General features: G+C 42.9%; 2 protein-coding genes across 2 annotated transcripts in view; both read right to left on the minus strand.

Annotated features, from left to right (window-relative positions):
* Nucleotides 1-18,332: 18,332 nt before the first annotated feature.
* Nucleotides 18,333-163,743, minus strand: LOC146072999 (cadherin-related family member 4-like). Its single transcript, XM_083180172.1, has 25 exons — nucleotides 163,659-163,743; nucleotides 156,597-156,749; nucleotides 146,937-147,092; nucleotides 134,221-134,403; nucleotides 126,345-126,430; nucleotides 123,599-123,721; nucleotides 112,067-112,170; nucleotides 102,452-102,597; nucleotides 96,993-97,175; nucleotides 94,200-94,291; nucleotides 89,504-89,614; nucleotides 83,539-83,648; nucleotides 75,229-75,374; nucleotides 69,565-69,745; nucleotides 65,328-65,487; nucleotides 62,804-62,909; nucleotides 61,725-61,940; nucleotides 59,160-59,305; nucleotides 49,309-49,450; nucleotides 46,914-47,173; nucleotides 28,925-29,055; nucleotides 24,827-24,919; nucleotides 22,699-22,774; nucleotides 21,733-21,769; nucleotides 18,333-18,713 (listed from the first exon to the last, which is right to left on the minus strand). The coding sequence occupies exons 1-25, from the start codon at nucleotides 163,741-163,743 to the stop codon at nucleotides 18,655-18,657; spliced, it is 3,285 nt and encodes a 1,094-aa protein (XP_083036298.1). The 3' UTR covers nucleotides 18,333-18,654.
* A 65,317-nt stretch (nucleotides 163,744-229,060) lies between these two features.
* The window catches only part of HGF (hepatocyte growth factor), a 132,075-nt gene continuing 72,777 nt past the window's right edge, over nucleotides 229,061-288,358 (minus strand). Inside the window, exons 9-18 of the mRNA XM_083183069.1 lie at nucleotides 275,551-275,678; nucleotides 264,000-264,102; nucleotides 263,270-263,403; nucleotides 256,988-257,026; nucleotides 254,835-254,928; nucleotides 253,038-253,112; nucleotides 250,607-250,750; nucleotides 240,170-240,276; nucleotides 234,115-234,260; nucleotides 229,061-230,080 (exon numbers count right to left, since the gene is read on the minus strand). Of these exons, the coding sequence (XP_083039195.1) occupies nucleotides 229,910-230,080; nucleotides 234,115-234,260; nucleotides 240,170-240,276; nucleotides 250,607-250,750; nucleotides 253,038-253,112; nucleotides 254,835-254,928; nucleotides 256,988-257,026; nucleotides 263,270-263,403; nucleotides 264,000-264,102; nucleotides 275,551-275,678 (1,141 nt within the window). The 3' untranslated portion in view covers nucleotides 229,061-229,909. The remainder of the gene's footprint in view (nucleotides 230,081-234,114; nucleotides 234,261-240,169; nucleotides 240,277-250,606; nucleotides 250,751-253,037; nucleotides 253,113-254,834; nucleotides 254,929-256,987; nucleotides 257,027-263,269; nucleotides 263,404-263,999; nucleotides 264,103-275,550; nucleotides 275,679-288,358) is intronic.

Raw genomic sequence — 288,358 nt, forward strand, 5'->3', positions numbered from 1 at the left:
TAGCAGTACTGACTGCACCCGCATTGCCGGACCTGCTGCCTGGGAAACAGTATGCCGGGATGGCTGGAAGAGTGTATTCTGTCTGCAGAGTAATACGCAGATGTGGGGCAGGCCAGCCTGTGTGTGCTCTGTGTGTGCTGTGCGGCACCGGTATCTCATGTCAGACGCCGTTGCTGCATACCGTGCACTGACTGAATAGCTCAGCATCGGCCCATCTGCCCGTGTCCCACCGCACTTCCCCTACGTCATAGCCAGCCCAGGTAATGTGGGGTCATTTATGTACCTGCACTATGGGGGGCATTTATGTATTTGGAACTGCTGCCGTAATTTGAATATTAGAGACAACTGTGTAATATAAATTGGTATTATTTTGTGGCCACGCCCCTTCCACATGAAGCCACTCCCCTATATTTTTGGCTTGAGCACCCACCAGCAAAAAAATAAATCGGCACCTTTGTTTTAAGGTGCATACACATGGTTTAAAACGCATGGTGCTTTAGCATATAGCATGCGTTTTGAACTAGATGGGATGTGATCTAGTCCAAAACGCACAGGGCGCATCAAATGCTTCTAAATGAAAAGCTTAACATTCTAAAAGACATTCATTTACCACATATTTAATAATCAGACATACAGTATGAACTGCTCTATAGCCATCTGCTGGTCATTTACTATATTACAAACATGGATCATTATAGACTATATACTTGATACATGGGGTTGGGATCATTTGGTCTACAGCATTATGGTCGACAGTCATTAGTTTGACACAATTAGGTCGACATGTGCCTAGGTCGACATGGGAAAAGGTTGACATGGTTCTAGGTCGAAAGGTCATTAGTTCAACAGGTCATTAGTTTGACAATGTCTAGGTCAGCAGTCAAAAGGTCAACATGGGGTTTTTCACTGTTTTTTTACCTGAATTTCAACACAGTCAACCCTGTCGGCACATGTTGGCTCAAAAAACAGTGAAAAACCCCATGTCGACCTTTTGACTGTCACCCTAGACACTGTCGAACTAATGGGAAATGTTTTTTTTTTTAAACCACTTTGCGCTGCTGATGGATTTGTTTAGTTAGAATACCACTGGACAGAATAACACTGGACACACTGCTGAACATGTAGAAATATTTTATATAGGAAATAAAATAAAATAAATACATAAAATACACAGACAATTGATACACAGTAATTAAAAAATATATATAGGCAATGTACACTAAGCAATTGTAATGCCTATATGGCCATATGAGGGTCACATTTGCAAACTTTGAGTGGGAACTCCGGAGTACAATGGTATTACTGGTTAGTTGCAGTCATTGGTGGTAGTGGGGTGAAAATGCAGGGAAGGGAAGGGGAGAGGGACGGATGGGGTTAAGGCAGATAAGCCAGCAGCACAGTCAATTAGTGTTATATAGCTCAATGCAAGGTTAGTAAATGTTAGCACGGTGCCGTGAATATGGCACTGGAAGCAAGTTGTGGATATCTCACCCTCCGTTGGTAGAATTGTGGGGGGTGCCGGGGAGCTTCCGTTGGTTGCAGGCTCTACCCGGTTAGGATGTTGTGATGAAATGGGGAGCTTTAGGGTTGCAGAGCTGTACCCGGGGTCCGGTAACAAGTGCTGGTATCACAGCGTCCAAAGGTGTGAGCGGCTTGGATGTGCACCGAGCAGCGGGAGGAAAACCTCGACCGCTGGCTTGTGTCCAATGGCTGCTGCCAGATGACGGTGGTTAAGATGTTTGTAGACCGCGGCAGACCAGCTCATGTGGTGTGCAGTGGGGAGGAGAGTCATGGAGGTTTGCAGACGTGACCAGTCACGTTGACGTGTTTCGTCTCAAGGTGGCGGAGACTTTTTCAAGACTTTTTTCCATCTTGAAAAAGTCTCCGCCCCTTGAGACGAAACGCGTCGACGTCACTGGTCACGTCTGCAAACCTCCGTGACTCTCCTCCCCACTGCACACCACATGAGCTGGTCTGCCGCGGTCTACAAACATCTGATCCACCGTCATCTGGCAGCAGCCATTGGACACAAGCCAGCGGTCGAGGTTTTCCTCCCGCTGCTCGGCGCACATCCAAGCCGCTCACACCTTTGGACGCTGTGATACCAGCACTTGTTACCGGACCCCGGGTAGAGCTCTGCAACCCTAAAGCCGGGTAGAGCCTGCAACCAACGGAAGCTCCTCGGCACCCCCCACAATTCTACCAACGGAGGGTGAGATATCCACAACTTGCTTCCAGTGCCATATTCATGGCACCGTGCTAACATTTACTAACCTTGCATTGAGCTATATAACGCTAATTGACTGTGCTGCTGGCTTATCTGCCTTAACCCCATCCGTCCCTCTCCCCTTCCCTTCCCTGCATTTTCACCCCACTACCACCAATGAGTGCAACTAACCAGTAATACCATTGTACTCCGGAGTTCCCACTCAAAGTTTGCAAACGTGACCCTCATATGGCCATATAGGCATTACAATTGCTTAGTGTACATTGCCTATATATATTTTTTAATTACTGTGTATCAATTGTCTGTGTATTTTATGTATTTTTTTATTTTATTTCCTATATAAAATATTTCTACATGTTCAGCAGTGTGTCCAGTGTTATTCTGTCCAGTGGTATTCTAACTAAACAAATCCATCAGCGCAAACAGAGCCGGCCTTAGGCATAGGCATACTAGGCAATTGCCTAGGCCATTTGGAATGCCTAGGGGCATCAGCAGCTTCTGCTGATTAAAATGATATGCAGCATGCCTATATTCTGTGTGTGAGTGAGGTTGTATCTGCATATGAAATAGTGTATTCATGGAAATCACTGCACAGCATTCTGTATGCAGGTACAGTCGCACACAGAATATATTCATGCCGCATATCATTTTAATCATTGGATGCTCCTTGTGTGTGCTGGTCATAACAATGCAAATAAGACGAATTTTCAGCAAAAAAAGGCACCCAACGTTAGCAGAACTGGCCAGGAGCTGCATGGCTTATTGAGTCAAGATGTATGAGAAAACATCTGTATCCAAGCAGAGGCAGAGGTCACAGTGTTAGCGGCTGTGCGAGTGCTGTCTGAGGGTGGGTTGGTTGTGCAATAGTGTTCGGCATATGTGTAAGGGGCATTATGTGTGTCATGTGTATAAGGGCATTAATAATGTGCGACATATGTGTAACAGGCATTATGTGTGTCATGTGTATAAGGGCATTAATAATGTGCAACATATGTGTAATGGGCATTATGTGTGTCATGTGTATAAGGGCATTTATAATGTGAAACATATGTGTAAGGGGCATTATGTGTGTCATTATGTGTATGAAGGGCATTAATGAAGGTTGGCATAATGTGTAAGGGGCATTATGGTTATAAGGACATTAATAATGTGTGTTATGTGTAAGGGGCATTACTGTGTGGTATTATCAGGGGTACTGAGAGAAAGGGGTAGGGGGTACAAATTACCCAGGCCAAAGTCTGATGGAAGGGCCCAGTGGGGGCCCCGGGCCCCCTCCCCTTACGTGACAGCAGCAGCTGCAGCTCTTCTCCTCTGCCCAGCACACACTGCTTTGTGCTAGGTTGCAGTGAGGCCATGGAGGTGCTTAAAATACATTATTTTCTCAGAATTTTTTTCTAAGGGTATAATGTGAATAATGTGAGGAGTAATGTACATAAGGTAAAGTGGTACTACTGTGTGATGTAACGTGAATAAGGGACACCATCGCATTATATAATGTGAATAAAGGTTGAATTGGGGGTACTATTGGGTGACCATGCCCCTTCCCAGCAAGAACACACCCCTGTTTGGGCTGCGCACCGAATGTGTGCACTGTTTCTTTTTAAAATATTGCGGGTAGGAGCACCAAAATGATGACTGCTATGATGAGGGTTGATGGTGCTGGGAAAGGGGAGCAGGGTCAGAGGCAGAACTAGTGGCGGTGCTAGGGGGCATCAGCCAAAATCTTGCCTAGGGCATCATTTAGGCTAGGGCCGGCTCTGAGCGCAAAGTGGTTTAAAATAAAAAACATTTCCCATTTTGCACCCATATGAGCTCTAGCCAACTCATATAAACCATCTGCAGCAGCAGTGGATTTGTTAAATTAAGCTTTGTATATACATTATATATTTAATTTTTGTATGTACAATATTTATTTTCTATCAACAGCACCAGAATAACCGTGCAGTACGTGTTGGCTCCGCCTCCACATATTTGTGCACTCTTTTTACTGTTGAACTAATGACCTGTCGAACTAACGACCTGTCGAACTAATTACCTTTTGTCCTAGAACCATGTCGACCGTTTCCTATGTCGACCTAGACCCATGTCGACCTTTTCTCATGTCGACCTAATGGTGTCGACCTAATGACTGTCTACCATCACGCTGCAGACCAAATAGCCGCATCCCGATAGATGATAGATGATATTTTGATTACAAAGGCATATCTAGGCAATATGACATAGATGACTTATGCTGTGTACACACGGGTCTATCTGATTGCTGGGGATATATTGCTAGCAATTTATCCCCAGCAATCATATTGCTAGTGTCTCCTTTTCATCAGCGATGAAAAGGAGACACTGCTACGGGGCGGAGGCGGAGCGCAGCAGCAGGTGACGGGAGGAGGGAGGGAGCAGCGTTGCAGGGCATGGTAGAAGAGCGCTGATTTCTCCAGCGCTGACCTCCTGCCCGGCGATCGCTGGGGGAAGCCGCTGGTCGCAGGAGCATGCTCCTGCGACCAGCGACCATGAAGGGCTGGCCGCGGGAGCGCGCTCCCAGCCATCTATCGCCGGCTGCACATGAAATCACTGGCAAAATGGTCGCTGAGCGACCATTTTGCCAGCGATTTCATACATAATTGCACCCGTGTGTACGCACCTTAAGATGTTCTGATGATTTCAGTACCAACCACTGTATGCTCCCCAATTGCTGGGAACATGCAGTGATGAATATAAGAAAATAAATCCAGAAAATAAGGAAAAAATAGGATCATGAAAAATGGGATCATACAAAAGCTTTTCCGGCAAATAAGAGGTGCAAATGTGCATGAAAGCTGTAACCACCATAACAGTCCCTGTAAGAGCAGGATCCCAATACCACTGTTAATAAAATAACACATTAAAGGAGGCAATGGATTTTTTGTAACTTTTATAGATAACTATTTATATACTTTGTAGTCACTTATCTAAGAAAAAAGAAAGAATATGCACATCGGAGACGTGTGTGTGCCCCACTCTCGGCAATGGACACACGAGCATGTGAGATGCTCACACGTCCACATCCACTGGATCACCATCTGCCAGATACCAGTGGATGGCACGCTGGCGGACATGCTCCATCTGTAGATGATCAGATTCAGACTCTGGATTGTCTGTAAAATAACAGCAATAACACTGTAACTGACAGCTATTTACAGATTATGGGGGATAAATATCACTTACAATTTAAGCCAGGCTTTGATAAAAGTACCATGGAAATAGCCGCTGCTGTAAGTTTTACAGGCTGTATTTGAAGAATGACAATTACTGTAGGTGCTAGTTGAATGTTTCTTTATTTCTCACAATTGTATCACTTTCCTAGCTTTGATAAATACCCCCTTAATAAGTCACAAAGTAAAGCAGTGCAAATAATTCTTCTAGGTGCAGTGTGAGTTGCAAAACAGCTTTTTTAGACTGTATACTTTTGTTCCAAGCTATACCAATTTAAGCTAATATATATATATATATATATATATATATATATATATATATATATATATATATATATATATATATATATATATATATATATATATATATATATATGTTTGCAGAAATAAGTGTCACTCAGGAGTCTTGGTTCAAAGCGATGAAACAGGTATGCTTTATTCCAACATGTTTCGGGACTTCTGCCCGTCGTGCTCCCATCACCAGGTAGAGCACCAACAACATCAGGCGCTCCCTGGACTTCAACTACAAAAACTTCTGAGACTGGAGATCTTCACCTCTCCCAAACAAATCCCCCCCGTCCACTGGCTACATTCATTGGGACATAAATACAGAAGCAACCTAGGAACGGATTTAGGAATATACGGCTGAAATGTGGGTGACTATACAGACTCTCACTACTCACTATTGTGGTATCGCTGATTTTTATTGGATCTATGAATTATCATTTTTAATTATATCTAATTTTATTAAATTATTGTTTACTATTACCAACACCTGTTGCATGTTTTTAGATAAGCGCAGTTTCAACCCTTCTTTTTTTCTGTTGTATAAATAGGGGTATAGCTAGTGGAACTAAAATCAGCATCAGTTCAGAAGTAGGTGTCGAAATTGTCGAGGAGACTGAAGATGAAGTAGAGGAAGGGAAGAACAGGACAGGAGCACAGGTGAGGTAAAGAGGTAGGGTGAGTACGTGAGGAAGGAGGGCCCTACTCATAAGAGTTAACATACTAAAAGGAGGTGGGTGGACGAACGAAAAACAATAGGATAAGTAGGAACGGATGGGAACTTAGGCAGGATAGGAAGATCAAAAGAAGTTAGGAGGAGGGATAGGCTAGTCGGAAAAAAAAATGGGTTTTGAGGGAGCACTTGAAGGAGGTAAGGGAATCAGAAACCCTGATGGGTGGCAGGAGGTTGTTCCAGTGCTGAGGGGCAGCGCAAGATAAGTCTTGGACACAGGAGTGGGAGGAGGTGATTAGGTGAGAGGTCAGTCGGGTGTCAGCGGCGGAGCGAAGAGGACGGGAGGTAATGTGGATAGAGATCAGTGAAGAGAGGTAAGGGGCTGTGGAGGAGGAGAGAGCCTTGTAGGTGGTGGTGAGGAGTTTAAAGAGAACTCGGAAAGGAATAGGGAGCCAGTGAAGAGATAGACAGAGGGGGGATGCAGAGGTAGAGCGGCGGGAGAGGAAGATGAGCCTAGCAGCAGTGTTAAGAATGGATTGGAGAGGTGTGAGGCGGGTGAGAGGTAGCCCAGAGAGAAGAATGTTGCAGTAGTCAAGGCGGGAGATGACAAGAGAGTGAATGAGAATTTTGGTTGCGTCAGTGGAGAGGAATGGTCTGATGCGCGAGATGTTGCATAGGTGAAAGCGGAAAGACTGTGAGAGAGCACGAATGTGGGGGGTGAAAGAGAGGGAGGAGTCAATGATGACACCGAGGCAGTGCATTTGGTCGGTGGAGGTGATCTCGGTTTCACCAATGCTGATGGAGATAGTGGGAGAAGAGGGGATGATCGTAGGATGGAAGATTAACAGTTCAGTTTTAGTCATGTTTAGTTTCAGGAAGAGTTGGGTCATCCAGGCTGAGATGGCAGGAGTGATTGGGATAGGTCGGGGGAGGAGAGATAGATTAGGGTATTATCAGCATAACGGTGTTAATGGAAACCGTAGGAGCTGATGAGGGTGTCCAGAGAGGTGGTGTAGAGGGAGAAGAGGAGAGGGCCAAGGACTGACCCTTGGGGAACACCGACTGGCTGCGGGGTAGTAGGAGAGGAGGAGCTCGGAGGGGAGACGGAGAAGGAGCGACTGGAGAGGTATGAGGTGAACCAGGAGAAGACCGTGCCAGTGATGCCAAAGAAGCAGAGGGTGTTGAGCAGGAGAGGGTGGTCAACAGTGTCAAAGGCAGCCGACAGATCAAGCTGGATGAGGATAAAGAAGAGGCCTTTGGATTTAGCCGATAGTAGATCGTTAGTGACTTTGGTTAGGACATTTTCAGTGGAATGTAAAGGGTGGAACCCGGATTGGAGGGGGTCTAGAATAGAGTTAGCAGTAAGGTGGCTTAGGAGACGATTATAGGCCAGAGGTTCTAGGAGCTTGGAGGCAAAAGGGAGGAGGGAGATGGGCCTGTAGTTGGACGGAGAGTTGGGGTCCAGATTTGTTTTTTTTTGAGAATTGGGGAGACAAGAGCGTGTTTGAAGGAGGAAGGGAAGATCCCAGAGGATAGGGAAAGATTAAAGAGGTGAGCCAGGTGAGAGCAGACTGATGGACTGAGACGACAGATAATATTGGAGGGGATAGGATCGAGTGGGCAGGTGAAGGGAGAAGCGGATTGAAGGATAGAGTGGACTTCAGCGGCAGTGGTGGGGTAAAATGAGGACAGGGGTGGGAAGGAGGGGAGTGGAGATGTAGGAGGGGAGGAGGGAGAGGGTGAGGTCATGGCAGCAGTGATGGCAGTCCTGAGAGAGGAGATTTTGGTTGAAAAGTAGGTAGCAAAATCAGCGGCTACGATGGAGGACGGAAGAGCTGGAGGAGGGGGGGAGAGCAAGGAGTTGAAGGTGGCGAAGAGCCTGCGGGGGATGGATGATTAGGAAAGGATGAGGGACTTAAAGTAGGATTCCTTGGCCAGACATAGGGTCTGAGTAAAAAAAAGCTCACAGCACCGCTCCCAACGCGTTTCGACTCTGGGGTCTTTTTCCACCTTGAAAAAGACCCCAGAGTCGAAACGCGTTGGTGCGGTGCTGTGAGCTTTTTTTACTCAGACCCTATGTCTACCAACTGACCACTGAATCTGGTGAGCATTCTGAGGCCTCCAATTACATCTGGGTTCCCAGTGAAAGTGCCAGTGGGTGTAGTCAAGGTTTCTGTTTTATTTTGGACTTCTGTAAACCATGTTTTATGAAAGATACCTACCTTTTTATCAATAAATTACATCTTTTGGACCATTATCCTGTCTGAGGAGTTCGTGTAAAGATACCCTGATAGGAGGAGTCACATACTTTACAAGTAAGCATACAAGTATGCATATCAGAGCAAAGAAACCTTTATATGCTTAGATGGTGTTTCCTACATGTAAGCATATATGTAAGAATAGTACATTGTGGGTGACACGTGGTGAACCTATACCTTTTTGATCCGATCGAACACTGGTGGGAGAAGGAATAACTGCATTAAGGACTAAATACTTCCTTGGGGATCCCCATAGTAGTTTGCTGTGTATACGAGACTACACATTGTATGTTTTTATTTCATGACCTTGATGGAGAGAAATACAAGAATGACCTATTATGGACGTTGTTGAACCACACATTTGGGACTATAAGAGGCGTGTTTGATTTACCTAAATAGTAAGATCACATTATTATTTTATACCTAACTATTGGGCGCTTTTTCCTGCCTATCCATTTACTACGGAGTGCAATAAATGTATGGCAAAGATTAGAGAAAATAACAGTGAATGAGTAAAATTAAATACAATGTTGGAATAAATATAGATAAAATTAATTAAATGTCAAAATTAAGCAACAGGTTACAATAGGATAAAAAGAAGATGAATATATCTCAATAGATAAAATACTGTAGAAAGAATAGAAGATGAAAATTTAGACTGTGTGCAAACTCACCTTTTTCTGTATTCTAACTCACCTGTTTCAGTTTCCAACTCAAAAGTCACTTAGGAATTCAAGCTTCACTTTATTCTGCATGCTTCTCTCTCAATGAGCAAGCTCCAAATGAGTCTGCTCCCTGCTTATATAGTATGTCAGGCAGCTGTTACAATCAGCTCCGCCCACTAATCTCTCTTCACACCTAGATTTAGCTCCTAGTTTGCACCTAGTAACAATACACTACTGTATACTACAGTATACAGATATTGGCACAACCAAATTCACACTCAGATTTCTCCCTCAAAATTACAGTCTCTATAGAGATATATAGATAGGCAGCACACCATTATATGGATGATCGGGCACCCCTGGACTGAAAGAGAAGAGCAGACAGGGCACCCTGAAGTACAACAGCAGACCCACTCAACACCACTACTCACAGACAGACAGAGGTCCACCCTGCACCCTCTCATTTGCAGCACTGAAGATCAGCAGGGATTTATATAGGATCCAAATCCTGTGAGAATCTGACAGTGGGATGATGATGATGATGATGATTTGCCTTGTTTTGGGTTGCGAATCTGGCGGGAAACCAGGGGCCAGGTTAACAATGGCATACTGGGATTTGTAATTCAACAATGTTGGTAGGACCTGTTATTGCCCATCCTGAAAGTGAATTATGTCTAAATAAGTTTAGCATGTGATTATTGCAATGATATAGAATGGGATAGCCTACATACTGGAAAACCATATAGTGAAGTCTCTCTGAGGATGTGGGAATGTAACAAGACCGTACATTTGAGTTATGGGAGATTAATTTCACAAAATGGAGTTGGCTTTACCATGTGGCCTCCACCCCCCACCCCCCCCTCCCCACACACACCTCACACACACCTCACACACACACACACACACACACACAGTTTAACAGAACCATGCACTGATCTGTGCATGGTTCTATCATGATCTATTTGTTTTCCAATTTTTGGTATTTTTAAGGATGCAAAATGAAAATTCCAACCCTACAGTATTACAGTTGTAATTCTGAGGTTTTCTATGAAAAAACATCTGGATGCAAATTTTCAGACAGGTTACTACATGTGCGATTTTTGGTGGATGTGCGATTTCAGCATTTTTTAACAAAAAATCACACATGCTAACAAAATCACACCCTATGCCGGTGGTTCCCAAACTGTGTGTCTAGGCACCCTGGGGTGCCTCAGGACACTTGCAGGGTGCCTTGGGTTGGTGGACCAAGATCAAGACATATTATGTTTGGTCAATGTACCAGGCAAACCAGTGCTTGTGGCTGCCAATCATAGTATATGTGGACAAACAGAAGCAAATCCTGTCCCTCACCAGAAAACTGTGACATATTAACACAATGCACTTAATATCATATTTTTTTTCTGAATTTCTCGATAAGAAGCATTTGGCCTAGGGGTGCCTTGAAAATATTTTGATGCTCTAGGGTGCCGTGATTCAAAAAAGTTTGGGAACCACTGCCCTTTTACATTTCGCCCCATGTATGAAATCTTTCTTTGACAGAGTAAAAATCCCGAATGGGTCAAAATACAGACAAGGACAAAATCCCGACATGGACAAAATCCCGACATTTAATATCCCGACAGGGTCAAAATACCGACATTTAAAATCCGGACAGGGTCAAAATCCAGACATATAGAATGTACAGGTGAAACAGTCTACATGCCTTTCGGTCGACAGGTGCGAGGTCGACATGGGTTTTTTCACTGGTTTTTGACCCGAATGTCGACACAGTCGACATGAACCGCAGCCCCTCGCTTCGCTTGCAATGCTTCGGGCACGGTGCCTCACTGCGCTCGGCACACTATTTTATACTCCCACCACGCCTGTCGGCACATGTCGGTTCAAAAAACAGTGAAAAAAACCATGTCGACCTCGCACCTGTCGACCGAAAGGCATGTAGACTGTTTCACTTGTACATTCTATATGTCGGGATTTTGACCCTGTCGGGATTTTAAATGTCGGGATTTTGACCCTGTTGGGATTTTAAATGTCGGGATTTTGTCCATGTCGGGATTTTGTCCTTGTCGGTATTTTGACCCATTCGGGATTTTGACCCTGTTGGGATTTTGACCATCGGGATTTTGACTGCATCCCCAGAAAACAGCCCAAAATCACCCCGTGTGTAGGCCCCTTAAGATAATACTTACATCACAAAACTCTAAAATAATATTCTAAAAATACCAATTTACTGTATATATACTTTATATATCCAGCAGGTAGGATCTATCAACAGGTTGATCATTCCAAGCACAGCACTGACCTCTTTTTTAAAATCTCACTTTATTTTCTCTAATTATTATTTAGAGAAAATAAAGTGAGATTTTAAGAAAGACCTGTCTGTGCCGTGCTTGGAATGATCAACCTGTTAATGGATCCTACCTGCTGGATGTAAGAATTTTGCAAGGGCACACAGGCAATTGTGTGAACTGGAGTGAGTGCCGGTCCATCCCACTGCTATATATATATATATATATATATATATATATATATATATATTCTGTGTGACATTGTACATCTTGATGACGGGGTGTTTGTAACCCCCGAAACGCAGTGTTTCTCACCCGAGTAAAAGTTATTTTTCAAGTCCGCCGGAGTGCCTCTGTTTGTTCCAGTACCACAGTCTCATTTGCTCTTAGAGACTAAAAACTGAAAAAAATATGGTCATTCAGAAAAATTGGCTAAATTCATTTGATTTAACCATTCATTTGATTTATTCTGATTGAGTCGGCCGGCTCCGTGTGTAGTCGGACGGCTAATGTTTGGTGTTTGCGCATGTACAGAGGTGTTTCTGCGCATGTGCGAGCGCCTCGCAAGTCTGAACACGGCATGAGGTCCGTGCAGAAAACATCCGAGCGGGGGGTGGAGAGGGGCGTGAAGGGATGTTTGGGTTCATTACCATATGCGAACACCCCGCATTTCATGGGCGTTCCCATGAAAACATGGAGGGTCGAACAGCTGACATAGCCGGATGTCAGCTGCCCGTCCATATCCCTGCTTTCATGCGGAAAAATATCCGAGTGGTCTGGAGCACTCGGAGCTGTCTGACTGCTCGGTCCGTCATTCGATGGTCAGCGGCCATCGGAGGATGGGGGAGGTTCCCACTGATGGAGGAGGTGTTCACATGAAACATCCACTTGCGGTCCGTTTGCTCTGCATCTTACCGCATTCGGACAGTGTGAGCGATCCCTACGGTAGACGGGGCTAAGAACACTCGGTTCCTGTCTGAAAGACGCATCCGTCCGAATCAACTAGAATAAGGGCCTTTGTCTGAATGACCATTTTTGTCAGATTTCCGGCATTTCAGGGTAACTGGTAAATCAGATATTCATTCCATCCACCACATTGGACAATAGATCTTCAGTTGTATGGCCAACTTTATTACAGCAACAAAGATTAAATCAAACAGCTTAACTTTGTGTTGGTGGTAGAATGAATTCAATTAATTGAAACCAGACCATAATGGCAATGATAGCGGGCAAAAGGTATATATAAATCATTGATTAAAAAGCTTTACAAAACCTCCTGTCTCTTGAAAAAGGAGGGGCAGGTGGCTTTGCTGGGTGAGGCCTTAGAACAGATTTTTCTGAGAAATAATGGTAAAAAAATAATGGTATAGCCTCTTTGGATATGTAGCAATGTGACTTTAATGGATGCTACAGTGCTAAATAAACATTGGGCATATCATTTCCAGACATCACAGGCCAGTTTTTAGGAAGGAGCACACTGTTTAGGAGGATATGAAAGATTTTACTGCCCAGGAAGCAAAAACAAGGCCACAGCGGGTAGGGCTGCAGCAGTTCTGGAAGCGGAATAGATTTGTGAAATGAGGTCACAGCAGATTTTGCAGGTTTGTATGGGTTAGATGTATTAAAGAAATTTTCATGAAAATATTGTCAAAACAACACTACTGTACATACATGATGGTCATGTTTCATATGAATTTATTTTTACCTAAAAAAATATTAAAAATCATTTCAGTTGTTCTGGAAAGAGAATAATTTTTAAATGTATTAGAAAAAGTATTATATAATAACCGTAGTATAAATATTAAATATGGATTAAGGACCTGATTCAGACCTGCTGGCTAACCAGCGTTCTTTCACTGACGAGTGAGCAGGTAAACGTCTCCCACCTGGGGAGCGAATGTCTGCCCCCTTTGCCAACTGAATGTCCGCATGCATACGTATGAAGGTGTACACTGACACATCTATTCGCATGCGGTCTTATGGGGGAATTTTTTTTTAACTGTTCGCAAATAAAAGTCAGTCTAGGCTGACTTTTATTTGCCTCGGATATGGTCAAAATTGGGACGGGCAGGGTTCATTACACTTACTGACACATGGGGACACCTAGTGTTTTGTTGGCACACCCACCGTTTTTTGAGCACATGCCCAGGAAACGCTGGGCATCCCAATGTGACTGCCCCCCACCCACCCCGCTCTGTGCAGATGCCTCAGCGGGTGTGATACTTGCCAAAGGTGTTCGCACTGCGTATATGCACATGTGTATTTTCCCCAATATGCATGCGCAGACCCGCAACAATGGTCCCCGGAGCGAATTGAGGAAAGACCAAACGGCTCTGAATTATGGCCTAAGTGAGCAACTACACAAATGATCATCACCACATTTTATTCAGTTCTATTTTTTATCATTATTTCTAAAACCTTTCAACAAAAGAGAATTACACTTACCAGTAAGATCTCATTAAACCTATATCATTCATTTTTAGCTATCCTCCATATTAATGGACCTCCTCAAATGATCAGAGCAAGATCATTCAGATCCTACAATAATTAATACTCATTTGTTATCAGATGCTGCCATTGTTTTCTTCTCAAGACAGAATCTTATTTTAATAACACAGGATTCTTATTTCAGGACAACAGTGTACTCTAGTGGTGTAATAAGTAACTGCAACACAAATCACCATCTACAAAAAAGGATTCAATAAAGCAGTAATCCTCATAGAAGTAGGTAAGAATTACATTAATACAGTATAATATATACTGAACTGTGCAACAAATGTCCTCAGAATATTTTCTTAGTTAATGCCCTTAAAATGTTGTGATAAGGAAATATGTTTTGTTACTGGTTGTTGATGTAACATCTTGTGGTAGCGAAGGGGAAAGTTTCAGGTGCATGGAAAATATGCCTTTTTTCACTAAATAACAGCTCATTTATCCTTTTACCCAATTGGGTAACCGGCAATTTGTTCCATAATGATATTTGGGTAACTTGAAGATGCAAATATATTAACCTTTGAATGTTGGTAAACAAGCCTTGGTCACAAAACACACCAATTTGTGTATCAGACACTACTGTGTGGTGCTACCATGGGGCAGATTAATTTGATTGTGATTTGGCTAAATCACTTAAAAATTAAGCACAACTCACTTAGTGTATATGCCCCATAGCGATGGCGATGCGTGGTCCCGCGCGATGCTATCGTTCAACTAGACATTCAAGCATGCCGTATATATATATATATCTAGTCAGATCGCTTAGCAAGAGACTGCAAATCACCCGTGTTTTAAGGAGCAATCTGAGAGATCTACATCACCTCACTCCTGTAATAACCACCCATTATTTTATTTTTTTCGCTTAACACAAATCTCCCATACTAAATCGCTCAGCGCAAATCTCTTGAGCAAATCTTTCAGTGTGTATGGGAGATCTAGCCGGTAAGAAATCTCCCACACTAAATTGCTCAGAACAAATCTCTTGCTCAAATCTCCCTGTGTATGTCACTGGAAAGTAAACACATGTAAATCTCCTGCTTACAGCCACCAACACTCACAGCATCTGTTCCCATATAGGGAATGTTTTCTATCAGTACTTGCATGCATGTTATGTGTGCCCATTAACTTCTTTAGGGCAGTACAACAAGAGAGGGATCTTGTGAATGTACTTTGTTTCATGTTTGCAATGAACATGCGAGCAGAGAAAAAAATAGTTAAAATTATATAACAAACAATTAACCATTTGAGCGCAAACATCTCTATGAGAGATCAAAAAATTTGTGTAAGTATAAGACACCAGCGCTGTACTGATTCTAATATCACCATTACAGATATTCAGTGTAGCAATTTCATTATTCATCAGGCACCCCTCACCACCAAACTGACCTAATGGAGGTGCCCTAAATGCAAATAAAGGTTTCTTTCAAGTCTGGATAATCTCTCATTGGATGTGCATCAGGGGTTCCTTCCTGTGCCACTGATGAATAATGAAAAACATGGCAGGTGTCCCCTCATGTTTCTGGCACCTCAGTGCCCTTTCTCAAGGACACCTTGAGAAAGGGCACTGAGGTGCCAGAAACATGTCAGTTAAGGGGACAACTTCCATTGTTAGAGACCATCTGTATGTTTTCCATCTGTTTCACCACCTTCTTCTATTCCGGATCTCTTCAGTGAGGTGTTTTTTTAGTTTTTTAACAAAGTTTTTTGCTTAATTTAATTTTTATGTACATGCATCCCTTGATGTTCCTGTTTTATTTTGTAAATAAATAAGTTTCTTACAAGCTTCATCTTGACTTAGAAAATCATTGAATATATCCTGACAGAGGAGAAAGCTTTAAAGAAACCTTTTGAGGCATATAGGGCCTCTATTTGAGGTGAGTCCACTATTAAAGGGGACGTGGTGTGAAGGTACATTGTCATCCAGGAAAAAACCTGCATTGTACATGAAAAAGATACCTTGATATGGAAATTAGGCCTGTGGCTGAGGTCAGTATCTGTGCAAGGGTCTGATCTGATGATCAAAGAGAAGGAAAAGAACCTTGTTTTTTCATTATTCATCATTGGCACAGGAAGGAACCACTGATGCACATCCAATGAGAGATTATCCAGACTTTAAAGAAACCTTTATGTGCACTTAGGGCACCTCCATTAGGTCAGTTTGTTGGTGAGGAGTGCGTGGTGAATAATGAAATTGCTACACTGAATATCTGTACCAGTGATATTAGAATTAGGACAGTGCTGGTGTCTTATACTTACACTAATTTTTTGGTCAACGTTTTGAGAGTGTGGTAGACTCTTAAGTATAGGCCTAGCGGCAGTCTTGGGGCGTGATTGTCGATTGGTATAAAATACTTGTATCTCTATGAGAGATGTTCAAAATATCCACTAAAAGTTCCAACGTCGCTCACATTTGTAATATATATTGAAATAAAAAATTTTGTATAGAAAAAGATTATATTTCCTATATAAGGTAAACATTACAGGTCATTTTGATGAATAAAAATGTTTGCTTGGCAATTTTAATACCTATTTAGACCAAATCACTTGGCACTCAAAGGGTTAAATATAGAGACTAAATGAGATCAATTGTAACATAATATAATAAGGTTCATTTGCCAACTCCCCCTCAATACTCTACCATTCTCAAGAGATACCAGGAGGTGTTACAAATGCCGTTTTAAATTTGAGTTTGGATATCTGTAGATGTAGATTTGTAGATATAGTCGCAGTAAAACATTTAAAAAATGTGTCCAATTTTAGTCTCTTTTTTCTTGATTACCTCCTCCTAGGTCATATGGATAAGGTAAAATGATTTAGATTTGAAAAGATTAGATTATTTATACACATACTGTATAACAATTTAAATGGACTTCCATGATTAATTGACCACAATTATCATTAGTACATTACAGTATGTCTTTTGCTAAAATATTTTGCAAGCTAACAGTGGAGCAGATGTAGTAAGCCTGGTGAAGAGATAAACTGGAGATAAAGTGAAAGGAGATAATGCACCAGCCAATCAGCTGTGTTTTAAATATGACAGTTTGGAGTTGATTGGCTGGTGCTTTATCTCCTTCCACTTTATGTCCAATTTATCTCCAGTTTATCTCTTCACCAGGCTTAATACATCTGCCCCAGAGTCTCTAGTCTTTAATCTTTCTGGGGTAGATTTATTAATAGGAGCATTTTGTTCCTTAAGTATCAGGAACCGCTTCACCACATTATTGTGGTGAAGTGGGTCCTTTTATCGGCTGAATGTATCATTCCTGCTGCATCCTATATGGGAGTGCGTTAACTTACTCCCCCGGGGATATGCATCCTTCTGTATCGGCTGTGTGCTGTGTCTCCTGCCTTGTAATGTTCCAGGCCGCTTGCTGGTCTTTGGCGTCTTGTAGTAATGTAGTGAATGGATAATATAATAGTGTAGTTTTGTGTGTGTTGTATGTGCAAAATAATATTAATAAATAAAGATGCTTTCTTGGAGACTTGCCGAAGAGACAGATAGCGGCTACTGAGACTGGCTGAACAGAACGAAGAGACTGAGAAGAAAATGAGTTTCACTTTCAAAAAACATATAATGAAATGTTAAAGGGCTAACAATTTACTGCATCCTTAGGCTTTACCTTTACCACCTTACCTTTCATATGCATTCTGGTCCTTTGTCTTCAAGTTAAGAGCGTGGTTTTAACATTTACTATGCAGTCAATGGACAAGCACTAGCAGTTATTGATTCCAGCACAATAACTAATATAAAGTCAATTAAGCAGCTGTCAGATTGAGTTCCTCTATGAAACTAGTCCTGAATTAATTAAACAGACCAATACAATCATAAGCAAGAAGACTTAACTTGGTAGCACCTCTCATTATGTTTAAAAAATATGGTGTGCAGTCGTGTGTCCCCCTACTTTTCCCAATATTTGTGTATATATTGTACACTTGAAGGTAAGGCGCCTTCATTCTGGTACTGGCACCCCTCCAATCTACCCTCAGGAGTGTTAATTAGCACCTATACCTGCATTGCTAACTACATGTTATTATGGGCTCTATTTGAAGGTAATACAAAAATGACACAATTAGGAGCGCTTCCCACGTAAAAAACAAACAAATTGGGACTAATCAATCAATACAACATAATATAATCTTAAACATGAAAAGTAATTTAATAATCTGAGATTCGTAGCAATTAAGTTATCATATTCCAACAATAAGACCTCCTAACAATATACAAAGATATCAAACATTAAATAAAGAAAATAAAAAATATGAAAAAATATATATATGAAATAAAAATCTAGTAATATCTCTGCGACAACTAATGAGCACAATAGTAATGATAAACTGTAGGTACCTGTATTAATTTAAAAAAAAATAATTATCCTGTGCAAACTGATGGTATGTCTTTAATTATAAATGCCTTCAATTATATAAACTTTTCTATTCATTGGGATTAAAAAAGTCATGGAAATATTAATTGTATTATTAAGCGATGCATGTATTTACAGAAGTAAGAAGATTAGGACAACTCCAGCAGAAAACAAAAACTGTCCTATAATGCACGGAACCCTGGGGCTGGTGTCTTTTCATGTAATCCACTTTGTTTCTCCTGTGTTGCTGTTAAACAGAAAATGTTTCCCTGAAACTAGATAAAGACACAAGAATAATTATGTAATATACCTGAAATGCTATTTTTGTTTGCTTTATGTATTATTACACACATACTGTATATGATATCTTACATATCTAATACATCTTAATTGTGACTAGAACAACTAAAATCATTTGCATGTGTGCCTTTAGATTAAACCATCTTTAAAGTAAATTACAGCACTGTACAGTAATTTTTTATAAATTAGCAATGAATCTGTTCCTAGTTTTCTGGATCCAATTGTATTACCGGTTATTGCCTAGACCTAGAGTCTATAATTGGGATCTTGGTTTTGAATTTATGGTAACAGAAACAGAAACCTTATCTGTTATAAGAACTAGCAGTGAGGGATCTTTATCACAGGGGCATTTTAATACAGGCTGGGCCCTCTGCTCTCTGCCTGGAGAAGCAGGGTCTGAGTGTTCAGACCCTACTGTGGATGCACAGATCTTCGGAAAAATGTTGCAGTGGTCTTTTTTCCAGCGATTTCCGTATTATCAGCAGTGTTGAATCTGAGCACTAGAGCGCCCAGACTGCATTGTGCATGTGCATATTACCAGAAAAATAGCATCGCGAACAATGCACCCATTATAAATATGCCACTGCTGCATGAGCAGAAGTAACATTTGGTGAATCTAAAGCTTTTCAATGTTGCCTAAAACATAGCATTGTATCACTGCACTGAGTGTCAAATGCTCAAAGGATTTAAGCTGAGCATGCAATTCTCATTGGGCGCTCAGTAGGCAAGATGTTTATTTACATCATATTGAACTTGAGATCTCATTGTGTGATATGGCAGGCTACTGCTTCTCCATAATCCCTTTGAAAAAGTTGCCAGTTTGGGTGACGAAACGCGTCAGAATACAGAGATTTTTATACATTGGACCTTGGAGCATAACATATGAACTCTCCCTCAATACGGCTTGTAAAGTTGGCGCCATCTGTTAGAGACTTTTGTACCTCCTACACTGGAAAAGTTGTATGGGATACCACCACCATCTTAATTCTTGGGATGCCTACCACCAGTCTGTGAGCCTGCTACTCAACTAGAAGACGGCAACACCACAACACAGCGGCAAAAACTTCCCAGCATGGTTTATGGATACCCACCTCTCCAATTCCCAGTAAAGAATCACACACAAGCAGGAGACTACAATAAGTATATTGCCCGGTCCACTTTTTTATCTTTAAATCTTACCTTGAATTTATATTTCTTTTTTATTTTATTGTTGATATATTAACTCATTTATTCAAGTGTATTGGTCAATAACCTATTGGCTTTATTATGATATTAGATGCAAAATAAATATTGTTATAATTTGTGATACCCAATTGATCGTTTTTTAATTGGTAATAGCACCAACTATATTTATTTTAATTTTTAGTGCTCCACTACCCTTTTTGTTGTTTGATGTTTTTTGTTTATATATTTTCAAGGAATTGACTATTCCTTTGTGTGAGCTGCTTGAATCACACACACCCCACCTCTGGCGCCTGCTTTTTTACCCTTTGGTAAAAAAAAACCCTTATTTCTTTGCTTCTCCATATCTGTCTAAGATGATCTCCGTGTAATGTCACATCACAACACACTCCCAGCCCATTCCTAATACAGGATGCAGAGCACCTTCATACTGTAGGCATAATTTACTGACTCACCCCACCAGAACCAAACAAAGCAATTATGAAAGCAAGTCAGATTCCTGGTTGCATATAGAGAAGAATAAGCAACAGAAAGAAATAAATAATAATGGTACTGTACACTGTAGGTCATTGATACAGACTCCTCTAAATTATTGTGTTCAATTCTGGAGACCATATCTTTGGAAGCATATTAGTACATTAGGGGCTGTACAAAGATGGATAACTAAAATGGTGCATGGCCTACACCACAAAACTTACCAGCAAAGACTAAACAATCTCACTATGTATAGTTTGGAGCAAAGAAGGAAAAGGGGGACATGATAGTAACTTTCAAATATATCAAGGGTTTTAAAAAGGTCAAGAAGGGAGACATTTTCCAAAGGAAGAAAAGTATTAGAACACGAGGACATGCACTCTTAAACTGTGGGGGGGGGGGGGGGGGGGATTATTTTACAGAAAGGGTGGTGGACAAGTGGAATAGCCTCTATAGCCTCCCATCAGAGGCTAAGACAGTAGAGCAATTTAAACATGTACTGGATAGACATAAGTCTAGCCATACAAAGAAATAAGGATTAAAGAGTGTTTGAGATAACAATTATGGTTAAAAATGGCACAGACTTAATGGGTCAATTGGTTCTTATCTGCTGTCAATCCTTTGTTTCTGTTGGAAAGTTGCATCAACTGAGTGGTATGGATCTTAAGGCAGGGTGATATGTGGTACCTAGATCACCAAGTAACCTCCTGTTGGCACTTCTAGTTTGCCCCTGTTGGTACTTCTAGTTTTCTGCTAACCATGGTGAACTTAAAGTGGTCCAAATGATTTTTTACTATATTTTTGCCACTAGGAAGGTGTTCTTTATTGACTTAAAAATTAATTCCAAATGTTCCTCCAAAACTCAGTATTAGCTATTAGTGCTCATAACCATTTAGAAAAGTGCATTTTAAATTCTGATTTTAGTTTAAAATTTCTAGGCTATGGTTTCACAGTGAGTCTATTGAATAAGTCATTTGATCAGGCATTCCCATAATGGTTACAGGTGGAAAAACTTTTTCAATAAGAAACGCACTCTTTGAACTACTATGGACATCTTCTAAACCTGTCCTATCACCGGTCACAGACACAAGTACAGCAGATGAGGACATAGACTAAGGAGGCTCCTCATTATTGTATATCCCCTACAACATTAAGAACATAATGGGCCAAATGTAATGGGCAAGGTATTTACAAGACATCATTTCGGGGAAAAAACGCCTGAGTTCGGCCAGAATCATAGCTTATCCATGTTATACACAACAATATTAGGGTAAATATTAGTTACAGCTATTACTTAACTTCTGTTTTTATAAGATATTTTATCCATTCATTGCTTACCTGGGTCAACAGCACGGCCATCAAAAACATTTGAAGCCTATGTTAAGTAAGAAAAGGGATGTCAAATTCTTACTTAAATTAAGTTAAAAGACAAAATTAATGAAATACTTCAGTTGAAATCAGTACACATATCCTTCAACCTCCACTTTAAAATAAAATAAAATGAAATATACTTGCTGCAGACCACTGGCAAGCATTTATTAGTAAAAGGAGATTTGACACTGCGCTGAACTCCTCTGATGGAGGATTAGTATAAAGGAAATAAGAAGAGAAAAATAAACAAAAGAGCTGCTCTATTGTACTGTATCTGTGTCATAGCTGGGCTATGTGACAGTCTCTCTCCGGCCTCCCCACCAGTCACCCGGGAGGGGGGTCTGGATGTTGCTGCGGGCACTGCTCACTTGACACCAAATGGCCGCCCCACCACTCACCAGTGTCAACCCGGTCCAAAGGGGGAGGTGGGGGTCGGGGATATGTGTGGGCACCACTCACCTGGCTCCAGGAGGGGTGCCTTGATACAAACTGCTGCCCTCCAGTGGCCGGCGCCCCAGGGAAATGCTTAAAGCTGCCTAGTGGTGGCGCCGGGCCTGGATGTTACCCACTGGCAGAAGTCTCAGCCGCAAGTTAAAACAGCGGCAGCTGGACAGGAGAAGCTGAGAGTTACATGTACCTGGCTATTGCCCCCCCTCCCCCCCAACCCCACAGATATTATAAAAATGTAGTATTTGTGCATGTTACAAAAGGGGTTGTGGCTTTGCTGAAATGGGCATGGCCTAGCAGAAGTGGGTGTTACCATAAATGAAAAGACTACCTTACACACACAATAGTGCCCCTGACAACATATTATGCCCCCATAGTAATGTCCCTGACCCCATATTATACCCCTCACAGTTATGCCCCTGTCATAATATTATGCCCCATAGTAATTATGACATCCATGTCATAAAAAAATAAAGACAGACTTACAGCGAGATTTCCTGGTAACAGGTTTGGATTTTCACTGGAGCTGTTATTGTTGTTAGTTGCATTTTGTTTACTGGTCCTAGTGAACAAAAAGAAATAGAAAATCAGTTATACAATTTTAAATGCATATAAATATAACTGTACACATTTTAAATGTAATTAACCCCATTAGTGCCTCCACATGGAATACTTGTTTTGTCCGACAAAGTCCCATTCGATTGTCCAAGTGAAAATAAATAATTGAAGTTTTGTACTTTATAATTTCTAAATGATACTTGGGAGGGGTTTGAAATATATCTACTGATGCGGATACGTATTTTGAAGAAGGATAAGATAAAAAGCTGCCAGAATTTTAGTACTGTATATACATGTAAGTATGTAAATAATGAAAATGGTGCTCCTAAAGTAGAAATTAGAATGTGCACAAACATTTTTACTCTCTCCCACATGATCATGTTAATAAACATATAGTATGTCGATGCAGATTGAGTTTATATTTATTGTTTTCAAAACATTTTTAATGTTTAAAGAATATGAATGTGTATGCATACTCGTAAAGGATAATTGATCAAATGCACATTTTACAGTTCATAACAAATGTTCAAATAATTAGTGATTTTATATGCTCTGTTTTAAAAACCCAGCATTCACTATCCAAACGGTCAGGATGCCATCAGCAAAAATCGGGAAGGATATTGTTAAAGTATTTTAAACCTACACCTATCCTTACCTTTAACTACCTCTCCAGTAGCCTGTCCCTAACCGGCACCTCTGACAGTGTATATGTAAGAATCCGCAACCTTACCCCCCCCCACACACACACACACACACACACACACCCCACAGCCTAAGCCTAACCCTTCCACTAGTGCCTAACCCCATTTCTTACTGTCGGGATGCTGACCATTGGGAACCTACTGTCGTCATTCTAAAGGGCTGATTTTGCCCAATTCCGATGGATCAGGCTGAGAAATCGGAACAAATCGAATCTGTTCAACATCCCTTCCAAACCAATGCACATTGGATCAGAGTAGTTGGGAGGTCGGACAGGCTGCACATTAAATTGATCAGAATGGACCCATCAGTGGCACACCGCAGGAGCTTTTTAGCACCCATGATGTGTTGGGTCCAATCCTACAGTGACTCACCGCTGGCACACACCTATGTGCAGTGGTAGGGTCCATGTGGTGGGCAACGGGATCGTTGGAGTGGGCAGCAGGGTCCATAAGGCAGAGCATCGGGGTCCGCGTGGCAGGGGCGGAGCGGCAGCTGGGAGCTAGCAGCGACATTTGTCGGGAGGCGGGGTGGAAAGCGGCTGGTGAGTTTGAATAAATATTTTGAAATTACGCTAATTGGCTGAGAGAATTCTCTCAGCCAATCAATTGGGAGGCCACTGATCTGGCTGGCCAGTCTTTTCAAAATATATTACATATATACTATATTATTCAAACTACAGTAACTCCCAGCCCCCACTCTGACCCCGCTGCCCAGACTCCCGCCAATGCCTGGACCCTGCTGCCCGCCCCCTGCTGCTGCCAATCACATGCGATTTATTGCATGTAAAAATGATACAAGTGCCAAATTGTTTGTGAGCAAGGAGCAAACTGGTCTGACTTGTCCTAAGGACAAGTCGGAGTAGTGTATGGGGGCCTTAACTGTTGTGATTCTGAACGACAGGATCCTGATGCATCCTTCCAAAACATAAATCTCTCTCTCTATGTTTAAGCCTAATAATAGAATATACTATAACAGCATCAAGCTTAAATGGGTTGGCGTCTGTTATCTGTGGTGACTTTGCTTTGCATTAGTCTCCAAAGCAACTACTTTCTTCTTTTCCTCGTTCGTAATATTATTATTGGAATTCATTTTCATGCTAATTATTAGTTTTTGCTTCTTACATTAGGACTGTTCTTTTGGTTACCCATGAAATAAGCACAATAGAACATAAATCAGCTGAGAGATGTGATATTATGTCAATATTGTTACTTAATAAGATGACAACTTCTAATTCTTACTGTATAGTACTATTTATTCAGTAGTTTTCATGTTTACATTGTGTATAAGACATGTACAGCATATTCAAATTTTAATAATAAATGCTTCTAAGTTCTAAGTTCCTTGTATTACTTACCTTTCAGGGTTTAATTTATTGTCGGAAAAACTGGATGGTTTAGGGTTTTGGTTTCCTCTACACAAAGGAAAATATTTTGCATATTTTGGGACACTGTTAGAAAGTAATTGATATATTATTTAGGACAGAATAGATGAAAAAAATTCAAACCAATTTTAGGTTATTGCACATGTGATGGTAGAATAGGTGAGTATTGAACTGTAACTGCAAAATATCTAAATGTATCTGTGGGTATAAATGGTAACCTTAACATAAAATAAGTTCAATATGAAAAAACATTGTGATACCTATAAATGTACAGTATAATTTAAATGTTCACAATCCGAAGGAAAAACCATCTATTTAAAACTGAGTTAATTTCAAAGATGGAAAAGTGCAGAGACGCAGGATAGTGTTGTTTGTTTCCTGTAATATCTGTTGAATGTAACAGTGTTTTTTGGGAAAACACTGTAACATTTTATTTAGTATGAAGATAGAGGTGGAGTCGCACACAGGCTTGCTGCTATATACATTAAATCAACAGAGTCTGCTTCTGTATCTTATTCATATAGTGATGCAAATAAGACACATTTCTAGCAAAATGATACCTTGCATGAAGCCTGGGCTATCACCTGCACTCATGGGCGGTGGGTACCGGGTTGATAGTCCAATAAAGTGTTAAAAATAGAATAAAAAGCAGTGGGTTCTGTTGTGGAACAAAAGTCCCAGCATGCCTTCCCGCATGCAGGGACATGGAGAACCTGGACTGTCACCTGCACTTGTGAGTGGTGGGTACCGGGTTGAAAGTCCAATAAAGGGTTAAAAATAGAATAAAAAAGCAGAGGGTTCTGTTGTGGAATAAAAAGTCCCAGCCTGCCTCCCTGCATGCAGGGACATGGAGAACCACAAGTCCCAGCATGCAGGGCATTCATGGGCATGCTGGTGCTTTTAGTCCCACAAAAGAACCATTACTCCAATAGAGACAACCACACCAAATAAAGTTTAACTTTATTTATTTATTTACATACATACATCATGCATACATACTAAAATATCTTGAACCCAGAGGTTTGGACCATTTGTCGAGTAGAAATCGATTGCGGACCTAGGAAAAAAAATATATATACCCCCCTCATCCAGTGTAGATTGGTCCTCTTGGGTTCAAGTAGACGTCCAGGGTGTAAAATGAAAAATGCAAAGTACTCGAACACCAAAACTGAGGAGCTGCATGCTTTCACATACAGCTCCTCCCCGAGAATCAGGAGAATCTCCCTGACAATGGGACTCCCCTCAGCCTGCCAGTCTGATAGACTATGCGCTCTTCGTCCATACATGCGCATGTTAAGTATGAACATGTGTGTCTACGGTGGGAACCAGCTAATAGGCCTGACCTTTGTGCTTGAGCTCAATTGATTTTGTGGTCAGGCTGATTTTTTTGGTTCCCAACATAGATGTTATTTTTCTTCATTTTAACTCCTTTGATGCCTACTTGGACCCAAGAAGACCAATCTAAACTGGAGGGGACTGAGGTGAGTATAATTTTTTTCCCCACAGGTCCGCAATGGCCTGCATGCTGGGAATTGTGTTTTTTCAAGTCCCAGCATGCAGCGGAGACAACCCAATGCTTTTTTTAATTCTATGTATAACACTTCATGGACTATCAACCCGACACCAACAAACCAGGGTTGCCAGGGATAGCCCTGGACTTCACTGCCCTAGGGACCCAGCCAGTGCTGACCAGCCACAGGTTGATTCTTTGACCACGGGACCTTATATAAAAAATGTCCAATGGCTGTGACATTACCCTGGTGGATATTGGAGCCCAATGCTGGTTATAAAAATACGGGGAACCCCTAGTCTTTTTGGCCCATATTGGCCTGTCCAGGAGCCAAGTGCTGTTTTTTGCTGTTTTTTTTAATACAGGGAGACCAAAGATCTGTTGTCTCCTGTATTTCTGAAACTAGGAATGGCTCAAACAGCTTGGGGCTTGTTATGCTTTTGGGGGAAACCCACACCATTTATGCATTTATTTATTCTTATTTTTACACAGAGAAGCATCACACGGATCAGCCAGATCCATGTGATGCTTCAGTGTTGGCTTTATTTGGCTGCAGGTAAACTCAGCAGCCAAATACAAATGACTTCACCATCGTAAAATACAAATTCTGTGCTTTGTAAATTTGTAGAGTTCTCAGGCTGAAAATACGGTCAATTGCGGCCGATACGGTTCGTAGCCATTAGCATTGCTGCTTGGCCATTACGGCTGAGGTTAGTAAATTTTGTCCTGTCATTTTTTCAAATACAGCATGTAAACTGATAGTTAGGAGTAGATTGGTTAGTACTTTATATCTCTTCATTCTACTGTATTTCTCTCTAAGCTTTGATAAATCTCAATGAGTTACATTTACTAGATGGCAGTTTGGGTGTCATTTAGAAACTGAAAAAACTGCCTAAATTAACAACATTTAATAGAGGTCAGTTTTGATGTCTAATGAAAAACATTTGTTGATTCACAGCAGTTTCTAAATGACAATGCAATTTTGTTATCAATGTTCGATAATCGATCGCCATGCAAAAGGGATCAGCTCTGAAAAACCTAATGGATATGTCTGCAGAGCCGGTGCAAGGGTTCTTGGCACCCTAGGCAAAACCTCTGCCAACTCCCCCCCCCCCCCCCCATTAACCCATAGGAAAGAGGTATTATTTATTTATTTACCGTTTCTTATATAGCGCAGCAGATTCCATTGCGCTTTACAACAAACAAACTGGGTAAAGCAGACATACATGGAGGAAGGAGGGCCCTGCGGCAAGCCTCAGTTGCGCTCCACTTAGATGGAAGCTAATCGGGTAATGATTATGCAGTTTCCGGCTATGACCACTTTCTGCGCCTCAGGACCCTGCGTCATTGTGCGGCTCGTTGAGACTGATTGTTTCACCCCTATTTAATGTAAGCACCCCTCACTTGCTTTCTTCACCCACACCTTGACAAAGGGGATTGTGTATATATATATATATATATATATATATATATATGTGTGTGTGTGTATATACACACGCAAAGAAGGGGGCACTCACCACTTACATATATGAAAATAATCGTTTCATCTGAATGTATGTCCCTGTATCTTTATATACATATATGTATATACTTGTGGTACGGTCCGGCACTCCGTCTTCATGGGCAACTGCCCCAGTGCCCGTCTCGGTGGACAGTAGAAATGAAGAAAAAGACTGGCACTCGTGGGTCTTTTTTGAGATTGTATTAAACAAACAGTGGAACAACCTATATATATGTATATATATATATTTATACATATATATATATATACACACATACATGTATACATACATGTATACATGTATACACATACACAGCCATACATAGGCTCTGTTATACACAAATACATTATCACCCCCTCCCCAGGCAGCCACTACTTCAAGTGTGTGCCATACCTCCACAACAGCGGGCAGCTGCTCTTGCCCGCAGTTCTGTCACAGTGCCGCGGGTCCCCCCTCCTGCCTTCCAGAAATCGCGGAAACAGTTTTTTTAAAATGATGCAGCCTGCAGACAAGATACCAGCACTGGCGCCGATGACACTGACTAGCTCCGGGGGGAGGGCTGGGATGCGAGCGCTACCTCCCACCGATTACATTGACCAGCTTGAGGGGGAAGGGAGGGGGTGGGGGAGATGCGTGCGGGCGCTACCCCCGCTGATGACACTGACTAGCTCCGGCGGGAGATGGGGTGCAGGCGCTACCTCCCGCCAATGACACTGACCAACTACAGGAGGAGGGGGGGGGGGATTACAGCCTCACCTGCACTTTACATGAAGGCAGGGATGAATGGCCAATGCGTTCCTCCTGCTCCTCGCGCGGCAGCTGCTTTCCTGCAGCTTGGTACCGCCCTCCAGTGGCCGGCGCCCTAGGCAAATGCCTGAAGCTGCCTAGTGGTGGCCCCGGCCCTGTATGTCTGTCCCCCTTTTGGGGTATGTGTTTGTTTTAATGTTTTATTTATATTGTAGTAAAGGTAAAAATGTAATTCTCAACCATCATTGTTTTTTAAGAATAAATTGTATAAATTAGGATACAATAGAGAAAAAAAATGAAGTTAATTCTTACTCTTTCAGGAGACCCCATGCCAACGCATACATGCACAAGATAAAGAGAGCAGCTGTGATTGTTAAAATAGCAGGAAACCAACTATCAGGACGCCAAATATATGAAGATCGGATAAACACGGCTGTTGTAAACTGAAAATACACAATGTACATTTTAATTTGTTATTGCTGACTAATAGGAGTACTACATATTCATAAGTACTAGAACACAGAAGACACATTTTCTGACGGTTAACATGTCTGGAAACAAAAATATGAGTTGCTTAGATACAGTTGTTTATATTTAAGTGGACACGTTCATGTATTTAACATTATTGTAATTGGAAGGATCCATTAGTTTGTTACATTGTGATAATACAGTATAATGATTTTATATTTTGTTTGTTTTATGCAAACAGTATATTTAGCCTGGGGCTTGTTATACACCTGGGGGACTGCACGCCATTTATATGCATTAAATTCCCACTTTCTAGCCCCTGAAGTGAAAATGTAGAAGTTGCATTTTTGTAGTTCCACAGTAGCAATGTGTATTAAGTAAAACAAGGATGTCTTCCTCATAGTCATTGTTAACTTTGTGATAGGCATACTTGGTTATGCTTTCCCAAGATCCCAGCACCCTAGGAACTGAATAAAGCTGCCTAATTGTAGAGCCAGTCAATAATCATTCTTGCAGGTTTCTGCACCATGGGTATAACCCATTTCATGCTTATAGGAGTTTATTTACTAAGATGGGAGTTCTGTTGAAGATGGAATGTTGCTATGGGCAATCAATCAGAATCTACTTATTTATTTGGCACATTCTAGAAGATTATAGATAGAATCTGATTGGTTGCCCATAGCAACAACCCATCTTCAGTAGAACTCCCATCTTAGTAAATAGACTCCAGAGCATTCACAGCTGCTGTGAAAATAGATTGTACAAATGTGGGATTTATTTAGGTTATCATCAGTGTGTATCTATATACAGATGCAATTGGAGTTGCAAGGTTTTGCATACAGATAGGCTTCTGTTTCTTTGGTTAAAGGCAGTATTTGTTATGGATCTGGGAGTGTCCCCGCCAACCCTGACTCCGTTGCCTCTACCTGGAGTCGACGGATGTGTACAGGGCTAGTCTTCACCTGTACCTGTCCCGGCTGTAAGGGCAGATTAGGTCCGCCCAGACTCCATTATAGCCGGGAATTAGGTATTGACAACACGTCCGTCGAGGCCAGAAGAGAACAAGGGGACAAGCTAACTAATGCCCACAAGAGACGGGGAACTCCCAGAACCCCAGGAGAGTGACAACACAGAGAAGATGGAAATCAAGGAAAATACACCCACAGGTAATCTGGATAAGGTAGTACGCAGTGGGACGCAACAATGACAAATAACCAAAATATAATAATACTAAGGGCAACAATGCTCCAAGGGTGGTAACGGGTTAACAGGGGACAGTGAGACCCACGTGAACACACTGTCACATATAAATCTATATACAGATGGATACACAGGGGCCATCCACGGGACCCCAAGGAATGCGTCACCTGCGGCAGAGATAGGACCACGGATGGGACTCTCCATACACAGGATAATGCTACTTCCTCCAAAGGGTTAACGTACTCACAGAGATGGTTTCAGGTACTCAGGAGGGGAGAAGCAAGCTTCACAGGGTAGGAAATGGAGGCAGATCAGAGACCCACAGAGGGACCAGATACACGCTGAGCCCAACAGGACAGACCAATAGACTCTATATCCGGTGTCAGCCTGAGGTTCACCTAAGGATTATAAAGGAGCCTGGTCCAATCACAAGCTGCGGGACCAGCTCCTAATTCAATCATGCAGCAGCTGTGTGTGAATTCTCCCACCTGCCGGTGGCTGCCTGGCGTCCCCGTCGCCTAGGAAAACGCTGTGGCAGCAGGGAGTACAGAGTGGGGCTGTGTCGCGGTTGCCTAGCGACGGCATCCGGAAGTTCGGGCCCGGAAGTGTGCTGGCATCCCGGCTGCCTAGCCACAGCCGGGGCGCACACTCCGGGACCTGTCCGTCGGGCAGGGACGCCGGCGCTACGGGTCCCAACAGTATTAGCTAGGGACCGGGCTATTCTAGTCATGGAAAGGATGTTATTTCTAGATTAACCTGGCGATCGATTGCTGCCCTGGGTTACTATTGGATTGTATGTATCACCTAACATACACAAACAGAATATACAAGAAAAAGGTACTAACAGTATCCTTGGGCGCTGATCTTAAGTGTGTCTCTTAGTAGGTGGGTACCCAAAACACAGAAACAAAAAACCACAATAGTGTATTACCATATGGAGTATACAGTACAATATTATGGGGTCGGTTTCTCAACAAGAATTAAGGGGACTCGTACCCTAAAATTTGGTCTACTGTTCAGGCAGACCAATTAAGCTTTAAAGAGGAGCGGTTCTGTACCCGCATGTGGCCCTGCAGCTGCATCGCACACTGGCAGTAATAACGGCATTGCCAAGTCCTGATCCGCCCCCTGGAACCAAGAGCAGATATTCTGACGTCAAAGGCTGCTAGAACATACTGTGGCTGGACATTTACTCCTTGTACACAGAAATGTTGCAGCCTTATGATGGGTAATAGTCCTGTGGCCCTGTCCCCTCATCTAGAAAACGCGTTGGCCGTGGAGCAGGAGGGGATATCACATTGGACCTTCACCGTGAGAGGCTACAGGGACGCCTGATATTACAACCTGCCTATTTTGTCTACATTTTCTTGTGTGGACATTATAACTCGGTGAGAGTCTGCTGATTTGACCCCCTATGCTGTTGTTGTTTTTACATGTATTGTGAATAAAGCGGTATTACACTATACCAGCTTTTTTATCTTTTATATGCAATTGGGTATGGAGGATTCGGGAAACCTGATGGTGTGAAACCGCTCCCCCCCCAAAGCTTTTGTGGTCTGCCTTAAAACAGTAGACCTAGGAATATGGTACGAGTCTGCTTATTAATTGAAACACAAATTCATGATAAAGTGTCCAAACGATATTACACCATATTAGTTTTCTTTCCTTCTACATGATACCGGGATTGGACAATTGAGACCAGACGGTACAGAACCGCTCCTCTTTAAAGCTTAATTGGTCTGCCTGAACAGTAGACCAAATTTTAGGGTACGAGTCCCCTTAATTCTTGTTGAGAAACCGACCCCATAATATTGTACTGTATACTCCATTTGGTAATACACTATTGTGGTTTTTTGTTTCTGTGTTTTGGGTACCCACCTACTAAGAGACACACTTAAGATCAGCGCCCAAGGATACTGTTGGTACCTTTTTCTTGTATATTCTAGTCATGGTTTCCATTTGTTTTGCCATCCCCACTTATTTAGCTGCTGATATTTAATATTTATTGTTATATGCAGTGGTCTTATGTCAGGACCCATGTTTTAAGGGTTTATGCCCTATAGGGCTCTTCTTATTTTTTTTCTTTTATTTATCTGTCGCTGGCTTATACAGTATTTCTTTCCTCTTCTTTTCTGCTCTTCTTTCCTCTCCCCTATCAGGGCGGGTCTTCGGTGGATCCTCTTTCTTTTTCATAGTCTTTTCGATTCATTATTACTATGGCTCTTAAATTGATCTTCATAAATGTTAATTTAACTCCCCTAAGAAATGTACAGTGGTTTTGAGTTCTTGCAGACGGGAAAAAGCAGATATCTTTTTCCTCCAGGAACCCATTTTACAGGCTCCCAGTCACAGCTTCAGGCTAATCAATTTTCCCAGACCTTCTTTGTCTTCACTGATTGCAAGAAAAGGGGAGCAGCCATTTGAATCCACCAAAACATCACATTTGTCCATATTAAGACCATAACAGACCCATAAGTGTGGATTCTTATAATAGGATCTATTTCTTTAGTAGTTATTACCCTTGTCTCTATGTCCCAATCATGCTCAATCCCAATTTTATAAATTATTTTTCCAACACCTAGAAAGAGTAGCACAAGGACACATACTCTTAATTGGGGATTTTAACACTATACTTATCCTCTTCCTAGACAGATCTAGTGTTACTACTACCAAAAGGGATTCAACGTCACTTGGACTGACCATGCCAGTATCTATATTTTATTAGACTTACTTCAAAGCTCTTGGTTCTCGTAAATGGCACTTAGATGTTTCCCTACTACTACACCCAACTACCCTCACAGACTAAAACCCTATTACATTGTTTTGAAGATAATGTTTCCCCTGATATTTCCCCTGGGGTTATATGGGAGGCTCATAAAGCCATAATAAGAAGCCATATGATAGTAAAAGCTATGGCCATTTGGAAAAAAAGTTGCTTAAGAAATATTATCATTAGTACATACAGTATCTGAAATCTCCACTCTTTTAACCCAACACAAAACCTCCTCCTCTCATTCATCTATTCTTACTTGGATTGACTATCTTAAGGGCCAGCTGAATACCCTTCTAATGATCTTAAAACTCTTTTATAGCTCTCTTTACAATTTACTGCCAGCCTCCTCCTCTTCCACTGGGGTTGAAGAGTTACATACATACTTATCAACTGCCTCACTCCCTGCCACCATGGAAGACCAGCCTCTTTGAATGCAGATATTTCAGTTAAGGAGAGAATTACAGCAATAAAATCCTTGCAATCCTCTGCTGCCCTGACCCAGATGGATTTACATCCTATTACAAGGTATATGTAAAATAGCTTTTCCCTCACCTCACTTTTCTTTTTAATAATATCTTGAATGGCAAATATTTAGCTCCAGCATCCCTACAAGATGATATCGTTGTGAATCCGAAACCAGACAGAGACCACACGCAATGTGCCAACTATAGGCCAATTTCAATACTCAGTCTTAATTTAAAAATATTAATATAAGGCAGCCAAGATCCTAACAATTCCAGAAGAGCTATTGATATAATTAATTCTATTCATAGACAAAATTACTGTATCTTCCCTGGTCAATGCTTAGGAAGCTTTCAACCACATATCATGGTCCTTTGCTTTTTATGTTCTTAAAACTATGGGATTTGCTGGAAAGTGGCGTTATACCACTCCCCTACATCAACTGTTTCTGTTAATCATCTCACCTTTCAGAATCGCTATCGATAACAGACAGGGCTGTCCGCTATCACCCTTAATATTCTCTGCAAATCGCTATGGAATATGTGTGTGCTATATAAGAAACTGTTAGCAAATAAATAATAAATATTATGGTGCTGGAAGATGAGGTTCAATGTAGATAAATGTAAGGTTATGCACCTTGGGAGACACAACCAGTGTGCAAGTTACAACCTTAGCGGAGAGGAACTGGGTAATTCCATACTTGAAAAGGATCTAGGAGTCCAAATAGACAGCAAACTGGGATGTAGTGCCCATTGTAATGTAGCTACAAAAAAGGCCAACAAAATTCTGGCATATATTAAGAGGGGAATGGAAACTAGGGACTCAAGGGTAATTATGCCACTATATAAAGCATTGGTGAGACCTCACCTCGAGTACGGAGTACAGTTCTGGGCCCCACACTATTAAAGGGACATCATAGAATTAGAAAAAGTCCAAAGGCGAGCAACAAAGCTTATTAGGGGAATGGAGAATTTAAGCTACGGGGAGAGATTAAGCAATTTGGGACTATTTACATTAGAAAAGAGACGTTTAAGGGGGGACATGCTCAACATGTACAAGTATATCAAGGGCCAATATAAGGAACTGTCACACACCCTCTTTTCTACTAGAAAGGAATCTAGGACACGAGGGCATAGATTAGAAGAAAAAAGATTTCATTCAGCTAGTAGAAAGAATTTATTTACGGTCAGAACAGTCAAACTCTGGAACTCTCTTCCCAGAGAGGTGGTAACGGCTGGCTCATTAAATGCGTTCAAGGCAAAGTTGGACAAACATTTACTGGAGAAAAACATCCATGGGTACAAATAAGAAATATAATTTGTCTGTAAAATACCAGAAGCTACCAAATCAGCAATGGATATCTATACCAGGTTGAACTAGATGGACGCAAGTCTTTTTTTAGCCTTACCTACTATGTAACTATGGTCACTCTGCATTTCCTGTGCTGATAATTTTCCAACCCCATTACTAATGCTGGTAATTAGAGACTGTACATTGTGTCTTATCCATGATTTGTTCTTCTACAGATGGAGCAGCTCCCGTCGGAGCTGCTCCTGGTGATTGAATTGCCAACCACCAGCCGCCAGAATGGGGCCCGTGCACCCTGTTCCGAAGGAGCCCTCCGCCGCTTTCTGCCGCCCGCTGCTCCCCCAGCTGTCACTAGCCCCCCCATCCTTGCCCCTCTCTCTGAAGCGGAGATGGGCAGGGACAGCACTCCTCCCCGCTGTCTTGACAGGGATGCACGTGTGTGCAAGATGCTCGTGCATCCCCATCAGATGGAGTGCCTCTCCGACGGCATGTATTTTTGGTTTATGACTGTCCGAACTATTAGAACCAAATTTCAAGAGGCTTTGGGCAGTGGTAATGTTTGAAGAAATTGCTGGCAAGTTTGCCTCAAAAGAAACCAAAAAACCCTGACAGCAGTAACAAAAGAAAACTGTACCTTGACAGAAGTCACTGCTACACAAAAATGGAAAATGGTCTCTCCACTGTGAAATCTATCCCACACACACAAATAAATTGCGACATAGTAAAATGGAAATTTTTAGGCGGCTGAGGCATTTTTCACAAAACAGATGTCATTTTGAATGAAATTTGGAATAGTATGTTTGACAATATTTTTAAGGTCAAGATCATAGTTACCCTCACTCTTGTGTAATACCACAGGTGTGACCGGTTGATTGCTAGATGCTGTGTATCAGATCTTCAGTGTATTCAATTAATACAATGTACTGAACAATGTACTGAACACAAAAAAGAATACACCACAAACAACTCACACAATACTAGTGTATTCAATCCATAATGTTGCAAATGAACAGTTCTCGAACTGATGCTCTTTCACGAGTAATAATGTAACTCGGTAGTGAAGTTGCAACCAAGCATGGACAAATTTCATGCTCAAAGCACTTGGCAGCCGAGTTCTGACAGCTTGTTTGGCGAAGGTGTTGTTGCTGATAGACGTTTCACTTCACAATAACAACACTTATAGTACAATTCAACAGAGCAGCTCTAGCATACAAAACTGATTATCTGACTTACTAGTGGCATACTATGACAGTGCTACTTACACACTTAACAGTGCAACACATTTTTGTTGAAGTTTGACAATGAAGATTACATTACAATATGCTTGCTTTTATGTGCTTGTTAGCAATAGGTGTGGCTGATATGGCTAGATACATTAATTAAAGGAGGTGTCCACATATTTCTGTCCATGTAATGTTTGATGGAGACAATTCATTTTTAAGTGCCCTCATGCTTCATAACTCTGGTTACTATAGATGTAGAAAATAAAGCCTATGCACATTTTAATGCAAAGGGTTTAAAAAGCAATTCAATTATCTTAGTCTTAACTAATGATGGAATATTAAAGTAAATGAATGTTTCTCACCACTTTTGAAAATATTCTAGCAAATGCAATGGTGTATCTATAATGGGTGTACAGTGTGCGGTGAACAGGGGCCCATTGATCCAGGGGGCATATACAGCACACCCTGCACCTATTTAACCCTACTCACAACTTGGGTGGTCCAGCTCTGTGCAGATGCAACAATCAACAGGCATGGGCAACATGTTTCCAATGACCTGCATATGCACTGTAGAAGCTGGCTAAATGCCAAAATTTACTGCACTGTCAAAGAGGAGGGGGCCAAAACATAGCCTGTGCAGCCATTCTTTGAGAACCTCATATATACAGTATATATATATATATATATATATATATATATATATATATATATATATATATATATATAAAATATATACACTAAACATCGGCACTCACCTTTCCTAGTTCTTATTAACTGATAATAAATAGTGGAGATTTATCAGTTAATTTAGTGTGTGCAGAGCCCCTACAATGTCTGTTTAAACAATGTGGTCACAAGCCATAGGGCACCCCAAAACTAGGAAAGGTGAGTGCCGATGTTTAGTGTATATATTGTTTATTAGACTAATTTTTTTAATTAACCCCAGAAAAGTGGGGTCCCGTGAAGGGGGCTGCAGGCTTAAATGCATTGATCAATTCATGAACCAAATCTCCACTATTTATTATCAGTTAATTTAGTGTGTGCAGAGCCCCTACAATGTCTATATATATATATATATATATATATATATATATATATATATATATAGAAATATAGAACGGAGTCACTCACCAGTCTCAGGCAAATCAAAATTGATTTATTCAGGCAGCATGGCAATATCAGTGGGCATCGACGTTTCGGTCCGCCTCTGGGACCTTTTTCAAGATACAATACAGGGGCTAATGCCTCACTATTTATGCAGCTTATGACCCGGAAGTGCTTAATCACAACTAATCAATCAATTAAACAACTAAGTTAAAAAATATACATATATCACGATAATTTATGCATCTCTAAATTTATGACACTGAAGTACACCAGCGCGGAGTCCAAATGTAAAGTGCAAGTGCTTATGTGCAAAATTTTAAGGTGCTCAAAATCATGTGCAGAATCTAGACGTACCTGTGGCCCGCATGTGGAACGCACGCCACCGGACCCGGAAGTGACGTGCGTGTGATGACCCTGCCGGCTAGCGCGATGTAAACCACCAGCGCCTCCGGCTAATCAAAGGTGTATTGTGTATACTATATGGCCCGCATGCGTGGAACGCACGCTGTCAGACCAGGAAGTAACAAGAAGCTTGTGTTGCTGGTACACGCTGTACGTGAAATCAGCGTCACCAGTTGCTATAGGAACAATGTGTATGAGGCTATCTATCGCGCCTCTCAAATTGTAATAGTTGTGCTTATAACCATAATATTATAAGTGTATTGTTAGTGTTTATATGGTGTGGTCTAGAAAAACTTGAAAAAATAATAAAAATAAAAATAAAAACTATTAATAAAATTGGGCTCTGAACAAGTGTCCACAGTGTCATATGATGTCATTGTGCGGTGTATTTGCATCTGCAGGGTCAACTGCTGACATAAATATTACATTCATGTAAACCATATTTGATAACCTGTATAATTACATGTGTTAAAAATAAATAAAAAAGGAAACTTATCAAAACATGTGAAAAAAAGGAAACTTACTAAATAAATAATAACTACTATATTTACATAATATACAAATGCTTGTAATACCTTCATGCATAAGGGTGCATGTGATGCGATATTTTAATTTACACTCACTCATGTGAGCGATAAGTGTATACTCTACTTTATTTTATTTATGACGTTGTCATTCATATTTATACACGTGTATATCACATTTATGCCACAAGTTGTATCGATGAAAAAAGGGGGGGGGGGAAAAGGTTACGGAAAAAATGAAAAAATAATAAGCTTTTTGTGTATGGTCATCTTAGTGACTCTTGAGCTATTGCAGGGGTTCATGCCATAGAGTAGTTACTCGTTGCAGTTCATGTCACTCTTCAAGGAAAATGCTGTAATGGATCGACTCATTAAGGCCCCTTGGCCATATGGTGTCTAATTTGTGGATCCACATGGCTTCACGACGTAGAAGGGTCTTTGCCCTATCTCCCCCACGGCTTAGTGGTGGGACTCGGTCGATTATCATACATCGAAGGGCAGATAGTGGGTGCTTAGCCTCCATAAAATGTTTGGCAACCGGTTTGTCGGTGGAGCCAGTGAGGAGTGCTGTATTAATTGATGATCTGTGGTTTGCCATCCGCTGTTTGAATGGGCAAACAGTTTTTCCCACATAAATCAATGAGCATGGGCATTTCAAGATGTATATCACATGGTCAGATGTACATGTGAGCCGGTGTAGTATATTTATCTTCCGTCCTGTGTAGGGATGATGGAAGAAGGCACCTGGCGTCATACTTCTGCACGTTGTGCATCCGGTGCAGCGGTGGCATCCCTTCTTAGGTGTTGCTAGCCACGTCTCGGTATTCGGCCTAGATGGCATTTGAGGCCTCATTAGCTGGTCTTTCAAATTTAGCCCACGTTTGTAGCTTATCAGTGGCTTTTTAGGTAGCCTATTTTTTAGAATTGGATCACTTGCTACAATATGCCAATGCTGCCTGATGCTTTTTTGTATTGCCCCACTTGCTGTACTGAAGGTGGTCGGGATGACAAATAAATTTTCACTCTTGGTGGTATTTTTTGTTGCCTTCGATGTGTAGATGTTACGGGCCTTTTGAAGACACTTCTGTATGATAGAGTTGTTATAGCCTCTGGCTTGAAAGCGTTGATACATTTCCTGCAGTTGCATTTCCGCTACTGCTTCATCAGAATTATTACGGAGGACTCTTAAGAATTGTGAAATCGGTAGATTTCTTTTAAGTCCCACCGGATGAAAGCTCTCCGATCTCAATAATGTGTTACGATCGGTTGGCTTACGATACAACTTGTGGCCATAGCCACCATCAGTCACATAAACAGTTACATCTAGAAATTCGATAGATTCACTTTGTATGTTAGTAGTGAACCTAATTGGAGAGTCAAGAGAATTGAGTACTGTAAACATCTGCAGCAAATGCTCATGTGAGTCTTTCCACACTAAAAAAACATCGTCGATGAAACGATAGTAAGCTGCAATCTTATCTCCAAACTGCGGGGCGACATGGGTCCTCTCGTATGCATCCATAAACAGATTTGCATACGAGGGCGCGATGTTACTTCCCATAGCCATCCCCGCAGTCTGGAGATAGAAACTGCCGTCATATTTGAAATAGTTGCAGGTAAGTGTTAACTCAAGCAAAGATATTAAAAATTCCACCGGTGGAGTGGTTTGACCACTCAAAGTAAGTGCCTCTCTCACTGTCTGAAGCCCCAGTTCATGCGGTATTACAGTGTACAGTGACGAGACATCCATCGTCACTAGGAGGTGATTCTCACTGTACACAACCTTTTTTAATTTTTCTATAAAGTCAGCTGTATCTTTAATGTAACTGCCAGTTTCCTGCACCAAAGGTTGCAAGAAACTGTCCAGGTACATTGCAATGTTAGAGAACAGCGAGTGCCTGGCGGAAATAATTGGCCGCCCAGGCGGACTCTGCAACGTCTTATGTATTTTAGGGGTCAGGTACAGTATGGGGCAAATGGGGTAATCAACCAGCAAAAACTGGCCGACATCCTGATCTATCCATCGGTGAGTGAGGGCTTCTGAAATGAGTTTGTTGATTTTATTTTGAAACCCAACTGTGGGATCACTTTCCAGCAATCTATATGTGGTAGGATCATTTAACTGGCGGAGAGCCTCTGTGTGGTAATCTGTGGTGTTCATTACCACCACAGCACCCCCTTTGTCTGCTGGCCTGATAGTTATTTTATCATTAGCTTTTAGATCTTTTAAGGCTTGTCTCTCAGCCTGTGGCAAGTTGTGTTTCATGTGACTAGGGGGTGATGTGGTGGCCATATTGCTAGGTATGTCACGATCTAGCAGCATGTTGAATGTTTTAATGCTGGAGTTAAATGACTGGGGATCATACGTACTCTTTCTCTTGAATAAAGATCTAGTCTGTTGATCAGCGGTATTATTAAATCTTTCGGCCAGGCGTAATTTCCTTGACATCTTGTATTTGTCAATAGTCCACTGGAAGTGGTTAAAAGGTACCGTTGGTATAAAGGATAAACCCCTGGCCAAAAGGTTAGTTTCAGCTGTAGTCAGCGTTTCTGAAGATAAATTGATCACCGTGTTTTGCCCGACCTCGGTCCCCTTCTCTTGTCGGTTTTTGTAGCGGCCCCGCCTCGGGTGGGGCCGCCTTCGCCTAAAGGGGGAGTATTTAATTGTGACCGGGTAAATGTGCGTTGTAAAGGTGGGCGTTCTTTAGTGCGCCCAGTCTGCTTAGCTTCTGAAGAAGATGCGGATGTACCGCTATCAAGGTTATATATCTTATGTTGTTGTCTATATGGTCTGGGTCTGAAGGAAGTGGTATCTGTACCTACTAACCAGCCATATACTCGGTGTTCCTGGTAGTCTCGTTTTACCTTTTCTAGCTTCGTTCTTTTAAATGATATAAGGTCTTTACGATAGCGATCGACTTGGTCTTTCAATTTGTCCAACCAAGGTTCAGTGGTGTCAGTTTGCAACTGTTGGACGGCTGTGGATCTCACTATGGACAGTTCCACTCTTACTTTCTTTAGCTCGGCTCCTACCTCCTCGACCACTAATAAAAGTAGGTCGAAGGAGCATTTATTAAGGACCGAGCACCATCGGCTGCAAAATATAGGATTATTCCTACCGATGGTGGGAATATTTTTCAGGCGAAAGCCCCTAGGTATCTGTTTTTTAGGATGATAATCTGATAGGAACTGTCCATGTAATATGAGATCCACTTCCTTCTTTTCTAGTTGTAATAATTTATGGTACAAGTCGATTGTATTATCTGCAGGTAAAGACCCAAATTCATCAGTATCAAATAATACTCGGTCCGCATCTTCATCAGTTAGAGCCAATAAATCATGCTCAGCTCTATGTAGCAATTCGGAGCTGACTAAATTCTCCATTCATGGAGCCACAAATGCGAGATCTATAGTGACAATAATATCCAAAGTAAATACAACACAACCCAGGTATATACAAATTGAGACTAGAATCGAGCAAACATCGGCTACACAATGTGAACTGATGGTGGCTTATTCAATGCATCCAAATGTCATATTATATCACAAGCATTGATATGACAAAAAAATTCAAAAAAGTAATGGTAACTTGCTTGTTACTATTGGACGTTGAAAAACATCTTCATCTTTGGAAAACATGATTAAGGTGAGGTTGAAAATAGTCCATGCAATTTCAAATCAGCTTGTAGCAGGTTTTAAGCGACTATTAGTATATCAGTCAGCAATATTTTATGGGTGCCCAGTATTGCAGAGTTGGGGGGGTTTAGTCCTCAATCCTTACATACATAGTCCATGGTACTGGCACTCACATCAATATGGTTATCTTGCTGGGGTGACAATCCAAGGTAAAAGACTTGCTAGCAGGTCATTACTTTGTATAGAAATATAGAACGGAGTCACTCACCAGTCTCAGGCAAATCAAAATTGATTTATTCAGGCAGCATGGCAATATCAGTGGCCATCGACGTTTCGGTCCGCCTCTGGGACCTTTTTCAAGATACAATACAGGGGCTAATGCCTCACTATTTATGCAGCTTATGACCCGGAAGTGCTTAATCACAACTAATCAATCAATTAAACAACTAAGTTAAAAAATATACATATATCACGATAATTTATGCATCTCTAAATTTATGACACTGAAGTACACCAGCGCGGAGTCCAAATGTAAAGTGCAAGTGCTTATGTGCAAAATTTTAAGGTGCTCAAAATCATGTGCAGAATCTAGACGTACCTGTGGCCCGCATGTGGAACGCACGCCACCGGACCCGGAAGTGACGTGCGTGTGATGACCCTGCCGGCTAGCGCGATGTAAACCACCAGCGCCTCCGGCTAATCAAAGGTGTATTGTGTATACTATATGGCCCGCATGCGTGGAACGCACGCTGTCAGACCAGGAAGTAACAAGAAGCTTGTGTTGCTGGTACACGCTGTACGTGAAATCAGCGTCACCAGTTGCTATAGGAACAATGTGTATGAGGCTATCTATCGCGCCTCTCAAATTGTAATAGTTGTGCTTATAACCATAATATTATAAGTGTATTGTTAGTGTTTATATGGTGTGGTCTAGAAAAACTTGAAAAAATAATAAAAATAAAAATAAAAACTATTAATAAAATTGGGCTCTGAACAAGTGTCCACAGCGTCATATGATGTCATTGTGCGGTGTATTTGCATCTGCAGGGTCAACTGCTGACATAAATATTACATTCATGTAAACCATATTTGATAACCTGTATAATTACATGTGTTAAAAATAAAAATAAAAATAAATAAAAAAGGAAACTTATCAAAACATGTGAAAAAAAGGAAACTTACTAAATAAATAATAACTACTATATTTACATAATATACAAATGCTTGTAATACCTTCATGCATAAGGGTGCATGTGATGCGATATTTTAATTTACACTCACTCATGTGAGCGATAAGTGTATACTCTACTTTATTTTATTTATGACGTTGTCATTCATATTTATACACGTGTATATCACATTTATGCCACAAGTTGTATCGATGAAAAAAGGGGGGGGGAAAAAAGGTTACGGAAAAAATGAAAAAATAATAAGCTTTTTGTGTATGGTCATCTTAGTGACTCTTGAGCTATTGCAGGGGTTCATGCCATAGAGTAGTTACTCGTTGCAGTTCATGTCACTCTTCAAGGAAAATGCTGTAATGGATCGACTCATTAAGGCCCCTTGGCCATATGGTGTCTAATTTGTGGATCCACATGGCTTCACGACGTAGAAGGGTCTTTGCCCTATCTCCCCCACGGCTTAGTGGTGGGACTCGGTCGATTATCATACATCGAAGGGCAGATAGTGGGTGCTTAGCCTCCATAAAATGTTTGGCAACCGGTTTGTCGGTGGAGCCAGTGAGGAGTGCTGTATTAATTGATGATCTGTGGTTTGCCATCCGCTGTTTGAATGGGCAAACAGTTTTTCCCACATAAATCAATGAGCATGGGCATTTCAAGATGTATATCACATGGTCAGATGTACATGTGAGCCGGTGTAGTAAAATTTATTTGTCATCCCGACCACCTTCAGTACAGCAAGTGGGGCAATACAAAAAAGCATCAGGCAGCATTGGCATATTGTAGCAAGTGATCCAATTCTAAAAAATAGGCTACCTAAAAAGCCACTGATAAGCTACAAACGTGGGCTAAATTTGAAAGACCAGCTAATGAGGCCTCAAATGCCATCTAGGCCGAATACCGAGACGTGGCTAGCAACACCTAAGAAGGGATGCCACCGCTGCACCGGATGCACAACGTGCAGAAGTATGACGCCAGGTGCCTTCTTCCATCATCCCTACACAGGACGGAAGATAAATATACTACACCGGCTCACATGTACATCTGACCATGTGATATACATCTTGAAATGCCCATGCTCATTGATTTATGTGGGAAAAACTGTTTGCCCATTCAAACAGCGGATGGCAAACCACAGATCATCAATTAATACAGCACTCCTCACTGGCTCCACCGACAAACCGGTTGCCAAACATTTTATGGAGGCTAAGCACCCACTATCTGCCCTTCGATGTATGATAATCGACCGAGTCCCACCACTAAGCCGTGGGGGAGATAGGGCAAAGACCCTTCTACGTCGTGAAGCCATGTGGATCCACAAATTAGACACCATATGGCCAAGGGGCCTTAATGAGTCGATCCATTACAGCATTTTCCTTGAAGAGTGACATGAACTGCAACGAGTAACTACTCTATGGCATGAACCCCTGCAATAGCTCAAGAGTCACTAAGATGACCATACACAAAAAGCTTATTATTTTTTCATTTTTTCCGTAACCTTTTTCCCCCCCCCCTTTTTTCATCGATACAACTTGTGGCATAAATGTGATATACACGTGTATAAATATGAATGACAACGTCATAAATAAAATAAAGTAGAGTATACACTTATCGCTCACATGAGTGAGTGTAAATTAAAATATCGCATCACATGCACCCTTATGCATGAAGGTATTACAAGCATTTGTATATTATGTAAATATAGTAGTTATTATTTATTTAGTAAGTTTCCTTTTTTTCACATGTTTTGATAAGTTTCCTTTTTTATTTATTTTTAACACATGTAATTATACAGGTTATCAAATATGGTTTACATGAATGTAATATTTATGTCAGCAGTTGACCCTGCAGATGCAAATACACCGCACAATGACATCATATGACGCTGTGGACACTTGTTCAGAGCCCAATTTTATTAATAGTTTTTATTTTTATTTTTATTATTTTTTCAAGTTTTTCTAGACCACACCATATAAACACTAACAATACACTTATAATATTATGGTTATAAGCACAACTATTACAATTTGAGAGGCGCGATAGATAGCCTCATACACATTGTTCCTATAGCAACTGGTGACGCTGATTTCACGTACAGCGTGTACCAGCAACACAAGCTTCTTGTTACTTCCTGGTCTGACAGCGTGCGTTCCACGCATGCGGGCCATATAGTATACACAATACACCTTTGATTAGCCGGAGGCGCTGGTGGTTTACATCGCGCTAGCCGGCAGGGTCATCACACGCACGTCACTTCCGGGTCCGGTGGCGTGCGTTCCACATGCGGGCCACAGGTACGTCTAGATTCTGCACATGATTTTGAGCACCTTAAAATTTTGCACATAAGCACTTGCACTTTACATTTGGACTCCGCGCTGGTGTACTTCAGTGTCATAAATTTAGAGATGCATAAATTATCGTGATATATGTATATTTTTTAACTTAGTTGTTTAATTGATTGATTAGTTGTGATTAAGCACTTCCGGGTCATAAGCTGCATAAATAGTGAGGCATTAGCCCCTGTATTGTATCTTGAAAAAGGTCCCAGAGGCGGACCGAAACGTCGATGCCCACTGATATTGCCATGCTGCCTGAATAAATCAATTTTGATTTGCCTGAGACTGGTGAGTGACTCCGTTCTATATTTCTATACAAAGTAATGACCTGCTAGCAAGTCTTTTACCTTGGATTGTCACCCCAGCAAGATAACCATATTGATGTGAGTGCCAGTACCATGGACTATGTATATATATATATATATATATATATATATATATATATACACAGAACAAGATCTTATGTGGCGTATTTAGTAAGGATCTCAAAAGCAACATATTTCTCTTTATCTTTCTCAAAAGCATGTGTACTGCAGGTTGGGGCAAATGGAACATATGCAGAGAGAGTAAAGGTGGCCATACACTTGTGCGCTATGGGCTCTTTTCACCCGATTCCATTGCATTGGGTGGGATAAGAGGTAAAAGAGTGTGTTTTAACATCCAATTCCGATCCAATATCTCGGATCAGAGCCTGAAGTTGCAGTGGTTGCCATATCAAATGCTGCAGCCACAGCTGGGATTGCATATGATACATAGTTTGCAAAAGGAGTAGTCACACTACTTTAAGGGGCCTTTAGATTTGGATGAGCTATTTTGTTTTTGTGCAGGGTATACATTGGTTGCTTTAATTTTACACTGCAATTTAGATTTCATTTAAAAAAAAAACTCACCCAAATCCAAATCTCCCTACATATGTTACAATCAGATAGATACTGTGGCGTTTCTATAGGTAGATGAGTCGTGCAACCACATGGAGTGCCGCTCCTGCAACCACGTGACTGCATGTCTCGTCTGCTGACTGCCATTGTTGCTGATTGGCCACCAGACACCAGCTCACCCACCACTTCCCAACTCCCGCTCCTCATCGCCCATCTTTGCAGCCTGCGCCCAAGTACTCACTGCATATGATGGCAGCGGGAGCAACTCCTCTCAGGCTGCTCTTGCGTGATGCTTCCTGAGAGGTGCTAGGTGTATAGTAGCTGCAGTCTTGTGTCTTCATTCCCCACTGCCCAAGTATGTGACGTGACCGGATATTATGAGGCAGGTTAGTGGTGGTTGGAAAAAATTATGCTTTATGGAAAGCATGAGTATGAAGAGTGGTAGTAGGGGGTGTTCTGTCTGGTGGGTGGCCATTAATGTCCAGCTATTGGTGGGGCTGTGTTGACTATCTATGGGGGACTGTTTCAAGGCCACGCCCCCACATTTTTAGCTGTTTACACTGGGAGCCAAATAGTCTAGAAACAGCACTGAATAGATAGATAGATAGATAGATAGATAGATAGATAGATAGATACACATGGTCTCATATTTATTTCCTCTATTCTTCCATGTTAACTGACCCTAGTATTTACGCATTATGTTAGTCATGTAACTTGTATTCAATGGCTTTTTTTAAACTGAAATCACTAAAAACATAGCATTATAAAATATGGTAGCTGGAGAATGATATACAAATCCTTACCTTTGTTGTTGTAGCTTTTGCTGTTGTTGTTGGTATTGTAGTAGTCCAGGGAACCACATGTATTATTACTGTAGCTGTAGTAGACAACTGTTGAGCTTTGTTTCCACCCAGTTCATCAGTAACTTCAATCAGTAGTTGAAACACTGTTGGATCCTGAATGCCCTCAAAAACATTATACTGGAAGTTTTCTCTTGTTACTATGAAAGGGGGGCTGTCATCTAAGGGGTTCCTCTTAAGCAAAAAACGGTTAGCTTTATTTTCTGAAACAAATTAAAAATGCATAAATGATTGAATTTACAATTCAAATTCATTTAAAACAAGTGAATGATGATAAAGGCCAAGGTTAAAAAAAATAGTGTACAGTATATTCCAGACATATGGGAAATTACATACAGTAGATACACACATATTTAGTACAGATGGAAGCAGAGGGCAGTTGGGGAGGCAGCAATTGATAGTGTCAGACAGAGAAGACAGAGAAAATGTGTTGCAGACAATAAGGGGGAAGTTTAGATGGGAATAAGACTTCACATGTGATGTTGCTATGGGCAACCAATCAGAATCTACACATTTATTTAGCATCCTCTAGAAGACAGTAGACATAATCTGATTGGTTGCCCATAGCAACATCACATGTGAAGTCTTACTCCCATTTTAGTAAATTTCCCCCTAAGACTACTAGAGTTCATATGTGTCAGAGTCAGTAACGTAGTTAACTAAACCCAAAGCAGAGTTGTGGAATGTAACACACTGGGGATATGCACCAGAGGCCCCCGAACAGGGACATGGATTTCACGGCACCCAAAGTGCAGGTGAAGGCCCTCTGCCCAGGTCACCAGTTACTGAACAGACAGAAGTGCCTTGGACACAGCAGGTATGAGGTAACAGGAAAACAAGACTGAGGATTGCAAGCCCAATTGCAAACTCATTATACCTGTACAGGTGCTGACAGGATACAGGGCAAGGATAGAAGGGGAAGGTAGGTATTCTGGCAGCATACGAGGGTTTTATGGAAACAGACAAGGTACGGTAGCAGGACAAGGGACCAGGAGCACACTCTGGGAACAATAACAGAGGCTATGACCGGCAAGGCACAGCTGGGCTGACTCCATTATAAAGGGGAAGGAAAACAGCCAAGGCCAATCACTGTGTGTACACCCTAATAGATAGACATATAATTATACCCTTATCAGGGTAATATGAGACTAGATCAATGAAATTTTTAACTTCTTGAAGAGGAGGAACCTTCTAATTGACCACAGAGCCAGTTCTGCCAATGGTCCCATCAGTGGCGGATCTAGACTTCTCTTCTGTGGGGGGGTTTACTGTTTAAACTTGACCCTCCCCCTCCATACTGACTCCTTCCTTTCCCATTCCTGACTCCTCCCATTGTAAGACTGCCCCCCCCCCCCAATAATAATTATAATTAAAAAAAAAAATAATAATAAATGTAATAAAAAAAAACCTGCATGGGGGGTCTGCATTGCACACATATACATAGCACACCACAAACACACATGTACATTTCACATCACACACAGCTCACCCAAAATACATACATAGTATATCACACATACAAACACACTGTATGTGCAGCCGGACACACCAGCAGCCGGACAGTGCACACACAAGGGAGCTCCAGGCTGTTTCTGCTCCTGCTCATCAGGCGACTTCATCCTGAAACCAGGCACACAACGGGCACATACCCACCGTGAGCCCGTCGAGCAGTGCTGCAGACACAGCCCACCCCACACTGTCTGTGAGCAATCAGGGTGGCAAACCACCTAATTTACAGCCCGCCAGCAAATAGGACGGCAGAATGGGGAGAGAAAGCCCCGCTATATCAGCTACTGGGAGAGAGAGGCGGCGTCATCACCTCCCCATCATCACTACAATCATTACTTAGTAGGTGCGGGTGCAGATGTGGGCGGCAGCAGTAAGGAGTATACCCCACGCAGTGATTCCGCTGACCCGCTGACCTAGGGGGGGGGGCGACCGCCCCCGTTCGCCACCCCCCCCCCGTTAAATCCGACCCTGGGTCCCATGAAACTCGACCCAATGCCAAAACCAAGGCTGTGAGTAATCATTGTATTTTGTTGTTGTATTTTGTTGGAATTTGAGTATATTCTCTGTTATTCCAGAAAGAATATCAGTGTAGAGTATTATAGCATTACTCAACAACAACAGATGAATGGAAGGATAGATGATATTAAAATGTACTTTTAAGATCCACAAACTAAGGGGTCAATATAATTATATGCGAAGAGTGCATTATGCTGTTGCCGTGGTGTTTCAACACCAGCAACGACACCCAAACTTGCACCCTTCACAGTCTGATCAGCCCACATTTGCACAAAATTGCTTGACGCCCTATTGCACATTAAAAAATGCGTACCTGATACAATAGAATAGTCAAGTTCGGAGTCAGGAGAGTCTTTGTCTGAGCATTTCAGTTGTAATACAGGCACCTTTCTTGTGGAATAAATAATGGTCTCATAGAAGGCTGGAGTGCAGACTGGAGGCTCGTCATTCACATTCTGCAGAACAAGAGCTGTGATCAATTTTCAAAGTAAACAGCCCATACAAACCGTAGTGTTTTATCTGGCACTGTACAGTGGAAATCTGTGTGTAAACAGGAACCACTTTACTTGAATTTACATTGATAACTGATACAACATGAGTAATCCATCATCTGTTATTTTACATCCTATTGCTGAATATGAACATTATATCATTCTTTAAGGATTGGCATATTTACATGGTAGCACATTACAATTTCCTCCTTCAATTTATCTTTTGAGGCCATGTAAGTAAAAAAAGGGATGCGTTCAGCATCGTGGTGGACATGATGCCGGCATTCACTATACCAACGTCAGTATCCCAACTACCACCAAGAGAATCCCAACATTACTAGGATGATTCAATCCTGACCGCCAGGATGCTGAACAACCCTGATGTGCGCCACCCTACAATTGTTTTTTCATATATACGTTTTTTTCTGCTTGCCAAGAGCCTCTGAGTGACGCCCGTTTATTTGCCATATATATATATATATATATATATATATATATATATATATATATTTGTAGAGGGCGGACTGGCACTCCAACTGTGGGGGGGCAAATACCTGGGTGCCTTCTGGAAACAAATTGTAGACAGACAAGAGACAGGCAGCGGCACTCCAAGGGTTTTTCAAGTGGTATATTTCAAAAGGTCAGGAACCTTGTTGCAGGGAGACACTTCGCAGTGCCTAGGCCGGCACTCAGGAGACTAACAACATGTGGCAAGCTATATGTGGGTAAAACCATCCGTCCCTTTAAAGAACGGTTTGCCTTGCACCGCTCCAACATCAGAAAGGCGTTGGAGGGTACCCATCAGCCGGTTGTCCGTCACTGCAGAGAGTACAATCATCCCATATCTTCTTTAAGATTTAAAATAATTGATTGGATCCCCCCCTCCAGTCGAGGCGGAGACCGCAATAAAATACTCCTGCAGAGAGAAGCGCAATGGATTGACAGGCTTCAAACTGTCTTTCCAGGTGGCATGAACGAAATCCTTAGCCTTAGATGTTTCTTGTAATAATGATTATGTGCTTCTAACGTCTTGGTATTTTCAGTTTACCTGTAGCTTTATTTATGCACAGATTAATCATTGTCTCTTATGCTTATTGCCTGTATGCTTATTATGTACTGATCCTGTGTTCTAATTGCTGTTTCCTTTCTTTTTTTCGTTTTTCTATTTTTATGGTGCTATTTGTGTATAGGTTGCCACAGCAACCGTTATGAGCGACTCCACGCCCCCTGGGCGAGTCAGCGTGACGCTCAGCAGCGTGCAGCACTGCGATGATGTCAGCAGACCAGCGCCAGGCCGGACATGGACGCCGTGGGGAGGTGATCTTGGGTTCGGGTAAGCTATTTATTCTTGTATTTTGCATTTACTGCTTTGTATGTCCTGACGAAAGAGGCTAATTAAAGCCTCAGAAACGTTGACCACACCGACTGGGGTGTAGCGTTTTTATTTCTGTTGTTAGTCTCCTGAGTGCCGGCCTAGGCACTGAGAAGTGTCTCCCTGCAACATACAGATCCTGATGGCAAGGACACCAGGAGCTGCTGCCATCCATCCAGAGTGCCGGACATAAAGAGCCCAATATATATATATATATATATATATATATATATATATATAATTTGAGATGGACTCGGCACTCAGAAAGGTGGCACTCACGGGCTTTACAATAAAGTCAGACCTTTGCAGGTAAGTATTGTGTTTGATTCACAAATGACCTGTGAAGGTCTGGCTTTATTGTAAAGCCAGTGAATGCCAGCTTTCTTCACTCTCACTCTCTCTATCTATCTATCTATCTATCTATCTATCTATCTATCTATCTATCTATCTATATATATATATATATATATATATATATATATATATATATAGTAGTCGACTCTCTTACACAGACTTTAACATCCAAGCAGGAGAAAGGAGGCGGCACTCAACACGGGTTTTTTTCAAAAGTGTATTAGCATGTAGATAAACATCTTAGGGCTTGTTTGTAACCCGCATGACTTTTCATCAGGTCATACAATAAGCATAAAGTGATGTGCATATAAACATAACATAACAGTTTCTTACCTCATCCATGAGATATTAAATAGGTTAGTGAGACAGCGTGCAGTCACAATGCCGAGCCCCCTGAACTTCCGGGAGGCCGGACATATATATATATATATATATATATATATATATATATATATATATATATATATAAAAATAACTAGTCATTACAGAGTCATTGAAACAGTCAGCTTATTGCAGCAAGGAATGTTTTCATCATTTAGGTTTACTTACTTTACTTTATGGGCACTCCTGTGGATATCGGCCATATATAGAGCTTTGTTATAACTGATATTTGGTTTTGGCACCATACTTGCTACTGGACTAGGGTATAATGCATCAAGTGTTTAAGTGAGTAAAAGGTGGTAATAAAGAGAAGATGTAAATTAAAATTGTAATTCACATATGGATCTAAACTATTAATGAGGTAGTTATTTCAGCTACTAAACATCAGGGCCGGCGCCACCACTAGGCAGCTCTAGGCATTTGCCTAGGGCGCCGGCACCTGGAGGGCGGAAGTTCGCCCCTCACCCCCAGCATGGAGGGTTAGCGAACTGTGTAAAAAACTTGCGGCGCCGGCTGGAGTGCTGGAGCGGGCAGGGGTGTCCGTGCTGCGGGGGTACCTGCAGCGCTGTCATTGTGTATAAAGCTGGCGGCGGCCGGCGGGGTCCCTGCAGTGAATAGAAAATAACTAGCGCTTCCCGCGCCGCCGCGCGCATAGCGCTAGTTATTTTCTATTTACTCCAGGGACCCCGCCGGCCGCCGCCAGCTTTATACACAATGACAGCGCCGCAAGTACCCCCGCGGCACGGACACCCCTGCCCGCTCCAGCACTGCAGGGACGCTGGCGCCGCAAGTTTTTTACACAGGTACCACCGCCCCCCCCCCCCCCCGGCACCGGGGCGCCCCCACCCTGACTCGCCTGGGGCGCTCCGGTGCCTTGCACCGGCCCTGCTAAACATACTGTACACTTTCTGGTTACACTTTCTGGTTTTAATTAAGGAGAAATGACTTGTGAAAGTGGCCAATTTGTCTCTTGTCATAATTAGATTCGCACAATGGCAATGTACGTATGTTTTAAGGATAATTAGACAGTTGCTGGGAAATATAAGAAGGACAGAATGTATTTATTGTAAAAAGCAGAGTTTCTGGAATGAGCAATTAAGTGAGTAATGCAATTCAGCCACAATGAATGTTTGCAGGAAATTAAAACTTTAGCAACAAGTAAAGAGTGAACTAGTATTTATTTAAATGTTTTTAAATGATCCATTCTAATGTGTTTATTTGACATTGTGCTGGATTTTCAAGGGATTAAAATAAAAATCTAATAATTTTGCCAGTGTGTATTTTTTTAAATCCACATGATCTCAGTGAGGTAGAACATACCTGTACTTCTCAGGAATCTGATCTGGGAAGATCAGACCACTCACCTAATTTGTCAGTGACATACAGTATGCTGATTAGAGCTGTTAAGGCCCCCATACACTATGCGATTTTGGGACGATTTCATCCGATTTCGGCACTTTGTGCCGATAATCGGATGAAATCGGCCCAAAATCGTAGGTATGTGACATTTGATCCGATCCGATGCGCGGTCCCGTGCGCATCGGACCGGATCAGGGAGGTCGGACGGTCTGTACATACGATCACGTCCGACCTCCCTGTATGCATATGCCTGCCACCTGACAGGCATATGCATACAGACACCGGGGGAGTAGTGGGGGCGGCCAGCGGCAGCGGTGGTGGGGGCGGCCAGCGGCGGTGGGGACGGGCGGCGTGTGCGGTGAGCGCAGTGTACTTACACATAGCAGCAGCGGCGGGGACGGGACGCGCAGTGGCGGCTATTATATTTTTAAAATACTTGTCAAATGACCGGCCGCTCTCTGATTGGCCGGAGAGCTCTCAGCCAATCAGAGAGCGGCCGGTCATTTGACAAGTATTTTAAAAATATAATAGCCGCCACTGCGCGTCCCGTCCCCGCCGCTGCTGCTATGTGTAAGTACACTGCGCTCACCGCACACGCCGCCCGTCCCCACCGCCGCTGGCCGCCCCCACTGCCGCCGCTGGCCGCCCCCACTACTGCCGCTGCCCGCCCCCACTACTGCTCACCGCCCTGCAGCTCCCCGGGGTTTTTTTTACATGGGATAAATCGCATGCGATTTATCCCATGTAAAAATGGCACATCAAGTGCCAAATTGTATGTGAGCCTCCCGGGGAGCTGCCGGGCGGCTCGCAGGTAAATTGGGTGCGACTTGTCCCTAGGACAAGTCGGCCTAATGTATGGGGGCCTTTAAAGATGCAATTAAAGAAACCATTGAACACACACGCTTTCAAGATGCAGCAAGTTGTGAAAGATCTCAAATCTCCATATAAACAACTTTCAAAGTCAGTGGTTACCAATGAACACCGGATAGGAGAGACCTTTCAACATGTAGCTGAACTTAAACAGAAATTAGAAGTCTTGCAAAAATCTAATTACCAATAACTATTAAACTCGATGATCTTGAAAATAGATCAATGAGATCAAACCTCAGAATATTAGGAATACCTGAAACACTGAAGGGACCTGACCTTATGTCTTTTCTGCTGACATCACTACTAGAACAACTGAAAATCAAAGAGGAATGTTCCGGTATGATCATCGAAAGAGCTCACAGACTTGGGCCTCCTCGAGAGTCTTCTAATGGCAAACCACGTGTGGTCATATTCAAGTGTTTGCATTTTGTTCGCAAAGAAGTAATTTGGTCTGCCTCAAGGAAACATAAAAATCTTCAATGTGAAGGTTCTCATTTGACCATTTTCCAAGACTACTCAGCAGATGTTTTCCGAGCTTGTCGAGAGTTCTCTTTAATGGACCTTCGTTTAAAGATTTTAGCACAGTTGCCGATGCAGAGGCCTATCTATCTGAGATTGATATGGCAGAAGATAACACTGAACAACAAAATGAGGACTAAAGTTAAAACACAGAACATTATTTGAGAAGTTGACTTTTATTCCAGCTTGAATTTCTGGACAATATCTTGATACAAACCTTAATCGAATATGCCGATGCTAGTATGGTTATAGTGACAATCCTTTTCTTAGGCCCAATTTCCAGAAACTGTATTTACAGCGTAGAAATGCGACCTCTATTCTAACCTGTACTTTGGGACAACATTTTTAAAAGTATACAGGAGGAACAGGCGGTCTTTGATTATTGTTGTCAGAAATGATATTGAATATCGACACAGAGATTGATGCATTAACAGTTATAGGAAGATGTCTCATAGCACAGTTACATCTCTGAATAATATCTTCAAAGTTCCTAGTAGGAACTATCGCTACTTATTGGTAACAATCAATGCAGGTGTTGATGGAGTTATACAGTATCTTTCTTTGTTTACCTGTAATGAGTTATGTTTATAGATGACAATTGCGTTATTATAGAATACCATCGCTTTCCTTTAATTCTTTTACTAGAGACCATGTGTTATTCCATACTGTTATGGGAGATGCTGGGAGACCCCTCCCATGTTTTTGCTCTTTAGTTGCAGCGGGTTGGGCCATACTGAGCTATGGCATTATAGATTCCTTTTATTTTTCCTCTTAGAATACCTGTTCATTTTAATCTCTTACATGGTTACTGTCAAGTTATTCTGAAAAATTCCCTTGTTTTTTTTTAATAATTTTTTGTTTTCCTTACCCTTTCTCCTCGTGTGTCTTACCCTCCTTGTCCATTGTTTCACAAATGCTATCTTGTCATGTACAGGGATGTTATGCCTTAAAGTTAAATTTAACAAGGTTCATGGGGTCTATATACCAATTATAGATTTAAGAGATGTTTCAAAGTGGGTACATGGAATATACATAGGTGGCATAGGATCTCCAGCCAAACGAAATTTTTTTTGGTGTATCTCCGAAGGATAAAAATGATGTAGCATTCCTACAGGAATCACATCTCATGCCAAAAGAAGTTGCAAAGTTAAATGCTCTTGGATGGTCTGTGGCGGCATCTTCCTCATTATCCTCCAAGTGAAGGGGAGTAATTATATTGATAAGAAACACCATACCCTTCTCTGTGCATGCCAGCATTGAGGATGCTCAGGGTAGATATATGTTGGCAGATTCAACGGTTGCGGGTTCCAGGCTTTTGCATTTGCTTTTATATATGCACCTAACCAATACTCAAAACAATTTTATAATAATATCATCACTAAATTGCTCAGCTACACTGAAATCCCTGTAATATTAGAAGACTTTAACATGGTCTCGTCTCCGATATTAGATAAAAATATATCTCCTCGTTCATCCACCTCTACTCCTAAAATTGATATTTCTCAGATATGCTCTAAATTATCACTAGTGGACGTCTGGAGGGCTTGCTATCCTTTAGAGAAAAATTATACATGTGTATCGGCAGCTCATCAGACGCTATCCAGAATTGATTCCTTGCTGATCTCATTATGGGGCTTTCTAGATAATATTATGAACACTTTTAGATATCTCCACTCTGCCTCATTGCAGGAAACACATCTTAAATTCTTTCAAAGGGCATTTATGGTCCCTGAAGAAACTGGCTGTTGCCTTAAATGTAATATAGGTAGTGCTGACTTATTCCATCATTTTTCGACATGCGGTAAGATTTCTAGATTCTGGTTCAAGGTAGTAGAATACATTAATCAAACATTTAATAACCAGTTTAGAAAACATACTATTGCATGCCTATTTATTGACTTCAACGAGTGGTATCTTGGCCCGGAAAAAAAAATTCATCCATCATCTTAGTTATAGCTGAAAAACAAATCTTAGTGCTGGCGATGCATGGTTAGCACTGAAGCCCAAAGTCTGCAGCCACCGCTGGAAGGTAAGTGTATTATGTTTTCCCTCTTTTCTGTGACAGGCCATTGCCATTTTCCACCCTATACTAAACTCTTTGCATTTTTCCTATGCAGACCACCCAACCAAAACACTGGTCACGCCCAGTGGCGCACGAGGGGGGGGGGGGGTTTCTGAGTACCCAGAAGTCCCCCAGGAGTCTAAGGGCCCTAGACTGAAAGCTGAGGGTCCCCTCTTTCCATGGGCACAATAATTTACTTATTTACTTTATATGTGTATCAACATATAAAGGTATCTTTAGTTGGATCACCTCCGTGTTGGTATGTGACAGAAAGCCAAAAGAGAGGCGTACCGTACTCACATGTATGTACGTCGTGTTCCTCCTATAAAGGTATCTTTATGGTCCAATTGTAATGGGCCAGAAACTTTGTATTTTTTTTTTTCCAATCCAACTGATATACAAAGAAAGAAGGGGGGACAAGGATTGGTCTCAGTAGGAGTTTTATTGAAATAAAGGATAAGTGCAAATCAAGCAGCCTGTACCACAATGTTGAAAAAAGGGGGCTATACCTGAGGGAGCAATGTTTGACCACCCACCGCTGACCAGGTAGTCCAAGGTTACAGGTAGGCAATAGCACAATCCCTCTCCACCCTGGTGCTATTGTCTACCTGTATCCTTGGACTACCTGGTCAGCGGTGGGTGGCCAAACATCGCTCCCTCAGGTATAGCCCCCTTTTTTTCAACATTGTGGTACAGGCTGTTTAATTTGCACTTATCCTTTATTTCAATAAAACTCCTACTGAGACCAATCCTTATCCCCCCCCCTTCTTTCTCTGTATACCAGGTTTAATTGGAGAAAATATACAAAGTGTCTGGCCCATTACAATTGGACCATAAAGATACCTTTATAGGAGGAACACGACGTACGTACATGTGAGTACGGTACGCATCTCTTTTGGATTTCTGTCACATACCAACACGGAGGTGATCCAACTAAAGATACCTTTATATGTTGGTACACATATCACTTTCGAGTGAGTGAGGGTACGAGTTATCTACCTGGGAACCTATTCACTTTATTTGTTTCCCCATCACATTAATAATATAGCAATTTGAGCTTGGGGAAACAGAAAACTATTGACTCTGTCCTGTCTACCACTGTTGTGGTTCTGATTGATCCTCACAGCCGATGTGGGACCTACTTCCAGTTCACTATGGAGGTGATTCCCCTGCAAATTTGCAACAGGGAGCGATGTTGAAGGCCTACACATGTGCATGTGCAGGCCATTTGTGTGGGCGCCTTTGTATTTTTGCATAGTCTTCGTGACGCTTGCACTGGGTGTGGAGGTGGGCTGGGGTGGAGGAGCCCTGCTTTCCCTGGGCATACCCATGAAACCTCTTGGTGCACCCAGGAAAACGCTGAGCATCCCCATGCAAATGTCGGGCGGGCATCTGGGGGTGGGTGGCTGATGTAACCAGACTACAGTTGCCCGCCCAGTTCTCGAAGCTGTGTGCTTCAGATGCAAGTCAGCAGAGACTGACTTAGATTTGCAAGCATGTTAGAAATCATTTGATGGAAAACATCTGTTCACAGTGCTGCGGGGACATGCAGCGTGCAGCTGGGGCGGCTGCCATTACATTGCTCACAAAGCATCCGAAATACCACTGCTTTGCCTTTGCAGGTCAACCAGAATCAGGTCCCTTAGCCATAACAAGAGAATAATCAGGTGACCAGCAGATAAGGTAGGGTATAAAATAGAATGGTTATAATTGCAGGAAGGAATAAAATAGCATACTCAAAATGCTGGGGTTTAGTTATGAGAGTGAAGGGGTTAATGCTTAATAAGGTTAATTAAAGAGAAGACTTTTCTGAAACTGAGATATCCAACTAGGTGGTAATTAAAAGTAACAGAATTCATTAAATAGATAGAGGTTCAATTATTATGGCGGGGGGGGGGGGGGGTTACGATTGTATAGGTGTTAATTAGGTTTCATGGGGTTATGATAATGCTGGAGTCATGGTAGGTTTTGTTTGAGGAGGAAATTATATTGTATAACATACTATCTTTTCTTTTATGTTGGTCACCTGTTTTCTGTACTACAGTATATGGAAATCACTGAGGTTCTCTGTATTGTAATGCTCTGTTATCAGTGTTGTTTACTACAGTAAGTTGTCTTTTGTGTTATATGGTGGGCCAATGCAATATCCTCAGTAAAAGGTCATTGTGATGGTCTCTGTGTGATCTGGCAGTCACTTTGATATTCTCTCTAACACTATATCTGGCAGCCACTGTTATGTTTTCTATATTATATTGTAGGCACTGTGATGTCTTTTGTATTGTATGGCAGTCACTGCATTCACAGTCACTGCTGCATAGGGGACAGCGGCAGAGGCAGAGGCAGGGAGGAGGTGAATGGATGCATGTGTGCAGCATCCATTCACCTCGCAGATGGGGGCTGGGGGGGGGGGTGCACGAAGGCTGGGGGCAGCCCAGCAGCTTACATTGGTGCTGGGCTTGCCCCCAGCGCGGCGATTGGCGGTCCCAAGCACCTCCTTCATCTACACTGCAGTTGGTACCGCAGTGTAATCAGTGCAAATCCCGAATCTGACCTGGCTTGGTTCCGTGTTCCGACTGCCGGGTCGGATCCGGGATTTTTGGTGTAAAAGGGGTATTAGTTTGTTGTAATGAAAGCAAAAGAATCCTGTGATAACTGATCCTTTACAACATTGAATGTACAAGTTATAATCTTATGGAAACATTTATTTAAACTTTTAAACACATAGATTTCTGTTACTGTTTCTATAGTATACTTACAATAATATGGATTGTTACAACTGTAACATTTTTTAACTGGTTCTTTGGATCTGGCTCCAAGTCATTGTTCATGTCCATCGCTTCTACTATTATTGTATACTTATTTTTCTCTTCGAAATCCAGTGTACCGCGCACCTTAATAATACCTAGAATTGTATATATATATTTATTATTTTGTGTACTGTACCTGGAACCGCAAATACTGTTCAGTAACTGAGTAATGTTATAGTAAACAGACAGGTTTCTATAGTTTTTGACTGTTAAGTGAAACAAGGCTATGGGCTTTGCTGGATGTTGTTCTGTTGCTTTTTATTTCATACCTCTTGTTGGTTTGATATTATGTAAAGAAAATTAGTAAAGATAATGAACACATGAATTTTGATGGAGAATGTTCTATTTAGGTTTATAGAACCTCCAACATGACCCTTCCATCTTCCACATGCTCATCCCTTATGTTATATGTTAGTCACCTCCTCCCCTAGATTGTAAGCTCCATGGAGCAGGCTCCTCCTCCCTCCTATTCTCACAAACCTCTTCCCTAGCACTTCAATTACATCTTTCACCTACTCTGTGTCCATTTAGCCCGGACGTCCTCTCGCTCTTCAGCTCCTGTACTCTTGCTATTCATGCCATCACTATTGGAGAACCTTCACTGATTACTCCCTTACTTACCTTGCTTTCCAGCTGTATTGTGTACTGAGAAGTGTGATGAAAATTATTACTTGTGCTCTGTTTATGTTTGGTTTCTGTAATGTAATGTTCTGTGTATATAAAGCCTTACTGTGGTCATATGTACAAAGGCTACGGTACACTTGTAGTTCCTTATACATAAAGACCAATAATCATCATCACTTAAGAGGCAAGTCCAGGTGAAAAGCATTTTGTACTTGATGGAGGAGATCATGAATCACTGATTTCTCATACTTTTCGGTGTTTACAATATATATTTCACCCCTAATCCAATCTATGTGGAATTTCTCCAGACTATACAAATGTAATCTGTAGCTTTCATACAGTAATTTCCATATGTAGTTGTCCTGATGAACTTAGCATAGCTATAACGTACTGTAAAGGTGTGCACCAATCAGTGGTGTAGCTAGGTGCCACGGCGCCCGGAGCAAGGGCATGTGTGTGCCCCCCCAATTTGTAGTAGGCAAGGCTCTTGCACAGTGAAAAGGGGGCGTGGCCTAACATGATACCATACACCGTAATGCCCATTGCACATTTTAGTGAACTTTGTAATACCAATTGCACATAAAGCCACATGCCGTAATGCCAATTACACATAAGGCCACACATGATGCCCATTGCATACTATATAACAAACTGTGATGCCCAATACACATTTGACACATAAGTGCCACTTACCTACATGCTCGATGCCAGAGGCTTCATGCTTGATGCCAAGGGGGACTGAAATTGCTCATTGCCAAGGGGGAATGAAATTGCTTGTTGCCAAGGGGGACTGATTGCTCATTACCAAGGGGGACTGAAATTGCTCGTTGCCAAGGCGGACTGAACTCTGCAGCAGCCCCCTCCCGGCTCCCTGCTGCCCTCTGTGCCTGGCTATAGAAGCAAAAGGTGAACAGCGCACTATGAAAAGAGAGAGCTGAGCCACACACTTTGTGGGTACTTGCCCCAGTGTCTTTGGTGCTCCCAGTGCTTGGGAAGGTTGCACATCCCAGTTGGTGATACAGTGGCGTCCCCAATGTGACACTGGGGATAGGACAGTTTACCTCAACTGCGTTGGTGGTGTGGCGGTACTGTCAGGTAGCACTTCTGTAGTCCAGGTGGCAGCTTTCCCACAGCAGTGAGTGATGCTTCTGGCCTGCTCTTGCTGATGTTCTTTGAGCGGGGGCGCTGTCAGACTTCTCTTATGCCGCGGGCAGTGCTGGTTTCTCAAGCTGGGCTGATGCCGCTGTGCCCGGCTCCCCGCCGCTATTTTTAATTCAAGTTTCTTGCTGGACCGCTAGCCAATAGGCGCTCGCAGTCCAGCAGCCATCAATTGATTGGCTGCTGGACCGCAAGCGCCTATTGGCTAGCGGTCCAGCAAGAGACGTGAATTGAAAATAGCAGCACGTCACCTCGACACAGCAGGGAGCAGGCAGCTGGGAGCGGGCGGGGGAGCTGGCAGGGGAGCAGGCGAGCTGGCGGTGCAGCACGGCTCTGGCGCCCTGTTATCTTCCGGTGCCTGGAGCCTGTGCTCCGCCGGCTCTACCCTCGCTACGCCCCTGGCACCAATTAAACGCTTACATAAATGATATGCTTGATACCAACCAGTGTTAGACTTGCATAAGATGGAGTTTCACTCTGGCTAGGTGGTGATTGTCTGAACACAGTCGGACTGACCCCTGTCTGTACATGCAGCTCAATCCTGACTATATCGTCGATGACAGCATGCTCCTGGATGTGACCTCTGAGCAATATTGTTTGTAATATCGTTTAGTGTGGATGCACTTTATCATTTATAAAGGAGTTGACAGTTCAAAGGAAATTGTTGATGGCATTGCATTGTTTGCAGAGCTCAGAAATTAATAAACTAATGTTAATAGATAATTATATCACCTGTGTTTGGCTCAATGTAGAATTTTGGTGGACTGCCATAATCACCACCCGCAAAAGTGAACTTGATGTTATTGAATGGCCAGTCAGCATCTGTAAAGGTGACTTTTCCAACCAACGTATCCAAAGGACTGTTTTCAGCTACCCGGAACACATTTGGCAATGGATCTGGTCTGAATTCATTTACACGTGTCACTCTTACTATAGCAGTGACCGTACCTATAAATACAGTATAATGGTTTTATATACAGTAATAGTCTTGAAGTTGAACACTGCGGATATTCTAGCGAATATAGTCTGCTATTACAAAAGCCCATAATCTTTTAGAAAAAGCAAACAGCAAATTTTTTTTTTATTATTCTCCGTTGTAAGTAATTTTAAAGAATAGTATTTGATAAAGCTATTATATGTCTGTTAGAGTTTTTTAAAACAATTGGCTCAAGCAATTCAGTATTCATTAGCACATTTTTATGTGTTGAACAAACACATGCAAAAAATATCTGTTACTATGTCCCGTATTCAATGCAGCTGGAGAGGGGGTTAAACGGCATGGATCACAGAAAACAATCGATCCTCGCTGTTTAACCCCCTTGATGGCCGCTCACCATATTCAATGTTCCAGGGGAATCCTCGCTGTCACAGGACAGCAAGGATTCCCCCAAACATGGAGGCTCATGGCTAATTCAGGAAGTCTGCTGCATTTAGCCACGAGTCTTGCTGTTTCATCTGCCGCATACGATTCCCCCTCGCTCCAAAAACAGAGTGCGGGGGAATCGTCGTATGCAGGGGGTCAGTTGAATAACGACCGGGCGAGCGGTGATATTGAGCAAGCAGCACTGCTCACTGTCACCACTCACACCTCGCATTAAATACACCCCTATATCTTAAATGTTAGTTTTGTGTGCCCCCTTCTCTGTACATTATGGAACAGGCAAAATCAATTTCATAAAGGAGTAACCACATTTTCAAATGCTTTGATTTAATTGTAATCATTCAGTTTGCATTGCATAAAGCTTCTACGTTCTCAGTGGGTATAGAATAGTTGTTGGCACACATTGTAAGCTGTAGTAGCGGTGTCTTACTTGATAGAGAAGGTGTCCCTGAGTCAGAGACTTCAATGAGCAGTGTGTGCTTGAACTGCATCCCAGCAAATTCCACATCATCATAGTCTAACGGTTTAGGTCCAGTCTGCTTAGAAAAAATATAGTTGAATATTTCACCATATTGAAAAACTGTTATCACATTTTAGAGCTTTGAATGAAAATAAGATTAATTAATGGTGATGTTTTTAAAACTACATTTTTGTACTACTTGCTGCAAGTTTGCTAGTCACGTATACTGACACAGGAGATCATTTCTGAAGCAAAAATTGACTGCTACAAAGTGCAAAAGCAGCTTTGAACCTTCTGTGTGATCCTTGTGGAAGAGTCCATGGACTATTTCGGAGACATACAGATGTGTCTTCACAGATCTTTGCTGCAGTTTTGCCAAACAGTCCTACACCAGGGACTCTGCTATAGCGGATCTTATTTTGTTGTAAATGCGTCTTATACTATGTACACATGGTGCGTTTTACTATATAGTCAAAATTGCATTGCATCACACTGTGGTTAGAACCAAATATAGAAATTGTGCTGCACAGTCTGTTTCTATTTTGGAATGAGGACCATGCTCAATGCATTCAATAAAACTCCCATTTAAGTAAATAAACCCCTCAGAGTGACTTCCCAGACCCTCCTCCCCCCCTGCTATGCTGTGCAGTCGATCATTTCTGATTGGGCAGCCCCAAGGCAGTCCCCACCCCGCGGCTGCAGAGTTTAGCAGCCACCGCGGAAATGAAAAAAGCATACCTTTGTAATAGTAGTGATATGCCTGCTCTGCCTACCCTGATTACTATCAACACATTACTAGATGCAATGTTCTAATTATTGTTGGGCTGATATCTTTTTAAAATAAAATTGTGTTGATATGTTACAAATAGATGTTTTAGCCTAATTTAAAAAATTAACCCTGAAAAAACCTGAATGCTTTTTTGTAAAAAATAAAATAAAAAAAAGTGCAAGCCAGTTACCGTATTTTTCGGACCATAAGACGCACTTTTTCACCCACAAAATGTGGGAGAAAAACTATGTGCGTCTTATGGACCGAATGTGGACAGCTGGAGCGAGATATGTGCAGTGACAGAACATTGCTCTCACACACACACGCCACGCAAGGAAGACCCAGTCTCCTCCAGTCGGGAGTTGAGCCCACACAGCTGGTGGAGGAAGTGACACCGGGTAGAAGGATCACGTGACCCCGAACACCCGGAAGTCACCCCCGCTGTCGGCACTGTGGAGCCGGGTTTGAGATTCTGCCGCACACAGACCAAACCAGGAGTACTTCAAGGACCAGCATCACTTCGAGGAGGACCGGAGGGAAGCCACTGTCTACACAGGTTAGAGGTGTACTGGGACGGGATGCCAGCCCCCTGCACCACCAACCTGTGACTGCCCGCCAAGCCATTGACTCTGCCTGCGGTAACAGGCCAGTACCCTTCTCCCTTACCCACGAAACTGAGTTTCACCTTCTCCCCACCCCCACACCCCTACCCCACTCTCCAAGCTGCAGCCCCAGCAGGGTGGAAACCACCTCTACCCCACTCTGCATCCCTCCAATATACCAACAATTATCCAAGCGCCCCTAATGTGCAGATGTACATATGTATATGACATACCACAGGACACATTGATAAATAAATGGTATTCTGACACAATTTGTTATACTGCTGTTCCTCCAGGCATCCGCAGACACTGTGTGTATAGGAGGGGCTGCAGCAGCCACACAGTTGCTGCATGTGGTTATTGTTGGGGCTTCACATCTCATGAATCTATGTATAATACCACACTTGCTGTAGAACCACTGTCCACTATTATTTTATAGTGCTATGCCAGGGCATTGGGTTTCAGCGACTGTACCTGAGCACTGTGGTTCAGAATATTTTTCCCCCTGTTTTCCTCCCCAAAAACTAGGTGCGTCTTATGGTCAGGTGCGTCTTATGGTCCGAAAAATACGGTAAGTGGTTAATGCTTATTATTTATATAGCACTAATTTATTAAGTAGCTCTGTGCGTTCAATTCAACCTCATAGGAGCTTTTAATCCAGATTCCATGCCACAAGCACACAACCCACTTACAAACTTGCAAAGACATTACTGCCAATTCAGTTATATGACAATAAAGGTACTCATGTGTTTTTTGGGAAGTTATTAGAGCACATATTGGTGCTGGGCATCTATTTACATTGCAGGGAGCGCTTAGCATCTCCGTATGTGTATGTATGGCACGACCCCAAAGTGGCTACCATAATGCCCTTCTCCAACTAAGCTCGCTCAGAAGTGCCCTGTGTCACCGGGAGATTCCCCGCCCATTGTTCTCCTCAGAGGGATCACTATTATATCATGGTCTTCAAGTTCTAATGGGGAGGATTCTACCTTTAAGATAAATTTACCCCAATCACAAAATTAAAACTCAAAGATCTATAAAAATGAATGAATCACTCACATTACATTCATCAGCCAAATTCATACTGTATAACAGTATAAAAAGCCATCAATGCCAAACTCACAATAATGATATTGTCGATGAGGGTGAATTTATTTGCTGAAAAGTCATCAAGAGGATTCATCTTATATTTCATAACATTATTTCTTTTGTCTATGTCTTTATCCACACATTTGATGTGTAGCAATTGGATGTTAATGGGTGTTGTTTCAGCAATTTCAATCCTAAAGGGAAAAGTGATATAGTATATCCGTCATACAATACACAAGATAGTACAATACATAATGTACTGGGAGATAAACAGGTGTGATTATTACACTGACTGTGTCTATCTAATATTAGACAGTCTAAGAGACAGTCATTATGTTGAACACGACCCTCAAAAGGACATCACATGAAATAGGTGGATATGCACCAGGGACGTGCGGTGGGGTGAGGTGTCCCTGGCAAGTACTAGAGTAAGATTTTCACTCAATTTATGAGCCATGGGGTTCAACCCAGAATTATACACAAGTGCAGCAGTATATACTGCTGGAGATTCGCTGAGTTTTAATAAATGTGCAGAAAAGGTAGCCAGGTGAGGCACTGCCTCACCTGCCATAGACTTTTTACTCCAGAGTTTTGACTACAAAAATTATTAGAATAATAAAAATAAGATTTTTTTCAAATATATTCTTTGTATTTTTTACATACTTTATAAGCTCAAAACTCCGGCATATACGTTAGTATGACAGGAAAGGCTGTGCCTCACCTGCCTCACCCCACCGCACGCCGCTGATATGCACTAGGTCAGGGATCGCCAACTCCAGTCCTCGAGAGCTACCAACAGTTAACGTTTTCCAGATCTCCTCATAGAATCATAAGTGAAGTAATCAGCTCCACCTGTGGATCTTTTATAATGTGTCAGTCAGTAATGAGTGCACCTGTGCCCGAACTAGGTGATCTAGAAAACGTGAACTGTTGGTAGCTCTAGAGGACTGGAGTTGGCTACCCCTCCACTAGGTCAACACAAGCAAAAGGACGATATAAAAAACACTGAAAAGGTCACCATGCTTTTTTCACATCTGTCGTCCACACATTGCTTGCTTTATCTGCCATGCTTTGGACCTGGTGCCTTGCTTCACTCTACACACTTTACCACCCTTAATTGTAGTAAACATGCATGGTAAAATATGAAAAAAGAACCAAAAATGTAAAAAAATATTAAAACTCATGTTGACCTTTTTACGTGTCAACCTTATTCATTATTGTAAATCGACCTAATGACTGTCCATCTGGACACTGTAGATCTATCAACTGGAACCAGAGTCAACAACCGTAAAAAAAATTAACCCTAGAATGTCTGTGTGCGTGTATATGTGGTAGGGAATATAGCTTGTAAGCTCCACTGGGGAAGGAACTGATGTGAATGTTCAAATATTCTCTGTACAGCTCTACGGAATATGTGTGCGCTATATAAGAAACTGTTAATAGTTAAATAATGAATACAAATACATTCCAATGTTTCAACAATTATCCTATGAAGGGACAGATCTTGTTAGAAAGCTCTCTCCCTGCAAATACACATCTGGCCCTATTGTGTTTTTTTATCAAGCAATATATAGATCAAGTATGAGGATAACTCTTGTTCAATTATAAGAATACTAGTCTGCAGCCAATCAGATGCGGAGCTGCTTGGACTCGTGGCTATGTCATAATGCGGTATGAAGGTGTAGGAGTGTGTGTAGATGTATGTGTGCTCCCCCGAACAGAGCTCCGTTTGGCGCCATCTAGTGATAAGAAGCAGCATTATGCTTTTATTATATAGGACTGATGTTGAAAAACTGAACATTTTTATAGACTGATACTGATTTACTATTTCTATTTCATGAAGTTTTAATATGTGCTTTGGGACATTGCGAAGTGCTGGAGATCAACATTTTTTGGATTGTGATATCTATCAGAACATACTAGCCTTCTGGCGTAACTAGACATTTTTTATCACCTACATTCTCGTTGCCGGGGGTTTCTATGCTTGTTGTCAATGGGTTACATGCTCGTTGCCATGGGTTGCAGGCACTGTAGAGACAGGGGGATATGCTGAGCAGAGACAGGGGGAGATATGCTGGGCAAAGAGATGGGGAGAGATGATGGGCAGAGAGAGGGGGGAGAGATGATGGGCAGAGAAAGCGGGAAAGATGATGGGCCGAGAAAGGGGGGAAACATCATGGGCAGAGAAAGGGGGGAGAGATGATGGGCAGGGAGAGGGGGACAGATTCTGGGCAGGGAGAGGAAAGATATGCTGGGCAGAGAAAGAGGGGAGATATACTAGGGGGGGACAGATGGTGGGCAGGGAGTGTAGGGACTGATGGTGGGCAGGGAGTGTGGGGACTGATGATGGGCAGGGAGTGTGGGGACTGATGGTGGGCAAGGAGTGTGGGGACAGATGGTGGGCAGGGAGTGTGGGGACAGATGTTTGGCATGGAGAGGGGGGACAGATACTGGGCAAGGAGGGGGTGGACATATACTGGGCAGGGAGAGGGGGGGATAGATACCATACCCTCCAACATTTTTAGGGCAGAAATCGGTACACATACTGAAAGGGGGCGTGGCCATGGGTAAAGGGGGGGCAAGGCATGTTGGAGGGTAACAGAGCCCTGGGGGGCATATGGCACCCTCCCCCGCTCCCCCCCCTTCCCCACCCCGGCCCAGCACCTGATGCAGCTCATGTCACATGGTGGCTTGGTGGGCTGCTGGCATATTAAATCAGTATATAGCCACCACGTGACATGAGCTGCAAACAGGTGCGACATGATGCTGGATACTATAAGACACCGCTGGAGTGATTTAGTGAGCCACCTACTTGCTGCACTCTGGATGATGTGCTTGCTGTTACTTTGGCAGGCTCCGGACCGGGGCTGCGACCACTGCGTCCTCATGGAGAATCATCCCCCCCCCCCTCATGCGCGTGCCGGGGCTGGCCACCGCATCCCTCTCTCCCTCACAGAGATTCTCTGTCTGCACGTCCGACTCCTTCCCCTGAGTGCGGTGCTGGCGCGTGACGTCATGACGCCATGCAATGCCCGCAGGCCGCAATGCACTCATGGGAGTGGAGGGGGAGAGGGGAGAGCCGGCGCACGGCACCACAGGGAAGCAAGCAGCGGGGCACAGGAACTGACAGCAGCAGCCAATAGAAGGATTTTTTGCGGCGCACTGTAAGTTAAAAAAAAGCGGTACATTCGGTACAAACTGATTTTGCCGGTACAGACTGTTAAAAACCGGTACTGTACCGGCAAAATCTGTACAGTTGGAGGGTATGAGATACTGGGCAGGGAGAGGGGGGCAGATACTGGGCAGGGAGAGGGGGGGGCAGATACTGAGCAGGGAGAGAGAAGCTGCAGGGACAGGCAAGAGCTACAGTGAAGGCAGGGGGCATAATCACAAGCAAGTCCATGCTGTGAGATCCTCCGTGTTCCATGGATCAGTTGAGCTCCTCCAATCAGGGGCACTTCTATTGAGCATGTGCCTGTCCAGCTCCTCCAATCTAGGCACTTGCTCATGCTTTCCTAGCCCTGTGCTTGCTGAGTTGCTGAGGGGGGTGGGGCTGGGCACCACAGAGAGGAAGGTGCGGCAGGCAGGGACTTCCCCTGCTGCTGCACTGTCTCAGACTCTCAGAGTCAGTACTGACGGAAGCGCTCTCTCTCCTCTGCTGCCAGCCCAGAGTTGTTGCTCTACACCTGGGGTAGCCAGTCCTCAAGAGCTACCAACAGTTAATGTTTTCCAGATCTCCTCCCAGAATCAAAAGTGAAGTAATTAGCTCCACCTGTGGATCTTTTCAAATGTGTCAGTGAGTAATAAGTGCACCTGTGCAGCAGCTAGGTTGTCTGGAAAATGTGAACTGTTGGTAGCTCTCGAGGACCGGAGTTGGCTACCACTGCTCTACACTTACAGGTGCAGCTGCGCCGGAGAGCAACCACAGCCCCCCACTCCTACCTCTGGCTCCCCCAGGTCACTGCACTATGACCCTGTGCCCCCTTGGCACCAGTCCCCCCCCCCTGCCACCGCTAGGGCTGCAGAGCCCTAGCTACGCCACTGCTTCTTTACCCCAACACTAGTAAAGGATTTCCCCTTTGATCACAGCCCACCAAAGCTTAAGGGACATTGCAATATTCCTACATCTATAGAACTGAACTATGTGAACTATGTGAACTATGAATCTGCAGTTCCCTTATATGTTAAAATGACGCTACCTGTATTTACAATATATAAACAGATGTTCAAAGATATCTTTAATTTTCCATGAACAACTATACAGTACTTACATGTTTGGATAGCCTTCACATTGGGGATAGTTGTCATTGACATCAGTTAGCCTCACTGTTATTTCTGCTATCGCAGGATGAACTCTGTCGTTATCGAATGCATGGACAACTAATAGTTGTTCGTAAACAACAGTAGGGTCTTCATAGTCCAAGGGGTAGGCAATTTTTATTTCACCAGAATCTGTCATCAAATAAAGTTAATTATCTTCCACATATAAATATGCAATTTATGTATAGGTTAGATCAGTGGTTCCCAACCCTGGCCTCAAGTACCCCCAACAGTGCATGTTTTGCAGGTCTCCACACAGAATCACAGGTGAGATAATTAGCTCCACCTGTGGATCTTTTCAAATGTGCCTGAGTAATCTGTGCACCTGCCGGGTGACCTGGAAAACGTGCACTGTTGGGGGTACTTGAGGACAAGGGTTGGGAACCACTGAGTTAGATTAATAGTAAGTAATCTTCATGTCAAACAAATATAATAAAGATTGCAATCAATGTTGTGCTGGGACTAAATAGAAATGACAAACATTCTACAAATTTCCTTTTTTTTTTTGCTGAAAACTAAACAAAAATCTGAATAATTTTTATACACTAGGGAAAATCATTTTAAACCTACAACAGGTTGAGTATCCCTTATCCAAAATGCTCGGGACCAGGAGAATTTAGGATAACGGATTATTCTGTATTTCAGAATATTTTTATATTTCAATGATGTATCTTGCAACACATGAAATAAACACAAATATATTTTATTTGTGCATAAAACAAGGTTTCAAAACATGAAACAAAGTTTGTGTACTAGCTCAGGTACTGAATTAGAAAGCAAAGCAATAATTTTATTGCACATATTTAGTGCTAGTTACAAATCATGTCCCCAGTAGTGCTGTTTCAGATGTCCCCAGTAGTGTCAGTTGCATATCATGTCCCTAGTAGTGCCAGTTACATATCATGTCCCCAGTAGTGCTGTTACAGATGTCCCCAGTAGTGCCAGTTGCATATCATGTCCCTAGTAGTGCCAGTTACATATCATGTCCCTAGTAGTGCCAGTTACATATCATGTCCCCAGTAGTGCTGTTACAGATGTCCCCAGTAGTGCCAGTTACATATCATGTCCCTAGTAGTGCCAGTTACATATCATGTCCCCAGTAGTGCTGTTTCAGATGTCCCCAGTAGTGCCAGTTGCATATCATGTCCCTAGTAGTGCCAGTTACATATCATGTCCCCAGTAGTGCTGTTTCAGATGTCCCCAGTAGTGCCAGTTGCATATCATGTCCCTAGTAGTGCCAGTTACATATCATGTCAGCAGTAGTGCTTATAGCAAGAAAATAAATGTCTTCACTTTTTGGAATGTCTGGTTTTTGGAATCATTTGGATAATGGATATTTGGATAAGGGATACTAAACCTGTAATTTATAAAGTGTCCACTATATTTATAGTTTTCTGTGAATTGTGTTAATAGAATTTAGTTATATGTTATATTTTGTCTAAAATGTATATAGCACTACAGTATGCTTCACAATGTGCCTCAAGTAAACATTATATATGTGTGTGTGTGTGTGTGTGTGTGTGCGCGCGCACAAGGTGCTAAAAGCACTACGACCTTACTAGATAAATACAATGTGAATATTTCACCATTGAATATTTACCAAGTAATAAATAACAATGTCCAGAAAAACACTCCAAGATAGTAAAAATGGCTGCGAAAATTCTTCATTTTCTGACAGAGCTGGGGAACAATGCGCTGTTTTTATGTACTTTCTGGTACGCACATGGAAGTCTTTATGGTACTTGTGTACTTTCACGGCTCCTATCGCATACCATCGCATGCCATATGTAGTGGCATGCGATGGGATGCGATTTTTGCAGTTTTTTTGCATTTTTAAAAATCGCATGCGATCGCATGCGATTTTTAACAGAAATGCATCCAAATGCATTGAAATTAGTATCAAACATGTTCAATGGCCCCCAAATGTCATTTTTGAGGCTGTACCACCCCCACTATCAACGCGAACCCGAAGCGTGGCGAGCGCAGCGAGCCCGCGAGGGGCGGCGGTACGCGTCCTACGACCTTTTCATACCCCCACTATCCATGTCGGCGTGGAGTTAAGAATAGAAAGTGTGGCGAGCGCAGCGAGCCACCGAGCCCGAAGCGTGGCGAGGGGACGCGGACACCTGTGAAGCCCGCGAGGGGACGCGGATACCTGTGAAGGTATCTGCGTCCCCTCGCGGGGCTCACTGCGCTCGCCACGCTTCGGGCTCAGTGGCTCGCTGCGCTCGCCACACTTTCTATTCTCTACTCCACAACGACGTGGATAGGGGGGGTATGAAAAGGTCGTAGGACATGTACCGTTTGCGTTGATAGTGGGGGTGGTACAGCCTCAAAAATGACATTTGGGGGCCATTGAACATGTTTGATACTAATTTCAATGCATTTGGATGCATTTCTGTTAAAAATCGCATGCGATTGAATCGCATGCGATGCGATCGCATACGATGCAATGCGATTTTTTAGTATGCGATGGACATCGTGGGAGCCGTGATTGTACACAAGTACCGTCTTTATTTAAGGATATCCACTGCACTCTTTTTAACAATGAAGGTGTGAGTGTTTTACTATTGATGAACATATACATATGATCATCCTGGGATAAAATCCTGCTTATTTTTTAATCGCTGGCTGTACTCCAGTTGATTTATAGAGGTGGTGGTTACTGGCCATTTTCTGGTAGTAGAAAACACAGGTATGCCCAAGCATATGAAGGTAAGTCCTGTCACATCAACAAATAGAAGCCTATGGGCTTCCTTTCGCTGATTTACGTCGCCCTCTCTCACCTTTGTCGGGCAGCATCTGTGCTGTGCTGCCCAGGTCAGTGACCTCCTCCTCCCTGCACCTCTTCTGGGTGCAGGGAGGAGGAGGCGGAGCCTGGCAGCCTCTGCAGATGTCTGACCAGGAGGCTGCCGTGCACAGCAGGAGCGGAGAGCTGCAGGGAGCTGCTGCTTCGCAAAGGGCAGCTCTTATCGCATGTTAATACATATGCGATTAGCATAATTGCAATGTGTGGCGGAATGTACCGCAACTGCTTGGTACATCCCGCCTTAGATGGTGAGCATCTTGCAAATTGTTTTGCAGCGAATCTCCCACCCAGCTCTTGTCGCAAGCCCTTCTAAGCAATTGCCAGGTTTGCATAGGGCGAGATTTCACTCAGACTGGGCAATCACTATCTAAGCGCAGGATGGTCGCAGGACACTGCTAAATGAATCAGGCCTGAATAACCCCCGGCAGCAATCAGGCCTGAATAACCTCCATAGTCCCAATGAGTCTGCACAGCACAAATCTATCACATCTGCACCATTTACAGAATGCCTGATTGCTTTACAATATTGTATCATTATGCTTGTACAGTACACAGTATTACATCATTACATCTGTGCAGTACAGGTTGAGTATCCCTTATCCAAATTATTCCAAAAACCATAGGCTCCAAAATGTAATTTTATTTTTAATTTTTTGCTAAAAACCTACTGGCTACATCTGTAACTGGCACTACTGAGGAAATAACATGTAACTGGCATTAAATATGTGCAAGGACATGATTGCTTGGCATTCAAATTCAGTGCCTGAGATACTAAAAAAAAACTTTGGCCCTTATTCTGGTTCACTTGCAAAGTAAAATTCCTTCTCAACTGGACAAAACCATGTACACTGCAGGTGTGGTAGATGTAACTTGTGCAGAGAGAATTAGATTTGGGTGAGTTATTTTGTTTCTGTGCAGAGAAAATACTGACTGCTTTATTTTTACACTGCAATATACAGTAGATCTCACTTTGAAGTAAAGCCCCCCATACACGGTCCGTTCATCGGATCCGTTCTGTGCTTAAACAGCACACATCGTATCGGATCGCATCCCTTGTGCATGCATTGTGCACGCACTGCGATCCGATACAATGTTTACCTAGTACAAAAAGTATGTGCAGCACATACTTTTTGTACCGTACTATGTGATGCGCGGGAGCGCGCATCGCATAGTACAGAACGGAGCCGGACCACAACGGACCGTGTATGGGCTCCTTAAGAAAAACACTCAAATCTAATTCTCTCTGCACATGTTACATCTGCTTCCCCTGCAGTGCACAAAGTTTTGTCCATTTGAAAAGGAATTTGCCTTTGCTAGTGAACCAGAATAGGGGCCTTTGTTTCATGTTTTAAAACCTTGTTTCATGCACAAATAAAATTATTTTGAGCGTACAGTATTTCATGTGTTAATAGGCATGCGCAGCACATTTTATTAGGGGGTGCACCTTCAAAGAGGTGTGCCTAACACCACCTATTGGGCATGTATAACACCGCCAATCAGGCATGTCTAGCATCATCTATTGGCACTCGCTACAATATAAAGCGTCTCTCAGCGACACGATAATCTCATGAATATTTCTTTCCTCAGTGTAACAGTACATGCAAATAAAGTCAAAAACATATATGGATGACGCAGGTATGTAGTGATAGGACAATGGTCTAGTACAATTAACAATGCAAAACACACATAATTGATTGATGGGCGATTCTTTTAATGGAATACAGTTCTAAAAATCTAAATGCTTTGGTAAAAGGTATTGCTGGTATAGCTAGTGGCAGGGAGGTGTTAATAAAGGGGGCACAGCATTAGGGGGTGCCTGTGCACCCCTAACACTCAATGTGCGCAATGTGTTTGATGTGCTTATACAACATAAATGCAAGATACCTCAAGATATTTCATTCAAATACAAAACTATTCCAAATTACGGGATAATCCTTTATCCAAAATTTTTCTGGTCCCGACCAGTTTGGATAAGGGATACTCAACCTGTACAACATTTTGCATCATGGTACCTGTTTTATCTACACGCTGCTTTGTGGGCGTGCTGTACTAGCACGGATCACATTGCATTGCATGTGCATCCGTTGTGCATGCTATGCGATGCAATGTGATGAAACCCGCAATGCAATGCAATGTGATCCGTGCTAGTGCAGCATGGAAAGCACGCCCACAAAGCAGCGTGTATGGGCTGCTTATGGGCTGCTTAATTTTTCACCATCCATTATCATCAGTTGCTGTTTTTTGTGTGCTCAATCATTTGGAGGTCATTGAACTCCAGTGAACTCTAATTGGTTGCTGAGGTTCACTGGAAGTTAAGCAAGCCAACAAAAATAATCACACTGTTTCAGTCAGGGCTGCAAATAGCTGGGCTGGGTCCCAGTACTTCTCAGGTGCGTAACCAAATCACAGGAGGCCACATTCCCTTAAAATAAATATTTTGCCATGGCAAATCAGGGAGTATGGTAGAGATAGGGGGGCGATCTGTGCAATCCTCCCACCTCATGCACATAGGCAGAATAGATGTGTGCTGGGCTGGGAAGAAGCAAAGCTGCCCCTCCCGGACCCCTCCAACAACCCCTTCACGTTGGCTCCGGTTGCAGTTACACATTGCACAGAATGGTGATTGGTGTCAAATTAGATGAACTCGATAGACTAATGTCTTTTTTCCACCTTAATTATAATATTACGATGTAATGTTAGGACACAGTGGATAACCATGAGCACAATACTGCTGTGTACACAATTCAACGGTATCTGCCCTATATTAACATAAGTATTGTTTTATACTGTTAATTATTACACTTGCCTTCATCTATAAAAAATCCAGGGTAAGTTGTGAAGAATTCATAGTGCACACTGTCCCCAACATCACGGTCAGTTGCCTGCACTTTCAGAATAACTGTTCCAGTGGGAAGATTTTCAGGGATTTCAATAGGATCACTTGGTAAGTCTCTATCAAAACAAACAACATACAGTATAAACACTGATGCACACAACGCAAAAGGACTCCCACTCATATGCTAATCACAGCGCATAATCAGTCTCCATAAACTAGGAGGAGGGGACACCTATGTTGATAAAATCTACATACGGCCTGGGCAAAATTAAATCTCAATCTACACTGCAAAAGGAACATTCTGATGCATGTACTCAATACATCTTCACTTTGCCCAACTCCTCTCCTTCTGCGCAAGATTCTGTTTCCATTTTATCTCTCTCCACATTTATTTTATTTATTTATTAACAGTTTCTTATATAGCGCACACATATTCCACAGGGCTTTACAGAGACTAGTTGAACATTCACATCAGTCCCTGCCCCAGTGGAGCTTACAATCTATATTCCCTACCTCATGTACACGCGCACACAGACATTCTAGGGTTAATTTTGTTGGAAGCCAATTGACCTACCAGTATATTTTTGGATAGTGGGAGGAAACCAGAGAACCCTGAGTAAACCCACGCAAGCACAGGGAGAATATACAAACTCCCCACAGTTAGAGCCATGGTGGGGATCGAACCCATGACCTCAGCGCTGTGAGGCAGTAATGCTAACCATTACACCATCCGTGCTGCCCCAACTGCTCCACATCTTCACACATACTGCCAAGGGTGCCGACGACTCTGTTACGCACTGGTAAAGCTGGTGGTGTGGGTGCAGATGTAACTGTAGGTGCATCCGTGAAGTACACCAGTGTCTCTGCAGGTGTGTGCCAGCAGCAGTGTTCGCTCCCTGGGCGGGATGTACTATACCAAAGAAAAAATGCAGTAAACCTCCATTTATTTTACTGCATTTTTAAATGTAATAAAGCCCCCTCCTTTACTGCACAGGATAAGGCCAGCTCTGGCTGACTTCTCCCCATAGAAGCTTATGGGCTCTTCTACGTTGTGCCGCTGTGTGAAGATTCTGACATGGATCCCTCCCAGCATGCCCTGCATCGGCCTACATCTCTGTGTATGCACAAAGATGTTGGCTTATTGCATATGTTAATGTGATGAGCATCGCAACAATGGGCAGCTTGGTATATCCCGACCCTTAGCACACAAAGGGGTAGATGTATGAAGCAGTGATAATGGAGAATTGAGCCAGAGGAAGAAGTAGCCAATGGCAACCAATCAGCTGCTCTGTATAAGTTTATATTATGCAAATTATAGATGTTACTTCAGTGCTAATTGGTTGCCATGGGCCAATTATTCTCTAACTCACTTCTCCTCCATTATCACTGCTTCATACATCTGCCCCAAAGAGAGGAGACCGAATGCTAATGCAGCTGCCTTTTCCCCAGCCCAGCACTATGGGGAAGATATATAATCGTCATGCGGGAGAAGCGGTATCAGCGCACGTTATGTGCACTGATACCGCTTCTCCCCCATATAAGAAGCAGTCGGGTGCGCTAAATGACAGGGGAATGTCCATATCAGCACTGCTATCTAAATGATAGCAGGCCAATATGCAGGGCAAATGTATGAACGGTCATCAGCGCTGACATACCCAAGGGTGTTTGTAATGGCCTGCCTTTACAAACACACATGGTGAAACACTGCTAGTACCTTCCACTGCCCCCTCCCCACTGTCTTGATAAAAGAACTAAAGGTTCTGAAATGTTGACCACTACCTGGACTACGTGTATCATTTATTTTCTGACTCTGAGTGCCATCCGTCTCTACACTATATATATATATATATATATATATATATATATATATATATGTATATTGGTGAAACAGGGTTAGTCCCACCAGATAGTGCTATATTTCTTTGGTCACAACCAGCCTCAGTGACCAAAGAGAGTGCTTTACAGCCAGATAAAAGAACCTGGTCCACTGTAAAGCCAGGAATGGGTCTCTGAGGTGTACTTGGGGGAAATATGGTTGGGCTTTCGAGTAAACGGCTAAAATCCAGGTTTTCAGACCTGCACAGCCAGAGATGGAACTGGACTAATTGCTGTAGAATAGATTTAAGCTTTCATAAGTTTGCTGTTCATGGCGCTAATGCCTGGTAGTGGCCAGCTAGTAGGCCTTGTAAGTATTGTAGCGCCAGGCCCTTGGTCCGTTTTTTTTTTTAAACCATTAGAGGTCAGTTTGTAATGGAATCTAATTGCATCCATCTCCTCAAGCTAGACGGACTTTACACGCAATTTATAACATATCAGTACTTATAAGGTGCTTAGTAGTTGTTAAGGAATTCGATACATCTCTACACAGTCCATACTGAAAATATTAAAATGATTAGCACACAGTTACAATACGAGGGAATACATCACAAGTTTAAACTAGAGAACAAAATGATACAAACTATCTAGATGAGTCAAGACCACCATGAAGATAAAAGAATGATAAAAACGATTAGATACAAGTTGAAACTTCTAGCATTAGGTTTAGGAATCTTCAATGAAGGAGGAAATTTCATAATTTTCGTTTAGAACGTGTGGTACTAGTGTATTTAACATTAAGATCCAATAAGTTTCAATAAATATATAATATACAGTATTTATATATATTTGTTATTATTTATTAATAGCACAGAAAATTCCTTACACATGGTAACAATGAAACAAACTAGCTTGAAACAGACAATCAAAATGGTATGATGGCCCTGCTCGCAAGCTTACACTGTATAAGGAAATAGGCACTGATATAAAAGGATAGGTGCTATCTATCGAATAATGATCCTCCAGTTTGCAAAGGTATGTGATTGTCCAGTTTTCTGGGAGTGGCAAGGCTAGCCTCACAAGCACGTGGGGTGTGGCCATTTTGGTGATCCAATGCTGCATGTGGATTCAGCACTCAGATCTGAGACAGCTATATCCAAAGATGCAGCTGCTATGCAAAAGTATCCATCTCTACCGCATCCATCTCTACCAGAGCGGCTGGTTACTGCGGTAACCACTGAACTGAGAGTGACGTCAGACGCAGGCGCCGGTTACAGACGCCCGGAAATGCACGCTGTCCCTGGAAGCCAGGGTGATGCTTCACAGTATTTAAGAGGTGAGTGTTCACTTTATTTTTCATGTAAGCTGTTTGAGAAAAGCCTGGATTAAAGGCTGAAACGTCACAGAACAAGCTCGTCTTCCTGTCTCATTCATTGAAGTCCCCAGTGCCGCGGCCGTCCTCTGTCTATATTTGACCCTGCTAGGGTCTTTACCGAGGGCACGGGGCCCTTTGATTTGTTTGGAGCTGAGTGCCGGCAACCCGTCTACACAATGTATTGGATGATATTCTGCAGACACTACCAAGTGAGTGCGTCTTACACCCGCTAGCAAGGCACCTTCCATTTGTTTCTTCAAAGCCTCTAAGATCAGCAGCATCATCCTTGCACAGCACAGGAGCACCAGTGCACTTTTGGACACGCATTGACTGCACTTTATCATAAGCACACAGCACTTTAGTTATTGAAGCTCTGTTAGCAGTTTTTCCTGCTCTTCATAAGCACTGTCAGCACTTTATTCATTCATTGCACGATGCACCAGCACTTTTGTAACTTATGGACAATAGTCTGATTTTTTTCTGAATGTGGGATTGTGTATGGACACTGGCGATTTTTTCACAAATTTTTTTCCTTTTTTTCTTTGCGATTTAACTGGTTCATCAGCCCCTCTAGCCCTTTGGTAAAAAAAGGGAGGTTTTCTCTACAAAGCACGTGGCACTTTCAGTCGCGCATTTATACTTAATCCTATTAAAGCCGACAGGGTCCTGTGTCGACCACTCGCCAATATGCAGCAGACAGGGGAAACCATACACCAGCGTGTGACACTAACACCAGGTTCCCTGTTCAGCTATTCTGAATCTGAGGCGGAAGGGATCCTTTTCCAGGATGATGCAGAACAACTGGTAGGAAAAGATAACCCCAAGAACATTTACCAAGAACTGTTCAAATACAAAAAACGTGAATTGGACTTTTTCTACCACGGCCTTACACTGTCCAATTATTATAGGGACAAGAAGATCCCTAGGGGTTTTCGTATACGCAATGTCCCTACGATAGGCCGCTATAAGGCGGACTTCTGCATTAAATGGACCTCGATCCTGAATAAATGCTCTTTTGACCTCCTCCTCCTGGTCATTGAGGAGTCAAAAAAGGAGTTTGAGGCGGCCAAAATCAAGTTCAAGGCATATGAGGACCTAAATATGCCCAAATTACAAAATGAAACTTTAACAGATTGGCTAGCCAAGTTGGGCGCAGACATAGCCAAATATAAAGATGAACTGATACAGTTTAAAAATGCAAAACGCACGAAGGTGGACCAAGATTACGAGCTCCAGCGCGTTTACGGCTGGCTCACAGGGGCCTCCTCAGCTACCGAGGAGCGACAGGGGCAGAGACGTAGAACGTATCGCAGTCGAACCAGATATATGGCAGATTCCGCCACTACAGGTACTGACAGCGACACAGGCGACAACAGAGACATCCCAGGTTCTCGCCCTTTAGGGGTTCGCACGTGGGCTCAAATCGCTGGCAAAGATCGTCGCGAACCAGAAGGGGGCGCCAAAACCTCCGGGAGAGGAAGAACAGCGAGGAAACCCCCGAGGTCCCGCAAGACTTAGTCTTTAACTTATCCTCACGCACCTTGACACCGATTGAAAACAAGGTGTTGCATAGAGGATTGTCCTTTATCCCCACTTGTCCTGTTGACCCCCTGCAAAATAAAATTGAGATCTACCAGTTGAATCGCAAAATCCGATTAAAAGAACATTTTAAGGATGTGCCTAGCCAAGACAGGTCCATTGCCATCCCGCCACATATTACTGCGTTTAAACCACGATCGACATTTGAACCCACAAGCAATAATGCCTCTTTAAAAACCTATACGAGGCTACTGGAAGCAGAATTCAAGAAAACGAATGACATCAAGATACCATCGAATAAATGGAACCTCTCACAAATGGAGCGTAAAGCCTTAAAAGACCTGGCGTCCTATCAGGACATTATTATCCGTCAATCGGATAAAGGAGGATCGATTGTAATCCAAAATGTGTCCGATTACAGAGAGGAGATCCAACGCCAGCTGGCTGACACGACGGTTTATTCCAAGCTCCGAGGGGACCCAACTCAGTCCTTCAAGAGGGAATTGGACTTATGTCTGGGGAGAGGTGTGAGGGATGGGATCATAACGGACTCCTGTAGAAAATACCTTACAGTTGAGTTTCCGGTGAAGCCCATCCTGTACACCATCCCTAAGATACACAAACACGCTACTAGGCCGCCAGGTAGGCCGATTATATCGGCTCGGGGGTCTATCTTCCAGCCGATTGCGGTGTACCTGGACGGGTTTGTTCAACCTCTCATCCAGTCCAAGCCCACATTCTTGAAGGACACAACATCACTCCTGATTGCTCTTAATGATTTGGGACAGTTACCGATGGATTGCTTACTCATCACCATCGATGTTTGCAATTTGTACACGTGTATTCCCCACCAGGCGGGAATACAGTCTATGCGTAGACTCATTTGCAACAATATTGCGTACAATGGTCCTGACCCGTCATTTTTTCTGGAGTTATTAGAAATGGTGCTAGTTAGGAATTATTTCTACTTCGATAATGCACATTATCTTCAAACATCGGGGGTGGCGATGGGGTCGAATGTGGCCCCATCGCTAGCCAATACCTACATGTTTGAGGTAGAAAACGACTTATTCTTTGGTGACCCACAGATCAGTAAAAATATCATTCGATATTTCCGATATATCGATGATATTTTGGTGTTTTGGGCAGGTACAGAAGGGTGTTTCAGAGAACTGATTGACCAACATAACAGTACATCACACCCCGTGAAGTTTACCTATAAAATAGAGGCCCAAACCATTGATTATCTTGATGTGACGATTTCTTTGAGTCCTGCGGGTATTTCTACCAACATCTATAGGAAACCCACTGACCGCAACAATTTGTTGTTGTCATCAAGTGCCCATCCGCAACATTGTAAGCAATCCCTGCCATATAGCCAATTCTTGCGAGTACTCCGAATTGTGAGCAATCCGGAAACAGCTCAAGTAGAGCTGAGGACTATGATGTCTAAGTTTAAAGAAAGAGGGTATAAACATAAAGATTTGGAAATTCAATGCCAAAAGGCCCTTACTAAAACTAGACAGGAAATTTTAACACCCCAAGTTCCAACTAAAAAACAGGCTGATAAGTTGGTTTGGGTCAATTTATTTTGCCACCAGTCCTCTGCCAAAATTCGCACAGCAAAAAAGTTCTGGCCTATAATTACAAGTGATGCAGGGTTAAATCTACAAGAAAGCAGACTCATGCCAGCATTCAGAAGGGGAAGAAACCTTAAAGACCAACTGGTCAAAACAGATATCACCAATTGGGGCAAGACCACAAAAACAACTTTTCTAACAGTTAATAAAAAAGGCTGTTTTAGATGCCCGCATTGCACTACGTGTAATGCCATGCAATCAGGGTCCACAGTAGTACATCCGTACACAGGCAAAAGGTTCCCCATTAGGTTCTATCTAACATGCACGTCTAGCTTCGTTGTTTACATTATCTTTTGCCCATGCTCACGACTATACGTGGGCAAAACAGAACGACAGTTCAGAGAGCGGATGGCGCTACATCGCTCAGCTGTCCGAGCGGCCCTTCAAAAGGGCACAAGCGACCAACCGCTAGCACGGCACTTTGCCCAAGCCCGACATCCTCTGGCTTCCATACGTTGGATGATCATTGATCATGTACCACCATTGTCCAGGGGAGGAGACAGGGGGAAAAAACTTCTTCAGCTAGAAACAAGGTGGATCTTTAAGTTAGACACCTTGGCCCCGAAGGGGCTAAATGAGCAGTTGGGCCTTCGTTGTTTCTTATAGGTGTTTAACGTATACATCCAATAGGTTCACTTGATTAATTTGTAAGAAGCATCATCAGACATGTTGCCCTGAGTTTACTTAGGTGTGATATATTCATTCTTGTTCATTATTTATGTTTTCACAAAGCCTGGGATAAAACCCAGTAGTTGTGAAAGGTAATATTATATTTTTTTATCACGATGTTTGTCCTTAATTGTCTATTTGTATGTAATTGCACATTATGTAGGTATAGATTTTCTGTCTGTATATCATTGTATTTTGTTTGTCCACGCCATTTAAAATCATCAGGAATCTTATGCGCAAACTATCTGCTCTATTAGACATTCCGCTGTCAGTTTAATTATGTTCACATTATTTTGGTTGCTTTGCAGTGTCACTTTTGTTTGCAGGGACAGCGGAGCATATCTAGTATGACAATGCGCCCATTGTATCATGTTTTTTCACATCCCTTTAGGGTTTTAATCTATTACACGCACGGAACAGAGGAGAAAAAAAATTTTTTTCAACAAATCTTTATTGTTCACTTTGTTTGGCTCACAGAGCGGCTGGTTACTGCGGTAACCACTGAACTGAGAGTGACGTCAGACGCAGGCGCCGGTTACAGACGCCCGGAAATGCACGCTGTCCCTGGAAGCCAGGGTGATGCTTCACAGTATTTAAGAGGTGAGTGTTCACTTTATTTTTCATGTAAGCTGTTTGAGAAAAGCCTGGATTAAAGGCTGAAACGTCACAGAACAAGCTCGTCTTCCTGTCTCATTCATTGAAGTCCCCAGTGCCGCGGCCGTCCTCTGTCTAATATACAGTATTTATATATATTTGTTATTATTTATTAATAGCACAGAAAATTCCTTACACATGGTAACAATGAAACAAACTAGCTTGAAACAGACAATCAAAATGGTATGATGGCCCTGCTCGCAAGCTTACACTGTATAAGGAAATAGGCACTGATATAAAAGGATAGGTGCTATCTATCGAATAATGATCCTCCAGTTTGCAAAGGTATGTGATTGTCCAGTTTTCTGGGAGTGGCAAGGCTAGCCTCACAAGCACGTGGGGTGTGGCCATTTTGGTGATCCAATGCTGCATGTGGATTCAGCACTCAGATCTGAGACAGCTACTGTATATCCAAAGATGCAGCTGCTGTGCAAAAGTATCCATCTCTAAATCAGGCCTTCAGTGATGAAGGAAGTGTGTTCATAATAATATGGTAGCATTAACAAAGCATTTTTTACACCATACAAAAAAAAAGACAATTCATTCTCCAATATGACATCACACAGGACTTGAAGATGTTTTTCTTACTTATAAACAGGATATTCATCATTTTCATTTTGCAAACTGATTGTGATTAATCCTGTGCAGGACATCGGGTTACTTCTCACGTTTCTGACCACAATTGAGAGGACAAATTTCTAGAAGTACAAAAATGTAATTGGCATTTATCATTTTATATATTAAATTGTTTTCTACATTTGCATCTTGCACTTACGGCTCCTTACTCTTGTTTTAGAAAGTTGTTTTTATTCAAGGCAGAATATTACAAATAGACCGCGCAATAAGGTAATCACATAGCAAATCTAACCAAATACAATCATCACACATGGGACATATCAATACCGACATCATAAAAAGAATACAGATTGTTTGACCATATTGCGTATTATATGATACATAGCAAAATGCACTACTCAATGAAAATAAACCATAGCAATTGGTTCAATTATTTGTTTTTATCATATGTGCCATGCCTATTCTTATACAGAATAAAAACAGATATACATATATTTTTTATAGGTACTTGCTTCCTAGCACGGCGCCATTCCTATGCAATATAGCGGCAGGCGATGCATGCGATGCGATTCAATTTTCAATTGTAAAAGCACCCTGATGGGTGCTTACAATGTGAAATGCACCCCCATTGTCAACGCCACCCCCACTATCAACGCCAACCCAAAGCGTGGCGAGCTGCGGCGGTACGTGTCCTCCGACCTTTTCATACCCCCACTATCCACGTCGGCGTGGAGTTGATCCTAGATAGTGTGGCGAGCTCAGCGAGCCACCGAGCCCAAAGCATGGCGAGCGGACACGGATTACTTTACATGTATTCCACGTCCCCTCGTGGGACTCACTGCACTCGCCACGCTTCGGGCTCGTATTCCACGTCCGTTCGCCACGCTTCAGACTCGGTGGCTCGCTGCGCTCACCACACTATCTAAAATCGACTCCACGCCGACGTGGATAGTGGGGGTATGAAAAGGTCAGAGGATGCGTACCACTGCCCCTCGCAGGTGCGCTGCATGCATCACACATCAGAGTGCTTGTACAATTAAAAATGCATCGCATGCCATTTGCTGGCATGCAATGCTATGTGATATTTCATTGTACAAGCACTCCTGTTAATTTAACGGGAATATCGTATCGCACGCATCGCACACCACTAAGTACGGTATGCGATGGGCGCCGTGCTAGGAAACAAGTACCTTTTTATATTATAACCTTCTCCTTAACATAGAGAACAAGAAAAAAAAGAGGCACAGTAAAGAGGTGCGCTGGCCAATCCTAAAAATAAAAACCGAACAGCATAGGTAAAACCAATATATGACATACATGCAACGTGCAATTGAAATTATGAGACATAAACTACAAATACGTAGCCGGTAGTTTGCGGAATCACCAGTGCCACGCAAGCGTATAAGTAGAACAGACAGAAGAGTTAGAGGAGTACGCTGACTCAAGCAACATAGACCATATTGTATCAAATTTGTTAGGTACTAGCAGGGATGGTTAGGGTCAGGCTACATAGGGGGAGAGTTAGGGCTAGGCTGCTAGAAGGAAGGATTAGATGGTTATGGAGAAGTTTAGTATATTTTAAGACCCTGTCTGATTTCAATTTACTATACATTTTATATGTTCTTGTGGACAAGGCAACTGGGTCCTTTATCCCTATTTGTGCCCGTGGCCTGGCTTCACATGTTCCTGAAAGTCAACAGACCAGCAGAACCTGGGTGACCCTACCACTGGGAGATTTTGGTTTCTGTTCATTCTCTTTCACCCTTTATCCTACCATGGATTTCAAAGTTACTTCATGAGGCACAGTGCTGGTTAAAATGCATCCTGTCATGAATCTGGGTCTTAGCAATACTTACCGAATCTACTGCTTCCCTTCCTTGTCCATACTCGTCAAGTCTACAATCTTATTACTGGTCTATTAGGACTCTGTGCTGTTTCAAAAGACCTTTGTACCACTTGTGATTCCCAGACTGCAGTTAGGAATTGCACAAGTGTTACTATTTTGCTGGTTAATACACTAATATGTCTATAGCAGTGATCTGGAAAACCTGATCTGTTATTAGCCTCTAAAAATCCTGAATGCTCCCTATGGCCATTTAGGACTTTGTCATGTGATTCATTCAGCCAACCTCAGTGCTGCAGTGGTCATCTGGTTCATTCACCAATGGACCTCATCATGTTACTATTTAGATATGGGTGTTAAGATCCGCCTCCAGCGGATCGGTGTAAATGTGCAGTTTATGTATTCTGTTTGCAGTTTGTATGTTTTCCCCTGGATCGGTACACCGTTTTTTGCTGATCCAGCTTCCTGGGTTTCATGCATACCCTGCTTTATGGGTGTGGCTGCATGCAAGGTTATATAATTAGGTTCTTAGCATTCAGACGCGGCCGGTTATAGTTCTCAGTTCTTAGTGCAGTTCTGTTTGTCAGGGTTCCTGCTCCAGACTGTTCCCGGTCCCAGCACCTTGTATCCAGCATCCTGTGTGCCAGCTTTTTTTGTGCCTCAGTCAGCGTGTTCCTGGTCCCTGGTTGCCTGCAGTGTCCTTGCCAGAGCCTGCTGTCAGTCTTCATAGGGGTCATTCCTTCCCTGTGCAAAGTAATCAGGATTTTTTTGTGTATTTTCCACCTTAGTGCATTGTTTTTGGGGTTATTTTCGCACGCATTGGTAGGCTGGGTGTGTATACCATCTCACCCCACCTTGCCGTGTGTCCCACTTCCTGCGGGCCACCTTGTCCCACTCAAGACCAGGCGGCACCAGTCTGGGGCTGGACCTAATTCAGCCCCACAAACATGGCTGTTATTGGTGAAGCCTTAGCCTGCATGAGGCCAGCAGAACTGTGGTATCACGGCAACCAGGTCCTACCTTACAATGGGATTCTCTGCAAACTGGGTCAGTGCAAAACCTTGCCTCTGGGATAGTTTCTGATCACAAGTCTTTGTTTATCAGATGCCAGTCTGATCCTGTCCAGTACTTCTATGTGTCCTTCTTCAATGCTAATTCCAGCTAATATGTGTGTTCTGTCCAGAGCTGTCTTCAGCATGTCTATATTCTCTGTTTAAAAGGCTCTTCCTGCTTCCCTACCTGATTTCAGGTTTGGAGGGTATCCAGTTCTCAGGTCTCTGCTGCTGATGTCTAGTGGGTTGTGTCTCCTTGTCTAGCTCTGAGTTTCTTCCTACATTGCGTGTTCCCTACTAGTGTTTTAGGGGTAGGTCTCAAAGTAGCTGAGCCTGTAAACTATTTGCCCTGCTACTCCGATATCGCTTACTAGCAATGTGTACTAGGAGAAGAAGTCCGGGTTCAGTACACTGGGATTCCAATCCAGTATGCTGTTGGTTTACCAGGGTGTGGGGTTGTCACCTTTCATAGCGCAGATACTGTAGCCTTTGATTATCTAGCCTCATTCACTATCACTCCACGAACATGTCCATATTACATACACCTCACATCACTCATATGCCTACATTAGCAGAGCCCAAGGGTCCTGATATGGATCCATCTTTCTCATTGCATGAAACACCCATATTGAACAGTAGGGATGGCAATTTACATCATTAATGTATAATTCATTGATGGTTTATGACCGATGTAGAATACTTTTGACATTGATGGGGGAGGACCCAATAGTTTGACTTCATTGATGGCACAGTATAATCAATTTTTTTCTCTAAGGTGCCAGGACACAGAGTATAGCTCCACCCCCTGACATCCACGAAGTCCCATCCCCAGGTTCTAATTTTCCCCCACAGGCCAGTTGGTCAACGGAAAGGGATACTCATTAGTTGGTGATATCATAGATGATCATCTTTTGCATAGCATTGATGGCCACTTACGCTATTGCCATCAATGGTAATATTCGATGACAACCACACTGATGGCCATCCCTAATAAACAGCATTGTTGCCCGTAAGTCTGATTCAAAATATGACTATGATAGTTACTTGAAATAATATATGTCATACGTCCATGGCTTAGAAGTTACCATCCCTTTTTGGTGGACTAGCTTTAAAAAATTAGGTACTGCTTTCCTAGCACGGCGCCCACGATAAGCATCGCATTAATCGCAAGCATCGCATGCATCTTATGTGTTTCTGTCCATAAGATGCATGCGATGCTTGCGATTAATGCGAGTACAGGGATTTTTTCATCGTATCCATTTTTATCACATGCATCGCATCGGTCGTACTGTTTTAATGTCATAAGATGCATGCGATGCTTGCGATTGATGCGATGAAAGTATTTTTATATCTTGGCCATTGTAAATCGCATGCATTGTATACTCTTAAACATACATACAATGTATGCGATGGACGCGATTTACGTGATTTCATAAATTTGGCGCTCACAGGCACATGATTACAATGTTAAATGCACCCCCACGCCACCCCCCCCCCACTATAAACATGAACCCGAAGCGTGGCGAGCGGCGGCGGTACGCGTCCTACGACCTTTTCATACCCCCACTATCCACGTCGGCGTGGAGTTGAGAATAGAAAGTGTGGCGAGCGCAGCGAGCCACCGAGCCCGAAGCGTGGCGAGCGCAGTGAGCCCTGCGAGGGGACGCGGATATCTGTGAAGCCCGCGAGGGGAAGCAGATACCTGTGAAGGTATCCGCGTCCCCTCGCCACGCTTCGGGCTCGGTGGCTGGCTGCGCTCGCCACACTTTCTATTCTCAACTCCACGCCGACGTGGATAGTGGGGGTATGAAAAGGTCGTATGATGCGTACCGCCGCCCCTCGCGGGCTCGCTGCACTCGCCACGCTTCGGGTTCACATTTATAGTGGGGGGTTGGCCTGGGGCTGCATTTAACATCGTAAGCACCCATTTGGGTGCTTAAAAGCACCCTTTAGGGTGATTATACAATTTTTAATCGCATTCATTGTACATATAAAACTACATACAATCCATACAATTGACTCAACATACAATCATCGCACGCATCGCGTACATCCTACATCGCACATGAATAAAGTAAATGATGAGTGCGATGCATGCGATTTAAACGCATACATCGCAGTCATCGCATCGCACGCATCGTAGCTTACTATACTACTGTTTTTCATACGATACATGCGATTTAAAAAACGAAATCGCACGTATCGCACAGATTGTATGCCATATAAAAATGTACACGATTAATGCGATGGGCGCCGTGCTAGGAAAGCAGTACCAAATATTCTGCAATCTTATACTTGCCAGCATTAGGGGCTCACATAGATTCATACAAGAAAAAATGCATTTATGTGCATATTTTAATCAGATGCATCTCTCACTGCAAACATTTGTAAGGCATTAACAGGAGGAAAAGAAAAAAATGTATCTAAGGGGGCTATCTTAGCTGCTACTCTTGAGGGGTGTATGAGAACGCTCTAAACAAATAGTGGAGAATGGGTGAGCAGAGCGAGGTTTCACTGAGTGAATTAAAAAACACACACATATCTTAATACATGTTTTTTTTTACCCTTTGAGTGCCATGTGTATTTGACAAGATTGGTGTGAAAATTGATATTTTGCATATTTCTCACAGAGATTCTGGCACTCAAAGGGTTAATAAAGACAAATGAAATATCACATTGCTCACTACAGTATTTATTTTTTTTACAATTTTTTTTCTTTAGTAAATTCAGCCAGATCACATTTCCCATTTATTATACTTCAACCTGTGGCCCTCCAGATGTTGTGGAACTACATGTCCCAGCATGCCCTGACCATTTTGGCATGCTCTTATAGGAAAAAATGTGGCAATGTATGTTGGAACATGTAGTTTCACAACATCTGGAGGGCCACAGGTTGAAGACCCATGCATAGTAAATGCGTTCCTGTTACTTTAAAAAAAAAAAAAAAATGCTCCAAAAGCCCTTTAATACATTCCAGTGATAATTTAAAAAAAAAAAATGTAAATAGTTTGTAAAAACACCTTTTCACATTACATTAGTAATAAATATGCCCCTTAACAACTGTTTCAGCATTATCTAATACCTTTGTGTCTGATTCATAGTCCAAAGGCTGGTCAGTGGTGGAAATAATGCCAGTATCTTCATTCAACATGAAAAATATGTCAGATTTAAGAGAAGAATGGGAAATGTAAAACTATAGAAAAAAATAATAATTAAGAAATGAAATTAGTAAAATATATGCAGCCCAGTATTTAAATATATACAAAGCTGCTATTTCAATGAGATCATGCAATATACAAATATACACTACCTTTCAATAGTTTGGGGTCACTTAGAAATGTAATAATATTTTTAAAGAAAAGCACTATTTTTTTCAATGAAGATAACATAAAATTAATCAGAAAAACACTCTATACATTGTTAATGTATTAAATGACTATACGAGCTGCCAACGTCTGGTAACTATATAGGTGTGTAGAGGCCCTTTTCCAGAAACCATCACTCCAGTGCTCTTATGGTACATTGTGTTTGCTAATCATGTTAGAAGACTAATGGATGATTAGAAAACCCTTGTAAACCCTTGTGCAATTGTGTAAGCAAGCTGAAAACTAGTTTTCTCATTACAGAAGCTATAAAACTGGTCTTTCTTTGAGCTAGTTGAGTATCTCGATCATCACATTTGTTAGTTTGATTATAAATGGCCACAAAATGAAAACTTTCATGCAAAACTCGACACTCTATTCATGTTCTTTGAAATTAAGGCTATTCCATGTGAGAAATTGGCAAGAAACTGAACATTTCCTACAATTGTGTGTACTACTCCCTTCAGTGAACAGCACAAACAGGCTCTAACCAGAGAAGAAAGAGAAGTGGTAGGCCCTGGTACACAACTGAGCAAGAAGAAACATACATTAGAGTCTCTAGTGTGAGAAGTAGATACAGAACAAGTGAAAAGATGCTGGAAGAGTGCCTGACACCATCTGTAATCTAAGGTAATGTGCTTTCGTGGTAAAGTGGGAGATTTGTACAATATAAAAGGGACTTTAAATAAGGAAAGCTATCATCAGAGGCGTAGCTAGGGCGGAGCGTTAGCTCCGGGCGCAGTAAGTTGACATGGCGCCGGAGCCACGCACCGCAAACGGCATCGCTGCCCTGCTGTATACTGCCCTCCCGCTCGCCCGCCTGCCCGCTCACTCACTGTAGCGGAAGCAGCAGCGGGATGTTGACGGCGGCAGCGGCTGGCAAGTGCAGGGGAGAGAGGGTGTGTGTGTGCCTGTGTGAAGCTGGGAGCCGGCGCCATGGGGTTCGCAGGGACGCGGTGCAGCACAGTCAGTGGCCTGCTGTGCCGTTGCTGCAGGAGCCGGAGGCAGAATGTAACCAGGCTGCTCCCTGGTTACACATCCGGATGAAAGGTTGCTCTGTGGACCGGAGGGAGGAGGACAGTGGCACACTGCCTATGTAGTGTTGTTTTGTGAGGTAAACAGCATGTGGATGTGCAGGGGCAGGGAGGGGATGTCTTTGCTTTGTGTTATTGAGGTGGGGTGTGTGCATGTATGCTGTGTGTACTGTGTGTATGCTTTGTATGTGTGTAAATATGTATGTGTGCAGGTATGCTATATGTATGCATGCATGCTATGTGTGCGCGTGTATATGCTGTGTTCATGCATGTAAAATAAGCGTAATAGCCCAGTGTGTAATCCACCTCCACAGTCAAATCATGTGTGTGTGTATGTATATATGTGTGTGTGTGTATATATGTGTGTGTGTGTGTTTGTTTGTTTGTGTGTGTGTGTGTGTGTGTGTGTGGAAACCCCCCAACGAAAATCCTGTGTTTGCCATTGATATATAATAATGTAAAAGGGTGGCGGGGCGGGGGGGGGGGGGCGGCGGCTATCGGCCTGCTACAAATGGGGGGGCGCAAAGTATGCCCTTGCTCCAGGCACTGTGGCACCTAGCTACACCACTGGCTATCATTCTCCATTTTGCAATGCTATGTCACATCTTGCGGGCAGTGCTTGACTGGAGTCAATTTCCTCCTCCAACAGGACAATGACCCAAAGCACACCTCCAAATTATGCAAGAACTATTTAGGGAAGAAGCAGGCAGCTGGTATTCTGTCTGTAATGGAGTGGCCAGCGCAGTCACCATGGCCCTTATTCTGATCGGTGCGGCCGGATCCGAATATGCGGCCAGCACCGTGCGTCCAAAACCCCGCCTTCCATACGGATCGCCAACTCCGTCCGAACGCGGTAAGAAGCTGTCCGAACGGACCGCACGTGTATTTCTCATGAATACACCTCCTCCATCTCAGGGAATCTCCCCCATCATTCTATGGTCGCAGACCATCGAATGCAGGACCGAGTGGCCAGGCAGCTCCCGCAACCTCAGACCACACGGGCATTTCTCCGTGCAAAAGCAGGGATCTGGGCGGGCAGCTGACATCCGGCAATGGCATATGTCCGCCCCCTACACATGCGTCATGGCCGCATTACCATACGTACGCCCAGCGTTTGCATAGGAACGCCCATGAAACACGGGGTGTAAACATATGGTAATGAACCCAAACAGCCCTTCACACCCCTCTCCACCCCCTGTTCGTAGTGTACACATTTCATGCGGAATGTGGCCGTGCGTCCCGCTCGCACATGCGCAGAGACGCCTCTGCACATGCGCAGACACAAAACATCGGCGCCACGAACGCACGCGGATATTACCGCACCAACCAGAATAAGGGCCCATATCTCAACCACATTGAGCTGTTGTGGGAGCAGCTTGACCGTATGGTACACAAGAAGTGCCAATTATTATTTTATTTATTTATTAGCAGTTTCTTATATAGCGCACACAGATTCCGCAGCGCTTTACAGAGAATATTTTGACCATTCACATCAGTCCCTGCCCCAGTGGAGCTTACAATCTATATTCCCTACCACATGTACACGCACACGCACACACAGACATTCTAGGGTTAATTTTGTTGGGAGCCAAATTAGCCTAGCAGTATATTTTTGGATTGTGGGAGGAAACCGGAGTACCCGGAGGAAACCCACGCAAGTACGGGGAGAATATACAAACTCCGCACAGTTAGGGCCATGGTGGGTATTGAACCCATGACCTCAGTGCTGTGAGGCAGTAATGCTAACCATTACACCATCCGTACTGCCAATCAAACCAATCCAACTTGTGGGTGCTTCAGGAAGTGTGGGGTGAAATTTCTTCAGCTAGAATGCCAAAGGTCTGCAATGCTGCAAAAGGAGCAATCTTTGATGAAAGCAAAGTTTGAAAGACAAAATTATTTCAAATAATAATCATTATTTTTAACCTTGCCAATGTCTTGACTATACAGTATGTTCTATTCATTTTGCAACTCACTTGATAAATAAAAGTCAGTTTTCAAGTAGAACATGAAATTGTCTGGGTGGATTCGGCATGAAATACTGACGGTCAAAATACCGACAGCTATTGACCGACGGTCAAAATCCCGACAAGGTCAAAATCCAGACATAGTCAAAATACCACATTTAAAATCCCAACAAGGTCAAAATCCCGACAAGGTCAAAATACTGACATTTAAAATCCCAACAAGGTCAAAATACCGACACATAGAATTTAGACAGGTGAAAAAGGCAACATGACTTTCGGTCGACAGGTCGCGAGGTCGACATGGGCTTTTTCACTTTTTTTTACCCGAATGTCGACACAGTCGATAAAGACACAGTTGGAAGTCAACCGCAGCCCCTCGCATCGCTCGCTTCACTCGCGATGCTTCGGGCACGGTGCCTCGCGATGCTTCGGGCACGGTGCCTCGCTGTGCTCGGCACATTATTTAATTCTCCCACCACGCCATAGTGGATGGGAGGGCATGAAAAACCCCTGTCGGCACATGTCGGTTAAAGAAAACAGTGAAAAAACCCATGTCGACCTGTTGACCGAAAGTCATGTTTACTTTTTCACCTGTGTACATTCTATATGTCGGTATTTTGACCCTGTTGGGATTTTAACTGTCTGTATTTTGACCTTGTCGGGATTTTGACTTTGTCTGTATTTTGACCTTGTTGGGATTTTGACTGTCGGCCAATGGTTGTCGGTATTTTGACCGTCGGGATTTTGACTGCATCCCGTCTGGATGACCCCCAACTTTTGAATGGCAGTGTACATTGTAACCCATAGCAAGCAACCAAACAGATTACAGTTGCAATGTTTTAGTGCGGTCAGAATAAAAGTAAAGGTAAATGTTTATTTACAGTACTATGCATTGTAGCACATATATGCACATTTTTTAGGTACCTGGGCTCCATAAGGTTCTTAACTTCACAGACAAGTCAACAGAATATTTCTTTTTTTTTAAATTGTACATTTGAACAGCATCATAGATTGTAAGCTTGCGAACAGGGCCTTCATATCTTTGACTGTCTCTAAATACCCAGTTTGTTCTATCACTGTCTCCTATTGTAAAGCGCAATGGAAATATGCTGTGGTATATAACAAATGGTTAATATATACATAAACAATCACCAGATTGATCAGTGACTCCTTAATACAAATTTTAAACACAGTTAGCTTAGGGGGGGTTTCTGTATATTGTGTTGCTTTAATGTGGAGAGCAGGAAGTTGCATCAGTGGTCTAAACTTGTCATTCAAGAAGTGTACCTACAGTCATTAGTCAGCAAGTTGCAGTGAGAAAAAACATAGTTCTGCAGTTGCCCAGAGACCTGCCGTGATATAGAGTATGTGTTTTGTCTTAATTTTGGCATAAAGTACTAACAGTTAAAACTAACCTTTACAGTATCATCTTCATCTGGATCCTTAGCAAGTACAGTGTAAAGTGTTGTCAATATAGGAAATGTTTCTGGTACTGTTAAGGTGATGCCTGGAAACCAAAATTTTGAAAATTTGACACAATATACACATATGATTTTTCTTATTTATACAATTATCAATATGATTTACATCTGAAGAAATCACATTCACTTCTGAAAATGTAGAAACTACATTTGTAATCCAGTTTGCATTTGTCCTTGAGAAGTGATATAGACATTGGACACATATTTCAAAAAATAGCTGAATTATTCTTATGCTGAACATAGCAGCTAGTATACAATTAAACTAGGGATGAGCGGGTTCAGATCTCAGATCCTAGCCTCTAGAAATTCCCGATCCGAGATGGCATCCAAGTCCGGCTCGGGTTTTTCTGACAAACTCGGATCCCAGATCCCAAAAACGTCATCACCCCGATGTCAGATTCTCAGGTTTCGGATCCTATATAAGACCGTGCTGATCATTGCCAGGACGGACCTCTGACTGTCTGTCTGTGGGTGGCATGGGGCAGTTGCTGTCTTGAGGCAAGATGCACTATGCTTCAAAAGTAATAAAATTGAGAGTGATAAACAAGCAACCAGTAAGCTCCGACCTGCCATGTCGCTGCTGTCCTCCTGCGCTGTACTGGTGCTGTCCTGTGTGCCCAATACATTTTTACCTGTCTGCACATTTTTACCTGTCCACACTGGGAGCTAAATAGTCTACAAACAGCACTGACTAGTGGAACAATGGGCAGACCCTGTGGTGGCTTTGTGGAGCGAGCGCCAACAGGGTCTGTGGGGAGCATGGGTCCCGGTTGCTTCTGTGCTGACAGGTAGGAGCTGCTCTGTCAGTCTCTGCTGCTTATGCAGATGGCAGCTCCCGCACCTGCCTGTCAGCGCAGAAGCAACCTGGACCCAGCGATCCCCACAGAGCCTGTCAGCGCTCGCTCCACCAAGCCAGTGCCTCACCAATCACTGACCTCACCACATGCCACTGATGCACAGCAGCAAACACATTGCTCAACTCCATGAACCTCATAATTTTGTGTGACTCAGGAGGATGAGCCTTATAGGTAAAGTGTGTGTAGGGGCCTTGGAATTTGCACCCTAATTTTAAACATAATAAGAAGTGCCAGCATGTTGAGATTTGTCATGGCACACTGAAATAATAGATAATGCAATTGCATTTAAATATTAAACACTGCTAATCAGAAAAAGTATAATATATATATATATATATATATATATATATAAAACTATATATAATATAAGAGAGTAAACTTGAGATGCTTAGCAGAATTTTGACCAAAAATATGGGTCTAACTAGGGTGGCCAATCCTGGGATCGGCGGGATCCCAGGATTTGGCCCCTAAAACGCCAGGATTTCAATCCTGGGATTTGAGTTTACAATCCTGGGATTTGTGAGGGCAGCGTCTGAGCTGATTCTCAGACGCTGCCTGGCTACTCCCGTCCTGGGCGGAGGCTGCTGTGTGGCCTGTGCAATGTGACCTATGATGTTGGCACGCTGCACAGGCCACAGAGCAGCCGCCGTTGTATTAGGGAAGCCAATCCCGGGATTGGGCATTTTTCAATCCCGAATTCTGGGATTTAAAAAATGCCCCGGGATTGGCATCCCTAGGTCCAACAATTGCGGCCAGATGACCTCACCTGGTAGCTGCTTGATACTAAGGTTCAGTCCAGGGCATGTGAACATCCAGGCCAACATCAGCCAACCACCACAATGAGAGGTTTATGTGTTGAAAATGTTACTCTTGCAAGAAGCAACAGCTTAGCATTGAGAGTGTTTACATTACTTACAGTAGGTGAGAGGTAATAATTAGAGTGTAAAAAAGTGTTAAAAAATAGTGCTAGATTAAGGGAGGTATCAAATTACCTTCGATTATTGATCGCAAAAGAAAATGCTTTGCCTGGGGCTATCTGGGATTTTGTTTCACCTGCCTCAGTCAGACAAAGCAAATCCCTGAAAGCAGTCTTGTTTGTGTGCAAAAATGGGACAAACAGGTTTCACTGAATCTACTGTGTGTATTTGAGAGAAAATTATGTTTTTTTTTCTCTTTTTTTTGGAGATCTAATTTGAAAGCCTGTAAAAAAAATATCAGTGAAAAATCAGGAAATGAGGCTTTACGCCAGTTGAAAACACACAGGTTTGAATGAATTTGTGTGTTTTGGTGTGAAGAAAATGTTTTTTGATTTTTTCCTGAAAGGGGGGGGGGGGGGGGGGAGGTGTGGCTTTGACCAAATTGGATAGTAAATATCATATCAAGCCATTTTCTTGATTTTCAGCAGGTAGATAGCATACAGGATTTTACAGCTTGGCAGGCAATTCACAGGCTTCACAAGTGGATACAACAATCCAGCTTAGACCCCACACCCCCAAGTCTACCTACTGCCCAGCCACTAATGGGCATTGGGAACATTGATCCGCTTCTCTGAAATGACATATGCTGTAACAGCAAACCACAGGTGTTCTTGATTGCCCCAATTATGATTCACATTAAAGCTTAAGAAAAACCTAGAGTGGATATAATCAATACTGCTGCTCTAATCCTGATATCCTGCTGTTCTACACTAATCTCATGTGGAACTATACTGTCCCTGTCACAAGATAAATTCACTAATGATCTTCCTAATTTAGTACAAACAAAAATCGTGTATTTCCAAATAAATTCATTACATAATCTCCTGTAATTGTTCCTTCTATGAAGGGTCAGTAATCTCAAGTAATATACTGTAAATAATAAAGGATTTTACCTGTTCCAGTAGAAATTGCAGGATCACACAACGGAGGCTCATCCTCATCTAATACAATAACAGTGACAGGGTAGGCGGTTGTGTGGTTTTCACTGTCAGAGGCAATAATAATGATGGTAAAGGCTTTATGAACATCAGGGTCATCATAATCCAGCGGCTGAATGAGAGTTAATGCACCAGAAACTGTAATTAGAATACACATTGAATTAAACTTTCTATTTGCACAGAGAGGAAATATTTACCTTCGCTAAATAGAAGTATTTTCATTTTTCAATAATTAGGACCTTGTTTGTGTCTGATAAGTCGAGAAATAAGAAATGAACATTGGATTTAATTAACTACATGTATAAAAACTTAAATACGTGGCAATTTCAGCCTTTGCTCTTCCCAGGCGCATCAGTCTGTCACAACCAATGCATTTCAATTTGAAATATTGGTACTTGTTTCCTAGAACAGCACCCAGATTTTCTACGTACGCAAACGTAGGGAAATCGCATCGCATGAGCCATTTTAGTGGCATCGGATGCGATGCATTTTTTTAAATGTCATTTATTCACTGCTTTGTGTGCCCCGGGGGATTGCATGGCATCGCATAGCACCTCCCGCAAAATCGCATGCGATCGCATGCGATTTTATCGGGTGTGCGATGCCACTACATTAGCTATACAATGATATGATTGTATGACATACAATCATGGTTTACGCACCCCCCACTATCCACGCCACCCCGAAGCATGGCGAGTGGCGGCGGTACGCGTCCTCCGACGTTTTCACACCCCCACTATCCACGTCGACGTGGAGTTGATTTTAGATAGTGTGGCGAGCGCAACGAGCCACCGAGCATGAAGCGTGGCGAGCCCCGTGAGGGGACGCGGATAACTTTACATGTATTCCGCGTACGCTCGCCATGCTTCGGGCTCGGTGGCTCGCTGCGCTCGCCACACTATATAAAGGTATGAAAAAGTCGCAGGACGCGTAGGCGCTCACCACGTTTCGGGGTGGCACGGATAGTGGGGGGGTGCATTAAACCTTATTTTAGGACATACAATCATATTATTGTATACCTAATATTACATGAAAAATCGCATTGCACGGCAATACAATCGCATGCGATGCGATTTCACTACTCAGAATACCCGGCTAAGCAAATAGCTTAGTGGGCGCCGTTCTATGAAACAAGTACTGAAATATTTATTAAGGCGCCCTGATATATATTTTAGACAAAACATATCGGTGTGATGACACACCTAGACAGAGCACAGACAGGAAGTGTCAGTATCAGTGAAAACTCTTTAGAGAGGTAATTTGGGTCTAAGGTACATCTCCATCGTGTACCCCTCATTATTTGGATATGTTTTATACAGTACCATCTGCATTCCAGGATGTAGACAAACTGTTTATTCACATTGTATTCTATTGTACTTAAAGGTACAACCTTTTTGTGTTTTTTAAGTTTATTTTAAATACTAGGGCTTGCCTATGGCTTTGCTCTTGTGGATGTTTGTTATTGCTGAGCCAAACTCAGTTGGATTAAGTACATCAAGTAGTTTTTGTGTGATGCTGGAACAAAAAGAGACAGACAAAAATCCCCCTCTTCAGTGGCATAACTATAGAGGGAGCAGGGGATCCAGCTTCTATAGGGCCGGCTGCTTGGGGATTGGTGCAAGGAAATCCCACTGCACCATCTATAGTTAGCTTACTGTGATGCAGGAGGTGAAGCCGCTTCTCCTGTACAGGAATCCAGAAGCTGCTCCAGCAATGCGAGGCTGACAGACTGTACAAAGCACAATCAGTGTGCACCCACTAACAGCACACTGACGGAGCTGCTTCCAGATTCATATACAAGAAGCGGCTTTGCCTCCTGTCTTGCTATAAGTAAACTGCTCACCACCGTATTACCAATTTCTTAGGGCCAAACATATTACCAGCAATGAACAGGCCCTTGAATCATGTCTTGAGGACATGACTACTAAATTTAAAGAAAGGTGCTCCTCTGATTTAACCTTGAGTCAAGCACATGTTAAAATAGATGATATTTCAAGAAAGGCCCCTCAAAAACATCCTCTTGCTAAAAAGCAGAAAATATTAATAGATTACATTGGGTACAGAATATTACCACAGCACAACTGATTGATGATAAATGGTGTAAGGATTTATGCCCATCCTACAGCAAGATAAGGATTTAAAAAGTTTGAGACACTCCAACATAATGCCATGCTATAAGAAAGGCAGAAATACTAGAGATTGTCTGGTACATACAGATATTAGTGACCATGCGTTCATTGACATGCAAGTACATAAACGAGACCCAGGCTGTTATAGGTGTGTCGGCTGCCACCTGTAGTCATATGATTGAGACTAAAGTATTTTTTCATCCCCACAATGGCAAGAATATAATTTCAGACATGTACTAACGTGCAGTGCATGGTGAAATGCCTGTGTGCTCTCTGCTATATTGGCAAAACCATAAACTCCTTTAAGGAGTGTATGGCTTTGTTGTGGCAAGCCATCAGGTATCAGATCTGCCCTTGGTGGCAAATTGTCTAAATAGCCCCTTGGGAGACATTTTATATATGCTGTAACCAGATAAGATATGTGTTATTTACTACATTGTTGACTGCACTATAAGATCTTGTTTTTATGTTGCCACTTTACCCCGTCTGTCATCTGTCCATCTGTTGCTTTGTCTGTTCGTCTATGCCCCTTCTGTCCATTTGTCTGTACATTTATGTCCTCATCCATCTATACTCCCATTTGGTGTTCTGTCTGTCCATCAATTCTCCTCCTATTTGTCTGTCTATGCCTCGTCTATCTGCCTATGTCCCCTCTTGTCCATTCATTTATGCCCCCTCTTGTCCATCTATGTCCCCATATGATGCCCTATATATGTCCATCCATCCATCAGTTCAGGAATATGATTCTCATCTCCTTCCTCCTAGGTTATCATGTGCAGGTACTGTACGGGTACCAGGACCGTTGTATTATTAAATGTGTGAGAATTATTGGGTCCCATATCATGCTCTGATCCAATTATAAGTTCTGTCTTACACACTGACAATCGAATGCTGTTTTTGCTGGCCATGGAATCAAAAGAAGAAAAGTTGGTACTTGTTTAGTTTCACGGCGGCAGCGTCTCAGTCGCAGCAGCGTCTGTGTCCCCTTGCGGGGCTCGCTTCGCTCGCCCACGCTACGGGCTCGGTGGCTTGCTACGCTCGCCACGCTATCTGAAATCGACTCCATGCCAACGTGGATAGTGGGGGTATGAACCAATTCACGTTGGCATGGACTTTATTTTAGATAGTTTTCCCAGCGCCGAACCCGGAAGTAGCAGGCGGCCATGCTGCCGCCGTGAAACTGAACAAGAACTGAAGAGTCTGAAGAAGGTGTACTCCTGTCCTCCCTGGGAGGCCCCACCGCAAGTTCCCGAAAATGCGTGTGGCCTTCCAAAAAGGGAGTGACTTTGAGGTAATATCTTGAGGCCACACCCCAGTTTTTATCACTGTTGGGTGCATGGCCAGCGCTCTTTGATGTGTACACAGTGTAAATCTTAACTTTCACAATCTCTGATTCTATTGTTTGGTAATCATATTGTTTGCAAAAGTACATTTTTTTAAACTATAGCCAAAGAAGACCTCAATTTTGAGAAAAGCAACAGGTTCAGTAGTATAAAGTAACTCACACTGGGTGAGTGTAGCAGCGCTCAATTCAATGAATGAAACAAATATTTGAAATGTAACAATTTTACTGTTGATTAAAATACAATATAAAAAACATATAAAAACAATAATAACAATAATGGTATAATGGTAAGGGGGGGGGGGAAACGTAAATTGGAATGAATGTCAAAATTGAAATGAATATTTGCCCCGCCTCAATGGACACGTCGGAATGAGCTGTGTCGACACTTGTGTGGAAATAACAGGTAAGTGCACTTTACCAATAGCTTTCGTGGATCCTTTGAATGAAGGTGTTACTGGGAGTCCTCACGATGATGACGGCTTATGGGACAGCCGCTGGAGGAATAGATACCGCTGGAAGTGGAGCAGACCTTGTGTCGGTGCAGAGCCGATCTTGGGGGTTCAGACCACCGGATTGTCTGCAGCGATAACCCAGATGTAGATGAAGGCAATGCAATAAAGAAGTGGCTTCCGTGCTCAATGACAGTCCACACTGGTGTAGATGTAGTAAACCAGGTGCTTCTGATCCACTGATCCACTGGTTTACTACATCTACACCAGTGTGGACTGTCATTGAGCACGGAAGCCACTTCTTCATTGCATTGCCTTCATCTACAACATCTAAGCAGCAGCTCTTACCAGAGAAACAACTCTCAGCAAGGCGCCTGATTATTCCCAGCGAATACCTTTTCCTTAGGTTCTGTAGTATACTCTGTGTAGCCAGTAACATTTGTCCATGACCAATGAACTAAGAGCATTGTCTCCTCCTTCGCTGACTGTATGAGATAAGAGTCCCTCACAGGAGAACACTGGCCCTGACAGATCGCTCAGCACAGAGCACTGACACATTGCTGTGTGCTGAGCGATCATGCTGAGCGTTTTGAGCGATCCAGCATCGCTCGGAATGCTCAGCGAGTCTCTACATTTGTAGGGCCCGTTATGTTAATGCCAACTAAGAATGGAAATAAGAATAAGATAAGAAGAAATAAACCTCAAACTTAATAATGTCATACTGCTTTCACATTGCAGAAATGGGTAATGACACGGTATTCTTAAATGGGACTTTAAAACGGGTCTGAGCCTTGAGACCTTTCACATTGCAGGTGAAAACCGTTTTAAAAATCATTTAATACCATTCAAACATTCAACCCGTTTAACCTCAAGGGACACGTTTCAAGCCATTGAAATAGAGCTGTTCAAACTGCCAAAAAAACGGCTTTGAACCGTGTAGGACTCTGCTTTTTAACCGTTGTTGAAATACCGGTTAACTTTAACCGGTAAATCAACTCTGGCACTTTCACATTGCAGCCTTAAACGTTTTAAAATGGAAAAAAAAACGGCAATATACCATTTTAAAAGTGCGATGTGAAAGGGGTATCAGTTTATAATTGGCAGTCAGAAAATTGCTGGGGTTTTTTTTCAAAAGTTTTTTGTGCTCTGAAAAAACACATTATACATATCTGCCAGCATTTACAGTCACATATAGTTCTATAAGAGTATGCGGTCAATTATTTCACAAGATTATTACTATTATCCTGGCACCTACCACAGCAGGGGAGACACCATCATTTACAGATCATATAAAAGCATACAAATGTTGTGCATTTATAAAGTATATATTACACAAATATGTAATATTTATAGAAAGGTGTCTTTGTTACATGTACTGTACAGTATTATGCAGATCACCTGCACTTCTTCCTGCAATCACTGCTGTAGACATGCAGCACAGTAAGGAACAATCTAATTGGCTAAGGTCAGGAAATATAAGCGTGATCATACCTGAATTTATATTAAACATGTTTGATAACCCTGGAAAATAGTATTTAATACGATCATTAACATCTCGGTCTGTTGCCCTGAATACTTCTATGATGGATCCAACCAAAGTATTTTCATGTACATAAATAGTGTCATTCTCAATTTTCCTGCACAGATAAAATAAACATACAAGATGAAGATAGATTTTTCTATACATAATAATATACATGTATATAACAAGCAAACAAAAAAAAAGTTTGTTTTCATTCAGCTTCAACTGTGCCCATTAATGATTTTGATTTTATATCCATGTGGACTACACCAATTAAGAAAATTATGTTTGGAATTAGGAGATTACTAAAAGTAATCTAGGGGTCAGAATGTATATGTAACATGTAACCCTGGATTTTTAGCTTTAATTTAACAAGCTCATGTTTTCAGGCTGTCAGAGCTTCCCAGAACATAAAGCCCTGAAATGGTTTTAAATGTATAATATATAATTTTTTTTACATATTACCAATAGCAGATTTGACCTGTTAGCTGCAGGTCTACAGACCCCCAATAAATTCCCCCACTACCCTGTGGTCCGCCAGTATGTGAATTAGAAGTGGCTTCCCATTAAGCGCTATCTGCTAATGACAATTTAAATGGAACAACTCTATTAGGTCAATATGCATTGGGTGGACCACTAAAGGTCGACATGGCTTAGGTTGACACATGAAATAGGTCAACAGAGTTGGAAGTTGGTCACAAGCATTAGGTCGACAATGGTAAGGCTTCAAATTGTACCGCGTCCATTGGCCATCCTACGGGCACACTGTATTATTCTCCCTTCACGCCCTAGTGGAAGGTAGGGCATGAAATACCCCCTGTCGCCACATGTTGACTAAACATTTTCATGTCAACCTTCCCATTGCTGGCCTAATGCTTGTGTCGACCTTCCAACCCTGTCAACATTAGTCATGTCAACCTATTTCATGTGCCAATGTAAGTCATATTGACCTTTAGTGGGTGACCCAATGCATGCCGACCTAATGGCCATATCCCCTTGGCTTCTAGAGCTATGTGAAAGTGCAAGGCTTAGTTGTACCGGGGATTTTTCCAGACACAATCAAATTCAATCATATTCAGCAATCCACATGAGGGTTTAATTTTAAAACAAAATGTGGGTTCTATTCCATTTGTACCCAGCGATAATCACTCTCCTTTTCATACTTGGGAACAGGAGTCTCTTCAATTGAGAAGTTTCTTAATTATGTTAACCTAAGGCTGCACTGTGAAACAGTAAACATCAAATCCCCCTCTGACAGATACACACACACACGTCCTTAATTTGGTTGACTCGCAGGGCTGCAAACTTCGCAGCCTTGCGACTCCTCCAGACACCCCAAGCCCCTCTACGCCCCCCGGCCATACTTTTGTGTGCAAACGCTGTGAGCGCTCACACACATCAGCTGCACATGCGCATTAAAAACCTATGCACATGCACAGTCATGAACATTTGGTCCCCCGTGCGAACGCGCGGGGGAACGATTGATTTACAATGTCCTGGGCCTGCCCCTACTCATCTGCATTTCCTTTCTCCAGGAGAGAACAGAAGAAAGGTAGGTAAGTATGAGATACAGCAAATGGAACTTTTTAATTAATAGAACGTTATTTATATAACAAGTTAGATGGGGGAATTGCCTATTTTACTTAAAAAAAATATTTTATTAAAGATTTATCTGATCTGCGAGATGTTCATAGAGATTGTGTACAATTTAAGTGCTGTTAAAGTGCTGTTAAAACTACAAAATAGCTGCGCATAGCAAAAAATACCCCTGAAAATGTTCTCTCTCTCTCTCTGTCTCTCTCTCTCTTGTAAGAAATGGATGAGATGAAACGATGTCGTGCCGACAGCTCTGGACTGCAAAGATCTCGAGGGTGGCTAACATTGGGCCTTATTCTAGATCAATCTTTCTGACAAAATCCTTCTTAGATGGACAAAACCATGTGCACTGCAGGTGGGGCAGATGTTAATAGTGCAGAGAGAATTAGATTTGGGTGGGGTTTTACTTCAAAGTGAGATCTATATTGCAGTGTAAAAATAAAGCAGCCAGTATTTACCCTGCACAGAAACAAAATAACTCACCCAAATCTATTTCTCTCTATGCACATTTTACATCTGCCCCCCCTGCAGTGCACATGGTTTTGTCCATCTAAGAAGGATTTTGTCAGAAAGAGTGAACTAGAATAAGGCCCTTTGTGAGTATACTCTCCACAAACATTCCAGCTGGTTACCATTTTTTTGAGCAATCCAACAAACTCCCCTTTTTTCAACATCTGTTTAGTTACAAAGACTTTTATGTGCAGACTATGGGGGTTATTTTGGTTCACTCTTTCTGACAAGTTCCTTCTTAGATGGACAAAACCATGTGCACTGCAGGTGGGGCAGATGTTACTTGTGCAGATAGAATTAGATTTGGGTGAGGTTTTACTTCAAAGTGAGATCTACAGTATATTGCAGTGTAAAAATAAAGCAGTCAGTATTTTCCCTGTATAAAAACAAAATAACTCACCCAAATCAAATTCCCTCTGCATATTTTACATCTACCCCCCTGCAGTGCACATGGTTTTGTCCATCTAAGAAGGAATTTGTCAGAAAGAGCGAACCAAAATGACCCCCTATATACCTGGAATCATTTATTTATCTTATTATATTCTATTCTCATCACGTGTTGAAAAAGGCCGATATTAATTGATTAGAGCATGGGTCTTCAAACTGGGGCCCTCCAGATGTTGTGAAACTACAAATCCCAGCATGCATTGCCACAGTTTTAACACTCCCTTATAGCAAAACTGTGGCAAGGCATGCTGGGATTTGTAGTTTCACAACATCTGGAGGGCCACAGTTTGAAGACCCATGGATTAGAGGATAATCCTAATGTGAAAAACTGAAGTTTATTTTTTTAATGTGTTTACAAAGTATCTTGTAAGCTGTTCAACATGGTTACAATTGTTTCCTTTGTACTAAAAAAAAAAAAAAAAAAAAAAATGTAAGCTCCATTTGGTCTGAGTACAGCACTTTATCTCATCCATTTCTTTCCAAAGTTTTTTTGTGGATACAGTACAATAGAAAAACAGTGAGGGGGGATTTTGGGGCTGTTTTCTGGGTATACCTGCGCACGGAATCTATTAGTGTGTACCTAGGACTAGCAGCTGCACTTTAACGGGTGACTGGGTCCGTTGTGGTTTACAGTATACAGAGATTGGTTTAGTGCTGCGCTCTGTCACTAAGATTCTACCAATGATTGGGTAAAATAAATGGTTTTTATTTATTGTGCAAAGAAATACTAATATGCATAGAACAAATGCTCTTTTCAATACAGTGTCCAGTCAGTGAGGCTGGAGCGTGTGCATTCCTTCAAGGGCAATTTAAACTATACACAAGAGGTTTTAAGAAAACGAAAAAATGAGGAAAAATAAACAAACTGTATATACATAAATAACAAAATGGTCTGGATACTTGTTGACAAATATCACTGCATCAAGATGATGTTAAAGAACCGACAGCACATGATAATGGAAATGAGAATCGTGCAACCAATTATGATGCCGATTGTTGGTCAGATAAATTGCTTGGTGTGTACCCGCTCAGGTGGCGAGTGCGCAATATTTGTCCTGATATAGGGAAATGGGTATCTTAAGTAATGTAGGTAAGTTCAGCGGCGTCCCGCTATTTGTAATCCTAGTATTATAATGTTCTGCACAGTGTTCAGGTACCTTTTGTTTTCGTGTTCGGGAGCGGTGGCACTTTCGGAGGTGAATTGGGGAGCTAGGGGTCCCGGATGGGTGAAGCTCCGTCTGTAACCCGTCCGGCACCGGCAGCTAGGTGCGAAGCACTGCTGACCGGGACATGGGATGTACAAATGTTGCTGCCCGTCTGGCTGAGTGGTCGCGGCTCACCGTGTCAGGACGCTAAGCGGATCCTTTGCGGTGACCGTTTCTCTCAATTACAGGACCTCACTATTGCAGCCCGTTCTCCCTCTCCTGTATACTCACCGCTGCCGTTACACCAGGATCTGTCTGTATCGTTGCGGCTTCTTGTTTAACGTAGTGGCGTATACGCCCGCTGGATGCTGTGATGGTCACGGATGTCGGTCCTCGGCTGTGGCTCTTTGTTGCAGGAATTGTTTCAGTTCTGTGTGTGTCCCTCCAACGCGTTTCGGCTATCTTTGCCTTCTTCTAGGGAGATGGTTGGTGTTGTGTGTCTCTTGGTTTAAATGTCCCTCCATTTTGCTCCTCTATTTTTTGATTGGCTCGGGTGTTCTGTCTCTGATTGGGCCAATACATGCATGAGTCAGTCTGCAATTGCTGTTCAATTAATCAATTACATTGTTATTCTTTCTTTTATTGTGGTGTGCACATACTGGATTATGGTGTTGTTATCGTTACTTAATATTCAAACTGTTGCTTCATTATGGGTTTATTACAGTTGGTCGGGAATAATTTATTAAATAATGGTTTTATTATTTTAAATGCTGAAAAAATTATAAGCTAATTGCTGCTATATTGATGCAAATATGGGTTTTGTTATTTTGGATTCCCAGCCTTTTACCCATCTCAATTACTAATTTGAATGAATATCTGTCTGTTGGGGGGTCATCCCTCTCAACTGTCATATGTACGTCAATTGTCAATCAAGTTGGTATCTGTCTGTTGGGGGGTCATCCCTCTCAACTGTCATCTTTATGTCATTTTTTTCCTATTATTGCTTTCACTTCATTATCAAGATTCAGTCCCTGCGGTTTCAGTGTTTTTAATTCATACATGTATTTGAGTTCAAGTTTGTTAATTTTATGTGTAAAATCTCCTCCGCTCCAGTTGTTTTGAACATCTGCAATGCCTATAAATGTCAATGATCTTGGATTACCGTTGTGGTGATCTGAAAAGTGCTTGAATAGATTGTGTTCCTCATTCTTTTTGGTAATATTCCGGATGTGCTCGCTGATTCTTGTTTTTAGGGGTCTTGTAGTACGTCCCACATATTGTTTGTTGCACCCACATTGTAGCAAATATATCACCCCTTTGCTATTGCATGTGATTCTAATATTTATTCTATATGTTTCTTGGGTTGATGTTGATATGTAGGTTGTAACTGGTTGGGTAGTTTTTTGGTTTTGATTTGTGCATCCTATACACGTCCCACAGTAATAAAAGCCTTTGTTGGGTTTATTGGTCAAAGTTTGCTGGATTTGTTTCTTTGGGGGAATGTGATTTTTGATTAATTTTTGTTTGATGTCAGGGGCTTTCCTATATACTATATTTGTTTTTTCTGGGAGAATATCTGAAAGTGTCTCGTCCTTTAACAGTAGTGGCCAGTGGTTTTTTATTATTTGTTGGAGTTGTTTGGATTCTTGTGAGTATTGGGTAATAAAAGGTGTTTCTTGATATATTCCACTCTTTTTGTCCTTGTATTTCAGGAGGTCAGTTCTATCTACTCCCTCTATGTCTTTGCGTGCTTTTTGTAGATCGGTCAGTTTATATTCTTTTTCTGTGAATTGTGTTATCATGTTGTTACTTTGTTCTATGAAGTCTGAATTTTTTGTGCAATTGCGTTTTAGTCTTATGAACTGGCTTTTTGGGATAGATTGTAACCAATTTGGGTGGTGCCAGCTGGTGGATAGTATGAAACTATTGACATCAACGGATTTTTTGTATGTATTGGTGTGTATTTTGTTATCTTCAATGAATATCTTGAGATCTAGAAATTTTACTTCTTTTTTGCTGTAATTGCTGGTGAATATCAAGTTATTGTTATTGTTGTTTATGTGTTGTAAAAACCTCTGTAGGGATGTCTCGTCTCCTCTCCATATGAACAGAATGTCATCTATAAAGCGTTTCCATAGCACGAGATTTGCCCCTGGTCCGCCATCCACCCATATGTGATGGTCCTCCCACCAACTCATGAATAGATTAGCGTACCCAGGGGCAAATCTCGTGCCCATCGCGGTCCCTGTTGTTTGAATGTAGAATTGGTTTTCAAACCAAACATAGTTGTGTTTTAAGATAAATGTAATGCTGTCTAAAATGAATTTGGTTTGTTCGGGTGGGATTGTTGTGTCTTGATCTAAGTGATATTTAATGCTGTAGGTGCCTTGTTCGTGGTCTATTATACTGTACAGTGAAGTCAACAAGTATCCAGACCATTTTGTTATTTATGTATATACAGTTTGTTTATTTTTCCTCATTTTTTCGTTTTCTTAAAACCTCTTGTGTATAGTTTAAATTGCCCTTGAAGGAATGCACACGCTCCAGCCTCACTGACTGGACACTGTATTGAAAAGAGCATTTGTTCTATGCATATTAGTATTTCTTTGCACAATAAATAAAAACCATTTTTTTTGTGGATAGTCAGCTCCTCTTCTCAGATGAAGCCACAGTCTATTTTTTTTTTAAATGCACACATAACAGCTAATGCCTTCACAACACTTGGGTTTTTGTTGTTTTATCTACTGTAGGTAATGATTAATAATCTGCTTACATGAGAATAGATTACTATTGGCTATGATTGTAAATGCATTTGAAAAATGACTGCTAATGAATATTGGTGCTTATTTATTAAAGTATATATGAGGGTGTTTTCAGGGGCTAACCATAAATATAAGAATCCCCATGTTATAATAAGAAGCGTACTTCTATTGCCAACAGCATCAACCCCCATAGGTTTCTAAAGGGCTGCTGTGCAGACTCCAGATAGAATTGAACTTTTTTATTGTCAGTAGATCCATTTGGCCAATCTAGTCTGCTCCTTTGGCAAAAGTCTATAGTAACATAAGTCTATAGTGGAGTAAGACTATAGTGACCTATGGGCTATCTTTCACAGATTGGTTCAGAAGAGGGATTTAATTTAAGGACCCTTAGCCTACTTGCATCTGTCCTGATATCTCAGAACTTGTATATCCTGTAAAACAAAAATTCCTTTGTGCAGGGATAAGAAATCTTTATTTTTGTGAGCTGGCTGACTAACCTAACAAGGCCATGGGATTTATGTAAGAGCCTGTGAGCTGTAGACTGTGCAGGAATTATGGTGTGTCTGCCCATATTTATAAAATGGCAATCCTTTACACGTCAGGCTAATACGTAACACCCCACATTTGTTTTACAAATGATAAGTTCCTTTGGTGCTCTTGTTTAGTATTTGTACACTCCATACACATTGCTGACAGTGATCCCGTTGTATGGTACTGTTTTAGCAGCAAAAGCAGACTATATTACCTCAGCTTTACTTCAAGCCAGACAGCCATATTTTTTGCTAACCTAAACCTGTTAGATCACTGATTGTCAACCTTTTTCAACTCACAGCAAGCCAAATAAGATTTTTCTATCGTTAAAGCACACCATCAGTTCACCATAAGGATGAAACACAAATATCCCCCCCCCCCTCCCCAAGAAAAAAAAACAAACCCTTTGGCCCCATAGAAGACAACAACGATCAATCATACTATCCCTATAGAACATAAAAATAAAACACATTTTCCCCAAGATGAACACAGCACTGTACAGAGTAGCTGTCAGGCTCACCTGCTTGCAGAACACAGTAGAACCCTTATGCCAAAACCAGTTGTTTTCAATGTGGAGTGCCCCATAGAGTAGAGATAATAATGCCCTCATGTGTACACATACAAGTCACTGCCCAGCTACCATCTTCCATTCATATGGAGCTAGTGGGGACAGTATAACAGCAGGACACCCGAGCAGCTCTTCACCTTGCTCCCTGTGACGAGTCTTCTCTAAATCTGATTTCTGGCCTACTGTATGTTGTCTATGAGTTGCATCACAAGCAAAGAGCCATTGAACAGGGACACTAGGACTGGCACCATGCGAGAGAGGGAGCAACAGCAGCTACCATTTAATGATTATTAGCGGAGGACAGGAAGACAACCCATTAACATGAGAGATGGGAAGAATCCTATGTCAGGATACAAACACAGAACTCGAACAGGAAAAGACCATTTCTGTCAAAACTTTTATTTAATTGGTGGCAGTGAATGTACACTGGGTCAAGAACTGCTCATGGCATACTAGTGTGTCATGGCACAGTGGTTGAAATACTTTGATAGATAGATAGATAGATAGATAGATAGATAGATAGATAGAGTATGGAGCAATCACATAACAAAACATACACAGTTCATAATGAACATGCAAAATCTAGCCAGCCAACACTGAAAGAATGAGACACATTAACAAACTTAAAGGTTCATACACACATGGTGCAATTTGGGCTTCCGATTTTGAATTTACTGTATAGTCAAAATCAGAAAGATAGCACATGTTGCACAGTGTGTGTGTATATAGCTTGTGATGTCAACCGGCAAGAAAACACTGTGCAGGAAAGCCAATGTAGACTATTGTTTACACAGTCTAACATTCTACTATAGTCAAAATCGTCCATAGTTAAAATCTCAAGTAAATATACCACATTGTATGGTTCAAGGCAAATGGCATAGTCAAAGTCATACATAACCAAAATCTCACTGTGTGTATACACCTTCAGTGATGCACGCGTGTGAAACCCCCCCCTCCCTGACAGGCCAAGTTTTTTTAGGTGGGCACCTGACGTCCAGCTGATGCTTCCATGTGCCCGTCACTGCTTATTGTCTGCTGTACCCCTTCAGCGGTGAATAGTGCATGTCGGCTCCTCAGCACTGAAGGGGTACAGCAGGCAATGAGCACATGGAAGCAGCAGCAGCTGGACATTGGGAATGGAGGCAGCAGCAGGAGGTCTGAAGGGAGGTTCGGAGTCACGTGCAGGGTAGTGTCTTGGTTCACTGGGCATGGGGCAGCAGGAGCCGCAAGAGACAGGATGAGGGCAGTGCCTGCTTCCTTGCCGCTGGGCACTTACCAGAGGGGAAAGGAACTACTGGCACAGAACTGAAGGGTTCTCAGGTGTGGTGTCTGGCTGCTGCAAGAGGAGAGGACGGAACCCGCTGCTACTGGAGCTGAGGACGGGACCCTCTCCCACCAGACAGCAGCCAAAGGGGAGTTTAGCCTCCAGGGCAATGCAGCAGCAGGGGAAAGAGGATGCAAAGGCACAGCAGCGATGGGGAGGTGTCAGGCCTTCTACTGACCAGCACTGAGTGTAAGTCCAGCTTATGAGCTGTGTGTGTATTGGGGTACAATGTGTGTGTGAGTGTGTGTGTATTGGGGCACAGTGAGTATGTGTGTATTGGGGCACAGTGTGTGCATACAATGTGTTTATGGGGTCACAGTGTGTGTGTATTGGGGCACAGTGTGTGTGTGTGTGTGTGTGTGTATTGGGGCACTGTGTGTGTGTGTATTGGGGCACAGTGTGTGTGTATTGGGGCACAGTGAGTGTGTGTATTGAGGCACAATGTGTGTATAAGTTTACAGTATGTACGGGGTCACTGTGTATGTATTGGGGCACAGTGCATATGTTTGTTGGCACAGTGTGTGTATGTGTGTACAGTATGTACATGTAGAAACCCCCCCATGAAAATCCTGCATTTGCCACTGACCTCTACACATAATAAATCACACATAAAGATATACAATGAAACACAATCTTTTAAATTACATACAGTATATATGCATAACTTAATAATAAAAAAAATATATAAAATATTCACTTACTCAAATATTGGATATTCGTCATTTATGTCATCAATACGGAGTATTAGCCCTCCTTCACAGAAAAGACCCCCATTATCTGTTGCTCTTAATATGAGCCTGAATTCCTGATTTAAAAAAGTCAATAAGAATAAAGTGCAATGTCTATTTTCAACAATGCAGAAATATTTCTCCCATTTATACAGTATACGTTTTTTTATAGAATTGCCCTATGGCACTTAAGAGATAAAAAGACAAATATATTATTTGAAAAAAATAAATAAGTGCAGAAAAGCTAAACAATCTACATAAATTAAATAAACCTGCTTGTAATCTCTGACTATGCTGTCTGCCACAATAGCCAGAATTTAGTAAATTCTATTTATTAGTTTTTCAAAAACATACAAGCAATCAAGTATACTGTATATGAACAAGAAAAAACATGCAAACATAATGTATACAAATATTCAGCCAATGAAAGGACGTACAGTACTTGTAATCACAACAGCTGTTGTGAAGAGTAAATGTGCGTACTGTAAATATCAAGATACACTACTTCAGAAATATAAAGTACCCCATACACATATCCAACACCAAGGTAGAATATACACTATAAGACCAGACAATAAACCTATACAAACATTGAAGGTAAACAGACTAAGGGCCTTATTCAGATTTCATCGGTACTGCGCGGTATTCGCACGCAGTACCAATGTTGTGCGTCTGCGCATGCGCAGGCGTGTTTCTGCACATGTGCAGGCGCATGGTGCGTGCACCCATGGCGACCTTTCGGGTCGCCGGGTGCACGCACCCATGGCAGCGAGGGGGGGGCATAGATGGGCGGGGAGCACCGGGCTGCCCCATTACCATATGGGAACGCCCAGCGTTCCTTGGGCATTTCCATGAGAACGCTGGGCGTTCTCATGGTAATGAGGCAGTGACGCGGGTGTGTGGGCCGGGCAGCTGACATCACCGGATGTCAGCTGCCCGCCCATATCACGCCAGTGTGCGCGCTAAACTAAGGGGGTTATTCAGGTTGATTCGCAAGGCTGCGAATTCGCAGCCTTGCGAGTCCACCAAACCCCGCCCGGCGAACGCACGCCCCCCTGCCGCCCCAGCAAAGTGCAGCTTCGCCCGCACAGCAGCGAATGGATGTTTTGCATAAACATCCAATCGCTTTGCTGGGGTGTCCGCCCACATCATTCGATGGTCGGTGACCATCGAATGATGTTTAGCGTGCACGCTTATATAAGTGACTTTTGAGTTACTTAGTTTAGCGTGCACGCTGGCGTGATATGGGCGGGCAGCTGACATCCGGTGATGTCAGCTACCCGGCCCACACACCCGCGTCACTGCCTCATTACCATGAGAACGCCCAGCGTTCTCATGGAAACGCCCATGGAACGCTGGGCGTTCCCATATGGTAATGGGGCAGCCCGGCGCTCCCCGCCCATCTCCGCCCCCCCCCCCCTCGCTGCCATGGGTGCGGGCACAACATTGGTACTGCGTGCGAATGTGCGCAGTACCGATGAAATCTGAATAAGGTCCTAAGTAACTCAAAAGTCACTTATATAAGCGTGCACGCTAAACATCATTCGATGGTCACCGACCATCGAATGATGTGGGCGGACACCCCAGCAAAGCGAATGGATGTTTATGCAAAACATCCATTCGCTGCTGTGCGGGCGAAGCCGCACTTTGCTGGGGCGGCGGGGGGCGTGCGTTCGCCGGGCGGGGTTTGGTGGACTCGCAAGGCTGCGAATTCGCAGCTTTGTGAATCAACCTGAATAACCCCCTAAGATACATATACAGACAAGGGAGAAAACATAAGGAAGAGAGGGGATGGAAAAGGAGAAAGAGGTCAAAACACAATGAGTAAATAGCCTAATCAATGGTCACAACATACATTATCTTCAGCATAATATTATACATTTTCTATGAAGAAATGATGATGAATTCAGTATGTCCAAATACAGTATTTCAAATATCTGGTGTTGAGTGGACTTAGTAAGGGTTTCTACATACAAACCCACCTTCATTAAAGTTGATTAAAGCAGATTTTCTATCAAAATACATGATCTGTAACTCTTTTTGATGGACCTCTGACAGCAAAGGGGAAGATAGAGACAACCAATGAGTTAGGATTTTTTTTTTGCAACTGTAACTGAGTTTGAGAAAAGGGATGGTCGTATGCTTGTTAAAGCCTAAATCCCTGTTCTAAAAGTTTGCGAAAAGAGAAGCCACCGGGTCCAGTTGAATAGATATGAAGAAGAGGTATTTAACATAGTTTATGAGTTTATTCCAAAATGGTGTAATGTATGAGAAACCAAATATACACGGAAGAGAAGAAAGGTAGTGTTGTACTTGCACATACAAAAAAAGTATATAAAAATATATTATGAAGGAGATTGAATTTACATCTGCTCTCAGCAACCTGGACAATGCGGCCACCTGGATCAAACACTTTAGAGGAATATGTTCAACCCTTATATCTCCAAAAATGGTAATAATTATAAGTAAATGAAGAAGTGATAGCTGGATTACCCCAATATAGGTATGTGCACCGGACACTTTTTCGGGCTTTGTGTTTTGGATCTGGATCACCGTTTGTGTTTTGGATCTTACAGATTTTGGTTTTGCATCTGTATTTTTTTGGGGGGAAAATCATAAAAACTGCTAAAATTAGAGAATTTTATTTTCGTTTCTACAATATTATAAACTTCAATGACATTCCTTTCCACTCATGTCTATTCTGAACACTTTACAGCTCACAATATTGTTTTTAGGCCAAAAGGTTGCAGCAAGGTAGATGATGACTAAGCTTAGGGACACAAGTGGGCAGCAAAACGCATGGCATATGTAGAAGTGGAACCGCAGTGGCAGACAGGATGGCAGTTTTAAAAGCTGTGCCAAAAAATGCTCCAAAGAGCACATAATGCAAAGAGAAGTTGTGCAAGATGGAATTGTCCTTGGGCCCTTCATTTCGCACTTATGTTGTATAAACAGGACATGCACACTTTAACAACCCAATCATTTCAGTGACAGGGTCTGAAATGATTGGTTTGTTTGCCCCCCCCCCCCCCCCCCCTCAAAACAAGTTGGCAATGCTCCAAAGTGCACATAATCCAAAGAAAAAAGGTGCAAGTGAAATTGTTCTTGTGAAAATTGATGTTGGTGTTAGAGATTGCAGGAGCTGGGCAGGAGATAATGTCACTGTATCTTTGTTGGAGCAGGCAATAGATGAGGAAGAGGAGCTGAGGAAGAAAAATGGATGCTCATAATAGGCTGAACTGATGAAGACTCACATACGGGCAGGTGTGAGATTAGGACGTAGAATCATTGGTTTGTTTGAGCACCCACAAAACAAGCTGGCAATGCTCTAAAAAGCACAAAATGAAAAGAGGTGCAAGCTGGAATTGTCCTTGGACCCTCTGACCCTCTCTTATGTTGTTTAAACAGGACATGACCAGTTTAATAAACTCATCATTTCAGCAACAGGTGGTCCCCTTGGAAAAATAAATTCTATAAATCATAGCTAGCTACAAACATACCACATACTTGGTGAGGCAAGAGGAAGAGGACAGTGAGGACAAAACAAGGTTCCAATGACAATAAGTGGCAAGGAAAGGTGAAGGTCTTGTCCTGTGTTTTATGCCTTTAGTCTTGCTCCAGGATTACAGACTGCATCTTCAGTTGACAATCCCACAATTGTCCGGATTGTACTCCACTGGATTTAAAAGGGGCGAATTGTATGGTAGCACAGGGCAGCATTGCTGGACTTATATGGCAGCAAAGGGCAGCACCACTAGATTTATATGGCAGCAGAGGACAGCACTGCTGGACTTATATGGCAACACAGGACACCACCTCTGGACTTATATGGCATACTTATACAGCAGCACTGCTGGACGCATGTAGTAGACTTATACAGAAGCACAATGCAGCCCCACTTGACTCATATGGCAGGCTTATACGGCAGCACAGGGCACCATCATTGGACTAATACAGCAGTACAGGGCAGTACCGCTGGACCTATATGAAAGACTTTTATGACAGCAATGCTGAATTTATGTGGTATCACAGGACATCACAATTGGATTTATATGGCAGCATAGGGCAGCACTGTTGGGCGCATGTGGTATACTTATACAGCAGTACAATGCAGCACTGCTGGACTTATACGGCAGCAAGGAGCAGCACCACTGGAATTATAGGGCACACATAGTGGCATCTCTGGAAGCATACATGACCCATGGTTGCACCCCTGGAATAATACGGCACACTTGGCAGCACCCCTGCAGTAAAAATATATATTTTAATTTGAATATTTAAAAAAAATAAAGTAGCCCCTTAGGAGTCCCCTACAGCAGCCTGCTTAGTAGTCCCCAATAGTAATCCCACATAGTAGGTCCTCCTTAGTAGACCCCCATAGTAATCCCTTTATCAGTCCCCCATAGTAGTTCCCCACAGTAATCCCCCATAGTAGTCCCCCTTCACAGCCCTAACTAAATGACCCGCAACCACAGCAGATAGCACAGACATGTCCTTGCTGTCTGAATTTACAGCCAGAATGGTACCGATCTCAGGGACTTATATAGGGTCCGGGTCTCACGAGAATCCGACAGCAAGATGATGATGTTCGAACTTATTCTGGATCTGGAAAATACACATCTCAGAGAGGAATATGGCTACATATCAGAGGAAGAATGGGTACTTATGTAGTATCTGGGCGCCCGATTTTGAAATCGGGTCCATCGCATCGCATCGCATACGACCATATCGCATGCGATGCGATGGACCCGATTTTTCCATAGGATTCAATGTTAAAATGGACTGAGTCCATTTTAACATGGAATTCAATGGGAAAAAGGGGTCCTTTTCATACCCCTACTATCCAAGTCGGCATGGAGTTGGATATAAACCTGTGGCGAGCGTAGCGAGCCACCGGTATTCTGTGTCCCCTCGCTACGCTCGCCACGCTTCGGGCTCGGTGGCTCGCTACGCTCGCCACAGGTTTATATCCAACTCCATGCCCACTTGGATAGTAGGGGTATGAAAAGGACCCCTTTTTCCCATTGAATTCCATGTTAAAATGGACTCAGTCCATTTTAACATTGAATCCTATGGAAAAATCGGGTCATCGCATCGCATCGCATGCGATATGGTCGTATGCGATGCGATATCGCATCGCATCGCATCGCATCTGATTGTTAAGTTAAGGCATACAATCACAAAATCGGGCGCCCAGATACTACATAAGTACCGAAGAATGTTGGTCGATTTAATGTGAAGGGAAGAGCAATGCCTTGCCCAATTGAACATCAGTAAACGATTCTTCTCAGTGAGCCAATCAGCAATACATTGAAGCATAACAGATGAAGAATATTCAGCAAAATCAGGCAAGCCCATACCTCCCTTTGAGCAAGTTGTCAGCAGACAACAAAACATGTCAGGAAACACCTGCTCACAATAAACAGCATTGGACTTGGTTGAGGTTTCATTGGAAGTCCTATTGGATGTACCATCTACACCAGCTCTTATTTGCACTATCCCTGGTCATTGGTCCGGAATATTTTGCCATCTTACAATTTTGCCCATTAGGAAACCACCACCTTCCTAAATCTTGGACTCCAATATTGCAACATGCTGGTGATGCCTCTGTGATCGAGGACTGCAATACCCTACAGTGGCACCAACAATCCTGCAAGGTTAATGGACTCCCCATAAGTCAAGCTTTACTAAGTACGGATCTACATCAGGGGATCAAGCAATTGTTATTTACAGAGCACATCAATTGCAAATTGGGACTCCATACCAAATAAATATACAACCTCTCTTGTCCATTTTAATATTTTATTGTATTAACATTATTGTGCAATACTCTTGCTGCTATTATAAAAAAATTCTTACTTATATAAAAATGTGCTTGTATTAATAAAATATACTAATTATTGTAATACCTAATTGATCCACATTATTGAGCGCTCCATCAATCCTTTTATCTAAGCCCATACCTCCCGCTTGTGTGGGGCTATAACTCTGCAAAGAGCAATTTTCAGCTTTTTTAGCACTCCAAACAAAGGGAGTCATATCCCTTCATATGATTCTCAAGTTTGAATTAGATAGGCAAATCAGTAATTTGTGCATCAGATAAAAGATTTTAGGAAAAATGAAAAACCGCTATGCATTAGTGAAATTTGAAGAAGCTTCCAACTATCAAGGAGGTTTGGGCAAAACCTTGAGAATGGCTGCGTTAAGGTGAAGGGGTATGGTCAGGAAGGATAGAAGGGAGTTAGGTACCACAAATAGTGTTAGACCAATACGAGGAAACAAAATGATATAAAAAACCTCACTAAGGCCATCTGGTCCAGTTCCAAATGCCTTGTCACATTTCATCTGAGGTATGACCAGCTCCACCTTTTCAAGTGTTATAAGGTAAGCTGCTCCGTCTGATGATAATCGAGTGCAGGATAAAGGGTTCTTGTGTAGTTTCACAGCGCCAGCATGGCGCCGTGCTACTTCCGGGTTGGGTACGCTCGTCAAACTATCTAAAATAAAGTAACTTAACTCCATGCCAACGTAGATAGTTCATACCCCCACTATCCATGTTGGCATGGAGTTGATTTTAGATAGTGTGGCGAGCGTAGTGAGCCACCGAGCCTGCAGCGTGGGCGAGCGAAGCACCCGGTCCACCAGCGGTAGTTCATCCCCTCCATACGCCCTCAGGTTCCCTCACGACTTCAAACATTCTATAGTTTATTATATTCCGATCCTCCCCCAACCCTGCATGAATAAAAGGGTCATCACTGGTAGGCCAGGCAGAGGTCACGCACAACAAAGTGAAGAATCCAGAGAGTAAGTAAAGGATTGTCTGAAATGGGATCACTGATGTCAGTCAGCGGTTCCTGGGATAATTCTCATAAATATGCTTCTGCACCCTTGGGAGATAAGAAGTCTCTATTGTAGAATCGGTCGTTATGTGAAAGACTAGGTAGAGCAGGCCAAGCTTGCAGCCCTCAATTACAAGCCTGGTCAATTCCACAGAATAATCCTGAAATATTTATAATTTGTTACCCTCCCATTGTAGATCCTTCGCACTTCTGGAGGCGGACCAGAAAGCCATTTTGTGAAGGTAGTTCAAGCATCTGAATATCCTGACCAATGGTCTGAGTTTATTCGGTGTACGAACAGGGCCAACTCAGCGTGCCTTCTCAACCACTAGATCCTGACATGCCTGCACTGTTCCCAGGAGAGAGGGTAAAGTGTTCTGGAGGAAAGTGCCAATGCGGGACCCTCAACAGTTTCTGGCAAACCCAAGAGATGAATATTATTATATCTCAAGCAATTCTCAATTTTGTCTAATTTATTCCAAATTTGTTCATTATCAGAAGCAAGTTATTTCACTAAAAGCTTCATATTTCTCAACATCATGCAAGGCAGACCCTAACTGATTTTCGACTGCGATATTTTCTGCGTGAGAGCTTTGTGTCTGTCTGCCACTGGTTGTTTCAGGAGTGATGCCATAGTAGATTGTATGGAATTACCTACTGCCCCAAAGGTAACAGAAGTGTCTGGGGTTGGTAAACCAATTCTGCTAGATCAGCATCAGCTTTCTTCAACTCTGGCGTCTTTGGCTCTGGTCCGGGGTCCGGCGCCATGTTGCCCGCCACATTCTAGGAGGCTGGAGTCAGGTCACAAAACAGTCCATCAGGACCAGGGGGCAGTTAGGTGCAATTAAGTGCAAGACTGGAGGAGTTTGGAGGCTGCTATCCACCATGACAAGATGCTAAAAACACTGGGTATTGTTAGATTTGTTTATGTAAAGCAGTTTTAAAGGTAATATAACACAGCAGGATTGAGACGGCTAATATGACAATGTTTTTATGTTAACCACAGACAGACTTTTCTAAGTTTTGCAGTAACCACTGCTGAAGGGTTAGGATCACTATAGAAATGCACACAGTACCTCCCAACATTAACATTAGGAAAACTGAGTCTCTTGCGGAACAAGGGGACATGACCTCAGAATCCTTAGCAGAGAGATGTGTCAGGCTAGCCTATAGAGTCCATGACGGAGATAAGTGCAGGAAGACAGCAAGATAAAAGATACATAGAGGTGTGGACGCAAGACATTAGAAAATTTAAGGTCAGATTAATTAAGCCTGGGAAAGCGGTAAAGTGGCCAGTGACAAGGCACCAGCCAATCAGCCCCTAACTGCTATTTTTCAAATCCTGCTTGTAACTTGACAATAAGAAGCCGATTGGCTGGTGCATTATTATTGGCCACTTTATCACTTCAGCAGGCTTAATATATCTGCCCTTAAATGAAAAAAACCATCGGTAGGTGGAAGACGGTGTTCAGAGAGACAACTTGCATTAAAGAGATTGCTGAGACTTATGCTGCCACAAATAAACCACCTGTATGCTATCTTTTTTTGGAGGGGAAGCTACACAAAAGATAACCATTATTTCAAAAGACACTGCTACAATAGAGTTTCTGTGAATTAAGGGCCTCATCTGTGTGCACAACAATCTCAAATACAGCCTGGTTTGCAATGTTTTATTATCATTATAAAATGGACATTACCACCTACTGTAGCAGGGGCGTAAATACAGGAGACAATGGAAGGTGGTTCCCTCCGGGCACCAGGGCCAGACTGACCATCTAGCACTTCTCTCAAATGCCAGAGGGGCCGATGGCCAGGTGGGCTGATTTCTTCTTGTAAGTGGAGGCTCCGCCTCCCGATCCACGCACAGAGAGAGAGCCGCTGGACTTGCAGCGGGTCCGGCAGCTCTCTCTGTGCGTCGTTGAGGTCCAGTAGAGAGGGGGGCATCACACACCGCTATTCCCCTCTCTCCTGCAAGCCAGGAGAGGCAGTGCACGCATGCGACAAAGGTCACGCGCGTGCACAAATGCCAGTGCCAATTCGAAGGCCCAGTCCGTCGCTGCCGGGCACCAACTCTGAAGTGAGCAGAAGGTTTTGCTTTATGTACACTAGAGTATGAGTGTGCTGTGAACCTCTGTCTTACATGTACCATATTCCAGAGTCTAGCCTCAGCCTGGGTACCTATCTCAAGGAAGCAAAGCACACTAATGTACATAACAGGGGAAAGTTTAGAGTGCATGGCCCCTCCCTCCATGTTGGCTCTTCCCACTCACACAGACATGGGACCTGCTGCTTTTACTACTGTTGTGGGAGCAGCAAATAACGAGAAAGGAAAACTGCTTGCCACCTATTTTTTTAATTGAAATGACCTCCTAGTCACTTTTGCAGCCATTAGATATAAATTGAAAATCCTTTTGCATACAGTATGTTGTATGCCATTTTGTCTGTCTAGGAAAGAGCACATCTTCATTGCCTCTCTTTTGCCATGGTGTGAAGGAGGGAAAAAGCAACAGTGCTGCGGAAGAACGCATGCTGGTGGAAGAAGATCGGATTCCTGCCAACACATCGCAACCAGGAAAGATTGGGCCTGCAATAAATTTATTTGTGATAGCATATTTGTTCAACTTCTTTCTAATGCTGTGTACACATTACACCAGACCTGGGCAATTGCGGCCTTCCAGATGTTGAGGAACTACACATCCCAGGATGCTTTGCATTAGTTTTGCTATGTGGCCATGCTGAAACTGATGCAAGGCATGCTGGGATGTGTAAACAGGAAAAAAAGTACCAGTAGGCGCCTTTTGCACACTAAATAAAACAATTTAATTGATCAGCAAATAACATGAAAAATAAATGAAAAATAAAAAATAAAATATAAAATAATGTACAATATAAATACACAAATACACAAAATATTATGCATGCATATAAAATACTTTAAAACATGTGCATCAATATGGTGATATATGTAAATGGCATATAATTACCAGATCCCGGTTGATTGTTCAAATATAGACCAGATGTTGGTGTCCTTTCTCAATTGATAAAGCCGCCGTAGCACGGCGAAACGCGTCTTGATAAGGAATTCCTGCTGCTGCTGAGACCGTGGACCTGGAGGAATCTCTTACCTAGTGTGAGCTCCAACAAACACCCCATACCCCGGTCCCTGACAGACCTCACCAGCGCAGTTTCGGAGTGTTACCTAGGATGAGACACAGCTCACCTGCCATCCCGGCGGCATACGGCAGCAACACGCACGAGACCTGACATTAAGGAAGTCTCCGCCCGCCGCAGTGTTCAGCGGCTCACACTTGGCTCGCTGGCCGGTGTAGCTGCTCCACACCAACCAACACTGCAGGCATGTGACGGTTCAGTGCGCCAACGTACCCAGACTGGGACCTGCCGAGAGCCCCACTATCTACAGTAAGGAAGCATAACATCGCTGGTGTCCGTACCGATTAAAGGTAACATTAAGTACACCTACTCCGTACCTGACTTCTCTGCTAAAAAGCCTTTAAAGGAATATTTCCTGTGGATTACAAATTTCTGTTGGGAGAACTCACAAATTATCCACCGATCCCCCTTATTGTTGTCCCCCAAATACAGCGCTGGGAATTCCACCCCTATTATTCAGGACACCAACATCTGGTCTATATATGCGCATATTTGAACAATCGACCGGGATCTGGTAATTATATGCCATATACATATAGCACCATATTGATGCACATGTTTTAAAGTATTTTATATGCATGCATAATATTTTGTGTATTTGTGTATTTATATTGTACATTATTTTATATTTTATTTTTTATTTTTCATTTATTTTTCATGTTATTTGCTGATCAATTAAATTGTTTTATTTAGTGTGCAAAAGGCACCTACTGCTACTTTTTTTCCTGTTTGCTACGTTTCTGAGGGCGGCATCCCTCTCCCAGAGGGCAGCCACTTGCACACAGCATCCAAGCACTTGCCCCTAGCGCTCAAGGTATATTGTTGTTCTATGCTGGGATGTGTAGTTCCTCAACATCTGGAGGGCCGCAATTGCCCAGCCCTGCATTACACGATGTGTGTACCCAGAAACATTGCAGCTGATGGGAGTTACAGAGAGGGGACGGGGACCATACTGAACTCTGCAGCATGGCTCTCTCTTGGGATCAGGGCCTGATTAAAGGTTCTAGGTGCCCTAGGCTAATACACATGTAGCTCCCCTTGTAATGCTGTTAAAGACACATGTAGGGCGCTCAGGGACTCGTCATTCATACTGCCATGTATGATTTAATGCTTGTGGCGTGGGAGTGAGGCTATGGCTTTAGGCTGTCCAGCTGGTGCCGTAGCACAATGTACATAAAGTAATGGTTCCATCAGTAAGTTACAATTTCACAGTTGTCACCTGCAAGGTACCCCCAGTCCTTGCACCCTAGGCTGCAGCCTAGTCAGCCTACTGGATAATCAGTCTCTGCAATGTCTTCCATCATCCTGTATGTAGAGACATCTGAGGATGCCACTGATGACGTGTGGGAGTGCACATATAGTGGGTGCACACTGGACGATTTGAACATTTTATGTTTCAGATCATTTGCTAAATTATTACAAATATTGTGTACTGTGTACCCAGTTTAAGACACAAGTTATTAACAAAACAATAAAAGTGCAATAAATATATCACCTCATATCCAGCATCAAAGTCCAATGGTGTAGATGAATTTCTGTATAGAAATCCTATGCCTTCGTCCACATCAAAAAACCACCCATTTGGGGTTGGGCCAGATAATTGTGACTGAACTGAATACTGTTAAAACATTATAGGTTTGAGTTTACCAATTAACACTTTAGATATCGGAAAGTAGTAATAGTTTTCATTTAAAAACAGAAAACATTAATTGACTTGAACATATTTTTATATAATTAAATACAGGTTGAGTATCCCTTATCCAAATATTCCTTATCCAAATTATTCCAAAAACCATACATTCCAGAAAGTTAAAACTTTTTTTTTTTTTTTGCTAAAAGCACTATTGGGGACATCTGTAACAGCACTACTGAGGACATGATACAGATGGGGCAGGTCCCATCTTGGCAGGGAATGGCGATGGCGACGCCAGCCACCATCCCCCGCCAGCGCCATATCGATTGCGAGAAGAAGACGTGCGCGCACGAGAGGCGCGCGCGTCCCCTTCCGATGGCGCTTCCAGCTGCTCCCCCGGGTCCCCACCGCCTGCCCGCACCCTCCCTAACCCTGTTTGTCTCCCTGAGGTGGAGACGGACAGGGTTCCTGTCGCCCCGCCGACGGAGATTGAGACGCACGTGAGACGCACGCGCGTCTCAGTCTGATGGCTGGCAAGGCTGCTGGCGGATCGCCAGCAGGGACATTCTGGCGATTCGCCAGCCAGGAAGAGGCCTGCCCCATCTGTATGTAACTGGCACTACTGGGGACATCTGTAACAGCACTAGTGAGGACATGATATGTAACTGGCACTACTGAGGACACCTGTAACAGCACTACTGAGGACATCTGTAACAGCACTACGGAGGACATGATATGTAACTGGCACTAACAAAGGCAAATATAGAAACATGGTAATGGGTGGTCCCAGATCCAAATACTAATGGATGGACCTGTGGCAAAAAAGGGTTGTGGCCTTAAGGAAAGGAGGCCTGTCATCACAAAAAGGGTCATGGTATTACACCACACACTGTAATGCCCATTACACATTTTAGCAAACTCCATAATACCCATTACACATAAGGCCACACACCGTAATGCCCATTACACATTGTGCCACATATCATGATCCCCATTACATCCTATATAATGAACCATAATGCCCATTACATATTTGACACATAAGTACCGTTTACTGTTCCTAAATGCTAGGGGCTTCATGCTCGATGCCAGGGGCTTCATGCTCGATGCCAGGGGCTTCATGCTCGATGCCATGATGGCTTCATGCTCACTGCCAAGGGGAAATTCATGCTTGTTGCCAAGAGGGAGTTAAATGCTCATTGCAAAGGGGGAGTGAAATTGTTCGTTGTCGGGGGGCGGAAGGAGAATTGCTCATTGAAAGAAAGTAGTGAATTTGCTCATTACTAAGGTAGGGAAGGGAAATGCTCATTGCCAAGGGGAGAGGGAATTGCTCGTTGCCAAGGGGGAGTGAAACAGACAACCACTGGATGCACACAATTTAAAGAAATGACAGCCGGGCAGAGAGAGCTGTGCGCTGCCCGGCTGTATAGTCTAAACAGGTCCCTAGATATTTTAAATTCTCCTGCTGGACCACGAGCCAATAGGAGCCTGTGGTCCGGCAGCCAATCAGGAGCGGCATTGCTGGTATTGGTGGCTGCTTCTGATTGGCTGCTGGACCTATTGGCTCACGGTCCAGTGGGAGAATTAAAAATATTGAAGGACCTGCTTTGCTTAGAGTATACAGCCGGACAGCTCACAGCTCTTTCTGGCTGGCTGTCATTTCTTTAACTTCTGTGCAGCTGGCGGTCTAATGGGTGGTCCGGTGCACCCCCTGACCACCCCTTAGATTTGCCTATGGGCACTAAATATGTGCAAGAAAATTATTGCTTGCCATTTAAATTCAGTATCTAAGATTGTACACAAACTTTGTTTCATGTTTTGATGTGTTTGTACAACATAAATGCAAGATACCTCAAGATATGTAATTGAAATATAAAAATATTCTGAAATACGGAATACTCCTTTATCTAAAATTAATCTGGGCCTGAGCATTTTGGATAAGGGTTACTCAACCTGTATGTATCTTTACAGTATTTAAAATGTGTTTATTGTTATATTATAGTGTGCTTAAATGCATTTTATGTAATTAATAGACTACACAAAAATGGTAATAAAGTTCCAGCAAATAATAGCCTAAAATGTATGTCCCACATAGGGGCTGATTCAGACCTGTTTGCACAGGTCCTAATTCGTCCCCATCCCCGGTGGCTGGGGTGTGCGCATGCACAAACCCCCAGAGTTTTACCCTCGCCTAGCCACTCACAAAATGATTGACAGACAGTGGGCAGTCGTTGGGGGTCCCACACGGTGGTTACGTTCCAAGGAAACGCAGACATGTCATTGCCTGCTTGGGTGGGTAAATCTCGTCTGCTCTCGTATGGAATTCGCACAAGTGGCTTACTTTTATCTACGAGGAGAGGAGAAAGCATTTGATGGTGAGTAACCATCTTATAAGTTCTCCTCTGTGCAGACGCATGTGAGCGGGTATGTAAGCGTACACAGCCATTTGCATCATGTCACGGGGATCCAGTCGGCGGTGGGGCGTGCATTCTTCGGGGCAGCGTTTATTTGCTTGCTAGGCAGAGAATATACACAGTCTAGCATGCAGGTCTGAATTACCCCCGTAATCTAAACCTCCATGGAAATGACTACTAATTGTGATCCTTACCTTTAGTGGGTCACCATCAACATCAGTTGCTGGCACTTGATAAATGGGGACAAACATTGGGTAATTCTCCGGAATATTCTGAAATTCTTTAAAAAAAAAAAGTTACAGTAATCACATTATTATAATGATCATTTTCATCAGATTTTTTTTCTTTAATTAAATGAACAAGGATCAAATCAAGCAGCACAGGGGGCGAGATTTAGTGAAATGCGATTTTTTTGCAAAGTGCGATTTTGTTCAAAATCGCCCTATATCGCCCTTTTAAAAAATCGCACTTTTGCTGTGAATTCGCTAATTTAATTAGATGCAAATTTGCGGCAAAAAAGTGCGATATGGTGCGCTAATGTGCGATTTGTAGTCATGAAAATGTGCGATTTTTAAGTCATGAAAATGTGCGAATTTGATAAAATGTGCCATTTTGTGTTAAAAAAAAATGGCGTGAGGTCCTCCCTCCTGTGCATAACTAGCCCCGGTCTCATTGAGCCGGACCTGTTCCAAAAATCTGGGGGACCAAAAATCTGGGGGTCCCCCATATTTTGAAACCAGCACCGGGCTCCAACAGCCCGTGGTGTCATGCCACAGCCGGGGGACACTTTTTATATAAGGTCCCCCAGACGAAATATGAGCACCGTGGCTGGTCAGCCTTGGACACGCTACAAAGGCTGAGAGCTTGATTGGCCAATGCGTCTCCATGGAGACACATAGCTCAGCCAAAAAGGACTGAGCTATGCGTCTCCATGTCAGTGCAGGGTGAGCTGGCTCTGGAGGAGACAGAACAGCGCTGGACCCTGGATTGGTAAGTATATTGGTGTAAAAGTGAGGTGTGTGTTTGTGTGTTTAAAGTTATACTTTTCAGTGTGTGTGTCTTTTATTTTAACATTCTTTTTACAGGTGGACTACAAGTCCCTTTGGGCCCATTAATGCCCTGCATGCTGGGACTTGTGGTTCTCCAAGTACCAGCATGCGGGGGAGGTCTGCTGGCACTTGTAGTTCTCCTGCATAAAGTAATGTTAGGAGTGTGAGAATTAACCCTATCAGGCCAGTGTCCACTGGCCACGGATGCCGGTGACAGCCACGGGCTTCAGCCCTGGACGGGTGAAGCCTGGGGGACCCCTTTATTGGGGGAGTCCCCACTCCTCCAGGTATCCCGTCCAAGGCTGACCAGCCACGGTGCTTATGTTTCGGCCGGGGAACCTTATATAAAAAGTTTCCCACGGCTGTGGCATGACACCGCGGGCTGTTGGAGCCCGGTGCTGGTTTCAAAATACGGAGGGACCCCCAGATTTTTGGTCCCCCGTATTTTTGGAACCAGGACCGGTCCAAGAATCCATGGCTGGTTTCAGAAACACGGGGGACCCCTACACTTTTTGTCCCCTGTATTTTTGGAACCAGGTCCGGCTCAATGAGCCCGGGGCTGGTTATGCTCAGGAGGGGGGGACCCTACGCCATTTTTTTATTTTATTTTTACTTTTACAAATATTTTAACACAGAAACATACACAGATCTCAATGATCTGTGCAATGGTTCTGTCAAATTCGCCAGTCAGAACCTGGTCTATTTTTTTGGCGATTTTTAGACATTTTTTGGGGGCGATTTCCAAATTCACACCCCATTAAATTGGCGATTTCTATATTTTTCAATGGGAAAACATCTGGATGCGATTTGAGAAATCGCCACTTCTGAATGTGCGAATTCGCGGCAAAAAGTGTGATTTTTGCCGCAATTCGCATCCCATTAAGTTGGCGATTTATGAAAAAAGTGCGATCTTGGCCGTTTTTGCGGAATTTTTTTTTGCCAAAAACAGAAAATCACTCCCTATTAAATGTCACCCAGAGTTTTTTTTTCCACTGTACTGTAAGTTAGTATTACATTGTACTGCAGTATTGGAGAATAGACAGGGTATAGTGGAGGTAATAAGTGGGTATACTGTATAAGCAGTAATGAAACTGGCTGATTAAACAGGATTCAATTGTGCCAGCAATTAACATAGGGCCTTATTCAGACATAATCATAGGGGTGCGAATTTGCAGTCCATGTGATTACCAAATGACTGCACATGTGTACTGGTCGCAGGAAGCCAGCATTTGGGTGTCGTAATTGTCTGTTTTTTGGGAGTGTCAGGGAAAACCCAGGCATGCCCAAGTGTTTTCGGGAGGGTATGTGATGTCAGTTATGGCCTTGTTCAGGCTGATTCTAATGCAGCCGCCGAGTAAGACAAGAGCTACTCAGAGCCTGCACACACTGGGGAAATTATTTGATGGTGGGTGAGCAGTTTTTTAATATTACGTATAGGCTTATATTTTTAAGAATAGGAGACAAAACTCTTAAAAATATAAGCCTATATGTAATATTAAAAAACTAATAATATTTGAAAATTAACATGCAGCAAGTGTTCATCTTTTACTTCATTACTGTGGGTATAAAGGACTGGTACATGGTACCCCTGATATCACCTTGAAAAAGCTTCTAAGCGAAACGCGTTAATGTATTATAGCAAAGGGCACCCACCACCTGGATTACAAATTTGTTTTCATTACGTGGGCCCGGACCAGCATCCACAACTACCCCAGCAGCCGTGGATTAATGGGACTCTAAAATTATCCTCTTCACCAGGTAGAACACCACACCAGCACTGTCCCTGGACAGAAAAATTCAACACCTCCAGCATAGTCCCTGCTATAGTAATCGGCATTCAAAACTTGGGACGTATATAAAGGAAGCATTATAGGAACGGACATTTAGCAAATTCATTTACCCTCTTTTTAATGTTTATTGCATTTATTTTATTGTAATAAATTTGAACATATAACCTCACACCTGTTGCATGTGTATAGACACATAGCGCAGTTTCACACTCCCCTTTTTTAAATTGTTTCTACTTATTTGGGCTTGACACCCAAATTACCGAAACTGCAGCTTTAGCAAACCCACTCTCCCTAGGCACCTTCTCAGGACACCCAGTGTCCTAACCCGTTGTTTGTAAAACAAAAGTCTCTGCCTTACAGCGCCTCCCGCAGCAGCATACATAGACACATCCAGACGCAGCTTTTTGGCATGCACAGACAGGTACTCTCCCTCCCCGTACTCCTATTTTTGATTTCCTCTCCGCTTCCTTCTCATTGCAGGCACTGCCTACGCTGCATACTTCAGCTATCCCCTCTCTCCTCTCTTTTTTTATGGCAGGGCAGCCAAACCAGGTGCCGCTCATCCCCCACCACTGTAGTGCGACTACAAGTGGAGGACAGCAGCACACCTGTGGAAGCATAAAGCCGTACACTTATCTACACAACTTATCTCTCTTTTTATTGGGAACACTCATCCGCTAATGCCCTAAGAGTCCACCATGCACTGGAGATTATCTAACCAGGGGGTCCCTAAAACAAACGGGGAGAAGCAGTATCCCATTTCATTCCTCTTAAAATTCTCCCCACTATACTGAAGCACACTCACCCGCTATACCTATAACAGCGCATCATAATTACCTTGGTGGTAGCTGGTAAAATGTGGATATACATTAAAAGAGAAGGGTGACCTCTCTAATTAATCAATGTAACATTTCCAGCTACTAATACAGGTATACAAAGCCGGGCAGCAGCTGCTCTCAAAGGGAGATAAAAGAGGTATTTCCCCTTCATCCCTCAGATCCCACAAAAGATTGCGATCTCCTACAATAACTAAAAAGCCTACCTCACATATAGTGGCAGCTGGAAAATCTTGGGTGGTCCTGCCAAACGGGAAAGTTGACTTCCCTGAAACCCACCAGGCAACCCATTAATGCTATGGGTATATAAAGGTCGATTGAGATCGCCTAGCCGGGCTAAATTGGGAGACTGTAATTTATACTTTATCTCTCCCTTATATATTCTCTTCTATCCTTCTTTTTTCTGTCTCTCCTTTTTCTTCTTTTTCAACCTTTTCTCTCCATTTGGGGGGGGGAGGGGGGGAGACATAATATTACCTATATTGACTACCCATAACAATTTTGTATAAATATGTCTGTTCCTGTCTTTTGACATTTACAGGAACTGTCAAAAAACATATACTGCGCCTATGATTGTCGCAAACTGAACGCCACTATTTAAAATGATATCTGACTCTATTATATACACCTTTATTTTTCACTGGTTATACCTTGAACAAAATATACTTGTTTAAATCTGAATATGGTCACTCAGCGATACTATATTGTGTATATATATATTTCAACTTTATTATAAGATTGGAGAACAGACTTGTTTCGCGCCACAGGTTTTTCGGTTGCTATGTTAGGGCTGCCTGACTTACAAAATCCCCTGTTGGATAGAGATAAGTAGGAAGAATATGGGTAACAATTGTAAGGTGGCGCCCTTATTATGACCTCAGCAATTGGGTCAATAATGCCTTGTAGTCAAAAAACAAGTAAAGTCCAAAGTTTATAAACATTTATTAAAAAGTCTCTTATTCCACAACAATGTAGGTGGCTTTTCCAGACTAGTAAAAGGTTCAACATGATATTTATTTTATTTCAGGATAGCAAACAAACGTTTCCAATGCGTTTCGTCCCTACGTGGGACTTCATCAGGGGTTTGCGGATGTCATTATAATCAATTCCAAAGATTTTAGTAGGGGAGTGTCTACAATGTGTTGGTTTATTTGTTAGGTCCTTGTAAAGAATTTGTTCAATGGTACTCTATCGCTTTTTTTTCACTCATAGGTCAGCGTAAGAGCCTCTCAATTTTCACAAATAGATACACCTTAATAAGGTTAATAAATTTATTGACAGCTCTGGGTTGTTTGAAATGGACCAGCTGGACCGTTTCTCCAAGATCTGCCGGGGTTCCCAAATAGACTGCTATGTCTGTTAGGGCAATGCTGGAAATGAATATATAACCTCAATACAGAGTCTGGGATTATTCAGGGTACAGTTTTCGCCTTCAGGAGATGTGCTCAGTGGGAAGGCTCTGTAGGAGTGGGCTTTATTATAAGATTGTATGCTTCCAAATATGTGTTGGTTTACTGCATTGAGCAGTTTGAAGCACTGTACAAACAAAAAACCTGTTTCATCAACCTCAAACAACCAGCCAGAGGGTTACTTGACATCAGACATACTGTTTCTTGTATATAGACTGTGAGTGAGCAAGTTTTTAAACAAATTATCATTTTTCTTATTATTGTTACTAGGTGATTCATCGCGCCCTACGGGCGCTCTTCACACCGTCGTAAGGGGCTGCGCCCCCTTAAATTGGGAACTGCATTATTGCAGGTGCCAGACGGGGTCCCGACAGTCGTTATCCCAACAGGCATTTACCCGACGTCGGGATCCCGTTGCGCTCAGCCTTGCTTAGTTGCGCTCACCATGCTGTCTGAGTCCAGACAGTTGGGATCCCGACGTCGGGATCCCGACTGTTGGACCCCTGTACCACACCTGTTATTGCGTGGAAGATGTTTCGTATTATATGGAAGATTCCCTGCTGTGGGTGTGTGAGCAGGGGTGGTGTTGGTGGGGGAGGGATGTGTGCGGGTGAGGGGTGGGGGGTGCGCGCATGGGGTGGAGTGTGTGCGGACTCATAGTACATGTGTGTGGTTCTGGGACTTGTAGTTCCCCAGTTGCAGTGGATACACAGTGTACAGTGTGTGATGCTGGGACTTGTAGTACATGTGTGTGTGATGCTGGGACTTGTAGTTCCCCAGTTGCAGTAGATACACAGGATACTGTGTGTGATGCTGGGACTTGTTGTACATGTGTGTGTGGTGCTGGGACTTGTAGTCTTCTAGTTGCAGTATATAGTAGTATACAGTATGTGATGCTGGGACTAACCGATGGCGCAAATCTTCCTGTCCCGCACCCAGACTCCGGCACAGGCCTATAGGCGCGCCCTCCAGCATGAACACATAGCGGCGCAGGCGGGTGAGCTCCAGCACCGGGTAACATGGAAGGTGCTGAGGCCGCCACGGTCAGTGCGCTGGAAATCCACCCCCAGGGCCCGGAGCCTGTCCGCCTCCCCACCGTGTACAGGGGAGGCTGCTTGCACAGCTGCAGCGTGCCCGGGCCGTCCTCCTCCTGCAGCTCCCGCAGACAGCGCTGCTTGCACACACAGCCTCAGGGTAAGGTAGCAGCCCCTGCCGGAGCACATTCAGCACTGGCCGGGGAGTGCTCGGCGCCATCCCCAGGTCTCTGTGAGGCCTACAGCGGCCGGGAAGGAGTCCGGGGGAACGGGATGGTGTGACGCCGGCATCAGGGAGGGATCTGCACTGGTCGGTGTATGTCTGATGGCCGGGAGGGAGGGGAGCATTATCTGTCAATCATCCCCTTGTGTATAACGCTGTTATACACAACTCTGCCCAGCGTTATATACACAGGGGATGATTGACAGAAGTGGCTAAGTATATAAGAGATTTCCAATGGCTATGTGTATCTATGGCACTTATTCGGATCTGATCGCAGTACAAATTTGTTCTCAAAATGGGCAAAACCATGTGCACTGCAGCTGCATGGAACATGTGCAGATAGAGTTAAATTTGGAAGGAATGTGTTGAAACTGAAATCTAAATTGCAGTGTAAGAATAATGCAGCCAGTATTTACCCTGCACATAAACAAAATAACTCCCCCAAATCTAACTCTCTCTATATATGTTACATCTGCCCCACCTGCAGTGCACATGGTTTTGTCCATTTTGAGAACAAATTTGTACTGCGATCAGATCTGAATTAGGGCCTGTGCCCCTCACCAGTGTCACCATCACACACTCTTCCTCCCAGTACTACTGGAACAGAAAACTTCATGGGCGGTCTGTGGCGCAGTACAGATCAATTTTTATAGTGAGTAAACGCAGCATCCATGTATATTTTAACTATTTAAAACAAACATTGCATGATCTTTTACTGAAGGGCCTGATTCTGATTGACATGCACCCCTTCGCATTCACACAGGGGAGTGATGTTTAGTGGCAGCACATGCGCATAATCTTTTATGCGCAAGTTCAGCTGCATTTTGCGAGTGGGTACGGCAAATTGATTATTCACCGGCCCATTTACACCTAGCAGTGCGGATGGGGGGGGGGGGGTGCTGTGGTGGCAAGGGATCGCGCCCATGGGAACACCCAGCATTTCATGGGTGTTCCCATGGAAATGCTCCTGTAATTCGGGTGCCGGGGCGCAGGCATCTGACAGCAGATGTCAGCTGCCCATCCGCTTCTCATTCGCCCATCCATTCGCATGTGTGCTGGGAAATCGGCATGTGTGTGTCTGGGGCGGCAACAAAAGTCTTGCCTAGGGCATCAAATTGGATAAGGCTGGCTCTGCCTGCACCGCTGGATAACCCCCTCCCCCCATGTCGCCATTTCCCCTCGCAACCATGCAAGGGAATGTGTTACAAAAACACATCCCCTCCCATGATGCTGCTGGCGGAGAAATCATTTGATGGTCACCTGGTTTCGTAAATAAAAGTCAGTGGAAACTCTCATGAAATGCTGGACGTTCCCATGAGTGACCCCCGTCCACTCCTGGCCCACCCGTATCCCTGCAAACAGCCTGGCGACTATGCAAGTCACCGAAGCCATTCACAAAGGGGACCTGCCAATGCACATAAAATACCATGCGCATAAAATACCATGCGCTGTCTGACAACCATCTGGATGGGGCCAAACTCACTGCTTAGTAAGTAGATTAGAATCGCCTCCAATGTGTATTGGTTTTGGGGCACTGAGATGATAATGGAAAAAGACTTCTAGTGCTGTTGGAGCAGCCATAGGTCCCAATAAAATCCTGTTTAGTCAGTCCCTTTTGTATCACTCATTGGAATCCACTGTACTCCCAATTCACAATACCATTGTTATGAAAGCACACATTTGTGACATCACCTGTTCAGCTACTCAGGCTAGAACTGTTTACACTTACCTCTTTTTAGCACAAAGGGAGCTGCACACACCGGGGGTTCATTTACATTTTCAATAAGCACAGTTAAAGAAGCAGTCTCATCAGCAACGAGAAGGCCACCTGAAGTTGAAACTATTATATCATATCTTCTTGGTGATCCATCTTCAAAATCAAAACTCATAGTAGTAGTAATTATTCCGGTACCTGCAAAGCACAGATTTCATTTCAAATTATCCATATAAAACCAATTTCAATTAATATTGTAAAAAATTGGAAAATACTAAAGCTGTTAAATGCAGTTATATAGCCACAGTATACTGAGTATGACATTTGTGTGCATCAAGCATAGTCCGCACACTGTGGGCCTGATTCAGGATGCAAAGATGTGCAAAATGACAACTCCCAGCAGCAGGTCCCGCCCCATGATGAAACACAGAAATGTAGCATTTGCATCGCCGAATTGCGCAGCTATGACCTGTTGCGCGTTAGACTGTGATGGCATTGCAGTCACAGTGTAAGGATGATGCACATGCACTGGCACATGCACAGTTCTACATAAAAAAGTGATCTGCGATGTTTGCAGATCTGCGGGGCAAGATGAATTAGCCCCTATACACGATAATCAACAGGGTTCTAAGTTAGCAAATTACAAAATGTTTGTTTTAGTGAACATAATTATTGTAAATGTGACTTTCATATGTTAAGTTCCTTATTCTGGTCCAATTCGCATGCTTGTTAGAGTTTTGTAAATGCGCATGTGCATACGCCGGGTGCGTGTCACCATGGCGAACAGATTATTCACCAGGTGCACGCAACCCAAAATTGCCGGCAGGGAGTGGGGTACTCGCCCATGGGAACACCAAGCGTTTCATGGGCTTTCTCATGAAAAAGTTGGGCGTTCCCTTGGAAATTGCTAGGTGACTTGAATGCCGGGGGTGGGCAGCTGACACCGGATCTCAGCTGCCCACCCAGTTCCTCCCGAATGTCCACGCATTTATAGGTGAGCCGAGAGTCACTGTATATATGTGTGCACGCATCACATCTCTCGATGGTTGGCGACCGATGTGGGAGTTTACCCCTGGACTGCAAATGATTGTTTATATAAAAATGGGGGGGGGGCCATCGCAGGACGGGTTCTCGTGGACTCGCAAAGGTGTGAATTCCCATCAGAGCAAGTCAACCAGAATTAAACTACCTTGTATCAAGCAGTCAACTGCCCACAACTATCACCATGTCCCACCGCATCATGTCCACCGGCTGCTGTCACTCACATCATGCTATCCGTAGTCTGGATGCTGATGTTGTGCCGCCCACCTGACCCCCACCCAGAGTGTCATGCCTGCAGCCTGCCAATCATGGGATGGAGACAGACTAAGGCAGTGGTAGCCAACCCTAGCCCTCGAGAGCTACCAACAGTTCACATTTTCCAGACAACCTAGCTGCTGCACAGCTGCACTCATTAATCACTGACACATTTTAAAAGATCCACAGGTGGAGCTAATTAGCTCACTTGTGATTCTGTGAGGAGACCTGCAAAATATGCACTGTTGGTAGCTCTCGAGGACTAGGGTTGGCTACCCCAGGACTATGTGTACACACGGTTCGATATGGCTTCCGATGTTGACGATATCGTCAACATCGGAAGCCATATCGCATACATATCGCATACTGATTGTATGCATTGTAAGGGCTTCCTAGCCCGATGCGCGCTCCCGTTTAAGGAGAGATCGGAGGGGAGATAGAGTGGGCAGCACACTCTATCTAGCACAAATCGCAAGCATATCGCATGCATCGTATGTGCCTTGCGATATGCTTAAGATGCGATGTGCTATACGATTTCCAGGGCCCTGTCAGTCATCCTGTTGTTAAGTCAAAATTGCTTAGTCAAAATCTTAAGCAAATCTTAAGGCACATAGGAAATCGCATAGTAAATCAAATAGGAAATCGCATAGCAAATTGTATGGTAAAAAGTCAAAATGTTAAGCATATCTTAAGGCATATCTTAAGGCAGGGGTGGGGAACCTTTTTTGTGCCAAGGGCCGTTTGTATGGGGAAAAAATCCTTCGGGGGCCATATGTAAAAATGTATCTTACAAATTGTCCTGCTGCAGCCGCCCCACGCTCCGGTGGCTGCCGCTGAATAGGCCTGACAGTTTCTGGCTGCTGTTGATTTAGAGGAATCTCGAAAGAACTACCGACCTCTCACGAGAATTCCCCTGTACTTGACTCCCGGCAAAGCTGCCAGGCGGGTGGGAGGGCCACTGAGACCGGCTACGGGTTCCGCATATGGCCCCCGGGCCTGAGGTTCCCCACCCCTGTCTTAAGGAGTAGAGAAAAAAAAAGGGAAAAGTAAAAATCGGACAAAACATCGAATCGTACATCGGATCGCACAGAACATCGAACCGTGTGTACACACTCTAAGGTCTATGGGCCTTATTCTGCTTGGAGCGTCCGGGCCGTACGCGTACGTCCCGGGGTTTTTCACGATCTGCGCATGTGCAAATACGCTAATGCGCCGGCGCGAGCACTCCACAACGCTTACGGCCGGTGTCTCAACGTGCGAAAAAACCTGTACGCGAGCGTACGGGTAATGGGGCGGCATAGGGGCGTGCTGATGGGAGCGGCCGAAATAATGAGGGAAAATGGGCGTAAATATGGGCGTACACGGGGGTGTGCACCAGAAATGAGCGGTGCTACTACCGCACGATCGACTGAGGCACCGTTCGTTTCGGACACCAAACAGGCGGCCGCCAACCGCCAGCTAAAACCACTCCTAGAGATACCGCTTGCCAGCGTGCGCCTGAGTTGGCTAATTAACGCTGATTAGTACTCAAACACATACACCTGAATGTAATAAGCAATGCTGCAGTCTATTAACTCCAAACCATGATTTCACTGCCTGCAAGCCACACATGCAGCACGCAAACACATTGGAAGCTTATGTTTCTATACTTCTCCACATTTAAAGGTTTGTTTAATTTAAGGTAAGAATCTTTTTATACGCTAAGGTAGGTATTTGATAAACAGACACATTCACTACCTGCTTTCATAGACTTTACGCAGTAGCACACTCAATCTACACAAGTCGACATGTGTCAACGTGTTCACTCTAATACTAACATAGGTTTTGTATTTAGGATACAATAACATAAACCACATCTAACACCTACAAAGGATGTTTCAGCAATGTTTGAAGCCCATGACCACTATTTTCCACACAATCTTTGTATAGTACCCAAAATTATGACCTGTACCACTATCTCATCTGCTATGATTTGGATTTCACTACACTCTGGATGTAAGATGCCACCAATCACATTATTGCACTCTCATCTCTCTAACAAAGGATTCCTACATCTGCTTATGACACTGTCAAATCATATATATTTTAAAAGTTATGCATGTTTGTTCACAAGCTAATTTATCATGTTTGGCCCATTCACACATCTTTTTTAGGGAGGACACATATGAATTCCTACACAAATGTACCTTTTCACCCTTGTTTGTCTGCCTCACCCACTCCATGAGGAAAGCATTGTTCTGGACCTGCTTTTACCTACTACTGTAGGAGCTACCTCACCTGCACACAAACTGCTTTCTCACCTATTAAGTTGCTCTGCACATGTGCTGACACAAACTAATTAGCAGGGAAAAGTTGGATAGGAACATGGGAATGGCCATAGAGAGGGTTACACATGGGAAACTTCCACCACACTTCAACAAATGTTCAAAAATACCCTGGTCAGTAAGTACACATAAATCTAGTATTTGTTTCACACAAGAAATTACACATACCACAATTTAGATGTAATTTGTAAAATAAATTTATTTGCTGTTCAGCATCACAGCTTGACACTTTAATGTGAGAAATCAAAAAAACAAATAAAATAGACACACAAATAATAAAACAGCCAGAACAAGAGGTTGCATATCTCCAAACATGTGTTACCCTGCAAATGCAATGGTGAAAGAAATGGGGACACCAGAATACGTACTGCAACAACCAGGGTGAATACTAAGCAAGATACACACCACCAAAAAAAAAAAACCTGCATTTGTAGAGGTCAAAATACGAACTTTCATGCCCATGGCACGCAAATGGATCGATGGGCAACTCAGGAAGCGGATGTCCAGTGCAATTTAAACCTTTGGCCTCCAACCACAGAGGAAGTGAACCAGGTCTCATTTGGGCCCTTTTTTGCCCCTTTTAGATGGGGCCTTGGGGACAGGGGCCTTTGGGTCAGCTGGCTTTCGGCGTCTTCCCCTAGTCGCCACAGGAGGGTCAGCCGAGGTGGAAGGTTGGGGAGCAGCTTGGGGTGGGGCAGCAGATGGGGGATTGTCCCTTAGGGACCTGGCGGTGGACAGCTGCTCCGCAATAAGTTCATTCTGGCGGCTGAGGTGTTGGCCAATGCTTAGCATGCCAGCCGCCAGAGTTTCATTAATGCGGTTCAACGCCTCAACCTGCAGCTGGTTTGTGGCCTTCCACTCCGCCAGAAAATCCGCCACCTGCTGCTGACGGATCGCAGCATCCACCCCTTGCTGCTCGATCCTGTCCAGCGTCACCAACAGGCTCTCACTCAATGTCTCCTGTGGCTGGGGCTGGGGGCGACGTCTTGCTGTAGGCTGGACCACCTGCTCCACCTGTGGCTCTGCAGAGGAAGATGCTGCCGGTACATCCTGACTTTCTGCTTCTGCTAGGATAAGAATTGAAAACAATGTCACCATCACATAAGCAATAAAAAATATCTTTCTAAATACAATGCATTACTGTGACTTACCATCAAAAGCAGCAGCAAAGACCTCCGCCGGGAGCTCACTGTCCATATTGGAGATCCCCCTGATCTCCCCCACATCGATGACATCACAGGAGTCCAGCTCCAGGGGGGTAAACTCCAAATGGTCAGGCATAGGACCGCTCCCGGTGGACATGCTGTGGTTGTACCGGTCAGTCATCTTCCTCTTCAGGGCACTTTTGAAGTCAGTCCACCTACAAGTTTAAAAATACAAATATCACCATGAGATATGTGCACCACTGTGCTACGTGTAGGCTTACCACCTAGTCCCTTTAATTCCGGACACATGTTACTTACACAGGTTCTGTGGCAGTTTAAAATTAGGTGAAGTGGAGTCTTGAAGTCAGCCAGCCACAGAACCTGTGTAATTAATATGTGTCCGGAATTAAAGGGACTAGGTGGTACCCGTAGCTACGTGACATTTCCTAGTGTGGGTGATCTTCTGTTTTTTTGCCATGTGTGGCCAAATAATTCTTTGATGGACAAAACCATGTGCACTGCAGGTGAGGCAGGTGTAAAACCCCACCCAAATCGGATTATCTCTGCACAAGTAACACCTGCCTCACCTGCAGTGCACATGGTTTTGTCCATCTAAGAAATATTTGGCCAGAAAGAGTGAACTAGAATAAGAGCCTCAGTTCCTGCTGGAGACTGCTGAAAAATTGCCCTGACAAACACACTAACCTTTTCTTCACTGCGTCCCAAGTTCTGACCACTGGTGCCACCTGGTTCACTTCCTCTGTGATCTTGTCCCAAAGGTTTCGCCTTGCACTGGCACCCGGCCTCCTGGTTGCCAATTCAATCCATTCGCGTGCCCTGGGCACGAGAATTCGCATTTCGGCCTCTACAAATGCAGGGTTTCTCCTTCTGGTGGTGGTATCCTGCTCAGTCATCACCCTAGATGTTGCAGCACGTTTTCTGGTGGCCCCAGTTCTCGCACCATGCACCTGCTGGGTCACACCTGTTTGGAGAGATGCAACCTCTTGTTCTGGCTGGTTGCTTGGCCCTTGTGGAGCTGGTGGAGGTTCACCAGGGCCTGTTACTGAGGGGCCCGCTTGATCTTGCAGGCGACTCCTCTCTTGGGCCCTCCTTCTCCGCTCCTCTTCCCTCTTCTGTAATGCTTCAAGCATGGATTCTGCTTGTGCTCTCTGCAGAGCGTCCTCTGCTGCTGAATCGTCAGAGTCAGACATGTTTGCAGCAATTGTGGGCTGCATCTGACTGAATATTTATATGTTAATCTCCCGCCACGAACAAGGGGGCGTATATTTTTCCCCGCAAGGTAGATGCAAATTTACGCCGATATTTCCCGCCGATAATTGCCGCTTAAATTACGCAGGTCTCAATGCACCTGATTAATCACCCGTATATGTATATACACAGGTTGTGGAGCATTGTGGGCTACATCGTGAAATGTGTGCACCTGTCATTCCAATGATGAGTGTTGTCACCTGGTATCTGTTGGAGTTCGTGTATGCTTTGTGAGTCACATTTCAAAACATCACGTTATCATGCTTGCCTTGCATATGTAATGTGTATGAAATTGTCATACAGCAACATGTTGCATTGTGGCCCTTTAAGCAGCGTAGTTATAAGTTGAGGGTTGCGTGTATTATTTTCCGCCTACTGTATATACAGTACTCCTCCCCATGAATATCGGTGTATCGTGCCCCCTTTAAGTAGCGTAGTTATAAGTTGAGGGTTGCGTGTATTATTTTCCGCCTACCGTATATACAGTACTCCTCCCCATGCATATCGGTGTATCGTGCCCCCTTTAAGCAGCGTAGTTATAAGTAGAGGGTTGCGTTTATTATTTTCCGCACACTGTAAATACAGTACTTCTCTCTTCATTGAATGCATGCTGTTGGTTGTGGTGTGTGTATATCGGAACGGTCCGCGTAAGTTTCTATTCGCATCCAGTTTGTTAATATAAGAGGGATTAATAAAGTTAATACCAAACAAACAATTTTTTCGACCAATCAGCAAGCACCAAAAGTGATATATGTACCTGCAATTAATAACTGCGCCATTGCCAATATGACTTCTACAAGAGCCAGGCCCTTTTCTACATCAGAGCTTTTGGCCCTGGTGGAAGTGATGGATCGTCACCTGGGGCCCAGGGGCCCATATGTATCTAATGCGGACAAGCGGCGGGCGTATAATGCTGCCCGCCGCCTGATATTTTCCACAACCGGCGTCCGCAGAAGCCTGGGCCAGGTTGAGCGGCGCTGGTCCGACCTGCGCCGGCGGCAGCCGGTTCTACTCAGCAGCCTTCGCCGCCATATTGCCCAATGTAAGTTTTGATTACTAGTATGTCAGCGTTTTTTAGCAATGTTTGGTGTACTTTTTATAAATATGTTCCTGAGTATGGGGGTGTATATGGGTGTATAGGGGGTGTATATGGGTGTATAGGGGGTGTATATGGGGTGTATATGGGGGGTATATGGGGTGTATAGGGGGGGTATATGGGGTGTATAGGGGGTGTATATGGGTGTATATGGGGTGTATATGGGTGTATAGGGGGTGTATATGGGGTGTATATGGGGGGTATATGGGGTGTATAGGGGGTGTATATGGGTGTATAGGGGGTGTATATGGGGGGTATATGGGGTGTATATGGGGGGTATATGGGGTGTATAGGGGGTGTATATGGGTGTATAGGGGGTGTATATGGGGGGTATATGGGGTGTATAGGGGGGGTATATGGGGTGTATAGGGGGTGTATATGGGTGTATATGGGGTGTATATGGGTGTATAGGGGGTGTATATGGGGTGTATAGGGGGTGTATATGGGGTGTATATGGGTGTATATGGGGTGTATATGGGGGGTATATGGGGGGTATATGGGGGGTATATGGGTGTATAGGGGGTGTATAGGGGGGGGTTTAAGTAGTTGATCAGTTTTTGGGTGTAGGATATCAAATAGTTTGCATGATAAATGTCTGAAATTTCACAGCAATGATAATTGTGAAGGTTATGAGCATGACTAATGTGAATTTTGCTTTCCCCCTTTTTTATGAAACCCAATCTTCGATTTCTATGCCATCAACATGAACATTTCAGCACGGGCAAGGGCACGCATTCAAGCCCGGGAGCAGGCAGCCCGGGACCAGGCAGCCGAGGAGGAGGAGGAAGAGGAGGAGGAAGAAGAGGAAGAGGAGGAGGAGGAAGAGGAGGAGGAGGAGGAGGAAGAGGAGGAGGAGGAAGAAGAGGAGGAGGAAGAAGAGGAGGAGGAACAAGAGGAGACCCAGGGTGCAGTTTGGACCCACACCATTTCCCCATCCCCTTCCCCCTCCACAACCCCCCCCCCCCCTCCACAACCCCCCCCCCTCCACAACCCCCCCCCTCCACAACCCCCACCCCCTCCCCAACCCCCACCCCACCCCCTCCCCACCCCATTTCCAACCCCCCTACACCTCTCCACCACCCACCCCCAAACCTCTCCACTCCCCAGTCACACCCACTACCTCGGTCCAAACACCAGGACCATCCACCTTGCTCCTGCCCCCCCCAACCACTCCACAGCCAACCAGCGGCGCCCAGGATGGCTCAAGTAGCCGTAAGTAAATAATGTGTCTAATGTTGACCTACACATTTCTACACATAAACAATCACAACAACCACATATGTGTATCCAACATCAACATTAGTTGCAACATATCACTGCAGGCCGACCATGAGGTGTGTCCTGTCCTTCTCCAGGAACAAGGCTCCCCTTGGTGGTTTTTTGGAGTGTGGCCATGCCTCACCCCTTGAATAATTGACATAACAGTACATCCAATGAGATATCCGACATTAGTGGTGTGGTAGTTATGTGGCTCCAGGTGTTGGGTAACTCCAGTTCCCAGCATGATGTGCAACACAGGGCCAGATTATAATGGAGGCGCAAGGGGTCAGTGCCCCTGGGACCCCCTCTAGCTAGGGGCCCCCTGTGGTTGTCATTTTTTTTGGTAAAAATAAAATGTTTAAGTTATGTTTTTTTTTTTAGCTAAATGTTTTGTGCATGGGTGGGGTAGTGCTGCAGCTTCACCTATCTGCCAATGTGACAATGATTTATGGTGCTGAGCATCGGGAGGCAAGGCACACTGATTGCACAAGTGTGCAGTGCATTTCTGGGAGTTGACTAAGTCCCATGACACTTTGCACCAGAGGACAGAGGCTGAGAAGTTTGTGCTGAGCTCTGATTGGTGGAGCTCATTACATGCTTCTAAGGTCCATGGAGAACAGCAGCAGCAGCTTAGTCATAGGAGGGTTTTTAATCAGAGGCAGCACTAGGACTGTGAGGTCTCCTCCAGAGTGAGGGCAAGAGGGACAAACACAGGCTTTTCATGTGGTATGGTGTCTATTATTATTCCGAGTGCCGCCAACCCCCTGTCTATATATATATATATATATATATATATATATATATATATCCCCTGCAGGTAACCATTGACCAAGTTTATTCTGCCTTTACTCTATGTTTTGACAGTATAATATTCGCCCATGCAGTGTGCGGCCAGTAATGACAAGTGCAAGGGGGCCCCCCGCTCTAAAGTACCCCGGGCCCCCCAAAGGCTTAATCTGCCACTGGTGCAACTTAAATGTAGAGATTGTTTTGGTAATAGTGTGTGAGGCCATGCGGATGCATGCTTTACAAACATAGCTGTAGGCCTATAATTTGTACAGCAATGTCCTAAATTTAAAATAGTAAGGAGTGCTTAAGCCACAACAATGTCATAACCCTTAAATAGCACAGGCTAATTGTGAGGTTAGAGGAGAGTCCCCCCAAAACCAAAGTACCAATTGGGATACAGCATACATTCATTGATGAAGGAGTAATTGAATTAATGTTATTTACTATGTACAGTATGTGTGTGTTAACATATTATTTTTTAGTACTGTGTTTACAGCAGACCCATCTTCAATGTAGTTTACAAATGTATGTGGCCTTCACACATAACTCTGAACTTTTTATTATGTACAAATACAACAAACATTTGTGTATGTTATATATTAATTTTTTTTTTTTATCCCTTCACTACAGACACTGAACAGCAACAGGAGGAGGTCGCCAGAATAATGAGGGAAATGTTCCTGACCCTCCTCTATTTATTGATTCTTTTTGGGCAACTGGAGGCCCTCATTTAATTTATTTTTATCCCCCCCCCCCCTTATTATGTTTGTTACAAATAAAAGTTTCAATTCTGTTATAAATTGCCTGTGTTTTTACTAATAAATATGTTAGAGGGCTTGTAAGGGTAGGTACATACAGATGTGTACTGTACGTTATACTTGTAATTTGAGGTGAGGGGTAATGATTGATGTGTGAATGTGTGTGTTTTTGAGTAAAATAACACATAGTGAAAATGCATGAATGTTTAATGTTGTTCGATTAAAACATCACACATAACATCAGGGTAGGTATACATGTTACACATTTTGGACAAAGTAATTACGTACATAATTTTGTACATATACAGAAACACCAACATAACTTGATTTAAAAGTAACAGCAATATGGGGACACATAGATAGTGATTAAAATGCCACATTAGAACATAACAAATATACATGTAATGAGGGTTAAAATGTAGTTTTATTAGGTCTTTATTAAGGTAGACAATTGAGTTAATAGAAAACAATAAGTGAATAACAAATAGATTAATTAATCAATTGTCAGATTAGTAGTTGAGAGGCAAGATTTGCAGGTCCATATATGTGAAGGGTATGCCAGCGTGCACGGACGTACGCTCACTCTCACGAGCGGTGACATAAGCTGAGTTTTCCATTGAAAACAATAGGGACCCGTCCGTGCAAACTGGCGTACGCTCAGATCTCCGCAAGAAGGCGGTGGTGAGACGGAGGAAAGACGGCCGTAGACGGCGCCGTACGCTCAGTTGTACGCCTGTTGTAGGAGTGCAAGGGCTGGGCCGTCCGCGTACGTTGCCGTACGCTCATTTGTACGGCACTCCCCTTCTACGGTATTTCTGGCCGTACGTAAGCGGCTGATTTGTGGGTGGACTTAACCCTAACGGCCGCGTACGGCTAGCGTGCGGTAATGGCGAACGTACGCACGTTTGGCCGCTCCGATCAGAATAAGGCCCTATTTCACACAAAAAGCTAGACAAACTTGGCCTGTTTTTTTGCCGGACGGCAGAGCCTTTCACATTTACTTGTTTTAGCTGGATAAACGTTGTGCTTATCAAAAATAAAAAAATAAAAACATTAAAAAAAAAATTAGAGAGGGGGGGGGGAGCAGGTACTAATTACCCCGGCCCGGGCTTGCTGGAGGGGCTCAGCAGAGTCCGATCCCCTCTGTCCCTCCCGGGAAGCAGCACACACGTACAGCATGTGGTGTGCTGACAGCACCTTCTCGACTTTAGAAGTATTTTTTGCTCTCCCCGTAATAAATTTAGGGGTGTGGCCTAATCGCAGGAGGTGGTCACGCCTCCCACAATTAGGCCACCACCCCATTTTACCAGGTCAGCATACCTCACGGCAGCCCTGTGTGTAATACACTGTCATGTTAGACCGGTCCGGTCATGGTCGGCAGCCGTCCTCTTCAGTGAATACATCCGACTGCTAGCCAGCAGCCGGACTGTGGCTGAACTATGTGAAAGTATCCCATATTATACATTAAAAGCTCAGTACTTCCCCTATGGCGTTTTGCAGTCCGGCCTGAACGGATAATGTGAAATAGCCCTAAGATGGACAGTAGTCCAAAGCTTAGCTCAGTTCCACATATGCATGGACATGATGACGTCATGCTGCACATACATCATCCCACCCACCCACGCTCTCTACCCCTGGGCCTCCTGTCGTGTACTGCACTGTCTGGGAAGGTGGAGGAGGAGGGAGGGCTGCAGCTGCTTCTGTGCTATCTGACAAGGAGAAGAAAATTCCTGGTGTTTACAAGTAGGAGATGTGGGGTAGATGTATGAAGCAGTGATAAGGGAAGAGAAGTGATAAAGTGCCTAATACTTTATCATTGGCCAATCAGCTCCTGACTGTTAAGTTATAGGCTGGGTTTAAAAGGGGACAGTTAGGAGCTGATTACCCGATGATAAAGTACCAGGCACGTTATCACTGCTTCATACATCTACCTCTTATTAGTGTTTTATTTATTTAATTTTTTTCTTTGGGGGGAAGCCACTGTATTTAATTATAGTGGGAGCAATATATTTGTTTAAATACTGCGGGTGCCAGATTGTGTTACTGTGGGGACCAGTGTGATTGTTTTACTGAGGGGACCAGTGTGAATGTGTTATTGAGGGGGCCAGTGTGAATGTGTTACTGTGGGGGTAGTGTGATTATTTTACTGTGGGGACCAGTGTGATTGTGTTACTGTGGGGGCAGTGTGATTGTGTTACTGTGAGAGCCAGTGTGTTTGTTTAATTACTGCAGGGGTCAGTGTGATTGTTTAATTACTGTGGGGGGCCAGTGTGAGGGTCCAATGTATTTGTTTAATTACTGTGGGGGAGCCATTGTGTGAGGTTTTTTTTGCACTGATGCCCAGTCAGCGGTGAACCCTCTAATAAAATAGGCTGTGCATGCCTATGACCACAGTGCCGCAGGTGAGAGACGCAGCAGCACTGTCTCACCAACAGCACACTGATGCGGGACACTTGCAATCAGTATATGGCAGGACTGTTGGTTCCAACAGCTAAGGGCAAAACATCACTGCGCCGCAGGTGAAAGACGCGGAAGCCCTTTTCTCCTGACAATTTATCCACGGTAAAATGTTGTCCTGATAATTGGATGCATTAGGAAGAATGTGAAAAGAAGCCCAAGAGCTTTAGTGCAAGCATACAATATGATTGGCCTTTTTCTGATGTTGACTGGCATACAAACTCTGGCTGCATCAAAATATCATTGTATTTTAAATTGAATAATAATGTAAATAGTGTCAAGAACTAGTAGCACATTTTTTCAGTAACTATCACAAGGATGTAAAATACATGCTTACTTGGATCAATTGCAAAAGGTATAGGCGTGTTCCGAATACGGTATGTTCTACCACTTCCAGAAGCTGTGGCAATTTCTGTATTTACTGGGTTGTTTTCATTGATGCGAACAGGAGATACTCTGTTAAATGTGATCACAGCTGTAATTTGAGATATCCCTGAAAATACAAAGCATCATTAATGTTCGTTAAAATCTACAGTCAAAAAAGGCAAAGCTTGTAAAATCAAAGATTCAATGTAAACTAGTGGAGACAGTTTTTTTCTCATAGTAATAGTAGTTGAGGTTTAAAAAAGACATATGTCCATCAAGTTCAACCTTTTATGCAGATCTAACTAAGGTGTATGGCCTAGATTGGCCTAGCTGTGATACCCCCTGTAATATAATCTGCCTATTATAGCTTTTGGCTTTTGGCTTTAGATGAGAGTTTTAGTCGCTTTTCAAAATCACCCATTATCTCACTTTTTGACATCGCTTTTCTGCGTGTTCCGGGCAAAAAAGTGCGTTAAAGTGCGATAATGGCCAATTTTTAGTCATGAAAATGTGTAATTTTAGTCATGAAAATGTGCAAATTTGAGGAAATGTGCGAATCTGTGTTTAAAAAAAGAAAAAAAAATGGTGTGAGGTCTCCCCTCCTTAGCATAACCAGCCCCGGACACAGTGAGCCGGACCTGGTTCCAAAAATACAGGGGACAAAAAATCTGGGGGTCCCCCATATTTTGAAACCAGCACTGCGCTCCAAAAGCCCACAGTGTAATGCCACAGCCGGGGGACACTTTTTACATGAGGTCCCCCGGCTGTACCATGAGCACCATGGCTGGTCAGCCTTGGATGGGGTACCTGGGGTAGTGGGGACTCCCCCAATAAAGGGGTCCCCCCCAGGCTTCACCCATCCATGGCTGAAGCCCGGGGCTGTCACCGTCGTCCCTGGGCTGTGGACGCTGGCCTGATAGGGTTAAAATGATCATACATAACATTGCTTTATACAGATGAACTACAAGTGCCAGCAGGCCTCCCCCCGCATGCTGGGACTTGGCAAACCACAAGTCCCAGTATGCGGGGCATTAATGGGCCCACTGTGACTTCTAGTCCACCTGTAAAAAGAATGTTAACATAAAACACACACACCCTTCTCCAGAGCCAGCTCCCCCCACACTGACAGCGGGTGAGTGGTCTTTCTCCCATGCTGATCACAGCTTCTACAGCGCTGTCCCAGTACTATAGAGGCTGCTAGCATCCTTGGATCGATGCGTCTCCATGGAGAAGCATAGCTCAGCCAATCAGGGCTCTATGTCTGGGAGATAGCAGAATATACATATTCTTATATATATATACATATTCAGAATATACATATTCTTCAGAATCATACAGTAGCTTCCACTTCCAAAATGGAGGGAGCGGAACGATTGAGCCAATGATATAATATTAATTTATTAGCTACTCCAATTATCACGGTTAACACTGGTAATATTTTCCTTTTTCTAGGGCCTAAGTCCCATTCCTGAAACACAGAACACAGGCCTGTGGGCATTTGCTATGTTTTAAAGAGAACACTTTATTTATAAAATGTATCACTTTATTCCAAAATGTTGCTATCTTTCCGCATCTCCAAAAATTATGGATAGAAGAAGCTGCCTTCTTACACTTAGCACACCTGATTCCCCTGGTATGATATGAGCTCTTTGGTCTGGAGATATATAGGCCCTTGATAGTATCTTAAAGTTTACTTCTTGTAATAACTCTGAGTGTAGGTATTTGTAAGTGTATATACAGTTTTTCACCACCAGTTCCCACTCGGGATATCTGGTACAGTATATCTTTTTGCCACCTAAGAATCGAACCCTTCCATTTTTTAATTGAGTTGGTTATTTGTAGCAACTCGTAGTACAAAGATAAACGATATTTGCCTGAGCCAGTTATTACCATCAATTTTTTTATAGGGTCAGTAACCTTAGTGTCTTTCATTGGTGGTTACAACCACTTCTTTTTTCTGTTACTGAAAACTCAATGGGGGATATTTACTAAGATTTAATAGGTACGAATGCACCCATCTGTAACCATTCATTTTTAATCACGGCTGGGAGCCCCTGGTCAGCACATTTATTAAGTACTGAATTTGTCTGTGTTGCAGTTGTTATAAAAGACAAGCACAGCTAGATTCGGCATTACAAATGTGTAGATCACTGGTTCTCAACCACTCAACCTCGGTTTTCAAGTACCACCAACAGTTCACGTTTTGCAGGCCTTCACACAGAATCATAGGTGAAATATTTAGCTCCACCTGTGATTTTTTTAAAATGTGTTAGTAAATAATGGTGACCTGGAAAACATGCAGGTAACCTGGAAAACATGCACTGTTGGGGGTACTTGAGGAACGAGATTGAGAACCACTGGTGTAGCCGAACGATAGAACTCGGCCACATATGGCCATAAAGTTCTATAGTGGTTGGCACATTTACTATAATTTGTACGGCTGAATTCGGCCTTTACAAATGGATCTGTGTTTGATGAAGCATGCACAGATCAGTGAGATCCATGCATGCTTCTTTGTGTAAAAATTTTAATAAAGCACAAGCATAACCAATAACCATCCCCTGGTTCCAGAAATACAGGGGGAAAAAACTGGAGACCCCCAGTATTTCAGAAACCAGCACCAGGCTCTTGGACTGGCATTGGTTATAAAAAAAAAAAATGGGGGACAAAAAAATGTAGGGGACTCCCGTATTTTTATATCCAGCACCTGGTTCCAACATTTGCACCCTGACTGGTCAGCCCTGGCAAGGTCCCTGGGGGAGTGGGGACCCCTTCAATAAAAGGGTCCCCCCCCAAGCTACCACCAGCCAGGGCAACTATCAACCCCTGGGTGGTGGGTGCCGGGTTGATAGTTGCCCTGGCTGGTGGTAGCTTGATCCATTGTGTGGAAATTATTTGATTGATCCATTGTGTGGAAATTATTTGAGGGAATTTTAAGAGATAGTATACAGGAATACCTAAAGGTGAATAATATAATCAGTGGTAATCAAAAATGGGTTTGTAAAGCATTGTTCATTCCACACTAACCTAATAATATTTTATGAGGAAATTAGCACAAACCTAGACATTGCAAAATCCACAAAGAACACATCTACATCATTGCCAAAGGCCTTTGACACTGTGCCACATAAGAGGCTGGTTAAAAAAAATGAGGATTTGGTACTAGGAGTTAATATTTGTAGCTGAGCAAGAAGATAGAGAACAGAGAGTGGTGGTAAATGGTGGATTTTTAAGTTGGTTACCAGTACTATGTGGAGTACTACAGAGTTCGGTGCTGAGGCCTCTTCTATTTAACATATTCATTAATGATATAGAGGATGGAATACTAAGCAGAGTCTCCATATTTTGGGGATGACACAAAACTGTACAGGGTGGTAAGAACGTTTGAGGATGTCTCCATTCTACAAAGGGATCTAGATAAACTTGATGAATGGAGTGATAAATGGAAAATGAGGTTCAATGTAAATAAATGTAAGGTTTTACATCTCGGAAGACATAATCAGTGTGGGACTTACAGTATAAACTAAACGGAGTAGAATTTGGCAAATCATAATTGGAAAAGGACCTAGGAGTCCAAATAGATAACAATAACTAACTGGGGTGCAGTGCTTAGCATCCTGATGCAGCCACGCAGTGGCGGATTCAGGGGGGGGGCACCTGGGCACGTGCCCCCCCTGTCATTTCATTTTGTAGCTGAGGACCAGGGCTTTCCAACGAGCCTAGCCCTGTGTCTCTAGCTCCTCGGGAACCAAAGATATTGCCTGGCAAAGCTGTAACGTTTTTTCCCCATAGGATAATATGGGACCCGGCAATTCCGACCCCCACCTAGTTCCGACGGCTGCCAGTTCCCTCTCTGGCATCACAGAAGCTTGTGGTTGATCTCATTAAATTCCAAATCGCTGGGCCTTCAATATGATACCAGGCTGGTCCATATCGGTCAATTGGTTCCAGAGATATTGCATGTAAACCGATTTTTTTATTTTTGAAATGTAATTTCATGGCTGTTCATGTTCTTTGATGGCAGATTACTCTGGAACCAAACGTTTCAGTTTCACAGGACCAAAATCATTCAAAGCCCACTCAAATCAATATGATACTTGTCTCATGTAAATGGGTCAGTTGGTTCCGAAGATATAGCCGGTTAAATGAGATAACTGGTTAAAGATGGGGAGGGGTGGTTTTCTCTCCCCCTCACACCAGAAAATGCAGGGACTAGGCTGGTGTAAAGGGGGCCAACCTGGGAATGCATTTTCTGGTGTGAAAGGGGTATTATTTCAAATACCCGGGACCTGCAGTGCTCTGAATACAGCCAGGCTCTGCCACTATCAGTGGCTATCACTTCTGCCTGGAGGCGGCTGTCCCCCATTTACCACGAGCATGTATTCTCCCTTGGCAATGAGCATGTAATCCCACATGGCAACGAGCATGGAACCTCTGGCAATGAGCATGGAACCCTTGGCAATGAGCATGTAGATAAGCAGCACTTATGTAGCATAATTTTTAATAGGCATTATGGTGTTTGGCATAATACATAATGGACATAATGGCGTGTAAATTACTGTGTAATGGACATTATGGTGTAAATGTTTAATGCACGTCTTTGATGGACAATGTCCCTGTTTATGAAGCGTATTGGGAATTTTGGCTTAATCTGTGTGGCATTATGTGAATTCTGGCTCAATGCGTGTGGCATTATGTGAATTTTGGCTCAATCCTAGTGGCATTATGTGAATTTTGGCTCAATCCGTGTGGCATTTTTTGAATTTGGCTCAATCTGTGTTGCATTATGTGAATTTTGACACAATCCATGTGGCATTATGTGAATTTTAACTCAATCCATTTGGCATTATGTGAATTTTTGCTCAATCCATGTGTTATTATGTGAATTTTGGCTCATTCCGTGTGGCATAATGTGAATTTTGGCTCAATCCATGTGGCATTATGTGAATTTTGGCTCATTCCATTTGGCATCATGTGTAGGGGCAAGTATAGTGGGGTCTAGTATTTTGTTGCATAATGTGTAGAAGTTGTATATGGTGTTGTACACTACACTCAAGGACATGCCCCTTGTTGAGTGGCCACACCCCCTTTTCCGGAGCGCGCCTTCGGCGCGCGCACAACTGCATCTTTCAATTTTGTCACCATGGGGAGCCTGCGTACTTTAAATGCCAGAGCCTATTTTTAATCCCATTCCCACCCTCTCTCTGCCTCTCTCTTATCATGTACACTGGCATTACTAACACCGCCCCTCCCCCACCTAAACCTTCTTTTATCATGGTGCCCCCCCTGTCATTTTATCCTGGATCCGCCCCTGCAGCCACGAAAGCCAACAAAATACAATCCTGTATAAAAAGGGTCATGGAAACTAGGAAAGACAATGCAAATATGCCAATCTACAAGGCACTGGTTAGTCCGCACCTAGAATTACTGTAGGAGTGCAATTCTGGGTCCCACACTGCAAAAAGGATATTATGGAGCTGGAAAAAGTACAGATAAGGACAAGTAAGCTAATAAAAGAGATGAAATTAAGAAGATACGAAGAAAATATAGTCAAACTAGAAATGTTTACGCTAGAAAATAGACATTTAAGGGGAGACATGCTTAACATATACAAATATATCAGGGGCGCTATTCGGAACTATCAGGCAACCTCTTTGCTTTGAGGTTGGAACAAGGACCCGTGGGCATGTGTTCAGACTAGGGGTGAGATGTTCTAAGCTTGAAAAGTGATAAAATGTAGACTGATAAACTACCAACCAATCAGCTCCTACCTGTCATTTTTCAAACACAGCCTGTGACATGGCAGGTAGGAGCTGATTGGTACAACTAATCACTATTTAGCCCACACTGTAATTGGAACAAAGGTTCTCATTCTGGTTGACATGCAAAGCTGTGAAATTCACAGCTTTAAGTGTCATTTAAATGCCTCCCACCGCCCACCCGAAAGCCCACCCCCGCTTTATGTTTAGCATAAACATCCATTCGCAGCCTTGCGTGAGGAGACAAACTCATTCGATGGTTTTGTAAGCACTCCTGTCAAGGCCGCATTTACATGGGGACACCCATGAAACGCTGGGCGTTCCCATGAGCGCAGCCCCTCGCCGCTGTCCCACACCCAGCTCCCGCACTGCTAGGTGCAAACCAGATGGCTGCACATGTGTGTAAAAGTTTGTGTGCATGCAAATTCGCTCACCATCGCTCCCTTGTGTGAACAGGGGAGAGAGGAGATCAGAATGACCTCAAAAAGGTAAAATTGAAATGGGAAAAACCCAAAGTCTATAACCCTCTAAAGCAGTAGTTCTCCACCTTGGCCCTCAGGTCACCCCAACAGTTCACGGTTTCCAGGTCACCCTGCAGATGCACAGGTGCAATCATTATTCACTGACACATTTTAAAAGATCCACAGGTGGGGCTAATTACTTCACTTGTGATTCTGTGTGGTGACCTGGGAAACGTGAACTGTTGGGGGGGTCCTGAGGACCAAGGTTGAGAACCACTGCCCTAACGGGTCCTGTATAAAGTTGAACTAGGTGGACATCTTTTTTCAACCTCTTCTGCTATTTTACTATGGGGGTTATTCTGATTCAATCGATCCCCTGCGCGTTTGCATGGGGGACCGATTGTTTGTAACTGCGCATGCGCATATGTTTTATGCACATGTGTAGCCACTGTGTGTGAGCGCTCACAGCGCTCGCACATAGAAGTCTGGAGGCGCAAGAGGAGGTGGGCCCAGCGTTTCATATGTGTTCCCATGAGAACGCTGAGCGATCTCATGCAAACTACCCGATGACGCGGGTGCGTGCAACTTACATCAGCGGATGTCAGCTGCCGTCCTGTCCAGGCACCTGCAGATCAGAGACACCATAGATGTATCTCAGATCTGCGAGCACTGAAGGAATTTCTACCCCACACCCAAGGCTGCGAATGGATGGTTATGCAAATCATACATTAGCATGCAGTGGCATACCTATATATTCGTAGGCCCCATAGCAAACGTTTGTAAGGGCCCCCTATTTAGCAATTGATGGTGATAAATGTATGTAAAACATATTACTTACACAGCAAAGATGGGCCCCCTTCAACTCTGGGCCCCATAGCTGCAGCACCCCTTGCACCTATGGTAGTTACGCCCTTGTTTGGGGGGGGGGGGGATTTCATTTGGGGGACTCGCAAGAAAAGGACCTATGATTAATGTTTTAAAAAAAGATGTACAAATGTATAAACATGCAGCTCCTCATGTCCGCTGGCGCTGGTTATGGGTGTTTTTTTTATTTTTAACCACTGGATGAATACTGTGGACTGATCTATGTTAATACATTTTTACTTTACACTGTGTGGGTGTTTTTATTGGGGTATTGGTTCTGCTCTGGGACTGGGGGGGGCCTTTATTGGGGGGGTCCCCACTCCCAAGGAATTTGTTCAGGGTGTGAATGTGACGGCCGGCGGACTTTGTCTCCCCCGCTGTGGCATTCCACCACTGGCTATTGGAGCCCAATGATGGTTATAAATATACAGACGACCCCCACTATTTTTGTCCCCCATTTTTTTTATAGGAAAAAATTATTAAAAACTTCCCCGTAGCGCCACCTGTGCCACTCAGCTCAAATGACAAAAAATATATGGAACCTTTCACCAAAGTTCAAACTGATGCACCAAAACAATGATTTTTAAGTCACCCTGAGCGATATCACAATAGAAAAGACCAATGTAAATCTTACATGAATAATCTTGTGAGGTACTGCAATTACAGTTTCATATGATCAATCTAGAAAGAAACTCACAAGAAAAAGACTATAGTGCAGATGGTAATGGGACAACTTCAAGGGTTTATTATTAGAATCACTCACATAATTAGGTGATAATTCCCCCTACTTAAATCATACAGTGTTGCACTATTATATGTCATTTAAGTTACAGGAATTACTTTGAGGAATCCACGCACTATTGGAGGAGTGATCTATGCAGGACCGCAGTGTCCATAATACGCTAATTATCACCTAATTATGTGAGTGATTCTAATAATAAACCCTTGAAGTTGTCTCATTGCCTTCTGCACTATAGTCTTTTTCTTGTTAGTTTATTTCTAGATTGATCATATGAAACTGTAATTCGAGTGCCTCACAAGATTATTCATGTAAGATTTACATTGGTCTTTTCTATTGTGATATCGCTCAGGGTGACTTAAAAATCATTGTTTTTGTCCCCCATTTTTTATAACCAGGACTGGTGCTGGTCTATGAAATACAGGGGGACCCCAATCACTTGTTCCCCTGTATTTCTGGTAAATGTGCCGAAAATAACGCAGATCGCGGTCGAAGCCTGTCGTACACATTTGTACTCAATCAATCTGCTTTTTTCCTGAGATCCATTATTATTATGTGAATATACTCACTAATTGTGGTTAGTAAATGCTACACTACCCTTGTCTTCTCAATACAATATCTACATGAGTGTGTCACTAATACATTGAACTAGAAGCTGTTTGTCTGATACCACAATATGGGGGAAATTTACTAAGATGTGTATTCTACTTCACATGTGATGTTGCTATGGGCAACCAATCAGAATCTACTTCTCATTTATTTAGCACCCACTAGAAGATAGTAGACAGGATCTGATTGGTTGCCAATAGCAACATCACGTGTGAAGTATAATACACATCTTAGTACATTTCCCCCAGTATGTTTAAAATAAACTTAGCATGTAAATGAAACTAATAATTTGAAATAATTATATTTTGCAGCCTTTCTGATGGCAAAAGTCACAGCTGAATATATATATTTCTTACTGCATATCCAAATCAAAATAAACATTTGTGTAAAATAAAGTGTAGCATACACTAGAAATGGTTACTTTAGAAATGTACATTAAATGCATTATGATGAGCAGAATTCCAGTAATGCTTTTACTGAGCCTCCAAATGCTTATGCTGTATGTACCCTTGAATGTCACTAGGTAGATGTTCATGTGTAATAATGGGGACAATTTAGATGTGGCCGGAGTTGCTAACATAGAGGCAGCAGCGATAGCACTAATAAGATAGTGTTATCACATCTGGTCTTATTACATCTTCTGCTGCATTACCTTCCCAGCACCATTGGTCAGCTTGTGGCAGAGATATGAAAGCTGCCCATTACAGACCTGGAAATCTCTGCGCAACCTTCCAAAAATATACTGGTAGGTTAATTGGCTCCCAACAAAATTAACCCTAGAGTTACTGTGTGTGCGTGACATGTGATAGGGAACATATATTGTAAGCTCCACTGGTGCAGGGACTGAAGTGAATATTCTCTGTAAAGCGCTGTGGAATATGTGTGTGCTATATAAATATCTGTTAAGAAATAAATAATAAATATATGGTCCCCTCACCCATCACCCCCCAGACACCAGGGACACAGGTCCATTTCACAGATGGAGACCTTCGCTGACCCCCATCCTCTCCAAATACATCATCAGACTGTCAATCCCTGTCAGTCTGATGGTGTTCCTGCATCTTGTGTCACAGGGTCCTGCACATGGCTCCAGGATGGGTCCTGCACATCTGTACTTTGCGCATCAGAGCGCTACAACAACAGGACTTAAATAAGCATCTAAATCATCTTTACATTTCATATACTAAACAGCAACTTACCTGCAAAAAAGAAAAAAACTGTAGCAATCATCTTTGAAGTCATCCTGTTCATTCTGTAGAGAGCAAGCTGCACATGCAGTGTATCTAACGATGGAGATTCTTTACTCTTCCTTTTCCTTTTGTGAGGCACATTGCTGATATTGTCATACTGATCTAAAGCAAACACATAAGTGTGTACATGATTATTGATAGCGTCCAATTAGAAAATATGTACAGTGGACTTGGCTCATTGTTGTTTACTCTGTAGTTGCTATGTTCCCTAGGTGCATTGTTCTTTTGCTGGTAAGAGAAAACAAGAAAACTTTAATGACAAATTATCAAGACATACTGTATGAAACATAGGGGGAAGAGGGAGCAATTGAAAACAAGAGATGGAGTGAAAAGAGTTTTGTGTGTGTGCTTGTATTGATATTACAGATTTATACAGGCACACACCTACAGATGAATCAAGCCATGAACAACCCAATTAACAGTTGTGTTGGTTTATTACTAGATACTAGCAGGTACAGCCAGATTCACTGTTACACACTGGTTCTCATGGAGTGGTAAACTGACAAGAGCAGGGTGTGCAGGGGCATTTTAATAGAGGAGGAGGCCCCTGTGCAGTCTCCTTGGGCTCCCCCACTCTGATAGGAGTACTGCAGCGGAGGACAGTAGAGTCTAAACAATAGAGCGCTCAGGGGCAGATTTATTAAGCTTGGGGAAGTGATAATGGGCCAGATGCACTAAGCTTCAAAAGTGATAAAATGGAGAGTGATAAACAGCCAGCCAATCAGTTCCTGTCTGACATTTTTCAAACACAGTATGTGACATGACAGGTAGCAGCTCAATGTCTGGCTGTTTATCACTCTCCAGCTTAGTGCATCTGGCCCAAAGTGTCTGGTTTTTATCACTGGCCAATCAGCTCCTAACTGTGAAGTTACAGGCTTGGTTTGAAAAATGACAGGTAGGAGCTGATTGGCCGATGATCACTTCACCAAGCTAAATAAATCTACCCCTCAGTCCCTACTGCGCATCCACCAGATCACTAGAAAAATATTTTTTTCTGCTGAGTTCCACAGTGATGCTGCCTCAGTGACTGGACTCGAGAGGGCAAGAAAACAATATGGTACACTGCACCCATTATAAATATGCCTCTGGCGGTGTGATACTGTACAGCTCACCTGTTATTGAGTGAATGCTACAAATGGGAAGCTGTGCAGGGATGCTGGAACAGCATTATATGCAGGTATTAACTAGGTCTTTGATAAAGGAGCTAAGCAGAAGTCTCCTGTCTACTACCATGTCACTCTTCAGTGAAGACACAAGATGACCCCTCCATGTACTCAGTAGAGATTTGCTGGCAATATAGATATCAATTTGAAGAACAAACCCCACCCAAATCTAACTGCACATGTTCCATTAGAACATGATTGTGCCTTTCCGAGTGAACCAGAATAAACCCTCAAGTCTAGAACATAATCATGAGACTTTATTTATTTTACGCACCATCTGCATTTTTAACACACAAAACAGAATTTACTCCCTAATTCCAATTACCTATGGCTCTAAAAGAAACTCATCAATAATACTTTCTTCTAAGCTGCACTCTTTTTCTACCTTGTGTTGCCACTGGTTGGAGTGGGGCTTTTCAAACCCCAACAGTAATTACTTAATTCATCAAGATCTTATTTACAAAGATGCAAAAATAGTTTCGGTACTTGTTTCCTAGCACGGCCACAACGATTTTGATCTGGGGCATCGCAGGTAAAAAAATCGCGTCGGTCGCATCGCATGCGGGCTAAAAAATCGCATGCGATGCGACCGACGCGATGCCCGCGATTTCCCATAGGGAACAATGTAAAATGCCTCAATTTAACCAAATCAACATAGGGAACAATGTTAAATGGGCCAGAGACCCCCAAAAAAAACCCTGACCAGTGAAATGGCCAACCAAAAATAGTTAACGCCACCCCACGATCAACGTGAACCCGAAGCGTGGCAAGCGGCGGCGGTACGCGTCCTCCGACCTTTTCATACCCCCACTATCCACGTCGGCGTGGAGTTGAGAATAGATTAGTGTGGCGAGCGAGCGAGCCACCGAGCCCGAAGCGTGGCGAGCGCACGCGGATACCTTCACAGGTAAACGCGTCCCTTCACGGGCTTCACAGGTATCCGCGTCCCCTCGTGGGGCTCGCTGCGCTCGCCACGCTTCGGGCTCGGTGGCTCGCTGCGCTCGCCACACTAATCTATTCTCAACTCCACGCCGACATGGATAGTGGGGGTATGAAAAGGTCAGAGGACGCGTACCGCCGCCCCTCGCGGGCGCGCAGCGCTCGCCACGCTTCGGGTTCACGTTGATCGTGGGGTGGCGTTAACTATTTTTGGGGGGCCATTTCACTGGTCATGGGCGTTTTTTGGAGTCTCTGGCCCATTTAACATTGTTCCCTATGTTGATTTGGGTAAATTGAGGCATTTTACATTGTTCCCTATGGGAAATCGCGGGCATCGCGTCGGTACCATCTTATGCTTATTTTGGCCACATACGATGCGACCGACGCGATTTTGACTTTTTCAATGCATTTCAATGGGAAATCGCGGGCATCGCGTCGGTCGCATCGCAGACCATTAAAAATTACCCACGATGCCCGCGATTGTGGCCGTGCTAGGAAACAAGTACCATAGTTTCTTGCAATTAAAATACATTTTTCAATACAAGTACTAGATGGCCCGGTACTGCTTTCCTAGCACGGCGCCCACGATTAGCATCACATTAATCGCGAGCATCGCATGCATCTTATGTGTTTCTGCACCACAAGATGCATGCGATGCTTGCGATTAATGCGACTACAGTGATTTTTTCATCGTACCCATTTTTATCACATGCATCGCATCAGTCGTACTGTTTTAATGTCATAAGATGCATGCAATGATTGCGATTGATGCAATGAAATGCGATGCAATTAAACATTGTATAAGCACCCTAATGGATGCTTACGATGTTAAATGCAGCCCCACGCCAACCCCCCACTATAAACGTGAACCCGAAGCGTGGCGAGCGGCGGCGGTACGCGTCCTCCGACCTTTTCATACCCCCACTATCCACGTCGGCGTGGAGAATAGAAAGTGTGGCGAGCGTAGTGAGCCACCGAGCCCGAAGCGTGGCGAGCGTAGCGAGCTCCGCGAGGGGACGCGGATACCTGTGAAGCTTGCAAGGGGACGCGGATACCTGTGAAGCGCGCGAGGGGACGCGGATACCTGTGAAGGTATCCGCGTCCCCTCGCGGGGCTCGCTGCGCTCGCCACGCTTCGGGCTCGGTGGCTTGCTGCGCTCGCCACACTTTCTATTCTCAACTACACGCCGATGTGGATAGTGGGGGTATGAAAAGGTCGGAGGACGCGTACCGCCGCCCGCTCGCCACGCTTCGGGTTCACAGTTATAGTGGGGGGTTGGCGTGGGGCTGCATTTAACATCGTATGCAGCCATTTGGGTGCTTAAAAGCACCCTTTAGGGTGATTATACAATTTATACGTATAGGGGCATACATACACCATAGTATATCGCACCCATCGCATTCATTGTACATATAAAACTACATACAATCCATACAATTGACTCGATGAGTGTAATGCATGCGATTTAAAAGCATACATCGCAGTCATCGCATCGCACGCATCGTAGCTTACTATACTACTGTTTTTCATACGATACCTGCGATTTAAAAACCAAAATCGCAGGTATCGCACAGATTGTATGCCATATAAAAATGTACACGATTAATGTGATGGGCACCGTGCTAGGAAAGCAGTACCGATGGCCCTATTATTCCCTCACTGTAATGATTAATGGGTACTTATGTAGTATCTGGGCTGCCGATTTTTTGACTGTATGCCTTAACTTAAGGCATACAATCAGATGCGATGCGATGCGATATCGCATCGCATCGCATACGACCATATCGCATGCGATGCGATGACCTGATTTTTCCATAGGATTCAATGTTAAAATGGACTGAGTCCATTTTAACATGGAATTCAATGGGAAAAAGGGGTCCTTTTCATACCCCTACTATCCAAGTGGGCATGGGGTTGGATATAAACCTGTGGCGAGCGTAGCGAGCCACCGAGCCTGAAGCGTGGCGAGCGAAGCGAGCCCCGTAAGGGGACGGTATTCTGTGTCCCCTCGCGGGGCTCGCTACGCTCGCCGCCCTTCGGGCTCGGTGGCTCGCTGCGCTCGCCACAGGTTTATATCCAACTCCATGCCCACTTGGATAGTAGGGGTATGAAAAGGACCCATTTTCCCATTGAATTCCATGTTAAAATGGACTCAGTCCATTTTAACATTGAATCCTATGGAAAAATCGGGTCCATCGCATCGCATCGCATGCGATATGGTCGGATGTGATGCGATGGACCCGATTTCAAAATCGGCAGCCCAGTTAGTACATAAGTACCGATTAATGTAAGTAACCTATTAGGCATAACTGAGAAATAACAGAAAATGTATATGTAATGAAGACATAAAATGCTTTACTTAAAAAAAATATATGTTAATTTTTATTTCATGCACGTTTCCAGGAAAATCTGTGACAGCATAAAAAATAAAAACATTACAAAAACTACTTTATTATCAGTTTATGGTAGGACACAGTCAAACTTTCAAATAAGTATTACAATCCGATTGGTAATTTAAAGATAATGGTTATTAATATTTGTTTATTTTAATCATTGCTGTATATCACAATACAGAATTTCAATTTAGTTTTGATAATTTTGTGTTACAGTAAAGCTTTAAAGGAGCGGTAGCTTGGAGATTAATTTAAGACCTGCAGTAGCCAGATTCACGAATGCTGTATGCGTTTCTCTTATAGCCGCAATCTACATTCTAAGATAAGTAATGCTAAGTGATATTTAGGTGAGTATTTATTTATTTATTTACAGTTTCTTATATAGCACAGCAGATTCCGTTGCGCTTTACAACTGATTACAACACTGAAAGAACAAACTGGGTAAAACAGACAAACATAGAGGTTGGAGGGCCCTGCTGCAAGCTTACAATCTATAGGGAAATAGGAAGGAAACACAAGCACCAGCAATAGCGTAGCAGTCCCACCAAGTTACAAGTCCAGAAGGGAAGCTATATAATACATAAGTGCCTCAGAGGGTTATACGTGTAGAACTTAAATATGATAGGCTTGCCTGAAGAGGTGAGTTTTCAGGGAACGCTTGAAAGATTGGAGTAGGTCACTATCTCATTTTACAAATTCACATGTTCCTGTCAGTACTAATAATGCATTTCAGACAAAGCCAGAATATAAAGAATTAAAAAAAAAATCAGCATCAAGAAATGGTTATGAAATGTACAGTATTATTTAAATGCAGTGTAGGAATAATGTATTGTAGAAACAAGTTAAGTAAAATTGCCAACATCACACAGTAATTTTCATTAAAACTGTTCCAAACATTACTCAACCTATAAAGCACAAAGAGTTGAAAGAAATAACAAGTGCTATTTGTCTCCTCTGGTATAATAAGGCTCTTAGACCAATAGTAAATACTACTGTATGTAACAATGTACATACTGAATGTAATTAAGCATATCCAATATTACAATTTTGTATGTTTTTTGTTTTTGTTTTTTGAGAAAACAATCATAATATTTCACAATTGATACACATCAGACATGACAGATCAATCCATTGAAATGTACAACCCTTTTGCTTCTAATAAACCAGGCAACACAGCTGAATAAGTATTTACCAAGATCATTAAGTGAGGTTTGGAAATATTCTGACAAAGACAACACTCCAATTTTATGATTACCTATTGGCATCTCAGCGTACACAAAGATGGTTGCTATGATGCTTCATGGGTTATTAATATTGAAAAAGATAACATGTGTTTACATGTGTTTACAATTATGGCTATAATAAGTAATATTGTTTCTGTCATAGAAGTTGCATTGTAGGGAAATGCTTGTTGCGCTTCTAATTTATTGCTCTGATCTTTTCTCTCTGTAGCATTGCTTACATGTCCAAGCTGCTGTTATAGATTACTGTAACTGCGTAGCCATCTACCTAGACTGTCATATGAATCTTTATCACCTTCACTAAACTATGATCAAAGTTTATTTTTGCTCTTGAACTTTGAACTCTTGTCATACATGACCACATGACCAAATGGTTTATCGCTTATGGTTACACATGAAAGCATAATTAGATTTATGTCTTTGAAGAATTTTTTTTTTTCACAGATAAGGGGAAGCATGATCCCTACATTCAGTTGTCATGTAATGTAATGAGTGCAGTTGCTTGAAGATGGTGGAACTTGCATCTGACTCCCTGGTGGAAATTTGCTAAGAAGGAAGTTATATTTCACATAGGATGTTGCTATGTGCAACCAATCAGAATCTACTTCTTATTTATTTCTCAAATGACAAACTAGGCATAGTAAATTGGGGAGCCAGTAGTGCTTTGCATAATTAATCTGGGAGCATGTCCGCACCGCTGGTTTCAGCTTTAATGTTTGGGCCAATATGGGTGGCATACCAAGTACAAGCAATGAATCTTGGCAGCCTTGCCCATTGCTTTCTCACTTCGTGATAATGTACAGTATATTGAAAAAATAAAGCTAAGAATGATCGTTGACTAATAAAGTATACATTATTGTAAGTAGCGATGCCACTCCCAGGGCATTTTTCCAATCCCGGGATTCATGATTGAAAAATGCTCAAACCTAGGATTCACAGGATCAGCCTCCCTAATAAAACAATGCCCCCGCCACCCCCAATCAGCTGGCCGGCACATTTACTCTCATAAGCGGGTGAGGGGTGCGGCCGGGAGCAGCGTTGCAGCTGGTAGGTTGTGCAGCTTGGCCGCTGACCACGTTACGCTATGCAGAGCAGCACAGCTGGAGATGAGAGCAGCTGGGCGGTGTCTGAGCATGTGCTCAGAAGCTGCCCAGCATTAAACTGCATATGCACAGTCTAATCCCGAAATCCTTGGATTGAAAACTCCAATCCTGATGTTATTATGCAGTGTCTGAGAAACACTTACTTACCATCCAAGTGTTTTGTCAGACTTACTCAGAGACTCTGTCCTGCATTCATGCTGTAAGCATCCCGGGTCCAGAAAGGGTCGTCTGCTTGTGACTGGCGGCTCCTGCATCATCCTCCGGGCGGTTACCGCTGATACAGGCTGCGGTCAAGTTACAGACTTCAGGCCTATTCCACTTGTATGCCAAAATCCCTCCAATTCCAGCATGTGCGCAGCCATATTGGTTTCATCCGCATGATGCTTTTCAGCCAATCCTGGAAAAGCCAATCTACTGGACTCTCGTCCTATAAGTATGCTGGGAGTAGGCTAAACAAATCGCCAATGCAATGATGTCTCTTGAGTAACAGTGTCTCCAATTCGCTCCTGAGTGTCTCCTGCTTTCTACAGCATGTGCAGTTGTCCACCCTACTGCAGCCTGACTCCCTCCAGTGTCCATACTGGGAATTGCCTTGGTCCCATCCAAGTCTAGTACAGCTCTTAACTTTGGTTACCTGCCTATCATCGATTGCCATCTTGATACCATCATCACTGCTTACTGAATATGAAGTTAGTTCCATCAGTAGTTACTAACAGTGATATAATAGGCACCAATTATGTGCCCCCATATAGCATTTGGCAAAGTATTAACTACCAATTTATACCATCAATAATTGACTCAATGGCGAGCAGGGAGACCACCCCGTACCTCTTACCAATTGGCTCTCCCCAGCAGTCACTGGAGCATGGAGGGTCACTTGAGCATGAAGGAGAGACCCAACGCTGGCGGGTAGGATCTCGGCCAGATAAGCAGAGAGCGATGCAGTGGGATGATTGTATAAAGCCGGACTGGGATCAGGAATCATATGGGGGAAGGAGATGGGGGGGGGGGGAACGGAGACATAGACAAAGCCCTGGGACATAACAAGGATATAAACGGGGGTAACTCTCAGGGTGCATCAGGAATGTCATGTAATAAAATGTTATGTTGTAACAGTCACGTTACCCCATTACAGTTCTTTTTTTTTTTTTTTTTTTTTTTTTTTTTTTAATTCAGTATTTCTTTATTGAAATTATTTTATTTCTTTTTTTTTTTTCCCCATAAAAATGATACACAGTTAAAATACACATGAAAAAAAAAAAAAAAAAATATTATAAACATATGATTCCTTATTCCCCACATACATTGACACACAAATATGTTTATGCAGCTAACAGACAACCTTTGTTACAATTCCAGAGTTATTAGCTTACAGTGCTGTCACCTATCCAACACAGGGAATACCAACTATCATCTCTAATTTTACCTATTACCTTTTATCCCCATAACCCAGCCCAACCACCCCCTCCCGCCCCCCCTTGACCCATGGGCAAAATACAGCTTTATTATTCTAAATACAGAGGTTTTGGACTTGCTTCTCCTATCTTTTTAACAATAAAGTGCAGTAGTAATTTATTTATTATTGTGCACAATTGTGCCAAACGTGCAGTAAGGTGCATTCTATATACTTTTTTTTTTTTTTTTTTTTTTTTTTTCCACAACTTATTCCAAACTTATATTAAAGTGCAATAGTATTTCGATTTAATCCATTTATCCCAAATCTTCACAAATTTATCCATCTTGCCCGTATAATTAAGATACATGTGCCTTTCGTGTACTAGAGTATCATTTACAAGTTTGATCCATTCCAGTTTTCCTGGGCAATTGTTTGACATCCATTTTCTTGCAATTAGGACCTTAGCTAATGTCACCAGGCATTCTATCATTTTCCCCTCCAGCCCTTTGTGGCGGTCTGTTTTTATACCCAAAATACATAGCTTTTTATCTAGGTCCTGATCCCTGCACCCAATTTCAATTAAAATATCTATTACCTCCCTCCAAAATTCATTTATTCCTTTGCATTGCCAAATCATATGGAGAAACGTTCCCGGGCTGCTTTTGCATTTGGGGCAGATGGTACTCCTATTCTTATCATAGTGATTGAGTTGAATTGGAGTAACATACGTCCTGTGAGTAATAAAGTATTGAATTTGTTGGAATTTTATAGATTTAGTGGCTCGATTGAGAGAAGATAGTGCTTGAGCCCATTCCACATCCGTAAACCTTCCCATATCTTGCTCCCATTTGGCTCTAAGATTTTCAATTTGCGGGACTGAGAAAGCAGTGATGAGCATTCTATATACCTCAGCTATCCTTACTTTCCTATCCTTGCTTAACAGTTTTTTTATAGGAGAGTCCTGGATAATGATTTCTTTTGTTCCTAAGGCATTTTTTAATCTGCTCCTTAGTTGTATATAGCGGAAATTATATTCCTGGGGGAGACTGTATTCCCGCTGAAGCTGATCAAAACCTTTCAAAGTCCCTTCCTGATAAATCTGGCTAATTGCTTTTATTCCTACTTTTTCCCATACTTCCTTAATCTCAATCATGTTGGCCAAATTATTACTGTCCTTATTTACTTTGCTGATCCATATTGGGCTTTCCGGGTCAACCCACTCATAACCTAGGATCTTATGGACCGCAATCCATGTTTTAAAGACCAAACACATGATCGTATTAGGGGGTTTCATTTTATCACATGCTAATAGAAGCTGTTTAGAGTCTATATTTCCATATGTTTGTGAAATAAGGGTATTGGTATATCCTTCTAATTGGCCATTTACCCATCCCTGAAGCTGACAGATTTGGGATGCCATATAGTATAGCCGAAAATTTGGAAGGCTCAAACCGCCTAGTTGTTTTGTTTTTGTAAGGGTAGTTAATTTCACTCTGGCCCTTTTTTTACCCCAAATAAATGATGTGGTTACGGCGTCTAGTTGCCCAAATATTCTTACCGGAATATGGCAGGGTGAATTTTGAAAAATATACAGCAATTTTGGTAGTACCACCATTTTTACTAAATTAACCTTCCCAGTTACCGTTATTGGTAGTTTTTGCCATGCCCGGGTTTTTTCTTGATACCACTTAATCGCAGGTAGCAGATTATTTTTAATATACTCCTTGGGATTATTGGATATCGTCACCCCCAGATATTCCACCTGCTTGGTCCATTTTAGAGTGTTACTCATTGGTTGGGAGGGGGCTTGTCCTTTTTTTGGTAGGATATTAGATTTTTCCCAATTAATTATTAAGCCCGAGTACTGCCCATGTTCTTCTATTGTATGGAGTACTGCTGGTAGCGCCCGAGCATGGGATTCCAGAAAAATCATCATATCATCAGCATACATAGAGATGATCTCCTTCCTACCAAAGCCCCCTGGCACCGATCCCCCCATCCTACCCAATTCTCTGATTTTGCATGCAAGAGGCTCTAAGGCCAAATTAAACAGGATTGGGGACATGGGGCACCCCTGCCGCGTCCCGCGGGACAGTTTAAATGGTTCAGTGGTGAACCCATTCACCACAACCCTGGCTATTGGGGACTGATATAACAACTTAATCCACCCGATAATTCTTGGCCCAAATCCAAGCTTGGTCAGTACGGCCCATAGATATTGCCACTCGACGCAGTCAAATGCTTTGGCTGCGTCGAGTGTAGCCACCCCCGCCTCCTCCCCTCGGGGTAAATCCAGTTGAACATTTGTGAAGAAGCGACGGATATTGGTGGCCGTACTTCTCCCCTTACGAAATCCCACCTGATCTTCATCTATAAGCTTATTAGCCACACCCTCTATTCTTCTCACTATAACTTTAGCCAGGATTTTAGCATCTATATTTATCAAGGAAATTGGCCTATACGACTCAGTCTGACATGGATCTTTTCCCTCCTTGTATAACACCACAATTACCGCTTCCCCCATCGATTTTGACAATCTTCCATCCTCCATGCATTTCTGAAATGTATGTAATAATATAGGGGCGCAAACATCGATATATTTCTTATACAGCTCAACTGGCAAGCCGTCACTGCCTGCGGCTTTACCCCCAGGCAGGGCCTGGATTGCCTCTTTAATTTCCTCCAGCTGAATATCCCTCTCGAGCACCACCATGTCCTCCATTCCTACCCTGGGCATTGAAATACCCTCCAGGTATTGGCCTATCTCCTCCGAATTTTTTCTGATGCGGGATGAATATAATTTCTCATAGTACTGAGAAAAAACCCGGGCAATTCCCTGTGTATCATTTATAATTTCCCCCTGACTATTCATTATATTGCATATATTATTTTTATGTTGAGCTGACTCACTATTGATCAAATATGACATATACCTACCTGCCCTATCCCCATAAATGTAACTATGATTTGATCTAAACTGGGCTTGTTTTACTGCAAATTCTTGGCTTTCCCGAACCCATGCCGATTTAGCGGCCCACCACATCGATCTATCAGCTTCTGTTTTTGACTGCCAGTATTTTATTTCTAACTGTTTGCTTTCTTGTTCCAACATACTGTTCTTTTGCCTAGTCACCCTTTTTATCTGAGCTATGTTTTTAATCAGAGCCCCTCTCATCACCGCTTTTCCGGTGTCCCATACTATACTCATATCCGCTGACGCCATATTTTTCTCAAAGTATTCCTGCCATTCTGCGCCAAGTTCTACTTCTGGGCCCATTTGCAGCAGCCAGTTGGGATGACATTTCCAAAGTCTGCAACCTACTTCTGAATTTTCGGCCATTTGTACCATAATGGGGGAGTGGTCTGAAATCCCGCGCGGGAGATATGTGATTTTTTCCACCCTACCAAGAGTGTTATTATCTGCAAAGGCCATATCGATACGGGATAGAGCTTCGTGGGATTGTGAGTAACAGGAGTAAGCTATCTCATCCCCATTTTTTTCGCGCCATATATCTAGCCAGCCTATACTAGTCATAAAATTATGCAACCCTTTATTACTACCCCTCCCAAGTCTAGCACTCTTTGACCAGCGATCAATTATGGGGTTCATAACATTATTAAAGTCTCCTACACACAGCAATTCATTATTCATAGATTTGGAAGCAAAGGTGACCGCCTTTATCAGTACCTCATATTGAAACGGAGGAGGAATATATATTGCAAGAATGCATATCGATTTATGATTGATAGTACCCTGCAGGAACACATACCTCCCATATGCGTCAATGTCTTGTCTGGCGCAAAGGAAGGGTGTGTTCCTGTGGAACATTACTGATACTCCACGAGAATCGTTTGTAAAACATGAGTGGTAGGACTGTCCAATCCATGTCCTTTTTATCATTCCAATTTTCTCATGTGTAAGGTGTGTTTCTGCCAAACAAGTAATTTGTGCCTTATACTTCTTCACCTGATTCATAACAATAGCCCTTTTAAATTTGTCATTTAAGCCACGTGTATTCCAATATATTAATTTAACCATAACTAAATTTGATTATCTTATCCAAGTCACTTAGATGTCGTACCTTAGCCCAAAGGCTTATCCCAGTATATCTAGTACCTTTATTCCTTAACAACCATAAATTGCCCATCCTCCCGCCCCCCTCCCTGTATGCCATCACCCTAATAGCACACTTAAAACCCCCGACCCCCCCCCCCACTATCCCCCCAACCCCAACCCCCCTCCCAGCACCCTCCCCCCTGCCCAAACCTATCCATAAGGAGCGTATCCACCCTCATAACCTCGCTGATGACCTGCTGGTTCCCGTATTGCGCCAAGAAAAAAAAAAAAAAACCTTATTCTTCATATATCTTAATATGACAGGGAGACATCATTAGCCACTAATATACTTTTTGCCACATAACATACTTCTTATAGCTTCTTCTAGCGACCCCGCTGTTGCTTTTTTTTTTTTTTTTTTTTTATTATTAATCTCCAGATCCCCCCCAAGAAACTCCCTCCATCACATAACTATTCCCCAAGTCCTCAAGTCCTCAGTATTCTAGTCCTTAGAGTCCTCAGAATTTCAGACTATTATACTATTTCTTCCAACCATCTAACCAGCTGGACACTTCTTCCGGGGAGGTAAAGAATTTACTTGTGCCGTCTGCAATAACGCGCAGTTTTGCGGGATACAGCATAGCATACTGCAGCTCATGTTCCCTAAGCCGTTTTTTAACATTTATGAATTTTAATCTCTCCTTCTGAACCTCCTTTGCAAAGTCCGGGAAGAACATTACATTAGACCCATGGATTTCCATTGACTTGCTACCCCGGGCTAGGCGGAAGATGGCATCTCTGTCCCGAAAGTTAAGGATCTTTGCGATCATAGCCCTAGGGGGAGATCCTGGGGGACCTGGTCGTGAGGGAATTCTATGGGCCCGTTCCACACAGAACATGGTGGAGAAGGCTTCTTTTCCAAATTGCGCTATAAGCCAGCCTTCCAACCATTTTTGCGGATCGAGGAGGGGGCTGCGGTGCTGGGGGGAAGGATGGTTAGAGGGTTGGAGGAGATTTTAAACTAGGCGACGGGGGGGTGGGGGCAACAAGACATTATGGGACCATCAGGGAGAGAAGACGGACTGGGATCAGGAATCATATGGGGGAAGGAGATGGGGGGAGGGACGGAGACATAGACAAAGTCCTGGGACATAACAAGGGTATAATCGGGGGTAACTCTCAGGGTGCATCAGGAATGTCATGTAATAAAATGTTATGTTGTAACGTTACCCCATTACAGTTCTTAGGTACAGATGATCTTAGTATACGGGAAGGAGGGAATGACAGAGGAAGAATTCCCGGAACTATGGAGAGGGCAGGCAGTGTGCATGGTGGGGAGGCCTGTAGAGAGTCTATTGAAGGGGAGAGGGGAAAGAGGAAGCTAGTAAAGAATTCAAATGGGTCCTGGGGTGAAACTAATCACAATATTAGAGCCATATCTAAAAATAAACATAAATTAAAATGCTTACTGGCTAATGCAAGAAGCTTAGTGAGTAAAATCGGGGAGCTTGAAACGGTGATCAGTAGGGATGACTACGACATCATTGGTATTACAGAAACATGGTGTAATGAGTCGCATGACTGGGCATTAAACATGGAGGGATATACACTCTACAGGAAAGACAGGGAAAATAGAAGGGTCGGGGGTGTGTGCCTATATGTAAATAATAACTTAACATCATGTGAGAAAAATATGAGCACAGACCTGGAAGACGACAACTCAGAGACAGTGTGGGCAGAGATAACCGACAATAATAAGAAACCAAAAAACAAATTTATAATAGGGGTATGCTATAGACCACCAAATATAAATGAAAGGGAAGAGTCTCTTCTTTTAAACCAAATCAAACAAGCATCAAATCAGGGTCAGGTATTAATTATGGGGGATTTTAATTTACCCGACATTGATTGGGAAATCGAAACAGGTAAATCAGCAAGAAGCAATGGGTTCTTAAGCTTACTTAAAGACCAGTTTATTACACAAACGGTAGAAACTCCAACTCGTGATGAGGCGCTCTTGGACTTAGTATTAACAAATAACACAGACTTAGTTTCAAACACAAAAGTAATTGAACAATTAGGGAATAGTGATCACAATATGGTTTCACTGGAAATCAACTTCAGTAAATTACATCAAAAAGGATCTGCAAAAATACTAAACTTCAGAAAAGCGAACTTTGAATTATTCAGGGAAGCCCTTACAGGAATTGGGTGGGAAACGGTTATGGAGGGAAAAAATGCAGAGGAAATGTGGGATACTCTAAAAAAGGTGCTTGATTCACTAACTATTGAATACATTCCTAAAGTAATTAAAGGTAAATTCAACAAAAAAAAGCCACCATGGTTGGACAAAGAAGTAAGGTCAGCTATCAACAATAAAACCAGAGCCTTTAAATTCTATAAAAATAACTTGAATGAGGAGGCGTTCGCAAAATACAAAGAATCAAACAAAACTTGTAAAGGGGTAATCAAAGCAGCTAAAATATTATATGAAGAGTGCATAGCCACTGAAAGCAAAACCAACCCAAAGAAGTTTTTTAAATACATAAATAGTAAACGTTTAATTAAGGAAAACATAGGCCCACTAACTGATACTAGTGGAAAAAGTGTTACTGAGGACAAGGGAAAAGCAAAACTGTTAAATGAGTTCTTCTCATCAGTATTTACTAAGGGAGAGCAGACTGTGGAACGAACATTTACCACAAACGGGACAAATAAGCCAGATCTCATTGTGGATTTCACGCCGAAGGAAATAATACTGAGGCTAAGCAAACTCAAAACAAATAAGTCACCAGGGCCAGATGGGATTCATCCGAGGGTATTAATGGAATTAAGGGATGAACTAGCTACCCCCCTACATTATATTTTTAGCAAGTCACTATCGTCAGGTATAGTACCAAAAGATTGGAGAATAGCAGAGGTAGTGCCAATATTCAAAAAAGGAAAAAAGGAAGATCCCGCTAATTACAGACCCGTTAGTTTAACATCAATTGTGGGTAAACTATTTGAAGGATTTTTAAGGGATGGTATCCAGGAATATTTAGATAATCACCGTCTACTCAGTACTAACCAACATGGGTTCGTGAAAAATCGTTCATGCCAAACTAATCTACTAGGGTTCTATGAAGAGGTTAGCAAAAACCTTGATGATGGAAATGCTGTAGATGTGATTTTCCTAGATTTCGCTAAAGCATTTGATACTGTCTCACACAAGAGATTGATTAATAAAATGGAGAACCTAGGATTGGGTGAAAATATCTGCAGATGGGTAGGGAATTGGCTATGTAATAGAGAACAAAGAGTGGTTGTGAATGGTGCCGTATCAGATATGATACCGGTACTAAGTGGAGTGCCTCAGGGCTCGGTTTTGGGGCCCATTTTGTTTAACATTTTTATTAACGATATTGGGATAGGGTTACTAAGCAATGTATCCATCTTTGCGGATGATACAAAACTTAGCAAAGTCATCAAATCACCAGAAGATGTCACCATGCTTCAAAATGATCTTGCAATTCTTGATGAGTGGGCTAAAAAATGGAAGATGAGGTTCAATGTAGATAAATGTAAGGTTATGCACCTTGGGAGACACAACCAGTGTGCAAGTTACAACCTTAGCGGAGAGGAACTGGGTAATTCCATACTTGAAAAGGATCTAGGAGTCCAAATAGACAGCAATCTAGGATGTAGTGCCCATTGTAATGTAGCTACAAAAAAGGCCAACAAAATTCTGGCATGTATTAAGAGGGGAATGGAAACTAGGGACTCAAGGGTAATTATGCCACTATATAAAGCATTGGTGAGACCTCACCTAGAGTATGGAGTACAGTTCTGGGCCCCACACTATAAAAAGGACATCATAGAATTAGAAAAAGTCCAAAGGCGAGCAACAAAGCTTATTAGGGGAATGGAGAATTTAAGCTACGGGGAGAGATTAAGCAATTTGGGACTATTTACATTAGAAAAGAGACGTTTAAGGGGGGACATGCTCAACATGTACAAGTATATCAAGGGCCAATATAAGGAACTGTCACACACCCTATTTTCTACTAGAAAGGAATCTAGGACGCGAGGGCATGAGTATAGATTAGAAGAAAAAAGATTTCATTCAGCTAGTAGAAAGAATTTCTTTACGGTCAGAACAGTCAAACTCTGGAACTCTCTTCCCAGAGAGGTGGTAATGGCTGGCTCATTAAATGCGTTCAAGGCAAAGTTGGACAAACATTTACTGGAGAAAAACATCCATGGGTACAAATAAGAAATATAATTTGTCTGTAAAATACCAGAACCTACCAAATCAGCAATGGATATCTATACCAGGTTGAACTAGATGGACGCAAGTCTTTTTTCAGCCTTACCTACTATGTAACCTACTATGTAACTATGTATACCCCTGCAGATAAGCTAGTGCTAATGTCCTGGGCCCAGCAGCGCATGGTGTGTGTGAGGTTGCGCCTGCAGACATTATTCCAGCCCCTCTCTCCCTGCATCCACCAATAAAAAAGAAAAAGGGGGTGTCCTATTATGCAGCAGAAGCTCCATGCAGAAATAAATGCACAGAGCGGAGCTGCAGATACTTGTCTGTGCAGCTGTGAGGCAGTCTCTGCCTCTGAATTTCTTGACATTATGAATATAGATGTGGTGCGCCTTAATTCTTAGGGGGGTTGGCCGATTAAGGAGTAGCAGATAATATAAAGTGGGAGTACTTCCCTGTCAGTGAACCCACAACAGTGTATCAATACACATAAAGTTTGGAGTTATCCTATTTCAAAAATATAGTTTTATTGTTAGTTAGGTTAGGTGCTTGGGTGCAGATAGTTAGAAACGTGCAGAAATCCACTGCAGTTACCGTACATATCCCCAGGCACACTGGTTGTGGGGCTACTGTTGGGCAGTGACCGGCTACTGGATGCCGCTGTCGGTCACTCCGGCAGCATGGATGTTAGCCGTTGCCGTGAGTCTGACCAAGTGGCGTGTCCATGTGTTCCGTCAAACTGCCAGACAACAACCAGCCAACATGCCCTGATGTCAGTCACTCATGCGGCACAACTGATAGCCACTTACGTGAATCTGTGTGGTTGTGCAGTGAGCGTATGGATGCGCTCCAATTTAAGCTAAACACATTTCAAAATACATTTCAAGAGGGTGCACACATGAAGCCCCGATCAGAGAGAACGGCCTGCGTACCCTTCACAGTGAGCTTCCTTATGCAGGAGTGGGGGATCGGTCCCAAGAGAGCAGTAGTCTGTGGACTGGAGAGCCGTCCAAAGCAACTGCTTGGGTTAGGTTCTTTTAGTGCGCCCAGTCAGCACTGGCTCCCCCAAGCCACTGCGGTGGCTGCCGCACTATAGCTACGCCACTGCATCAAGGGCATTTTCCCACATTCAAGATGGCCGCATAGGACTTGGGCACTACCACTCACAGAGAGTGTTAAACCCCACTGAAATTGAACACTGACATATTCTCCCTGAAGAAGACCCATACTGGAATGATACGCATTGGAGCAACCACCATCTACAATTTTATCCTTTGCCCACCACCTATCCAGAAGTCTCTTCCAGACCGGGAGTCAAACGCACAGAGCAGGTGGGGTGCACAGCACTGAGTGCTGGATCTCATGATACTGCTACCCAGAAATCGCGCCACTGCGAGCACTGTAGAGCCGGACTGGTTGTGTGGATGCCATGCACAGGTTACAGGTATACTGAGGAGGAAACACGGTGCCAGCCCCCTGCACCACCATCCTGTGTTTCAACCCATCGTGACTTTCTGTCTGCACCTAAGACATAACTTTATTGTATGCAACTGTTTGTCCTTACTTCATCCCCCATGTGCATAAGCGTTCTCATATTTGACCATAAGAGGAACCTGGCATTGTGACCAGAATGTAGTTTTTGTACTAATAAATCAATTGTATGAGCATATTCTCTGCACCACTCTTTATTTTCCTGCGCCTATCATTGCTGTATCTTGCACATATTAGGTCTATGCAAGGGTACATTACTTTGGTACATAAGTATCAGGACTATCTGCTTTCTGTATTACCTCAGCATTTCACTATTCCAGAACAGATCTCCACCCCCCTTGATTTTTATTTAATTTGCTACCTGCTTGTATACGCAGTACCACCGAAATTACCAGCCACCTTTTCAGAGTGTCAATATCAATATTACCATAATCGTTGCATTAACATTGGTTGCAGTCATTATCGGTGGACCTCTCCTGTCTCTGTGTTATTGGCATCTGCTAGAGCCATACATTTACCTGAATTTCCATCCAAGCTCCTGAACTCCTCACAGACACACCTTCGGACCTCCTAATTCCGCTACACACATTAAAGGTCTTTGTTTATGTGGTCTAAGTTTATTAAAGAACTCAGCTTCATTTCACTCCAGCCCTAGACCAGAGTCATTACTCATATGTGATACCCGGGATTTAAATCCCATCAAATTTAGGGCCAAATACCAGGATCCCGGGATTGGCCACCTTATTTGTTAGCATAATTGCCAGATGCCAGCAGGATCTAATTTCATAAATACAGTACTGTACCACCAAAGCAGCCTAACCCTCATCTTCTTAGAAAAATCTTATCTTAAACAAAGGAAACAAATGTCAGTAGATCTGGTGGAAGCAGCTGAAGCAACCAAGATAAAGAAAGTGCTCTCTGGCAATAGTATAGCAATATAACAACTGCGATAACACTTTTTGTTCAGCTATAAATCCCAGAATGCTCTAACACAGTTGGGAATAATAAGACTGTGGCAGATCATGCTAAGAAGTGTTGTTTCACATCAGCTGAAGTGCCATTGGTTGCCCACCCCAGTATCAAAGGGTAATTTATACACAACAAATTCTTGAATGGTGTAGTGACTGCAAGAGAGAAACTAAAAAGGTCTAGATGTTATACAATAACAGCTATTCCCCAGTAGTAGTAGTAGGAGGAGGAGTAATAATAATATAGAAAAATCCTATGCACCAAATTGATTTGTTCATATCACAAAGCAACTGTTTATAGGCCCCCATACACTATGCGGCTTCTCCTACAGAAGAAATTGCATTCAATTTCCTTTGAACCACCCAGCAGATCGCATGTAGCCCTTCTGCATGCGATTTATGGCATGCGATTCTGGCTCCCTGTCGCTGGGAGGGAGTCCAAACCAGAGATCTTCTGTGCAGAATGTATGATCTCTGGGTCCTATATGATGTGCACGGGACCGCGCATCGGATCGGACATCAGACATATGCTATTGGGACGATTTTCTTGGCCTGATCCGCCGGAATCGGGTGAAATTGGGCCTAAATCGCATAGTGTATGTGGCCTTAAGAGAAAGGTGATTATTGGGATTTGTTGTGCATTCCTTACATTTTTATACTGGGTTTGGTTGCATTCATTATGAATAAATGTGGCCACATGCAACCTTGTTTGCTGACATATTACACATTACCTATACTCTAGTTCTTATCTGCCATCAAATTCAATGTTATATGTATACTTCTCAACATGAAATGTGAAAATTGAGGAGTCAGATTGACCATACAGTAGCTCAAACTAAGGGGCTCATTTATCAACAAGTGATAAAACTTGTTATGAATGATAAAACTAGTTGAGTATGATAAATGGTGCTCCACATATTCAGCTACAAACTGTCATGTATTTGAAATATGACAGTTGTGAGCTGATTTGATGGAGCACTATCTCTTATATGTAACACATTTTATCAATCAAAACAAGTTTTATAACTCATTGAAAAACGACACTATTAAAGGTCATAATTGCCATGGTCACTTAGGACTAAACAGAGTAAAAATAAACCAAATCCTCATGTAATATTCTTATAGCCCTTGAGGTATATATTGAATAAACAAGTAATACTGTTGGATTAAAAGTAAATCAGTTATTAACAAAACACTTCTGAAAAGACAAATATACCTACAAAAGTGAATGTATTAACCGGTACTAATATTACTGTGTAATTAAGGTTTGGTTACAATCACATAATCCAGGTCTTTTATGCTGAATGACTTGAAATATAGCCAAGTTCCCTGTAAATTAAAACATTGGGCATTGAATAGCAATAGGTGCAGTTATGATTCCAAGAACAAACCAGCAGTTACCTCAGAATTCTGCAATGAAAAACATTGTTGTATTCAAGTGCATTCAAACATGCAAAATACAATAGTAGTATATATAAAGAACAAACATTCCTTATGAACACCCTGCCTGACTAATAAACTCTCATCTTTATGGATGGATGCACAAGAATATATAACGATTTTGCAATCTATTTCTGGTGACTGGAAAGGGTTGTCAGTAGTAACTATTTGTTTACAAAACTCATATTTACTATTGGCATGCATGTGATGATATAAATAGTGTCATGGCAGCTAGATAGATGGGTTTAATAAGATTATAAAACTACAATCATTCATTCCTTATAGAATTCTGAAATAAAAATGTGCAATGGATGCAACCATCAAATGTTTTTCACACTGATATCCTTAAATGTTGCTTTGCATTGTGGGAAATTAAAAGGTAATAGTAAACCTCTCAAATTCTACATTCTGGCTTTTAAGATATAACACAGCCCATGTGTAAAGCCCGGTACACATGGGGCGACTTGAGTCCCGTGCTGAGCAGGGTTCTTAAGCACAGATTGGTTAGCACACATCACTGCACACCTGCAATGTGTGCTAAGCAATCTGAGCTGAGCAAGCAATTTTATGCCTATGCTTATAGGAGATCTTACTAGGGTAGACAGTGCATGCATCCTATATGGTGTGTACACGCAGGGCCAACTTAACAGCAGTGTGGGCCCCAGGGCAAAGCAATGCACTGGGGCCCTTACCTATTCTCCCCTCCTAGGGGTGGGGGGTGCTATCAGAAGCAGCTTTGATGTCCCATGGGTGGCAGGGGGTGCTCTATCTTCCATTCAACATGTAGGACCTGGAGCAGTAACTTCTGCTTGTTACTCCTTTACTACACAGGTAGTGGTAGGGTGAACACTAACATGTGGAAGGGGGCACTGAGCTGAATGAAGGGTCCCTTGTAAAAAGGAGGTAGGGGGCATCGCACCGTGACTCTGTGAAGGGCGGTACAACAAATTGATTACAAGGCTGATGTTTCCCAGGAGTCTTTGCAGCTGCACAAAAGGTCAGGAGCATGTCATATGACCAGTTGCAGTTGGTGACAGTTGGCCAGGACAGTGAGTAGTGAGAAAAAGTAGCTGTGCTGCTGACTAACAAAATGGCTGTGCATTTGTACAACATGTACAGTTGTGAGAGGTGTGGAGGAGATGTCAGGAGGCCGGATTATTCTGCCAGGATAAAACTGAAATTTCTATTGGAGGCCCAGCAGTAGGAAAGTACTGGGAGCAGGGAAATTAGAGAGCACCAGGGGACGTTGAAAGTGCCCCAATATACTGTCACAGCGACAACAGCCTGTGCTTAAGAAAGTTCACTGCAGCTAGAGCTATTATTAATGTGCAGAAATGCTCAGGAGCATCCAGAACTTTATTACTGATAAAAAGTAATGAAAGGTGGTACCCCTGTCCCCGCTCATCTTCATGTTGGCCATAGAACCTCTGGCTGAAAAGATTAGATTAGCCAGTGGGATTAGTGGACCAGTTGTTGGAGGGATATATCATAAAATATGTCGCAGACGATATACTTTTATGCCTCCTGACCCCTGAGTACTCTCTTTCTGCACTACATACTGTAGTGTTCTAACATCTCCTTTTATAAACTGAATACATCGAAGACAGAGGCCCTTCCCTTAAACATTCCCCTGGAGGTGGTTGCGCTACTAAAAGACAAATACCGTTATGCCTGGCAAACTAGGTCTATTAAATACCTGGGGGTGCATGTGACTAGGGACAGTAATATATACGAATTTAACGTTAAACCATTATTTAATTCTTTTGAAAAACTTATTTCAGAATGGTCTCTCCTTGAGATCTCCTGGATGGGCCGGATCCCTAGAAACCCTACCAAATATCTTACCTCCAAAATCAACACCCTTTTCTCTAAATATATTTGGAAGGATACTAGGCCCCAAACATCTAGGAAGACCCTTACACTCCCCAAGAGCTCTGGCGGCGTTGCCTACCCGGATATCGAGAGTTATCAAATGACATGTCTACTCGGCCAGGCCAGAGACTGGTTCGAGTCTCACTCCCCCAAACCTTGGGTCATTATAGAACGCTTTTTTTTACCTAAATTCTATCTCACTGACCCTTTTTCGATCCACTCTTATGCATTCCCAACTTGGTCTGGCCCAGGTGCGGCTATCAGAGCTATAATCTCTGTCTGGCATAGGACTATTTTAGATGATGATGATGTCTCCCAACCGGGTCCTGAGTTACTGCTAAAAGCCATCGCCAGGCTAACCCCTAATCTACAGTTGGACTCCTGGGTTACTGTGGGCTTTATAACCCTGAAACAGCTGTTCCCTGAAGGTATTTTCTTACAATTCTCCACTCTCCAGCCACAATATGGTGTCCCTAGGTAGGTTTCTACAAATTCCTTCAGATACAACACTGGTTATCCAATGCTTTTAAATCCCCATCCAAGTTCCATCCTTCCCTAGAATTCTACTTTCTCTGTCTTCCCCATTACATAAAGGAGGGATCTCCAGATTGTACGAGTATCAAATAACACAAAAAAAGGGAAACTACCAGCCCATATTAAATGAGAATTAGACTTATATACCACTTTTACTGAGGAGGAATGGGATTCTATCTCCTATTCTGGTTTCAAGATGTCCAAATGTCTCCATTCGGAAATGTTCTATAAATTATGCCAGAGGGCATACTTCACCCCTCGGCGGCTACATGGCATTTGGCCTTCCGTCTCCAAATTTTGTTGGAGGAACTGTGGAGGTGTTGACACCATATACCATATTTTTTGGGAGTGCCCGGAGTTACGCCCGCTTTGGTCTGAAGTATTGTCCTTCATAGGTGATGTTTTGAGAACTCACATTCCACCCGACCCTGTTGTGGCGTTGTTACATCACAATACACAGCTCTCAGGGATCTATATCTCCTTGGACACATCCTGATTTCCACTAACATCAAATATTCACCCTCTGCTTCGTCGATCCATACAGTATTAAATGGTTTAAGTGGAGCGAATACAGAGAAAAACAGGGCCAATCAGTACTGCATAATGAACCCTTAGACCTAGCAGTTCTTTCCTCTCCTCCACACACCAACGACGAGTAATGTCTCTTTGAGATTATGTTCCCTTTTGATCAGTCTTTACTGTACGGTACATGTTGAGGCCCCCATCAATTGTCCCCATTCCCTTCCTTCCCCCTCATGCACCCTACTTCTTCTGTTTCTTATCCCTATATTGTTTATGACAAAAGTAAGTCTTGCTTATTCGGTTAAGATTCGGCTGCTTTTGCTACAGACTATAAGCTGATTTAAAACGTTTTGCCTTTTTACTGCTTCTCCTTGTTCATTGTGTTTTATTGCAATACAGTTTCTCGTCTATATTCTGTATCATTGCAAGACTTTATAAAATACATAGGGATAGTGGTAGATGCTCAATTAGTTCAGTAATACCACTCAGGTGCATGCAAGGGAGGGGTAAATACTGAGTAAGTAAAACAAGACATTTTTTCCCCCAGCTCACTGAACGGTATTAGTAACCAATCTTGAACACTACATGACAATAGAATTCAGAGATATTGGTTACTTATACCTGCGCAGGTGTATGATATGCCCCCAAGCCACTTCAAAGCTTCTCTGTATATTGGGGGTCCCTAGCGCTATATCTAGGTGCAGGGTGCGGCACCCCAAAAAACTAGCATAAGCTAGAAAGCCCAGGGTGGCACAGCAGTGAAAAACTGTAGTGTTAATAAATATTAGTGGTAAGAAGCCGAAGCTAGGTATAGAGAGAGAGAGAGAGAGAGAGAGAGAGACAGAGATAGAGAGAAAAAAAATGAAATGTAATTAAAATATTAAAGAAATAGTGTTAGTGAGGAAAATACAAAAAGTGTTAATAGAATGTAAGGGTGTGCCGCACTAGAGCCACCCAGCCCATCCAGTCCAGGGGCACCGCAACCCACACCACTGTTACCCTAAATTGGGTCTACGATTAACCAGCAAGAAGCCACATGATAAACTTAAAATTACCTGATATATCTAAACTAAAAGCTACCTACCTTGGAGCAACCCCAGACTACTCCATGTGGCAAATAAGGAGTATAGTATCTACACAACCAATTTCTAATTGAATGTAATAAAGGCTATTAGTCCTGTTATTTGCAAACTAGTTAATCTTTGTTCTTCATTAGATACAGTAAGTGGCAGTTAATATTAAGCATGTATCTATAAAAGTATCGGTACTTTTTACCTAGAACAGCGCCCATCGCGGGCATCGCATGTACATCGCATGCCATTATAATGGCCGCGATTTCACATAGAAATACATGTTAAAATGTAAATCGCGTCGGTCGCATCGCATTCGACCAAAAATCGCATGCGATGCGACCGACGCGATTACCGCGATTTCACAAAGGGAACAATGTTAAATGGCCCAATTGACCCGATTTTACATAGGGAACAATGTTAAATGGCCCACAGAGCCCAAATAGCCACCCTCAAGTGTGAAATGGCCCCCCCAATTGTTAACGCCACCCCACGATCAAAGTCAACCCGAAGCGTGGCGAGCGGCGGCGGTACGTGTCCTCCGACCTTTTCATACCCCACTATCCACGTCGGCGTGGAGTTGAGAATAGAAAGTGTGGCGAGCCACCGAGCCCGAAGCGTGGCGAGCGTAGCGAGCCCCGCGAGGGGCCGCGGATACCTGTGGAGCCCGCGAGGGGACGCGGATACCTGTGAAGGTATCCGCGTCCCCTCGCGGGGCTCGCTGCGCACGCTAAGCTTCGGGCTCGGTGGCTCGCTGCGCTCGCCACACTTTCTATTCTCAACTCCGTGCCGATGTGGATAGTGGGGGTATGAAAAGGTTGGAGGACGCGTACCGCCGCCCCTCGCGGGCTCGCTACGCTCGCCACACTTGGGGTTCACGTTGATCATGGGGTGGCGTTAACAATTGGGGGGGCCATTTCACACTTGAGGGTGGCTATTTGGGCTCTGTGGGCCATTTAACATTGTTCCCTATGTAAAATCGGGTCAATTGGGCCATTTAACATTGTTCCCTATGTGAAATTGCGGTAATCGCGTCGTCGCATCGCATGCGATTTTTTGGTCGCATGCGATGCAACCGACGCAATTTTTTACCTTGCGATGCCCAAGATCAAAATCTTGGGCGCCGTTCTAGGTAAAGAGTACCAAAGTATCTATGTAGTTGATGCCTTCTGTTGTGGTAATTCCACACAGCAAAACGAGGCATATTTATCACAATCCACATTTTTTATGCAGGTGTGGTACATTTTGCAACAAGTTGAATCTTATAATTTCAGGCTAATTTACTAAGTTACTCTTGCTAGGAGATGGGCATCAATAAGAAACCATCCTGGCAAGCAATGTGACAGTGTAATGCTATAACACGTATGGTTTCAGATCCCCTGTAGCTAATTCACAAGAATCATAAGGGACTAAGGGAGAGGGAGACATACAATAGGCTTCCTTTCTGAAAAATAAAATTGCACATTACTTGCCAAAAGGCCACTGTAGGCTAATACCATTTGGCATTATCCTACCAAGGCAAACCTGTGGAATTCTTTGCATTGGGGACTACGGATGTGATCAGAAAGGTAGAGACAGCAGCAGATATGAGATAATGGGAAGTATCCTGAACATATTTAATCATAATAACAATAACAATTGAGCCTCTATATGAGATTTTGAGCCTCTAACTAATCTTAAGATATGCTGTTCTTTTTCCTTGATTTGTCACAAGGTACATGGGGCATGTGTCTAAAGGCACCACTTACTTGGGGGCAGTAACAGACTCCCTTGCATGACAACCCTGATAGGCCATTGGTCAGATGAGACTATAAAACTAGAAAAGTGTGAGGGAGACATTGGGGCTGAGTGGGTGGTCTAGAGGTTTTGGGATTCCCCAACATGAAGGGGAAGGAAGGATCAGTGCATCAACATCAATGATGTGTCTGTGTGCAATCGACACCTAAATTTGCCCCTGCTTACTTACAGCTTGTAATTGCTAAACATGTTGATAGTAAGAGAGCCTTTGTCACAACTTGCTAATGCAGTTTCCATTTGCTCTCTGAGTGTTTGTTCTCAGGTATCTAAATTCAGTTATTGTATCTGTGTGTGCTTAATCTCACCTGTTCCTTTGTGGTTTTGAGGCAATACAGGTATTCATTTAATCTGCCTCCACTCTACCTATCACATTTCAAATCTTGGAATTTCTTCAGCTGTCCCTGTATCTTGAAACTTAAATATATTGTAATGTCCTCTGCTTTTATTTATGTGCTATTCTAGTTACACATTTTCCCGTTATAACGTTTGAGTTCCATTCCAGGCAGGTGTTCATTTATAAGACATGTTTTCAGAAGTCTAATTATACTCCGCTTTAGAAGATGTTCCTGGTGAACTGTGAAATGTGGCTACCATGGTAAAATGTGGCTACCATGTGTTTATATCTTCATCCATTAAACAAATGTTCACTATTAGCATATTGACAATACTGACTGTGTTTTTGTATATCCTTTGAATGTCTTTTTTTTATTTAGCAAAGCCGAGGGTTTTTGAACCCTCTGTGATTGACCTGAATGATATAGCAGACGTCGTGACATCCTACGTCAGTTTCTGCGAGGATCTGTGTGAACCAACCAAAACAGTTTGATCCTTTAATAACAATAAGCCATGGTTCGGCAGTCAGCTAAGGAAGTTCCGCCGGGCCAAGGAGGAGGCCTACAGTGGTGGGGATAGGGCACAGTACAAAGAGGCCTGGAACACCGTGACACGTGAAATCACACTGGCAAAAAAGCACTACGCCAGCAAGCTGACAAACAACCTCTCAACCAACGACCCTGCAGCAGTCTGGAAAAGTATGCAAGCTACTACCAGCTACAAGAAAGCCCCAAGCTCAACTCCAATGCTCCAGGAACTGGCTGAGAAGCTGAACAAGTTTTACTGCAGATTCAAAAAAGGAGCCCAGTGCCTCATACCCCCCCCCCGACCATAGTAAGGTGGCTCCACCGCCACACCACCCTGACCAACACTCCAAGGTATTGCAGGTCGACCAGTTGGGAGGTAGAAGCTTTTTTTGAAAGGGTCAGACTTAGGAAGGCTGCGGGTCCTGATGGAGTGTCGCCATCTACCATTAAGACCTGTGCAACGCAGCTTGCACCCATCTTCACTGTGATCTTTAACACCTCACTGGAAATGAGTAGGGTACCGGTCTGCTTCAAATGCTCAGTTATCATTCTGGTTCCCAAGAAGTTGGCTTTGAAGGTTCTAAATGACTACAGGCCAGTCACACTAACATCAGTGGTCATGAAGGCATTTGAAAGACTGGTATTGAACCATCTGAGGGAGGTGACAAACACCCATCTCGACCCCTTGCAGTTCACCTACCAAGCAAACAGAAGCGTTGAGGATGCAGTTAACCTAGGGCTGCATTATATCCTGGAACACCTTGATCATGCAGGCACCTACGCAAGGGTCCTATTCATTGACTTCAGCTCGGCATTTAACACAATTGCCCCTGCTATCCTAAAGCCCAGACTTCTCTCCCTAGGAGTTCCAGAATCTATCTGCTCCTGGATTGTGGACTACCTGACACCAAGGAAACAGGTGGTGATGCCGGAGCCTTCACATCATCCATTCGTTACGTCAGCACTCCTTCTACACTAACGACTGCATCTTGAGTGACCAGTCAGTTAAAATAATAAAATTTGCTCATGACAACACCATCATCAGCCTAATCAAGGAGGCAGATGAGTCTGCATACAGAAGGGAAGTGGACAGACTTTCACAGTGGTGCTGCAGAAACAACCTGGACCTAAACCCCATCAAAACAGTTGAGATGATAGTAGACTTCAGGAGAAAACCAAATGTCAAGGTCCAAACGAGTGGTGTCATGGGTAGAGACCTTCAAATTCCTTGGGACACAAATCTCCTGCAACAGATGGGAGCCCAACATAACTTCCATTTGTCAAAAATTCACAATTCCGCAGTAGCTGCTGCAGCTCTTTTACACTGCTATCATAGAATAAGTTCTATGCTCCTCTTACAATCCGGTAAGGAAGGGCCAATGAATCTGACAAACAAAGCCAGCAAAGAGTGGTGAGGACAGCAGAGAAGATTATTGGGACAGACCTCCCCCTGTAATAGAACAATACTTAAGCAGGGTCAAGAAGCGAGCTGGGAAGTCTCCACCGTGGCCATAACTTGTTTGATATTCTCCCATCAGGTAGACGCTTAAGGTCCATCCCTGCCAAGTCATAAAGAACCGCAAAAAGCTTCTTTCCAATAGCTATTCAGCTATTGAACAATGTGATAAGATACTGCTAATCTTAACACCTAACTGCTCTGTCTAACCAAATCCTAACATGTGAATTGACATTTGTATGTGCAACTGATGCAATGTATGTATGTCCTGTTATCCCTCTTGTACCATGCTTGAAGCTGCACTGTATCCACAAAAAATTCCTAGTATACGAGTATACATGGCCAATAAAGTGATTCTGATTCTGATATAGCTTCCTCAGTAGAAACAGTTTACTGATTACATAGGATATTTCATGCAGATTTTGTAATGCATATCTCACAATTTTTTTTCCATAATGTGTGAATTTTATAAGCTTTGAATTGCTTGTGCCTTTCTATCTTTCTTATCCAACTGTTGGTCTGTCTATAATAAAAACATTCCACGAGCCATCTCTGAATTTCTGCAACATTTCACCTCTAAGCTTACATACTGTAGTTGAAAATTGTCTTTTAAATTTAGATTTTATTAACTGATCTCTTAACCGATCTCCAGACTATTAGTTCCCAGGCAAACCTCAGACCATTCAGGGCCAGCTCTACCACTAGGCAGCTTTAGGCAGCTGCCTAGGGTGCCAGGATCTTGGGGGCGCCACCAAGTCTGCAAATCAAAAAATCAAGGCTGTCTATGAGGATCCTTGTTGTACATAATGCAGGTGGCTGCTGCGGAACTTCAAAGACCTCACCTCCATACTTTACCTTGAGTCATACTTCCTACATTGCTGCCCCCTACTCCAGCAGCTTGTAGTTTTGCCTAGGGTGCTGAGAAGCCTTGCACCGGCCCTGAGACCATTGGTTTCCTAACCAATCTCCACACCATCGGTTCCCACCGACAACCAGGCCATCAGTTCCCAGGCCGATCCTCAGACCATCGATCTCCAGACTATCGGTTCCCAGCTGATCCCCAGAACAGAAAAGTTCTCAATGTTTGTTATTTTCTGAGATAACACATTTTTGTGTGCATTCACATGGGGCTACTATACTTTTCAGCCAGGATACATCTCGTATTGTGTGTCATGTTGTGCATTATGTTCTTATCTATACCTCATGGTTTTTTTATATTATTTAAATAAATATGTCTAGATTTACACATGTTAATCATTTATACTATATACGAGCTACGCATCATGATCCTGGAGACAGAAAGGATTAAAAGAAACCTGTATGGGCTTTGCAACACTTTTTATTACTTAAGCATACTGTACGTGTGAGCATACCATTGTTTTTGCCTTTTAGGTATGGGGTGTCCGGATTTAAGATATCAGGTACACGTTCTGACCTGAAAAGACCCTAAAAACCCTTCATTGTCCCACAAAGATGTGCCAACTAGGTAGTACTTCTCACACAGCGCCGGTAACCGCCAGATCCCCTGCACTGGAGGACGCCGGAAGAGAGGTGATCATGCGGGCGCTGGCGGAGAGGCGCTCCATCTGCCTGAGACGCCTGGCAGTTTTTAAGCTTTCTATCCCATTTCGATGCCAATGCACACTCTCGTTCAGTTGAAAACGAAAAGCCAAATAGACAGTGCAGTAATGACTATATAGTGCAGTTTGAATGTAGATAAATATATATATTTTGTATGTAAATGGCACAGGAGTTAGCAAAAATTGCATTAGTCGAATAGCAAAGATATCTCACCATGTGTACACACCATTAGTGTGGTACAGTAGATATAAAAAGAGATTAAATGTTTTACACTATTGCTATATGTCTTTACCTAATTGTTACATCACTGTATTGTACTGCGAGCATCATAAAGAACAGTAAGCTTGTGTAAATAGCTTTTGAATTAAGTACTAAGTGTTCCTGTAAAACTGGCTGATGTATGGATTCATCACACATGCCAGAAAAATCAAATACTTACTACATATAGGGCCTTATTCTGATCGGAGCGGCCAAACGTGCGTACGTTCACTATTAACGTACGCTAGCCGTACGCGGCCGTTAGGGTTAAGTCCACCCACAAATCAGCCGCTCACGTACGGGCAGAAATAACGTAGAAGGGGAGTGGCGTACAAATGAGCGTACGGCAACGTACGCGGACGGCCCAGCCCTTGCACTCCGACAACAGGCGTACAACTGAGCGTACGCCGCCGTTTACGGACGTCTTTCGTCCGTCTTCCCACCGACTTCTTGCGGAGATCTGAGCGTACGCCAGCTTGCACGGACGGGTCCCTATTGTTTTCAATGGAAAACACAGCTTGTCACTGCTCGTGAGAGTGAGCGTACGTCCGTGTACGCTGGCATACCCTTCACATATATGGACCTGCACATCTTGCCTTTCAACTACAATTCTGACAATTGATTAATTAATCTATTTGTTAATCTATTATTGTTTTCTATTAACTCAATTGTCTACCTTAATAAAGACCTAATAAAACAACATTTGAACCCTCATTACATGTATATTTGTTATGTTCTAATGTGGCATTTTAATCACTATCTATGTGTCCCCATATTGCTGTTACTTTTAAATCAAGTTATGTTGGTGTTTCTGTATATGTACTAAATTATGTCCATAATTACTTTGTCCACAATGTGTAACATGTATACCTACCCTGATGTTATGTGTGATGTTTTAATCTAACAACATTAAACATTCATGCATTTTCACTATGTGTTATTTTACTCAAAAACACACACATTCACACATCAATCATTACCCCTCACCTCAAATTACAAGTATAACTTACAGTACACATCTGTATGTACCTACCCTTACAAGCCCTCTAACATATTTCTGATTAAAAACACAGGCAATTTCGAACTGTACATAAACTTTTATTTAGAACAAAAATAATAAGGGGGGGGGGGATAAAAAAAAATTAAATGCGGGCCTCCAGAAGGCCAAACAGGATCTGGAGGTACAGGAGGGTGAGGACGATCTCCCGCATTAGGGCTGCCACCTCCTCCTGCTGCTGTTCAGTGTCTGTAATGAAGGGATAAAACAAAAAATTAATATATAACATACACAAATGTTTGTTGTATTTGTACATAATAAAAAGTTCAGAGTTATGTGTGAAGGCCACATACATTTAGAAACTACATTGAAGATGGGTCTGCTGTAAACACAGTACTAAAAAATAATATGTTAACACACACACATACTGTACATAGTAAATAACATTAATTCAATTACTCCTTCTTGAATGTATGTATGCTGAGACCCAATTGGTAGTTTGGTTTTGGGGGACTGTCCTCTAACCTCACAATTAGGCTGTGCTATTTAAGGGTTATGACATTGTTGTGGCTTAAGCACTCCTTACTATTTTAAATTTAGGACATTGCTGTACAAATTATAGGCCTACAGCTATGTTTGTAAAGCATGCATCCGCATGGCCTCACACACTATTAACAAAACAATCTCTACATTTATGTTGCACATCATGCTGGGAACTGGAGTTACCCAACACCTGGAGCCACATTACTACCACACCACTAATGTCGGATATCTCATTGGATGTACTGTTATGTCAATTATTCAAGGGGTGAGGCATGGCCACACTCAAAAAAACCACCAAGGGGACCCTTGTTCCTGGAGAAGGACAGGACACACCTCATGGTCGCCCTGCAGTGATATGTTGCAACTAATGTTGATGTTGGATACACATATGTGGTTGTTGTGATTGTTTATGTGTAGAAATGTGTAGGTAAACATTAGACACATTATTTACTTATGGCTACTTGAGCCATCCTGGTCGCCGCTGGTTGGCTGTGCGGTGGTTGGGGGGATCAGGAGCAAGGGGGATGGGATGGGAATTTGGATAGAGGTAGTGGGTGTGAGTGGGGATTGGAGAGGTTTGGGGGTGGGTGGTGGAGAGGTGTAGGGGGGTAGGAAATGGGGTGGGGAGGGGGTGGGGGTGGGGGTAGGGGAGGGGGTTGGGGAGGGGGTAGGGGAGGGGGTAGGGGAGGGGGTTGGGGAGGGGGTAGGGGATGGGGTTGGGGAGGGGGTGGGGGTGGGGGTTGGGGAGGGGGTGGGGGTTGGGGTGGGGGTTGGGGAGGGGGTGGGGGTGGGGGTTGGGGAGGGGGTGGGGGAAGGGGATGGGGAAATTGTGTGGGCCCCAGCTTGAGCCATTGTCTCGGCCTCCTCTTCCTCCTCCTCCTCTTCCTCCTTCTCCTCTTCCTCCTCCTCTTCTTCCTCCTCCTCCTCTTCCTCCTCCTCTTCCTCCTTCTCCTCTTCCTCCTCCTCTTCTTCCTCCTCCTCCTCTTCCTCCTCCAGGGCTGCCTGCTCCTGGGCTGCCTGGTCCCGGGCTGCCTGCTCCCGGGCTTCCATGCGTGCCCTTGCCCGTGCTGAAATGTTCATGTTGATGACATCGAAATCGAAGATTGGGTTGCATAAAAAAGGGGGAAAGAAAAATTCACATTAGTCATGCTCATAACCTTCCAAATTATCATTGCTGTTATATTTCAGACATTTATCATGCAAACTAATTGATATGCTACACCCAAAAACTGAGCAACTACTTAAACCCCCCCTATACACCCCCTATACACCCCCTATACACCCCATATACACCCCCTATACACCCCCTATACACCCCATATACACCCCATATACACCCCCTATACACCCCCTATACACCCCCTATACACCCCCTATACACCCCATATACACCCCCTATACACCCACATACTCAGGAACATATTTATAAAAAGTACAGAAAACATTTGCAAAAAAACGCAGGCATACTAGTAAATAAAAACTTACATCGGGCAATATGGCGGCGAAGTGATGATAGCAACACTGGCTGCCTCCGGCGCAGGTCAGACCAGCGCCGCTCAACTTGGCCCAGGCTCCTGTGAACGCCGGTCCGGGCGAAGATTAGCTGGCGGGCAGCATTATATGCCCGCCGCTTGTCATTATTTGACACATAAGGGCCCCTGGGCCCCAGGCGGCGGTCCATGACCTCAACCAAGGCCAATAGCTCCTGGGTAGAAAACGCCCTAGCCCTGGTTGAAGTCATGGTGGCAATGGCGCAGTTATTAATTGCAGGTACATATATCACTTTTGGTGCTTGCTGATTGGTGTAAAAAATTGTTTGTTTGGTATTAACTTTATTAATCCTTCTTACATTAACAAACTGGATGCGAATAGAAACTTACGCGGACCGTTCCGATATACACAGACCAAAACCAACAGCATGCATTCAATGTATAGAGAGGAACTGTATATACAGTGTGCGAAAAATAATACACGCAAGCGTCTACTTACAAATACGCTGCTTAAAGGGGGGCACAATACACCGTTTTCCATGGAGAGACGTACTGTATATACAGAGTGCGGAAAATAATACACGCAAGCGTCTACTTACAAATACGCTGCTTAAAGGGGGCACAATACACCGTTTTCCATGGAGAGATGTACTGTATATACAGTGTGCGGAAAATAATACACGCAAGCGTCTACTTACAAATACGCTGCTTAAAGGGGCACAATGCAACATGTTGGTGTATGACAATTTCAGACTCATTACATATGTAAAGAAAGCATTATAACGTGATGTTTTGAAATGTGACTCACAAAGCATACACGAACTCCAACAGATACCAGCTGACAACACTCATCATTGGAATGACAGGTGCACACATTTCACGATGCAGAACACAATGCTCCACAACCTGTGTATGTGCATATACAGGTGATTGATCAGGTGCGCGGAGACCTGCGTAATTTAAGCGGCAGTTATCGGCGGGAAATATCGGCGTAAATTAGCAAGTCAATTGCGGGAAAAAATATACGCCCCCTTGTTCATGGCGGGAGATTAACATATAAATATTCAGTCAGATGCAGGCCACAATTGCTGCAAACATGTCTAGTTCAGACGATTCCGCAGCTGAGGACGCTCTCCAGAGAGCCAGAGCAGAATCCTTGCTGGAAAGGTTGAGGCAGAGGGAGCAGGAGAGGACAAGGAGGACCCAAGACCAAGCGGGCCCCTCAGTAACAGGCCCTGTTCAACCTCCACCAGCTCCACAAGGGCCAAGCAACCAGCCAGAACAAGAGGTTGCATCTCTCCAAACAGGTGTGACCCAGCAGGTGCATGGTGAGAGAACTGGGGCCACCAGAAAACAGGCTGCAACATCGAGGGTGAGGACTGAGCAGGATGCCACCACCAGAAAGAGAAACCCTGCATTTGTAGAGGCCGAATTAAGAATCTTAGTGCCCAGGGCACGCGAATGGATAGAATTGGCAACCAGGAAGCCGGGTGCCAGTGCAAGGAGAAAGCTTTGGGACAAGATCACAGAGGAAGTGAACCAGGTGTCACCAGTGGTCAGAGATTGGCTAGCGGTGAAGAAAAGGTTAGTGTGTTTGTCAGGGCTATTTTTCAGCAGGCTCCAGCAGGAACTGAGGCCCTTATTCTAGTTCACTCAGACAAAATATTTCTTAGATGGACAAAACCATGTGCACTGCAGGTGAGGCAGGTGTTACTTGTGCAGAGATAATCAGATTTGGGTGGGGTTTTACACCTGCCTCACCTGCAGTGCACATGGTTTTGACCATCTAAGAAATATGTGGTCAGAAAGAGTGACCTAGAATAAGGGCCTCAGTTGCTGCTGGAGCCTGCTGAAAAATAGCCCTGGTGTTTGTCCCCCTGATAATGTCATATGTGTTTACATATGTTACATGTATGTTTTGAGAATAATAGAAAGGTGTGTTTGTAGATAGTGCTACACTTCAATGTCACATGTGAACACAACCATGTCTAATAACCCACATTGATATATGAAACATGCACCATTGGTGTGATGTGAGGTTATGGGCACAGTTCTGCTCATGTGAAGTATGTGATGGGACAAGAGAAAGTGTGTTTTTGAAAGAGTTGTTGTAACATGTTCCATATGATGCTACTGAAACAAGAATGAGCAAACTGTGCACATGTAGCTGGTGAGAAACTACACATCCCAGTATGCCATCCCATAGTTAAATTACTCCATAATAACCACATTGTCAAGCTATGGTGGAATGTGTAGTTTCACAACAGGTGGAGGTGCATAATTTGGCCATGGATGATGTCATTTCTGCATAGTGATGTATGTATGTGCATTTAGTGGCCTAATGAATGTGATGAGACACTGAAATGCCTCGTAATGGAGACATGAATGTGTGTGTGGGACACATATGGCTAAAAAACATAAGATCACCCACACTAGGAAATGTCACGTAGCTAGGGGTACCACCTAGTCCCTTTAATTCCGGACACATATTAATTACACAGGTTCTGTGGCTGGCTGACTTCAAGACTCCACTTCACCTAATTTTAAACTGCCACAGAACCTGTGTAAGTAACATGTGTCCGGAATTAAAGGGACTAGGTGGTAACCCTACACGTAGCACAGTGGTGCACATATCTCATGGTGATATTTGTATTTTTAAACTTGTAGGTGGACTGACTTCAAAACGGCAATGAAGAGGAAGATGACTGACCGGTACAACCACAGCATGTCCACCGGGAGAGGTCCTATGCCCGATCATTTGGAGTATACCCCCCTGGAGGAGGACGCCTTGGACGTCATTGATGTTGCCGAGGTCAGGGGGATCTCCAATATGGACAGTGAGCTCCCGGCGGAGGTCTTTGATGCTGCTTTTGATGGTAAGTCACAGTAATGCATTGTATTTTGAAAGAGATTTTTTAGTGCGTATGTGATGGTGACATTGTTTTCAATTATTATCCTAGCAGAAGCAGAAACCCAGGATGTACCGGCAGCATCTTCCTCTGCAGAGCCATAGGTGGAGCGAGTGGTCCAGCCTCCACCAAGAAGACACCCCCAGCCCCAGCCACAGGAGACATGGGAAGAGAGCATGATGGTGACGCTGGAGAGGATCGAGCAGCAAGGGGTGGATGCTGCGCTCCGTCAGCAGCAGATTGGGGAATTTTTGGAGGATTGGAAGGCCACAAACAGGCAGCAGTGTGAGGCCTTCAACCGCATTAATGACACTCTGGCGGCTGGCATGCAAAACATTGGCCAACACCTCAGCCGCCTGAATGTCATTCTTGCGGAGCTGCTGCCCACCGCCAGGTCCCTAAGGGACAATCCCCCATCTGCTGCCCCACCCCAAGCTGCTCCCCAACCTTCCACCTCTGCTGACCCTCCTGTGTCCACTAGGGGAAGACGCCGCAAGCCATCTGACCTAAAGGCCCCTGTCCCCAAGGCCCCATCTAAAAGGGGGAGAAAAGGGCCCAAATAATGAGACCTGGTTCACTTCCTCTGTGGTTGGACCCCAAATGTTTAAATTGCACTGGACATCCACTTCCTGAGTTGGCCATCTATCCATTTGCGTGCCATGGGCATTAAAGTTCTTATTTTGACCTCTACAAATGCAGGATAAATTTTTGGTGGTGTGTATCTTGCTTAGTATTCACCCTGGTTGTTGCAGTATGTATTCTGGTGTCCCCATTTCTTTCACCATTGCATTTGCAGGGTAACACATGTTTGGAGATATGCAACCTCTTGTTCTGGCTGTTTTTTTATTTTTGTGTCTATTTTATTTGTTTATTTCATTTCTGACATTAAAGTGTTCACACTTTAAGCTGTGATGCTGAACAGCAAATAAATTTCTTTTACCAATTAAATCAAAATTGTTGTATGTGTAATTTCTTGTGTGAAACAAATACTAGATTTATGTGTACTTACTGACCAGGGTATTTTTGAACATTTGTTGAAGTGTGGTCGAAGTTTCCCATGTGTAACCCTCTCCATGGTCATTCCCATGTTCCTATCCAACTTTTCCCTGCTAATTAGTTTGTGTCAGCACATGTGCAGAGCAACTTAATAGGTGAGAAAGCAGTTTGTGTGCAGGTGAGGTAGCTCCTACAGTAGTAGGTAAAAGCAGGTCCAGAACAATGCTTTCCTCATGGAGTGGGTGAGGCAGACAAACAAGGGTGAAAAGGTCAATTTGTGTAGGAATGCATATGTGTCCTCCCTAAAAAAAGATGTGTGAATGGGCCAAACATGATAAAATTGCTTGTGAACAAACATGTATAAGTTTTTACATATATATGATTTGACAGTATCATAAGCAGATGTAGGAATCCTTTGTTAGAGAGATGTGAGTGCAATAATGTTATTGGTGGCATCTTACATCCAGAGTGTAGTCAAATCCAATTCATAGCAGATGAGATAGTGGTAGAGTTCTGTATTTTGGGTACTATACAAAGATTGTGTGCAAAATAGTGGTCATGGGCTTCAAACATTGCTGAAACATCCTTTGTAGGTGTTAGATGTGGTTTATGTTATTGTATCCTAAATACAAAACCTATGTTTGTATTAGAGTGAACACGTTGACACATGTCGACTTGTGTAGATTGAGTGTGCTACTGTGTAAAGTCTATGAAAGCACGTAGTGAATGTGTCTAACTGTTTAGCAAATAGCTACCTTAGCATATATAAGCAGGTCTTCAAAAGATTCTTACCCTAAATTAAACAAACCTTTAAATGTCGAGAAGTATAGAAAGATAAGCTTCCAATGTGTTTGAGTGCTGTGTGTGGCTTGCAGGTAGTGAAATCATGGTTTGGACTTAATAGACTGCAGCATTGCTTATTACATTCAGGTGTATGTGTTTGAGTAGGAATCAGCGTTAATTAGCAAACTCAGGCGCACGCTGGCATGCGGTATCTGTAGGGGTGGTTTGAGCTGGCGGTTGGCGGCCGCCTGTTTTGTGTCCGAAATGAACGATGCCTTAGTCGATCGTGCGGTAGTAGCACCGCTCATTTTTGGTGCACACCCCCGTGTACGCCCATATTTACGCCCATTTTATTTATTTATTTACAGGTTCTTATATAGCGCAGCAGATTCCGTTGCGCTTTACAATAGTAGACAGTGATAAAACAAACTGGGTAACAACATACAGACTTGGAGGTAGGAGGGCCCTGCTGCAAGCTTACAATCTATAGGGATATAGGGGGAAACACAAGGACTTTTCCCTCATTATTTCGGCCGCTCCCCTCAACACGCCCCTATGCCGCCCCCAATACCGTACACTTGCGTACAGGTTTTTTCGCACGTAGAGACCCGTCCGTAAGCGTTGGTGAGTGGTCGCGCCTGCGCATTGGCGAATGTACGCATGCGCAGATCATAAAAAATCCCGGGACGTACGCGTACGGCCCGGCCGCGCCAACCAGAATAAGGCCCATAATCACTAACACAAGTTTGAGTGTGACATTCATCAAGAATTATTTATTCAGTATTTATGTTGTGGATACAACATATTCTCACTATTCTATTGTGCCTTTTCATTAGAAAAAGAGTGGCAATTGTGCTGGAGCATTGAAAAGCATATGCTTTTATGTGGAATATCATGTTTTTTCCCACTTTTACCACTTCCAGACAAATGGGCAGAACCGGGTTTTACCACTTCATAATCTGCTCCCTACACACACACACACACACACACTACACCTGAGACCTGGAAAATTCCCAAGTCTACCCTTTTCAGACATAAGCCGGATCTGCTACAGCATTTAACAAGCGACGGATGCCAAGCTGTTCTCATGTCACACTCATATATACACACACACTCACACTTAAACAATCACAGTTGTGGTGCTCTAAAATCATAAATCATATTCATCTTGCAGTTTGCAAATTTTGTGGCTATACTTCCACCTCTTACATGTGCATTCAATTTCCTTATAGCTGCAAATTCTTTATTTTTTAGTATCACAATTGTGACATTCCTTAAAGTACATAGACAGTGCATGTGACTATAACCTTACATAAGTGTTCTACAAGCCTAGTCTTAATTGTCCACTGGTTCTTCCTACAGATGTAGCGCCTGTAATTCAACCGGGAGCTGGCAATAGAATCGCCAGCCCCCGTCAGCCCTGTCACCTGCGGAATGGGATGCGTATGAGGTTTTGACGGAGCTCTCCGCCGCCTCCTGTCGCTCCCTGACGGCCCCGGCCCCCAGCAGTCTCCGCCGCCTCCCCGCACTTCCCCTAACCCTGCCCGTCTCCTTGAAGTGGAGGAGGGCAGGGATTCCGCCACCCACGGCAAGCGACGGGGACACGCGTGCATGTGAGACACTCGTACGTCCCCATAAGATGGTGTTCCTGTCCCCCGGCTCTAGTCTAGCAAAAGCTGGCGCTGAATGACAGGCGCTCCATCTGTATATAGAACTTCCCACAGTCACATTCAGTCGCATAAATTACGTTAAAGGAATTACAAGTCACAAAGTCTTTGATATTGCACATGCACCCGGCAATTATCCATTCTGTTCAATTTATTTTCGAAGCAATTTGGGATATTTTTGCACCATGTGCAACTACTAATAGTATCATAGATCTGCTACCATCAGTTATGTACTCCAGCATATCTTTGCACTGTTATGTTTGGATTTTTTTTCTCCTGCATTCAGTAGTGAAATATAGCTGGACTTACCTACACCTACGCCTGCTTACTCACTACACACTCTGCTGTATGCCATTTACCCCATTATTTGCAATATAATAATTCAGTAATATCATTTTTTTTTCTTTTACTTGCTCTGTGTTGATACTGACACCTACTGTCCCCTCACTGCAACTGTCCTCTTTTTCTTCAATCTCCCGCTGCTATGGAATGGTCATGCTACCCAATTTAACCAAAACTACATGACTGCCACACATGTAACTTTGAAAATTCAGGATGCAATGATTTTGGGGGGTTATTCAGTGTACAACCCCGTGATTTTGCAATGGGGCCTATTACCAATCAATTTTGGATCATTGCGCGGATGCACGTGGTCAAATAGCGTATTTTCTGATCGCAAGCTGTTTGCAAGTCTATTGGCAGGAAGCTGGCATTAGGGGGTGGTAAACGGACACTTTCTGGGAGGGTCATAGAAAACGCAGGCATGCCCGGGCGTTTCCAGTGAAGGTGTTAGACGTCATTCCTGTGGGTTCCTGTCATGTGGTAAGTACCTGACATGCAATTCAGCAGATTTAATAAATTGCAATCAACAGAAAGATGCTATAGATAGATGTACAGTATCTATTTTTTTTGTAGGAGAACACATTAACCAAAGCATATTTTTGCAATCCAGAAAAGGCTATTTTCACCTGTTCTCATGACATTTGTTATGTAATACACTCTAACAAAATCTTCTATTAATTATATGTAATCTCATCAATGCTTGTAAGGTTTGTGACTATGTTCATATTATGATATGTTTTAATGAAGCTAATATGTGATATGATTATGTTGTTCTTAATATATTTTGTATATGTTTACTTAATTGTAACTCCCTATAGTGTGCAAACTCCCCCCCCCCCCCCCCCCCAAAAAAAATAATTTTTTTTTTTGTATTTCATAAATTTGAACAGGCTAGTTTCCTACTTCTAATCCAGGCCTTTCACTTGAACATTCAGGCATATTTCCTTTATGTAGCCAATATGAGCACTATTTGTATGCAATTTGCTGTTTGGACACTAGGTGGTAGGCAAAGACAAAAAGTCTCTTGTTTGGCCAAAATGACACCGAAATGCACTTAAAACTGTAAGACAAATGTTACAAAAAAAAACAAACAAAAATGTAGTTAAATAATAAACACTAATAACATTATTTGGTACTTGTGTAGTTTCACGGCGCCACTAGATCGCATGCGATATCGCATGCGATTTGACATGCAATATCGCATGCGATTTACTATCCATCTCATTACCCCACTATCCAAGTGGGCATAGAGTTGATTTTATATAGCGTGGCGAGCGCAGCGAGCCACCGAGCAAGAAGCATGGCGAGCGCAGCGAGCCCCGCGGGGGGGGGGGGGACACGGAATGTATTTGATGGAATTGCATGCAAATGGCATGCGATATCGTCAGTTGCTTTGAAACAACATCCGTGTCCCCTCGCGGGGCTCACTGCGCTCACCACGCTTCGGGCTCGGTGGCTCGCTGCCCTTGCCACGCTATATAAAATCAACTCTATGCCCACTTGGATAGTGGGGTAATGAAATGGATAGTAAATCGCATGCAATATCGCATGCGATATCGGATGTCAAATCGCATGTGATATCGCATGCGATCTAGTGGCGCCGTGAAACTACACAAGTACCCATTATTTCTCCTCTATATATTTCCGGCTGCACTAGGTCTCTGGGCTGGGAAATCTTAGACCTTGGGGGTGATTCTAGTTTTCACGATTCCCTGCATGTACACGCAGGGGAGCATTTTTTTGTGACTGCACATGCGCATAGTTATTTATGTGCATAGTTATTTATGCGCATGTGCAGCCGATGTGTGGGAAAGGCCATGGTGAATAGATTATTCACCTGGTGGGCGTACACAGCAGTGCAGGCATGGGGGCGTGGGACGGCGGGCTGGGTGATTCGCTCATAGGAATGACCAGCATTTCATGGGTGTTCACATGAAAATGCTGGGCGTTCTAATGGTAATTCCTCGATGACACGGGTGTGGGGGGGAGGGCCATCGAAAGCCATGAAAGGCTGCGAATTAATGTTTAAACAAAACATCCATTTGCTTGACTGCGGGGCAACGTGACGCGCGAGGGGGGGCGGGTGTCCATGAAAACGGGGGTCACCCTAGGCAAAACTTCAGCCTAACCTTCAGCCTGCATGCGTGCACACATGAGCGTGCCCCCCAGCGCTGGTCAGATTTTTTTCTGTCGGAAGACATGGAGGACAGTGTCTCTGTGTCAGCTACAGATTCACTGTATATGTCCTTCATGACTGACAGTATGAAGGGGAAGAGAGCCCACAAAAGGGCAATGCCTCAATTATTACAAAAAAGAAAAAAAATTCAGTCAGGAGTGTAATACAGACTGACTCATCAGACTCTGAGGTAAACGAATCTCTTCAGGAAAAGCCAGGGTCACGCTCCACCTCAGGGAGCCCCATTCCTCAAAGGAAAAGATTAAAAAAGACAGACAAAAGTAAGTCTCTTAATAAGGGGACCTGTTCAGGTGATATACCCCTCTTTCCCGGCATTGCCTGTAGCAGGCATCCTAATAGTGCTCGGAGCAAGCACACCTCTCCTGCCCATAGCTGTCAAAATTTCCCTGCCCGTAGCAGGCAGCCTGAAGGTATCCGCTTCCAGTATAGAGGGTCACCTATTAAAGAGCCACATCATTCCCATAGGGAACATAGTCCCCCTCCCTCAGTGATTTGGGAGTCAGAAGAAGTAACAAGAACATCAGCTTCAGGGGTGGATTGGCCCGCCGGGAAACCGGGCCATTTCCCGGTGGGCTGGTCCAGATTTCCATACTGCTGGGGGGGGGGATGTTACTTACCAGGCTGAAGGAGGCTCGCGGGTGACGTCATCAAGCGGCCACAGCCTGGTCATAAAGAAGGGCAGGATAGCCAAAACAAATATGGCCGCCGCACCGCAGGGCTGATAGCACCGGCCCTGTCACGGCGGGCATATTTGTTTTGGGCTAACCTGCCCTTCTTTATGACCAGGCTGCGGCAGCTTGGTGACGTCACCCACGAGCCACCTTCAGCCTGGTAAGTAACATCCCCCCCCAGCAGTAGCGCACCCCGCCCCGTCTCCCGTGCAGTAACGCGCAAACCCCTGCCACCTCCCCTTACCCCGGGCAGTAGCGAGCACACAATCCCCCCCACATCCCCCCACCAGAGTAGCGATTTGGTTGCATGCGATGCGATCGACCCGATTTTTCCAACCCGATAACAAAATCGGGCGCCCAGATATTACACAAGTGCCAAGCTGACTGTCAGCCAGTGTGTTTTTATTAAAATGTCCTGCTCAGAGTGGTGGTCCCATCCCCCACATGTCTCCCACACAACCTTTGCTGGTTCACAGAGCAAAATACCCAACGCTGCAAATACTCATCTAATGCAGGCACCCATCTATATCCATTGTGACAGCTGTTTTGACACGAGTCGGTGCTTTCTGGCGGTGTAACAATTTCTGGGGTATTTTTGGGTTCCACTAGGCTTCTATAATGGGAACCGCCCATAGGAGCCTAAGTTAAAATTTAACATGGGATTCCTATGGAGTCGCGACTAGTCAATCAGCCTGATTTGCTGGTGGAGGACCTGGTGTCTGACATCACCAGCCAATCCCCCAGTTTTGGGGAGGAGCCTCAAGTGTAACACTTGTGGCTCCTCTAGTTCGTCTTGGTATCGGGGACCCCTCGGTTTGTTATTTTAACCCCTTGGAAGCTACATGGAATGAAGAGGATGCAATCTATGCTGTATTCAGGGCCGGCACCACCACTAGGCAAGTCTAGTCATTTGCCTAGGGCGCCGCCAACTGGAGGGCGGCAGTTTGCCCCTCGCCCCCCCCCCCCCCGTGCAAAGGGGGTACCTGCTGCGACGTCTGGGGAGCGGGCAGGGGGGTCCATGCTGGCGTCTGGTGCCTGCAGTGGTGTTCTTGCCGCGTGGGTACCTGCGGCGCTGTGTATAAAGCTGGCGGCGGTGGGGGGTCCCTGCAGTGAATAAGAAATAACTAGTGCTATCCGCCGGGCTATGCGGCAGCGCGGGAAGTGCTGCCGGGTTTGAAAACACTGGCCGCACGCTGATTGGCTGAGATTCAGCCAATCAGCGTGCCGCCAGTGTTTTCAAAACAGAAGCGCTTCCCGCGCCACCGCATAGTGCTAGTTATTTCTTATTCACTGCAGGGACCCCCCACTGCCGCCAGCTTTATACACAGCACCGCAGGTACCCGCACGGCAAGGACACCACTGCAGGTCCTGTCAGATGCCAGCATGGATCCCCCTGCCTGCTCCCCAAAAGGTGCAATAGGTACCCCCCACCCCCACCCTTGGCACTGGGGCGCCCCCACCCCGACTCGCCTGGGGCGCTCCGGTGCCTTGCACCGGCCCTGGCTGGATTAGATGGTGAGTATCATTTCCTTCAATTTTTACAGTACCCTATTGGATTCTACTGGACAAGAGGACAATGGAAGCCATAGGTAAGTATGTATGAGTAATTATAGAATTAATTAAAATGCTATTTTACTAATGTGTCTTTGTGTTATTTCACTATTGGTTAATCTGTGGAACTACAAGTGCCAGTGGGCCCTTTAATGCCCTGCATGCTGGGACTTGTGGTTTACCAAGTGCCTGCATGTGGGGGAGGCTTGCTGGGACTTGTAGTTCCACAGTTTGTTCCAAAAGTTTTTCATTCTATTTTTTCACCAAAAATTCAGCCCAGTGCCCACCACCCAGGAGCACCGGTGACAGTTCCAGGCTTCAGCCCGGGCTGGGGTTGTCCTGGAGGGGTGACCCATTTATTTGGTGAGTCCTCACTCCCCCAGGGTTCCAGTAAGGCTGAACAGTCAGGGGGTTAAATTAGGAGAATACTACAGCTTTGCAAATTTGTTGTATTCTCCATTGGTATTTTTGGGATATATGCGGCTGATCCCATTCGTACAGGTGGTTGGATATATACCATCTTAGTAAATTTCCCCCTAGGAGTGGATAAAGAGAGAGGCGAACACATGTGCAGCCTTTGTTCAGGGCCCCCATCTATCTCACAAGTATTTTGAATAGACACAGGCTGTGGAATGTGAACTCTACAGACCCAGGGTCCTGTGTGCACCACACACCCTGCACCCATTATAGGCCCACTGGATTATTCAAATAATCTAAATTAGTCCTAATGGCTACTGTTAAAGCTACAGTAATGCTGAACTTTTTTCAAAAATCAGCAACTTGACACCTTTTAAAAGCAACAAGTACGTTCCTTATGCAGCCTTCTATATGATTCTACTAATAAATGTGTCACTTATTTGGTGTACAGGTACCACATATACCTCACTGCGAGTACTTCGAATGGGGTATGAGCATTCCTGTGAAGTCTGCAAGTTTCATGAAACAAATTCATGATGCAAGGCTGCTCTGCTCCCTCTCTCCCCCTGTCAGTCACTCACGTGGGGTGCGCCTGATTCCCGATACTGCAACTGCTGGAGCCCGGCCAGGTGGTGCGCCAGGCTCCTGTCTGCCACTTTTGTATTTTTGGTGTCCCTTCAGCTGCTGGAGCTCTTCATTAGCTCCTGGCTCCAGCAGCATTCTTGGTAATTCTCTGACCTTCCTTGACACTTCTCCTAGCCTGCCCAGCACATCGGGGGCCAGAAAGCAGCACAATCACAGGAGAAAGGCAGCCTGTCCCCACCCACATGGCATCTTCTTTTCCGTATGGCTTTGTGTCTATCGCCGGCCACACTGCACCTCACATCTGAGGCCTCATACCAACATGCAGGTAAATTCAAAGATACAATAACTGAGGGGATGGAATGGAAGAAGGGCACATTACTATTTTTACTACCAGCCGCATGTGTGCGCACACACCTCCAGCAGCAAAAAGGTGTGGCCTCCGTTATGCTTTAACAACAAACTGCTCCTCCGATAAGACTCTCCTGTTAGTGAGAGACACAAAACAAAAATGCAGAAAGAAAAAGGGAGTTATCGGAGAGCGCTCTACTTAGTACCACCTAGCAAATAGTGTGGTGTCATATAAACATGATAAAACAATCACACTTTATGTATCCGACTTCTGTTAATATTCGGAATGAAACAGCGACTTTGTTCAGGAAAGTAGTCCTTTATTTAAAAACCAACTCAACGCGTTTCATTAAAACGACTTCATCAGGGGCATGGTAAAAAGACCTTATAATGAGGTCTGTACAATGAAGAGCGTTCCTTATACTGTAAAATGTTTCAAATCAATTAGTAACCATTGTGATAGTAAAAATTTTACCTTATTGAAATAGGTCTTGAGGGAAGTAGGTTCTTTACTTAACCATAAAGTGAGAGCCGTATAATCAAAACTATATAAAAATCTGAATGAGAAACTGAGAATGACAGGGCCCAATTCTGGTATTTTTTAAGGAAAACCTTCCTTCTTATTCACAAAGTGATAATCACCCAAAAGGATATCACACCACAGTGCAGTGTTAATTCTCTTACTCCTCCACTGGCACATGCCAGCAATGTATATATTACTGACACCACTGGCCACCAAAGTATATTTTTTATGGTGGCAACATACTGTATACACTGCTGACGCAGGCCAGCAATGTATATGTTCATGCAGTGGTGTAACTACTATAGTTTTGTGCTCCCCCCCACCAGACATTTAAATAAAGCCTGTCCCTTACCCCTCTGCTCGCCGCCACCGTCTTCGCTGGGACCCGCAGATCTTCTTTTCTCTTGTCTGCAGTCCCGGGCGGCTCTCCGCCATGCTTGTTAATGAAAATGACAGTCAAAAAATGTCCGCCCCCTAACAGCAGACCGTTTTTGAGGATGCTAGAGGAGGCCGACGCCTTGCTCCTGGCTTCACAATGCTCTCGGTCAGGCTGCCTGGCTGCCACTCTCAGCGCTCTTAAATTCCCCCATGGCAATGAGCACTTTACTCATTATGAGGGTGAAGGCCCTGGCACTAAGCATGAAAGCCTTGGTATTGAGCATGAATGCCCTGGCATCTAGCATGAAGGCCCTGGCATTGAGCATATAGCCGTTGGTATTGAGCAACCCCTAGCAATTAACATATAGGTAAGCTGCTCTAATGTGGCATAATATATCATAACTTGTACGGTGTGTGGTATAATATGTAATGGGCATCATGGTGTGTTGCATAATATTTAATGGGCATCACAGTGTGTGGCATTACGTGTAATGGGTATTATGGCATTTTGTGTAGTGGGCATCATGGTGTGTGGTATAAAGTGTAATGGGCATTGCAGTGTGTATTATAATGTGTACAGGCCATCATGGTGTGTGGCATAATGTGTACTGGGCATCATGATGTGTGGTATAACATGTAATGGGCATTATGATGTGTGGCATAACATGTAATTGTTATGTCTGTTTGCCTTTTCATGTGTACTACCACTAGGGGGCACCAGGCACCTGTTGGACTTGTCTCTCTTGACTCTGTGGGATCAGGTGCCTGGTGTTAGAGACAATTGCTCATGTGAGACACCTGTTATTGGCCTATATATTCTCTCTGAGACCAGTACTCAGGGCTGGTCATTCCCTATCTGCCTTGTCTGAGTATTGGAAGGAGTTTACAGCTGTTACCTTGTGTCCTGTGCCTTGTATCCTGTACCTCGTGTCTTGTGCCTCAGCCTTCTACAGCCGTTTCCTCGTGTCCTGTGCCTCAGCCTCCTTCAGCCATTGTCTTGTGTCCTGTGCCTCAGCCTCAGCCTCCTTCAGCCATTTCCTCGTGTCCTGTGCCTCAGCCATTGTCTCGTGTCCTGTGCCTCAGCCTCAGCCTCCTTCAGCCATTTCCTCGTGTCCTGTGCCTCGTGTATTGTGCCACAGCTTCCTACAGCCATTGCCTCGTGTCCTGTGCCTCGTGCCTCAGCCTAAGCCTCAGCCAACTGCCAGACCACCTGCACCTGCACCTGTACCCGGTACCTCTGTGTTTATTCTGCTATCCAGCCACTTCATATTTTTGTTTCATAAAGTTTGTTCCTGTTTTCTGCATCAGTTCCTGTGTTATTCGGTTTTTCAATAAAACACCCCGCATTCCCCTGCATCAGTTTGTTCGTTGGTTTTGTTTTTCCTGGAGCACCAAGGGTTAACCTAACAGTAATGGGCATTATAATGTGTGGCATAATGTATAAGGGGCATTACAGTGTGCAAAATCAAGAATAGCATTTTAGCAAAGGTTAAAAAAAACCATGATAAGGCGGGTCAAGGGGTGGGGCGAGGAGTGGGCCACTGTCCGGGAATCTCTCAGCACAAAGGTGGTAATAACAATTTTATTATGGCAGTAGTGTATACATTGCTGGTGCAGGTGAATGGATTTCTCCCTATGTGCAAGGCTGCAAATAAAATCATAGATGTGCACATGGGCGGGATTTCCATGTGCAGAGCGGTGTTTACCTGATCGCTGTCCTCCGAATACACTACTCAGCAATCAGTACTGAATCAGGCCCCAAGAACAGAAATGCACTGAATAAAATGCCCCTGCCACCCTTGGAATTCAAACTAGAGATGAGCACGTTCGGATTCGGGGAATCCGGACACCCCCGAACACCCTCCCTATCCGAATGCGTGTTCGGGTATTCCCGCTCAGCCTCGGAGCATGCCTTTTCGGAGCTTGCGAGATCCCGCTGTCGGATCTCATGAGATCCGGACACTATCACTATATAAGGACAGCCTGGCGGGCGCCATGTTCACTCCAGTCTAGGAGATAAAACAGTGTGCATGTCTGGCTGTCTTCCCTGGCGCCCGCCCGCGTGCTCACTCTCCCACGTGGCTGCAAGCCTGCAACCTGTGTGGTGTAGTAGTTTTAATTACTACACTCAGGGCTGCCCCCCACCCCACACTCTCCTTCCCCTACCCACACCCCCATCCACTGAGTATTAAAAGCTTAACTGCGGCATGGTCCATCTGAGTCCTCTGGCATCTATCATCTCGCTGCGGCATGCTTGGGCACCCGCACTGTAAGCCACGTGATGACGTCACACCACACACGGCTTACAGTGTGTGCGCCCAGCATTCCTGTTGCCCTCTGTACTGCATGTGCCACAGGGGACTGCCTATGTGCGGCAGCCTGCGGAGGAACTGCAGCCCGCCGCTGTGTAGTGGGGAGGGTGACTGAATTGAATGGTGGTGCTGGCGGGCTGCTACCAGGGCCCTACTCTCTGTCAGAGCCGCTGGACCTGGGACAGTTGTACCCCTAGCACCCCCCTGTCAGCGGCCCGAACTACACTGCTGATAGTGATTAGTGGCTGAGAAGTGACAACCGGAGTAGTGTAGTAGTTTTAATTACTACACTGCTGATAGTGACAACCTGCGTGGTGTAGTAGTTTAAACTTTTAACTACTTCACTGCTGAATCAGACTGTGTTAGTGTAGTGTAGTGTGGTACACTGTGACTGACAAAGTCCATGCTGTATATTATATATCCCTGTAGTCTGTGCCTGTGCCTCATTGATTTACCTGTCCTCCAGTCCCTGGCACCAACTAGTAATTTAACTTTAAACTACTACACATTCACTCAGTGTAACTACTAGTATAACAGAGTCTGTGCCTGTAATATTTTGTAGTAAAGTTAACCTGTAATCTGTGCCTCATAGATGAATTAATAATCCCTTTAAAATATTTTTTTGGGGTGTCTGCTGCTGTGTGACTAAGCTGGTACAGGCAAGGGTAGTACAAGTCTCAACTTACCTGTGTGCACACCGCACATCGGTGCTGCAAAAAATACTAAATAGTTTTTTTTACAATAAGGGTTAGTGACTTAATAATAATCCTTTTCAATTTTTCTGGGTCTGGTGCTGTGTGGCTGTAAACTGGGACAGGGTACTACACAAGTCTCACCTCACCTGTGTGCACACTGGTGCTGCAAAATAATCAGTGCTGCAAAATAATCAATCTAATATTTTTGGACAATAAGGGTTACTGACTTAAATTCCTTAATAATAATCCTTTTAAATTTTTCTGTGTCTGCTGCTATGTGACTGTTAGCTGGGACAGGGTACTACACAAGTCTCACCTCACCTGTGTGCACACTGGTGCTGCAAAATAATCAGTGCTGCAAAATAATCAATCTAATATTTTTGGACAATAAGGGTTACTTACTTAAATTCCTTAAAAATAATCCTTTTCAATTTTTCTGTGTCTGCTGCTGTGTGACTGTTAGCTGGGACAGGGTACTACACAAGTCTCACCTCACCTGTGTCTACGCCGCTGCTGCAAAATAATCATTTTGCTGAAATGATTGGTTTGTTAAAGTGTGCATGTCATATTTACTCAACATAAGGGTGGGTGGGAGGGCCCAAAGACAATTTCATCTTGCACCTCTTTTTTTGCCATTATGTGCTTTTTGGGGCCTAGTTTTTCAAACTACCATCCTGTCTGCCGCTGCAGTGCCACTCCTAGATGAGCCACGTGTTTGTGCCGCACACTTGTTTGACTTAGCATAGTTATCCAGCTACCTTGGTGCAATCTTTTGCCCTAAAAACAATATTGTGAGGTGTGAGGTATGTTAACGATAAATGGTGCACTGATGCTAGTTTAGTTAATTCATTTTGCTCAGCCGATGTGGAATTTAATGTTGCATCCTTTTTATTTGCTGAGGGAATTTTCAGTAGTAATCGTAGTTGCTGTGTACATTCCCCCACGGCCCATGTGGAATCTGCCTTAGGTATACTACATTCAGCCATTACTGATTTGAAATCAAAATTTGTAAACGGGATTTTCCTGGTTGCAGGGGATTTTAATCAGGCACGGCTGAAGTCTGTCCTACCTCGGTTTTACCAATATGTTATATGTCCAACACGTGGAGAGAATATTCTCGGCCACGAATATTGTAACATCAAGGACGCATACCACTCTTTTAGAGAGGCAAACATTGGTCATTCGGACCATGTGTCCCTATTTTTAAATCTGACTAATGTTTCCCGTGCTAAACGTGTTAAGCCAACAAAATCTGTCATTACTGTCTGGCCAGATGGTGCTATGGTTAATTTGCAGGACAAGCTAGAGTTTACCAACTGGGATTTATTTATTGAAGAGTCTACAGACATAAATGACTTAGTGAACATTGACACTCTGACAACCATGGTTTTAGGATATCTAAACTGTTGTATTAACAGTGTTAAGAAGCAGATATGTTCATTTCCTAATGACAAACCCTGGATAAACTGAGAAGTTTGTTCTCCTTTGGTAGAGAGGGATAATGCTTTTAGATCTGGTGACTTGATTATTTTTAGGGCTGCCCGTTTAAGATTAAAAAGGGAATTGTTAGGGCAAAAAGGGCCTTTTCTGTAAAATTAGAAAATACATTTTCCCAGGATAATGATGTGAAATGTCTTAGGAGAGGCATCCAAAACATTACTGATTATAAGGAAAATAAAAACTCCATGTCTCACGATAGCGATCCCGCCTTAGAGATACCCTAAACACTTTTTATGGCCGTTTCGACAGACCAGTTATGTCACCGTCCTTTCTGGTAGGAAATTTAGAGGATGGGGGGCTTTTAGAACTTGAGGAGGAGTCTGTTAGACAGTGTTTTTCAAGGACCAAAGTAGGGAAGGCCCCTGGCCCCGACGGGATTCAGGGGGAAGTTTTACAAAAATGTGCAGCACAACTTGCTGGAATTTTCACCTTTATTTTTAATTTGTCTCTTAGTGCATGTTATGTGCCTAAGTGTTTTAAATCCACAATTATTACTCCAGTCCCTAAAAAAGGTAAGGCTGATTTCCTGAATGACTATCGGCCGATTGCTTTAACGTCTCTCATTATGAAAGCATTTGAGAGGCTGGTCTTAGTACATATTAAAAAAAGTATTCCATCTGGCTTTGACCCCTTTCAGTTTGCCTATAAGGCAAATAGATCTACGAATGATGCAGTGTTTATTTTATTACATCAAACACTTGCCCATCTTGAAGTAAATGGATCTTCTGTTCGGGTTCTATTCGTAGATTATAGCTTGGCTTTTAATACGGTAGTCCCATCATCGTTAGTGAGCAAACTTTTTAATATTGGGTTTATGTGTAGATGGATTTTGGATTTTTTATCAAATAGGCCACAGGTTGTTAGGATAAAAGACCAAGTATCCGGTGAATTAATAGTCAGCACAGGGGTCCCTCAGGGGTGTGTCTTGAGCCCCATGTTGTATTCCCTGTTCACCCATGATTGCTCCTCAATCTGTTCAAATTGTCAAATTTGCAGATGATATTACTATAGTACTATATTACTATAGTGGGTCTTATTGTCAATGATAATGAGTCAGACTACAGGCTGGAAGTATCCAGGCTGGAGTCCTGTAGTACGGACAATTTTTGGTCTTAAATGTGAACAAGACCAAATAAATGATTGTAGATTTTAGGAAATCCCTCAAAGGCTCATACTGCCCACTGGTTTTAAATGGTCAAAAACTGGAGATGGTTGATTCTTTCAAATTTTTAGGTATAAACATGACTAAAGACCTTCTATGGAGTACCCACATAAACATTGTTACAAAAAAGGCCCACCAGCGTATGTTGTTTTTTTTTAGGAAACTATGCTTGGCTGGTATGTGTAGGAGAACCTTGGTGAATTTCTACACTAGTGTCATTGAGAGTGTTCTGACCTACGGTGTTGTGGCGTGGTTTAGCTCCTGCTCTGCCGCTGACCGCAAATCTCTTCAGAGGGTAGTATCAGTGGCAAGCAAAATAACCAGGGTTGCCTTACCAAGTATACAACACGCATTTGAAAATCGGCTTCTCTCAAAGACAAAAAGTATTTCGAGGGATCCTTTTCACCCTACTGGCGATATGTTTTCTTTACATCCTTTAAATAAGTGATATCGTTCAGTTTTGTGTAAAACTAAACGATATAGAGAGAGTTTTTTCCCGATGTCAATCCGTACTTGAAATACTTAGTGGGAATACTGAATTATGCATAATCTTGTACTCCAATGTCACTTTCTTGTATTGTCTTTTATTCTCTACTGCTTACACTTGAATTTCGTTTAACGTTCATTGTATGTGGGCATTTGATGATAATAAAGATATATTATTATAATTATTATTCAGAATAGACTGGAAATGAGTGGAAATTAATTAAATTGAGGTTAATAATAGTGTAGGAGCAAAAAATAAAAAAAATCTGCGATTTTAGCAGTTTTTATGCTTTTAAAAAAAAAATCAGAACCCGAAACACAAAACAACAAAATGGTGGTGTTTTGGAACAGATCCAGATCCAAAACACTGCCCGAGATACAGATCTAAAACGCGTTTCTCAAAACACGAAAGGTGCCCGGTGCACATCCCTAATTCAAACCCAGCCATTATGTAAATATCCTTTTACATAATAGATATTCAGCAAAGTCTTTCACCTACTGAAAATCTCTTGCTTTTTGGGGAAAATAGCTCAGTGTACACACACTACTGTGGTGAAAGATATATCTTTCAGAGAGTTTGGCAAAGACATTTAAAATGAAAATCTTCTATTGTGTATGGGCCTTAATACTTTTAGCACCCAATGTACTGTATATGAAGTTTGAGATGAATTAATGCCCATACACACTGGGCGACTTTGAACTGAAAGTTGCTCAAAACAGCATGTTTGAGCGGCTTTCAGTTCAGAGCCATCCAGTGTTTATGCCCGGTGATGAGCGGTGAGCACTGCTGCGCACTCCCGCATCATCGCCGGGAAATACCAGCAGATGAGTGGCTGTGAGGATGGCTTTGCATAGCGCTAGCGCTGCGCTATGCAAAGCCGTCCTCTCCCTGCTGACAGTGCCGGGCAAGGGGAAAACTGCTTAGTGTGTATGCACTGAGCGGCTTTCCCCCAGCAATGAACGTAATCATTGCTGTCCATACATGCTGGGCATAGTCGCCCAGTGTGTATGGACCTTTAAGCTTCGTACACACTGGGCTACTTTCATGTGAAAGCCGCTCAGTTTTCTCATCTGAGCAGCTTTTAGCATGAAATCTGCCCAGTGTGTACAGGGCAGTGATGAGTGGTGAGCGCAGATGTGTACTCCCGCAACATTGCTGCCGGCCGCTGCTCATCTGCTAGTGTTGGTGATGGGTTTCCATAACCTCCTGCTATGAGGGGTATAACTGTTACCTTTAAGTGTGTGGGAAGAAACTCATTGACCATCAGCTCTGAGTCATTTGAGGAGCATGGCAAGACGCACCCTCTATACCCTTGAAAAATACCCTGCATAAGTTACGCTAGGGGAGTGTGACCATACATATCAGCAAAAGCCTTGAAAGAATGTGCCTGCATGACCCAGTAATAAGCAATACAACTCAGAAGAAGCTGTAAATTGGTGATGAAGGCCAGAGTTCTTTCTGTCTTCGTGATCACCACCATGATCTCGCCTTCTTATTTTGCTCTTGTTTGCACTATGCGACTTAGCAGATATCTTGGACTTCACTAATAATTTCTGTATTTTTCTGTTACATGGATTTCATCTTAGAGATGTGCTAAGGAACAAGTGAATAACTTCCATGCAGTCAAAAAGTTACTCTGTTACCATTAGTGATTTTGTTGAAAATATGTTCTGTACATGATTACTCTCAAAATAATTTCAGTACAGTACTGAACCAAGTACAATAAATGCAATGGAAATTTGTCTGACTCCTCCCACATCACTATGAATCATTGCCCAGAAGTTCTTAATTCAATAATAGATGATAATTGCATTATATTTAGCATTTCAGATTCCCAACCCCCCCCCTAAAAAAAATATTTTTTGTTCAGTAAATGCTCACAGAAACACATAGCAGAGCTCACATACTAATTTAAACCACTCTCCTAGTACAATAAACAGAAACAACACATAAGTACTGTACCGTGTGCCAGGACTGGATCAACAAATTGGGGACTTGGGAGGTAAAGTAAAAAACAAAAATAAAATAATGTAATATATTTATTCATTATATTAGCACAATATTAATAAAATAAATGGGAAGTATTCATAAAACATATGATAAATATTAGTTGAGGTAAGATGCATTGGATTGGTCAGATGCATTGGATTAGCTGAACTACATCTGGCCAAATATAGGGCATCACATTAATGCTGGGTACACACTGGGCGATTCCCGAAGTAACCGATACAGTTAACCATGGGAGAATGATATAGCGCATACACATTGATTGATATGACTCATGATATTGGTTAGTGATGTAACCTGTCCTCGCTTCGAACATACAGTCGCTGACGATATTGTCAAATTGAGATGCATGTACAGATGACGGGGGGGCGTTAACGATGCACGGGAGTCTGCATCATAACCAGTGCCAGATTAATGTCCACATGGGCCTGGAGTTGAGATTTCTGAAGGGCCTATTGTGTGGTGCCGCATGAAGTGTGATGATTGCTACAGTGGTGCATCTAGTGTAATATTCAGGTTGTGAGCAGCAATATCTTCATGGAGGGTATAGCTATAGCGCATGAGATGCTTGCATGGCCCTACCTACGGAGCTCCCTGTCGGTCCCCGCCACCTCCCCGTCGCTTTCCCCGCACCCCCCCTAACCCTCCCCATCTCCCTGAAGTGGAGATGGGCAGGGTTCGCATCCCTCGCCGCCCAAAAACTGGGACGAGCGTGCGTGTGAGCGTGTCTCAGTCAGATGGAGAGCCAGCCCCGGCACTGGCTGAGAGGTGCTCCATTTTTAGAAATGTCCTTATTTTTTTTAAAGAAAAGCATTGTTTTTTTTTTTCAATGAAGATAACATTAATTAATCATAAATACACTCTATACATTGTTCATTTGGTAAATGACTATACTAACTGCAAATGTCTGTTTTTTAAAGGAATATCTACATAGGTGTATAGCGGTCCATTTCCCAAAACCATCAGTCCAGTGTTCTAATGGTACTGTACATTATGTTTGCTAATCTTGTTAGAAGACTAATGGATGATTAGAAAACCCTTTTGCAATTATGTTAGCACAGCTGAAAATGGGTTTATTCATTAGAGAAGCTGTAAAACTGGCCTTCCTTTGAGCTAGTTGAGTATCTGGAGCATCACATTTGTGGGTTCGATTATACTCTCAAAATGGCCAGAAAACAGAACTTTCATGTGAAACTCAAATAGTCTATTCTTGTTCAATATCTTGGCAATTTCTCACATGGAATAGCCTTTATTTCGAAGAACATTTCCTACAACGGTGTGTCTTACTCCCTTCAGAGTACAACACAAATAGGCTCTAACCAGAGTAGAAACAGAAATGGGAGGCCCCGATGCACAACTGAGCAAGAAGACAAGTATATTAGAAATGTAAGTGTCATGGGCTGCGACCACAGCAGTCACTGTTATGCATGTTCCTTGTGGAGTTTCTATGTTTTCTCTGGATCAACACTCTGGGTTTTGCTGATCCACCTTGCCTGATTTTGATGCACACCTTGGTCTTTGCGTGTGGCTGCCTGCTAGGCCTATTGGTATATAGGTATCATCCTGTCTGCACTGGGAACCTGCCGGTTATAGTTTTGTTAAAGTCTTGTTAGAGTCTAGTTAATGTCCTCAGTATTTCTGTGTATTTCAGGTTATTTCCAGTCCTGCCGGAGTTCAGAGTCTCGGGCCTGGCCTAGTAGATCCCCTCGTTCCAGCCATGGAGATAAGTTGTCTTTCTGCTATTTCATGATTCTTCCATGGTCGCATGTGCAGCATCATCTCTGCAGAGTTATATTGTCTCTCTTCCGTGTAGAATCTTTCCAACAGCACTGCATGGGTTATTTTCCTGATTCTGAATATCTTCATGCATTATTGCATTTACAGTTTGTTTGGTTTATTGCGAAGAATTTGCATTTTGCGGTAAAGTCTGCATTTCCTTTGTTCAGTCCTGTCTGTATGGTTGCATATTTTAGTTCATGTTTATGCTCAGAGCCTAGTTTGTATTTTGGTTGTCTAGTTAGTTTTTTCCTTTCACTATTACCCTGATTCAGTTGGGACTTTGTGTCACTGCGAAAGACCAGGTGGCATCCGAGTACAGGGTGGAGCTAATCTGCCCTAGAAGCTGGCTATTAGTGGTGAAACCTAAGACTTGTGCAGGTGCCAGCTGAATCAGGGTATAGTGATAGAGTCAGGGTCAGGCTCTAGGTGCTCTATGGGTACACCATCTTGGCCACAGAGGCTAATTTCTGGCTTTAACCCTGAGTACACTCCAGACTATCCTAACAGTAATCTCTAACAAGCTGGGCCCTCTCTCCTCATGTGCTTTTCTTGGAATATATCTATGCCACTGTTATAATTGCATCAGTGTCCACTGTTGCAACTGTCTTTTTTATTTACCATGTACTTGTCCTAATTTGCATTTGTGGTGCCATAAAAATAAACAATAAATAATAATAATAATAATTAGAGTCCCTAACTTGAGAATTATATGGCTCACAGGTCCTCAACTGACAGCTTTATTAAATGGCACCCACAAGTGTTAATGTCTACAGTGAAGAGGCGACTCCAGGATGCTGGTCTTCTAGGCATAGTGGCAAAGAAAAAGCCATATCCGAGATTGGCCAATAAAAGGAAAAGATTAATAAGGGAAAAAGAACACAGCCATTGGACAGAGGATGATTGGAAAAAAAATGTTATGGACAGACGAATATAAGTTTGAGGTGTTTAGATCACACAGAAGAACATTTGTGAGATTCAGAAGAAGTGAAACGATGCTGGAAGAGTATAAGAAAGGGTAAAAGACTGCGCTGTACCTGCAGTGTGTGGAAAGGGCTGCTGCACAGTATCCTAAGATGCACTACAATAGCACCTTGATAGAGAAGACTGTAAGGGGGGGGAAATAGGATGTACGTGCGCAAACCCTACTGCTAAATAACCATTAACCAGTGACACTTCTCTGGTAAAGAATAAAAATATTTTATTAATTAGTGCAAAATACAGTTTTGGTCATCTATGAAGTACACTTAAAAACTAAAAATGGGAGTGTCTCCTAATACCGGTATACATCAACTAGACATACAGACATGAAACATAAAATAAAAGTAAAAATTAAAAAATTCATATATATATAGAGAAAAAAATATAAATATATAAGAGTTCCACAGGGGCCTGATTCAGCTCCTGCAAGTAGAACAAATGTTGTACTGAAAAGACGGGGCCAAGGTTATGCCAAAAATAAAGTCCTGCAATGAGGATGATAAGAGTCCTGAAAAGCAGTAAACCCACTGTATGGACAGTTAGTGTGGGGGCCTGATTCAGCTCCTGCTAATAGGATGGGAGTTGGTACTCAAAAATGGCAAGATAGTGCCCAGAATAATGTCCTGCAATGAGGATGAAGTGGGTCCTGTAAACCAGGATACCCTCTGTATGGATGATGGATATAGGGGTTCCTGAGAGTTTGGACAGGGTAATTACCTGATCACAAGATGCTCACTGACCCTGAATCGAAAACGTCTGCCGGCAGACTTTCCTCCTGCTGAGCTGTAAATAAAGACAGTCTGGAGTCCGATTGTCCTCTGTACCTTCAGAAGGTACATGGAATAGCCTTTATTTCGAAGAACATTTCCTACAACGGTGTGTCTTACTCCCTTCAGAGTACAACACAAATAGGCTCTAACCAGAGTAGAAACAGAAATGGGAGGCCCCGATGCACAACTGAGCAAGAAGACAAGTATATTAGAAATGTAAGTGTCATGGGCTGCGACCACAGCAGTCACTGTTATGCATGTTCCTTGTGGAGTTTCTATGTTTTCTCTGGATCAACACTCTGGGTTTTGCTGATCCACCTTGCCTGATTTTGATGCACACCTTGGTCTTTGCGTGTGGCTGCCTGCTAGGCCTATTGGTATATAGGTATCATCCTGTCTGCACTGGGAACCTGCCGGTTATAGTTTTGTTAAAGTCTTGTTAGAGTCTAGTTAATGTCCTCAGTATTTCTGTGTATTTCAGGTTATTTCCAGTCCTGCCGGAGTTCAGAGTCTCGGGCCTGGCCTAGTAGATCCCCTCGTTCCAGCCATGGAGATAAGTTGTCTTTCTGCTATTTCATGATTCTTCCATGGTCGCATGTGCAGCATCATCTCTGCAGAGTTATATTGTCTCTCTTCCGTGTAGAATCTTTCCAACAGCACTGCATGGGTTATTTTCCTGATTCTGAATATCTTCATGCATTATTGCATTTACAGTTTGTTTGGTTTATTGCGAAGAATTTGCATTTTGCGGTAAAGTCTGCATTTCCTTTGTTCAGTCCTGTCTGTATGGTTGCATATTTTAGTTCATGTTTATGCTCAGAGCCTAGTTTGTATTTTGGTTGTCTAGTTAGTTTTTTCCTTTCACTATTACCCTGATTCAGTTGGGACTTTGTGTCACTGCGAAAGACCAGGTGGCATCCGAGTACAGGGTGGAGCTAATCTGCCCTAGAAGCTGGCTATTAGTGGTGAAACCTAAGACTTGTGCAGGTGCCAGCTGAATCAGGGTATAGTGATAGAGTCAGGGTCAGGCTCTAGGTGCTCTATGGGTACACCATCTTGGCCACAGAGGCTAATTTCTGGCTTTAACCCTGAGTACACTCCAGACTATCCTAACAGTAATCTCTAACAAGCTGGGCCCTCTCTCCTCATGTGCTTTTCTTGGAATATATCTATGCCACTGTTATAATTGCATCAGTGTCCACTGTTGCAACTGTCTTTTTTATTTACCATGTACTTGTCCTAATTTGCATTTGTGGTGCCATAAAAATAAACAATAAATAATAATAATAATAATTAGAGTCCCTAACTTGAGAATTATATGGCTCACAGGTCCTCAACTGACAGCTTTATTAAATGGTACCCACAAGTGTCAATGTCTACAGTGAAGAGGCGACTCCAGGATGCTGGTCTTCTAGGCATAGTGGCAAAGAAAAAGCCATATCCGAGATTGGCCAATAAAAGGAAAAGATTAATAAGGGAAAAAGAACACAGCCATTGGACAGAGGATGATTGGAAAAAAAATGTTATGGACAGACGAATATAAGTTTGAGGTGTTTAGATCACACAGAAGAACATTTGTGAGATTCAGAAGAAGTGAAACGATGCTGGAAGAGTATAAGAAAGGGTAAAAGACTGCGCTGTACCTGCAGTGTGTGGAAAGGGCTGCTGCACAGTATCCTAAGATGCACTACAATAGCACCTTGATAGAGAAGACTGTAAGGGGGGGGAAATAGGATGTACGTGCGCAAACCCTACTGCTAAATAACCATTAACCAGTGACACTTCTCTGGTAAAGAATAAAAATATTTTATTAATTAGTGCAAAATACAGTTTTGGTCATCTATGAAGTACACTTAAAAACTAAAAATGGGAGTGTCTCCTAATACCGGTATACATCAACTAGACATACAGACATGAAACATAAAATAAAAGTAAAAATTAAAAAATTCATATATATATAGAGAAAAAAATATAAATATATAAGAGTTCCACAGGGGCCTGATTCAGCTCCTGCAAGTAGAACAAATGTTGTACTGAAAAGACGGGGCCAAGGTTATGCCAAAAATAAAGTCCTGCAATGAGGATGATAAGAGTCCTGAAAAGCAGTAAACCCACTGTATGGACAGTTAGTGTGGGGGCCTGATTCAGCTCCTGCTAATAGGATGGGAGTTGGTACTCAAAAATGGCAAGATAGTGCCCAGAATAATGTCCTGCAATGAGGATGAAGTGGGTCCTGTAAACCAGGATACCCTCTGTATGGATGATGGATATAGGGGTTCCTGAGAGTTTGGACAGGGTAATTACCTGATCACAAGATGCTCACTGACCCTGAATCGAAAACGTCTGCCGGCAGACTTTCCTCCTGCTGAGCTGTAAATAAAGACAGTCTGGAGTCCGATTGTCCTCTGTACCTTCAGAAGGTACAGAGGACAATCGGACTCCAGACTGTCTTTATTTACAGCTCAGCAGGAGGAAAGTCTGCCGGCAGACGTTTTCGATTCAGGGTCAGTGAGCATCTTGTGATCAGGTAATTACCCTGTCCAAACTCTCAGGAACCCCTATATCCATCATCCATACAGAGGGTATCCTGGTTTACAGGACCCACTTCATCCTCATTGCAGGACATTATTCTGGGCACTATCTTGCCATTTTTGAGTACCAACTCCCATCCTATTAGCAGGAGCTGAATCAGGCCCCCACACTAACTGTCCATACAGTGGGTTTACTGCTTTTCAGGACTCTTATCATCCTCATTGCAGGACTTTATTTTTGGCATAACCTTGGCCCCGTCTTTTCAGTACAACATTTGTTCTACTTGCAGGAGCTGAATCAGGCCCCTGTGGAACTCTTATATATTTATATTTTTTTCTCTATATATATATGAATTTTTTAATTTTTACTTTTATTTTATGTTTCATGTCTGTATGTCTAGTTGATGTATACCGGTATTAGGAGACACTCCCATTTTTAGTTTTTAAGTGTACTTCATAGATGACCAAAACTGTATTTTGCACTAATTAATAAAATATTTTTATTCTTTACCAGAGAAGTGTCACTGGTTAATGGTTATTTAGCAGTAGGGTTTGCGCACGTACATCCTATTTCCCCCCCCTTACAGATGCTGGAAGAGTGCCTGATGCCATCTGTCAAGCATTGTGGAGGTAATGTGATGGTCTGGGGCTGCTTTGGTGCTGGTATAGTGGGAGATTTGTACAAAGTAAAAGGGATTTTAAAACAAGAACCCAGCTGTATTAAACCCAGCTGTTCTACACTATTCCTGCTATGCAACAGTTTCAGTCTCTTAACCATAATAAATAATTACTTGCATTCTACAATACCTTAAATACCACAATTGCCCCCCCCCCCTCCCCTTTGCTGGGATGCATTTGCTCCCTAAAAAACATTATACATCCAGAACTATGGACACATAAACTAGTAACCAGTCTGTCAAAATTATTTATCATTATTGCAAATATCAGATCATATATAATAAAATGCTTTGACTGATAATAATTAAGTGATGATTTAAATTACTGTCCATCTAATTGCTTAATGGTTAGTAGTCCCACTTTGGAATACCTGTAAGTCATAGGTTCTTAAAGTCGGTCCTCAGGACCCCACACAGTGCATGTTTTGCAGGTCTCCTCACAGACTAAAGGGGTAGATTTATTAAGCTCGGTGAAGTGATAAAAGGGGAAATTTACTAAAGGAAATTTGTAAAAAATAGGTTTATTTGTATCCGGAAATACACTTATTTTTGACATTTACTATCCCGAAAATACGGCAATTCGTATTCGTATTGATAGCACATCAATATGACTACGAATTTCCGTATTTTCAGGATAGTAAATGTCAAAAATAAGTGTATTTCTGGATACAAATACACCTATTTTTTTACAAATTTCCTTTAGTAAATTTTCCCCAAAGTGTCTGGTTTTATCACCGCCCAATCAGCTCCTACCTGTCATGTTTCAAACTAAGCCTATAACTTCACAGGTAGGAGCTGATTGGCCACTGATAAAAAACAGACAGTTTATTACTCCACCGAGCTTAATAAATCTACCCCAAGTGAGATAATTAGCTCCACCTGTGCATCTTTTAATATGTGTCAGTCAGTAATGAGTGCACCTGAAAAACGTGAACTGTGTGGGGTACTGAGGACGTTTGAGAACCACTCCTGTAAGGCAGGCAACACTATATAGTGCAGATCTGCATGCACTAAATTGTGCCCCTCTAGCATGCCGTGAGATGCGAGTCCTGATGCGATCTGATCACATCGGGACTCGCATCTCACAGCATATCCTGCCGTGTGTACACACCTTTAGAGTTACCTATAAATTACCAGATATTCTGCCGGTTGCTGGTAATACTTTCCACAATACTTTTGAACTTTTGAACTTGCATTTAAAATAACAAAGCAAGTTAGTAGATAATCACACATAATTTATAAGTTGCCAAATAAATAAGACCACCACCTATTCCTTTTAATATTAAAATAGTTTATTAACATGAGAAAGACCAAGATTACAAAAATACAAATATTATTACAAATATTATAAAGAGATTGTACATCTTTTTACAGAATTTACATGACACAAATTTACTACAATAGTTTCCAATTAATAAAAAAAGCATATTTTATTTATCTAGTTCTATTCATACATCATCCATGATTTAAAAAGAAAGCATACAAATGTTAAATACTGTTAGCAATATTGGTACCATTGGCACTAACATGAGACATCCACAGGAATATAATGCAATCCTTTTTTAACCCTTTGAGTTCCAACGTTGCTGTGAGAGATCCTCAAAAGATACGTTAAAAATGGCAGCGTTGCTCACAGCAATTGTTATTTTTTTAGGTTTAATATTTAACTAAACTTCAACTAATTGACTTGGCTGTCTTTATATTTATTTATACTAAAAGAACAGTCGCTGTGAGCGATGCTGGAGTTTTTAGCAGATATTTTGAGGATTGCTCACAGCAACGTTGGAACTCTAATGCTGGCCATACATCAGACCAGTTTTCCTCCAACCATCCAACTAGTTGGTTGCTCCCATCCAGTACATTTGGTACTGGATGGGAGCAAATGTAATTTGTAATTAAATCATTTGTTTCTCAAATCTGAAAATGGACAACAACTGTCACTCAGACAATGTACTGTAGTTGGACATTTGATTTAAATAATTTTACTGAATGTTTTTGTCCATTCTCCTGAGTTTGTGAGCAAAGCTTATTGGCATTTGCCCCCATGCAGTACCAGATTTCAATCCAACAACCAACTAGTTAGATGGTTGGATAAAAGTTGGTCTAGTGTATGGCCACCATGCGAGTAAACACAGTACATGTGTTTACTTGCATGGTGACACAGTACATGTGTCAATCTGAAATATTCAAAGTGTGGTCTTTTCCCATTCTATAGGAACTAAGTATAAACATATTTTCAGGGGCTTGTAAACAATGGTGTTGGCAGGACTCTTACCAGCTGTCCTCTGAACTAAATAATTATACTGTTTTTGGGTGCCTTATTGTATGTTATCAGTGATTTACACACTTATGTGTATAAGGAAGTATAGATTAATTTGCTCCCAGTGGGTTTCAAACGTTTTATGACTTTAAAAACCTCTATGCAGTGGTATAACTAGATATTTGTAAGCCACATAGCAAAAGTTTGTAGGGGCTCGAATGTACTATCCAATGGTGAAATATTTATGGATGGCACATGTTACCTTGAGAGGGAAGTTGGGCCCTTTAAGCTGTGGGCCCCATAGCAGCTGCACCCCCTGCACCTATGGTAGTTACGCCCTAGCCTCTATGAGCATTATTTCCAAACTATAGTATCACTGGTGTTTGATGCACAGAGTTTCCTAGCAGAGGAACAGTAAAAGAGGTATTGCTCACAGGGGAGGTTTTTAAGAGAGGAGGAGATCAATGCGCAGACTCTGGGTCCGATTCAGAATTTGCAGCCCCGACGATTATCATGCATACAGTACAATGTACACATGCGTGAGCCATTAGTTCGAAGGGAATCTGCGATGGCTAGCTGTCACAGGCTGCCCACAAGGTGATTGACACACTGCAGTGTTTGGGGGCTGTAAGGCACCGATTTCCAGAATTCTCCTGGAAAATGCATGCATTTCCTGGCCATTGGGAGGCAGTGCCACTGGTGTCATCAGCGGCCTCCTTCTCAACACATGCATTGCAGGAATGAGCAAGTTTAGACTCTGCAACAAGAGGGGGAAACCATAGAATTGTGAGTTCCCCATCTACACACACACACACACCTGTACCAGTGTCTGTAAAGGTGTTTTTTTTTGGTAGGAGGACTGGCCACACCTCCTCCTCCTCTTAACCTTGCCTCATCACGCTCCCTTATTTTACTGGGTATGGTTGACCCATCGGCACTCTTGATTATAGATTCGCCAACGAAAGCACTGTGCATTTAATACGTGGAACAGCCTGATTGGTTAGGGTGTACAAGCGGTACAGTTTCCTATGACCACAGCACAAACAGGGTTAGTGAAGGTGAAACATCTCTCTCTGTCTCTTGCCTTTTCTCAAATGCCACCCAGACCAAATAATGGGTAATGTTATTGTAAGGGGTTTTAGAGGCAAACTATTTAAACAGGCTGCATGTTTACGTGAGGAAAAATATCAAACTCTCCATATTATTTAAAATATCCTAATACATTTCTAAAAAAGGTCACCAAACATAAGTTTACTCTATGTAGAGTGCTTTATATAGCACAGCTGTTAGCATTGTGTTTTGTTTAAAAAAAAAAAAAAAACAATATGTGGTGGTGATTAAAGCTGAATATTTCACTTCATTATTTTTTCCTGGAACGATTATGTACATTTCTAAAAAGAATATTTTTTTATGACGCATTGAGAGAATAGTACCAACCAACAGTTGACAATCCCTTGCACAGCAGGAGAAGTCAGATTAAATATTTAACCATTTCATTTGACTATATACATAATACTGCCCAAATCTTAACTATTGAAATAAATGTAGCTTCAATATAAAATAGACTGCAAATGTAAAATATGTTGTTTTGTAAGTAATTTGGGTATATTGTGGTTTAGATAATGCTACTGTGAGCTATAGTATAAGTAATTGATTTCAACAGTTTAAAACATAATTGTATATTAAATTCCTATGGTCTGTAATCTGAATATTGTGTAACATGGATTTGATTTAGTAAAATATGTTATGTTTGCCTTATCATATATATATATATATATATATATATATATATATATATTTTTGTAATGCAAAGCAGCAAATAAAGTTATATAGTACAGTGAAAGCATAACATAATTCAATTCACAGCTTCCTTTTGGAGAATCAGTCATACTCCCCAAGAAAATGTATGTATATTTGTAGATAAAGTTATACCCACGTCTTACAAGAGCACTGCTCTCAGCAGACATGGGCTTGCTTAGCTGCACATTGTGCTCATGACAGGAACTACGTGAAGCAAGGTCTGCCTCACCAATCATGCCTAGGACCATTTTATTAACGTCAGTATGTGCCCTCCACTGCTTGCCAACTGTTTAAGGTGTTGTGAAGACAAAGAGTGCTAGTGAAACGGCATGATGGGAAATCCCAGATAGAATCGGCAGGTAAGTTCATGCTCTGTCAATGGGCATCCTCATCCATTCCCAAAATACCAAAAATTGACAAGTTTTTATTAAGTGGTGTCCATATACAGTAATTACCAAGAACTAAGATTTGGGGACTGCACATGTGCACAATATATTATACACACGCAAAGCTCCCCTTTGTGAACTGCTTCGGAGACTTGCATAGTCACGAGTCATTCACAGGAATCGGGGTGGGCTGGGGCAGGCTGGAGGCGGTTGGCGGCTGGGACGGAGGTCACTCATGGGAACGGGGTGGTGAGGCGGGCTCTTCGGTGCTCGGTAAGCAGCGATCTTCGTGATAAACTAACCAACTAGAATCAGGCCCTAAGTTTAATAATCACTGTGTTCCACATAAATGATCTGAAGTGAATTGAACTATTGAATTTACTTTCTGTGGAATGTAGAGGCTTAGTAGAACACCAGTGGGTTCACACTTTTTTTTTTTTTTTTATAAAACATGTTTATTTTCTGCTTAAAGAGAATGTTTAAAAAAGGCAATTGTCCAATTGTTAAATTAGAATCAATGAGTGTACTTTGTCTCTATTTATTTTCAGCAAATAATAAAAGTTTTTTTATTTGATATTTTATTAGTCTTGTGTGGGTACTAATAATTTAATGATTAAATCTGTAAAATACAGGTATTCTATTATGGTCAGTTTTATATATTACACGCAATCTGTCAAATCACTGATAAATCTATATAAACAATGGTATAAGTAAATATTTTTTAAAATAAGCTATATTATTGTGGAGTTTCTAGGAAAATTAAGTTACTATTGGTCATTCCTGTATCAATATTAATATGGATCTGCCACCAAAGTTTTTTTAAATTGACACAGTATTTTTCGCACCATAAGACGCACTTTTTCTCCCCAAAAAAGTGGGGGGAAAAGTGTGTGCGTCTTATGGAGTGAATACTGCAAAAAAAACGTGCAAAAAAAATCCTGTATGCTGCTGCTGTGCCAGAATCTCAGGAGCTGCAGCACAGCCCGCTCCCACCCCCTATCCTGGTACTTGTCAGTAGCTCACAGAGGTCCGGGCAGCGGGGATCATGCAGTGTGCTGTGGGGTCCATTCGGCAAATGGGATATCATTGGCGGGGTCTCTGTGGCAGATGGGATCTAGTAGCACTACTAGTTCCCATCTGCCGCAGGGGGGGGAGTGGGCAGTGGACATACAATAACCAGGGGAGCGGGCATACAAGTACAAGGGGAGGGGAGCGGTCATTACACTATTTGGTTCAAAATATTTTATTCCTGTTTTCCTCCTCTAAAACTAGGTGCATCTTATGGTCAGGTGAGTTTTATAGAGTGAAAAATTCCTGTAATGAACGCAAATGGGAGGAGAAAGAGTTAGAGCACAGTGCTATGGTGCATGTCACTATCTGGGTGTGGGGGGTTAGTATCTCCTGGAAGGCTAGACATGCCTCTGGAGTGATGGAAAACGGGGTTCCCATGACACCATGCACCTTTAAATTAGGATACCCCTTTTTGGCCATGGAGGTATTATTGCATCATGAGCAGCGGGTGTCACCACACTTAATGAAGCCTCTGTATAGTGCTACAATAGATTGTAAAAAAAAATGTAGGTCCTGATTCTAGTTGACTTAGTAAACTGCGATAGTTACTTACCGAGTCCCAGAGTGCCAGCTGCCACCCACCACTGCAACCATGCGAGGGGATGTAACCATGCAACCATGCGAGGGGATGTGTTATGAAGCCACATACCCTTGCATGTGCCCGCAGTGGGAGAAATCATTCAATGGTCGGCGACCATTGAATGATTCTTCTGGGTTTTGCAAGTTAGTGGAGACTGACTTATATTTGCTTGCACAAGGACGAAGACAGGGCGAGTGGCTGACTGGCACAATGGCCACCGGCACACTGAGTCATGGCCATATTTGCATGGGAAAGCCCAGCGTTTGCATAGGGATGCCCATGAAACGCTGTGCGTTCCCATGTCCCAGTGCAACCCCCATCCACCCCCTGCACCCTCTTCTGCGAGTGCCATGCCAACTGTGCACAGAAGCCCTATGCATATGAGAATATACAAACGCGCAGTACTTCACCATCGGTCCCCAGTGGGAATGCGCCAGGGACTGAAGGAGTTAGGATAAGGGCCATTGTCCCTGGCCTAATGGTGTTAGGGAAATTAATAAATAAACTAATACTGTACAAACATCCCTTACGTATTTAACATATACTGTAAATAGCTAGTCCAACTCTTATTTGACGTAAAAATACTCTATATATGATATGGGCCAGTTTCACAGAGAGCAGGGCTCTGTGAAAGCTACAGGAAGCCATTCTGCTGTATTTACAGATATGCAGAGTCTTCAAGACTCACAAGGCACTGATGCTGGCAGCCCCACTCCCAATGCGTTACATCATGATGCCATGTACAAAGTGAGCTGTGCCAGGGCCGGAACAGGGTGCTTAGACTTCCCGATATGAATTAGGGCTGGAAAAGAATTAGCTGAACACAGGACCGGCTTGTACATGGAAATGTAGCACAATGGTGACCCCATGAGATTTGGATGCATCCAGATACGTTTTTTGTGAGACATATCTTTAGAGGTCCTGATAGCCTAGTATAAAAGTACATTGATGATGAGATGAAGATGACACTAGCAGCAATATAAATCCATTTCTAATTGACATCATTGATTAGAATTCTGCCAATATTATGTTAAATTGGCTGTCTGTCTGATTATTGGGCATTTGCACCAGGGGCGTAGCTACAATAAAGGCAGCCCCCGCAGCTGCTTGGGGGAGCCAACTGCGGTGGGCGCCTGGCGTACTAACTAGTGTGCAGGGAGGGATGACAGGCAGCAGCGCCGGCTGTAATGAAAGCAGCAGCTGCTGCTGGACGGGACTCAGGAGCCGGGGCTTACAAGGGCAGCAGCAGCAGAGGAAGTGACTTTACTTTCACTTTCCACGCTGCAGTTCTGAGCCCCGCCTCCTCCCTCCAGTAACTGCTGAGAACGAACAAGCATGGGTTCCTGGGGCCGGAGCTGCTGCCTCTTCTCTGCCAGTGACAATTAAGCTGGCCCCTGCAAACACCTGCTGCTGGACTCCCTAGTGCTGCTGCTGACAGGCCCTCCACCCAGCGCCAGTGGTATGTACAATATTATTAATATCTTGGGATACATGTATGGATGTCATTTTGGGGACATATGGATGTATGTATGTATGTATGTATGTATGTATGTATGCATGAGGGTGCAGTGTATGTATGTATGTATGTATGTATGTATGTATGTATGTAGGAGGCAGGGTGTGTGTTTGTGTGTATGTATGTAAGTATGCATAAGGAAGTCAGTGTGTGTATGTATGTATGTATGTATGTATGTATGTATGTATGCATGCATGCATGAGGTAGGTAGTGTATGGATGGTTGTATGTATGTATGTATGTATGTATGTATGTATGAGGGAGGCAGTGTATGTATGTATGCATTTGGAAGTCAGTCTATGTATGTATGTATGTATGTATGTATGAGGGAGGCAGTGTATGTATGTATGTATGTATGTATGTATGTATGTATGTATGTATGTATGAGGGAGGCAGTGTATGTATGTATGCATTTGGAAGTCAGTCTATGTATGTATGTATGTATGTATGTATGAGGGAGGCAGTGTATGTATGTATGTATGTATCTATGCATAAGGAAGTCAGTGTATGTATGTATGTATGTATGTATGTATGTATGCATGCCTGCATGCATGAGGTAGGTAGTGTATGGATGGTTGTATGTATGTATGAGGGAGGCAGTGTATGTATTTATGTATGCATAAGGAAGTCAGTGTATGTATGTATGTATGTATGTATGTATGTATGAGGTAGGCAGTGTATGGATGTGCTGTATGTATCAGGGAGGCAGTGTATGTATGTATGTATGTATGTATGTATGTATGAATGAGGTAGGCAGTGTATGTATGTATGCATTAGGAAGTCAGTGTATGTATGTATGTATGTATGTATGTATGTATGTATGAGGGAGGCAGTGTATGTATGTATGTATGTATGTATGTATGTATGTATGTATGAGGTAGGCAGTGTATGGATGTGCTGTATGTATCAGGGAGGCAGTGTATGTATGTATGTATGTATGTATGAGGTAGGCAGTGTATGTATGTATGCATTAGGAAGTCAGTGTATGTATGTATGTATGTATGTATGTATGTATGTATGAGGGAGGCAGTGTATGTATGTATGTATGTATGTATGAGGTAGGCAGTGTATGGATGTGCTGTATGTATCAGGGAGGCAGTGTATGTATGTATGTATGTATGTATGTATATATGTATGTATGTATGAGGTAGGCAGTGTATGCATTTATGCATTAGGAAGTCAGTGTATGTATGAGGGAGGCAGTGTATGTATGTATGTATGTATGTATGTATGTATGTATGCATAAGGAAGTCAGTGTATGTATGTATGTATGTATGTATGCATGCATGCATGAGGTAGGTAGTGGATGGATGGTTGTATGTATGTATGTATGTATGAGGGATGCAGTGTATGTATGTACTGTATGTATCTGTATATATCAGGGAGGCAGTGTATGTATGTATGTATGAGGTAGTCCGTCTATGCCCGCCCCCCAGTCCTGCGTTCCATCCCAGTGCCTACCCCACTCCCTGCCCAATATCTGTCCACACTCTACCTGCCCACCGACTCACTGGATATCCTCTCTCTCCCCCCTATGCCTGCCCAGCATCTGCCCCCCTCCTCTCCCTGCCAACCATCCGTACCCCTTCTCCCTGTCCACCATCCGGCCTCTGTCTGCCCACCATCCATCTCCTCTCTCTGCCCACCATCCGTTCCCCCTCTCCCTGTCAATCATCCCTCCCCCCACTCCCTGCAAACCACCCCCTATCTCTGCCCACCATTCATCCCCCCTCCCTCTTCCCAGCACCTGTCTTCCTCTCTCTGTCTAATGTCTGTCCCCGTCCATCCCCAGCATCTCTCCCCATTCTCTGTCCAGCATCTGTACCACCTCCCTGCCCATCACCTGTCCCCCTCTTCCTGCCCGACATCTGTACCACCCTCTCTCTACCCAGCATCTGCCCCATACGCACTCCTCAGCATCTATCTCCCCTCTCCCCACATCTGTCTCCCTCTCTCTGCCCAGCATATACCCATCTGTCCCCAGCTAGAACTGTATCCCATGCACACGGAATGATGAAAATGAATTTGTGGCTCCTGGGAACAGTATTTCCTTGGAGTTCACAACCTGTTGTATTAGACCATACACACTTTTCTAGGAACCTGCACAAAACTGCCCCCCCCCCCCATTTATTTATTGTAGTACCCCCACTGTCATTTTTTCTGGATCCCTGTGTCTGTGTGTGTATATGTATGTATGTGTAATATATATATATATATATATATATATATATATATATATATATATATATATATATATATAGTTAGTGGGGGGGGGGGGGGGGGGGCGCCACAACTTTTTTGGCTTGGGGGAGCAAAATTTATAGTTACGCCACTGATTTGCACCACTGGAGGAAAGACAATTCTTGTGGCTTTATAAAGTGGTAAAATACAGATGTATGGAATGTTTACATGTATGTGGAAAATTAAACTTTCACGTTTGTTAATGATACTATGTAGTCACTGCAATACATTACATGGTGTACAAATAGTGCAATGTGACATTCGCATCTCTAACCAGATGCCATATCTCTGTGCTATTTGTTTGCTTGCTGATTGCTGTAATCAAGGCCGCGTTTTCCCCTGATTGTAGCAACCAGCGAGCGAACAAAAAGTGCCTGTTTAAAATTTAAATATATATATACATATATTTATATATACAAAGACTAATACATTTGAATCCAATGGATTGGAGGTAATCTGTGGTCAACTACTATAAACTATAAACTGCACAGTAATAATAATTAGCTGTCTGCGATGATCTGTGGGAGGTAATGCTAATGATATACTGTATGGTGAAAAATGTTTATGAATATTTCTTTTGAATAAATTCCATTTTTTTTAAATATAAGAGATAAGATGTGTGTATGCAAAAACATTATATTTCTAATATAATATTTATTTAGGTTCAACCCAGATGGGGTAGTATTATTTATCTAGGGTACTGTTTTGTGAATGCTATTATTTCAAACAATGCTGTCTGTAATGCACAGCTATGTGGTGTAACTTTGGTTGCTTGAACTACATGCCCCCCTGCCCCCCCCCCCCCCCCCCCCAAAAAAAAAAAATGGAATGTAATTTAACTTTACAAATGTATTATATGACAAACTGTTAACTAATATTTTTATACATCAATTATAATTATAAATGTATAATTCAAGCATGATCGCTAAACATATTATTTCTCAAATGGACAAAACATGTTGCATTGCAGATGGGTCAAATATAACATGGGCAGAGAGAGTTAGATTTGGGTCAGTTATTTAGTTTCCATGCAAGGTAAATACAGGCTGCTTTATTTTTACAGTGCAATTAATACCCCTTTCACATCTCGAACCCAGGTCCGGCACTTTCAGGGCCACCCACTTTACAGAGGTTGACCCAGGTTTAACCCTTCGTATAACCGGGGTCCAATTGCCGGGTTGGTCGACCCAGGTTATTAGGTGTGGTGCTATTCCACTGCACCTTGACCCGGTTCGACACCACAGCAACCCAGGTAACCCAGGAGTATTAGATTTCAGTTTGAACACACCCCACCCAAATCTACATCTCTCTGCACATGTTACATTACATTTGCCGCATCTGCGGTGCAACATGGTTTTGACCATTTCTTAAAAATGTGCTTTGCGATTAAGTCTGAATTAGGCCCCAAGTTCTATGGAGTGAAAATATGAATGGCACCTTGTGTTTCATTTTGCTTTGTTAAAAACCATGAGCGACTGGAGCAGCATAAACATCTGTGTAAGCACATTTACTTCTTATTTTCCACAGAAATGTTGTTCAAGTATACTCAGGAAATTTGTCATCACATTTTCTACAAATCATTTTTCATCCAACATTATGTCAGCAATAAGAAAACAAGACAATAAATTAATTATAAACAATGATAGACAAAACTTGATTATCAAGTACAGTTTAAGCAACCATAATTACTATAATATAATTAGCCTATATCCCCTTCATAGCTATGGAGTTTTATACGTTAAAATAATTTTGTGTATCCATTTTGCATAGTAAGCCACTCTAACAAAAATAATTGGTTTATTTTGAAAGCCACAACCACGTCCCGGTATAATTACTCCTTGTACTAGATCTTTCTTGTCTTCCTCACAGACGAGGGGCCCACCATAATCACGCTAAAGAAATAGAAATCCATATTAAATATATCATACATGTTATACTGTACTATTTATCTGTTTGTGAACTTTACCTACAATGCATTCCTTACACATAGGGTAAACAAAACACACAGATAAAATTATACATTGATCACATATTGTCCAAAGATTATTACAAAGCCAACATACTGTAGTTGTCAAGAAACATAGCAATTAGCGTGAATCTAATAAAATAGAATACTTTAAATAAACCAAAAAATAAAATAAAACAGAGAATGGAATTGATTAATGTGCAAAAAACACCTGGTAGGGGCCCAATAATTAAATGCACTAAAAATGACACTGACACACTTGTAGCAATGAACCAGCAACATTGTTTAATGGAAAGAATACACAGTGCTACCAATATGGTAAACTATGAGTCAAAAATTATAACCTTTTATTTTATAAAATAATATGTGAATCAATCACTTGCGAAAACATTAAATGTGAACAATATAAATATATATTAAACGTGTGAATATGAAGTCTTTTAGCTACAGACAATGCCAAATAAAAATGCAATCAATATCATAATATTATTGAATTTTTGGTGGTCTGAACCCGTGATTGCACGCCTGTGCCTGCTACTGCCATAACCAGTTGCAGCATTGCCCGCCAATGTAATAGTAGCAGTGCCAGATGCACTGCTAACTGCTAATGTACATTACAGAAGACAGGCATAGGCGAATCTAGAAATGGCTGGTCCTAGATTGGAGGCATTTAAAAAGTTTTAGGGGCCGTGGCCTAAAAGGGGCGTGGCCTCATTTGAAATAAAAGCCATTGGGCTGGCACTGCTCAAGGCGCTGGGCAAGAAAGAATATAAATCAAAGCCAGGCAGCACTGTCTGCAGCAGTGAGTCTGTCACTCTCACTGCTGCACTTACCAGCACTTACAGAGACCATGGGCAGGAGGTGAGCTAGGGCGCAGTCTTATGGCTGTGGGCTGGGCTGTTGCGCCACACAAACACACATGTGCGCGCTAGCCCAGCCGCAGCAGATGCAGGAGGAGGGAGCCGGAGAGCAAGGACGGAGGGGGAGGAAGTCATGGGACGCACGGTCTGCAAAGGACCATGGGAGGAGCTGTGTGCAGCCCTCCCAGGTCCTGCAGACAAATATTATATGCGAAATCCGGGCAGCGGTGGTGTAAATTAACACTTAAAGGTACAGGCACCGGGCAGTCTAATGGGTGGTCCGGTGCACCCCCGGACCACCCCTTAGATTCGCCTATGAAGACAGGGTGCCACATATACTTCACCCCCTACCTCATCTCCTGCAGTGTCTGAACTATGCAGCTAAGAAGAGCCAGTGACAACAGAGGTAAGAAGCAGGGGAGAAAGAATAGGGGAAAGGAGCAGAGGAATGAGATGGAGGAAGAGCTCTACCAGGCATTGGGCCAGATACACTAAGCTTCAAAAGTGATAACATGGAGAGTGATAAGCAGACAGCCAATCACCTCCTACTGTATCTGCCATGTCACAGACTGTGTTTGAAAAATGTCTGGCAGGAGCTGATGGGTTGGCTGTTTATCACTCTCCATTTTATCACTTTTGAAATCTAATGTGTACAAGGGATTCTACCTGATATAATGTATACAAGGGGGACTATGGGTGCCGGACGGCTCCCCGACAGTCGGGATTCCGACAGTCATTACTCCGACATCAAAATCCCGACTGCTCCCTTGTGGGGGTCCACGACCCCCATAGAGGGAGAATAAAATAGGTGGCAATCGCAGCTCGCCACCGTGCCCGCAGTGTAGCGAGCACAGCGAGCCCGCAAGGGGCTTCATTGCGCTCCCCCCACTGTGCAGTCGGGATTCCAACATCGGAGTACTGACTGTCGGAATCTGGACTGTCGGTGCGTCATACCACACCCGGGGACTACTTAGCATAATGTTTATAAGCAGCTGGACTGGGCATAATGGTTATTCTGGTTTGTTCGATCCCCCATGCATTCGCACGGGGGACCGATGTTTTGCATCTGTGCAGGGTGCAAGCGGGCACAGCGAACTACATGCCCTAGCAGTGTGGAAGTGGGTTGGTAGTGGGGGAATAGCCCATGGGAACGCCCATCATTTCATGGGCGTTCCCATGGAAACGCTGGGCATTACCAGGGAAATCCAGTGATGACGCAGGGGCCGGCCTGCTGATGTCTGCGGATGTCAGCTGCCCGCCTGCTTCGCGAACAGGACGCTCGCAGATCAGAGACACGATAGAGGTTTCTCTGATCTGCGAGCACTGGATAAATCATTTGATGGTCGTAGATTTCTCATCCGCACCCAAGGCTGTGAATGGATGATTATGCAAATCATCCATTCACAATCATGTGGGGGGATCATGGGTACAAGGGGGGCGGCAGTGGCGTTTATTCCACACGCAACGTTGAGAATCTCATCTTAGCTCTCCTAACTAGGGATGGACATCTAATCGCGATGGTTCACTACCATCAATGATTTTGATTCGATGGTAGTGTTTTTACCATTTGATGGCGGCATTCTGATGTTTGCCACTATCGAATGGCTAGGCTGAAGATGGTTGTGCATGTGCAAAAAAGGTATTTTTTTTTTGTGCATGCGTCAATCATATGGATTTTTTTCTATCTAATTCTTTTTGATGTGATGGTCAGTGACCATCATTTGATGGTGGGCTTCTGATGTCCATCTCTACTCCCAACCAGAAGACGTTCTGAGGCTCCTGCTGTAACTGATATTTATGCTACACTGCATTAAGAAGTGCAAGCTATTGTATTGTCAGACATTTATGTTTCAAACATGCCCAGAGAAAGGTCTTTATTCTTGAATAAGGCATAATTATTTATGATACGTTCCTAAGACATTTGTTATTTACTTTTTATGCATCCTCAATACTGTTACTTGGGTTATTGCTGGATAACCTACATCATAGCTCAGTGTAAAAGTGTAAACCCTGGTCCAGTAACCCGGCAATCCAACCTGGAAGGACCCTGGACACAGAGCAGTGTCCCCCTTTCACAGCATAGATAGAAATTAATTCCAGGTGAATGGAAATGTTTTCATCCCAAGTCCAGCCAGTGATGTGAATGGGTGTCAAGCTGCAGTGACACAGCATTTTGCAGATTGCCAATTTAAGTGGCCAGGGCTGGACCCGAAAATACTGTGTAAAAGAGTTATTACTATTACAATTAACTAGTTTTCATGTGTTATGATCATTTCAATTTTAAAAGAAGATTCTTTAGTATTTTATGAATGCTAATTGCGAACCAGTGTCCTTTTACAGTATGTTCTAAGACTGTTATAAAAATCTAATATAATGGCAAAATACCCATCTTAAGAAAACCCCAATATAATTGACTTCACATTCAGAAACTTATTTTTTAACTTATATTTTGGACCATTTCGTTCTATTCTATGATAGCACTTACCCAGCCTAGGTGAATAGGACAGGAAAAGACCAGCACTCAAGGTTTAGAAGAAAAAAAAATTGTATTAGAAATAAAGCATGTTAGTACATGTACATGTACCATGTACATGTACTAACATGCTTTATTTCTAATACAATTTTTTTCTTCTAAACCTTGAGTGCTGGTCTTTTCCTGTCCTATTCACCTAGGCTGGGTAAGTGCTATATTATGATACCTTCTGGACCCTGCACCAACCTATTTTCTTCCATTTAATTGAGTGCTGTTTTTTCTAAAAGACTCTGTGTTCTATTCTATGAGGAATGCTACGTTTAAATGTTTATTAGATATTTGCATTTTAAATATTTTCTCTTTTATTTTTTGAAATGGCATTATGTATTTTTGCTAAACATATTATAATAATAATATTTGCATATTTACATATGTTGGTCAGATATTTATTATCTAAGGAGGTTAAATGTGTGATTTCGATATATAAAGACACAAATTTAATTTCTGTTGTTAGTATTATAATATAAAAACATGTGCCTATGCCAATTCGTTTTTTGTTTTTAGTTGAACATCAACATTGAAGAAAGACATTTCATTACTGTAATATAATATATTTGTTTGTCTTACCTCACAGGGTGCTATGTTAGCAGTCTCATTTATGGCACAAATTTCGGATTCTTTGATGGTTATCCTCCCATTGTGAGATTCATTACATTTTTTATTTCCAACAATAATCATTTTCCCATGGTGGAGCTGGCCGTCATAATTGTTTGCTTGGAGATAAAATTCTTATTAGTACAATTTTTCGATGAATTGAAAAACTGCCTGCTATTTTGTAAATGCATAAAGACGTTTTATTTGCTATAGTGAATGTTTTGTAATTTAGTAATATTTTGCCAAAGGAAAGAAGAACCTTTTGTTCTCATGCGGTCCATCTGCCCTTCGTATGTACTCAGTAAGAAAACCCTGCCCACTTATTTCTCAATACTCGTTCTGTAAGTGTTCCATTTTTTAATTAAGTGAAAGCAAAATAAACTTTAATGGGATCATCATCTCATGTAAATTTACTAAGTTAGCATAATACAATAAAAATACTGCATTGCACAACAGATTCCAGTGTACACTTTGTGGCAGATACAGCATATTTCCACATGAGGATAATGTGGAAAATCCAGACCAGGTTTTAGATCAGCAGCAGCAAAAGGAAAATTAGATCCAGTCCAGGTTTCCTAATACCTGATGGTTGAATAGCTGCCAAAGTGATAGGCCAGGGAGTGGTTTACGGTAGGGACCATCAGAGCTTTCTGAAGTGTTTGTATTATGCTGTGACACCTGTATGCTGCAATGCAGTAACCGTTCTTGTTCTGCTGATTATCTGTTATGTTGTTTACCTGCTACAAAAATAAAGACTAAGGGCGAGATGTATCAAAATGAAAATGCGGTAAAACCCCCGTTTTACCTCATTTTCATATGTACTATTACCCGGCCACACCAATTTCGCCGGCCAGGGTATCGCATACCCTATAGAAGCCTATGGGCTTCTTTTCGCCGCCTGCCGCAACCCCGCCGTCTCGCAGACCCCCGCTCTCCCCCTCCCTTGGGCTTACCTTCTTGCAGGTCCTCCTGGACCCTGGAAGGTAAGCCCTTCCTCCCCCTAGCAACTCAGCCGGACGTCCTTCCGGCTGCAGGGGGTGGAGGAGGCACCGCGGACAGCCTGCTTAGCCGTCCCCGGCGCGAAGGCAGCAGGAGGTGGCAGGGAGGAGACCCCCCCGCACACCACAGTACAGGTATCGTGGGGATCACCATTACCGCACCGCGATGCCAGCCACATATGTTAGTACATATGCGCTGGCATCACGGCGGGTGGGTGGCGATGTATATTAATACATCACACCCTAAGGGTGAAATGTAATAGGAGATAAGAGATTCAGAAAGTGAGAGATTTGGTAAGAGATCTCCAGTTTTTTTAAAGCGGCAATCATTTACACCGCAAAGCAAGTTTGATTTTGCAGTGTAAAAAAACTGGAGATTTCTTACCAAATCTCTCACTTTCTAAATCTCTCATCCTATTACATTTAACCCCAAGTCTTCATCTGATCCAGTGTATGTGCTTCCTGTTACAACTTTTAGTTTATTGCTAGACCAATATAATACCCCTTTACTGTATGAGGAGATACAGGGTTGGGACGCTGCTTCCTGCAATGCTGACACATATCCAAGAGTGGGGTCAGTGACATCTATGGTGGATCTGGAGTCTCCTCTGGTGATTAGAGACTTCTGCTGTTACTACTATCGTGTGCATTGTAAACGCCTCTGACACGGGAATATCTGGGGACGGAGCTGCAGCTGAAATGGAGCTGTCCTGGATCTGACCAGGTTTGGAACTATGCTCCAAATATCAGACCAGACTTAAGTCTTTGGTTTAAAAGTGGTATAAGCCTCTAGAACCCTAACAGTGCAATTTTCCCATACTCCATTTACAGCACAGCACACATTTTATGTGTCAAGTATCAAGTCATGGATAAAGATTAAGAGGAGTAGTTACCAAAGAAACCAATAATCTTCCAAATGTATTTAAAAATGTATTTAAAAAACGAAGATACTGTACCATATTTAAGAAATGATGCATATAACTAATTTACTCGTGTGATCAGCTTGAATCAAGTATATGATTTTTTTTTGCTCTAGAATATGGCAAATTTACTAAGCTGTCGATTTCTCATGATTTGTATTTTCTGATTATGAAGTTATTCATATTGGCTGCCATGTTTCCTGGCAGCCAAATACGGACAAGCATGAAGCCTGCAAAGATCAGTCAGATATGTGCAGGATTTTCTGTGTAATAATATGTGTAAAAAATATACTAAATAATGAATAAAAAAACTGCATGGGGTCCCCCCCCCATGTCCATGACCCAAATACGGCGGAAAAATAAAATGGGGTCCACGGACCAGTCCTAGTTACAAAAAACACAGTGAACAAAAAAAATAGGGGTCCCCTGTATTTTTATAACCAGCACTGAGCTCCAAAAGACAGTGGTGCCATTCCACACCCGAGGGAAATTTTGATACAAGCTTCCCTTGCCACAACATGGCGACCATGACTGTTCAGCCCTGGCTAGGTGACTGTTGACCATGTGACCATGACTGTTCAGCCCCCCCCCCCCCAATAATTTGGTCCTTCCCCCAGGGCACCCTGGCCTAGGCTGAAGCCCAAGGCTGTCCCCTGAATGGCCAGGCTGATTTTTTTTTTGTGGTGTAAAAAAAGAATAAAAATAAAATTGGGTTTAACAGTAGAACTACAAGGCCCAGCAAGCCTCCACCGACCGTGCACTGGGACTTGGAGAACCACAAGTCCCAACATGCAGGACCTGATTAGACTTGTAGTTCTACTGTGAAGCCAATGTTAATATAAAGATACATACTCCCAGGCTGTTTAAAAACATACATGCACTCAAATACATATTGACCATTTCCACACTTCCTCAATGGACAGTCTTCTTCTCCAGTAGGCAGGCTTCAGGAGGTAAAAATAAAAAAACACATTGCCCGACCAATGGACATGAGGAACTGCAGGAGCAGTTTCTCACCCGGTAAAGAAGGAAACCCAATGATGTCCGTCATGGGTTTCCCAATGACATCTGTCACTGGGGCTCATCCCTTATTGGTTGTAGGCCTTTTCATGCGGTTCCTGAAGTATGTTGGGTCGGGTAATGAGTTGTTGTTTATTTTTTACCCTTGATGAATGCCTACTGCATACCTCCCAACATGACCATCTCCAGGAGGGACACAAAGCTGGACTTTCCTCTTAATTTATTATTGCCATCACCTGTGGTGAAAAACCTTCCTTTGCCATCACCTGTTTTAAACAGGTTTAGTGATATCATAAATTATGGAATGGGTCCTGTTGGGAGGTATGCTACTGTAGAAGAGCATGGAAATGGTGAGTACAGTATGTATGTAAAGCTGGGAGTGGATGTAAAGTTTTAGTTTTTGGGGTGTTTGTGTTTCTTTATTTTAACATTGGTTTCCCAGTAGAACTACATGTCTCAACAGGCTCATTAATACCCCGCATGCAGGGGCTTGTGCCAAGTCCCAGCATGTTGGGGAGGATTTCTGGGCCTTGTTGTTCTATTTTTAAACCAAATGTTTTTTTAAATATTTTTTCACACCACAAAAAAAAAAAAACACCCCGGCACCCACCCGGATACCGGGGAAAGCCCCTTTATTGGGGGTTCCCACTTCCCCAAGGACCTGGACAGGGCTGACCAGCCTCAGTCATCATGTTTTGGCCAGGGGAACTTGTATCAAATGTTTTCTCCTGTGGCGTGGCCTGGGCGCCGATGGAGTAGGCAGCAGATATCCTAAACTCCCACCACAGATCCTGTTTATTATCCTTTTTTGCTGCCGCCGGGGACCCTGACTCTCACAAAGTGTACGGGATACAGTGCCTACTGTTCTGCATCTCGGCTGGTGACCTCCTGGGCTTATTCGGCTGCTGGACTGAGGACGACGCTGTCCGCGGCCTGTACAACAGCAGGGATATGGACACTGCTGGTTCTCTCCCCTGCACCGCCGGGATACCGCCGTGACGCTGCCTGCCTGGGTGCTACAGCGGGTGAGAGGGTTGGTGCCGGCTTCTCCCTGTTATTGAAGCAGAGAGCAGGAATCGATCCCGTTTGGGTAGCGCTGCGGACCGCGCAGGGAGTGCGGGAACCATCTTGTCTGCGTGGCTGTTGGGTTGTGGCATTTATATTTATCTGCAGTGACTCTCCTGGACCTGGCTGGTATAAATCCTGGACTCTGATGGATGTTAACACCATGGAACATATGTGAGTGTGTTACCTCCTGATATTATAGTGGGGCTCAGCTGTGGACACGGTCGTTCTATTACTCTATTGGCTGCCTGCTTGGAGTGCCCGGGATCATTATACTGGTTTATTTAAGACTATTAAATATCCTGTTGCCGGTGGTGGAGGTGAGGGGCGGCTTTCTGCTGCTATTTGGATATAATCCTGGGATGTGCTAGCCGCCACCTATTCTTACAGAGATATCCTATGGCTGTGGAATTGCTTTTACATCTACTGTATGTCCCCTCCTGGTACCAAATTTGAGAAGGAAGCCTCATTGAATCATATCTTGCAGGCCATTATCTCCTCTACAGACAGGCTTCTCAATAAACTGACTGGCTTGCAGTGGGATAATACTTGTCCTCTTTACATCAATGCTACACCTGCTGATGTATCTGTGGACACTGTGTACACAGGTAATGTTTCTTCAACCTATGAGGTCTCTACATCGTTATACATCCAGAATAAATACTTGCAGAATCCTGTCTCAGAAATTGAAAATATCCCTAAAATTCTGTCTAGGCATCTTATACATGCTACGGTATGCTCAGAACTGCTTCACGTATATGGAATGTTTGACAACCATAATTGGGACGGAACGTATTTCTACTTCGGATCTTCTCCTGCTTTTCCCTTGTGTATGGTGTATGGTGCACCACTCTTTTCCTATGTTGAAATACTAAGTCTCAGTTTGGTAGCACATCCCATTATTGGTAGCTAGAGTGTGCAGTCCAGCACCCCCCCTCCTGAATATAATGTGTAGACATACACACCTGAAGGCCATAAACTCCATCAATCTGGATTACCACCCCACCCACCTGTCTGGATGTTTTTAAAGCAGGGACCTTTAATTTCAAGACTGCACAATGGTATAACCAAACTACAGGTAAGATCCTCATTATATAGCAAGTCAGATGTGGGGTGAACACTCTTCATCTTGACGAGTGGTGAGCAGGCTCATAATATTGGCCAATACTATGACAAGCACCTCATATACTATATATAAAAATGTAAATGGTGCATGGTGCACCTTGCTATTCCTTCACTGTAATACTAAGTCTCAGTTAGGTAGCACATCCAATTATTAGTAGCTAGGGTGTGCCATCAAGGCCCCCCTACTGAAAGTGGGCATGTCTTACACATTTAGCATGTCGCACAGAAGACCCGGTTAGCATGAAAAGGGGTAGAGCCATGGGAAGGTGGATGTAACCTTGGCTTGAAAGTGTGGTCCAGCACTGCGACCTGATTTCATCATTTTGTGGGCATACAAACACTAAGCCTAAGCCTTTGCAGAGCAGAGCAGTAGTGATCACTGGCGCTCCCAACTGCCCCCATCCCTCAACCGTAGAACACTTTGACCTGCAAGTGAGACATAGCACTGTAATCGGGACAGTTGGGAGGTATACCATTGAGTATAGTAGTTACAGTTTATTAATTCTGTTCAAAAATTATTTTTCATTTAGTATTATTTTATTGTTTTATTATATAAACAAAATCAATTCCTTGTGCTTTCTGCATTTTTAAAACTGTACCATATTAACTATTTTGTAAATAGTCCTGAATTATGATTTTTCTGTTCATTATTGACCTGAGATTAGTTCTAATCACTGACATACCCAGCACACAGGACCTACTCTAGATACCAATTTTAGTTATGGCACAACCTCAAACTATATAAAACTGCAACTTCATGCTGCAGAATAATTATTTAGTAACTTTAGAACATGCAATAGTAGAAATTTTATCAAATAATGTCCTATTATATTTTAAAATTCAGTTTTATAAATAAAAATGTAATATAGCAAAAAAATAAGTATACATGAAATAACTTACTTCCAGTGTGTCCCCATCCATATACAGTGCACACTGTGTTTTCTGGAATTGTGCATCCATAATTTGGCAACTTAATTTTTTGGACATATTCGTTAACAACTATCGACCTATTAAAATATTGCAAAAACAGACAAGAAAATCAGTGAGTATAAAGAAACACAGTTTTTGTCAAATTGACAATAAACCAAAGTTTTATATACAGCAATTAAAATAAATGCAGTGGCAGCTGCAACACGACCATATAGTACAGGCATGGCCAAACTATGGCCCTCCAGCTACTGTGAAACTACACATACTTATAAGATGGGAAAAAGGAAAATTGGGAAACGGAGAACGCACCAGTCTATTGGGTACTGTGTTAAATTATCTCTTATATGGTCTTTAACTAATCTGGATCTTTTGGGACTACTGACTATTGGAGTAAAGTCTCCAATCAGTCACCAAAACCCTTTTTACATATTCTTGGGGTTTTTTGCATGTGACAGTCAGTGGTGCACCCCGAGTTTCAATAGTGTCATATATGACTGTTATGTTCAAGGGAGAACAAAAATAAAAAAGGAAAACTCTATTTGGGGGCACCCTTATGTCCCAAAAGATAATTGTGCTATGACTATTCTTAATACATAACTTTTATTTCATTTTAAATAAAATGATAGACCATCTGTTGCTTTATATTCTACACATCGCAAAGTTTATTTTTAGTTTTTATCAATCCACAACTTCTCACATGCTTTAGAAAATTCTAAAAAATAGAAGATGACCATCATATATCCGACCACTTGTTACCCAAAAACATTGGATCAATTGTGGGGTTAAATCATTGTTCATTGGTTATCGTATGCCATCTTAATGTATGCCATTCTTGTTATCGCATATCCAGATAATCAAGGTTAGGAGAATAAAGAGTCAGCCCTTTTGGGGCTATATTATTTCTGCTGTTCACCCTTCATGTTATTACAAAGAGGAACGGAAATGAGAGATTAAAATGCCCCAGGGTTATAACTGAATGACAGAATAGATAGCTAACTGTAATGCTGTTAGAGTTCCTCCTAGTGACCCTGATACCATATAGGCATTGCAGGGTACTTTCCTAGTGAGTCACAATCAGCTAGTCAGTTTGCTATGAAAAAAAAGGGGGGGGAGAAGGAATGTTTATTGCATGAAGGTGGTCATCCCTAACGGAGAGGCACCACTTCTGCTTTCCTCTCTCTTATTATCAAACAGCGGAGAGAGAATGAGAGAGTGGGGCCCTCCCGGGTTTTGACCGAGGATAGGCTATATAGTTGATTGCAGTGCTGACAATTTTAGCAAGGTGATCCTGTTACTATATATGCATTGCAGGATATATCCCTTGTTAATTGCCAGCTCTCATATCAGCTATGAAAGAAGGGGTAAATACAGTATAGGAGGTACGAGGAATGTAAATACAGTCTACTTCTGCATATTACTGTAATCTGTTATCTACCAATATTCTCTATTATAGCTCCTATCTCCTTCATGCACACCCTCTACGTTAATCCCTTTTTTAATTTGTTACCAGTTTGCTTGGTTCAGTAACAAAGTCAGTGGATCTCATAATGGCCCTTATTCTGATCGATGCGGATATTCCCGCTTGCGTACGGGCCGCCGATGTTTATCTTCTGCACATGTGCAGAGGTCACTCTGCGCATGTGCAGGCGATTTCGCCGCAAGGATTCTCTATACGCCGCACAGGGGGCGTAGAGGGGCGTGAGGGGCTACTTATCCTCATTACCCTATGCATACGCCCCGCGTTTCATGGGCGTTCCCATGCAAACGCGGGGCGTATGCATGGTAATGAGGCCGTGACGCGTGGGTACGGGGCGGGCATCTGACATCGCCGGATGTCAGCTGCCCGCCCCCATACAAGATTTCACACGGACAAGTGTCCGTGTGGTCTTGTGTTGCGGGACCTGGTGGAGCGTGCGGCCCTGCATTCGATGTTCGGCGACCATCGAATGCAGGGGCTGCTCCCACCATGGAGGAGGCGTATCCCCGTCCAATTTCATGCGGATCGCCACATATCCGCGTACGGACGGCCGTGGCGATCCGTATGGAAGGCGGGGATTCGCCTGCACGGTCGGAGCCGCATATGCGGCTCCGGCCGCACCAACCAGAATAAGGGCCAATATCTGGACACAATTGTATCACTTCACTGACAATATGTGTTTCTCTGTCATTTAAGTACTTCTCTCTCTAACAGAAATGTATCACATTCATTTATGACTCTTTGACATTTCTCATGTATCACTATCACACAATACGAGACCGTATTCAATATATGTCTCTATGTGGAAAGGAAATATTGGCATTGACTGATTTCTATAATAGTTTACAGCCTTTCTATAAATCTGAGCCTTACATCATTTTATATTTACTGACACAGTGTACAGGACGACTTGTATTTGCATACCACGGCAGATTACACTCTGGTTTAAATCAGCAGTATTAGAAATGTTATCTACACAATTGCAGTACTTTCCAATAGCATACTTAGTGGCCGTGTCAACAATGCCGGCACAATAGACATATGTCGCACTATAATATTAGCGCAGTTAGGATATACTACAATCCCGTGTATGCTGTTAGAGTGCATTAACCAGCCTCAGCTCACTATGGGCCTTATTCTAATCCACTCTTTCTGACAAAATCCTTCTTAGATGGGCAAAACCATGTGCACTGCAGGTGGGGCAGATGTTACTTGTGCAGAGATAATTAGATTTGGGTGGGGTTTTACTTCAAAGTGAGATCTATATTGCAGTGTAAAAATAAAGCAGTCAGTATTTACCCTGCACAGAAACAAAATAAATCACCCAAATCTAACTCTCTCTGCACATGTTACATCTGCCCCCCTGCAGTGCACATGGTTTTGTCCATCTAAGAAGGATTTTGTCAGAAAGAGTGGATTAGAATAACCCCCTATGCCGGGGATAAGCCAGTACGTATCCGCACTCTCTATTTGAGTTAGTGAGTGATACTCTGGCCTCCCCTAATCGTTCTTGCCGGTAATCCCCGCTGAGTATACCCGCTCACCTGTATGAGTAACTCGCTGCACTAATTATGCGTGGGCCGCCTGGGCGGTTGGGATGAGTCGCCAGTGCTCACTCTCCCCGTGTTGGTGAGAGACACTTCTGGCGTCCCCCCTTGTTACCTTGACCGCTGAGATACCAAACTAGTCCACCGCGTCTGTCCACTGTGTCTGGCTCTGCCCGAGGCTTGTTCTGAATTGGTCTGGATTCCAATACCTGCGGTCACGTGTGTGCGCCACGTGACCCGCTTCTGACGTACGTTTCGCGTTAGCTTTTTCAAAGTTGTCTTAGACATAGTTCTAGCATTCCCTAAGAGCAAAACTGTGGCAAGGCATGATGGAACTTGTAGTTTCACAAAAGGTGGAGTATGTCTGATTTAGTACAGGGGTACACCGCTCATATAAACATACATGTTATCCAAGGTTGCTTACTTTTAAGTCTCCTCTCTTGGAGCACTTCGGGGGGCAGTGTCTGAAGTAGACATCATCAAGCCCTGCTCCCCCCCTTTACGGCAAATCCCACAATTTGCAGGACTTCAAGGAGGGGGTGGTGGAATGCCCCCCTGAAATGCCGTGAATTGTGGGAAATTAACGATGCCGCAGGGGAGATCCAGGGGGGGGGGGGGGTGGTGGTATCATGGAGGGTTGCCTGCCATTCCAGAGGGCTGGAAGGGGGACCCGATTTTCGGGAGCCTCCCGGCCATTCCAGGAGGGTAGGCAACCCTGATATTATCAGGTATATAAGGTATGTGCTGCTGAAGTGCATGGTGGGAAATAAATGTCCAATATACTTCATTATTCTTTTTATTAATTTGCATTACTGGTGTGTATTGCTTAGGGATGACTGATTGATTCTGTTTATACAATGCCTCATTTATATAATATCACAAGGCTATTGCCTGTCTTAAGCACCACATAGACACGATGCATGTGTTATGGTAGATTATTAATGTCTCCTTATTAGGAAATTGAAACATCTATAGTCTAGAAATAAAATGGAATGCGTTCAAGTAAAACAAATATGCCACACAAATTTAACACTACAATATCAAGGTTTGACAGAGTTTTGTCAGAAATGAAACAGTTTGTTTTAGCAAGTTGTGTTACTATTTCTAGTCGTTTTCCTTAGAAATAGTTACAATCCATATGTGCTATTTTAAACACTTGTACATTCCACTCTTTTTAACATTTGTTTTGCCTTCAAATCCCTGAAGAACATACTGTAGATTGTAATGTATAGTCTCACTAAGACCAGCATTTTTTTGAGATAAAAAGGTTTATCTATACGATTAATAGGACAACACCTTTGAGAGTTGCATACTTAAATGAATCCTTTTTGTGTTCATACATGAAACAGGTTATACTGTACTAACGTGGTTGCTGTCAGAAACACTGCTTCAATGAGCAGGCTCAGTCACATTGTTATTCTGAAGGCCCACATACGTACCATACTTTACATCAGCAACTGAGAGGCCAGACAATCTCTATCTTCCGACTGAGATCATGGCCTCAGCAATCCCCCAAATTAAGGTGGCATCTCCATTTTTCAGAAATGGCTTCTGTCATTTCCCACTCCCCATCCCCAAATGGCGGCATACTATTAATTTATTGGCAGCTGCAGTGCATTAACGATGCAGGACCGTTAATGTACTTACACAGTGCTAAAAATCAGTACTAGGCATCATGTACTTCAGATCCTTAGGCCCTTCAGTCTCTTGACCACCAGAGGCTTCAATTTGCTCTGAAACATTGAACTCAGTCAAGGAAGTGAGCACTATATCACTGCATCACTGTGGTATCTTTGGGCCTTTGCAAAGGCCGTATTTTAATATATATTGCTTGAGTTTTATTAGTTATTTGAGCATGCTCATGGTAAGTAGAGGATATAATAGTGACTTTTCTGCTGCCCTCTTTTAAGGGTGTGGTATAGCTCATAGACATTGGTCTAGGTAGACAATCAGAAGGTAAAAATGTACATAATGTTGACAGTCAAAAGGTCGACATTGACAAAAGGTTAATAGTAACAAAAGGTCAACACATGAAGAAAGTAAAATAAATTTGACAAGAGCAGATCTGCAACTCAAATCCAAAAAGCGCTGTTTTTCTTCTTTTGTGAATTTTGCAACACATGAAGAGGTCGAAAATACTGTAGTTTTTCATGTTTTTGGGTGTCAATGTTGACACCTCGGCACGTGGACCCCCAATTAATATAAGGCATACCCTTGCATGGGTCGATATGCTCATCATGTTCCAGCCCAGGTGCCTTGCTCTGTTTCAGCTGCACTTGGCACACTTTAACGTTCCCATTCGGGGGACCATGTGAATGGTAAAGCATGAAGAAGTTCAAAAAAATCATGCATATCCCATGTTGATCTTTTTATGTGTCGTCATTTTGTCACTACAAAACAAATTGGTGTCGGACTTTTGACTGTCTACCTAGACATTGTCTGTGAGTCAACCAGATCCCTTTTATAATTCTCTTGGGTCACCCGAAAAGTGTCTGTTATCCTCTCTACATTAGATTTATATTGTCTGAAGTGTTCTGGCACTAGGGGTCATAGCCAAATGAGAAGGTAAGAGTAACATTCCCATTTCTCCCCATAAGTGGAGGTCTACAGAAGTAGAGAGGGAGAGTATTTTGAGAACAGAAGTATGAAGATGTGTTGTTGTTACGGGCTTTGCAGGTAAGCAATTGTATTATATATTATAAGGACACAAGAACTCGGCAGTGCAAGTGGTATTTTATATAAAGGCTATAGGCAGAGCAGTGTTCTAGAGTAAATTTATAGTTGAAATGACTGAATGGGCCTCAACATTTTAGTATGAATGAGTATTTTAAGCCAATGTTGTCCTATATTAGTACAAAATTGAACTTTTTTCAGAGCACATACCAATACTTAAATCTAGGCACAGGTTAATTTAACCAGACTGTTTTCAAGTCTGTGAGATGGGAGATTTATTTAAAGTGTGCTATGCAGACACATTTTTAACCTTTCTGCACTGTATGATCTCTTATAATAGGAGTATATTTAGGAATTTCATATTAATAGCATGAATGGTACTGAATGATTGTTAGCATTACTTCCTCACAGCACTGAGCCCTTGGGTTTGATTATCTTGAGGGCCCTAATTGTGTAGGACTTTGAAATGCAGGAGAGAGAGTAAGTGCAGTTAGAGAGTGAGGGAAATAAAGGGGTGAGTACAGGAGAAAGAAAGAGAGAGGGGGGATCCAGGAAGGAGAGATAGGATGATTCATGGAACAATAGGGTATGAGAGAAAAAGAGAGGAGCAAGAAAGAGTCAGAGATTAGTACAGAGGGTGTTACAAAGAGGGAGGAGGAGCAAGAGAGAGGGAATACAGTGGGAGAGATAATGTCAGGGAGGGAGATGGAGAGTGAGCAGAGGTCAGGGAGAGAAAGAGAAATACATAGGGAGAGAGTGGGTGTAAGGGAGAGAGAGAAATAGAGATGGGAGAGTGAGGCATGGACAACTGGATGTACAGAGCACTATATAGGGGCATAGATGGACAGTTGGACAGGCACAGACTGACGGACAGATGGACAGAGCACCATATGAGGGCATATATGGAAAGACGGATGGACAGAGCACTATATGGGGGCATAGATAGATAGATGTGGGGCCATAGGCTCACACACAGAACACTATATGGTGCATAGATGGACAAATGCACAGACTGAGCACCAAGTGGGGCTTAGACAAACAGATGGGTAAGGGAGAGGGCATTGAGAGAGCACCATATGGCGGGGGAGATGGATAGATGCACTAAAACAAGAAAAATAAATTTATCCCAGTGACTTTAATTGATGGGCATCGCGGCCGATAAAAAATCGGGTGCGATGGGCCAGACGCGATGCCCGCAATTTTCCCATAGAGAACAATGTTAAATGCCTCAATTTACCCGCGATGACCGCGATTTACCATAGGAAACAATGTTAAATGGATCAATTTCCCCAAATTATCATAGGGAACAATGGGAAATGTGGCAAAAACACCCCTGAACATAAAAATGTCCCCCCAAAAGTAGTTGACGCCACCCCGCCATCAACGTGAACCCGAAGCGTGGCGAGCCCGCGAGGGGCGGCGGTACGCGTCCTCCGACCTTTTCATGCCCTACTATCCACTAGGGCGTGGAGTGAGAATAGAATAGTGTGGCGAGCGCAGCGAGCCACCGAGCCCGAAGCGTGGCGAGCGCAGCGAGCCCCGCGAGGGGACGCGGATACCTTCACAGGTAAACGCGTCCCTTCGCGGGCTTCCCAGGTGTCCGCGACGCCATGGACACCTGGGAAGCCCGCGAGGGGACGCGTATAACTGTGAAGGTATCCGCGTCCCCTCGCGGGGCTCGCTGCGCTCGCCACGCTTCGGGCTCGGTGGCTCGCTGCGCTCGCCACACTATTCTATTCTCACTCCACGCCCTAGTGGATAGTAGGGCATGAAAAGGTCGGAGGACGCGTACCGCCGCCCCTCGCTGCGCTCGCCACGCTTCGGGTTCACGTTGATGGCGGGGTGGCGTGAACTACTTTTGGGGGGACATTTTTATGTTCAGGGGTGTTTTTGCCACATTTCCCATTGTTCCCTATGATAATTTGGGGAAATTGATCCATTTAACATTGTTTCCTATGGTAAATCGCGGTCATCGCGGGTAAATTGAGGCATTTAACATTGTTCCCTATGGGAAAATCGCGGGCATCGCGTCTGGCCCATCGCATGTCATTATAATGACATGCGATGTACCCGCGATGCCCGCGATGGGCGCCCAGATAGGAAACAAGTACCAAAATATGTTTAGTTAAACACATCTGTTTGTCTTTTATACTTTTGATGACTGTATAATACATTTTCTATGGGTAACTCACATCCTTTGCAGCTTAGGTAGGTTAGATGCAGTGGTATGCTAATCATCACCATTAAGGTACACTGTGAGTCAGGGTACATTTCTGAACCAGCAGCTTACTGGTATTTCTTCAAAGGAGTTTAATTTTATGAAAAACACATGTGCTCTACACCTAGACATAATATGCTGCATGTTATTGATGTGTCTTTATGCTGGAACATTTTAAGTAAATACTGTAAATCAATTCCACAAATATATTAGTGAGCATTTCTTTGGTTCATAAATATACACTGTAAGTCACAAATGACCACTGTAATTTTCTAACTATAATTTACACTTCATTAAAAGCCCTTATTATAACTTACATAAATAATGCTGGAATTGTAACTAAATTAGTGCTACCGTCAGCTTGGATAGCAGTAGAGTCCACTTCCAACTTTACATGAAAAGCTTATATTACAGTTGTCTCAACACAAATATAATTGTTCTATATATTTACTTATAGACCCCGAAAATAATGAAACATATTTACTGTGATATTTATTTTAAAACTAGAGCAGTGGCGTAAGTTTGTCCCAGTTGCCCGGAGGCAAGATGTATATTGGTGCCCCCCCCCCATATACACACACACACACACACAATCTTGTATAAAATATATATATATATATATATATATATATCAGGGCCATTTCTAGAGGCGGACAAGCCGTGCAGCAGCCCGGGGCGCCGCACGGCTTGTCCGCCTCTGAAACAGCCAGGGCGCCCGGCAGTCTCCCCCAACGCCGCAGTAGCCGCCGTAGCCGCCGCCGCCTCCTCCCTTCCTCCTCCTCCGCCGCTCTGTCTCCCCGGCCGGCCCGACTCCAGTCCACGCACGACACAGACATAAGCAGAGGCTGAAATTTCCCTGGAGAGGGGAGGGGAACGCATTGTGCGTCTCTCCTTCCCCTCGCTCACGTCACTGGGCTGCCGCTGTCAGCCAATCAGAGCTCGGGCGCGAGGTATGAATGGCTGACGGCTCAGCTCAGGTACACACTGAAGGGGAAGGAGAGAGGCACGATGCGCTCCCCTCCCCTCGGAAGCAGCGGCAGCAGAGGGAGAGACAAAGTGAGTTTGGCATTGTGGGGACATATATTTGTGTCACTGTGGGGGCATATATTTGTGGCACTGTGGGGGCATATATTTGTGTCACTGTGGGGGCACATCTGGCACTGTGGGGGCATATATTTGTGTCACTGTGGGGGCATATGTGTGGCACTGTGGGGGCATATGTGTGGCACTGTGGGGGCATATGTGTGGCACTGTGGGGGCATATATTTGTGGCACTGTGGGGGCATATATTTGTGTCACTGTGGGGGCAAATATTTGTGTCACTGTGGGGGCATATGTGTGTCACTGTGGGGGCATATATTTGTGTCACTGTGGGGGCATATGTGTAGCACTGTGGGGGCATATATTTGTGGCACTGTGGGGGCATATGTGTGGCACTGTGGGGGCATATTAGTAAACGGCATCAGTTGTGCGGCAGCGGCACATGGGGCATAATGTGTAATGGGCATTACGATGTGGGGAGTATTGTGTAATTGCCATCACAGTATGGGGTCTAATGGGCATCATGGTGTGCGGCGTAATGTGTAATTGTCATCACGGTGTGCGACATAATGTGTAATTGTCATCACGGTGTGCGGCGTAATATGTAATTGTCATCACAGTGTACGGCGTAATGGGTAATTGTCATCATGGATAAATAGTGTATAATGATTTAAGTAGCCTGTCATTGTTTGGCCTTGATCTGTGAGGCGTACTAAGTCACTGTGTGGCCTTCAGCCGGCCAACTTAAGTGCGGGAGGACAATAACAATTCCTGCAGTAACCAATGTCTGGTCATGCAGGTTGCAAAAGTGTGATATAAGGTAATTGTTTTTCCTGCTAGACCACGCCCTATATTAAGCCACCCCCCTTTTAAAATTAAGCGACACCCCCTATTTCGGCGCGCGCCTGAGGCGCGTGCAATTTCTATGATACCATATTATGTTTGTTTGTTTTTTTGGGGGGGGGGCGGGGGGGGGTGGGGGGAGGCGCATTTTTATTTCTTCTTTATATATATAAATTGTATCTTATGAAATATAGAGCTATATATCTATATAGAGAGAGAGAGAGAGCGGGAGAGAACATATATTATAGAACTCAGCCACACATGCTATATTAATGGCTTTCAATTAATGAATTTAAACTCACAGGGGAGGAGAGGTGCCCCCTTGGGAGCATGAGCCCGGCGGCAGATGACTCCATTGCCTCCCAGAGTTGTGCCTCTGAACTAGAGTCTAATAGTGTGATATAGGCATGACTTTAAGTGGTCCTGAAGAGGTGGGGGAACTCATTTCCCTCTGCCAAGTAAGCCGCAATTATTATTATTATTATTATTATTATTATTATTATTACTAATATTATTTTTCACGGCTGTTCAGCTTCAAACTTTGCAGGGACAGCTGCTGCAGTTATAATACTGTACAAATAATTTTGCAATTATATCATTGAACTCACATGGAAAGTTTAAGAAGAACAAGATTCGATCCCTTCGGTCCATGAACTAACTGTGAAATGTTAAAAACTTGCTTATGTATCTGTGTTTTGCTGTAGATATTGTGGACTCCCAGCCATGCTTGATGCTCCTTGAGGTTAACATCTCTGTTCAGAAATAAATGCAACATAAAGATTACCATTTAATGTGTTCATTCTATAAACTAATAAAATAAAATAAACAGAATATGAAGTCACATCGTTATTTAAGAAAAGCCAAGCCTGTGTCTGAATCTTTTGGTGGTCTCCCATCTGGGACTTCGGCCTGATTCATGCTTGTAAGTAAAGAAAAAAGCAAGCAACTGGGCAAAGCCATGCTGTCCCGCAGGTGGGACAGATGTGCAGAGTAAGTTACATATATTTGGGTGGAGTGTGTTCAAACTAAAATCTAAATAGCAGTGTACAAAATAAACCTCTCTAACATGTGGGCTACATTCAAAAGCAGACAGTACTTACCCTGCACTGAAAAACATAAATGTATTTGATTCCCTTGCATGGCAACATGGTTTGTTCCAGACACAAAGTTGCTTGTTTTTTATCGATTTACTTACAGACATGAATGAGGCTCTTAATGCAAATGCTGCCACAGACCTCTTAACTGGCTCAATATCTGTGTACCCAATCTGCAAGGACTAAGGTGCACACTGTCAACATTCATAGAGGCTGAAATACGGATTAATGCGCCATCAAAATTTGTACAACCGCATTGCTTGTGTATTTTCACAGTCCGATGGCTCCTTTGTCAGCAGATTTAGCAACTTTGTATGCAACCACTATCCCCAAAGCATTTCTGACACTCCCATAACATGTCTATAAGTATATGCACTTAGTCACCTAACAACAAACACCCAGGAGCACCCTATACATTTTTACACATCTCTGAGACCATGAATCTCGAGTGCACCTCAGCTACTACTCAGGGGCGGATTTAGGGATGAGGGCGCCCCTAGGCACAACAATAATGTTTACTAAGTAGGACAGTTTATAGGGGCAGTATCTGCATGTCCTATCCATTTACACTCTATTTAAGATGGAATATAGTACAATACAGTGGATATTTTGCAGTTATTGGTATATTTTGGGCTGACAGTACTATCACAGGCATCCAAGTGCCGCCCCTAGGCACGTGCCTAATGGGAAATTTGGTTCTGCTACTACTCTGGCTGGACACACGCTATCTGGCCTCTAATGAAGTATGAGCATAAATCACTTCCCCTCATCCAACAGTGGAAATATATTCCACTCAGAATCTGCCCATACTGTATGTAAGGCACAGGATGGTCTGGATGTAATGCCATCCTAGTTCGGCAGCACTGCCTTGAAAGTTATTTCCCCTTTAAAAAAATGTCAGAGTTCTTCCAGCATCCCACACGGTCTCCAGTATCGGATCTCAGGCAATGTTACATGTGGCCCCAAGTGTCTGATATTCCATGACTTTGCTGATTCTGTAATACAGAACTACTAACTCAATTTAATATACCATCTTTACACTTTATGGCAGAAAAGGATCAATTCAGAGGCTGTACTGTTATTTCTGATTGATCATATGTTTACCTTTATCTCCCTATATAGTCAGTGTTATGAGATGTACAGTAGCAGCCTCCCACCCGGCTTTAGCTACATGGAGCTGCAGATTAATAATATATTTCAAAGATAACAAACCTAAAATCATGTAAACATCTTAAAGATACTGGGCCAGATGCAATAAGCTTCAAAAGTGAGAAAATCAGCTCCTCCCTGTAATTTTTCAAATGACACAGTCTGTGACATGGCAGGTAGGAGATGATTGGCTGGCTGTTTATCACTCTCAAGTTTATCATTTTTGAAGCTTAGTGCACCTGGCCCACTGTATTTGACCAATCACACGTACAAGAGCTGAAAATAAAAACATGTCTACTTTAAATAACTCAGTAAGCAATATGGTGTGGGCGTGGCAGAATTTGTGGGTGATGAGCCAAGGTGCAAAAATATAATTTGGGCACCCCCACCTCCACCCTAACCCAAATTCACAATATGCAACACAGCAGTGGGTGACAAGGAGAGGCAGGGGGAGGTAGAGTGTAACATGGAAAAACAGTGGGTGATAGGAAGAGTGTGACAGGTCCAGTTGTGGGCCCCTTAGTCATAAAGGGCATCAGTGCACTGTGCTTGCTGAACCAATGGTAGATTCTGCTTTTAATATGATGTTTGTCAACTATTCAAATTCTTATGGACATTTTTCAGACTTATGCATGGTTCTTCAAGAAACTAAATCATATGATATAATGTTTTTTGCTCAAAGTTTCATTACACTGTAATAACGTATTAGACCTTACACTTAAATAAATCTGCCCCTATAACGGAATTGTTGTTTTTAATACATTTTTATGTAAGTTGCATAATTTTAAATACTTACCCAGAGAGGAAACATTGACTTGCTGTTAGAACCCACTGATCACTTACAAGAATCCCTCCACATTTATGCCTTCTCCTAAAGGAAAAAAAGAAAAACACATAAAATTTGAATTATTGATGCATTTGTCTGCAAAAGTAAAGAAAATGTGCTCTTAATCTTCAGTTAAAATTTGCCATTTAGAAAGGTGGGAGTGTAAAGGAGGTTATCATTTATGTGACATGTTGTGGGCCCAATACAAGAATGTTAATGTTATATGAGCACATTAAAAAAAAAAAAAACATTTTGTTTCAATTCACCTCTGGCTAGCATGAGATTTGTTACTCTTACTCCAGTACTAGAATCCAAAAGGGCAGCAATTAAAGCAAAGGGGTTAGCTTTACACAGTTAATCCAAATCACACAGATGTTTAAAACTTCAGAGAGCCGGACTGGATAAATCCCAGACTAATTTACGGCTGATCTTTATTGCAAGGGAAAGAAGGCAGGATAATAGAAATGCTTGTTTGTTTTCTCTTGTTTTTTTTTCCCTTTTTTGTTTCCTGTAGGTCTGTTTTTCGACAGGGGATCCAACATCTGGTTAAACTAAGCAAATCTGATTCACTTATGCCCTGTTCTAATCTTTAATAGCTCAAAGCAAAACAATGTATTAGTCAGTGGGCTCTCTTGCCAAGATGCTACAAATATAGTTGCTGCCTACAAATATAGCCAACATTATTACAACCAGTGGTGTGTATTTGTTTGATATTCTCAGAGGAGGGTGAAGGCTACACGATCAAGAGCATGAGAAAGTGGGAGGAACACATACTTAACATGTCAGAACTTGCCTCAAGGTCTAACATTATAGCTACAAATTACAGCTATACACATATGTTGTATATGACCAACTGCTGCATGTTGTGTACACTTCTGTGCATAATATTCTACATTAAAAAGAGATGAAAACAAAATCACTAATCTTTGAACAATACAGTTGCTTCCCTTACTTTTCACATGCAGGTTTTTGACATGAATGTAATTCTGGGTACACACCAGAATGATTTGGCCTCAATTCCCCCAATTTTGATGCAATTTTGACCACTTGTATGTAAAAAAAGCAGAATTGGGCATGTTTTTAATCCAATTCTGATCCGATGCATGTCCCCACCTGTTGTTTGGTTGCTTTGGAGATTTTACCTGCTGCACTAAAAATTTGTCATCTACATTGGATTGTGTACAGCTTGTGTGCTCCGACAGATCATGCGACAATCAAGCAATTGTTTCACAATCGTCTGAAGATCATGGTCATTCTGATGTGTACCCTACATAACACTTTAACAGCCCATTGTCTGGGTTTTGGTAGAAGATCATGTCCACCAATATTCCATACCCCCAACAACTGAAAGGCACAAATGAGTACAAATTCGGTACCGGGCACCAAGATTTCTGTTGCAGGCCCTGAACGCACCCAAGCACTTTTTATTCTTGTAATATTAAAGGATCAGTATACAATATATAGCACTTAACCTCATGTATTACACTTCTATGATCATACAGAAATTGAGCTTGTGAGCAAGCCTCTTACATTACCCTCACTGTCTGTCTGCTGATAGCCTGTTATTACGGTTTTGTTCCTTCAGTAGGATTAAAGCACTGCACTAACACTACTATATATAGAATAAAATGCTAATATCCTGGAGAAAAGATATAAAATAAACACCTTAATCTGAGACAGCTAAATTAACAAAATATGGTCTATCCATTCAACTACTAGTGTCATTTAAGTGTCAGGCATCATATGCCAATTGATACCAAGATTTACCTGTGTCTCAAACTGACCATCCATCCTTTGGTGTCCTGTGCTGGACTTGAATTTACAACTCTAACCTGCTTTGATGATGAACATGAACCTGGGTCTAAAATAAGAGGATGGAGTAAAATCATTTTGTACATTCTAACAATAGATGTGTAAACACTGTATGCAATAAAATGTATCTCCAGTAAATGACTTTAAAAAAAAAAAAACGAATGTAAGATAAAGGGATACATTTATCAAAGGTGGATATTAATCGATTTTAACCAATATAAAAATCAATCAACATAAACATTGTGTTAAAGGGGCTAAAACACACATTTCATAACAAACATGTTTGGATATATTGATTTTTTAATGTTAGTAAATGTGCAATTTAGCTCTCGACATACAATGTTGATTTGCATCAATTTAGGATAGATGCAAATCGAATAAAATTGATCTTAAGTATATTCATCCCATTATGTTATGGCTAAATGTACTAAATATAAAATTATGTTTTAAGAAACATAAGACAGCGTTGAAGTTTAAGATATCCAAATATTCTGCTTGTATTAACCCTTCTAATGCCAAGTGAATTTGTCAAAATAGGTGTGAGAATTGCTAAGCAAACATTCCTATTCATCGTAATGACCTGGAATGTTTATAGGAAATCAAAAAATTTTTTACAGAACATTTTTTTATTTTAATTTATATAACAAATGTGAGCGACGCTGGCATTTTTTGTTGATAATTTTCACATCTCTCACAGAGATGTCGGCACTCAAAGGGTTAATATGAATGGGCATTATGTGTGGTATAATGGTTAGCATTACTTCCTCACAGCATTATGGGTTATGAGTTTGTGTGTGTGTGTGTGTGTGTGTGTGTGTGTGTGTTCATGTATGTGTGCACACAGGCAGACTAGATGACAAAAGTTGTTCTTATACAGTATGCCATCAAATTTGATCTTTCTATGTTTTCTTGGGGGGGGGGGGGGGGGTTATGTCATGGTTTATAGCGACAATTTGAACTTTGTCTAAATTGAAACTGGAGAGATTGTAACATCCAGTACTTTTGAGGCTACATTTGCCTAAGTATGGTATGGGCAAATGTGACATGCAACAGTAATTCTATTATTTTTATTTGTTTCCATTTTGAATGACTGAGGATTATAATAGTACTGCTATTAAAGCTCTGTATTCCTAAATATACACTTTCCATTATGAGACAAATTTTACACTGAATAGTTGCCCTTTTTCTGGAAAAAGGGCAACTGTTCAGTGTAAAATTTGTCTCATAATGGAATAAAGCAGGGTTGCCTACCTGACCCTCTCCTTCAGGTAGGGTGACCAACTCATCCCTTTAATCCGGGACACATTAATTACACAGGTTCTGTAACTGGCTTTCACCTGGTTTTAAACTGCCACACCTCAAGACTCCATTTCACCTGGTTTTAAACTGCCACAGAACCTGTGTAATTAATATGTGTCCCGGATTAAAGGGATGAGTTGGTCACCCTACTTTCATTCCAGGACTTCCCTGGTAATGTATGATTGCCAGCACCTGTGGGGAGCTATGTAATTGATAAGAAATGTGTTTCACCACTGGTGATGGCAATCACACAGGGAAGTCCAGGAACAGAGCATTGTTTTCTTTTTTTCTTTCTTTTTTTTCTAATCTGGGGACAATAAATGATATTTTATTGTTTTCCGTCGGGTGTCAATTGTGTTTTTCCATGTTTGATCAACTGTGTTTCATTTTCCTACTGTGTTCACTGTTTTTTTCTGTGGTGGGACAGTTTGTTGTGTTTGTTTTGTCCATAGTGGGCCAGGGTGTTTTTTTTTTTTTCTTATTGCTTTTTTTCCCCTGTGGGGGCCAATGTTTGCTTCTTAATAATAGTAAAAATAGTAATAGAAGTATTAGTTATGATTATAATTGGGGGGGGGGGCTCAACCTTTCTAGCACACCAGTTTAGTAGATCTGGCACTAGTCTGAACCCATAGAAAAGGATTTTTTTTGAGAAATTAAACCAGGAAAAAGTCATTTTCTGGTGAGGAACATGCTGAACATTATGGATTGCCCCCTCTTATACTATCCTGAACCACTAATACATGCATCTACTCATATTGTGCTAAATAACTTATACAAAGACATTGAATAAGGAAATTAAAAATACTTACTGTCTATAGCAGTCATTGTAGAGGTTGTATCGCCATCACCTAATAAAAATAAGTACATCCAAGTTAGTGTTATATTTAATCCAATTGCACATTACATTCTACATCAGGGCTGGGCAACACCGCTTTATGCGGTGAACTACACATCCCAGCATGCCTTGCATCAGTTTCAGCATGGCCACATAGCAAAACTAATGCAAAGCATCCTGGGATGTGTAGTTCACTAACATCTGGAGGGCCGGTGTTGCCCAGCCCTGTTCTACATCATACTTGCCAAGATCTATAATCCAAAAGGATTGTCATTGAAAATATAATTGGCAAAATGTTCAAAATCACAAGCTGGAATATTAATTAATTATTGGGCTCTAGACCTGCAAAAAGAAATTATCATTTCATATCTATATGAAAACTTATTAAGCTGAATGTATTAAAAAAAACACACACACAGAGACAGTTCTCTGTTAGGAGCTCATCCCCATTATTTGTTATGTGACGCGATCGCTACAGTTATCATTTCATTTTTTCTTCAGAACCTTGATGCACTACTGCACCTGAGCAGTTAGCTGTCCATGCAAGTGTGAACTGACATTACCAGGGAAGGATCCTATGAATCCCTGTCTTGGAAAAATGTGATGTGTGACCAAAAGCTACAATAGCTAAGCTACCAGGACCAAGCTCCTTGTTTATGCACAACACTACTAATATTGTTGTGCTTAAATATGAACATGAAAGTATTTTCATTTTTTAAACATCTCATAAAATATCTGTTTTATTTTTTTTTTGCAGTTTCATACCTAAATCCTACTTCTGCAATCAATAACCTTTTTTCCGATCATTAAAACGTTCAGAGCTTTTTAGTACTCTAAATGATTCTCTACCAAAACATAGAGGATGTTTCCACATTGTAATAAGACCAGAGGCCTTATGTAGATGGAAGGAGGCTAAGAAGATGATCAGATGTGAAAAAGGCAGTAGCTGAGGAGATAAAGGCCCAGTCAGTAGATAAAGCGGGCAACACTTTTTAAAGTTTATAATGGGGCCTACACATGTAGCTTTCCCCATCTCACTAGATCTCTTAGAATATGCCCCTAAAGCATTTGACACTGTACCACATATCAGACTGCTAAATAAACTTAAATGCATGAGATTGAAGTATACAAACAGATAAATGGACAAGAACATAGCTGCAGGATAGAAAATACAGTTGTAGTAAATTGAGCGTATTCTGTGGAGCAAAATGTTAGCAGAGGAGTACCCCAGAAACTGAACTTTTATCGGGTTGGGATTGTTTTGTCGACCAAAGGATGGTCAACAGTGATTAGGTCGAGATGGCTGAAGGTCGACATGGGACACGGTCGACAGGGTTCTAGGTCGACACATTTGTTAGGTCGACATGGGTTAAGTCGAAAGTCAAAATGTCGACATGGGGGTTTTCACAGTTTTTTTACCCGAATGTCAACACAGTCGACATGGACACAGTTTTAAGTGCACCACGTCCCCTTGCATGGCTCGCTGCGTTCGCCATGCTTCAGGCTCGGTGCCTCACTATGCTTGGCACTCTATTGTATTCTCTCACAGCGCCCTAGTGGATGGTAGGGCATGAAATACACCTGTCGGCACATGTCGGCTCAAAAAACAGTGAAAAACCCCATGTCGACCCTTTGACTGTCGACCTAACCCATGTCGACCTAACCCATGTCGACCTAACCCATGTCGACCTAACACATGTATCGACCTAGAACCCTGTTGACCATGTCCCATGGCGACCTAGACTCCTGTTGACCTTCAGCCTCGTGACCCAGACCCCTGTCGACCTTCCTGTGTGTCGACCTAACAGTGTTGACCTGATGACTGTCGACCATCCTTGGGTCGACCATTCAACCATATCCCCTTGGATCACTGCTCTTTAATATCTCTTTTGATGACATTGCACATGGTATTGAAGGGAAAGTATACCTCTTTGCAGATAATACAAATATATAGACACATCAGGAGAAGTAAAAAAAATGATGATCTCATTAGACTAGAGGAATCATGAAGAACATGGTAGCTACAGTTTAATGCTAAAAAATGCAAAATAATGTGCTTGAGTCTCAAAAACCCATAGGCTAAACATAGTATCAAGGGTACTATAATGCAAACTATTGAGGAGTGAAAGGATTTACTGTAGGAATTACTTTTTCAAGTGACTCAAATGCAGGTAAGAAATGCAACAAAGCAATTTGTTGCATTGCTTACCTGCCTTTGTGGCATTGCTTACTAGACTTTAATCCACTGACTAACTGACAAGACCAATCAGCTATAGGTCATTTCAGACATATCAAACACATATCAGGTCCTGCTCCTGTCTGCTTCCTGTCTGGAGTTGGGAAGTGAGGTGGTTACCCTTCTGCAGCAGCTCAGTGAATGAACACCATACTTCTCATAATGACAGGCAGTAACCCCTTGTTTGTGTGCTGTAGACAAGGGGTGGAGTACATCTTGCTCCTGTTAGGCATTGGTGAGTGGACATCATGCCACCATTCAATGATGCTCCAGAGGTGGAGCTGCGGCACAGCCCAAAATTCAACTAGAGGAGACACGCCAACTGCCAGTGCCAGATATCACTGGTTGGGACTCACTGGCGATCAGTGTGGATCCCCTCGTTTAAGTTTGAATTGTGTTGCAGACCAACTCTGGAGCCATCATTGGCACTAACCAATCCGAGAGATACTTCCTTATCTGGTCAATGAACCCAAAGGAATCAACTGGCCTCTAGAGTGCCTACAATGCCACTCTAGCAAATGATTCCAATTGGCATGTAAGGCTCTGAATGTAGAATCTACCACTGTTGTTCTTAAAGAACGTAAAGTGCATCATAATACATTTATGGTGAGGGGAATGTAGATTATTTTTTCTCTTTGTAAGCTCACATACAGTACTGTATGCTTGTCTCAACAGGCAAAGGGTATGGCACAGGTGTCAATGGTCTCTCTATGAGTAGCAATTGTTTAATATTGGTTTTGGAATGACCCATAAATTGATAATATAATCATCGTTGGCGGTTTCCATTACTTTATAATAGCAGCATATAATAAGTGTTGAAAACTTACTACAGAGTTTTATTCTGTAATGTTGTAAACATATTTTTTAGTTCCCTGATTGCATATATTTCTTGCAGGAGCACATTCTATGGCAGGGTGTGCCAGCTATGGAAGAAAAGTGCTATATAAATAAAATTGGTACTTGTGTAGTTTCACGGCACCGCCGCGTGCACAGTCCGTCTCAGAAACTTGGCAGCTTGCCAGACGCTCTGTTTAACTGTGCGTGTGCCGCTGTAGCTGTTCTCAGCGTAGCGCGTGGCTGCTTTCCATATGTAAGCTACGTTATCAGCGTAGCGCCAGGCAGCAGTGCACTGCCCAGGCGCTGACAGGTCACTGTGGAAATTGTAGTTCCACAGTGAAATAGGCAGTCCTGCGCACCGCTGACAATTGGGGCATGTAAAGTCAACACCCCGGCACACCGCTGACATGCCGGGGCTTCTAAAGTACACACCCCGGCACATCGCTATCAAAGAGCGTGTCCCCCATGTAGACGCTAAAATTTAGGCGCTAAAGCGTCTGAATCCAGGCTCCCTGCAAGCCGCTAAGAAGGGGGGTATCTGGATTTAGACGCTAAAGCGTCTAGATTTAATAGGGTGTAGGGGTACATAGGGGTGCACTGTGCAAAACACTCTTAAACCTGTTCACAATGACACTAGTCGACCTTGTTAATTCCACTATCCACGCCAACCCAAAGCGTGGCGAGTGCAGCGAGCCCGCGAGGGGCGGCAGTACGCGTCCTTCGACCTTTTCATACCCCCACTATCCACGTCGGCGTGGAGTTGATTCTATATAGTGTGGCGAGCGCAGCGAGCCACTGAGCCCGAAGCATGGCGAGCGCACGCGCATAACTTCACAGGTATGCGCATCCCCTCGCGGGGCTCGCTACGCGAGCCACGCTTCGGGCTCGGTGGCTCGCTGCACTCGCCACACTATATAATATCAACTCCACACCGACGTGGATAGTGGGGGTATGAAAAGTTGTAGGACGCGTACCGCCGCCCCTCGCGGGCTTGCAGCGCTCTCCACGCTTCGGGTTGGCGTGGATAGTGGAATTAACAAGGTCGACAGCTGTTACGTTGACTAGTGTAATTGTGAACAGGTTTAAGAGTGTTTTGCACAGTGCACCCCTATGTACCCCTACACCCTACTAAATTTAGACGCTTTAGCGTCTAAATCCGGATACCCCCCTTCTTAGCGGCTTGCAGGGAGCCTGGATTCAGACACTTTAGCGTCTAAATTCCCCCCCTTTGATAGCGGTGTGCCGGGGTGTCTGGATTTATACGTATTTAGACGCTACGCTATGCTGATAACGTAGCGCTGCGCTGAGAACAGCTAGAGCGGTAGCGCTGTGAAACTACACAAGTACCATAAAATTATTATTATTACCGCTGCCTTTGAGCAGCATGATCAGGATGGCACCGCAAATGGCTGCCTACTCAACTGTGCCACTCAGCCATATGTACCCCTGTGTCTCCCCTGTCTCGCACACTGCATAGCAGCCTAAGGGGGAGATGGTCTTACATTCACATCAAATCTGTCTATTTAACGCTGCCTTAACGGCACATTTGCGTGCCGTTAAGGCACTTCTCCTTATTCTGTAACAATTCAGTTACCGCAATCTGTGTGCGGTAACTCACCCCTCCGCGATCCCCGGCTTCGGTGTCCAGTGCGCATGCGCCCGCTGTGTGCTGAGCGGACATGCGTACTAGCGCCATCCAGATGCTGCTTAGCTCAGGGAGAAAATAGTAAATGGGAAAATAGTAAAAAAATAACAAAAAATGCACATCAAAAAACAAAATGTATTAATTTAAATACATAGAAAAGGCACCAAAAACCTCTGGACACACACATACAATATAATTACTAAAGGGTTAATCTACCTCTTCGCTAGCCTGAAGAGGCGAGGCATACCACTGCTCTGTTTACCGCGGCGGGGCTTTGAGCATAGGGTACGCGCGCCTCTCCTATACAGGTCAATGGAGAGAGAAGCGCGCACTGAAGAAACCTGGAATGCGCAAGTGAGGAGAAGCAGACAACACCGCCTGGGGACAGAGCATATGGAGAAGAGACAGCGGTGCGTTAAAGGTTAGAGAATCTCCCCCTTAAACTGTACTGTCCCTGCTTAACTGTTACCTACCTGGCTGTTGCAATGACATGTGGCGCCACTGTTGGCTGCCTAGGCACTGTGCAGCTTGGCAGGTAAGTGTTCCCTGCCTCTACAATCCCCAGGGCACATCGAGCATATATCTGTATGCGGTATGTATATACAGATGGAGCCGGGCTCCCTCTTGCTGGCGAATCACCAGACTGTCTCCGCTGGTGATCCATCTGACTGAGATGCGTGAGCGTCTCACGCGCACGTGCACGAGTCTCACGCGCGCCTCAGTTTACGGGCGGCAGGGCGACGGGAACCTGTCCGTCTCCGCTTTAGGGAGACGGACAGGGTTAGGGGGGGTGCGGGGAGGCGATGGGGACCCCGGGTGACCGCCGACAAGCCAGCGGGGACCCGTAGGAAGCGTCGTCAGAAGGGGACGCGCACGCATCTCGTGCGCGCGCATCCTATTTCGCAAATACAGATGGCGGCTGGCGGGCGATGGCGGCTGGCAATTCTGCCGCCATCCCCTGCAAAGACAAGCCCGGCTCCATCTGTATGTACTGTCACTGTTTAACTGCTACCTAACTGGCTGTTGCACAGCAATTCAAACCTAATTCCTAATATATGCAAGTATACCTGGCTAATAAAGCTGATTCTGATTCTATATTTTCAGGGAGAAGGTAAGAGTTTTGTTGTAGACTATGTTACATTAAAACCTCTGGGAATCTCTGTTATACATCTCACTAAATGCTAACTACAGATATATGTTTGAGTGTTTGCCATGTTGCAGGTGTGACATGCATGGTGAAAGGTGCACACCCGCCGCTGCGCTCGTGTATTAATGTTGCCACCCTTTGACCCACTGAAAAGCATTAGCCAGTGCAACGTAGTGTATCTGAGTCATGGATGCTTCTTACTGCGCCACGTGGGTACGAGCGGCCATATCACAGCTGCAATTAGCGTAGCAATATCTGTACATGTACTGTATGTTATATGATGTATTTTTACATAATAGTCACCTGACCTCCTTACTTAATGGATTCTAGTTCTTAAGAATATTGTGGTTCATATGATTACTAATACTGTATATGCTTGCTGAATTCTTACATTGAGAAATGTGACAATAGTCCCAGGGTACAGAGGGATTTTCCGTATAGCACCAGGGTCCATGGGCATCATTATCAGGATTTCGGCAGTAGTTTTTTTCAAGTATAGATACATCTGGTTCTTTAAATGTATGTCTATAACATAAGGATACACATTTTCAGTTGGTTAATAAAAGGTCACATCTACACTTAGGCACTTATTCAGATCTGATCGCAGTACAAATTTGTTCTCAAAATGGGCAAAACCATGTGCACTGCAGGTGGGGCAGATGTAATGTGCAGAGAGTGTTAAATTTGGGTGGGGTGTGTTGAAACTGAAATCTAAATTGCAGTGTAAAAATAATGCAGCCAGTATTTACACTGCACAGAAACATAATAACTCACCTGAATGTAACTCTCTCTGCACATGTTACATCTGCCCCACCGGCAGTGCACATGGTTTTGCCCATTTTGAGAACAAATTTGTACTACGATCAGATCTGAATAAGGGCCCTACTGTATGTAACCTAAATGTTTTACACTGTGTATATATACTTAGTAAAATAAAATAATCAGACATTCAAAAAGTACTGTAGTTGTTTGTTGCTTCCTATAATAATAATAATAATATTTATATATTTAATATATTTATATATGTTTTTGTTAGATTCAACAACAAAAAAAATAAATAGTTTAACGATTAAACTACAATTATAATTTCTTGTTATAACTAAATATAACAATTCACATACCTTCGTAAGTCATTAATATTTTTCTCCCACATGGTACATGGTTGTCTGAATCGAGTTGTAGATATTTTACCCCTGTAGGTGATGCCATTGCCATAGTAACAGTCTGAAATTACCAAATATATGTTAAAGCTAAGCATCAGAAGCAACACAGGCTGACAAAACAACCCACCCAGAGGCAAACAACAGAGGCTGTGAGTGCGGCAGCTGTTCCAGTGGTTTGTGCCTTACACAAAAGAGAGAAAAGCCTTACAACTTAAACCAAACAAGTCTTTGATTGGAAAGAAGACAAAAAGGCTGTATAAATACACAAATGGATTAAAGTTGTTTCTTATTAACAGAAAAAAAAGACATCTGGGAAAAAAAATCTTTTTCAGCACCATTTTTTTTTTGTTCTTTTGAAACGTGCCCATAGTGCACGTTTTATAAAGATTATTTTTAGTATACTTTGTAACAAGAAATCCAAATTTAAGGAATTACTCGTTGCAAATATTCTTGTAAAATACTATTGGGTACTTATGTAATATCTGGACTCACGTTTTTCTTATGAGACCGCATCCCCTTGCGCGGCTCGCTGCGATCACCATGCTTCGGGCACGGTGGCTCGCTGCGCTCGCCACACTATATAAAATCAACTCCATGCGTAGTTGGATAGTAGGGGTATGAAAAAATGGGGTGCATTTAACATGGGAGTCCAGATAATACATAAGTACCTACTATTTTTTTTTCTCTTTTGAATTTTTATTTAGTTTTTTAAAACATTTACATTGCATACGTTTGGATATATTTAACATGAAAATGCATGTATTTATATCTCACATGTATACACTTACATTCCCATACAAACATTTAACATTTAACATTTACAGATTCCTATTCACTAGTCTCAGTTGTTACATGGTGGTTATATAATGCTTTGTTTCCAAGATTTTATAAATTTCTTAATTTCTTAATTTCTTAATCTCTTAATCTTGGAACTGTTCTTGAATCCCCCAGATGGTATTTTTTCCACATATTTTCTCCATACTTGCCATTTTTTTGTTACATTACTTTCTTGTATATCTAATGTTTCCATCTTATATTCATAGTTTATTTTACTCATTACTAAGTTTAACTTTGGTGCTTGATTTTGTTTCCAGTTCTGGGCTATTGCTGTTTTAGCTGCAATATATATCTGGTTTAATACATATTTATTTTTTATTTTCTCTTCTTTGTTATATATGTGTAGCAATACCATTTGGGGGGTTAGGTTTATTTTTACTCCTGTTACTTGCCAGGTTAGGCGTTCAATTTCGCGCCACAGACTTTTTAGGCCACTGCATGCCCAAAAGACATGCAGCAGATCACCTCTTTCCTCCATACATCTCCAACATATATTTGGTTGTTGAGGACAAAATGTATTATTTTTTTCTGGTGTTAAATACGCCGCATAGAACAGTCTTAAAAAATTTTCTATATGAGAGCTGGATTTGGTCATTCCATGAATTGAGTTGAACAGGTTGGCCCACTCCCCTTCATCCAGTGACACCTTGAGTTCTTGCTCCCATTTAAATTGTGGTATGATATTCTCCTCTAGTTTATTGTTTAAAATATAGGCATACCAAAATGTGATTCCCCCTTTATAGTTTTTATTTTTTATTTTGTTTAATAAAATATTAGGGAGGTTTTCCAATGTGTCCTCGGATGTTGGGGACTCAGCCAACCAACTCCTTATTTGTAAATATTTATAAAAGTCTACTGTCAATATATCATATTTTATCTGTAATTGTGTAAAAGACATTAGGCCTTCTACTGAGTATATATCTTGTAAATTTTTTATACCTTTAAGTTCCCATTCTTTTAGATTTAAGTGTGGAATACATTTTGCTATTGTTCTTATTTCAGTTTGTCTTAATGGAGCTGTGAATTTATTTTTTGTATTTAGTATGGTGTCCCACACCTTCAAGGTCTCTTTTATGGCTTTGGGGGTTGAGGTAGTTATGTTTCTGTTTTTTGGTGGTATCCAAAGTAATTCCCCTGTGTCCAGGTGGCCTGTTAAATTTTTTTTTTGGTCTAACCAAATATTTTTTTGCTATTTTTGTTTTTTTATTTTTCCATATGTATTTATTCAGAACTGTATTAAACCTATTTAGCCAATATTTTGGCAATAATCGTGGTATTGCTCTAAACAAATACATCTGTTTTGGTAAAAGAAACATTTTAAAGGATGCTACCCTTCCTATCCAGTTAACCTCATAGTTTATCCAGTCCTTAGTTTTCTTTTTTAGCTGCTCCAGCATTGGCGTATAGTTATATTCTATTAAATTTTCGTCCTTCTCTACTAAGTTTATTCCTAAATATTTTATTGTTTTTGTTTTCCAATTAAATCTATATTTTTCTTTCAATTTCACTAGGTTTCCTTCCTCTATGTTCATTGGCAAGGCTTCTGTCTTTTTTTTATTTAGTTTGTAGTATGATGCTCTTGCATACTCCTCTATAATTCCCATTAATGTCTCTATTGATTTCTCTGGTTCCGTAAGCATTAATAATACATCGTCTGCAAATAAGAGTACTTTATATTGATCCTTACTTATTACAGGGCCCTTTATTATTTGAGTTGTTCTTATACTTTCTGCAAAATGCTCTATCGAAAGCACAAAAATAATTGGCGAGAGTGGGCACCCCTGCCTTGTCCCGTTTGAAATAGGGAGCCTATAAGAAGTTTTATTGTTTATGTATACATGTGCTGTTGGGTTTGAATATAACACTAGGATTGCTTTAAGGAATGTTCCTTCTATCCCAAATTTCTCCAAGACTACCTCCATATATTCCCAATTAAGGCGGTCGAAAGCTTTTTGTGCGTCAAGTGACAACACCATAAGTGGAAGTTCCTTTTTTGAAAAATGTTCCATTATATTTATTGCTTTCCTTATGTTTTCTGTTCCTCTTTTATTAATTGTGGGAGATATTGGCTAAGGCATTTTGCCATTATTTTCGCATAAATTTTAATGTCTGTATTCAACAGTGCTATCGGCCTATAGTTTTGGACACACCTGGCGTCCTTTCCTTCTTTAGGAATAGTCACCAGGCGTGCCTCCAACATCTCAACTGGGAATTTTTCTAATTCTATTGCTGCTTCAAAGGTGTCTCGGAGAATTGGCGCTATTTTCGCCTGGAAGTGTGTATAGAACTCATTAATGTATCCATCTGGACCTGGTGTTTTGTGTTGTTTCAATGTTTTAATAGTTCCTTCTATTTCATGGGTCGTTATAGATTTGTTTAGGTTTTCTATTTGATCCTTCTTTAATTTTGGGAAGTTTTGCTTATTTAAAAAGGTTTCTATTGTTTTTCATGTAGGTTGGAATATATCTTTATCTTCTTTTAAATTATATAGATTTTTATAGTAATCTGCAAATATGTTCGCGATTTCGTTTGGGTTAGAGATCTTATTTCCATTTTTATTGTATATTTCTCTTATTTCTTTTCGTGTTTTTTTACCCTTAATTTTTCTTGCTAATAGTCTTGTTACCTTATTACCTTCTGTATAGAATTTCTGTTGGCATTGTACCATATTTTTCCTTATTTGTTTAATGTTATTATTTTCTAATTGACCTCTTTATTTATTTAAATTTTCCAGTATTTTATTATTTGATGGTGCTTTTTATGTTCTTTTTCTAATATTATTATCTGATTCTGTAGTTCTACTTGTTTCCTTTCTTCTTCTTTTTTTATTCTTGAACAAATCTGAATAATATTTCCCCTAAGTACTGCCTTAAGGGCACACCAGTAATTAATTTGGTTAGTTTCCTCAGGGTTATTATTTACACAGTATTTGTCTATTAAATTTACTATTTGAGTTTTTATTTCAGTTGTTTTGAGTAAATGTTTAGGGAAGTTCCATATTTTGGTCTGATATTATTGTTGGGAGTATTTCTACTTTTTTTATTTGTTGGAGCGTTATTCTATCTGTTAATATTAGGTCTATTCTAGAGTAGGTTTTGTGAGCGTTTGAGAAAAACGTGTAGTTACGGGTGGTAGGGTTTTTGATCCTCCATATATCATATAGTTCTGCTTCTGCTAGCATATCGCATATTTTCTTCGAAAGCTCACAAACTGCTCTTGTTGTTTTTAGTTTCCCTACATTTGTTTTATCCATTTGGGGATCCATTGTAACATTAAAGTCGCCCAGCATTATTACTGTTTTCCCTCCTATTCTCTGTATTTCTCTTAATACTTTCTTAAAGAATTTCTCCTGTGCACTGTTGGGCGCATATACTGTTACTAATGTTATTGGCTGGCTTTCTAATGTCCCCTTCAATATAATATATCTTACCTCCTTATCCACTACCTGCGTTTCTGTTACCCAATTTAATTTTTTATTTATTAATATTGCAACTCCCCGTTTTTTGCATATTGCACTGGAAAAATATACCCTTGTGTAATTGTGATCCTGGAGATTAGGTGTATTTATTTTAGAAAAATGTGTCTCTTGTATTGCAGCTATATCTATTTTCTGGGAGTTTAGATATTGGAGGAGGTATTTCGGTACTCTTTACATAGCACGGCGCCCACGATCTTGATCGTGGGCATCGTGAGGTAAAAAATCGCGTCGGTCGCGTCGTATGCGGGCTAAAGATGCCCGGACGCGACGCGACCGACACGATGTACACGATTTCCCCATTGAAAACCATGTTAAACATGGACATCGCGTCGGTCGCGTCGCGGCCGGCCATAAATGTGCACACGATGGCCGCGACGCGATGCCCACGATTTGCCATAGGAATCAATGTTAAAAGGCCCGATGGACACGATTTTCATGTTAAATGGCTCAATGGACCCGATTTTACCATAGGAAACAATGTTAAATGGGCCTTAGAGCCCAAATAGTTACCCTGAACTCTGAAATGGCCCCCCAATTGTTTACGCCACCCCACAATCAACGTCAACCCGAAGCGTGGCAAGCGCAGCGAGCCCGCGAGGGGCGGCGGTACGCGTCCTCCGACCTTTTCATACCCCCACTATCCACGTCGGCGTGGAGTTGAGAATAGAATAGTGTGGCGAGCGCAGCGAGCCACCGAGCCCGAAGCGTGGCGAGCGCAGCGAGCCCCGCGAGGGGACGCGGATACCTTCACAGGTAAACGCGTCCCTTCGCGGGCTTCACAGGTGTCCGCGTCGCCATGGACACCTGTGAAGCCCGCGAGGGGACGCGTATAGCTGTGAAGGTATCCGCGTCCCCTCGCGGGGCTCGCTGCGCTCGCCACGCTTCGGGCTCGGTGGCTCGCTGCGCTCGCCACACTATTCTATTCTCAACTCCACGCCGACGTGGATAGTGGGGGTATGAAAAGGTCGGAGGACGCGTACCGCCGCCCCTCGCGGGCTCGCTGCGCTCGCCACGCTTCGGGTTGACGTTGATCGTGGGGTGGCGTAAACAATTGGGGGGGGCATTTCAGAGTTCAGGGTAACTATTTGGGCTCTAAGGCCCATTTAACATTGTTTCCTATGGTAAAATCGGGTCCATTGAGGCATTTAACAGTAAAATCGTGTCCATCGGGCCTTTTAACATTGATTCCTATGGCAAATCGGGAGCATCGCGTCGCGGGCATCGCGGGTACATTTATGGCCGGCCGCGACGCGACCGACGCGATTTCCATGTTTAACATGGGTTTCAATGGGAAATCGCGGGCATCGCGTCGGTCGCGTCGCGGACAGACATAAATGTACCCGCGATGCCCGCGATGGGCGCCGTACTAGGTAAAGAGTACCGGTATTTCCTCTTCTGTGGGGCATTCAGTCCCTTTATATTCAAAGATAAAAGTTTTATCATTTATCTAGCCATTTATGGAGTCGCTTTCCTTTTATTGTTTGGAATCTCCTTACACCTTGTCTTAGCTGAACCAAACCTGTACCAACATTACAACAATTATGACAACATTAACAATTAAAACATACATTTCCTTATACATAGACCTTTTACACCGCATATATACCCGGCTCTTTAATAAGAGCACATTTGGTCTCTATTTCTTGAGACTATCATTATTTCTATAGGGGTAGTGTTAGATTCTACCCATCACTTTATATTTAATCTTAATTTTACTTATTAATAACCCATTCAAATAACATTTCCTATCTTTCTCATATAGTTATTTATTTTGCTTTCCGACTATATGGGAGAGATATGTTCATTTTCCCCCCCAAACACAAAAAAAAAAAAAAAAGGAAAAAAAAAAAAGGGGCCTTTAAATTCTCCTCCTCTTTATCCATTCTTCTCTCTTGCCTCCTCCTCTCTCTTCAAGGGAGAAAAGGGGGCAAGACATATGTTACACGCTTATCTCTGCTAAAGTTTTGAACACCCATTTCCTCTTTCCTAGTCTTTAATTACTCTTAATGTGAACTATATCTAGTGTGGTAAGGAAAAACCGCACATCTAATAGTGTGGTTTTAGTGTGTCTTGGCTATGTATTTATTCCGTGATTTATGAAAATCCCTTCCCCCCTCTCCCCTTCCCTCCCTCCCCCCTCCCCCCCGCTCCCCCTCCCCCCCCCCCCATCCCTCCCCCCGCTCTATATGAATTCAATTTAGTGATTTTGATATGTTGTGTCATATTATAGGATCCCTGTGTGTATATATTTGTGGTATTTAAAAAAAAAAGAAAGAAATAAATAAATAAAAAACCAAGTGGAGGGGAAAGAGAGAATAGGTACCCAAATGAATACAGAGAAAAACAGAGGGAGAGAGGAGAGAAGGAGAGGGAGGGGAGGGAAAGGGAAACATAGGAAGGGGTTGGGATTGAGTTATAAGGATGGGAAATATTCTACCATACCAGAGAGGAGGGAAGGAGAAGAAAAGGAAAGAAGGAAGTTACAAAATAGTTATCCACATATTTTGGGGCTTTCCCAGGTATAGTGTTACTCAGTGATCTACTCAAAACAGTTAACCATTCGTTTATATTAGTGTCCAATCTATTGTTCCCCAAGTTCTGGGATGGACAGTGTATTATAATTAGTCCTTTGCTCCTTTCTCCTTTCCTGTCTTAAACAGGCTAGCTAAGTTTTTGGTTTTTAAGCTACTTTAGTCCATTTCAGTTGAAGTTGTTGGGGTGGAGTTGTTATTTCTTCAGCGTATGGGATTTTCCATTCATGTAGTAGTTGACACCCTTCTTCTTCTGTTACAGCAATCTTAGTTTCGCCTTGATGTTTAATTATTAATTTAACTGGGAAGCCCCATTTGTATGGGACATTAGCTTGTCTCAGGGCATTTGTGATTCTTGCCAATGACTTTCTTTTGATCAGAGTTTGTACTGATAAATCATTATATATCTGTAGTGGGCCAAGGGTTTTTAGACCCGCTGTATCTCTGGTAGCTCTTAGAATTTCATCTTTGATTTGTGGATAGTGAAGTTTCAATATTACATCTCTTGGCGCCTCTTCTGGGGCTTTTTTTGATTTAGGCAATCTATGGATTCTGTCTATCAGCATCTGGTGTCTCTGGTAGTAGCTTCTGGAAAGTTTCATGGGCATATTGTTCCAGATTTTTTATGTGAACTGTTTCTGGGATGCCCATTATTTTAAGGTTACTCCTTCTTGCCCGGTCCTCTAGACTGATTGTTTTTTCTTTTAGGGAGGTTAATTCTTGTTGCGAGTTCTGATATGCCTTTACCAGGTCATTGTGTGCCTTTGTTATCTCTGTGAGCTTTGTCTCTATCTGGTCTGTTCTATTACCCAGTTCTGTTATCTCTTTAGTTAAGTCTTGTATTGAGCTTCGAACTTCCAAAGATATGTCACTTTTTAGTTCTGCCAACAGCTGTAGCATCTTACGTAAAGTTATAGGTTCGTCCATCTTTTCTTGTGCCTCCGGGGAGGAGGGATTAGATTCTGATGTTGCGACGGTGCTTATTTGGCTAGAAGTTGATTGTCTCTCTTTTTGTTTATCCTTTGACTTTGTACTTGCAGCTTTGAAGAAGTTTGTTGAGGTGTTTAGAGAATTCTTATCTCTTTTTGGAGGCATCTCAGTTATTTCTCCCTCAATTTCTTCTCCCTTCCTCTGACGCTTCCTCCCTTAAATGATAAATAATGTTTATTTTAACATATTTGTAACTCTTTTTCCATTTTAGTCATTCTAGTTTGGGTTATTTAGAGCTTAATAGGTGATGGGGTGGACGTCACTCATTTTTTTATTCTTCCCATGTTTCCTGATGCCTTGCTTTTCTGAGTGTGAGTGCTCCTTTTCTATTTTTTTTTTACCTAGTTTCCCACTGGGCGTATACAGCTGTAGTTTAGCTGCTTTCTACTGGGGTTGTCTAATAGCTCTATACACTTATCCTTGCTTAAAGTAGTATACGTCTTCAGTTGTTAAGTGTATTTGGCCATTTGACCCTCCTCCCCTCCTGAGTTCAGTCCCTTCACACAGATCACTTAGTGTTATTGTTACCTGTTCTTTATCTTTTCTCACGAGCAGACTGGCAGGGGAGAATATGTTAGTCGGCCGTCTGTCTTTCTTTATCGGATTTCAGGCTGGATTTGAACAGGTAGAAGAAATTGTTTGTTCACGTGAGTGAAAAACAAAAAGGCGCTATGGATGTGGTGCTTGGCTAGCTGCTCACACCTGAGGGGAAGGTCAGTCCCCCAATAATAGTGGGAAAAAAAGAACAAAAGTGGTGGAGCGCTTTATACCTGAAAAATCACACTTGGATCAACTGGGTATCACATAAATTGTAGAAATTATTTAATATGCAATATTGTGCACAATAATAAACATTGATAAAACGATATTAAAATTACTGCGGACCCTGGAATAGTGGAACTTCCACTTGTTCCTATATATGCTCCTTTTAATTGAATAAAGACATATTACCCCTTGGTTGTAGTCCGTTGGGTGGTATCGGGGTGTCCAATATTTGCTGCTGAAGTCCCTTTATAATTTGCCTGGAGATGTTAAACAGGTTTTAGGATGCCAGGTGGGTCTCCAAGAATTGAGCAGATGATGGTATCCCCCTTAATTGTAATCCGTTTGAGATGGTAACTGTGTGTCCAATGTTACTGCTGAAGTCCCTTGTAGTTTGCCTGGAGATGTTGAGCAGGTAGAACCTGAAGATTACCAGGTGGGTCTCCAAAGATTGAGCAGACGATGGTATCCCTGGAAAAAGTCCAATGTGGTGGATTGGAATATGGGGGGGTCAATTAGGATGGTAAGGAGCTGGTTCAAGTGGAATATTGAGCAGAGTCCAGAGTCCAACAGTGGGTAAAAAACCAACGCGTTTCGTTGTTTTCCAACAACTTTTTCAAGGTCTCAACCTGCCCCTGCAGGGAGTCCAACTGTTATGGGTGCGGGATAGTCTCTCTCAGGGAATAGCCAGTGGGGAAATAGGAACGCTGGTTAATTTGTTGACTGGTCTTGGTGCCACAGCTTTGGAGTGTTTCTGCGCAGCTAGCAGGTCTTTTTATTCTCTGCGAGTTGCTTAGATCTAATTCTTGTCCAACAGGGTCTTTTCTGGGTCCCTGTAGTAGCTGCTGGCTTACTGCAATTTTTATTGCCAGAAATAATGGCGGGTAGAGCGGGAGGCACAGGCAGGGGGTACTTTGTTGATATTACCTCCCCCCAACATTGGCCACCGTCCACTCATCCCTTTAGGCCGTTATTTGCTTGCAGCAGGCCGGCACAGTTTAGCTAGAAGATGCTTGTAGCTTTATATTTATCGAGAGTCTCTCTGCTATTGCTGGTTTTACTTACAGCTCAGCAGTTTAAAGGCGGGTAGGATGGGAGGCACCAGCCCCTGGCATGGGGGTTTAGACTTCTGTCTCCTCTTCTCCTCTTTTCCTTCAGCGTCTACCGTCCATTCTCCCCGCTCTGGGATGTATATGGTGTAAGTGTCGGCTGCAGTTTAACCAGCTCACTCTCTCCTCCTTTAGCGTCTTCAGCATCTCGCTGCAGAGTGTCCGCGTCCGGTGCCTTAGATACACCTTCGGCTTCTCTGCCTGTTGTCGAGTGGCGTTCTGGGCAGTGTCCGCGTCTGGTGTCTGTCCTTTGGCTTCTGCCTCCCCGCACGCTCTCTCCGTGTATCGGTGCTGTGGAAATCTCGTGCACCTCTTCCAGCATCGGCGTCTGGCAGCGTCTCTCAGCGTCTAGCGTCTGACGTCAGTGACGTCCTCTACACGCCCCTCCATAAGTACCTACTATTGATATCAATGTACAAATAACAGTACTCTGTGACACTATGAGGGGTATTCATGACAGCGAGCAGTGCCGATAGCTCACCATCAGAGTATTTAACTACCTCCCCTTCATTCACCATTACCACCTCACTGGTTCCATTAGGTGAGGTGGAAACAGTGAGTGTGGCCATTAAAACTGCGGGGCTCACCACAAAATGCGTAACCTCGCAGTTTAAGGGGAACCTCGTTCTCCTCTGATGGGGTTTCTAATCTAACTCTATCTGTATGTTGCATTTCTCCCCTCCCTCCCCCCCCCCCACACACACACACACCCTGCAGTTTAAAGTTCAAATGGGTTTGGTCCTTATTCAGTTTGATTCGCTCAAATGCGAATTTGCATCATTGTAAGTCACCCTAACCCCGCCTTGCGAATGGTTAGCCGGCGCTGCCAATTCGTGCGCGGGATGCGTTTGCAAGGCTTGCATGAATGGATGTTTTACATGAACATCCATTTGAATGCCAGTGAGAACCTCCCTCATCTTTTGATGGTCAGTGGTACAGACCACTCTTACATATGCGTGTAGAATTGCAGGGAATTGTGCGAGTAGCTGACATCTGATTATGCCAGCTGTCTGTCCCCCCACACGTATTAGCATGTGTATACCCAGCGTAGTCATGGAAGTGCCCATTAAACGCTGGGCATTCACATATGCTAATGGCCTAGGTTGGCACCCAACGCCCCTCTCCTCCCCCCGCTCGCCAGGCTGGGAGCGTGCACCCAGCAAACAGACTTTTTGCCGAGTTCGTACGCTCCCAGCGTATACACGAGCACAGAAATGCTGCTGCGCATACTCAAAACATCGACTCCCTGTGCAATTTCTCGTCCGAGCGAGTCAACCTGAATAAGGGCCTTTGTCCACTAGAGAGAAAATTTGCTTTTGCGAGTAAACCAGAATCAGGTCCCATGTCTCACTGACCCACCAGGATCCATAAAAGCTGATGTTTTCCTCCAGACTGTTCTCTCATACATTGAAAACTGTATTAGCTGACTGACACATTGCAAAAACAATACATCACAATCCTTTTCTTTTTATTACTCTTTGCTGTGTGATAGATGTATTGTGTAAATGTTGTATATATATAAAAAAGGAGTAATTATTGTATATCTGTAAAACTATCGGACATAATTGATTTCACATTGTCAAATGCATCACACACACACACACAACTCATGCTTGTCATTCTGTCTGTGACCTGTCTCACACTCATCATTTTCAAGCCTCGGGTAGCTTAGTCACTGGGATTTTTATGACATGGTAATAGTTACTTTTCACATAGTATTCATTCATTACATGTCCACTATATAAATAATAAATCATTCATTGTTAATATAATAAATCTACAATGCTGTGCTGATAATTTACCTTGATGATTGGAAGCTTCACATTTTGGAATTTGTGAGCAATGACCAATTCGAATATTTGGATCTGTAGTGAAGCACCATGGGAACTCTGACCCATCAGGATTTCGGCAATAATTTTCACTCAAATCTCTGCAAGAAATATAAGATACATAACTAATTATTTGATTTTGTATTATTATCTTTAATTATATTGTAACTCAAAAGTACTGCACATAAGGGATAGAACAATGACAATGAACTAGACTAATATACTGGCAACAACAAATACAGATATCCAGAACTGTTTTATTTATTAATAATAATAATAATAATAATAATAATAATAGTGTTTATTATTATTATAATAATTATTATTATTATTAGTAATAGTATTATTATTAATGTTATCCACTTTAATACAGTTTACATAAAGTAGTCTAGCAAATTGCAAGGCCAGTCCTAACTGGTACTCAAAAAGAATTGATCTATGAGGCATTTAACATTACCTACAGTACAATATAAGTGTAAGAATGGACAAATTGAATGATTTGTTTGACAGATTAGTTCTTCACCAAATTTAGACTGTTCGCAGGGATGACCCTAAACAAGAAACATAAAGTATTCGATTTTACAATCTGTAGCATAAACTTCAAAGGCCTCTATTTTATGTGGAATTTTTCAGGTGCTGTAAAAACAGCCTAGGGCTCTGTGTATGCAGTCTTTATCCAGCTACAGCATGTGTTAACCCATGTGTGAGCAGACTGCTAACTACACAGGAACCATTGAGTAATATACACAAGTATTGGAAATAAATTGCAGATCAATAGCAAAGCATGTCTGGCATTTTTTGCTGGTATTGGTTCAAAGTGTATTTTCTAAATATTAATAATTGTACACTAATGTTTCCACAGCGGAATCAATGATTTATTTTAAAAACGATTCTGCAAAGATTTGTCATAAATCTATACATTTTTAGTATTTGTGGAAAAATTTGAGGTAAAGAGAACCAAATCAAAGAAATGAGACAAAAAAACTAGATAGGCTCATTTTGTATTGAGGAAAAAGTTCCAGTATCACATATATGTCAGTGTCAGAAGTATGTGAACAGGCCCCCTTACACTTGTCCAACAAGTTGGACCTGATTGACTCGAGATTTATCCTATGTGCAGGAGGATCAATCTCTTGCAATCTCTTGGTTATACCCAATGGCAAGGGATTGTGCATTGGGTCCCACACATCAGGCCCAGAAGATTTCGTCAGACAGGCACATCAGATTTTGTCAGATAAATTGACCCAATCCACCTGAATTGGATCAAATCTGACAAAATCTCCTAAGTGTAAGGGGCTTTAGGCTTAGGTAAAATTAAAATCACCTAGGCAAAATTAAAATCAAAGATTTTCAATCTATGGGATAACAACCTGTCTTGTAGAAGAACAGGTATCATGTTCACAACACATGTTTGTGGAAGAGTTATACCACAAACAAAGGAGATTTTTTGAGGCCCTCAAAAGAGTTGTTGATGCTCATCAGGCTGGCAAAAGGTTACAAAACCATCTCTAATGAGTTTGGACTCCAATCACCAGTCAGAAAGATTGTGTACAAATTCCATCATTACCCTCTACAGGAGTGGTTGACCAACAAAGAGTATCGCTGCCTAAAGTTTGCTAAAGATCACATGGAAAAGCCAGAAGGTTATTGGAACAATTTTTTGTGGACAGATTAGACCAACCAAGAGCTTTTTGGTTAAAATGAGAAGCGCTATGTTTGAAGAAAGAAGAACATGGCATTCCAGCTAAAAATGTCATACAATCTGTAAAACACAGCAATAGTGGTATCGTGGTTTGGCCTTTTTTTGCAGCATCTGGTCCAGGACAACTTGCCATCCTTAATGGGACAATAAATGCTGAATTTTACCAGAATATTCTAAGGGAAAATGTCAGGGCATCTGTCAATGAGCTGCATCTCAAGATAACGTGGGTCATGGAGCAAGACAACTACCCAAAGGACACAAGTCATTCGACCAAAGAATGGTTAAAGAAGAAGAAATGTAAAGTTTTGGTATGGTCAAGTCAAAGTCCTAAACTTGATCCAAATCAAATGTTGTAAAAGAACCTGGACCCTGAATCTGTTCGGCTCGCAAAGTAGCGTTATTTCGCTGATTTGTGAGCCATGTAACACTACTCACCGCCCGTACGAAAGCCCGCCACCGCTACTCTGCAAATTTTCCTGCAACACTGCGAATTTCATGTTTTGCATAAATTTCCATTAGCAGGGTAGCTTGCAGGCCTGAAATCATTCGATGGTCACCGACAATGAAATCATTTCTGTAACTCTCGCTAATCTAAGTCACTCTCTGGTGATTTAGATTAGTGGCGCCTTACTCTGAGAACAGGGCAGGCAGCTGACATCCGGGGACATCAGGCGTCTGCTCCCAGAAGGCAGATGGCAGCCCCCATTTGCATGGGCATTCCCAGTGTTCTCCTAGGCGCACCCAGCAATTTCATGGGAATGCCACCTGTCCGCCTCCTGCAACCCCCCCCCCCCCCCCCCCGCTGCGAGTGCTTCGCATACTATGCAAGTCTCCGAGGGTGCCCGCAGTGAAGATATGCACATTCGCATAAGCAATTATACACATGCGCAGGTCATCTACATGCCCCCCCAGTGATCAGTTCATGGGCCAGATGCACTAACTTCAAAAGTGATAAAATGGAGAGTGATAAACAGCCAGCCAATCAGTTCCTGCCTGACAATTTTCAAACACAGTCTGTGACATAGCAGGTAGGGGCTTATTGGCTGGCTGTTTATCACTCTATATGGCAGATGCAGGGCCTGTGCTAGGCACCGGAGCTCCCCAGGGGGGAGGGGCACCCCGGCGCTCACCCGCTACACGGGTATATCTTTCGCTCGATAAATTTGAGCACATATAATTTGTTTTTTAGAAAATCTGAGATAGTTTTAGGCCAAATTTCAAGAGATATAAAAATCTGAAAAAGGGCCTCTGCTGAGATGGGACATGGCCTGAGGAGGGTGGGTATGGCCTTGGGTTATGTCCCCCATTTTCATAATTTTGCAGCATAATTTTAAGCAGCTGGGTTGACTCCAGACCCACTAAATTAAACTGTTTAGATGATGGTGCACATTCCTTTGGCATCTATCCAGCTATCACCCACTGCTTTCCTGTGCAGAGCAGCAGAGATCCCAAGGCTACAGTATATATTTTGCTGTTTATTAAAAATGTACAAATTAATTGCAGTTAAGCATTGTGCCCAATAGCAAAGCAAATGTAGACCTCAGAGATTGTACCAGACACCTCTTTCAAATGGCCTGCTCTACCACAAACCCTGGTACTAATCTACAAAATTAGTACATCTTGCCCCTTGTTTGGGAATCTCTGTGAGTCGGCCTGCATATTTAAAGAGGCAATCATTTACAAGGCAAAATAAGGGTGGTTTTGCACTGTAAATAATTGCCTTTTTAAGAATACAGACACACTTGCAGAAACTTGCAGATGCTGCACCTCGCAGGCTAGTACATAGTGCCCAATGTGTTTGTAATATCCCAGCAACTTTATTTAGAATGTCTAATTCCTATGCTGTGTTGGGTTAGCTGCGTGTTCACACATGGGTGAATCCAATGCTTTAAATCTGGATAAATACGGCTTGTGTTAACAGGGCTAACTCGTTTCTAGGTGAAATGTTTATTTAAAACACAAGTGGGTGTATCTTAAAGGGTACGTAATTACACATAATTGAGAACATAACTGTTTCTAAAACAGTACATTAAAATGATGTAGAACAATGTTACATGCCACAGATGAATAATTGTTCATTTGTTTCAAAGCAACCCACAAGTTATATGCTAGAAAATGTACATTAAAATGAAGTAGAAATGCTACAGTATGCTTGATAAAGATACAGAATCAACATCAATATAAGGCCAGAAAGACAACCTATTCTGCTTGCTGGTGGTAGGTGAGGAGATTCTGCGTGCCAGAATCTATGCATCACTTTAATGCTTTCTAGTATGGCAAGAGCCAGCTCCATTCAGAAACAAAGAAACTGAAAGATGTCCAGGAAAATAAATACCTTCCAAACCTAGACTTATACTTTAATATGGAGAGAACTATCGGAGTGAACTTGTTACACCCACGTAATATCATTCTAAAACATCAAATGCAGATTTTTATTAAGAATGTTGCCAATAAATCTTTCTAGATTTCTCCCTATAAAAGTGATTTTTAGATATGTAGAATGCTTGTTAAATCCATCTTCTCCATCTTTTTTCCAGGGAATGCCTTTGGTATTAGTCATAAAGGGGGTTATTCTAGTTCATTCTTTCTGACAAAATCCTTCTTAGATGGACAAAACCATGTGCACTGCGGGTGGGGCAGATGTAACTTGTGCAGAGAGAATTAGATTTGGGTGGGGTTTTTCTTCAAAGTGAGATCTATATTGAAGTGTAAAATCATGCAGTCAGTATTTTCCCTGCACAGAAACAAAATAACTCACCCAAATCTAATTCTCTCTGCACATGTTACATCTGCCCCCCTGCAGTGCACATGGTTTTGTCCATCTAAGAAGGATTTTGTCAGAAAGAATGAACTAGAATAAACCCCAAAATGAGGTAAAATAGACACATCGAGAGTGTAAATCTTTTTAGCTGGAAGAATATCAATATTGATATGTAGAAAAATATGTCATTATAGAAGAGAAATATGGCTGATGAACTATTAGCCATTTTGCTGTAAAAATCCAGTACAGATTTTGCAGCTCATCTGGCAAGGACGCAATTTCACATGGCCTTACACAGAGGATGTAGTCAGGATCCCAATGCCAACAGTAAGCACTAGGGTTATTTTTAGGGTTAGGTACTAGGGGAAGGATTATGCCACAGGGTGGCTGGGTTAGGGCTAGCATTAGAATACTCACCAGGATCCTGTCTGCATTCTGACCATTTGGATCACATTGTCGGGATTCTGTCCAATGGGGCCCTGACCATTGATATTTTATGCCCCACCCATACACAAGGCCATTCTCTGCCATTTGTCTTGCAAGTGATTAATAACAGCTAATTAATTCAATAATGTATTGTATATAACACCAAGCAGTTGAGAGTCGTAGCCTTTTATTGTTCCATTGGGCCAAATGTACTGTTATAGATAACTGAAAATCCGAGGGCCATGTTTCCAGATCTAAAAACTAAGCACCTGATGTCCTATATTGGTGACAACCTGAAAAAAGGTACTAAAAACCGTGAGCCGCTGCCCAGCCAATTCCTAGACTTCCCCCCAAATATAACTGTACAGTGCTGCTAAAAATTTAAAAAAAAACTTTATTTTGACCAATACAAAGAGGCCATCCCATACCATAAATTGGCTTCTGCCCGAAATCTCCCTGTCCACTGGCTAGACCAGTGTCTGACAAAAACGCCCATCATGTACTGTATGTGCGGTAGTCTAAATCCCAGCGCCTTATGTTATCATTCCCCAGTAATCCTACATTTTCTTATTAACTTTTTATGAGAATTTAGTTCCCTGTCTTATTATTATTAGCTGGAACTAGGCAGAAGTAAAGCATCCCAAAGATGCTGAACCCCTGGCTTTACACTCTAAGAGAATTGAGCCTCTGCGGTACAATAGCTTTCTAGGCTGTAGTGGCCCAATTCAGGGCACCCCGAATGCAGTGATGGTGCCACCACCAGATCTTGCACCTATGCAATATAAGTGGATTAGGTCTCTTGTCATTAATTATATTTTATTTTTCTCTTCATGAAAGACCATCATACAACCATCCAATCACCCCTGTGTCTGCAAATACTAAACATTCACTACAAAGTTCCTGTAATTGCCATGTAATTGCTTTCTACATGCAAAATATCACATTTTGTCATCCACAAGATTTTGGCAAACTCTGGGGACATCTGATGATTTGTGCCCAGCAGTGTTGTGTGTGAAGTGACCCAGCGAACATACACACTTGCCTATGTCAATTGTGCTGAGCAACAGCGAGGGGAAATGGGGGAAATGCCATTCTACAGCACGGCTCTCACAAACAATGTCCTCCCTTGGCCCTGTATTGCCCAAAATTTTAACACCAACAGGAAGTTTTGTTGGGCGGAGCACTGGGGCATACTTCAGATACCGCTCCCCCTAGAAGGACAGGCATATCTACCTCAGCAGCCCTGCTCCCTATGGCCCCCGACCACTCATTTACAAAGCCCAAGCGGGAGGTCCAAGGGGGACTCAATAATGCTTTGATTGCTGGCTGCCCTCTTCTGGATGGGTAAGCCGAAATGTCAGCAAACTGTCCCTGTATATTTACTAAAATTGAATTGATGGAAATTTGGAATAAATTGATGTTGGGGTTCCAGGGCTAAAACACACATTTACTAGAACTTGAAAATGTTAGTCCTGACATTGCAATTTATGTAAATTGACATTTAGTAAATATGCCCCATATCCAATTAGCTATTATCAATTTTCAGTTGATTAAAACAACCTAACAGCATGATTTTTAACCAATGGTCATTATCACATCATTCAATTATAGGACATTTTTATCATCCAAAAAAAGACCTGCTGCTTGTAATAACATATGGGATCCAGGATAAATTCCTCTGACCTATGTGTTATTGGCAGCTCGGAGGGCTGGTTATTGGGGATTATGGTTCACGTGCCTGAGGCACTCTAAGCATAATCCCAGTTAAATTCCAGTGCCAGCTAACTGGAGTGCCCCTATTTGAACCTATTGAATTAACATTGGTAAATTACTGGTGCTGCTGCTACAGTACCTACCATAGTGTTTATAGCATATGCATATTTTTTGTTCTAGGGGATATGAAACATACTGTAGTTTAAATTTGTTTGTATATATTTTTAAAACAATAGTAAAGCAAGCTAATAATAATTATCAGTGGGTATTATGTACCAGGGGTCCTGCTTCCTGACAATATATACATGGTGCATCTCCTAAATGTGCTGCAATTAGGTAAACATGAACTTGTTCTGGTTATGATATAAAACCTCTACGGTGTCTAGGTCTACAATCAGGGTTCAATGGTCGACAGTCAAAAGGTTTACATGGTTAAAATGTCAACAGGTAAAAGGTCGATGTGGTTAAAAGGTCGACATAAAAAAAGTCGACATGGACAAATGGTCAACATCCAAAAGGTCGTGAGTGAAAGGTCGGAATGAGTTTTTAATGTTTTTAGGGTGTCTATATCAACATGGACACTGTCTAAGTGTACCGCCTCCCCTCACATGACTTGTGTGCTCACCATGCTTCGGGCTCGCTGCACTCGGCACACTATTTTATTCTCCCATAACGCCCTAGTGGATGTTAGAGCAGGAAATACCGCCTGTTGCCACTTGTCCGCTGAAAATTTAGTAAAAAAAATGCATGTCGACCTTTTTCATGTGACCTTTTCCATGTTGACCTTTTGACAATGTCGACCTATCGCCTGTCAACCTTTACACCCTGTCAACCTTTTGAATGTCGACCTTTAGACCCTGTTGACCTATTTTCTGTCGACATTTAAACCCTGTCGACCTTTAAATCCTGTCGACCTTTTGACTCTGTCGACCATTAGTGGTCGACCATATGACTGTCTATCTTGAGTCATTCTATGATCAGTCCGGATACCCTTGTTCTATGCTAAGGTGTCTCTACTCTGGCCTTTACTGCCTCTCTCAGTATATATAGACAGTGGTGTAACTTGTGTAAGGCAGCCCCCGCTGCCACTTGGGGGAGCGATCGGCAGCGGGATCTGTGTGGGCGCTGGGCGACGGCACCCGCCCGGCGCACTGACCATCCGGCTGACTGACATGCTGCCGCGTGCCGCTGCCCATGCGTTGGCTGAGCACAGGAGGCGAGTCGGCCACAGGCAGTCATGTCAGAAAAACAAATCCTGCATCATTTCTGTGGGGAAGCCGAAGCAGTCTGGCTCTGCACGCGGCTGCAGCAGGGAGGCAGTATGGAGCTGAACTCCCGTGTCCCTGGCTGCTGCCGTGATTGATAGCTGCCAGTTATCCCCCCAACTGCTTTAATAGAAGAGCCGGGAGCTGCCATATGGGAGACACAGAGCAGAGAGGAGGTGACTCGCTGTCACTGAAATGGACTCGGGAGAGCAGCAGTGGGTGCTGCCAATCGAAAATAAATGGTATGTGACCCAAGGGGGTGAGAGGATAGCACACAGGGGAAAGGAGGGGGACAAAGCTCACACTGAGGGAAGGAGGGGGACACGGCTCACACAGGGGGACATGGCTCACACTGAGGGAAGGGGGTGATACGGCTCGGTGTACTCAAATACTAGCATTGTCGCTTTCCCTAGTGAAGTAGCCTGTGTTGAAATGTGCAGGGGATGATACGCTAACTTTCCTTGCATGCAGTAATAAGACGGTGTATCTTTAGACTCTACTAGCGGTGCACCATCACTCGCATAACCACCAATTGGACCACCATATGGCATGTGTGAGTTCTCCGTTTCACTCTGGCCTTCTATGGCTGCAAATGTGAATCTGGGGGCGAGGCAGCTTCTACAGCTGTGACACTCTCATAGTGTGCCAATGAGATGGACAATTTGTGAGTGCACAAATTGGGTGGCGTAGAAAGCTCCATAGCCATGGGGCGTGTGCGAGCGTCTTGTCCGCGTGTGCCCCTGGTTCCACCTGTATACTGTATGCGCCCACAGTGCTGCCAGTTAAACATACTATATGCCCCCATAGTGTTGCCAGGCATTACCAGTCCTATTGTAAACTCAATTGCACAAGGCCATTTTAACTTCATGACATTTCATGTAACTGTTTTGTGCCATGATCTCCACTTATGCTGTGTACTATCACCTTACCTGCCCTGCCCGGCTCCATGTCCCCTGCCCTAACATACAATGGAAAGCAGACAGCTGGCATTGGGAGGTGTTCACTCACACATGCTGTTGGTAGTAAATATAGTAATGTATCCTCCCTCCATCCCATCCCCTCAGTCACTGTATCTTTGAATTTACATGCATGTTGGTATAAAGCCGCAGATGTGAGCTGCCGCTTTGTAGCCGATGATAGATAGACACAAATCCAGGTGGCAAAGGAGATGCTGCGTGGGTGGGTACAGGCCTGTGATTGTGCTGTGATTGTGCTGCTCTCTGGCCCACTGTGTGCTGTGCTGGCAAAGAACAGTATCAAGGAGGGACATGAGAGTTACAGAGAATGCTGCTGGAGCCTGGAGATGTAATGCAGAGCTCCAGCAGCGGCAGGGACGTTGAAAATACAGAATTGGCTGATAGGAGCCGGGCACACCACCCGGTAAGGATCCAGCAACAACAGTATCGGGGGGAGGAGGAGCAGAGCAGTGTACTCATGCAGCAGCCTTGCTGCGGTTGCACTTATGGGCCCTTCCTGGTATTCTTGGTACTCCCATAGACCCCACAGGTGCTGGCGCCCCTAAGCCACCACGGGATCTGTGTCACCATTTTATCGCTTCTGGTTCTCAAACAATTTTGATCTGGGACCCCATCAGACAAAAAAATATTACAAGATCCCAGCAAGTTACTGCAGAATTGTTGCCCCACCTGTGTGGTTAGCAGACAGCACATGCATGGCAGCATTGTGGAGGTACAGAATGATGTGAGGAGTCTGAAGTAACAGACAATTAAACAGATTTTTTGCATCATTGACTGAAAGATTAGAGAAATCATCAGCCTGGAGGTCAGCAACATGGAGTCATGACCCCATGCTGAGATGGTCAGGACCCACAGTTTGAGAACCACTGGTTTAGATGAATGATATGTATTTATTGACAAAACTACAGTAATTCTGAGTTTTTTAAGGTAATAGGAAATGATTCCAAGTACAGGATTACTTCTCATTCTTAACCTATAAATTAAAACGTTTTACATTGTCATGATATACTGTATTTTCATGGTAACAAAACAAACACTACCAGTAATGTTCGCATATGCTATCATACCCCAAGCACGCATTTTTAGCAGGCAGTTCATGACTTCCAGTACATAAATCTGACAATGCTTCATCAACAGTCTGCTTTCTCTAGTCTACCCCCACTCTCTACCAATGTTTTAACTACTGTATGATCAAGTACTGGAACATTAAAATATTCTAGTGGTATAATGTGTCCTACTGATATACCTGCATATGGTTAATTAGGTATCATTTATTTGTGCTCACTTATAGCTCCCTGCTTGTTTCACTCTTGATATCGTCTGTTTTCCCTCCTTGTGCTGGGTTCATCAGGTAATGTTGGCATGGACTGGCCCCTGGTCACAGCTGATCCCTTTATCATTACTGTTCTGTGTTGAATGATGAAATAGACCATACTAGTACCAGAGCTTGAGTAGAAAGAGGAAATGTGTACTTTCCCCAAAGTAACCTCCCCACACATACACATACACACACACACACACACACACACACACACACACATACCATTGGAACTAGTTTGTACCTGGTGCCATTAATGACCATCTTATTACTTACTGTATGCTGCATAGGTTAGACCAGAAATAACCTCATAGGTTACACTGGATATATTTTATTAAGTATTGTCTTTTATGGCTGAATAAGTTCCGAATGGTGGCCTTCTAATAGTCTCTTAACAAATCTCTCACTTTCTGAATCTATCATCCTATTACATTTCCCCCCTTGACTATCTCCTGCCTGGTGCACAGCTTCCCTTGAAAGGGTCTTATACTATATCCACTGTGGCTGCAGTACAGTGTAAGGAGATAGTAGCCATATGCTGTAACACACCTAATAGTGATCTTGTACATAAATGCGTACTTCATTGCACACTTTGGTTCATGCTTGTGCAGTAAGGGTTTCCTAGACTCTTCTTACATGTGCTCAACTGCCCACACATAAGCACTGAGTCTTTCTAAATGAGGCTCATAATCTTCTGTTGATAATCTATCATGGAAAATCCCATTACAGTTATAACGCAGGGGATAAAGTGAGGGGGAACGGGGTGGAACTGACTTCCACCACCTCTAATGGTGAGGTGGAACATTTTAACCTCCACATTGGCCCTGCACAATAATTCTCACAGAAAAGCATTCTAGTTTGCAGGGGGATGCCAAAAACCTTACCACTGGCCCTGTCTCTGTCTAATGGTGGGAAGGGAGGGGGTAATTAGGTGGCGTAGAGAAATGAGTTCCCCCACCTCTGCATGACCACTTTAAGCCCTGGTTATAAGACAATCTAGGAATCAAGTTCCTAATGCAATCATTTACACTGCAAAACCAGTTAGATTTTGCAGTTTAAATGATTGCGGCTTTAAAAAAAAATGAAGATTTCTTACCAAATCTCTCACTTTCTGAATTTCTCATTCTATTAAATGTTACCCTAGCTATAGATGCTGTTTATTTTTGTATATGAAATATAAACACACATAAATAACCAAGAAGGTACTTGTTTCCTAGCACGGCCACAATCGCAGGCATCGTGTGTCATTTAGTGGTATACGACGCGACCGACGCGATGCCCCCGATTTTCCCATTGAAATGCATTGAAAATAGTCAAAATCGCGTCGGTCGCGTCGTATGCTGCTAAAAAACCCTTAAATGGTCCAGACGCGATGCCCACGATTTCCCCATAGGAAACAATGTTAAATGGCTCAATGTACCCGCGATGCCCCCGATTTCTCATAGGGAACAATGTTAAATACCTCAATTTCACCAAATCATCATAGGGAACAATGGTAAATGGGCCAGAAAGCCCCAAAAACACCCCAGAACAGTGAAATGTCCCCCCAAAAGTACTTTACGCCACCCCACGATCAACGCGAACCCGCAGCGTGGCGAGCGCAGCGAGCCCGCGAGGGGCGGCGGTGCGCGTCCTCCGACCTTTTCATACTTCCACTATCCACTAGGGCGTGGAGTTGAGAATAGAATAGTGTGGCGAGCGTAGCGAGCCACTGAGCCCGAAGCGTGGCGAGCGGCCGCGGATACCTTCACAGGTAAACGCATCCCTTCGCGGGCTTCACAGGTATCCGCGTCCCCTCGCGGGGCTCGCTGCGCTCGCCACGCTTCGGGCTCGGTGGCTCGCTACGCTCGCCACACTATTCTATTCTCAACTCCACGCCCTAGTGGATAGTGGGGGTATGAAAAGGTCGGAGGACGCGTACCGCCGCCCCTCGCCACGCTTCGGGTTCGCGTTGATCGTGGGGTGGCGTAAAGTACTTTTGGGGGGACATTTCACTGTTCAGGGGTGTTTTGGGGGGTTTATGGCCCATTTAACATTGTTCCCTATGATGATTTGGGTAAATTGACCCATTTAACATTGTTTCCTATGGGAAATCGGGGGCATCACGGCTAAATTGAGGCATTTAACATTGTTCCCTATGGGGAAATCGCGGGCATCGCGTCGCGACCATCGCACCCGATTTTTTTAGTGCTTGCGATGGCCGCGATGCCCGCGATGCCCCCGATTTTTCCTCACGATGCCCACGATCATGATCGTTGTGGCCGTGCTAGGAAACAAGTACCACCAAGAATAATTGTACTATGCAAGAATAATCATTTCCAACTATCTAAACTTATAACAGGTGCCCATCACTTATACACAGCAGCCCATGAGACTTCTATGGAATGTAAACTAAAAAAGAAATTGTCAGTCTAGCAATATCTGCCATAATGCTAACAGGAATTTCTCTCTGCTGCTATAGTGCACTCTGTATTTAGGACAGTAACCAGTAAAGCACAGATAACTGTGTTTGTTGAAGGTCATCCAAAAAAGCTGTGATGGAGTAACAGACTTGGCCAACAGGCTGGATATATGGTACAATTGCAAGTGGTAGTAGCCCTGCTGGACAAATACATATTT

Source organism: Crinia signifera, chromosome 4 (genome assembly GCF_055691185.1).
Source record: "Crinia signifera chromosome 4, ASM5569118v1, whole genome shotgun sequence".
Classification (NCBI taxonomy): domain Eukaryota; kingdom Metazoa; phylum Chordata; class Amphibia; order Anura; family Myobatrachidae; genus Crinia; species Crinia signifera.

Excerpts from the sequence above, each read along its gene's own strand:
- LOC146072999 (XM_083180172.1), bottom strand. The coding sequence starts at position 163,743 with ATGATGCAGGAGCCGCCAGTCACAAGCAGACGACCCTTTCTGGACCCG. Across the intron at positions 147,093-156,596 it reads AGTTTTTTTCTTTTTTGCAG|GGATATCTCAAATTACAGCT; the intron begins GTAAGTTGCTGT and ends TTGTATTTTCAG. Across the intron at positions 102,598-112,066 it reads GACGAATATCCAATATTTGA|GAAAATTGAGAATGACACTA; the intron begins GTAAGTGAATAT and ends TTATCTGTGCAG.